The sequence below is a fragment of the Rana temporaria genome, chromosome 9 (genome assembly GCF_905171775.1).
Source record: "Rana temporaria chromosome 9, aRanTem1.1, whole genome shotgun sequence".
Classification (NCBI taxonomy): domain Eukaryota; kingdom Metazoa; phylum Chordata; class Amphibia; order Anura; family Ranidae; genus Rana; species Rana temporaria.
Window position 1 is genome coordinate 119189557 of NC_053497.1, and position 273330 is coordinate 119462886.

Sequence of the window (273330 nt, forward strand, 5' to 3'; positions counted from 1 at the left end):
AAGTAGGCAGGTCGTGGGTGTGTTGTATTTAAATTAAGCGTGACCCCATGTAGATGCATGGCGGAACGAACAGCGCATGCTCAGTATCACGTCGTATTTACGCCCAAAGATACGCTGGCTCAATGCCTGTGACGTGAACGTAACCTACGCACAGCCCCATTCACGTACCACTTACGTAAACGACGTAAAAAGATACGCTTGTTCCGAAGTCCATACCTTGCATGGGCTGCGCCACCTAGAGACCTGCTTTATCTTTACGCCGGCGTATGTCTTACGTAAACGGCGTAAATAATTGCGACGGACGTACGTACGTTCGTGAATCGGCGTATCTTGCTCATTTACATATTCAACGCGGAAATCAACAGGAGTGCCAACTAGCGGCCAGAGTAAATATGCACCCCAAGATACGACGGCGTAGGAGACTTACGCCGCTCGTATCTTGGCCAAATCTATGCGTAACTGATTCTATGAATCAGGCGCATAGATACGACGGCTGCCATTCGGACTTACGACGGCGGATCTGGAGATACGCCGTCGTAAGTCTTTGAGAATTTGTGCCTATATGTTTAAACTGAGAAAATTCACCATTTTAAGAAAAAAATAAAAAAGAAGGTAACTTTGTAATTGATGGTAGCAACACCTCTCAAAAAAGTTGGGACAGGGCCATGTTTACAATGGTGTAGCAGCCCCTCTTCTTTTGACAACGCTCTTTAAATGTCTGGGAACTGAAGTGAAGAGACCAGTTGCTGGGGCTTTGGGAAGAGAAATGTTGTTCAATTCTTGCATAATATAGGATTCTACTTCTCAACAGTCCTGAGTCTACTTTGTCATATTTTTCGTTTTAATGAAGCACCAAATATTTCCAATTGGAGAAAGGTCTGGATTGCAGGCAGGCCAGTTAAGCGCCTGGACTCTTCTGCTACAAAGCCATGGTGTTGTCATAGATGCAGTTTAATATTGTCCTGCTGAAATATGCAGGACCAAAAGTAATTGGATAATTAAATCAAAAGCGTTTGATGGTCAGATGGGCGCTACTCCTTTGTTTATTCTGGTGGCATACAGAGCCAAAAGTATGTGCCCGTTTCCAAATTTATACGGACCCAACTGTGTGCGTGTATATATATATATATATATATATACACACATACATACATACATACATACATACACATATATATACATATACATACATGTTTAATTTTTTCTAAATATTTTCTTTTGTTCCTCAAGACCCCAGGTTAGCCCCCTGAGTACCCTTTAAATCTCAAATGCAGCATTTCTTTTTCTGGTCCTGCGATCTTGTGAAACACTTTGCCCCCTTGCCCCCCGGGGCTCTGCCTTTCCATACATCCTATATTTTACAAAATGAAACAATGTCCAGCATTTCCGGTGTATCTAGCATGGCACTCTATTAACAGTACTTTACAGTCCCTCCAATAACTGCCAGCTACTCTAGGGGACAATTATGTGCTCATCATATTCCATATATCTTAGTTTATAGCAATCTCTCATCCATGTAGTGTACCATCAATCCAGTACCTAAAGCATGTTAGGGAATATGCCGTTTATCTTTTTCTGTCTCTTTAGGGCTCACCAATACTTTGCCCATTGTTCTGACCGCACTGTCAGCCTCATTCAGGCTTGGTTCTGCTTCCATTTTGTATCATGTGACCTTAGTGTGACCCACGCAGGAGTCACATTTCCTTATGGCGCTGTCCAAGTCCTGCACACCAATCACTTTGCCAGAGGGAATGACAGATGTCCATTTAATTAGCCTGGCCAATCACATCTGCCTCTTCCAAAGAAGAAACGTGGACTACAAGCAGAGAGAATTTGTCATTCTGCAATGAATGGGGGGGGTTTAAAAAAAAAAAAAATCAATTCTAGGGAGGCCTCTCACCAATCTGGAAAGTAAAGGAGACCGTGACATAAAATGACATATATTTGGAAAAGGAAATTGATAGAACGCTTCATGGCTTGTAAACAATAATTTCGGCAATGCTGTAAAATGATAAACATACATGACTCAGCAATTTGTAACAATATGTGTGAACACAATCTTATAACATTTTATTTTTCTGTATTTCTCCATTGTAGTGTTCCGAATTGTGATGAGCTCCAGGATACTGAAACTCCTAATCAATGTCATCATTAGACTGAACACGTGACCACAATACTAACTGTTATTAGCATATAAAACTACTCTACAACCAATAAAAAAAGGCAAGCTTGGTTAAATAACCAAAGAGCTTCTACCTACTTAAAGTGATTTACGATTGTCACCAGTTTGAAATAAGATTATTGTAATGAGATTCTAGCACAGCATGTAATCTAGATTTACTTCCTCCTTCCTTGTTGGCTTTGAGATCTTGATCTCTGCTTACAGTTAGTTCCCATTAGGGGTAAGCGGAAATTGGTTAGCAAAGAACGTTGTTCTTTATTGATTGTTTAAACACTGTAATAAACAATTATACATCCTGGTTTTGTGGCGCCGAGACGTGCATTTGGGCCATTTGTTTTGCACCTTGATAATTATACAATGAGCTATAGATATACTCTGTCAACAATATTGGATGTATGTCATCTCAAAACTTAATAAAAACATAAAAAAAAAAAAAATGATGAACTCCAGGAAAATGTCTAAATGTACACTTAAAATACAAATTTGTGAATTACTGTAGTTAATCTTGTGTCCCAGGAACAACTAGGCAAGCTCAACGAGGGCAGTGACCACGTGACCTGGTCCGATCGCCACCGGAGTCCCACGATCGGGTCACAGGCGCTGAAGAACGGGGAGAGGTGAGTGTAAACAACCTTCCCCGTTGTTCTCTGTGGCTTGTCACTGATCGTCTGTTTCCTGTCATAGGGAACGACGATCAGTGACACCACACATCCAGCCACACCCCCCTACAGTAAGAAAACACACTTAACCCCTTTAGAGCCCCCCCTAGCGGTTAAACCCTTCACTGCCGTTGTCATTTCAGTAATCGGTGCATTTTTATAGCACTTTTCAATGCTCTCAAAAATGTGTCAAAAGTGTGCGATGTGTCCGCCATAATGTCGCAGTCACGAAAAAAAAAAAAAAAAAAAAAAATAAAAAAAGCTGATCGCCACCATTACTAGTAAAAAAAAAAAAAAAATTAAAATGCCATAAAACTATCCCCTATTTTGTAGACGCTATAACTTTTGTGCAAACCAAACGCTCATTGATTGATTTTTTACCAAAAATATGTAGAAGAATACGTATTGGCCTAAACTGAGAAAAAAAAAAAAAAAAAAAAAAGTTTATATTTTTTTTTTGGGGGGATATTTATTATACCAAAAAGTAAAAAATAGATTTTTTTTAAAATTGTCCCTCTATTTTTGTTTATAGCGCAAAAAATAAAAACCGCAGGAGGTGATCAAATACCACCAAAAGAAAGCTCTATTTGTGGAGAAAAAAGGACGCCAATTTTGTTTGGAAAACAACGTTGCACGACCGCTCAATTGTCAGTTAAAGCGACGCAGTGCCGAATCGCAAAAAGGGGCCAGGTCCTTTACCTGCATAATGGTCTGGGTCTTAAACAGTTAAGCCAATATATATTCTTCTACATTTTTTTTACCAAAAATATTACAATATGTACAAAGGAGACTTTTGACACTTTTCTGGGACCATTGGCATTTATACAGCGATCAGTGCTATAAAAATGCACTGTGTAAATTTCACTGGCAGGAAAGGGAATTGTGTTTCCCCCCTCAGTGTGCGCTAACTGTGGGGGGGATGGACTGACTAGGAGAGGGAATATAATTGTTCCCACTTGGTAGGAACAAACGATAAGGCTCCTCTTCCCTGACAGCACACACACAGTGATCGGACATCAGGTCCCCCGCCCTCTGGGGGCCGCTAAAGGAATGGATTTCACCCAGGGGAGCCATTCTGCCACAGAATATTTGCACGAGGCGGTTGGGAACCGGTTAAAGAATAGAGCCTGGACACTAACCCACCCTTGGTATGCTGATTTGTCAGTGAAAGAACATCATCGCACTGATGAGTTTATAAAGGACTTGTTCACATGTGCAGCCATTATTACTGCCCTACTTCAAACACTTTTCAGAGGGCAATAAAGAACCATCCAGCCCTCAGTCCAAAGAACTTCCCAAAAAGACTATGGCAGGCAATGGTTTCAACGATGCAGCCCTCTTCAGGATACTGCGAAAACATACAGAAGAGGATGCAAAACATATAGTGCATTACCACCAAAACCATTTATTATAAAAAAAAAAAAAAAAAAAACACACACAAATTGAGTTATATTTAAAAATAAAAAAATCAAGCTCATCAAGTACACAGCTCCAGAAGGGGAGATGGGCATCAACATCTGATGCCACATGGTGGAATAACTTACATGTGTTGGGGGACAGCATGAGCATACCATTGTTGTGCGTTCTTAATAAATGGTTTTGGTGGTAATGCACTAGGCGCTTGGGCCCTCTTGTGTATGTTTTTACACTTTTCAGAGGGAGTTTGACAGGCGGTAAGGAGGCATGATATCCGCTCCTCACTGCCCATTTAAAGGATAGGTACACCTTTGAGAACAGGTTACATGTTCCACCTGTTTTCAGGGTGTAACATGTTCCAGCATCTGCAGCTGCAGCCTTTCCCCTTGATCCCCCCCCCCCTCCCTGTGACAGCACGGGAGGGATCCTCTTCCCGCATCCGCTGTCACAATTTCAAAAACAGCGCAGCCATGCAGAGCTCCACCCACAGAGCCATGTCATTCATTTAAGTATCCTGTGAATGAATGCCGACAAGTACTATCCGCCATTGCGGCAGACCGCTTCTAGTTCTCAATGTACTACAAGGGTGCTGGTAAGCGCTCTCATAGTCCATGGATCTTCCTGCTGTCAGGAACGATGTATGGGCAGACAGCTATGCTGAGAGTCTGCAGGAGCCAGAGATTGCACCCATAACATGCCGATTGCAGATGCCTTAGAAAAATCATTTGCAGGAAAAAATATAAAAATATATATATATATATATATATATATATATATATATATATATATATATATATATATATATATATAAGCTCATTATGAAATGCTTACCTCAGAACAGAGCCCGGTCCACGCCGAGGGAGCCGACCTCTTGGCTCTCGGCGTGTCTTCTGGGTTCGCGGCTCCGGCGCTGTGATTGGCCGGAGCCGCGATGACGTCACTCCCGCGCATGCGCAGGAGTTTTCTTCCTGGCAAGGTCCGGCAACGCTGCCGGACCTTAAGCTGGGGCATTCAGAGCGCATGCACCGCTGACGTCAGCATGCATAGGGAATATCTCCTAAACCGTACACGTACAAGAGATGTTAATTTTCTTTCCATATTTTCCAAAAACGTGTTGGAAAAAAAAAATAAAAATACACGTTCAAAATACTCATTATGCCTCACATTTTACATTGGGGTGTGTTCTTTCCAAAATGGGGTAATTTTTTGGGCTTTTATATGCTCCAGGGCCTTCAAAAGTGCAAGAGTTAGTCAAGAAATGAAATGTGTATTTTATGTCCCAGAACACCCGATGGCGCTCCCTGCACGATGGGCCTCTATGTGGCCAGGCTGTATAAAAGTCCACACATGTGGTATCGCCATACTTAGGAGGAGTATTATGTGTTTATGGGGTGTAATTTGTGGTATGCAAATGCTGTGTGTGAGAAATAACCGGTTACTATGTAAAGCTAGTATAGGTTCGGGCACCTATACTAGCAGTATTTACTGTAAAAAAAAAAAAAAAAAAAAAGTAAGACTTTTTTCAAATAAATACATGATTGAATTAATTTTCCCTGCCCTGTGTCCAGCTTTACATGAAGGGACAAAAATAACAGTACACAGCAACAGTTTATTCAATTCTTCATAAGTTATACAGTGAGGAGTTACAGAGGTAATTGCACAGAACTCAGAACACTTTACATTGCAGATAATGTCTGGTACCTGCACACCAGTGCATTTAACACAACAAACATCCACAATTTTTTTTTATTAGAGATAGAGATTATATATATATATATATATATATAATCTCACAGGCTTAGAAGCCGCTGTGGAACTGCCAATTCCAGCAAATACAGGCCATCAACAGCAGCTACTAACTCCCAGGGTTGCCTAACCAGCATTAAACTAAAAACACAAATAAATAGATTTCACCACTTTATACTATATACATTCTAGAGAATTTATACATCAAATTGCTGCCCTCTTATGGGCATTGTGGGTATTACAAAATGATTCACGTGGACAGAGTAGGCACGGGCTGAGCCACATACGTGGTTAGGTTTGTGGTTTAGATAGGCCACAGATCAGCTGGTCATATTTAGCAACTTTGTTTTCTTTCAGCCAGCGGACAAGAGTCCTTTATGCACTCAAACAAGGTGGATGGAAGAATCAGCGCCCACCACTGATCAGTGGCTGCAGCTGCTGATCGATGGAAAATGTTGCAACAGAAGTCGATTGTTTAGTAGACTTCAGTCGAACAGGGGGAACACGTGGACCGATCTAAATTCGACCAGTTCCCGCTTGAATTTTAATCCATGCATAGCCAGCTCAAGTCTACCCAAACTATTGCAGTTGGACTTTGTCACCAGTTTCATCTCTCCCTCAGGAAGCTCTGGCAGCAGGTGATCTGCACTTGCACGCCCAGCTTTGCCCCCTACCACAGCCACTGAGGACAGTCTTAGACTTCCAATTAGATATACGATAATTGACATAGAAAGCATCAGAATGATAATGAGGACCTACAGATAAAAGTGGCACCCCTCTTATGCCCACAGTCATGTTACATGAACCTCGAAGAAATCAAGTGGTATTTTTTTGTAAATAAGCCAATGCTTGGGCCTCCCGCTGGTAGCCGATCACATATTTGTTTGAAGGAATGACTTTTAGGCATACCTGACATATCAGACACTGGCAGAACAATGATCCGCCCCTTGATTTTGTAGGCGAAACAGACTAAACATACACTTTAAACAAGCAGGCAACACCAGGAATCCCATCAGGAAAGTCCTACTTGGAGTCCTCTCTGAAATAGAAATATATATGTGTTTGTGTGTGTGTGTGTGTGTGTGTGTGTGTGTGTGTGTGTGTGTGTGTGTGTGTGTGTGTGTGTGTAATATATATATATATATATATATATAATGTGTGTAGGCTACTAATAAAGATTTACACTTGTCCACTTAGCTAGCTATGCCTGCATCTCCTCACGTTGAGTCAGGCCCCTTTCACACTGGGGCGGGAGGTGCGGTGGTTGTAAAGCGCTGCTATTTAAGCGTCTCTTTACCGTCATAAATGTGGCAGTATTCGGCCGCTAGCAGTGTGGTTTTACCCCCTGCTAGCGGCCAAAAAAGGGTCAATACCGCCAGCAATGCGCCTCTGCAGAGGCGCATTGCTGGCGGTATAGCCACGGTTTCTCATTGCTTTCAATGGGAATGAGCGGTGAACACACCGCTTCAAAGATGCGGCTAGCAGGACTTTTGGAGCGGTCCTGCTAGTGCACCGCTCCAGCGTGAAAGCCCTTGGGCTTTAACACTAGAGAAACAGCAGCCGCTGTTTTAGGTCGGTTTGAAGCCACGATTTTTAGCGCAATAGCGCCTGCAAACCGCCCCAGTGTAAAAGGGGTCTCAGAGATTACCTGAAGTCTTAGGCCCATTTCACACAGGCGCCTCTGAACTTGCTTATAAGTTTGAATAGTCAGTTCCCAAGCACAACCCCCCCTCTCACCTTGAACATCCTAGCCTTTTCTTCTGGGTGTGTCTAATTACTCTGTGCTGGATCAGCTCCTGTGCCCATCTCCTCACCTCCCTACATTACCGCAGCAAGGGGGAATACTGTAGATCAGGGGTGTCAAACTGGCGGCCCTCCAGCTGTTCCGAAACTACAAGTCCCATCATGCCTCTGCCTGTGGGAGTCATGCTTGTAACTGTTAGCCTTGCAATGCCTCATGGGACTTGTAGTTTTGCAACAGCTGGAGGGCCGCCAGTTTGACACCCCTGCTGTAGAGAGACCCCTTTAAATCTCCAAGGGCTGCTGAACTCCCATCCAAGATGGTGGTGCCCAGCATCAGTCTCAGGGTTTTTGGACACAAGGGAGGCTAATACAGGTAAAGAACATGCATAAAAACACAATAAATGCTCATACAAATCTTAAGGGAACATTTTTGTTCAACAAATGGTCTGGATACAGGGTCTTTCTAAGCTAGATAAGAGAACGCATTTCATAATGCAAGTATAATTGCATAACGTAAGCCTGCACACTTTTTTGAGTTTGAATATTAAGGGCTCTTGCATGGGCTCAGTCATGACTAGTTCTTTTTAATACCATTTTTTTTTTTTTTTTTTTTTTTTTTTTTTAAGAGAGATTGCTCTTTTCCTGTCAGCCAACTTGCTAGGTCATGATTTATGATTAAAATCCAATTTACTAGCATACTAAACATGTATGAACCCTACCAATGCCCAAGTGTAGTTACAGTAGTGAACTGACAAGCTGGATGCTCATTTAGGCATTAGGATGCACTCCTTCACTCATTGAAAATCAAAGAAAAGTTTTAAAACAGAAGCATTACCTACCAAAGTTCTATTAAAGTAAAGAAAAGAAGGTCTGTTCACATTCCCTCATGAACTTATTGCCCGATGAGCTTTTTAAATTTCTGTGAAGTGTATGTACAGAACATCCCATCAGCTCTTGCATAAGACCATACACACACACACACACACACACGTAGACATGTACAGAAGCCCAAAAGAAAAGTCTGGAATGTAGGTGCAGTGGGGATGTAGAGATGAATGGAAATCAAAAGGACGTTCAGGTATGGCAGATCGCTAGATGGACTTGTGTAGGAACAGGAGGGTCAGTCAGTCTGGGGTACAGCGATAGAAGGTCCTTTAGGATCGTCAAAGCGATCCATGGTCTTCAGACTCATAACCATGTGCAGCCCATAGGTCAGGATGAAGACAAAGAGCAGCGTGGTGACGAGCCCCATCCAGATGCCAGGAGAGAAGAAGCCGGCACAGTCGCTGGCGTAGGCAAACTTGAGACCGGTGACGTCGAAGCCCTGGATCTGGTATAATAAGACAAGATGAGTCAAGATACCCCCCTGCTGGCAAAACTGAGATACTGCAAATAACTATGCAATAATCTTGGTAGTTGCACAGATTGACACGCGGTTAATTCATTCATGACAAAGAGGGTAAAAGTTTATATTTAGGGCTCATTCACACAAGCCCATACATCCAAGTGGAAGGCTGTGTGCATCCGCCCAAGAGGTGCAGGTGGTTCATGTAGCCAGCCTGTGAAAATAGGTTGAGGACTGCACTGATCTGCACGCACCCCTGTGTGTACATCCATGCAGGACTGACACAGGACTCTGAATGCAGTCTGTCAATGCATCAATTTACCAAAGATGTACACAAAGATGTTATTGAAGATCCATGATCCATGAAGATCGTTGAATTTTACCAGGCTGACAATGGACCACCGATGCCTCCAGAGTAGATAAACACAGCCCTCTACACGATTGTATGGGGTCTGTGCACCTGTGCGAATGATTCATAAAAAACAAATAAAGGGTGTGCGAGAACCATGAAGCGACTCTAGCTTGGCTTACCTGGAATTCGGTGATGTGGAGATTCCACTTTGTTCCGGGAGAGTCTCGGCTGCTGTTATTGATCAGGATTGGACCAAATGTGGAAAGACTGCTGACATACTGGCAGTGGAAGGAATAGATGCTGGGCATGTTTGCTTGGGGAGCGATGAATGTAGCATTGTGAGTTTCGTTAAAAACCTCTATGCGGTTCAAAGTGGTCCAATTGCGTCCTGACACGCTGTACCGGCGGTTGCCCATATGGAATCTGTAGCAAAATTGGGGGGGGGGGGGGGCGGGTAAGGGAGGAACAGTAAAAGTTTCAATAAGACAGAATCATTTGTGAACCATATGATTCCAATGAGCATTTTATGCAACATTTTTTAAAACCCATCTGAGTTCTCACTGTGAACAAATCCACAAGAAGCAGACTTTTTTTTTTTTTTAACATGGCATTTATGTCAGGGGATCACTGTCAAAATTACTTAGTAGCTGGATTCAAGTATCCCGCCGCATCTTTGCGGCGGCGTATCGTATTTACACTACGCCGCCGTAAGTTAGCTAGGCAAGTACTGTATTCACAAAGTACTTGCCTGCTAAGTTACGGCGCCGTAGCGTAAATGCGGCGGGCGTAAGCCCACCTAATTCAAATTAGGCTGAGGGGGCGTGTTTTATGTTAATGGGGGGTGACCTGACGCGATTGACGTTTTTTACACGTCCGTGTACATATCCCAGTGTGCATTGCGGCAAAGTACGCAGCAAGGACGTATTGGTTTCAACGTGGACGTAAATTACGTCCAGCCCTATTCACGGACGACTTACACAAACAACGTAAAATTTCCAAATTTCAACGCGGGAACGACGGCCATACTTAACATTACTAGTCCAGCTATTTGATGGAATAACTTTACGCCTGAAAATGCCTTACGTAAACGGCGTATCTTTACTGCGACGGGCAAGCGTACGTTCGTGAATAGGCGTATCTAGTGTTTTACATATTCTACGCCGAACTCAATGGAATCGCCACCTAGCGGCCAGCCTAAATATTGCACCCTAAGATAAGACGGCGCAAGCCGTTGTATCTTAGACAGGTTTAAGTGCATCTCTGTTTGAGAATACACTTAAACTTAGGATGGCGCAGATTCCGAGTTAGGTCGGCGTATCTGATACGCCGGCCTAACTCTTACTGAATCTAGCTATAGATCTAGATCCCTGTGAACATAGACTTGAGAAAACAGATCTAATCTAGTAAACCCAAAGTTTGAAGAGTACATATATTAAAACCATGCTGGAGCCTCAATGAAGAGAGCAGGGAATGAGACATATAAAGAGTCCGTGAACCCCTAATACCATACGGATTGGGTAATCCAGATATCCAAATCAAATCTCAGCATGCTCCTGTGGTTCACCTAGGAACTCAAGATTCCTTCTTGGATCCTAAATCCCCTCAGTAGTCTATTGAGCTGTCAGGATTTTTACAGTATGGGTATCAATTATCAAATAATTAGATTTATTTTATTTGTTTTTATATGCATCAAAGAATTTGGCCAAACATGTCAAGTGGAAGCATCAACTGTCACATGAAATGTGATATATGCGTTTGTTGAAACCCATTTATTTTACTAAAAGGAATTTTAATAATGTACAATATACAAATATATTTCGTTCAAAGTAATTTGACTTTAATTTAACTTTGACTGAATGATATACTATGTACTATTCTACTGACTTTCTATTATTGATTACATTGTCATTATATTTGTGCAACCTTTCATTATTATTATTATAATAAAAATTTGTAAACAAAACAAATATATTTTGTATTTACTTGCATCTTTAAAGTCCCCCAAATTCGCTATAATTTTCTCTACATATATTAAAAGTTACATTCCTTCAAGCCAGTATAGTATAAACAGTTTGGGCCAGATCCACAGAAGAATTACGCCAGCATATCTATTGATACGCTGCGTAATTTCAAAGTTCCCGCGTCGTATCTTTGTTTTGTATCACCATGTAAATTTGGGACATATGTTGAGGTTTACATTATGCTTTGCACGTTTGAGGGTTCTAGGGCACTCTGCAAGATATCCAAATGCTGACATTACTGTGTTAAATTTGAGCAAAAATATAATATATATATATATAAATTATTTTTAAATGACACTTGTTTTTAAAAGTCAAATTACAAATCTATATTGGTACAGCAGTATTTGCTCATTACATATTACAATTCTGCCTTCTGCTTTTTAGTGCATGCAAGTTACTATCCTTCCTTCAGTGCAAGTTTAACAGTTTTCTCTAAGGCTAGGTTTCCACTAGTGCGGCTTTTAATGCGACTTGGGACTGCAAAGTCACATGAAAAATTGTACCCCATGATTTCCAATAAGTACCGTTCATATCTGTGCAACTTCAAGTTGCAGCAACTTCAAAGTAGCCCCTGTACTACTTGGATATGTCCATAGACCTCAAGAATACACAGACATTACTTCAAGTCACATCAAAATCGTGCAACTTTCAGGCCGCAATGGTCTAAACCTAGGCTAATAGTTTGAAAGCAATGTGTTTTCTGTACAGTTTATCTTGCAATTGCTTTTATTTTGACAGCGGTTCAGTGAGATCCAAAATCTATATAGGAAACGCTTTGATGTAAAACATGGGACAGCAAGCAGGGAAAATATAAACATCCATTGAATATTACTTTTAGGTAAATATCACAACAGCAAAAAAAATTTATGCACACTGAAAACAGCAGGATTCTATTTAAATATAGCAATCCTGCTAATACTTACATCATTTTCAATCCATTTTCATAATTGAGGACTAGCCTGCAACAGGAAAAATAATATGTTAATATTTTTTTTTTATATGAGAAGTGCGGGAAAAAAACAAAAAAAAAACAATCAAATTCACCTAAGATTGGTGATGCTGCAGCCATCCCTCGCTGTCTCCAAGACCGAGAACCAAGTGATCACATGACCACTGATCGCTCAGTTCTCAGGGAGCAGAGAGTGGTGACTGTCAGTCACCAGCCCTATGATCTGCGCCTCCAGTACTCACTGGAGCGCCAGACTGTGGAGAGGGTGGGAGCAGCTGGTTTAGGCATTTAGGGCCAGATTCAGGTAGAATCGCCCTACGCTGCGGTGGCGTAACGTATTACATTTACGTTACACCGCCGCAAGTTTTCAGCGTAAGTGCTTGATTCACAAAGCACTTGCCTGTAAACTTGCGGCGGCGGCGTAGCGTAAATCCGCCCGGCGCAAGCCCGCCTAATTCAAATGGGGCGGGGACCATTTAAATTAGGCGCGTTCCCGTGCCGAACGTACTGCGCATGCTCCGTCCCTAAAATTTCCCGACGTGCATTGCGCTAAATGACGTCGCAAGGACGTCATTGGTTTCGACGTTAACGTAAATGGCGTCCAGCGCCATTAACGGACGACTTACGCAAACGACGTGAAATTTCAAACGGGAACGACGGCCATACTTAACATTGGCTAGACCACCTAGAGGGCAGGTTTAGTTTTACGCCGCGTATCTCTACGGAAACAACGGGCAAAGCGTACGTTCGTGAATCGGTGTAACTAGTCATTTGCATATTCTACGCCAACAGCAATGGAATCGCCACCTAGCGGCTGGCCTAGAATTGCAGCCTAAGATCCGACGGTGTAAGTCACTTACACCTGTCGGATCTTAGGGATATCTATGCGTAACCTGATTCTATGAATCAGGCACATAGATACGACAATCGTATCTCAGAGATACGACGGCGTATCAGGAGATGCGCTGTCGTATCTCTTTTATGAATCTGGCCCTTAGTTGCCAGGCATCTGGTCAGTTCCCAACATTATTGTTGAGATCCTTGCAGAGCCTGGACTGGATCTGTGACCTCAGCTGACAGCAGACTTTAGCCCGCTGTCAGCTGAATCTGGGTCACAGGAGTTCAAAACCAAGTGCACTCCTGTGACCCATAGGGGAAATAAGGCCAAAAATGCTTTGCTCATACTTCTCTCAACTCCAGGCAATATTTGGTTTGGTATTGCATGTTAAAAATGATAGATTTTACTGCCTTACGTCTCAATTGGAGAGAAAGTCTCCACACTTTGTCTAAACGATACCCCCTCCCCATTCCACTCTACAGGAAAAAAAAGTTGGGAGTGGTTTTTACAAAGAATTTAGTTCATCAGCCACCAAGTGACTTTAAGGGAAGGGTTTCTAAAAACAAAGGTATTTAATGCTGGTCCTTTTTAGGACTTTAAAAGTAGTGAGTTTGTGTGTTTGAATTTCACAATAGTTTGACTTGATTTCTACCACGTTCTTGCACACATGGCATTTACAGTACAGTCACACCTCTACAGCTTAATGCAATGTGAACATAACGTTCTTAACCACTCGCTGACTGCTCTTTTACTGCTACAGGGCAACAGCTGTGTATAACGTATACATATGTGATCCAGCACTTCCACCACTAGCAGGGGGGGCGTATGTGCCGCCGGTGAGCAGCTTATGCTCAGATAATGTCACAGAAGCAGCCAATTTGCGGGTGCTGGTCACTTGATGTCCTCCGGCACCCACCGATCATCGGCAATACAGAGAGAACCGAGATGTGCCTATGTAAAGAAGGCTGATCTCAATTCTGAGAGGGGGGGGGGGGGGGTCTGCAAAGCAGGGGTCTGTGTCTCTGCAAAGCAGGGACTAGAACAGATTTTTTTACCAACACATGTAGCAGAATACATATTGGCCTAAATGTATTTTTTTTTTTTTTTGCGCTATAAAACAAAAAAGATTAACGTGGTGATCAAATACCACCAAAAGAAAGCTATATTTGTGGGGGGAAAAAAAGGGCATACATTTTATTTGGATACAGCGTCGCACAACTATGCATTAAGATTAAAAAACCTGTGTGCAGCATCCCCCCTCAGTCTCCCTCCTCATTTACTCTCCCTCCTCATTGGAGACAAAAGTGGGTCGCCATTGGCTCCTGCTGCTGTCAATGTCAGTGAGCCAAAAACAGGAGAGGGAGGGGGCAGAGCCGAGTCGCAGCTCCATGTCTGAATGGACACAGAGCAGCATCTCAGCTCAGGTGCTCCCATAGCAAGCTACTTTGCTGTGGGGGCACTAGAAAGGGAGGGGACAAGAGTACCAGCGAGGAACCCAAGAAGGAGTACCTGGGCTGCTCTGTGCAAATCCATTACACAGAGCAGGCAAGTATGCCATTTTTTATTTTTTTTATTATTATTTAAAAATAACACACAACGTTAGTAGCACATTAAAGTAACGCAGTGCCGTATTGCAAAAAATGGTCTGGTCATGAAAGAGGGTAGGAGGGGATCTTCCGGAGGTCAAGTGGTTAACAATAGCACTATCCACTCACCTTGAGTCAGTAAGGTTGCAGCTGGAGCCTTCAGTAAGTTGTGGGTCTGTTCTAGAGAAGGTACTCCCAGTGAGATCCCTTACAGTGTTTTCAATGTGTAGGGTTATGTTAACGGCCCAAAACAGGATACACGGGGTGTTCTCCGTGTTATTGAAAGACACAGGTGGATATTTTGGAGTATCTGCGGCCAGCAGCTGACGCCTCAGATTAGCCACCCCAAAATCAGTCTCTGTGCTCACCTGAAGACAAAAAATTAAAAATGCATTGTGTAGTTTTATAAAAAATAAAATAAAAAAAATTGCATAAAAGATTAAAAATGTTAACGAAAGGGGGTGAAAAAAAAATATATATAAGGAAGAACGGGAAAACAGTCAGGGAAGTTGGCACAATAAGAGTATACTTGTTTAAGTCACTTTCTTAGAGGTTGGCAACAACAGGGTGCCTTCCAGCACTGTACCAAGACTATGGTTTTCTGAACAGTTGTATAAAATGTATACATTGCTTCTCGCAGGTCGCCTGCATTCAGTTGATTATTCTTGTGATGGAAAGTTGCTTAAAGCAGAGCTCCAGTCTTCCCCCCTCATCAACAAAATTAAAAGTCAGCAGCTACAAATACTGGAGCTGCTGACTTTTAATACAAGGACACTTACCTGCCCCTGGATCCAGGGCTGTCCTCACCTGAGCCAATTGTTCAATCGCTTCAGGTAAAGCCGCCAGCATCTTGAATAAGCAAGGCTTGTGCATGCGTGGGGTGCACTGCGCTTTGTGAATGGTCCAGCTTCTATTGTCAAAGCTTAATTCAAAGAGTTGAAGTTAGAAGCCGATATGTACCATGCACCGCATTCGGAGTGCTCTAGTTTTATTAAATCTCCCCCACAGTGCTCTATATTGTTATTTAAAGCCACAAGAGACCTGGAGTTGGGCTTTAAAACATACATCATGACAAACCCCCCTCAAGTGTAGTTCCAGCATTATGTGTTTCTTTTACATTGTCCCAGCGGTAAGAAAAAGCTTCTATTACTCCCTACGGGCATAATTACAAGGGCTGGTAAATTTTGACAAGGCAGCTGCTGAGAACTCAGTTTCTTTTGATGAAGACAAGCCTCCAAAACTAAAATTTAACAACAACTCTTTCTGTACACAGATTGTGTGGACGGCCTTTGGGAGTCAAGGAATGTATAACATGTGAACTTGGACAGAGAAGGTTGGAGGGGGTTTTAGAAGCGGCACGCACAAGTGCCCCTATAACAAGCAGCTTACTATGGGGACACTCGGTGAAGGGTAGGAGCCAGGAGCTCCGGCAGGGGACCTAAGAAGAGAATGATTGGGGGTTCCTCTATGCAAAACCATTACATAGAGCTGCACCCCTGTGAGCACAAGGAAACTACCAATTTAACAGCTAAAGTATGAATTTTACAAACATTTTTCTATCTGAATGCAAACGGAAAACCCCAAAATTATTTCCAGTGCATTGCGACACCTGTTGTGTGTGTTTTTTGGTTTACCATTTGTAATAATAATAAAAAATAAAATAAAAAAAAAACACACACTTACCCTAGATGGCCTGAGAGCTGTGAGAAGAGCAGTATAAGGCACACCCTCTGATTTTAGCGTGCTCAAGACTTGTCCAATGACTTCATCTGCAATAGCAAGAAAGGAAGTGATCAATGACTGATTGCAGTAGCACTAGCTCAGGCTAGTTTTAAGATTAAAAAAAAAAAAAAAAAAAAAAAAAAAAAAAAATTAAATTATATTGTTTTTACAAACAGCAAACCTATTATACTTACCTGCTCTGCGCAATGTATTGCACAGAGCAGCCCAATCCGCTTCTTCTGGGGTCTGGGGTCTCCCACCGATGCTCTCGGCTCCTCCTTTCTGCAGACTGAACTCCTGGCAAACAGCGTTTCTACCCTAAACTAATTTTTAACAAGTCCCAAAATCCAAAACACACCTGGCAGACAGCACAACCAGGTCTTATATTGCCTTAGACCAGCGTTTCTCAACTCCAGTCCTCATGGCGCCCCAACAGGTCATGTTTTCAGGCTTTCCATTATTTTGCACAGGTGATTTGATCAGTTTCACTGCTTTAGTAATTATCACAGCCATTTCATCTAAGGGAAATCCTGAAAACATGACCTGTTGGGGCGCCTTGAGGACTAGAGTTGAGAAACACTGCCTTAGACCTATCAGACTACTGCAGCTGAGCCATACAGCCTGATTGGTGACCCATCCAAGCCAATAACTGGACACTGAATGTGCTGCTTTCTCGTCTTTTAGGAAGTGAAATGCGGCAGAGCCTGGATTGGTGTACTGTTCAGCCCTACGCACGCCCACCCCCAAAGAGGACAGCAGATTATAGAAGAGCAAAGTCAAGAAAGATTCAGGTACATCTGCCAGCTGAAAGTGAACATACATTATATTGATTTGGAGTTGGCTGCTTGGAGCTCAGTATTAAACTTATTTTTTCTGCAAACCTTACAGCTGGTGGGTGAGCAGTGACAAAGAAATACATTCAGCTTGGGTCCTTGTCACCACACGGCGCTCAAAATAAAGTTGACAATTGGCCCTAATTTGGAGACTTGATGTTGCTGTCCCCGACAGATCACTCCAGTAGCTCCATTTGGTGTGGTGAGCATTGGAATGTACAAGTGCTGGATGTTTGTCTTCATCTGCTATCCATGTGTACAGTCACTTCGGTGTGAAAGTGCAAGAAAATTGCAGACATGAAACGGTCATCAGAGGCCAAAACTAAAAAAGAGAAGACAACTCCCAGATCTTTTACTGTATCTCCATCTCACTTTCTACCCGCATCTAAGAATATCACGGTTCCCAGCAGGCATGCAAGAATGAGGCTTTACATGCAGGCTTACCATTGGCTCGGAGGACATCTTTGGCTGCCATTACTCCATTACTAGAGAAGAAAAAGAAAGAATATTCACTGAATACATATTTTGAAACCACTTTACCTTTTAGCTGGTCTGTGGCTGTTTAGATCTCGTACACTGCCAACTAATCCCATCATAATCACCATTTAAAAAAAAAAAAAAAAATGATAATATTGTAATTCCTTTAAGACTCACCTACTAGCATAGGGTAACCTTACGACAAGCAACGATGGGATGCTTTTATTCAGTCTCAGCTCTAATAGGGTAGACTGATCCACATGAAGTGGGCTGACACCCAGTTTCTCCTTAAGGTAGGTGGGAAGGATGTTGGCAGCATACCAGTCCACTGAAGGCAGCACCAGGGAAGAAGGTGAGGACTCCATAATGCTCTAAAATTGGAGAAACAAGGAATTAAAGAAACCTCCCCGCCAGTCCTAAATTTGTTCTCCACCTGGAGAATATCGATAGATTCTGAGACCTGTAGTTCCACAATAAAGCAACATCTAGATTCCCCCTGCTTTATAGCAAACCTGTCATGAGAGAAATATGCAGGATCCCCTTTCTGAAAAGGCGCATTGACGGTAAAGCGCCGCCAGTTTTAGTGCCAGTTTCTCATCGCTATTCGGCCGGTTTTACCCCCTGCTAGCGGCCGAGAAAGCGTTAAAAACCGACGCAAAGCACCTCTGCAGAGGTGCATTGACGGCAGTATAGCCACGATGTCCCATTGATTTCAATGGGCAGGAGCGGTGGAGGAGCAGTACACACAGCGCTCAAAAGATGTGGCTAGCAGGACTTTTTTTATCGTCCTGCTGGTGAAAGCCCTCGGGGGTTTTTAAACTGGAGACACAGCAGCGGCTGTTTAGGGTCGGTTTGCAAGCGCTATTTTTATCACAATAGTGCCTGAAAACCGCTCCAGTGTGAAAGGGGTCTAATGCCGCGTACAGACGGTCGTTTTATGCGATGTAAAAAAAAATGATGTTTTCTGTGAAGTAAAAAACAACGTTTTTGAAACTTCAATTTTCAAAAACGACATTGCCTACACACCATCGTTTTTTTCACAATGCTCTAGCAAAGCGAGGTTACGTTCACCACGTTTTTTTCCATTGAAGCTCGCTTCATAACTAGCTTCTGGGCATGCGTGGGTTCAAAAACGTTGTTTTAAACGTCGTTTTTTGCTACACACGGTCAATTTCTGGGACACAAAAAACGACGTTTTGAAAAACGACACATAAAATTGAAGCATGCTTCAATTTTTATTTGTCGTTTTTTTACAAGACATAAAGCGACGTTTTCCCCCACACACGGTCAATGAAATTTACGTTTTTTTACATCGCATAAAACGACCGTCTGTACGCGGCATAAGAATTTTGGAGGCTGCTGAAGTGGTGTCAAACCATCATTCACCATTTTTTAAATATGCCCTGCAGCACAAAACATAACAAGTAGATTTCACTTACTTCTAGATTGGGAAAAGCGCTGTCCTGCTTGTTGCCATAGACTCCTCCAAAAGCTGTAAAGTCTTCAACGCTCAGCTAGAAAATAACAGATTTATGTGACAGGAGCACAGAGGGGAACAGAAAGCAGATAACATGCAAATATAGCTGCAAAGTATTTGGGTCCTGCAGATGGCAAAATCATACACCAACAGCTGACCTATGGTCACAATCCTTATTAGTACACTGAGGACATTTGTGAACATATAAACTACTACTTAGAAAAAGCTGTTACTCTTTGGGTCTAAAAACACAAGTAAGGCCGGCCATAGATGGAGCGATTCTTTCCTGCATACACAGGTTGCAAGAAAGGAAAAAAACACCCTTGTCACAGACTATGTTGACAGGGGAATCCCTCCCATGGAGCCATTGTGTTCTTCCGGTGGGGAAAGCCATCCCTGCCAGGAAAACACAGATTATTGCTAGTGGCTATAACAGCCTCTAGCAATAATTGCATGTAAAATCCAACAGGCATCTACTTGTTAAAAAAAAAAAAAAAAAAAAAAAAAAAAAAGGGGGGGGGGGGGCAGAAATCAGGCAGACTTGTTGTACTACATTTAGCCTGCCAATACATTGTTCCTGCTGAACTCCCCGAGATTCGGACCATCTATTGCCGGCTTAAAGTGGTTGTAAAGCCTTAAGGTTTTTCACCCTAATGCATCAAGGTGAAAAACCTGTGCTGCAGGTCTACCCCCCCCCCCTTTTTTTTTTTTACCGGTGCCCAATCCAATGACATGCACAAGCGCAGCAGATCCAGCCTCATTGGATAGATTGGGGGCACCCGATGAAGAGGGGGGGCCAGGAGCATCGGTGGGTGGACCTCAGAAGAAGAGAATTGTGGCTGCTCTGTGCAAAACCACTGCACAGAGCAGGCAAGTATAGCCATGTTTGTTATTTAAAAATAATAAAAAAAAATAATTAACGTTTACAACAGGGCTCGACAAATCCCGGGCGCATGGTCGCCATGGCGACTAGAAATAGGGTCCTGGCGACTTGAATTGGAAGGGGGACAAAAAAAAACATATTTTTTTTTTGTGAGCTGGGGCCATCTGGTGGTGAGCCGTTGGTATTACAAGTTAAGCATTACAAGTTAAACAGCAATTCTAATGTTGTTTTTCACTATTTTCACTGCCATCTTCTTCCCTCTAATTAGAACCCCCAAACATTATATATATTTTTTATCCTAACACCCTAGAGAATTAAATGGCGATCGTTGCAATACTTTCTGTCACGCCGTATTTGCGCAGCGGTCTTACAAGCGCACTTTTTTTGTGAAAAAATTACACTTTTTTAAATTAAAAAATAAGACAACAGTAAAGTTATCCCCCTTTTTTTTTTTTATATTATGAAAGATAATGTTACGCCGAGTAAATTCATACCCAACATGTCACTCTTCAAAATTGCGTCCGCTCGTGGAATGCCGATAAACTTTTACCCTACAGGTTGCATGTTTTGAGTTACAGAGGAGGTCTAGGGATAGAATTATTGCTCTCGCTCTACCAATCGCGGCAATACCTCACATGTGTGGTTTGAACACCGTTTACATATGCGGGCGCTGCTCACGTATGTGTTTGCTTCTGCGCACAAGCTCGTCGGGACGGGGCGCGTTTTCTGGCTCCTAACTTTTTTACCTGGCTCCTAGATTCCAAGCAAATTTGTCAACCCCTGGTTTACAACCACTTTAAAACAGACCCGCAACATCAGCATGTAGGTAAAGAGTGGGAGCCGACTCCCTCATCAAGCACTGTGTACAGAAGATTGTGATAAGGTGACAAGGTGGGCCAAGTATGCATTTAGTGGCTTTCAGTTCAGAATTTCAGGTCTACCACCGTTCCTCAGAAGTCTAAAGCACGTTGATTGCACTGAGCAGGTGGAGTGTAGAGCCAGGACGGGTCTTCTCTTACCATCACTGCATGTCCAGTCCCAGAGTCATAATAGAAACTTCCTGCAAACATGCTGCCCTTTGTGCAAAGAACCTCAAAGACGAGACTCAATCTTACCCAAAATAATTAGTAAAGCAGGAAAACTGATGTGACAGCGTACATATAGATTACCTTATCTTGGAGGAAAATCAAGACATTCCGGGGTCCACTACTCAGGGCAGAGTCCAGGTACTGACCCAGCTGGCGATCAGTTGTCACATGACCTCCATGTGTGATGGGCTCGTTGTTCCACAGGGAACTGTCAGATAATGGAGTAAATAAATAGAATTAAACAGTTTTCATAAAAGCACTAACAAGCTACAAGTACTGTATAATAAGCACCACAATCATTTTTTTTTCAACAAAACAAAAATCTGTTATTTGCCCAATCATTTCACTTCTCTCTAAAAGGAGGGGGCCCTTACCACATAAAAGCAACCTCTAACAGTCTCCAATAATATGAAATCAGTTTCTGAAGCATGCCATAGATCAGGGGTGGGCAACCCCTGGCACTGGTGGCGCAAGCGGTACACCAAGCCACTTTTGCCAGCAGAGACCCTAGGGAATAAAAATGGCAATTGCTGCAATATTTTATGTCACACTGCATTTGCCCAGTGGTCTTTCAAATGAATTTTTTGGGGAAAAAAAAACACTTCAATGAATAAAAAAAAAAAAAAGAAACAGTAAAGGTAGCAAAATGTTTTTGTTTTAATGTGAAAGATGATGTTACTCCGCGAGAATCGTGATCTATCTTCTAAGCAAAAAAAAAAAAAAAAACGAGATTCTCATTTTAGCCAGAATCGTGCAGCTCTACTCTGCTCTGCTCCCTCCCCAGCAGCAGAGCAGTCCCTGTTTCCAGGTGGAGGAGGACCATCATTGGCCACTGCTAAAGCCAATCACAGTCCTGCTCGCCCCATCCGGAGGAAGAGGACTCGCTTGGTTGCTACTACCAATCTTAGAAAGAGCAGGTGGGGCAGATGAGGGAGGTACAGTGGCGGGGCAGATGCGCACGGGGGTACAGTCAGTGGCGGAGCAGATGCAAACGGGGGGGGGGGGGGGGGGTACAGTGATCTGAGGTGTGGAGTTGCAGGAATTGGGGCTGATCTGAGGCGTGAGTGCAGGATGTTAATTTTTTTGTAAATTTTTTCACTACTAAAGTAGTTTACAGCATTTACTTTATAAAAAATCCTATTTGTGATTGAGGGTGTGAAGTTGGCACGCTCAATTTCTTTGAAAACATGTTTCTGCACACTGCTCAAAAGGTTGCCTACCCCCGCCATAGATAAAGCAATCTTCTTTCCTTAAATCAAAATCGTTAGATTCCCCCCATCAACACAGTCAGTGACATTTACACTGATAATCAGTGCAAATTTTCCCCATTTTATCCAACAGTCAATTTTACATTTGTAAAACCAGGGGGTGCCGACAAAGCCACCCACAGCTCAAATGTCAGAAAATTCAGCAGGAATTCAGGCTGTGAATGGATAGTTACAAGTAACAAGGCAACAGGTGCAGTCTATAGCATATGTTACAGTTAAGCATAGCTACAGTCAAAGCAGGCTATTGGCGAGCATGCACGCAAAGTGGGTACAGACCCTCTAAAGCAGTGGTTCTCAACCGTGCTAGTGACGTGACCCCTTGATACATTTTACAATTTGTGGGGACCCCTAAAAGCAAAATTATTTTTGTAGCGTGGGTTGTCAGCACCCAAGGCAGGCCAAGTAATTTGCGCCCCTAACCCACGGACATTTAGCGTTCCCTGGGTCCCTTCCACTCATACAGTATTAAAACCCCTTATGGTACATTTTAGGATGTACCACGCTCACTCTTTGTTCTCCTTTCTTTCCCTCTTATCTCTCTCTATCCTAATTTCTTGTTTTTTTTCCTCCCCACCCTATTCTTTCTCTCCCTTTCTTTGTTCCTCCCCCTCTTTTTCTCTCCTTTCCATGTATTCTTTATTTGTATTCCTTCTCTTACTCCTTGGTGGAGGGAATGAGATGAGCGGCAGTGCTGGTGGGGGGGGTGGGATCAGTGGCAGTGCTGGCAGGGAGTTAGGATGAGTGGCAGTGCTGGCAGGGAGTTGGGATGAGTGGCAGTGCTGGCAGGGAGTTGGGATGAGTCAACTTAGATGCTCTTGATCAAGGTCATCTGCTGATCCAAGAACTGTAGTGGGGACTTTTAATGGCAACTATAATCACAGGTAGTGTTACACAGTGGTGTTTCTATCTCGGTCGCAAAAAGACTAGGAGAGTGGTGTGGGCTTCAGAAACAGCCCAGGATTCGGTGACCCCTGGCATATCGCCATTCGACCCCCAGGTTGAGAACCTCTGCTCTAAAGGCTGAATTCTGATTTCGTTACATGGAGCTACTACACTAATGCCATCTGTAACAGTTGAAGGGCTCATTTACCATCCCTCTGAAATGCAATCTGTTGTGGATTTCGTTTTAAAAAAAGGAGGTTTATAGCCGGTAACAGACATTCAAGAGGCAGCATTGCCGTCTCCTGCACACTGTTTTTTTGGATCCCCAGGGGGATTTTTTCCAATATATAGCCATGTCTGGCACGTGGTTGCAGTCCAGTCTAATTGACTTCAAGGGACAAGTTAGACAGGTGGTGCTGCCTGTCTTGCTTGAATTAAAAATGCACTGTTGCAGTGCAAAGCATCGTAACAAATGTAAACAGACCCGAGCGGCCATCATGGCACATTCTGGGGTGGCAGTTGGGAGGATGGATGGTAACAATGTGACCTGTTTTTACCACCCCTTCCTTCAGCCATCCGAGTGAACAAACCTAATAAAAAGGCACCTACATGTATCTCTATCACACTAGAGTTCCCACACTGTACAGATTGCAAAGCCAGTGTGGCAGATGGTCATGGCACATGATCCACTTTTTTCCAGGAACTGCAGCAAATCAGAAAGCCACATCACAAGACTATTACAAAGGCTGTTGTGTCCAGCACGACAATGGAAAACATTTACGGGATGGATGGAATGTTGATTTCTGGGCAAATAACCTATGTTTATGTCATGGCTATACTGTATAATGATACAACACACGCAGTGTTTCACTCTGACTTTAGTGTCTCTACTCATGAAAAACATTGTATAAAATATATTACCAAGTCAGTCTACTACCGCATTGGCTTTTCGTTGGTTTTGGATGGATTATAGTGGAAGATTAGGCTAATACAGTGAGGGGGGAAAAGGTATCTGATCCCCTGTCAAATAAATGATCAGTCTATAATTTTAAAGTGCAAGTCCAGCCTAATTGGATCAGCTTCAGAAAAATGTACCGTATATACTCGAGTACAAGCCGAGTTTTTCAGCACATTTTTCAGTGCTGAAAATGCCCCCCTCGGCTTATACTCGAGTCACCTTTTTGCGCCTGATCTCCTGGACTTTGGGGACCCGGTACTGGCCGGCCGTAGGTCCCCTGGTCCCCAAACTTGGCACACATATAGCCCCACTCTTCAAGTGTGCAACATTTGCTGTCTGGGGGGCCTATGGCTGGGGAGCACCGATTTTTAAAAGCCGGGCACCCCTTCTATATACTCCCATGTTAAACGTGTTAGAGGCATGGGCACAGCGAGGCACAGTGAGGCATGCAGATGGACACCCTAGGCTTATACCCGAGTCAATATGTTTTCCCAGTTTTTTGTGGTAAAATTAGGTGTCTCTGCTTATATTCGGGTCGACTTATACTCGAGCAGGGTTTGACAAATTTGCTTGGAATCTAGGAGCCAGCTAAAAAAGTTAGGAGCCAGAAAACGCGCCCCGTCCCGACGAGCTAGCGCGCAGAAGCGAACACATACGTGAGCAGCGCCCGCATATGTAAACGGTGTTTAAACCACACATGTGAGGTATCGCCGCAATTGGTAGAGCGAGAGCAATAATTCTAGCCCTAGACCTCCTCTGTAACTCAAAACATGCAACCTGTAGATTTTTTTAAACGTCGCCTATGAAGATTTTAAAGGGTAAAAGTTTGTCGGCATTCCACGAGCGGGCGCAATTTTAAAGCGTGACATGTTGGGTGGGTATGAATTTACTCGGCGTAACATTATCTTTCATAATATTAAAAAAAAAATGGGGATAACTTTACTGTTGTCTTATTTTTTAATTAAAAAAAGTGTAATTTTTTTTCCCCCAAAAAGTGCGCTTGTAAGACCGCTGCGCAAATACGGCATGACAGAAAGTATTGCAACGATCGCCATTTTATTCTCTAGGGTGTTAGGATAAAAAATATAATGTTTGGGGGTTCTAATTAGAGGGAAGAAGATGGCAGTGAAAAATTACATTAGAATTGCTGTTTAACTTGTAATGCTTAACTTGTAATACCAACGGCCACCACCAGATGGCGCCAGCTCACACCTGGTGGTAATAACTTGTAATACCAACGGCTCACCACCAGATGGCGCCAGCTCACAAAAAAAAAAGCCAAGTCGCCAGGACACTATTTCTAGTCGCCCTGGCGACCAGGATTTGTCGAGCCCTGAATAATGTTTTTATATTGTCTCCTCTGGTTTACACATAAAAGAAAAAAAACATAGCTGCAAATGTCAGATTTTACTACATTTTGACCAAATGCAAACTAAGACCCATGACATTGGCGCATGCGGAGAGCAGGCGTCTGCATGATGCATCTGATCAGCCATGTCTTGTATGTAGTAGATACTCTGTGGGGTGGATTTACTAAAACTTGCGAATGCGCAATCTGGTGCAGCTGTGCATGGTAACCAATCCGCTTAGTTTTTTTTTTTTTTTTGTCAAAGTTTAATTGAACAAGCTGAGATTACAAGCTGACTGGCTACCATGCAAAGCTGCACCAGATTTTTTCACTCACCAGTTTTAGTAAAATGAACCACAATGTCTGTGTATCTTGGCTTGTAGTTGCCCAATTTCTGCCCACTGACCCCTGAGGAGTTGTTTTAGTAATCAGGTTGGTGGTCATATTAGACCTTTCCTGTCACTGCACTCAGATCATGTACTGGTTCCAGGAACAGATACTAGGAAGTTATAGATGGAAACAGGAACTTATGACCTGTCTATTCTCCAGCCCTGCATTGCATCACGCACCAACATTGGGCAAACTGCTAACCTCCAGCTTTGGAGGGTGTCAACATTTTTAAAAACACGACCAAAGGGGCAAACCCTGACCAACCGCTGGAAGGGCCTTCCGGGACATGTATGGTACAATGTAAGCTAAATGGTTATAGAATGCTCTGCTGTAGGCAATAGCACCTTCCTACTACTGACAAGATAAGAGCTCATAGTCCTGCAAGTAGTTCAGCTTAAACACACAAACTTTTGCTGCAAGCGTTTACAATTCTATAAGCCAGTCTTGAGATGCAGATATCCAGAAGGCACCCCAACCCGCTGACTGCACAATAAATGATCAGCATATTCAAAAAGCTATCCCTCTGCCCTCTCCTCCTGTCAGCGGGTTTCAGATTTACATGTGTGCTACAGAACAGCTCAATTTCTTCTAGTGCTGCCCCTCTCTCTCCCACTTCAAAGAAGAACTATTGTCATAATTTTTATATCCTTGTGATACATGACCAAATAATGCATGGAGCACTTGCTCCCCATTCTGATCCATGGTGTATTGTACAGTAAAACTACTTTTCCCACCCCCCCAGATCATGCTGCGATTCCACCCAAGGCTAAAGCCCAATTTATGGGTGTTTCCACTGAGGGAGTTAAAGCACATCACTGGCTCGGGCACCCTTTTTATTCCGAATGTAAAAAAAGGTTACTGCAGATCAACAACCCGGGCACGGATCAAAATAGGATCAAGTGCTCTATGTACTATGCTCCCTGGGGGATTCACATGGATTTAAAAACTGTAGTGATAGTTCTTCGAGTGCCATTATATAGGGAATTATATCAGGCTGCTATAAAGAAGAATTCTGCCACCTTTGCTAGCTGTATGTGAAAATACATTTATATAATTTTTAAAGAAATACACAACTGCATAAAATAGATTGACGGATATTAAAAACCAGTAGTGGGAATGAGGGCATGGATTGGCAAAGGGCCTGTAATGGCCATCTTCTCTACTGCGCCAGCAGACCCTGGTCGTTGCCTCTAGTATTACATGCAATATTGTGACCCCCTTGATGACATGGATCGGTAAGGGTCTGTAATGGTGGCAGACCCTGGCTGACCCCTCTACTGCGCCAGGGGACCAGGGCCATTCCTTCTAGTATTACATGTAATATTGTGACCCCCTTGATGACATGAAATGGCAAAAGGTCTGTAATGGTGGCAGACAGGCCGTCCCCTCTACCGCGCCGGCGGTCCCTGGGTGTCTCTCCTAGTATTACATGCAATATTGTGACCCCCTTGATGACACAGAAGACTGACGCAAGTCCCATGTACATTAACAATCGACCTTGTTAACTAAAAAAACAAAACACAAAAATAAAAAGTCTACCAACCATGACACAAATCAGATTTTGGAGGCAATGTTAACAGTAAGACAAGCATGTCCTCTTCAGTGATGTGTAGAGGTGTTAGGGGACACATAGCTGGTGAGGTGATCAATCTGCAGGGATCACACAATCTCTGACCAGATCTATGGGTCATGTGATTCTCTGCCAATTAGGTAAATCCTGATACTCATCAGATTAAATAATAACCTTTAAAGGCACCCAGCAATAAAACACCAGCCAGTGTAATACTACTGGATGACATCACACGGTGAATAATGACATCATGTGCATTAATAAGATGACATGACCCCATCATGTGGTGTAAGGACAGATCATGGCACCCAGATTCTATGACATGAAGCAGTGATGTGTACAGATGAGATGAGGGAGGACAGACCCCCTCCCCCCACCATTCATTATCATACACAGATCTCCCTCGCAATGTCACACCGGACTGGGGGTTCTATGACGTCGGCTCTCACCTCTCGCTGGACCACAGCAGGACGGGCACTTGCTGGGAGGAAGTCACCTGCCATGGCAACCCCACCAGCAGCAGAGCGGAGAGCTGCAACACAAACTGACCAGCCGCCATCTTCCTGCCTCTGACACTCACAGCTCTATCATGTGACTAGTGGCGATCAGGTGACATCGGCCGCGCCCATTGGAAGCCGACGCTGTCAATCACAAGTAGCCGGGGAGCGGCACGGAGGACCTGATTGGCTGTTGGAAGGTGTGCCTAGCCTCTTAAAGCTATACAATGCGCATGCGCCGAGCAAAGGTTGCTGCTCTATGCAAATTGACCGATGAGTGAAAATAGTGTGTACCGTCTTATCACTCCCAATAACCTCTCTTATCCGAGTACATTTAGAATCATATTGGTTGTCATACAGTGACCAAGCGCTGACCTAAAACATCTGCTTGGATCCTATTCATTAACCAAAACCATATAATAATACGGTATGAGGTCAACATAGACACTTTTACATTTGTATGCAATCAGGCAGGCCCTTGTACTACATAGATGTAGGTAAATCTAAAGGAAATCAAATGACAAAAGTTGTATGATGTGTATCCAGCTTAACTGATAATTGCAGATTCTCATAAAACACTGGGGCAGATTCAGGTACCGCTGCGCACTCCTTATGGAGGCGCAGCGTCCCGTTTTTGCCCTGCGCCCCCGCAAATCATTTGCGCTACGCTTCATTCACGAAGCAGTAGCCACGTAATTTGCGTGGGCGCTCCTCAAAAATGCCCGGCGTAAGGGCGCGTAATTTAAATGATCCCGTAGGGGGCGTGGATCATTTAAATTAGGCGCGTTCCCGCGCCGAACGTAGTGCGCATGCTCCGTCGGGAAACTTTCCCGACGTGCATTGCGGCAAATGACGTCGCAAGGACGTAATTTGCTTTAAAGTGAACGTAAATGGCATCCAGCGCCATTCACGATTCACTTACGCAAACAACGTAAAATTGAAACTTCGCGACGCGGGAACGACGGGTATACATAGCATTGGCTGCCCCTGCTAATAGCAGGAGCAGCCTTAGGCGAAACCCGACGGACGGAAACAACGTAAACTGCGTACGCAGGGCTCGCGTAGGGTAGTGAATCAGCGTTAGTATGCAATTTGCATACTATACGCTGACCACTACAGGAACGCCCCCTAGTGGCCATCGTAAGAATGCAGCCTACGATATGACTGGCATAAGAGCCTTATGCTAGTCATATCTTAGGCTGGCGTCGGCGTAACAAGGTTCCTGAATCAGGAGCATTCGAAACGCCGGCGCAAATAAGCAATTGCGCTGCGTAACTATGGTTACGCAGACGCAATTGCTTCTTGAATCTGGGCCACTGAATCTAAAAAAAAAAAATTCCCCCCCACAAATAGAGCTTTCTTTTGGTGGTATTTCTTCACCTCTGCGGTTTTAATTTTTTCCCACTGTAAGCAAAAAAAAAGGGTCGACAGTTTTAAAAAAATAATTAAAAAATTCTGCTATAAAACATACCCAGAAAAATCGAATTTCTTTATAAATTTAGGCCAACATGCATCCTGCTAAATGCTTTTGGTTAAAAATCCCAATAAGCGTATCTTGATTGGTTTACGTGAACATTATAGCGTCTACAAACTATGGGATATAGTTATGATTTTTTTTTTTTATCATAATAGTAATGGTGGTGATCTGTGAATTATGGCGGGACTGCGAACTGCAGTGGACAATTGGACACTAACTGACACTTTACAGGGACCAGTGTTTAAAATATACACGGTCACTGTACTAATAACACTGGCTGGGAAGTGGTTAAACATCAGGGGCGATTAAAGGGTTAACCGTGTGCCATGCTAGCGTTTATGTGTGTTCTGGGTGCGGCACTTTTACTAGGGGGAAGTAATGGATTTTGTTCCCTGCTTTACAGGAACCTAAAATCCATTCCTCCCTGTCAGCACTGAAATCTGCCTTGTTTACATAGGCAGATGCCAGTTCTCTGTGGATTACCAATAATCGGCGTGTGCTAGAGGATTTTGAGTGCCGGATGCCCGCAGATCAGTTTTTGCTGCGAATATTCACAGCAGAGGAGGAAGTGCAGAATCGCACATATTGTATATGCAGGGTTCTGCACAGGAGAGCCACTCTGCAGCAGCAAAACTGCTGTGGGGCGGACATTACAGTGGTTTTAACACTATAAATGGCTTTCCTTTATAGGGCAATAACTCGCTCTCCAAATGTCGGTTTAAAAAGATGCCCTTAAATACCTTTTTCCAGTTATCTTCAGGCCGGTCACCTGACTCCCGGCCGCTCTGCTACTACGATCCAGGACTACAACGGGAGGAGCTGAGCTCTCCCTCCGATGTCGGCCTGAAGTCACATCACCTGCCACTGTAGCCATGGATCATAGTAGAGTGGCCGGGAGTCATGTGACCGGCCTGACGATAACTGGGAAATAAGGTATTTAGAAGCATCTTTTTTAAACAAACACTTGGAGAGTGAATTATTGCCAGATAAAAAAAGGAGGGGCTGCCAGAATATATATATATATATTTTTTTTTTTAGGGTTACAAACACCAATTGATTAACCACTTGACATCCGGGCCTATTTTGGCACTTGTCTCCTTCATGTAAAAATCAAAATGTTTCCATAGAAAATTAATCGGAACCCCCAAACATTATATATTTTTTTTTTTAGCAGACACCCTAGGGAATAAAATGGCGGACATTGCAACTTTTTTTTCTCGCACGGTATTTGCGCAATAATTGTTCAGATGCCTTTTTTGGGGAAAAAAAGTGTTTCATGGATTAAAAAATAACAAAACAGTAAAGTTAGCCAAATTTTTTTGTATAATGTGAAAGATGATGTTACGCCGAGTAAATAGATACCTAACATGTCACACTTTAATATTGCACGCACTCATGGTATGGCGCCAAACTTCAGTACTTAAAAATCTCCATAGGCGACGCTTTAATTTGTTTTACAGGTTACTATTTTCGAGTTACAGAGGAGGTCTAGTGCTAGAATTGTTGCACACGCTCTAACTCACGCGACGATACCTCACATGTGGGGTTTGAAGGGCGTTTACATATGTGGGCGGGACTTGCATGCAAGTTCACTTCTAAGCGCAAGCTACCGGGGACAGGGGCGTTTAAAAAAAAATAATTTGTAATTTTATTTTTATTTTACTTCATTTTTTAATTTTAACACTTTATTTTACATATTATTTTTTTTGATCACTTTTATTTCCTATTACAAGGAATGTAAACATCCCTTGTAATAGGAATCACTGTGACAGGTCCTCTTTATGGAGACATGTGGGGTCAATAAGACCACACATCTTTCCTCAAGGCTTACAGGCATTAGATCGGTGAAAAGAAATCACCAATCTAATGCCGACAGCCGCGATTGCGGCATTGTTTACTTCCGCGTACCGGGCGTGACATCATAACGTCGCGCCCGGACCTCCGACGGTCATAGAGATGACTGGTAGACATGTGCAGTTTTTTAAGTTACGAATACGTTTTCCGTTATTTTTCGTTATTTTCGTTGATTCGGTAACCAACGAATGAACGAACGGCTTAGCTAAAATTATAACGAATAACGATATTTCCCTAGTTAACGAATATGGAAAACAACGAATATACGAAACTGTTAAATGTAAAAAAGCAGAAACAACGAAAGAAAAAATGAACGAAAACACAGAATTAACGAAAACACCGAACACCCCCCATAAAATCATAATTACGAAAAAATAAACGAAAATGCAAACTTACTATTACTAATAGTCGAATAACGAAATGAAAACAACTAAAATGCCGAACAAAGAATAAAATACGAAAATCGAATCTAACGAAAAATAACTTACGAATCTTCGTAAAACGTAAATGAAAACAACGAATTTTAATAAATAAGGTAATTTCAGTTTCGTTTCTCCTAAAATACTTCTGGACATTGACCAATAGCCACTAAGCCCTGTCCCTTCCCCTGAAGAGGTTTGTTCCTTCCCCCAATGAGCTTCTTTCTCATTATCTAGTGGCTCCTTGACCTTGTGTCTTTTTCTAGGCTAGACTGCATTTCATTCCATCCAGAGTCCAGATAGGGTGTCTTTGGGTAGGTTGCACCGGTTTTGTGGATCTTAGAGCTAATTTGTAGTTGTTATAGAGAACTTCTTAAGCATACTCTAGATTCTCATTCCTAGATTTGTAATTGTAAATATCTCTGACATATTTTAGTTTTCTCCTACGTCAGACTGCATTCTAGACAGGGTGTGTGTGGTGTTGGATTTGTGACTCAGTGACTCACTCATTGGTGACACTTAGAAATTATACATTTATACTTATTATGCAGTGCTCACTGATTACTATTCATTTTTTCTCATATTTTCTGCAGTTATTTTTTCCCCTTTTGTGAGACAGTGTAGGACTGTGTTTTATTATCTTGCCTATATATTTTTTTTACTTTAGCATAGCCACCAGTGCCATTATAGTCTAGTACTAGGCCAGCCCAGGCAGCAGCCAGTACTCTACTAAGATATAAATGGTGGTGGTAGAAGTTGATTAGTAGAGCTTTGTTGCATTTTAATCCTGACCAATTGTGTAAGGCCTGATAAATCAACAATCATACTCCGTCCTCAATACCTTTATTTTTCAGAATACATTATCATTTGTATTTTTTTCTGAAAAAAAACACAATAATAATATTTCTAATATAAAAAATTTTTGTACTTTTCCCACTTATTCTCACATTCTCACCATGAGGAAAGCAACAGAGGAAAAAGTTGAGTGTGACACAGCAACAACAACTTCTGAATATAGGCCAACTGTAACCCCAGATGTTTTTTACAAGACATGCCGGTCACGGGCAGTTCCTGCAAAGGTTGTTGCTAGTGTCCATAATTTTAGGCAGCCAAAACTTGAAATTTTACAGCTTGAGGAGGAGCAAATTGCTCAGCCTCCAGATGTAAAAACAGCACACAATATATTGGAAACAGATAATAGCAGCATCTTTTTTCATTCTCATAGTTCAGTATCTAATCCTAATCCAAGTAGGCACCTGGCAGAACAGGATGCTGCTAAAGTAGAATTACCTGAGAGTCTGACCCTTGAAGGCCTTGACCTTGAAGGAATTGATTTAGATTTTAATATAGAGGATAATGCACAACTTGTAAACCAAATTCATGAGGATATTATATCTATGAGTCCTTACTCCTCTGCCCCTGAGTCCCCTCTGTTATTTCCCGACTCCTCACCTTCAAAAAAAAAATTGCCTGCACCATTACAAACCTCTTCAGGCTTAGTTGTTTTGCCTAAATGTCTTTCATATCCAAGTAGTGCAACTGCCACCATTGTTAGTCCACCAAATTCCTCCAAAGACACGGAAGCTGCACATACCCATCAGCCAGAGGCAATTGTAAAACAATCCTCACCGGCCACTGGGAACCGCAGATCAAAAATATGGGAACATTTTGTTACTGTTGGTGACGGGCGCATGGTGAAATGCAAATTATGTGGCAGGGAAGTGAGCCGTGGGAGAGACATAGCCCATTTAACCAATGCCGGGATGAATTACCATTTCCGTGCACACCATACACCGGTGCTGCTGAGAGAAGAAAGTGGAGTTGCAGCTCCACCTAGTAAAAAGAGAGGAAGCAGCAACACTACTGCTGCCATTAACCCCAAAAGGCTCAACAAGGGGCAGGAAGATGAAGGGACTTCTTGTGTAGTTGACACATGTCGCCCCATTCCTTTACAGCAGCCCACGCTGCAACAATTTCCCAGTTTCCAATCAAGGGGTATGTCTCGTCAACAGTCCCTTAAAATCACCCGTCTGATAGGGGAACTTATAGCAGTTGGGGGAGCACCCTTTAATATAGTTGAAGGACATACATTTAAAAACCTCATGAAGGTGGTTGCACCTCACTATGTTCTCCCCTGCCGTACTACCTTTAGTAGGAAAATTGTACCCTCTTTATATAATTCCTGTGTTGGATTACTGAAAGAGGAGCTGGGCAGAGCAGCTGGCCAGTCTGTCCATTTTACTACAGACTTGTGGAGCGCTCCCAGTGGGCAACATGCCTTTTTGTCATTGACGGCTCACTGGTGGCAGCCCAAGGAGTCACAACCAAACAAACCAAAAGCAGGAATGAGAAGCACAGGTGCTAAGGCAGCAGAACCTCCTGAGCATGGGCAACGCACATTCTTGTTGCATGCTGAAGTCATGGACGACCAGCACACTGCTGTAAATATTTTACGTGCACTTCAGAAAATGGTGGCGCAGTGGCTTGGGGAGGAGTCAGGCACACGGGCAAAGATGGGCTTTATAGTCACTGATGCTGCAGCAAACATGCTCAAGGCAGTGCGAGATGGCAGATTTGTTGGCATTCGTTGCTCTGCACACGCCCTGCATCTCGTTGTGAAGTCTGCTTTGGACGATGAAAGTGAAACATCAAAATTGTCTGCTATCTTAGACAGTTGTAGAAAAATAGCAGCCCATTTTCATCGTAGTGTGAAAGACAGTCACATACTCAGACTTGAGCAGAGTAAGGCTTGCGTTCCACAGCACCGCTTGAAGGTAGATGTAGCCACCCGTTGGAACTCCACTTTGGAGATGCTCGAACGTATCATGGAACAGCAAAAGCCAATACACGCCATGTCAAATGAACATGTTATTGGTGTAGCAAGGCCAATAAGCAGGGAGGAGTGGAAAATAATTAGTCAGGTGGTGGCTGTGCTTAGCCACTTCCGAGATGTAACAGAAAAATTGAGCCTAGAGAATGCAAGTCTGGCTCAAGTAATCCCTCTCTACATCTATCTTATCACTAAGATGGATGGCTTTCTAAACAAAAGCGAGCCCTTGCCTGGCGGCATAGTTCAAGATGTAGCTGCAATTATAAAGAGACTGAGGGGACAATTGAATAGAAGGATGAACGAGCTCATAGAGGCATGCCCTGAGCTAATGCTTGCCTCTATGTGCGATCCACGCATTAAAGGAAAAATGGCAATAATTCAGAGTTCCCTTACCACCTATAGGGATCTATTAATTCAGAGGGTTTTTGACAGTCACCGAAAATTGTTTAGGCCGGCAGAGGGTGAAGAGGAAGAAGATCAGGAGGAGCCTGATAGTGACATTGTGCCACCATCACCTACTGTTATTAGTACAACCACTGCTGAGCATTCCACTAGAAGACCTGACGTTTGGAGTTTGGCATTACATACTTTAGTTGGACCCACAAAAATGCCCACCATGAAAAGAAGCATTGTGTCAGATCATGTTAAATTATACTTGTCTGAACCCCATTTGGCCTCCACTACAGATCCATTAGAGTATTGGGATGAGAAAAGGGGTATTTGGCCTGCTCTTTCTGTGGTGGCACAAGAGCTACTTTCTTGCCCCCCGACCTCTGTGCAAAGTGAGCGTGTATTTTCTATCACAGGAAATATTCTGTGCCCACAGAGGTCCCAGCTGGCCCCACAGCTGATGGAGCAGATGGCATTTCTGAAAGTCAATCTTCCAAAGCTGGGCTACCCAGAACTAAGCTTTACAACAGAATAATTCTAATTATACTACTTCTTAAGTTCTTATGTTTATCAAATCGATAAAGATATTGTTAATAATTTACCTGTTCCAAGTATAGATGGCGATGCCAAAAAATAAATACAACAAAACCAAATATAGTGCATGTCATGATATACTGTATGTACCAAAAGTAATGTTACATGAATACAATATACGATAAAGTATCAATCACAATGTAGATACAGCAAGCATGAGAAGCTGTGATCAGCCACAGTCTATATAATTCAAAGATTTATTTTTTGTTGGGTGGGCAACATTGATTACCTCAACATTTTATTTACTATTTTTTTTTATAATTTCCTGACCCCAGGCCCCCCCCCAAATAATTCAGAGGTTGTAAACATGAAAAAAGAGTTTATACTGTAAGGGTGATCCTAGCTTGTTAGGCTCTCAATCTCTAACTTTGAGATTTTAGCTTTTGAAATACAAATATTTAATAATGTGGTTGCAAGCCCACTTTAAATAAAATACAAAAATAAAATACGTGCAAGACAAAGGCAAATACCTGCATACTATATCATAATGAGCTAGTATGCATAGCATACTAGCTCATTATGTAATACCACTGATCGGCGAAAACCTCGCTGCGGTGGCCGACACAACGGCTGGCGACATGTAATCCCGCTGTTAAACGTGCAGGTTTAGCGTCTCTGGGCAATCACAGCGCAAAACCCCGAAGTAACTCCGGGCCTACATGCTGCTGCCCGATGATGTGTCGGCCACTGCAGCGGGGGCTTTGATCGCAGGTGAGTATTACATAATCAGCTTCTATGCTATGCACGCAGGTCTGCCAGTCCTGGCATGACCACCTTAAGAAAATGCACGATCGTTCTAAATTATCCCCTAAACCATGAATGGAGGTATTTCAAGCACCTACATACAGGTAAGCATTAATATAGTCTTCCAGGTAGCTAAAAGTACTATATATTTATTCATTTCTGTTGATATATCTATTTTGAATCCTGACATGCACTATGTTTGTTTTTGTTGATTTTATTATTTCCCATCACATCTTACAACTTGCAAACGTTTGAATTGAAGTAGATCTATGCATAAGGGTAATAATAATAATAATAATAATAATAATAATAATAATAATAATTAATAAATAATAATAGTTTTTGTTTACATTCACAAATCCAATATCTACTACCACCGTTTGCAAGAATTTTATCAACCCAAGCTGGGGTTAGTTTGTTTATTTTTCATTCGTTTTTGGAGTAATGTTTTGACTCCTTGGCTCTGAAATTAAGCCACAAAAAAAAAAAGCTACCATTCCATAAAGAAACCTACTCCACAATTCCACGGCTCGCAATACTCCCACAAACACTGGGGCTCTCCTCCTACTGTGCTCTTGCTGCAGTGCAGACTGCTGCCACCTGCCCTCAAAGAAGAAATATTACAGTTCACGTTTGGAAGACATCTCACCACACTATGGATTTAATCCTGGTTAAGTATGTTGCCTGTGGCACCCTTAAACACGTGAGTGGCTTATCAATTTTCCCCTACTCACCTTCCATCATTCCATTAATTATTTCTTCTAATTTATATCCCTCTCTCTTTTTTTGCAGTTGCAATTTACTGACGTCATGTCTCACATGCATGCCTAACATTGGACCTGGATGTGGATGAGGAGGAAGCAAATAGAAAAACACATGAGGTTTTTTCAGCACTTCATAGTAAGTATTAAGACTAAGAGTAAACCCCACTTAGGATGTTATAATGATATACTTGTATGACTTTTTTTTTTAAATAAATCACATTTATTTGTCATTGTGTGTGAGTGAGTATGGGGTTAGTCTGTGTGTTTAAGGGTCAATGTGAGTATGTCTGTGTTTTTCTGTGATTAAGTGTCTGGGTCAGTCTGGCTTTGTTTACAAGGCACTTCATTTATTGGCCAGTGTGTCTGTCAGTTAAAGTGTGTGTCGTCTTTATGGGTCAGTGTGTGTCACTGTGTATATGTATATTTTAAGTGGGTGTGAGTAAGTATATTGGTGTGTGTCATGGAATGCATAATGTGCAAAAATGTTATTTTGATGTATATATGGAATACAGTTGTGTTACTTATTTTAGGTTTTTTGACATCGAAATAATTTCTTCTATGCCATTGTCAGTGTATCACCTCCACACTTCCCAGAGCTACAAATCTAAACTCATGCTTTATCTTGGCCCTGGTATTTTGATTCCATTCTGACCACCAGGGATCTGAATGCTGCTCAGCTCCATGCAAGGTAAGAACAGGGAGACTGGGAACTGTATTATCTTTTGGAATAGTGATTAAAATTCCATTGCAGCGAAAGCAGATATTTTCTCATTAGTTTACCGATCGGCAGGGATGGACTGGCCATTGGGACTACAGGGAGTTTCCCGGTGGACCGATGGCTCAGTGGGCCGGCTTCAGTGACAGCAGACCGCCGCCCCCCTCAGCTCCTCTGTCTCTCCCTACCCACAGCGCTCACCTGGGGGGGAACAAAGAAGCAGAGGGAGGACCAGAGGAGCAAGGGGGGACGACAGAGGAGCATGGGGGAGGGGACGGACAGCTGATTTAACAGCTATGGCCTGGGAGTTTCTCACTTCTGCCTAATCTTGTCCCATAAGGGGGGGGGCACCAAACTGATTCTTTGCCCCGGGTGAAATAATGTCTAGCTTCCCCAGTGGTACTGCCTAATAAAGTAGAACGGCTAGGGGCTAGTGAAGGGGGAGAGGGGGCTTGGGTGGCCGGGGGGGGGGGGGTTGCGGGAGTTGTCCTGTCAAAGTGGGCCAGTCTGGATGAAGTCCAGGGCCAAATTTTTGTCCCAGTCCATCCCTGCCGATCGGGTACATTCTCTGCCTAACTCAGCTCTGCTGCATACCATTTGAAGATACAAAATTGCAAAATGCCTCCACGTGTCTTTACAAGATGTGATAGTGGGATACATGTTTTTCCCTAATGTCTACTTATATTGTCCTCCGCTACCTCCCTAGCCCCTCGGTCTATAATTTTTCACCCTGGCTATCTTATTCCAGTATCCACACTCCCACTGCTGTTAGTATCCCCCCCCCCCCTGCTTCCTGTGTTGTTTTACTGTCCAGTGTCCACTAACAGTGGGGAAACATTAAAATATAAATGAATAGTTTAAGGTAGACTGTGTGGGCCAGATTCACATAGAAGAGCGGCGGCGTAACGTATCATCTACGTTACACCGCCGCAATTTTTCATCGCAAGTACTTGCACTTGCGATGCAAACCTACGCCGGCGGCCTCCGGCGCAAGGCGGGACAATTTAAATGGGCGTGTGCCATTTAAATTAGGCGCGCTCCCGCGCCGGACCTACCGCGCATGCTCCGTTTCCGAACTCCCGTCGTGCATTGCGCGCCGTGACGTAATTTTTTCGAACGGCGACGCGCGTAGCGTAATTCCGTATTACTGGACGGCTTACGCAAACGACGTTATTTTTAAAATTTCAACTCGGGAACGACGGCCATACTTTTAGACAGCAATACGCTTGCTGACTAAAGTTAGGGCACCAAAAAAAAAAGACTAACTTTGCGACGTGAAACTGTGGGAATGGAGTTGGGTGTATAGGATTTTACTGTGTTTTTTATTTTTGTTTTTTTTATTTTTTGTGGTTGAACTGGATGGACTTGTGTCTTTTTTCAACCTGACTAACTATGTAACTATGTAACTATGTAACGCGAAAAAACCGCCGTCGATCGCCGTAACTCCTAATTTGCATACCCGGCGCTGGTTTACGACGCAAACTCCCCCCCAGCGGCGGCCGCGGTATTGCATCTTAAGATCCGACAGTGTAAAACAATTACAGCTGTCGGATCTTATGGCTATCTATAGCATAGATAGAACAACAGATACAACGGCGAATCAGCAGATACGCCGTCGTATCTACTCTGTGAATCTGGCCCTTAGAGTTTGAAGTTCGGAATAAAATACTATTGTGTGTGGGAAATGAATACATAATAATTTAGCAGATAATGTGATGATGTATATAAATAAATAATAATAATAATAATAATATTAGACCAAAAATAGTTTTATATTCACAAAAAAAAAAATATTTTCATAGAAATTACAAACACACATGCTGGGTAGGTGTAACTTGGCAGCATAAGAAAACGTTTCTACCAAAATCAAGGAACAGTAAAAAGATCGATTCTGCATAATAATTTGCGATGAGATGGGCAGAGGAAGGTCTAGCCTTCATTTTTCAAAACGTCTTTGTTGGTTATATGTTCATCGTAGCTCCCAGGCATTGGAGCAATGTGTCTGGAAATATCTTCAAGTAAACAAAATATACTCTGTCCAATGCCTAATTGTGTTGTTGGCTTGCCCGGGCCAAAATTATTTCAAAACTCTCAGTTTGCTGCCTGCTCAACTGATGGGTAAGCCGGGTAAGCCTTTTGACCTTTCGTTGTAGTTTTCGGTTGTCACACCTTAATTCTATAAGCTCCCTCAGAATGATCTCCTGCACAGTTGGGAAAGGCGGTACAGCAGTAGGTGGCATCAGGGCATGGGGTGGCTGAATGAATGAACCTTGTCCTCTGTGCTCCTCCTCTGGGCCGGGGGAGAAATCAGGAGTCTGGGGAATGATAGGGGTAATCTCTGGCTGAATCTCCAGCCTCTCCAAAAGAAGAACAGGAGAGTGCGGGCTGCACTGTACTCTCCTCTCAGGGTGGTATTGCTGATCTGAAATAGATAAGATAGGCAAAGTTTGATGAATGATGAAAGCGTTCATAGTAATGAATTTATTCAGATTAGACTTTTATGTAGTAGTAATATTGAATAATGGAGCAAATGAAAGATTGAGTTGGGGAGGGGGGATAAGTTGTATTAATGATTGAGAGAAAACAAAAAATCAATTTAAACTTATTTAGGTAAATCTACACATTGCATTTATATCCTAAAGTTAAAAAAATTTAAAAGGTTATTTAATAAAATAACCTTTATAGAAGTAAATAAATACAATATAAAAATTGCAGAAACAGAAAATGCCTTAAACAGAAAATCTTTTTTCTTTATTAGATAACATATTTATCAGCATATGACACGCACATTTAACTCCTGAAAAGCTTTCTGTTAAAGACGGAAGAAAGAGTGAAGATAATGTTGAAGATAAAGTTCTTAAAGGGTCCCAGTAGGTTGCAGGTAAAAAGGGCATATGTCTTCTAAATTTATTATCGTAGTATTTTTGATATCCTACTGCAAAAACCTTTGTAGCGCTTTTATACCCACTAAAAGATAAAAAAATACCTGTAAAGCAAAGGCATAATGAGCTAGTATGCACAGCATACTAGCTCATTATGAGCTAATAACCTTGTAAGTAATTTAGTGTGCCGTGCTAGGTTTGCAGGGCGAATATCTTCTAAACCATACAGGTTATAGAGATATTATGTATAGATATTATAGGCTTAACGGTAGTTTAAAAAAAAAAGCGCAAAAGAGCTGTTGAACACCTTTCAATAAGGGCTACTAAATTCAAAATCATTAAAAGAACCAAAGGCAGAAAAAAAATTTCAACACGGTGGAGTTCAGCAAAAAATCTTTGTGATAGGAATGAATCTCTGACATCACAGCCACTCTCATTTATTTCCACAGTTTGCGCAGTCCTCCTTGATATATCAATCCCCCTTCAAATCACAGTGTCCCTTTCACAGTCACGTTCTAAAGGTATGAGGTGTCATTTTTGTACGAATTTTTAAATTGAACTTTTAGGTGTATTACATGAAAATGCCTATGTGTAAATAGGGTACATGATGATAATGGAGTTAGTGCTGTGTCCTGTTTCTTCCCAGATCATGCACTTACCCTGAGGAGGAGCAATGGTCCTGCCAGAAGCCGATGCTGGAGGGTCTTGAATGCAGCTTTCTGTTAAAGACGGAAGAAAGAGTGAAGATAATGTTGAAGATAAAGTTCTTAAAGGGTCCCAGTAGGTTGCAGGTAAAAAGGGCATATGTCTTCTAAATTTATTATCGTAGTATTTTTGATATCCTACTGCAAAAACCTTTGTAGCGCTTTTATACCCACTAAAAGATAAAAAAATACCTGTAAAGCAAAGGCATAATGAGCTAGTATGCACAGCATACTAGCTCATTATGAGCTAATAACCTTGTAAGTAATTTAGTGTGCCGTGCTAGGTTTGCAGGGCGAATATCTTCTAAACCATACAGGTTATAGAGATATTATGTATAGATATTATAGGCTTAACGGTAGTTTAAAAAAAAAGCGCAAAAGAGCTGTTGAACACCTTTCAATAAGGGCTACTAAATTCAAAATCATTAAAAGAACCAAAGGCAGAAAAAAAATTTCAACACGGTGGAGTTCAGCAAAAAATCTTTGTGATAGGAATGAATCTCTGACATCACAGCCACTCTCATTTATTTCCACAGTTTGCGCAGTCCTCCTTGATATATCAATCCCCCTTCAAATCACAGTGTCCCTTTCACAGTCACGTTCTAAAGGTATGAGGTGTCATTTTTGTACGAATTTTTAAATTGAACTTTTAGGTGTATTACATGAAAATGCCTATGTGTAAATAGGGTACATGATGATAATGGAGTTAGTGCTGTGTCCTGTTTCTTCCCAGATCATGCACTTACCCTGAGGAGGAGCAATGGTCCTGCCAGAAGCCGATGCTGGAGGGTCTTGAATGCAGCTTTCTGTTAAAGACGGAAGAAAGAGTGAAGATAATGTTGAAGATAAAGTTCTTAAAGGGTCCCAGTAGGTTGCAGGTAAAAAGGGCATATGTCTTCTAAATTTATTATCGTAGTATTTTTGATATCCTACTGCAAAAACCTTTGTAGCGCTTTTATACCCACTAAAAGATAAAAAAATACCTGTAAAGCAAAGGCATAATGAGCTAGTATGCACAGCATACTAGCTCATTATGAGCTAATAACCTTGTAAGTAATTTAGTGTGCCGTGCTAGGTTTGCAGGGCGAATATCTTCTAAACCATACAGGTTATAGAGATATTATGTATAGATATTATAGGCTTAACGGTAGTTTAAAAAAAAAGCGCAAAAGAGCTGTTGAACACCTTTCAATAAGGGCTACTAAATTCAAAATCATTAAAAGAACCAAAGGCAGAAAAAAAATTTCAACACGGTGGAGTTCAGCAAAAAATCTTTGTGATAGGAATGAATCTCTGACATCACAGCCACTCTCATTTATTTCCACAGTTTGCGCAGTCCTCCTTGATATATCAATCCCCCTTCAAATCACAGTGTCCCTTTCACAGTCACGTTCTAAAGGTATGAGGTGTCATTTTTGTACGAATTTTTAAATTGAACTTTTAGGTGTATTACATGAAAATGCCTATGTGTAAATAGGGTACATGATGATAATGGAGTTAGTGCTGTGTCCTGTTTCTTCCCAGATCATGCACTTACCCTGAGGAGGAGCAATGGTCCTGCCAGAAGCCGATGCTGGAGGGTCTTGAATGCAGCTTTCTGTTAAAGACGGAAGAAAGAGTGAAGATAATGTTGAAGATAAAGTTCTTAAAGGGTCCCAGTAGGTTGCAGGTAAAAAGGGCATATGTCTTCTAAATTTATTATCGTAGTATTTTTGATATCCTACTGCAAAAACCTTTGTAGCGCTTTTATACCCACTAAAAGATAAAAAAATACCTGTAAAGCAAAGGCATAATGAGCTAGTATGCACAGCATACTAGCTCATTATGAGCTAATAACCTTGTAAGTAATTTAGTGTGCCGTGCTAGGTTTGCAGGGCGAATATCTTCTAAACCATACAGGTTATAGAGATATTATGTATAGATATTATAGGCTTAACGGTAGTTTAAAAAAAAAGCGCAAAAGAGCTGTTGAACACCTTTCAATAAGGGCTACTAAATTCAAAATCATTAAAAGAACCAAAGGCAGAAAAAAAATTTCAACACGGTGGAGTTCAGCAAAAAATCTTTGTGATAGGAATGAATCTCTGACATCACAGCCACTCTCATTTATTTCCACAGTTTGCGCAGTCCTCCTTGATATATCAATCCCCCTTCAAATCACAGTGTCCCTTTCACAGTCACGTTCTAAAGGTATGAGGTGTCATTTTTGTACGAATTTTTAAATTGAACTTTTAGGTGTATTACATGAAAATGCCTATGTGTAAATAGGGTACATGATGATAATGGAGTTAGTGCTGTGTCCTGTTTCTTCCCAGATCATGCACTTACCCTGAGGAGGAGCAATGGTCCTGCCAGAAGCCGATGCTGGAGGGTCTTGAATGCAGCTTTCTGTTAAAGACGGAAGAAAGAGTGAAGAGTCAAGGTAATGTTCATGAAAAAGTCAACAGCTGTATTTACAATTTTTGCCTGAGATATGTCGTATAACTACAATATTTTCTACTATGAAATCAAATATTCAACCAAAAATGGACTGAGGAAATGTAAAATATAATCAGAAGTTGCTGATGTGTTAAAACAGATGTTACATTTCTGGCAATTTTTAAGATTAACAAAATATATGTAAAATATGCTATCAAGTATCTACATATCATTTACTACAACCCCCATATACATAGTACCAGGGCTAAATTAGCTACTAGCCAGGCCTCAAGGGTTACTAGCCAACAGTTAGTTGCCACACCCAACCCTTAGCTTGCCCCACCCCTAATTCAACCCCTAAACACGCCCTCATAAATTATCTCATTAAATGACACAAAATTGTTTTATGCAGAATAAAATATTAAAAAAAAATATTAACACCAACTTTATCCAAAACCACCAATGAAGCCTGCCTGTGCCCACCTATGTAGCCTGTGCCCACCAATGCACCCTGTGCCCACCATGCAGCCTACATGTGCTGCAGGTAAAGAGCGATAAACGCTTTCATTTCAATTGATGTTTTCCCGCTACTAAACAGCCCTGCCCCATGGCCAGGAAACTTTAATTTACAGATCGCCCGTCCTGGGATTGGACAGGATAAAAGTCCCGGAGGAGGGGATGTATGTGGCAGCAAGCGGCGGGGAACACGGCAATGTCAAATCAAAGCTGTTATCGATGTGTTCTCCTCTCTCTTCCCCCCCTGTGATCGATGAGAGAAGGACTCCCTTTCAAACTATGCTGTTGGCGGAGCTCTCACCCCTTTCTCGGCATCCCTCAAAATCTAGTCACAAAATGAAAGCAGGCAAGTTTGAATTTGGAAGGGTGCATACATACTACTACTATACCCACCTTTTGATTTAAAAATCACATTTCTTACATCAGCTTCCTCAGAAGCTGATGTAACCTTCAGAACCTTCAGAACCTGATCAGAACCTTCACATGACAGTTTCCCCTTCACAATTATGTTCTGATCTGAACCCCCTTCACAGTGGTAAATTTCACCCACCTTCACAGCACATGTGAACAGCTGTGTTCTCTGTCCCACCCTGCAACTTGACCCACCTTCACCTAACAGCCCCACGCAGCTCTGCCCCCGTCACAATTCAGCATCCACAGCTCTGACCTTGCTACCTTGCTTGGGCACACAGAACCGTAGACACAATAAATACTATAGTGGGTGGAGCAGAAGTTGCTGAAGTTATCCAGCATAATGTTGTTTGTTAGGGCCGCATAGCAACCAACCAATCACCTGCTGGTTAATTTTAAAAAGTTCTCTTCAGCTGCTCTATTGCTGCCCACTATTTTGCATTGCTATTTTTTCGGCTCACTGTGCATAACGAGCCTTCTGCTCTCGACTGTGATAGTGAAAGCTGAGTAGCCAGGGAGACAGAAACGGCACCTAATTGTCTCAACTGTGACGGTCTGCATGGCACAGTGACTTGGTCCAAGTAGTAAATAGCAGTTCATTAGATATCCTTTGTGTTGGGTACTCACCACCAGAATGTTGTTGATAGGATGTACTTGGAGTTGGAGCTGATCCTTCCAAGGATGATGTTTCTTGATCTGGAAAACATGAATGTAAAAAAATAAAAATAAAAGTCATACATGTGTAGTCATCATAAACAATAAGATAGCTTTACAAATATATTATAACTGCAATATATATAAATTATAATGATATATTTAATTTTCCTCACCACCAGCTCTATGATTTTGACCCCTGCTGCTGAATCCAGGGACATCCTCTGCCAGAAGGACATCTCTTAGCTCCGCCTCCCACTCTCGCAACTTGATAGGCTTTCCTCGGTTTTGTCCTAGTCGAAGCCTCTGCATCTTCTTTGTAACCGTTGCCCGACAATCATAGAACCTGCAAATGTACATAAACATTACAATTACATTAATAAAAAAACAAATACTTAGATTAATGTTTTTTGAAAACCACATTTCTTTTCACATTGTGATGGTTATATGTATACTGTTCAGCATGTGGCTGTGACAAATAAATTTTTTGGTTACGTTGAACTGTTACTTTTTTGTTATTGACTACAAAACTGTGTATTTTTTACACAAGAGTGAAAGAATATTTTAATATTAATTACCTGTGTCTGACGCCATTGGTGGGCCTGTGAAACTTGGAGACCGCATTCACGGAGTCCCGGACTCGTTCCCAGGCTGCTGACTTCTCAGATGCTGGCACGGATTGGCAGAAGAGTGTCACTTTTTCTTTTGATACTGCAGCAACCAATGCAGCATTCTCCTCTTTGGTATATATGGGTCCCCTTGATTTCTGTCTCTTGGTTCGCTTGTTCTGCTGCACATCTGAGTCCGCACTATCTGACATAGGAGGGGCCACATGTCTCCTTTCTTTGCCATGCTCCCGCTCCACTACACCTCCACATTCCCTTCCATGCCTCGGCTTCACTCCACACCAATCCTCCCCTCCCCGCCTCCTCTCCCCTCCATGCCTTTCCTCCACTACCCTCCTCTCCTCCCTTTCACGCCTCTTCTCTCCTCCACGCCTTTCCTCCACTACCCTCCTCTCCTCCCTTTCACGCCTCCTCTCTCCTCCACGCCTTTCCTCCACTACGCTCCTCTCCTCCACTCCACTACTCTCCTCCACGCCACTCCTCTCTTCCCCTCCATGCCTCCTCTTCTCTCCATGCCTCCTCTTCTCTCCATGCCTCCTCTTCCCTCCATGCCTACTCTCCCCTCCATGCCTCTCCTCGACTCTACTCCTCTCCTCTCCTCCACACCTGTCCTCCACTCCACTCCTCTCTTCCCCTCCACGCCTCCTCTTCCCTCCATGCCTCTTCTCCCCTCCATGCCTCTCCTCCACCACACTCATCTCATCTGCTCCACACCTCTCCTCCACTTCACTCTCAGTCACACCAACAAGTCTCACATCAACACACTGACTAACACCAACATTCTCACTCTCAGTCTCAACACTCACATGTCCATTCTCACTCCTATACATGATTTTAATTGCCCAAAAGATAGCAAACCAGTGAAACCACCACACAAAAACAAGTCGAAATTCGACAAGCCCACCTCTGCCCTGCTCTCTGTTCCTCCCTCGCCAAACCACGCACTCATACACCGTCTCAAAATGGAGTCCAGGGGCGGAGGCTATAAGCCGCGCATCGAAAACGAAAGTAAAGTATGACATTTTCGAATGGTTAAGATTTGCTGCGATGTACTTACGAAAGTACGAATGATTTACAACACACATTAGCAGCGTTAGCGGAGCAATTCTGACACATTGCGTAAAATAACGAATTAAGGCCCGATTACAAATTTACTCAAACAATCTTACGAAAGTAATAATCAGTCAGTATCAGTAAGACCGTCAAGTAGTCTATCGCAGCCAAGTTAGATTTACAAAATTACAATGAGTAGTGTGTTGAATCAACGTAAAATGTATTTTAACTGAATTACGAATGCACTAAGATCTACTAAAGCACGTTTTTACAATCGAATGAAACAAGACACGAAAATACGAATGATGATAAAACAACGAAGATCTATTTCCTACGAAAATACGAATGCGGCACGATGGTAAATATAATGTAAATACGAATCTAAAAAAAACGAAAAATATACCAACGTAAAAACGAATAAACAAATAAATTCATTCAAAAAATACGAACGAAGCAGAATACAAAACATAACGAAAATACGAATCTCGATTCAACGAAAAATAAACTAACAAAAAAAAACGGAAACGGAAAAAAGAGTGTTACGAAAATACTAAAGAGTACGAATACGATAACTAACGTCTTACGAAATTACGACTCGTTACGAATCACGATAAACGAACAGAAACGAAACAGAAATAAACGAAAATTTTTGCTGTGCACATGTCTAATGACTGGTGACCATCTGGTCACCAGTCATCTCTATGCTTTCCCAACGAGCGCCGGCCGATTCGCTCTCCGGGCCCCCGATGGCACGGGAGAGCCCGGAGAAGCACCGGATGGCGACGGGAGGGTGTCCCCTCTCGCCGCCTATAAGAACAATCAAGCGGTGGAACCGCTGCTATGATCGTTCTTATGTTGCACAGAATCGCCGGCTGAAGACGGTGATATCTGAATGATGCCTGTAGCTGCACCCATCATTCAGATATCACCGCACAAAGTGGTTAAAGCAGAATAACACTACATCTGAGCACCACAAACCAAAAGTGTAATTTCATAAATTTTTAATATTCAAAGCAAACTCACCTATCCATCCATGTCGCTATGCTTTATTATGCTGAGAAATCACCCCTAGCATTTCTGGTGGCCATCTCGAGTAAGAACAGAGGATTCTTGTAGCAATTATTTCTTGGAATCCATCTGTCCTTAGCTCAAGCATGCAGGCAGGATTGTGTTCTTAGCGGAGAAAACTATGCCTCACCTCCTGAAGACTCTTGGGTTGTATGACATTATTTGCCTAGGCATCGAAACCAAGTAAAATATAATCTACTAATGCTAGCAGCATGAGGATTAAAAATAGTCAATGTTGACAGAGAGAGCCAGATCATTCCCTACATTCTTTGGCCATGCTAAAAAGTCACATGACTCAGCTTTAAATCTGGGCGACTTTTTCCCCTAAAAAAATCTGCGATTTTTTTAAATAAAAAACTTGATTTACGATTCAAATTTTTTATTTTTTTTTATGGGCATTGCACCGGTCTTGAGGAGTTGTGGGAAGGAGTTTTTAGGCGAGGCCGCGGCTTCGGCCTAGTCCGCGGCGTCTGGCCTCGCTGACTAGACTGAAGCCGCGGCCTCGCCTAAAAACTCCTGCTCGCAGCGGTGTCATTGCCGATCCTGGGAAAAAAATAAAATAAAAATCGAACAAATCGATTTTTTTTTTTTTTTTAAATATGAATCGATTTGACCTACCAAATCGATTTTAAAATCAAGTCAATTTATTTTCCAGCCCTATTGGTTGCCATGGACAACACACCACACATCAATCCCTTTGTTTTGAGTACATTGGAAGACGAGGCAGATTTATGAACCACAGGCAGCCAATACAATGCTGTTCAACACCCGCAACTTTTTGATGATTAAAAGCAGCATTAAATCCAAAATTATAATATATTGCAGCTTACTAATCTTTAGATGTGGTGGCTGCATTTATTCACAGGGTACACCATTGTCAATCCTGGAGGGGTGTGGGGGGGCATTAGATGTACTAGCAGATCCCTGTATACACCGACAAACAAGCAAATCTCCAGCTGCAGCTTTATTAGCAGTTAACAAACGGTTTTCTTTGCATAAAGATCATTGTAAGCATCACTGTTAGTGGTAAATGGTTTGTCTCAACCCTCATATTGCTAAATCTGCAGGACAGCAGGTTTTGTTGAACATCAGACTTACTGGCAGGATCACCAGGTAAAAAAGAACGAAAGAATAAAAAGAAAAAACAAATGCAGCCATTACATCTAAAAATTGGTAAACTGCAATATAATAAAATGTTCGCTCTGTGTTTAATACAACTTTAATTAGAAGACTGACAACAGAAGGCTCCATCTTCCAAATGGTAACCAATCAGATCTCCCCCCCCCCCCCCCAGCCTAAAACTGAAAAAAAATATACTTACCTCATAATCTTTCTTTCCTGGACCCAATCCATGGCAGCATACATGCATTATGCAAAACGCACATATGCAGTTGTATAGTGCACCACATGTGGATGTGCATACTCTATGCATGGCAGTGTGCAATAGTTCCGGTGTCAGGTGTGTTTTTGTTTTTAGAGCTCATTCAAAACAAATAAGTCACTTTACTGGCGGTTCACACTACAGCGACTTGGGATCCGACTTGTGTCGCCCCAAGTCGCACGACATGAGAAATCCCATTGAAGTGAATGAGTGCCGTCTTAACCACTTCAGCCCTGGACCATATTGCTGGTCAAGGACCAAGCCACTTTTTGCGATTCGGCACTGCGTCGCTTTAACTGACAATTGTGCGGTCGTGCAATGTGGCTCCCAAACAAAATTGGCATCTTTTTTTCCCCCACAAATAGAGCTTTCTTTTGGTGGTATTTGATCACCTCTGAGGTTTAGTTTTTGTGCTATAAACAAAAATAGAGCGACAATTTTGACAAAAAAAAAAATATTTTTTACTTTTTGCTTTAATAAATATCCCCCAAAAATATATAAAAAAAAAAATTTTCCTCAGTTTAGGCCGATACGTATTCTACCTATTTTTCGTAAAAAAAAAAAAAAAAATCCCAATAAGCGTTTATTGATTGGTTTGCGCAAAAGTTTTAGCGTTTACAAAATAGGAGATAGTTTTATGGCATTTTTATTAATATCTTTATTTTTACTTGTAATGGCGGCGATCGGTACTGCGACATGGCGGACACTTTTGACACATTTTTGGGACCATTGACATTTTTATAGCGATCAGTGCTATACAAATGCATTGATTACTATAAAAATGCCACTGGCAGTAAAGGGGTTAACACTAGGGGGCGAGGAAGGGGTTAATCATGTTCCCTGGGTGTGTTCTAACTGAAGGGGGGGGGTGGGACTGACTTGGAGAAATTACAAATCGCTGTTCATACATTGTATGAACAGACGATAGGTAATTTCCCCCCCTGACAGGACCGGGAGCTGTGTGTTTACACACACAGCTCCCAGTTCTCGCTCTGTAACGAGCGATCGCGGGTGCCCGGCGGTGATCGCACCCGCCCCTAGTGGCTGATTCGCGAGGTGACGTAGATCTACGTGACTTCGCGCAGGGGAGACGACCGCGGCGGCTGGTCTGCAAATAGTTAAAGCGGGAGTTCACCCATTTATTTATTTTTTGACCTTTTCCCCTTAGATTCATGCTCGTTTTGTCTAGGGGAATCGGCTAGTTGTTTTAAAATATGAGCTGTACTTACCGTTTTCGAGATGCATCTTCTCCGTCGCTTCCAGGTATAGGTCTTCGGGAGCGGGCATTCCTTCTTGATTGACAGTCTTCCGAGAGGCTTCCGACGGTCGCATCCATTGCGTCACTAGTAGCCGAACGTCGGTGCGGCTCTATACTGCGCCTGCGCACCGACGTTCGGCTTCTTTCGGGAAATCGTGGCGCGATGGATGCGACCGTCGGAACGCCCAGTCCTGCAGCCCATACCCGGAAGCGGCGGAGAAGATGCATCTCGTAAACGGTAAGTACAGCTCATATTTTAAAACAACTAGCCGATTCCCCTAGACAAAACGAGCATCAATCTAAGGGGCAAAAGTATATTGTAGGGGTGAACCTCCGCTTTAATGTACACTACTGAAGTCGCTCCGACTTCAGGAAAGGTTCCTGTACTACTCCAAGGGGACTTCTAGGCAACTTGTACCCATTGATTTCAATGGAAGTCACCTCCAAAGTCGGATCACTGTCTTAACTGAAGCAACTTTACAAGAGGAAAAAATAAATAGTTTACTCAGGCAAACTTCTCCCTCCCACAGAGCTGATTATTCTGTGATTGGCCACAGCCAAAGTCGCCTGTCCTGGAGGCAACTTTAGGTCGTGTTGCAAGTTGCGCTGAAGTAGTCTTGCAAAGTCACGCTGTAAGTCGGGTTGCCCCTGTGTGAACCGGCACTTAATGCAACATGCCTCAGAGCACAAAATAGGCTCCAAAAGGCCCAAGCCCTGCCATCAGGGCATCTTGCCAATAGAAAGTCCTTCACATTACATATTAGTTATGAGTAAGCTGCACAGCGTTGACATAAATTCTAAATTTGCATACCAACGTAGGTATTCATCTGCAATACAGCGCACCACAATGCATAAAATGCAAATACTCTGTGCCCATGTGTGGTGCACTGCAGTGTAAAAATAGTGCAGGTGTGTTTATGCTCTTTTCAATGTGCACTGGCACCCATTAAAAATGAAAGAGTTTCTTTATAGCACCACGCAGCAAGACACAAAATGTGAACACACACACACACAAATAAATTTTAAAAAAAATAAGGGGGGGGGAGAGAAGGAGGAGTGACCACCACACTGCAATTGGAGCATGTTATCAACAAAATGTCATCAGAAAATTGGAATGAAAATTGATTCATCTTTATTAGAAAAAGATGCAAAAAAATCCAGCAGTATAAAACAATCTTTCAGCCATATTGCTAAAAGTAAAAAAAAATAACCTGTAAATAAAATAGTTAATCTTTGAACCAAATGTCTGACCTATTTTGTTACAATAAATAGAAAAATATACCAAGACAACGAGAATTACAAGGATGGAAAGGGAGGTACAAAGTATAGAAATTCCCATCCGTTGTGCAACTGGTAATTTAACACGTCATTCTAAAAAAAACTGTACGAGGAATGCCCTACTTCGAAGCCAGCCACCGTTATGGGAACTATATGGCACAGCATGTCCTTTTCAGCTGCTAGTTCTTCCATATCTGCTGACTTCTAGTCTGACCATTTGTGATCATGATAATTAAAGAATTTGTCACCTGAGCAGAACACCCAAAACGGATTTCCCCAACCTTGGGAATATAGCCAGGCTTCAATTTTACACGGGTACTGCTGGCAAATATTCTCTTTCCACCAGCATGACAATGAGACGGAGACCAAGCCACTGTTATCACTACAGATATACTTATGCCGCGTACACACGACCGCTATTCATGGAAAAAAACGATGTTTTTCTCGACGCGATTCCTCTCAGGCCTGCCTTGCATACACACGTTTGTGAAAATAAATGCTTGAGCAAAGCGCAGTGACGTACAAAGGCACTATAAAGGGGAAGTTCCATTCGAATGGCGCCACCATTTGGGCTGCTTTCGTGTTACCGCGTGTTAGTAAAAGTTTGGTGAGAGACGATTTGCGTTTTTCAGTCTTCGTGCTTTTCAGTCCGTTACAGCGTGACGAATGTGCTATCTCCATTACGAACGCTAGTTTTACCAGAACGAGTGCTCCCGTCTCATAACCTGCTTCTGAGCATGCGCATTTTTTTTCCCCGTCATTAAAGCCTACACACGACCGTTTTTCACGACATGAGAAAGGACGACGTGAAAAACAACGAGAAAAAAATAGAGCAGGTTCTAAATTATTAACAGGCATTTTTTGCATCAAGAAAAATGCTCTGGAGCATACACACAACCATTTTTCACGACCAATTAAAAAAATTGCATTTTTCTTGTCATGAAAACCAGACGTGTGTACGCGGCATTAGCTGTGTATCGTGTATTTCCATTGGATAACACCGACATTAGCAAAATAACATGATAAGCTTGGCTTTGCCTCCGGTGGGGGCAGATCTTAATGTTGGGGTCCAGTGTGGCTGTTACATCTTGTAGAGCAAAAAACAGTCCTATTTATCCTAAATGGAGAAATCAATTTTGGGTGTAATGGTTTCTTAAAAATGAATATAAAACTATGAGGAAATGGAAGGTTCAGTATAAATGTAGGTGTTGCCCATGAAAGACCAACCTTTATCCTAGCTAAAAAAGGTAATTTAAACATCCCAACGACTATCAGGGACCTTTCTGTCTGACAAGTGAGACATCCTGGCTGCTGTATAATATAGCAGGATGTGGATAACCATTCAAGGCTCAGCAATCTACTGTGTTGGCTTTTGTGTGCCTCAGCTACTTGACTTGGGATATTATTCAAAACTTGCCCTGCTAGTAATGAGTGCAGCGAAGCAAATGTGTAGCATGCTCAGCTTTTCACATTTGCCCACCAACCTTCAATGCTATCAAGAGGGGACTGGCTTCTAATCAGGCATAAGGCCCTTTGACAGCCAACCTGAGTTTTTTTGGCTCATGTGCATTAGCAAGTGGTGCTCCCTATGGAGGCAAGATAGGTGTAGCACAACTTTGGGGTAATATTAAATCATATGGAGTGCCTTCTCTCCCTCACAGTGATACCACTATTAAAATTTAGGCAGATAAGTCTGCATTAAAAAGATTACTAAAACTTCTAGGACCAGGACAGATCAATGGAGCTGGAAGTTTCTACAAATATTTTAGAAACCCATTTCCTCACTGTGTGGTTATTGGTGCCTGGGTCAGTAAAGACGGTATGCATTCAAACGTGCAGAACATAAAATCATTCTCCTTCATTATTTTTTAGCAGCAAGTCTGGCACATGCGCCACAGTAATTAAAGATAACAATTATTCTAAAATAAAATGGAGACAGTTTCATTGTATCCCCAAAAAGGTCCATTGCCATGAGGTCTGGGTGGGTAAGTATTTAGGCAGGAAGGCATCTGGTGATTTAAGGAATGCCAGCATTGGTGGTTGTACACCAGGTTCACTTAGGGTGGTGTCATCTTTGCTCTTGGAAACTCTGGTGTAAATTTTCGGCTTGGTGTTTCAGCTTATGGAACTCCTCCTGGATATAGTCAGTAATCGCTTTCCTCATCTCCATCTGCAGAGAAAAGTAGGAAAGATAATCCTTTGTTAAAATGTATAATTTTCAGCTGATCTGAAAGCAGTCTATTAAGTGCATTTTCACACAAGACTATCTTTGAAATCAGACTGCACAGCCATTCTTTGGGAAAGAACTGACCAACTACATTGGATTTTCTTTCCTGGTTCCTACAATTTTTCCTCATCACAAACTGCTTTAGGCCACTTTCACACGGGGCAGGGGAGGTGCGGTGGCGGTATAGCGGCGCAATTTTTAGCACCGATATATTGTCGTATTTAGCACGATATTCAGCCACTAGCGGTGCGGTTTTAACCCCTGCTAGCGGCCGAAAAAGGGTTAATACCGCGGGCAATGTAGAGGCGCATTGCCGGCGGTATTACTGCGGTTTCCCATTGATTGCAATGGGAAGGAGTGGTGGAGGAGCGGTAAACTCCGCTCCTATACCGCTCCAAATATGCGGCTAGCAGGACTTTTGGAGTGGTCCTGCTAGCGCACCGCTTCAGTGAGAAAGCCTGCAGGCTTTCACACTGAAGACTGCAGGGCACTATTTTTTCAGGCAGTATAGTAGCGCTATTTTTAGAGCTAAACCGCCTGAAAAACGGGTCAGTGTGAAAGGGGCCTTAGGGATGTCCTCCCACTTGCCGCCTCCTCCTCCATAGACATAATAGGAAACAACAGAGACACAGACACAAGCGTGAAGGGCAATAAAAACCATTGTTAAGCCTCATACACTTTGGAGTTTTGTCCGACAGAAAAACCGACAACACACAATTGTTGGCGGACAATTTAAAATCCGACAACAATTGTCTGATGGAGCGTAAAAACGGTCGGATTTTCCAACAACGGCCTGTCATCACACAATTCCCGTTGGATAATCCAATCGGGTGTACAAGGCTTTAGAAGAAGTTCTAACCTTTCCCATCTCACTCTTTGATCTTCCCATCAAAGTATGGGGTTGATTTGCTAAAACTTTTTCCCAAATCTGGTGCAGCTCTGCATATAAGCCAATCAGCTTCCATGTTATTTGTCAAAGCCTAATTGAACAAACTGAAGTTAGAAGCAGATTGGCTACCATGCACAGCTGCACCAGATTTTGCACTTTCCATTTTTAGTAAATAATCAGCCCCACCACTTTTTAGTGGAGATGGGAAAGGTTAGAACTTCTAGAGTTTTTAATTGCTCTTCACGCCTTCCTGCCCTGGTGACAACTGCACCTTCCATTGCTTGTAAAAGTGTCAAAAGGGAGAAGTAGTGAGGGGTCAAAAAAGAGACACAAGCAGCTTAAGATACATACAAATCATTACTTTTTCTGGAAAAAGTAGGCCGTCTTGCACTTCCTTCATAAAAAAAAATTATAATAAAAAAACAAAAAACAAACACACAACCCGACACATACACACTATATATATATATATATATATATATATATATATATATATATATATATATATATATATATATATATATATATATATATATATATATATATACACACACACACACACACACACATATTATATATATATATATATATATATATATATATATATATATATATACACACACACACACACACACATATATATATATATATAAAATGTGTAAGTCGGGTTGTGTGTTTGTTTTATTATAATTTTTATATATATATATATATATATATATATATATATATATATATATAAAAATGTTATATATATCACCCATTTTAAAAATCCTAATTGAATTCACCAAGTGCATGTGGCACTTGATCCTGATCTGTGCTATAGCTGCTGAGGGGTCAAACTTGACTTCTGCAGAAAAAGTCAAGATTTACCGTACATGCATCTTCAGCTGCCATATCTTTGGGTCTTCTAATTTTTATGACATGAGGGTTTCACTCCAGATTCGCTCTGGATATGTATTTCCTTCTTATATACTCAGTCTTAATTGTCTACTTTGCACAAAAGGTTTACTTTAAGAGACAATACAAAGAAAAGTCCATGTTTGTAGAAAATTTAGGGTCTTACAGGTGTTTTGTCTTCAGCTCTCAACTTCTCCACCAAAGATGCAGCACTAAATGGACTCCCCACTAGAACAGTGATCTTCTGTAAAGTTAAGGAAGAGACTGGATTAGTGTCGCACAACAATCATTAGTAGAAAACCTCCACATAGAGCTTTCTGTCTTTTATATGGAAGAATTCAGGTGAAGAGTCTTGCTTGAAAATGTAAAAGTAGCTATTGATGTTTTTCCCTTAGCGCCCAGCAAAATAAGATATCTACCAGTATGGTGCGAGACTGAAACAATTCTATTTTCAATGTGGATTAGTAATAACAAAACCAAGGACGCCAACCAGAAAAAAAAAAAAACAGAACTGGTAACAAGGACATGTATGCATAATCACTGGGTAATGTACGATTTAAAGTGTTAATATAGAACATATTTTTCTGGTTTGTTTGATAGAGCAGAAAAGGGGTTAAACCCCCCCCCCCCCTTTTTTTTTAACTGTCTATGTCTCTATTGGGAGATTGAATTGTATTTCCTGAGCCAGAGATGCAACAGGAAATCTCTGCAAATGTAGGGGTTCTCCCCTATTATGCATGTGATGGGTACAGATGTCCACATTGGAAGGCTTCCCCTCATCTCTTGTTCTGGTGACAACTCTAACATGTTTGGTTTCCCCATTACTTGCAGTCTCGTAACAATGGTCGCCGGGTCAATTAGAGACAATAAAAAGAACACTAGGACAACAGAAGTTTTGGCTATACACACACACTTAAGAGAAACTTCATTCTCTTTGGTTTGGCGCTGCCATTTTATTTTTGTAGTGGGCACAAATGTGGTGAAGAGTTCTGCCCTTCCTCGGGTTTTGGCAGAGGTCTTTGGCACATTTGCACAGGGGATTTTGCGTGCATGCATAACACGACAGTTTTGGAACTGCCACAACAGTCTGTTTTTGCGCATGAACCAGGAAACCTATGCATGTGCAGATGTGCCGCAGGATGCCGAATCCTGGAGGTGGGAGCCAGATCATCGTTCTTGCCTAGGTGAGAAATATAGAAGTGCTTTGCAGCACAAAAAAAAAATAATAATTGAATAATATATATTTTTTCAATTATTCCAATGTGGGAGAGGGAGGGAGAAGGCCACGCCAATATTAATTTAGGGTGAAGGCCTGCTTTATTGTGAGTGGCAAAGTACAGTGACCCTTTTGGCAAAATAGGAGCGTTGCTCCCAGTTTAAACAATTAGGGTTTATTCACACCAGCCTCTGCATTACAATGCATCAGTCGGTGTGTGTCGTGGTAAGCCAGACCAGCAGTGTTGATATGCCGATTCTGGTGCAGCGCACTTTTCACTTATTTTTTTTATGAACTTTATTGAAATGTCACACAGTTCTAAAATCGTCCGGAGTGCGATTACCTGCACTACGCTGCATGCAGTAAACCCCAGAGAAAAGGCATTTTGCCTTGTCTTTCATTGGGGGTGCAGTGGAATAGGTCTTACCACACCTAATGTGGCCTTTGGAAAGAATATAAAAACTGTCTTGCTTTTAAGCTTTCGTATTTTTTTCAAACTACAAAATAAAAAAAGTTGCATTTGCAGAAAAGGGAAATTAATGCCAAAATGGAGTTCATGATTTTTTGAAACATGAAAGGACATGCTTCATACTCTATGTACTGTTGTTTTAAAAACAGTGTGCCCATGTTCAGCATACTGTAGGTTGAAATTGTATATGTACATAGGTGGAGCCATATTTGCTCCTTACTATGCCAAATTCTGTTAAACAGTGCTACGTAGTGAATGTGCTTCATCACTCCTTTCTCTTAATGTTAAGCTTATTAGTCCACTCAGACTGCATAATAAAACACTCTCTCAAGACACAGGGGATAATTCAATTTTTATCTTAGGAATTGTTGAGCTTGCAGACTCAAAACTTTATAGTTTTTTAAAATATAAAAAAAAGCAAAACACATTCATCACATCCAGAATTACTCCCATATAAAACTTAATAATATCTTGAACTGTAAAGAGAATGAAAATACACTAGGAGTTACCTTTTTATTGAGAAACGTTTGGCTGACCTTGCAGAAATTAGACCTGAGCATCTTCTTTAGTCCATACACTATTCAACTAGTGCGTGGACTGTATAATATAAGAACAAAGGATCTCAGCTGGTGAAATCAGAAGTAACTCATGCCAACTGCATAAGGGGCTGGTAAATAACACAAAACAGACACATAAAAACTAGCCTGCTGTAGCTGGTGAGGACTACCATTTAATACATTCCACACTTACCTGCCCCCAGCGAGGTATGTAGGGAGGATCATTTGGGAGTACATCGTTCATCCCTGCATTATAAAAAAATAAGGAGAATCAGTGCATGCAGCCATTTGGTTGAGGCCCTCCCAAGACACAAGCATTATAAAGAACTCACCAACATGCCAGAGAGGAAGGATGATGGGGTTGGAAGTACACTCAGATAATAAACGTCCGATGCCTAGGGAAAAGGTAAGGGTAAAATGATGAGGAATGAAAGCTACATTTACCACAACATCCATCTACGTTACTCTTACCCCATAACAAAGCTTACTCACCCCACTTTAGACGCACAAAGTCTTGTGTCATATTAACTTTTCCTACAAATAAATAAATAAAAAAAATCTTAACTTTTGAAAATAAAAACGGGATACATCTACATTTGTCACATACTGTATCTAGATATACAATTGAAGTATCACTCCTGCCAAAAGCAGGATTTCAATTATACATAAACAAAGGGGATCATTCAAAAACAAGTCTGAATAATTTTCCGGCCGATTACATTTCTCGGGGGCTACAGTTGTAAGATTTCCCTACCACAGTCAATGTGTATATATTCCTGCAAAAAGATGGGCGTTTTCACTTTGTAGAAGCTGTTGCAGGTGTGCAAAACAAGAGAACCCAGGAGCAGTGATCTCACTACCAGAAACACTTAAAGTGGTTGTAAAGGCAGAAGTTTTTTTTTCCTAATGCATTCTATGCATGAAGACAAAAAAACTGTATGCAGAAGCCCCCCCCAATACTTACCTGAGACCAGCGATATCTTGGCTGCCTGGGACTCCCCTCATTGGCTGAGACAGCAGCACAGTGCCATTGGCTCCCGCTGCTGTCAAAGTCAGTCAGCCAAATATGAGAGAAAGGGGGTGGGGCCAGGGCATGGCTCCATGTCTGAATGGACACCGGAAGCTGCAGCACGGCACGGGTGCCCCCCACAGCAAGCTGCAATAGAAGGGAGGGGCCAGGAGCACCGAAGAGGGACCGAAGGAGGATCTGGGCTGCTCTGTGCAAAACCACTACACAGTGCAGTAAAGTATAACATTTTTTTTTTGTAAAAACAGAAACACACAACATTAGTATCACTTTACGATTTAAAAGGTCAGTTCACACAAAAGTGATATTTTAAAAAATGGAGCCTGGTGCGGAATCAGCCCTTGGTCCTTTATGCGTTTTTATACAATCCCAACTCCCTGCCATTATACCTGACTGCTCCACCTTAGGAAGGGTCAATATTTCCACCTACCTTTGTGTGTTCCAGCTCCTTCGGTTACATTCTAGTATAAAAAGCTAAGATGTAGCATATATGGCAAGAGCCCCCAGAGTGTCCACAGCAAGTGTACAGACCCAGGAAGTCAGGGCAGAGATCTCACCAGAGTCTCTGTGCGAGAGAAGGGTTTGTCAGTTGGTTAAACTCTCCGGCATTTCCCAAACATTGAAAGATCACTTTTTGGATGAACTGACCCCTCAAACAGTTCTTAGTTTAGGGTTATGACAGAACCAGGTTTTTTAAATTTGGTCAGCGCAGTTTTAAAAATTAATTGATCATAAACTTTTAGAAGAAACATTCTTCTGTAAAACATAGGAACACTTGGCGTCTTCAAGTGTCAAGGGGAAGAGAGATGGGATCCTTTAGTGGTCTAATAGTCCTACAGTGCGTCAACAGTTAATCACAAATCTAGAGATATGACCTTCCAGAATTTGCATATACTCCAGAACGTTATGAAGAGTGATCAGATGAACTGTAATTAATTGCAAAGTCCCTCTTTGCCATGAAATTGAGCTTAAAGCTAAGTTCCAGCCTGGAGAAAAAATAAAATGTCATTAAGGTGAAAAACCTTCTGTGCTGTGGCAGCCCTGAACCGAATCGTTCCAGCTAAGAGAACGAGCCCAAAAGCTCCTTGCCCCCGCGACATAGGATGAAGTCCAGAAGAAAAATAGCAGGGAAGAGAAAAAAAAAAAAAGGAAAGGGAAGGAAGGGTACAAAAAAATATAATATAATATATACACACAAACGAGGGGGTGGGGTGTACTATTGTTTAAGACAGAGTTGTCTTTTTGCCTGGAACTCAGCTTTAGCCCAGGTTCACACTGAACTTGCACGATTTCACTACCGTTGGCAGTCCCGATTTCGGCCATGATTATAGAGACATCTGTGCAGGTTTCTGCACAGATGTCAATGTAGTACAGAAACGACTTTTTGAAATTGGTGCAGCGCCGTCGCACCGATTTGGACGGTGCCATTGCCGGCAAATACCGCCATTTTGACATGCAATTTGACATGCCAAATCGCATGTCAAAACGCACCAGTGTGAACCAGGGCTTAATCCCCCAAAAAATTATTTCCACTGCATTTCAGCCCTGCCGCAAAAGGACTGGCTGACATGTCCGTGATTTTCGTTAACTCAGGTGTCGGTGTTGACGAGGACGGGGCTGGAAATCACTCTGTAATGCTGACTAAGTTAGAATAACAGACTAAAAGCTTTAAAAAGGGGGGGGGGTGCTTGAAATCCTTGTTCATCCTCTGTTACCTGCAAGGAACCACGTACAGTCATCATTGCTTTGCACAAAAGGGGATTCACAGGCAAGGATATTGCTGCTACTAAGATTGCACCTAAATCAACCATTTTTCGGATCATCAAGAAGAGAGGTTCAATTGTTGTGAAAAAGGTTTCAGAACACCCAAGAGAGTCCAGAAAGTGCCAGGACCGTCTTACAGTCGAGTCAGCTATGGGATCGGGGCAGCACCAGTGCAGAGCTTGCTCAGGAATGGCAGCAGGCCAGGCGTGAGTGTATCTGCACGCAGTGAGAAGACTTTGAGGATGGCCTGGTGTCAAGAAGGGCAGTAAAGAAGCCACTTCTCTCCAGGAAAATAATCAGGGACAGACTGATATTTTGCAAAAGGTACATTGGACTGCTGAGGACTGGGGTAAAGTCATTTTCTAAGATGAATTCCCTTTCCGATTGTTTGGGGCATCCAGAAAACACCTTGGCCAGAGAAGAAAAGGTGAGCGCTACCATCAGTCCTGTGTCATGCCAACAGTAAAGCATTCTGAGACCATTCATGTGTGGGGTTGCTTCTCAGTCAAGGGAGTGGGGGGCTCATTTACAATTTTGCCTAAGAACACAGCCATGAATAAAGAATGCTACAAAAACATCCTCCAAGAGCAACTTCTCCCAACTATCCAAGAACAGTTTGGTGAAAAACAATGCCTTTTCCAGCATGATGGAGCACCTTGCCATAAAAGGCAAAAATAATAACCAAGTGGCTTGTGGAATAAAACAACATTTTGGGTCCAAGGTCAGGAAACTCCACAGTCAATCCTGAAGAACCCCCCAAATTATGACAAACTCCAAGCATTGATTATGCAAAAATAAGCTGCCATAGGTCAAGATGTGGCTCATAAGTTGATTGACAGCATGCCAGTGCGAATTGCAGAGGTCTTGAAAAAGAAGGGTCAGCACTGAAAATAATTGACTCTATGCATAAAGTTAATGAAATTGTCAATAAAAGCCTCTGCCACTTATGAAATGCTTGTAATTATACCATAGTAACATCTGACAAAAAGGACTTAAAAACAACTGAAGCAACAGCAAAATTGTGAAAATTAATATAATTTGTGACATTCTCAAAACGTTTGGCCATGGCTGTCATTTGAAGATAAACTAGTCTCAGGGTGACAAGAGGACCTTCTCATTGATAATATTAGCAGCCCACACATTTGCCCTCGTCTTGAGACCACATGACCTGCTTTTATAGGACTAGTTGGTAGCCTGGAATAGTATTACCTTCAGGAAAAATGTGCACCCATTCACCATCGTTCAACTTTTCTATAATGAAGTCCATTCCTCGCTGATACACACCATCCCCTGCAGATGGCAAGAACAGTAAGACATGACTCAACACCAGCCTAAATTTTGTAATGAGACATTTAATCATCAATAAACAATTGTTGCTTTAGGTGTAAATAACTGTTTTGTGCTGAAATCATCACAGCTAGCTAGATAAAAAAAAAAAAAAAAAGCTTTAAAAAGTACAGTCCAAAAAAGGAAGGGCTCTGAGGAAGAAGCTCTGCGCTTCGAAACTCGTCAGCCGGCAGTGGCCCTTATCACATCCTCTACGACCGTTTTGAGTGCGGTTTGGGTTCTGTTTGTTGGAGCCACACTTTTTTACTGCAAACCTTTCTGCTATGCTTGTGAGTAGTTTTTATACTTTCTTTCAAATAAAATCCATCCAAACGATAATACACTAGGCTGGTGAGCCCTTTTCTTTTCTCTCGTTTGTCACTAGGATGCCCCTAGCCACGAAGGGCAGCAAAGCCAGTGTCATCATCACAAAATATTAACTGCTTGACAATCCACTCGTGCGCAGGAGTATTTGTTTTCCGTTACTAAAAAAGGAAGGGTCTAGGCCAGTGGTTCTCAACCTGGGGGTCGGGACCCCCTCGGGGGTCAAATGATGATTTGCCAGGGGTCCCCACATCCTGGGCTGTTCCTGAAGCCCACACCGCTCTCCCAGTCTTTTTGACTGATCAGAACTCTCCCCAGCATTGCCACTCATCCCAATTCACCGCCAGCACTGCCACTCATCCCCCCCCCCCCCCAAGTAATAAAAATAGAGAATACATGGAATATAGAGGAAAAGAGCAGGATGAAAGAAAGACGGCTGGAGAGGGATGGGTTTTTTTTTTTTTTTTTAATAAAGAGAGATAAAAGAGAAAGAAAGGAGAACAAAGAGAAAGAGTTGTACATCCTAAAATGTACCATAGGGGTTTTAATACTGTATGAGTGGAAGGGATTCAGGGAGTGCAAAATATCCATGGGTTTGGGGGTGCAAATTACTTGTCTTGCCTTGGGTGCTGACAACCCACGCTACGAAAATAATTTTACTGTTAGGGGTCCCCACAACTTGGAAAATTTTATCAAGGGGCCACGGCACTAGAAGGTTGAGAACCACTGGTCTAGGCTGTTTGGTGCCAAACATGATAGCCTCTGATTGGTTATCACAGTGATCACTCACTTTGTAGCGCTTCCCTGTGTTGTCTCTCCTCCATGAAGAGGAGGAACAGACTTATCTGCTAACAAGGATACATGTCATCTATTCCTCCTTGCCAAGGGAAAGTATGTTGAAGGTAAAAAAAATAAAAAATAAAACACACCACACGGGGATTCAAGCAATAACAAAGCTTCTTTTTCTTCTTATTAAATAATAAACATGTTATACTTACCTGCTCTGTGCAATGGTTTTGCAAAGAGCAGCCCTGATCCTCCTCCTTCGGGGGCCCCCACTGGCGCTCCTGGCTCCTCCTCTGAGGCCTTGTACTCACGGCAGGACATGTCCGATGAAAACGGTCTGCAGACCGTTTCCATCGGACATGTCTGGCCGGGGACTGCCCAGGGACTTCTGTTCGATGGCTATACACACCATCAAACAGAGGTCCGCGCGTAAACAATACGCGGGGCGTGTCCGCGGTGTCGCCGCGTCGATGACGCGGCGACGTGGGCGGCCCGCCTTTAAAATGCTTCCACGCATGCGTCGAAGTCATTCGACGCATGCGAGGGATGGCGGGCGGCAGGACATGTACGGTAGGTCTGTACAGACGACCGTACATGTCGGGGGGACAGGTGTCCGATCCGCCCGAAAATGGTCCGCTCGGGCCAACACACGGCCAAACATGTCTGCTGAAACTGGTCTGCGGACCAGTTTCAGCAGACATGTTTGGTCGTGAGTACGGGGCCTGAGTGCACCCATAGAAAGCCGCTTTCTATGGTGCCAATCATGCAGCCTTGCCCCCGAGCTGCCCTTACCGTTTCTATTGACTTAGGAAGCGGCTCAGCCCCACCCCCTACTCCTTGGTCACAGGATTTGATTGAAAGCAGCAGGGGCCAACTGGTTCAATGCTTTACCTTGCTTAGTGAGTGCAGGCATCAGTGTAAATCTCAATGTATAATATATATATATATATATATATATATATATATATATAAATAAATAAATAAATAAAACTCAACTCCCCTCCCACCACACATATTATGGTTTCTTGTCCCTACTACATGCACAAAGAACGAATCACACATACGTGGTATTGCTGCGATCGTCAGGAGATTTTATTTTGCAGGTTGTACATGGTAATGGCATAAAAATATACAGCTCTTTTCTTGTTAAAAAAAAATGAATATATATATAATATACACAGCTAAAAAAAAAATGTTTATATATATATTATATATATACACACACACACACACAGGGAGATAACCATCACATGAAAGCCCAATTTGTCCTGAAAAAAGAACAAAGACACAAGGTATAGTCCACCTGGATACACCAAGTAGTTGCAATGATATGTACAGTTATAGCAACACAAGTCAAAGTTGCAAAATTAGGCTTGGGCAGGGGTTTTGACCCTGGTCATAAAGGGGTCAAGATAATACTTTCTAAATTTAGTTGGGGCAATAAAAGGTCACACAGCACTGTAACTACCAGATTATACAATCCGATAACTCAGCCGGTAAAGAAATGCCCCACTTACCTCGGCATACTGGTACACACTTGCCCAGGCTGAAGAACAATGAGTGAACCTCTTTAGTAAAGCAGATATCAGCAGCTGTGGGTGTCCTGTGGTAGGGACATATAAAAAGGAAGTGATCTTACAGTAGATACGCCAATCACAAACTTTGGTTTTAAGTCATTAAAACATAAAAGATATTGAAATACTGAACTCACCAACGCATCTGTCTCAAATTCCAGAGGTGCTTCAGCTGCAAGATTCCTGCAGAAAAGGACAAACCTTTATCAAAGGCATAAAAGAATTTCACTACTAAATGTGTAAATCACTGAGCAATGATTGCTGGCTAGGCTTTGGGATGAACCAATGTGTGTGAAGTATGAAGCACCATTCTGTGATGCCAGCTTACCCCAGAGGTGCGGGTCATCCATGCAGGACTGGTGGTTGGAAATGGTGAGGAGAGGTGTATCCGATTGCCGTTTTTCAATAAGGTCATACAAGACTTCTTTGTTGTGCACTTTCAGGCGATTCATGTATTCTGCAGGAATAAATATTTACTGAAATAACCAGATGACATAAAGCTTTGGTTTCAACAAAAACAAACAAAATTTAGGCCGCCTTCACCCATGTGAAGTACGCTGCACTAAGGCATGAACATTTATGTACAGTCTTCTGTGCATTAAGCTGTGTTGGGCTGAGGCAGCCCATATACTTTGAAAGATTAAATAGTGTTACTAAACCCACAACAGCAAAAATCAGTCTGTAAAAGCAGCATAGTATGCTTGTTATTATATTCACTGTGGAACCTAAGGGGTTAATCCTCTGCATTGTGTATAAAGGGTGTGTGATGCTGTCTCTTTGATCCTCCTCTTTAACTGACTTCAACCCATCTCTCCATAGAACAGAACATTAGGAGTCAGGCTGCACATGCTCAGTTTGGTGTGCATTGCTAGAGAGTGTTTTTTTTTTCCTTGGGAGAGCGCATGTGATCAGCACAGGGCCAATCAGCACTGTCCAGACAGGTATAGGGGAGAATGAAAGCTTAAGCAGACAGTGATAGAAGACACAAGACTCCGATATACTGCTGATGAGAAAAAGGTATTTAGCAGTTTATATATACTAAAATAATTGTATTTCCATGTTCTGTGTACTGTGGGAGACCTGATATAGTGAATGCAGGTTCTGGGTTTAGTAACGCTTTAAATCAGCAAAAATGAGTCATGTATTCTTTTATTTTTAGGCTGCTTTCACACTGGGGTGGCGGGTCCATTAGCGGTAAAGCGTCGCTGGTTTTAGTGGCGCTTCACTGCTATTTTAGCTGCACTTTTTGGACGCTAGCGAGACACTTTTAACCCCCAAGAAGAGGTTAAAAGCACGCGTTTTGCATCGCTTCCGAATTTCTTTTCAGGCACTTCAGAAGGGCAGGGGCAGTGTAGGAGCGTTGTATGCAGCGCTCCTACACCACCCCAAAGATGCTGCTTGGAGGACTTTTCCCGTCCCACAAGCAAACCGCCCCAGTGTGAAAGCGCCTATTTTTAGTGCTAAACCGACTGAAAACTGCCTCAGTGTGAAAGGGGTCTTAAACACCTAACTTGTGCCTTAAAGCGGGAGTTCACCCATTTATGAAATTTTTTTTTTCTCCCATAAGGTTCCTGCTCGTTCGGTCTAGGGGAATCGGCTATTTGTAGTAAAATATGAGCTGTACTTACCCGTTTTCGAGCTGCATCTTCTTCCGTCGCTTCCGGGTATGGGTCTTCGGGAGCGGGCGTTCCTTCTTGATTGACAGCCTTCCGAGAGGCTTCCGACGGTCGCATCCATCGCGTCACTCGTAGCCGAAAGAAGCCGAACGTCGGTGCGGCTCTATACTGCGCCTGCGCACCGACGTTCGGCTTCTTTCGGAAAATCGTGACGCGATGGATGCGACCGTCGGAAGCCTCTCGGAAGACTGTCAATCAAGAAGGAACGCCCAATCCCGCAGCCCATACCCGGAAGCGACGGAGAGGATGCATCTCGTAAACGGGTAAGTACTGCACATATTTTAAAATAAATAGCCGATTCCCCTAGTAAAAACGAGCAGGAATCTAAGGGGGAAAAGTGCCCTCTAAGGGTGAACCCCCGCTTTAAGGTATGTTTGAAAGGTGCGTTGCGGTGTAAATAAAAACCAACTGTGCGCATGCCATGCGTTAAAATACCACAAAGTAAAACCTATGTTGTTTTCACGCGTAACCACAAAGCAAAGATACGAAGCCAGCCATATTATCAACACACAAACGATTCTGCAATCAGTTGGCTACTGCTTTCCATTCCCAAAAACAAATAATTTGTCTTCCTTGCAATCATATTCAAATTTTAGTCAGACAGAAGATTTTCCATCATCCTAATCCCATTTAAATTTTAGTCAGACAGAAGATTTTCCATCATCCTAATCCCATTCTTATAATTGGCTTACTGGCCCATTCAGGAGTCTACAGAAGGCCCAACATCAAATTACAGGCATCCCTGGAAATTCTCTTGTATCGTGGGTAAAATAGTTGCAGAATGTATTGCAAGTGTAGAAAAATTCTGGGGTGCAATTCTATCAGAAAACTAAAGCTGACCATACGATTCTAGTAAAGGCAAACACCCCCACTTAGAACGACTTTAGTAAAGTACATCGCAAAGGCCTAGGTTAGTCTCATCAGAGAGGATCTGCAATAGTCAATGGGGTAGATTCACATAGCTGTGCTATAAGTTACGGCGGCGCAGCGTAGTGTATTTACGCTACGCCTCCGCAACTTACAGGAGCAAGTGCAGTATTCACAAAGCACTTGCTCCGTAAGTCGCGGCGGCGTAGCGTAAATGGGGCCGGCGTAAGCGCTCGTAATTCAAATGGGGAAGGGGGGGCGTGTTTTATGCCAATATGTGATGACCTGACGTGATTTACGAACGGCGCATGCGCCGTCCGTGTACATATCCCAGTGTGCATTGCTTCCAAGTACGGCGCAACAACGTATTGCTTTTGACGTGAACGTAAATTACGTCCAGCCCTATTGGCGAACGATTTACGCAAACGACAAAATTCAAATTTCGAAGTGGGAACGACAACCATACTTAACATTAGCTGCGCCTCCTAATAGCAGGAACAACCTTACACCGAAAAAGCCTAACGTAAATGACGTAAATACATTGCGACGGGCGTACGTACGTTTGTGAATCGGCGTATCTAGGTAATTAGCATATTCTACGCCGACAACAACGGAAGCGCCCCTAGCGGCCAGCGGCAGAATGCACCCTAAGATACGACGGCGTAAGAGACTTATGCCAGTCGTATCTTAGGCTAATGTCGGCGTATCTAGCTTTCTGAATACAGAAAGTAGATACGCCGGCGTAGATTTGAATTTACGCGGCGTATCTATGGATACGCCGGCGTAAATTCTCTGTGAATCTACCCCAGTGAGCCCAATTTACTAAAACTGGAGAGTGAGAGAGAAAAAAAAAACATGTGCAGCTGTGCATGGTAGCCAATCAGCTTCTAGCTTCAGCTTGTTCAATTTTGACAAACAAATAACCTGGAATCTGATTGGTTTCTATGCAGAGCTGCAGCAGATTTTGTGCTCTCAAGTTCTAGTAAATCAACCCCAGTGTGACTTGACCAGCCATTATAGATCAATTGCACCACAACCCTATTTCGGTTTAGCCGACAATTGAGGGAAAAAAAAAAAAATGGGCAATGGGACTTTTCAGATGCTATTTCAATTAGATTCAAAAGTTAAAAAAACTTTTCTTTTAATAACGTGAAAAAAAAAAAGTCATAAAAGTTCATATTAAAAAACACTTATGTGCTTGTCTAATTACATTCTGAATGATTTCTTCCACATATACTGTACATTACACTATTTTCCCCCCCACCAGTCAGCTATTCCCAACTATATGGCATGAGATTGCTCATGATGGGTCATTTTTAGATTTCTGTGGGATGTCAATAAAATGTCTACATCTCGTCCAGTCCTCTCATTGAGAAATCGTCCTCTCTGTGACTGCATTGAGTCAACTTCCCCCAAAAGCCCAAATTTCATTTGCAGGGGGTAGCAAAGGAAAATGAATATCTGTCGGTTTTGGCACTTTTCTCAGAGTTCATTTGCAGATCTAGAGATACTTACTGGTCCATATCCAGCTGTAAGTGCCCACAAGTCCTGTAATAATGGTACTGGTGACATGCCTTTGTAAGAATATGTGAGCAGGAAACGGCCATTTCACCACCAAAGGCATCTTTCACAGGTTGGCAGCAATCTGAAGAAACATTAATAAAAAAATAAAAAAAACACATAAAACATTACAGATAAAAAAAAAGAATAAATCGGTACACCAGCAAAAAATGATACTAATATGAATACTGGTGCAGTAAAAAGTAACATAAAGATACTGGTTTGGAAACCTAAACATTAAAGTGGAACCAAAGCCCCAATACTTTCCTCTGCTTCAACCATCTGAGGTCCCTCATCGGCATCTTCTCCTTTTCTTCTAGCTGCTCGTCTCCAGCCATCTTGATTGGCCGGTGCAGGATGACATAATTCCTGCACATGCGCAGGAGTACACACAGGATCTGTTGCGGCGCGGGTTTAGAGTGTGCTCAAGGTCTGCTTTTGTCCGAGTGGCAGGGTGGGTTACCCACTTATCAACCGCAATACGTATATACATGTTGCAGTTTACAAGTGGTTTAGCGGGATTATGGCTGAAACTATCAGCCAAAGACCCAGTATTTCTTATTCAGCTGGTGGCTGGCTTTCTCTTGATAGCGTTCCGAGCGTCTCATGAGCCACTGAAATGCTTTCAGAAGCAGCGGGAGGGGACGTGCCCGCTCCTCGCCAGTCTCTCTGTCTTAGCCCTTTCCACTGGCTTGCCAGAGAAATGATCCGACAGTGTGACGATTTTGCAGATTGGGATGTCTGGGTAAGTGCCGGGCGGCATCTGATGGGGCGCGCGGGCGGCATCTGATGGGGCGCGCGGGCGGCATCTGATGGGGCGCGCGGGCGGCATCTGATGGGGCGCGCGGGCGGCATCTGATGGGGCGCGCGGGCGGCATCTGATGGGGCGCGCGGGCGGCATCTGATGGGGCGCGCGGGCGGCATCTGATGGGGCGCGCGGGCGGCATCTGATGGGGCGCGCGGGCGGCATCTGATGGGGCGCGCGGCATCTGATGGGGCGCGCGGCATCAGAGGGGGCGCGCGGCATCAGAGGGGGCGCGCGGCATCAGAGGGGGCGCGCGGCATCAGAGGGGGCGCGCGGCATCAGAGGGGGCGCGCGGCATCAGAGGGGGCGCGCGGCATCAGAGGGGGCGCGCGGGCGGCATCTGATGAGGGGGGGGGGGCGGCATCTGATGGGGCGGGCGGCAACTGAGGGGGCGCGCGGGCGGCAACTGAGGGGGGCGCGCGGGCGGCAACTGAGGGGGCGCGCGGGCGGCAACTGAGGGGGCGCGCGGGCGGCAACTGTGGGGGCGCGCGGGCGGCATCAGAGGGGGCGCGCGGCAACTGAGGGGGCACGCGGGCGGCATCTGAGGGGGCACGCGGGCGGCATCTGAGGGGGCACGCGGGCGGCATCTGAGGGGGCACGCGGGCGGCATCTGAGGGGGCACGCGGGCGGCATCTGAGGGGGCACGCGGGCGGCATCTGAGGGGGCACGCGGGCGGCATCTGATGGGGCACAGTTGCGGCAATTTATGGGTACAGTGGCTGCGTTTGATGTTTCTTTTTTTTCAGTTTGTTTGCACCCCCCCCCCCCAAAAAAATTTAAAACACCAGACGCCACTGCGAATGCTGATGAATAACATTAATATGCAACATTTCTGTACGTGTAAAATTAAATAAATGTCTCTGTTAAAAAAAAAAAAACATTAAATAAATGTCCCTCAGAGAAATCCATGTATCGATTGTATTCCGCCATAAAAACCTTCTCTCCCTCCCCGGCCCCCGAGCCTCCTGCCTGGGCAGCACTCTAGGAAAGCTCGGGGCTTCGGCCTATACAGAGGAAGCCGCTCTGCTCCTCCCAGGAAGTAAACAGCCGGCTTCTCTCCTGAACCCGCTACTGAGAGCTGTACAGCCGGCCGGGTCACCGCTGGGGCCAGTACGACTACAGGGGACAGAGGAGGCAAAGCGCCATCGTTTTGTCGGTCACTCACCTGCTGTAGAGAAAGCGAGTGCCCTGTGAGGGGAGGAGACTTCATTCACCCCGAGCGACCCTACTGACCGTCCTTTACTGCTGTCACCCTGAGCCTGCACTCTTATCGTTGCCCGCTAGATGGCGCGCGAGCACACACAAATAACATGTCTGCCTCCAGCTTCCTCATCCATAGAGGCAGGTAAGCTGAATACATGGCTAAAATTACAGTTCCGGGTTCATGTTACAATGCATTACATTGGTCTGCTCTATGACAACGCTGCTTTTTCATTGATTTAGTGCAGTGGGTGAGGGTTGTCACCCTAGGATGAGGGATCACCAGGTGAAAAGAAAGGCAAAAGTTAATGCAGCCATCTCATCTAAGGATTGTTTTTAGTTTCCCTCACAGTTAATTAAATTTGTGCAGTGAATTTTTTTTTTCTGCACTTGTTCACAGTGCAATACAGCCTGGAGGTGCGGGGCAGTCAGCTGCGTTAAAATGCAGACATTCTGCATTTATTACAGCGCACAGACATGTAGCATACGTCACCTAACAGCAGCGCAATGCACCACACTGCTAAGCCCTTCAGGCTGGGTTCAGACATGCTACAGCCGCCACTCATAGCAGAGGGTCCAGTGCACCCCTATTCTCTGATTCGGGTGAGCCAAAGACGCACAGGACCCTTTCCAAACCTCGACCACGGCCGCCCGGAGCTGTGTGAACCGGTGATCTGCCGAGCTGGTTCCGGCTATCGCAGAAGTTCCTGCGCAGGCGCAATCTGATCTGCCGAGATGGTTCCGGCTAACAGAAAAAGGACTGCGCAGGCGCAAACTTGCCGACGGAAATCTCCGAACCTCGGCCGGCATCCAGGGCGACGTGGATTTCGAGGTAAGTGGCCAGTCGGCCTTACGTCCTCGCTGCGCTCGCTTGGCCTCCTGGCTCTTTTTTTAACATCCTCCAATCCACGGGGATGTAAAAAGAATGAGCCTGGATGCCGGGCGAGGTTCGGAGATTTCCGTCGGCAAGTTTGCGCCTGCGCAGCCATTGAAGGAACTTCCCCGTGTCACCGGCTCCATTGAGAGCAGGTCGCAGTCTCCTGTCACGCAAATTGGATGTGGGGAAACTCAGTGTAAACCCAGCCTTAAATCAGAATGCATATTAATTGCACAGGTTTAGTGGCTGAATTAAGCGGTAATTAACCACTTAAGACCCGGACCTTTAGGCAGCTAAAGGACCCGGACAGTTGTTGCGATTCGGCACTGCGTCGCTTTAACTGACAATTGCGCGGTCGTGCGACGTGGCTCCCAAACAAAATTGGCGTCCTTTTTTCCCCACAAATAGAGCTTTCTTTTGGTGGTATTTGATCACCTCTGCGGTTTTTATTTTTTGCACTATAAACAAAAATAGAGCGACAATTTTGAAAAAAATTCAATATTTTTTACTTTTTGCTATAATAAATATCCCCCAAAAATATATTAAAAAAAATGTTTTTTCCTCAGTTTAGGCCGATATGTATTCTTCTACCTATTTTTGGTAAAAGAAATCGCAATAAGCGTTTATCGGTTGGTTTGCGCAAAATTTATAGCGTTTACAAAATAGGGGATAGTTTTATTGCATTTTTATAATTTTTTTTTGTTTTACTACTAATGGCGGCGATCAGCGATTTTTTTCGTGACTGCGACATTATGGCGGACACTTCGGACAATTTTGACACATTTTTGGGACCATTGTCATTTTCACAGCAAAAAATGCATTTAAAATGCATTGTTTACTGTGAAAATGCCAATTGCAGTTTGGGAGTTAACCACAAGGGGGCGCTGATGGGGTTATGTGTGACCTAATGTCTGTTTCTAACTGTAGGGGGGTGTGGCTGTAGGTGTGACGTCATTGATTGTGATTCCCTATATAAGGGAACACACGATCGATCACAGCGAAGAACGGGGAAGCTGTGTTTACACACAGCTCTACCCGTTCTTCAGCTCCGGGGACCGATCGCGGGACTCCAGCGGCGATCGGGTCTGCGAGTCCCGCGGCCGTGGTCACGGAGCTTCGGACCGGGTCGCGTGCACGCGCCCGCAACCCCACGGCTGGGCTTAAAGGGCGACGTACATATACGTTGATGTGCCCAGCCGTGCCATTCGTGAAGGGGTCCTTAAGTGGTTAAACTCAATTAGTGCCTTATCTGCATTAAATTAGCCTGAGAACCCGTGTCATTAACCACTTGCCGGGCACATTATAGCCGAATGACAGCTACAGAGCGGTCATATGACAGTCTCCTGTGATCGCGCCCCCTTTGCTGGCCGTGGGCAGCGCAGCACACTGTGATCACAGTGTCCGGAGGACACTGCTGATCACAGATCTGGGTAAAGAGCCAATCAGTGGCTCTTTATCATGTGTTCAGCTGTGCCCAATCACAGCTGATCACGGATGTAAATAGAAGCCTGTTAGCGGCACTCCTTTCCTTATGCTGACAGTATGAGGAGAGCTGATAACTGGCTTCTCTAAAAGAGACATGTACATTGATAATCAGGACACTGACAATGAGGAATTTCCCCTCCCCCCATTTTTTTTGGGGGGGGGGGGGTTCTCTTTCTCTGGCATCTCATCATCCAGCTACCTATTCCATAGCGCCCTATCCTCTAGCCCCTATCTTCCCCGTGGCTTATTATTTCCCGATATTTTGTTTAATCTAGAAAAGAGAAGTTAGAAGGTTTAGGACCGGAGACGACGTATATGAGACAAGGGGATATGTAACAATAAGAAGGGTAATTATTATAAATATGAGATAGATTTTATGAAGGGGTTATATTGAGACTGTTTATGTGTGTTTGTATAATGTTTGTCTTTTAAATAATGTATATTTATTTATTTATTGGTATGTAATGTTGGAAAATTAATAAAGAAATCTTTAAAAATAATAATCAGGGCACTGATTATCAGTGTCCTAATTATCAGTGCAGTCCCAACAGTGCCCACCAGTGCTACCAATCAGTGCCGCATATCAGGGCAGTCTCATCAGTGCCCACCAGTACTACCTCATCATTGCCCATCAGTGCATCCTATCAGTGTCCATGAGTACCGCCTCATCAGTGCAGCCTATCAGTGCAGTCTTTCAGTGCCGCCTCATCAGTGCCCATCAGTGCCGCCTCATCAGTGCAGCCTCATCAGTGGAGCCTATCAGCACACATCAGTGAAGGAGAAAAATTACCTGTTTCCAAAATTTTATAACAAACTATGAAAACGTGTTTTTTTTATTCAAAATGTTTGGTATTTTTTTTAGCTTATTTAGCAAAAAATAAATACCACCAAAAGAAAGCTCTATTTGTGTGAAAACAATTATAACAATTTCATATGGGTACATTGGCCTGGTCAGGAAGGGGGTAAAAGTGCCCAGTAGGCAAGTGGTTACCATGTATTCAGGTTTAAAGGGATGAGGTGGCAACTCTAATGCTGCTGTGTGATGATGTGATTCAGTGCCACTTTGTGTACCTCAAATAACATTTACAAAAAAAGGGAACTGTGTGATGCACTGAAACACCCCTCACTGTGGCTCACTGCAGCTATTCCGGTTTAGTGTGAATAGGCTCCTAGGCCCAGTTCACATATATGCAGTTCTGCATGCTGCATTTGTGCTGTGCCTGCAATTCCTGCAGGGAAAAGGTCCCTCCACCTTTTAAAAAATGTGGCTGCATGGAAATTGCATGGTGATTTTGCACCATGTATTTCTGTTAGAATATCTGTAGATAGCCCTACAGAAAAGACAGTGCACATGTGCTTTTTATTTACTTCTTTACTGCAGACAGGAAACAGGAACTTTATTTTACAGAAAAAATACATAGTTTACCATAGAGAGGCTACAAATTTGTAAATACTGCCATCTACTGGCTAATGTAGTTGTTACACAAAATACATGAACATTGCATTCCAACAGTCCCACTCAACAACTACTCCTTACAGTATATTAGTCCCATTTCAGATCTCAGTTCTATAAATCTATTTCTTGTAATTGGTTTTGTCAAATGCTGTGCTCCACATTTATTTCTCATGTGTTTGAAGTCTTTGCATCTCATCCCATGAATCTGGCTCTGGTTTTAGTGCTACACGAGCAACATAGGACAGTCGTTTGGCTGGCATGCCTTTATTGTTTCTGGAGGATTTCCTGATTGAAGCTTCTTGTGGCCTAGTTTCTTCTTATACAGAATTTGTATTGTCTGCGTTAATTTATATTTCTGTGGAACGCTCCTTTTTGTCTTTTGGTCGTGCCACGTCTTACAGCCCTTCTGGACAGAGGTTCATCGGATCATTCAGAAATTCACAGATCGTGAGCTACCCATGTCCCCTGAGCTCTTCCTTCTGCATCACCACAGGATTCCAAGTAAGACCTATAGACGATCCATATTGCCGCTCCTGATCATGGCGGCAAAAGGCTGCATTCCCCTGAATTGGAAGCAGACCCAGCCTACGTCGGTGGCCGGATGGTTGAAAAGAGTGGAGGATATTTTCCATGCAATAGAGAACTTGGTAGCCACGGAGAAAGGCCTAAATGTAAATATTTCCAAAACATGGTTCTACTGGCACAAGTTCATTTATTCCGAGGAATACGGAGAGTTGGTGGCCCGGTCCCACTGAAGTGGGTTGACTCCAACAGCTCCCCAGTTGGGGTGACTGCGACTGGATGATGGTATTCCCTTTATCCCCCCACCCCTTTTTCCCCCCCCCTTCTCTCTCCTTCCTCTACCTTTTTTTTCCTCACTTTACACTTCTTTCTGTTTTTCTATTTTTTCTACTATGTTAGTAGTATACTGACACATTGGGGTCCAGAACAATGCCACTTAGGGGCCTAGAACTATGACACTGACTCACTGACACTTGGACATCCCAGAATAATGACACACTAAGACAGGCCATACATGGCTCTATTTGTATGGGAAGGCTGAATGTACCTAGTTGACCGGCCGATAAACTTGTCAACTTAATTATCACTAGTGGCTGCTACTGCCCTGCCCCCCCCCCCCCCCTCATAAAAGTCCCATTAGAATGGTAAAGTGCTCGTGCTCAATAGACGTCTCCTATAGTTGGGCTCAGACTGGGTGCCCCACATAGATGTACACTCACCCCTGGGTGTTGACCACCTATCGCTAGTATGGTCTCTTAGGCATATGGGGATACCCCTATAGAAATCCATTAAGATGGCTTCTTTACGATGACATATACCTCATATGGATGGATAGGAAAGACAAAAACGGGCACGAGCACTTTACCATTCTAATGGGACTTTTATGATCTTTATATATTATCTGTACATCACAGAAGCAGGAAACAACATGCAAAAACGAAACTAGAAACTGCAGGTACATTATATGATTGATTTTTATCTATGTTTAATCATTTTTAAAAGGAATCAGTTAACTATTATGTCTCTATACCCTGTAAACAGTCATTTCAGCAAAAAAATGTTTTTCCTTTACAACTCCTTTAACACTTGGAGCCCTAGAATAGGTTGACCAGACATCCCCGTTTTCAGGGGACAGTCCCCGGATTGAGGACACTGTCCCCGGACCAAGTCTGTCCCCGGATTGGATTTGAACAGGGGTTAGGGCAATTTCAAAGACAGCCAGTGCCGAATAAAAAAAATAAAATTCTGAATTACACACCCCAGCTCTGCCGCTTCTACTAGCTTAGGGGGGTGTATTTTTTTCCCCCCATTATCTGTGCCCCTTTCTGATGATCATGTGCTGGTCGGAGCGGAGGGAATATTTCTTCAGTTTCGGGTGCATGCCCATTCAGCTCCGCTCCCATGTCCTCCTGCCTTGGCCAGCTGCCTGCCTGCTTATCTCCTTGCTTTCCCTGGCGGAGTGATCTTCCTCCGCACCCCACCCAGTATTAGCCAGGGTCCGGAGAGTAAGACTTGACAGGCTGTAAGACGGGCAGAGAGTTGCTGAAAAAAAATATATGTCCCCGGTATTTCATTTTAAAAATCTGGTCACCTTAGACCCCTTTCACATTGAGGAGTTTTTCAGGTGGTACAGCGCTAAAAATAGCGCTGCTATGCCGCCTGAAAAACTCCTTCACTGCAGACTCAATGTGAAAGCCCTAAGGGCTTTCACACTGAGGCGATTCGCTGGCAGGAGACAAAAGAATCTCCTGTCAGCAGCATCTTTGGAGCGGTGAGAGGAGAAGCATGTATACCGCTCCTTCACCGCTCCTTCCCATTGAAAACAATGGGAAACAGAGGCAATACCGCCCGCAATGCGCCTCTATTAACCCTTTATCGGCCACTAGCAGGGGTTAATACCGCACCGCTAGCGGCCGATTCCCGCGGCAATCCCGGCGGTATAGCGCCGCTATTTTTAGCGGCGATATACCGCCAACGCGGCTACAGGTCCAATGTGAAAGGGGCCTTACCCTAGAACAAAGACACACTGACACTTGGTGGTCCCAGAATAATCACACACTGACACTTGGAGGTCCCAGAATAATCACACACTGACACTTGGTGGTCCCAGAATAATCACACACTGACACTTGGTGGTCCCAGAATAATCACACACTGACACTTGGAGGTCCCAGAATAATCACACACTGACACTTGGTGGTCCCAGAATAATCACACACTGACACTTGGAGGTCCCAGAATAATCACACACTGACACTTGGTGGTCCCAGAATAATCACACACTGACACATGGAGGTGCCAGAATAATCACACACTGACACTTGGAGGTCCCAGAATAATCACACAATGACACTTGGAGGTCCCAGAATAATCACACACTGACACTTGGAGGTCCCAGAATAATCACACAATGACACTTGGAGGTCCCAGAATAATCACACACTGACACTTGGAGGTCCCAGAATAATCACACACTGACACTTGGAGGTCCCAGAATAATCACACACTGACACATGGAGGTACCTGATTAATCACACACTGACACTTGGAGGTCCCAGAATAATCACACACTGACACTTGGTGATCCCAGAATAATCACACACTGACACTTGGAGGTCCCAGAATAATCACACACTGACACTTGGTGGTTCCAGAATAATCACACACTGACACTTGGAGGTTCCAGAATAATCACACACTGACACTTGGAGGTCCCAGAATAATCACACACTGACACTTGGAGGTCCCAGAATAATCACACACTGACACTTGGAGGTCCCAGAATAATCGCACACTGACACATGGAGGTCCCAGAATAATCACACACTGACACTTGGAGGTCCCAGAATAATCACACACTGACACATGGAGGTGCCAGAATAATCACACACTGACACATGGAGGTGCCAGAACAACAACATGCTAACACCCTGAGGTCCGAGGACAATGATACACTAACATTTTGAGGTTCCATGACAATCGCACAATAACACTTGGAGCCCCTAAACAATGAAACATTAATACTTTGAAATACCAGAAGAATGACACATTGATACCTGCAGCCACAGTTCAGTCTAGTTCGAGCCATGTTCGATAATAAAGTCATCTATATCAGTGTTAATTGTAACATTGAACAGTCTGAGGAATGTTGTCAGTTTTTTCAGGGTTTGCCTCTTCTAGGATATCCCTTGATATTGCCAAGATTTTCCACTTACAGTCACAAGCCCTGCTGCATATAGACTTATAAATAGGATCCTCTAAGCGTTGCATTTTTTTTTGGGCGCTGACTTCCTCGTAGACATCTCTTGGTTGAATGAGCTCCATGTTTGAGGATCACATTTTACAGTTTTAGATATAAGGAGCCACAGTCTCTCCGGGGTCCTCAAGAGCCGTCTGGGATCAGCCAGTTTAGGAATGTCATGGAAACCTCAAATCCCAGGAAACAGGCCTGAGACAAAAAAGATTTTAAAAAGTTTACTATTTGTATTTAGCAGTATATTTTTAATATATGCACTACATTAGAGACATTCACTACTTGGCGGGCTTTATCAAAAATATAATGAAAGGAGGTAAGTGAAAAGTGCAGTAATCCACAGCATCCAATCAGAATTCACCTTGTTCTAGTTTTTCCCCAATAACATGAATTTATGGAAAGAATATATTCTAAATATATATATACTCACGCTAGATGTTAAAAATTGTAAACAAGATATCTTGCAGCTGCTGTACACAAAGTGCTATTTACTTGTGGGAGGGCGAAACGCGTTAACGTAATTTCCGGTTTCGAGTCCAATAGACATCACTTGCGCTTGGCAGTGGAACGCACGCCAACAGCTGTGTTTCCTATTGCAATCTCTTGCTAATATATGCTTGTTTTTATTCTGCATTTTGTAAGTACCGTATTTATCGGCGTATACTGCGCACTATTTTGACCTAAAAATCAGGGCAAAATCATGGGTGCGCGGTATACGCGGATACCTGCTTTCCCGCGCTGAATTTGAATACTGCGCCGGCATATACCAAACGCAGTACACTCGTGTATCGTCGGGCAGTTTCGGCTACTCTCGCGCTGACGTCCTGGACGTACAGGACGTCACCACGAGAGTAGCCGAGCCTGCCCGACGATACACGAGTGTACTGCGCTCGGTATATGTCGGCGCAGTATTCAAACTCGGTGCGGGAAACTAGCGGGGAGGACGCCGCAGAAGGACGCCAGACCCGACGAAGTGGACACCCGAAGCCGCAGACGGACGCCGGACCTGACGAGGCCGCCGATGGACGCCGCGGAAGACACCAAAACTGTAAGTACAAAAAATCTTTTTTTCACAGGAATCCGGGTCAAGTTTGCGGGAGCGCGCTATACCCCGGTAAATACGGTAATCATTTTATTTGCGCAAGGAAGATATTGCCAAACAGTACTTCACTATAGTTCCCTCCTTCTTATCTCAATTTGGGTACTATTATCCATGGATGATTATTATAAGCATAGGAGATCTGCTTTGTAAATCCGCCATTCCTGGTCAATAGTTTAAGCCTGAAAGGACCCCTAGACTGAAAAGCTAAGGGCCCAGTCCATCCGGTGAGTGGGGACACAGGAGGGGGTTTTGCGCACCTCCAATTTAGGAGCACTTTGCACTTCATGGATTGGAGCACATCGTTCACTAATATATGGACATTCACTTTTTAATGAATTGTTATTTTGTGATTATTTAGATTATTGTTTGTCTATTATTGGGAGCGCTGTAATATATATTTTTAATGTGAATTTATTAGTTGCTATGGCTTCCTGCGTTTTGCCTTGCATGAAGTTGTCACCTTCCTTTTTACATCTTTTGGGCATGATGTCAGCAAGTTCTATGTACCTGTGTGACCACTTGTTCGATTTAATCTGACAGCAATCTTTAAAACAATGAGATATTAGTTTTAGGGGACTTAAAGCAGCTAATTTCGAGCACTATTTAATCCATCACATATTGATTTAAAAAAATGACACGTATCTTTATATAGAACTAGGGTTCCAGAGTGCCAACATCTGTCTCGATTTCAGCCTCCTGGGATCCCCTGCACAGCAGCGCAGAGACTGAGAGGTGGGGCCAAACTCCGAGCCAATTAGAGCCCTCTTGCTTTGCCACACAGTTTAGGAAATATTTACAATAGAGCAGTGCGCCGATGTCTACGGCGCAGGCACATTTTAAAAACGGCGATCGTACCGTTTCTAAAGGGGTCATGCCGTGACTGGCGGCTCCCGCTTGCATGCGCAGGAGTGACATCACGCCACTCCAGCCAGTCACAGAGCTGGAGTTCACGGCCCCGGAAGGAAGAGGGGTGAAGATGGACGCTCGCTGCTAGTGGGGACAGTGGTGACATCGCAGGCTTTGCGGTTTCAGGTGAGTGACACATAATGGGCTACAATGTGATGCATACTAGCCCATTATGCTTTACCTTGGCAGGGAAATAAAGAGGAAGTAAAACCCATCAGGGCTTAGGCCTCGTACACACGACCGAGGAACTCGTCGGAAAAGACACATCGTTTTCCTCGACGAGTTCCTTGTTAGGCTTGTCGAGGAACTCGACAAGCTTGCTTTGCGTACACACGGTCAAGACAAAATCTCCTCATTTTACAACCACATATATACAATCAACCATATGTTCAGCAGTCATGTGGGCTCTATGCCTGTAAAGTGTGGGCTTTGATCAATAAAATCACTGATATTTAACACTAGGATTTGACTAGGAGCATCACCTGGATTGCATCACAATCAGCATGTCAGAGAAGGGTCCACTGCTGCTAAGCAACCTGCAGGGAGCTCAACTGTCTACAACCAATAGAGATAGGCTCGGGTGTGTTTGAAATCCCACATGCCCGATCCCGCCAGGAAGCCGACACTCCACAGTGCTAATCACAGGCAGTGAGACATTTCCTGTTCTGTGCAGCTGCGGACCGGGAAATGTCTCACTGCCTGTGATTAGCACTGTGCAGTGTGGGCTTCCTGGCAGGCTCTGGCATGTGGAATTTTGAACGTGCCCTGCCCATCTCTAACAACAAATTGTGCTGGCCCTTCTGTACATCAGCCCCATAAAGTAACCAGCACTGGGTTCCAATGTGCTGCCGCCGCTGCCATGTGGACAGAGACCAGCGATGTGAATACCTGGGACAGGACAGCAACTCTGGTTGATCAAGCACTCGTCCACACTGGGAGGATTCCCCCATCCACCTATAATGTGTAAATGGGGGAATTGGATCATTTCTTTTTTTTTTTTTCATTCAACCTAATAGTTGAATGAAAAAAAGTGATCAACCATTGATTGATTGATTACTTTTTTTCATACATTGATCATCAATGTATGGGCTGCCTAAGAGATAAAACCAGCCATAGACAGTTTAAATCTCTGCTGGTTCAGCAGGAACTGGCTGAGATTTGAACCATTAATGAGCAGATTCTCTTATGATTATCACTAGTGGTTGCTGTATAGTCACTAGTGATAATCACTGTTTGTCGGGAGAATACAATTGCTGGGCAGGAGGGATATTCCCCTGTCCCCACTGTCTGTGTTGATGGGGGAATCATGCAAGTTTCTTTCCTGCAATCTGTTGATGCAGGAAAGAAATTTGCACCGTATATTATCTGCCTAACTGAAAGTGAAAGTAAATTGTGAATGTCTTGAAAGAACAGGAGAGGGGGAGGGAGACAGATGGGGGAGAGAAGGGATGGAGATAATGCAGTTCAGTGATTACAGTGTACTGCAGTCTGCAGTGCACACACTTACCCACAGTCCAAGCTAGAATCTCAGGCATCATGCACACACAACCAGGAATGCTGCTGATTTTCATATTTCCTGCCCACACATCCCCACTCTTCAGATACAGCACGCCAGGATAGTGTGGGCAGGACTGGAAGGAGGAGGAGGAGCTGTATTCCTCCCTGCTCGTATGTGAGGAGAGTGGGGGGGGGGGGTGGCTGGACTCGCTGGGCTGTGAAAGAGTGTCATAGACTGACACTCGGCTCAGCTTGCAGTCACCACTCTCGGAATTTACAGGCTGGTTCTCCTGTCCTAAGGTAACTTTTCAGTGACTGAGATGAAGGCTTGCCCCCCCCCCCCCCACAGTGCTCGTAGAGACCTTCCTGCAACTCGCTCTTCTCCATGCCAATGAGGATGCAGGGGAAGGAGCAGATCAGGCGGCTGTGGTTGTGTGAGCGCTCGCATTATGCAGTGTCAGCAAGCAGAGGGAGGGGGGAGGAATCCCCACAGAGCTGACTGGGGACACTCTCCCTCTCAGGAGAGACTGTGTTACTCCAGCGGTGGCCTGAGCAAGATACAAGAAAATGCATATGGGCACATGGTGGGGCACAGCATAATGTTGGGGGGGCCAGGGCACCCTCTGCCCCCCCCTAGGGATGCCATTGCTTCCACTAGATTTAGCACTCTCCAGTTTTAGTAAATCAACCCCTATATGGAAGTTAGTCAAAAGTGCACAATCTGGCTGCTAAAGATCTATCTTATATTAGATTGTTTTACAAATATGAACATTGGCACCTAGATGGGGGAGAGTGATCTCTATGCAAACAATGATTTTCTCAGGGTAAAGCATTCAATTATTTTTTTTCAGTACTTACCGCATTGGCTGGAAATGCTCGCAACATGGCTGCTGTAAAGCCCTTGTACAGCCCCCTGGGCCCCTCATTTCTCAGAACGTCTCTTAAAACATCCTGGACGCCTCTGTATTGGTCAGCATGAGCTGGAATGAGACATAAAAAAAAAAACAGTTGATGGCAATCTTTTCCTGCATTGGGAAAACTGCAGAGCTTATAACCCAGTGTCTGTGCCTCGGTCTCCTTGTTCACATCATGCTGGATAAGCATGTATGGATCAAAGTAACGCAAGTTGCTTATAGATGATGGGATACAAGCCACTCAGCTGTGTCATGCTAAAGGGGAAGATGTGGGAGTTTGGTACACCTTTTCGTTAAATAATTTTTTCTCATTGTATATGGAGTATATGTAAACAAGGCAGAGTAGACTGAGATACCTGTTTGAAATCGAGACTTTAGAACGTCCATTGGAATGGCCACTACCCAGTTACACATGCCAGCCACGCCTCCTGCGAGCAAAATACGCACTGCGCTGAGATTGTTGATGCTGTAAGATTTAGAAGATACAAGGATAAACAAAATACAGATTCAAGTACAGTGTTACCCGGTTTCCCCGAAAATAAGACCTACCCCAAAAATAAGACCTAGTTTAAAATGCTTTTAAAATCCTATAATCCACTCTATTACAGTATTATATAATGTACAATGTGTGTGTTTCTGTAATATAAATGCGGGGACGAGAGCTTCGGTAGGTCACAGAAGTGTAGAGCGGCGCTATAAAGAAGGTATTTGGCACAATTATATTACAGAAACACACATTGTACATTATATAATACTGTAATAGAGTGGATTCTAGGATTTTACAAGCATTTTAACTCAGTTCACACTGGGGATTCCTGACAGGCAGGGAGGGAGAGGGGGAGAGAAGACAGCACATTACATGGTAAGACCTACCCCGAAAATAAGCCCTACTGTGTCTTTTGTTGCCAAAATTAATATAAGACCCGGGCTTAGTTTCAGGGAAACACGGTAGAAGATCCAGTAACTAATACTGACAAATCAGAATTCCCTTTTCCTTGTCCTGATATTGTCTCCAGATACGCCGCCGTAATTTCAAATCTGCGCCGGCGTATCGTTACGCCGATTCTCAAAGGCAGATACGCTAAAAAAATAGGCTTCCTCCGCCGACGTAACTTGAATGCGGCGGCGTAGAATTGTGTGCAATATTACGTTGGCCGCTAGGGGCGCTTCCGTTGTTTTCGGCGTAGAATATGCAAATTACCTAGATACGCCGATTCACAAACGTATGTACGGCCGGCGCAATTTATTTACGCCGTTTACGTTAGGCTTTTTCGGCGTAAGGTTGCTCCTGCTATTAGGAGGCGCAGCCAATGTTAAGTATGTACGTCGTTCCCGCTTCGAAATGTAAATTTTTTATTTATTTAATTTTTTGTTTGCGTAAGTCGTTCACGAATAGGGCTGGACGTAATTTACGTTCACGTCGAAACCAATACGTCGTTGTGGCGTACTTGGGAGCAATGCACACTGGGATATGTACACGGACGGCGCATGCGCCATTCGTAACACACGTCAATCACGTCAGGTCATCACACATTAGCATAAAACTCGCCCCCCCTTCCACATTTGAATTACGCGGGCTTACGCCGGCCCAATTTACGCTACGCCGCCGCAACTTACGGAGCAAGTGCTCTGTGAATACTGCACTTGCTCCTGTAAGTTACGGCGGCGTAGCGTAAATACGATACGCTGCGCCGCCGTAAGAAGAAGCGCAGGTACATGAATTTACCCCACTGTGTCCATCACTCCTATTCTGTCTAATTTATACATGCTAGAACTGCTGCTGTCATTGTCATAATGCTCTGAAATTCCCAAAGATATTGGGGGGTTGATAAACATAAATGTATAAAAGATGTTTAACATCATAAAGGATTTGTAATTCTGTGCAGCCAACTTGTAAATCAGATGCCCCTGTTAAAGCAGAGGTCCACACAAAAAGTGAACCTCTGATTTTCGGAACCCTCCCCCCCCCCTGTCACATTTGGCACCTTTCAGGGGGGGGGGTGCAGATACCTGTATAATACAGGTATTTGCACCCACTTCCGGGCACAGACCCCCGCACAATCTGCGGGGGTCTACGTCACTTTCCGTCTCTCCCCACTGTCTTCTGGGAAACACACAGGTCCCAGAAGACTCTCCCGCCTGCTGATTGGGCAGTGAAAGTGTAGAAGCCCGCTGATGAGTTCATCACTCTGCACTCTCCTCCTGCTAGCACATCAGCTTAGCCTGACAGGCTCCTAGGGCTGACCATGTGCTCATTTTACTGCCATAAATATAGACAATATTACATAGCATATTCCTTTATTATGCTTGTTTCTAGCATTTTTGTAAAATTGGTAGCTTTACACTATGAAGCAATTTACTTCAGTATTGGTGACTAATTATTGAATCGCTAGTCACCTTTGACCTTCTGGTGTAAGCATCTGTTTCATCCACTCATAGCTCATGAAGTACATTCCAGTGGCGGGGATATCTTATGGAGAACATAGAGAGTGATCAGAAAAATATCAGGTAACATTACATTCATATATTATTATCCCTCAGTATCAGGACAGCTATTTGTTACACAGAGTGTAGGCTTCTGTAGCATTACCCCTGAAGGAGCCACTTGGTAATTTAGGTTTTCTGTTCTGCGCGTTAACTCCAAAAACATCCTCAGCCCCTCTGACACACCTGGATGAATGAAAGTTACTACAAACACTTATAAGAACATGAGTATACCTTTTAACTTGCCTGTGAATTAGCACCAGGAAATAGACATAAGACCATTTAGTGGTAAATAAATTCAATGTATTGGTACAGGGGTTAGAATAAATGGTGGTTTGAGTATAAAAATGAAGACTTAGAAGGTAGGTTAAGACAGTATAATCATTATGCCAAGATAATTTAAATTAGAGTTCTGTACCATAAGGCTTGGTTTACACTGGTGCGGTTTGACATGCGATTTGGCATGTCAAATTGCATGTCAAAACTGCGGTATTTGCCGCAAATTGCCAGCAGTGGCACCGTCCTAATCAGCTGAACTCGCACAGCTTCACTCCCACAGCTTGAGGAGAATAGCTAGGATAGGTAAAGGTCTCTGTGTAGCAGATGCAAAGGGACAATCTTTAGACCTAAGTCTTCAGCCGGCTAGCGTTCGGGCCCACTTGTAATGTTGGTACACATAAGAACAATCCTAGTCAAGCCTGCAGGCAGCAATAAGGCTACTAAATGGCTCTATGGTCAGTTCCTGAAGGGCTCAGTCTCTCTAGCAGTAGATAGTAAATCCCCCACAGCAGTAGCTCCCCAGTTCCACCAATACTGTGCTCACCATCCAGTCACAGGCAGTGATCAGTCCACTCTCTGCTTTGCACCCAGGTGACTCTAGCTGTCAACACTCCTGAACTTAGCACTCTGGATCCAGCTCGGGCAGCTGATATGCAGCAGTGATGATACACACTGGACAGCGATGTGCCCTCTCCGGTCTCCCTCATGCCAAGAGGATGCTGTGTACTGTACAGCCTGGGACACTGCAGCTCTTTCCCCTCCTCCGGGCAATCTCCTCTCTGGGAAATGTAGTTTAAAAGCTCTTGATTACACAGTGGAGTCTTTCCTTAGGATTACAGTTCCAACAGTGCATTGCTGCCTGACTCAGTCTACTGAACTTGTCCTGCTTAACACAGGGCTCGACAAAATCCGGGCGCCAGGTCGCAATTGCGACAAGAAATTGTGACCTGGCGCCTGCCGGTAATTGAGGCACACAGGATCCTGTGTCTCTTTCCCCCCCCCACCTCCCCCGCCGTGCGATCGCGGCGGGCCCGCGGCGGCCGGTAATTGAGGCCGCGGCTTTGCAGCCTTATGAAGTCCCAAGCTTCCTTCTGTGACCTGGCGCCATCTGGTGGTAGCCGTTGGCATTACAAGTAAAACAGCAGTTCTAATGTGTAATTTTTCAATGTTTTCACTGCCATCCCCTTCCGTCTAATTAGAACCCCCAAACATTATATATATATATATTTTTATTCTAACACCCTAGAGAATAAAATGGCGATTGTTGCAATACTTTCTGTCACGCCGTATTTGCACAGCAGTCTTACAAGTGCACTTTTTTGTGGAAAAAATACACTTTTTTTTATTAAAAAATAAGACAACAGTAAAGTTATCCCAATTTTTATTTATATTGTGAAAGATAATGTTACCCAACATGTCACGCTTCAAAATTGCGTCCGCTCGTGGAATGCCGACAAACTTTTACCCTTTAAAATCTCCATAGGTGACGTTTAAAAAATTCTACAGGTTGCATGTTTTGAGTTACAGAGGAGGTATATGGCTAGAATTATTGCTCTCGCTTTAACAATCGCGGCGATACCTCACGTGTGGTTTGAACACTGTTTACATATGCGGGCGCTACTCATGTATGTGTTCGCTTCTGCGCACGAGCTCGTCGGGACGGGGCGCGTTTTCTGGATCCTAATTTTTTTAGCTGGCTCCTACATTCCAAGCAAATTTGTCAAACCCTGGCTTAACAGCTCCCTCCTTTTGCTAAAATAGCTGTTAACCAGTTCAGCACCGCAGACAGCAGCTGCAGCCAGTGTTTCTCTCAATATCTTTCTTAACCAAGCACTTGGCTACAGTTCTTTTCGTTTGTTATGATACCAGAGAGACACCCCTAATGGGTAAGTTATTTGGCATGGGAAATATATTTTTTCTGATATTTGTGTTTAGATTATATTTTTGGTAATTTTAGATACAAATCTTGAAAGCAAAGAAGAAAAGAAGGAAATTCTTACCTCTTAGTAGCGTGAGGACGGTGCCTCTGTACAAACTCTGGATCCCTTGCTCCCGGTACAGTTGTTGGGCACAATCTATAGGTCCTGCAAACCTTTTCACTGAGCTGTTTGCCTGAGCCTGAGAGAGAGAACATACAAGTATAGCGTTTTCATTTATTAGTTTGGATAGAATGAGGGTTAGAACGGGGTTAGGAGTCAACCCCACTGCAAGGGAGAACTTTTACGTTTTCTGAAGCTCAGGTTTAATAAAAGAATAAGAAATATATTAAAGAGAGAAAGGGATAAAGGAGGGATAGAATATACAGAAAGTACGATAGTTAGCAGAGAGAGAACTGGTTGATTTGATTACATAACAAAGGATAGTATTCTTGTTATAACTCTCAAGCCGTGTACACACAACCGTTTTTTCATGATGTGAAAAATGCCATTTTTTAAATTGGTCGTTAAAAACGGCCGTGTGTGGGCTCCAGAGCATTTTTCACGACGTGAAAAATTGCCATTAAAAATTTAGAACATGCTCTTTTTTTTCTCATCGGTTTTCTCGTCGTGAAAAACGGTCGTGTGTACCCTTTAACGGCGGGAAAAAAACGCACATTCTCAGAAGCAAGTTATGGGACGGGAGCGCTTGTTCTGGTAAAACGCTGTAACAGACGGAAAAGCACGAAGACTGAAAAGCGTGAATCGCCTCTCACCAAACTTTTACTAACACAAAATCAGCAAAAGCAGCCCAAAGGGTGACGCCATCCGAATGGAACTTCCCTTTTATAGTGCCGTCGTACGTGTTGTACTTCCTCGTGCTTTGCTTGAGTATTTTTTTTTCACGATCGTGTGTATGCAAGGCAGGCTTGACAAGAATCACGTCGAGAAAAACGTTTTTTCCATGACATTAAAAATGGTCGTGTGTACGCAGCATCAGGCTTATTCAGTAAACCAGTATAGTGATTTGGCTAGGGACATTATAAAGTGGGGACATTCGAGTGTAAGCTCCATGGCGGTGGTGTATTGTCACAGTTTTCTGCCTATCCTAGAATGCTCCGGAAGTCACGTGGCGGCCAACTGCGCATGCGCGATGCGTTCCAAACGCAAATGCGATGCGTTCCAATTCACGACAGTGCACACCAGTGAAACCTCGGTCGGCATCCAGGCTCTTTCCTTAACATCCCTGTGGATTGGAGGATGTTAAAAAAAGAGCCAGGAGGCCGAGCGAGCAGAGCGACTGGCCACTTTCCTCTAAATCCACGTCACCCTGAATGCCGGGTTCGCTGGTGTGTACTGTCGAAAATCCATTGGAACGCATCGCACTTGTGTTTGGAACGCATCGCGCATGCGCAGTTGCCCGCCACGTGACTTCCACAGCATTCTACGATAGGCAGCAAACTGTGACACTACAGTGGCACCAATGATGAGTATGGTCTATGTGCTCTGTAACATTCTGCAGAATATAATGATGCAGTGTAGGTACATAAATATATAACCTGAGCTGGCCTTCATTGCCACCTAACCGTCATGTATAGAAATGTAGCTGGGAACTTTTTGGCGATCAAATTTAGTGGGTGGAATAAAGTGAACCTGTCATTAACCTGAGCAACTTAACCTAAGTCCTTGAGAACAAGCATCATGTGACGATGGTACATGTCTATCTGGCTCTGTGTATCTGTCCCTCTCAATTCAAACCGTCAGGTAGTACCAACACTAAACCCAACCCATTCAAGTGAATGGGGTCAGGTCACAACTACCCTGCAACCATGTACAGTTGTGGTGAGGTGGTGCGGACTTTGGGTTAAAACAGGTGGCGTTGATTCCTAGCTGCCTGTCTACTGTGAATCACTTTTCAGAGGGGCAGCATTTTGGCATTTCATAGGGCAAATCTTCTGTAGATCATTGGGAAGCATACGTTGCTTTGAAGGATGCCACAGATATGACTTTTCTCCATTTATACTGTGAATAGACTTTGACTGGGATCACAGGCTCCCAAGAAAAAAAAGGACCATCCTCCACATCACAAAAAGGTAGGTGCAGGTCTCTTGTGGTGTCTAGTGTCAGATAGCTATGTTAGTGACAGGTTCACTTTCAGGGACGGTGCTACCACTAAGCAAACTAGGCAGCCGCCTAGGGCGCACTGCAGCCTAGGGGTGCCGGGCCACTGGTGTTCCTACTATCTTCTCTCTGCAGCAAGCAACTAAGTCTCAGCATCAGCAGGCAGCCACTGCTTCATTCGCACATAGTATCAGAGGCGCAGCAGTGGCAGAGAACTGTGTCTGTGTCCCGAATGAATAGAAGCAAGCAAACATTCATTGATGGGCGATGGTAGGCTGCATTGATGGGCGCTGGTGAGGCTTCATTTGATGTGCTGCATTTGATGGGCGTTTTGTTAAAAAGGTGGGGTATACATGGGCAGGGCAAAGAGGGTGGATTCAGGGGTGGAGCCAAGGGGGCGGCAAAATGAGATTTCGCCTAGGGTGTCAAAAATCCTTGCACCAGCCCTGTTCACTTTAATGAGCAAACAATACAAACGTGAAAGGAAACAGTAAGGCAACCAACAAAAAAAATTGGAGGGGATACAATGTGTAATGCATTCAATCAGAATTGATCATTTAGAGATCGAATTACTGCAAAATAACATCTGATTGGTTGCTGTGGGTTATGTCTCTGTGCACACCAGCCAGACAGTTTTGGCAGGTTTGTCTCTTACCTGTAGCAAGCATTTAATCCGCTCAGCAGGAATGACAATAACGGCACCGAACAGTCCCGCCAACATTCCTGCTGCAAATACCTGCCTGGGTCTGGAACCAAAGAGAAGGAAAACATGTAAGCAGGTAGGTCTATTTAAAGTGGACCTGTCATCTACACCTGTTAGGCAGCCATATCTCACCTGAGTGGCTCATTTGGATGGTTCTGCTGCAGCTTCTTTCCCAAACTAAATCCAAAAAATGTGACTGCCATTATAGGGGTCACACCAGCCAGGGGGGCCCCCATTCCTCTGTAGAGACCCCATAACCCCTAAGGGAGAAAAGGACATGAGATACTTTGTTATGGCAATGACCAGGTATTGGCAAACCGTACTGGAGACATTCTCCAATATTCATTTTACGATAGTACAGGTGATGCATTATATTCTAGGCCCTTTCACCATGGTGTCTGTAGTGGGCTGAAGTGGTCTGTATCATGTATTTACTGGCAGAAAAAAAGGTTTTACTATCCAAAGTTCAAACATCAAGGGCAGAAGATTTAATAGATAAAAAGTTGAAAAAAAATGACTGAAGGTCCGACATTAATTCTACCAACATTACCGAGTACTGTGCAGTGAAAAATAAAATCACGCAGTGCGTCCTTACTGGTCCCAGCTGTCTCCTGGGACCAGTGTGTTTCCCAGAAGCCAGGGAGGGGGGGTGAGGTATCTGCAGCCTTCTCCCCCCTGAAAGGTGCCAAATGTGACACCGGAGGGGAGGAGGGTTCCAAAAAGCGGAAGTTCACTTTTTGTGTGGACCTCCGCTTTAAGGAATGTAGTTGGATCAAACATAGTCAGTCTGTCCCCCAGTACACCCCCCCCCCCCAGGTCAGTCTGTTACTCAGTAGATCTCCCCCAGGTCAGTCTGTCCCCCAGTATAATCCCCACCAGACCAGTCTGTCCCCCAGTATAATCCCCACCAGACCAGTCTGTCCACCAGTATAATCCCCACCAGACCAGTCTGTCCACCAGTATAATCCCCACCAGACCAGTCTGTCCACCAATATAATCCCCACCAGACCAGTCTGTCCACCAGTATAATCCCCACCAGACCAGTCTGTCCACCAGTATAATCCCCACCAGACCAGTCTGTACCCCAGTTAAAGCACCCCCCACCAATATAATTAAATACACTGGAAGCCGATTAGGAGGGGAGAGGGGGATAGGAAGATTGGTGCTGCAGGGCTGCCACTAATGTGTCTGGGTTTCAGGTAGGGTTGCCACCTGTCTGGGATTTACCCGGACAGGTGGCAACCCTACCTGCGTCGCATGTTTAAAGATTCATTTTAAAAACAAAACACTGCCCTGGATTTGTTTTTTTTTTGTTCTGTGGGTCTCTTTACTTCACAGAAACATGAAACCAGTTTAAAAACGAAAGTGAAACTAGAGGCACATTATATGATAGAATTTAATCTATTTTTAATCATTTTTAAAAGGAATTTATGTCTCTATACCCTGTAAACAGTCATATCAGCAAAAAAAAAATGTTTCCTTTAGTGACCCTTTAAGGCTGCTTGTTAATGTGTGTTGTGTTAAGGCAACTTATTCATTTTCATTTGTCCATTTTTCAGGAATGCCTGGCAAGGTAATATATTACCATTTATTGTTATGTGCTGTAATGCAGTATTGATTTAGTGTGTAAGGATTCTATAGAAAATTAATGGGAGTGTATTGCACTATAACACGTACGCAGTGTGGTATTAGGCATTGTAGTTACTAGGGGTGCAACGGATCAAAAAACTCACGGTTCGGATCGTTCCTCGGATCAGGAGTCACGGATCGGATCATTTTTCGGATCGGCAAAAAAAAAAAATCTCCCCCACTGTAATATCCACATGTCCCCCCCCCCCTCCTCTCAGTACAGTGACCCCCCCCTTCTCTCAGTACAGTGCCCCCCCCCCCCTTCTCTCAGTACAGTGACCCCCCCTTCTCTCAGTACAGTGACCCCCCCCTTCTCTCAGTACAGTGACCCCCCCCTTCTCTCAGTACAGTGACCCCCCCTTCTCTCAGGACAGTGACCCCCCTTCTCTCAGGACAGTGACCCCCCCCTTCTCTCAGGACAATGACCCCCCCTTCTCTCAGGACAGTGACCCCCCCTTCTCTCAGGACAGTGACCCCCCCCTTCTCTCAGGACAGTGACCCCCCCCCTTCTCTCAGGACAGTGACCCCCCTCCTCTCAGTACAGTGACCCCCCCCAGCTAGTACCGACAGACACTCCCCGAGCGGTGTGTCCCACGAGTGCGGGCTCCTCCTCTGTGTGTGTAAACGGAGGAGGGCCGCCGCTGGGTGTACCAAGATGGCCGCGGCTCCGGAGCTAGGCCGAAGCCGCGGCCTTTCCTAATGTTACGGCGGCGGCTCCGGAGCTAGGCCGAAGCCGCGGCCTTTCCTAGCGTTATGGTCGCGGCTCCAGAGGTAGGCCGAAGCCGCGGCCATAACATTAGGAAAGGCTGTGGCTTCGGCCTAGCTCCGGAGCCGCCGCCGTAACACTAGGAAAGGCCGCGGCTTCGGCCTACCTCCGGAGCCGTGGCAATCCGCGGATCACAGTGTGTTCCGATCCGAAGGGGGTGACCCGTTCGGATCACGGATCAACTGTGATCCGTTGCACCCCTAGTAGTTACTGTGCGCTTTACTACAAAACAAATATGTAAAGTGTGCCTTTGGGCTATACTGCTGCCCCTTATGAAATGTGATCTGCGATGGATCACTTTTCAGAGGGAGTATGGCAGGAGGAGATGATATGATGATAAAAATGCTGACCCACTGCGCCACAACCTTGTGAAATTCATGGAGGGTTGTGACCCGGCCCAAATTTCCAGATACCAGTATATGTGTTGTGAAGACCCATGCGATCCAATTCTCGAGCGGATCAAAGAAAGGGTCCTGTGCGTGTTTGGTCCAGATGCAATATCAGCTCCCAATTGTCCCTGATTTCGAGGGACTGTCCCTGATTTGGAGCAATGTCCCTCTTTCCCCCTCATTTGTCCCTCATTTTTCCCAGTGCTAAACCTTTCATCCAAATTCTAAATTGTTACAAGTTGTTTTTATTGTAATTTTCAAGGTAAAAACAAACAATACAATACAGAGCCTATTGGGCATACCTAGGCTCGGTCACACACAAATAATAATAAACAACTAAACTACTTTACGCTCAACCACCTGTGCAGACTAGAGTATTCTTCTATTTCCACATAGCTTATTGTAATTTATTTACGAAATGAAATTAAGTACAAGTTACATATACACATTCACATTCCCCTCTCTCCCTATAACTATTGACCAAGGAAGCCTACAAGTTCAGAGATGCCACTTGAGCCGCTGCAATATAAAGTAAAAGTAAAGTAAAAGTGGTGGTAAAAAAAGCACTTGTGGATTTAATTAACCTTTTTTTTTTCTTGGTTAATTCTCCTTTAAGGGGTGTGGCAGGAGGCGGGTCCTATGCTACATAAATTTGCTAGTAGACGTCCCTCATTCCCTTCTCAAAATGTTGGGAGGTATGCATACTATCTGTATGGCTGAAATCGCATTGCACGGACATCGCTTGTGATTTACACTGCAGTGTGGTGCAAGTCACATGCGATCTCGCAGAGCGCGCTATGTGAACCATGAACCCGTTATTTTATTGGATTAGTGAACTGCTGCATGTCCAAGCATTCTTCTCTTGGTAACGGATTCCTTTTTGTTTGCACACAGCCTAAATTTAGTCATCAGCTGCAAAGATTTGTCAACCAATAAAAATAAATCGCAAAGTGTTAACAGGTGTGGAAGACCAGTATATTTATAACCATCCAGTATATGAAGGATTGCAAGGTTTTAGCCGCTCTGATTTGCACAGCGTTATGTGTTATGAAAGATCAGGCTGTGAATTGAGAAATAGTTTGTATCATATGCTAACTGTGTTTTATTTCTGCAGATTATTACAAACTGATGTTCTGTTTTAAATAGATGTGAGTGACATCCCATCTCCTTCCTGATTGGTCGCGGATCCCGCCCCGGCAGACAGCTGGGCTCTGGCTCTCGCCCCAGTTGAGGATGAAGGGGGTGCATTACTCCTAAGTTAGTGACTCACACACCATACATGTCCGGGGGAGGATAAAGTACAGAGCGAGGAGGCCCTGCAGCACAAAGGTAACATATAGCAATCAGGAAATCAGTAGCTGTGTTTTGTCTTCTTGTCACTGTCTGCAATACCAGGGATGTTCCTTAATGTTTGGCGGAGGGACTTTTTACACAGCTGAGATCAACTTATTTAATATAGGGAGCCTTTACTGGGGCCCCTGACATCTCCAAAGTGCTACACATATTATCCATTGTATATCATGCTACACAAGAATGTACAAATGTCGGAAACTGCAGACTTCCTTCAGGAACTGATCCAAGATTGTGGTAATGACTGTGACCGTCCAGAGATTGTATACATGACTGTGACTGTTCAGAGACTGTATACATGACTGTGACCGTCCAGAGACTGTATACATAACTGTGACCGTTCAGAGATTGTATACAAGACTATGACCGTCCAGAGACTGTATACATGACTGTGACCGTCCAGAGACTGTATACAAGACTGTGACCGTCCAGAGACTGTATACAAGACTGTGACCATTCAGAGACTGTATACATGACTGTGACCATTCAGAGACTGTATACATGACTGTGACCGTCCAGAGACTGTATACAAGACTGTGACTGTCCAGAGACTGTATACATGACTGTGACCGTCCAGAGACTGTATACATGACTGTGACCGTCCAGAGACTGTATACATGACTGTGACCATCCAGAGACTGTATACATGACTGTGACCTGGGGAAAAAAGGGTGGGAACTCCCACCCAAGATCCACTCCCCCACCAAAAAAAAATGATACGCTCATATACATAATTACTAAACCGCGTGTTTTTTTTTTCTTCTTCTTCTTCTTCATTGCGGAGGTCTGCCGCGGGTTATCGCGGGATTTAGAAAGAAGCAATGTCTCCTGGGAACAATGACAAAAGCTCCCAGGAGACATTGCAGCATCTAGGAAGTGACGGAATACCCGCACACTACCCAATGAATCCATATACAGGAAGCGGCCAGTAACATAAAGCATTACCTAGGTTCGCCTGCACCTCACAGTGACTCGATCTGGGCATCGCCACTTAGTGAAGGATTGGCTCGGGCGGCTCGGCTGCTCTCGGCTGCTATAGTCCTGCAAGGGGAACTGAGTTCCTGCTGTGAAAAAAGTGCAGGAACTCCGTTCCCACACGTTCCCGCAGGACTTGAGCCCTGACTGTGACCGTCCAGAGACTGTATACAAGACTGTGACCGTCCAGAGACTGTATACAAGACTGTGACCGTCCAGAGACTGTATACAAGACTGTGACCGTCCAGAGACTGTATACAAGACTGTGACTGTCAAGAGACTGTATACAAGACTGTAACAGTCCAAAGACTGTATACATGACTGTGACCGTCAAGAGACTGTATACAAGACTGTAACCGTCCAGAGACTGTATACGACTGTGAACGTTCAGAGACTGTATACGACTGTGACCATTCAGAGACTGTATACATGACTGTGACCGTTCAAAGACTGTATGACTGTGACAGTTCAGAGACTGTATACATGACTGTGACCGTTCAGAGACTGTATAAGACTGTGACCGTTCAGAGACTGTATACATGACTGTGACAGTTCAGAGACTGTATGACTGTGACAGTTCAGAGACTGTATACATGACTGTGACTGTATACAAGACTCGACCGTTTAGAGACTGCTGACATGACCCATGATCATTCTTCAACTTTGGACATAACTGTGATTGTTCCATGACTGCCGACATGACTGCGACAATTCTTAGACTGTGGACATGACTGTGACCATTCTGGGACTACAGACATGACATTATTCCTCCCACTGACACCAATAATGGGGCACCATTCCTCCCACTAATACTAAAAATGGGCCACTGGCTACACTCTCCCCCCCCCCCCTAAAGTCTGAAGAACAATAAACTGGCCCTTTGTTTAGAAAGTTTGGTGTATAGCATTGTTTTCTCTGTCCTCTTACTGAAAATGCTTGTACGCAATACTTTTTAAGAGCCCATTCACACAGGTCTGACTTTAGGTCACCCCAGGTCGCCCCTAGTCGCCTCAAGTCACGCTGCATGACGAAATCAATGTAAGTGAATGGAGCCGTCTTAATGCACACTACTGCAGTCGCTCTGACTTGAAAAAAGGTTCCTGTACTATTTCAATCCGACTTGTAGGCATTGATTTCAATTGAAGTCGCCTCCAAGTCGGTTCCCCGTTCACAGTGAGGCAACTTTACAGGAAGTCGCCCCAGTGTGAACCTGTTCTAAGGCAAACCCCTCCCTCCCACAGGGGAACTCAATGCCAAATTTTAAATAAAAAACCGGCATGGGTTCCCCCTCCAAGGGCATACCAGGTCCTTAGGTCTGGTATGGATTTCAAGGGGAACCCCCTACGCCGAAAAAACGGCTTGGGGGTTGTGGGGATATTAAGGGTTAACCTAAGTTGTCTATAGATTGTATAAATGCTGTCTGTATATCAGAATGACATGAGTAAGTCTTGTAATCGTCAGTTTGGATATCCTGTGTAGGCCTTGTGACATCTATGTTTAGAATTGCCAGTTTGTGGCTGTTGACACATATCACCAGTTTCAATCACGAGATGAGTTGTAACTTAAAGGGGTGGTTCCCCCTAAAACACATTGCTAACAATAGATTCGTAAGACCCGTTACACTGCGGGTAGGCTGGCTTTTTTTTTTTTTTTTTTTGTACATACCGAGATCTCCCCGTCTCGTTCCTTGTCGGTGGGCGTTCCTAGTTGATTGACGTTCCTCGGACGGGCGCGTACGTGACGTCACGACTTTCCGAAAGAAGCCGAACGTCGCTGCGCATGCGCCGTATAGAGCCGACTCTATACGGCGCATGCGCAATGACGTTCGGCTTCTGTCGGAAAGTCGTGACGTCACGTATTCGCCCGTCCGAGGAACGTCAATCAAATAGGAACGCCCACCGCCAAGGGACGAGACGCCGAGATCTCGGTATGTACGAAAAAAAAAAAAAAAAAGCCAGCCTACCCGCAGTGTAACGGGTCTTACGGATCTATTGTTAGAAATGTGTTTTAGGGGGAACCACCGCTTTAAGCAATAGATAACGGTAACTTTTTGGTCACTGCAGTAACGCCCGAAAGGGAGGGTCCGCCCAGTAACAGTATACTGACCAATTGTAATGAGACATGTATATGTATTTCCTTTTGTTGTGAACATCCTATAAAAAGGAAATCTTACGTCATAAAGAGCAGAATGGTTTAACCTCATATCGTGTCAGTCTTGTTACTGCAGAAGGGCTAAATTCATTCTCACCGGTACCGAAGGGGCCATCGTAACTAAGGTGTGCATACTTTATCTTACCTAACGGGTTTGGGGAAGCCTTACAGGGGCCCCCCCCAAATCCATACCAGACCCTTATCCAAGCACGCAGCCCAGTCGGTCAGGAAAGGGGGTGGGGACGAGCGAGCGGCCCCTCCCTCCTGAGCCGTACCAGGCGGCATGCCCTCAACATGGGGGGGGGTGGGGGCAGGGGGGTACCCTGCGGCCCCCCACCCCAAAGCACCTTGTCCCCATGTTGATGGGGACAATGGCCTCTTCCCAAAAACCCTGGCCATTGGTTGTTGGGGTCTGCGGGCGGGGGGCTTATCGGAATCTGGGAGCCCCCTTTAATAAGGGGGCCCCCAGATCCCAGCCCCCCACCCTATGTGAATGATTATGGGGTACATCGTACCCCTACCCATTCACCTGGGGGGTAAAAAGTGTCAAGAATAAAAACACACTAGACAGGTTTTTAAAGTAGTTTATTAGGCATCTCCGGGGGTCTTCTTCCAACTTCGGGGGTCATAGCAAGATAGCAGAGGTGCCCGGCAGAAGGGAGAAAAAAAACGGAGAGCGGAGAAGTCAGAAGACCCCCGAAGTCGGAAGAAGACCCTGCCTAATAAACTACTTTAAAAACCTGTCTAGTGTGTTTTTATTCTTGACACTTTTTACCCCCCAGGTGAATGGGTAGGGGTACCTTGTATTCATTCACATAAGGTGGGGGGGCCCGGGATCTGGGGCCCCCTTATTAAAGGGGGCTCCCAGATTCCGATAAGCCCCCGCCCGCAGACCCCGACAACCAACGGCCAGGGTTGTCGGGAAAAGGCCCTTTTCCCCATCAACATGGGGAAAAGGTGCTTTGGGCGGGGGCGCATAGTGTCCTTTTGATTCTTATAGCCTGGAGTATCCCATACCCTGCACCCTCTCACTGTTCAAGTTATCAGCAATAAATCACTAAAAAGATTTCCCTAGAGTGCATTCTGCTTGTGTCAGTGTGCTTGGAATTGGATCTGTGGTGGGCTGGCAGCCCCTTCGCTAGTGGGAAAGAACCCCAGTCACCATCATTATTGGTGTCATTATTATCATCATCAATCATTTGGAGGTCGTGTTACAGATATATCACTAAATCATGATTCTTTATCTCTGATATAAAAAAATCTGCTAAAATCAAATGTTAGAGATTGGTACATACCTGCTGGGTGACAATCTTTCGGAAACAGTCTGCAGTGTTGGTATAACGAGGGGCTACACCTAATTCAGGTCGGCCTTGAATCTGTAGATTCACCTGCAATGACATTGTTACATGGTTAGGTCTTCAGTAAACATAGAGGGTCACACCTTCTGAAAATGCAAGTTGTAAACAGTGTTCATTTTGGCAGCAAATTTCGATTTAGTTTTAGAACTAAAATGGCATTTTAGTTTTAGTCCTATTTTAGTCAACTAAAACTCATTTTAGTCATCTAAAATCTAATGGGTGTAATTAAATTGTAATGCATTAGTTAACATTTCTCTACAATTTCCAAACTCATTATATACTGCTGGCGTGAAAAATCGAATATGTTATTATTTATGGTATTGAGGTATGAACATGCACTACAGACCAGTGTTAATTTTGAAGTCAAATTTCAGTTTAGTTGTAGTCTTATTCTTTTGACTAAAATGGCATTTCAGTTTTAGTCGTACTTTAGTCATCTCAATTGTTTTAGTCGCGTTTTAGTCGACTAAAATAGTATTCATTTAGTCGACTAAAATGTTTTAGTTAACAAAATTAACACATTTTTCTAAAGACAATGGCCCGGATTCACGTAGAGCCGCGTAAAATTGTGCAGGCGTAACGTATCTGATTTACGTTACGCCTCCGCAACTTACACGGGCAAGTGCTGTATTCTCAAAGCACTTGCTCCGTAAGTTGCGGCGGCGTAGCGTAAATCGGCCGGCGTAAGCCCGCCTAATTAGAATTTGGATCAGGGGGGCGTGTTTTATGCAAAACTACTGTGACCCGACGTGATTGACGTTTTTGCGAAACAGTGTGCATTGCTCCAAAGTACGCCGCAAGGACGTCATTGGTTTCGACGTGAACGTAAATGACGTCCAGCCCCATTCACGGACGACTTACACAAACGACGTAACTTTTTCAAATTTCGACGCGGGAACGACTGCCATACTTAACATTGGCTGCGCCTCATATAGCAGTAACGTTACTGCGTCGGCCGCGCGTACGTTCGGGAATTTGCAGATCTAGCTAATTTGCATACTCAACGCGGAATTCAAAAGAAGGGCCACCTAGCGGTCAAAAAAAATGCCGTTAAGATCCGACGGTGTAAGAGACTTACGCCTGTCGGATCTAATGGATATCTATGCGTAACTGATTCTAAGAATCAGACGCATAGATACGACAGGTCAGATTAGGACTTACGATGGCGTACATGGCGATGCGCCGTCGTAAGTCCTTTTTTTGGGGGGGGGGTTGCAATAAACCCGCCTGGGTCGGTCTGAAGCACTGACCCCATCACCGGCAGCTTCCCCTGCTCCCCTCCCATTCTCCTGCGGCCTATAATTTTTCAAGTCATCACAGCGGTTTCCGTTTCCTCCCTCCTCGGCGGCCAATCAGGAATCTTCCCTCTTCGGCCAATCGGGAAAACGGGTTTCACAACTGCTAATTTGGCTGGATTGAGGATCAGTGTTTTAACAGCGAATATTAATTCGCTGTTGTAACACACCTGGGTGGGATCAGAGCGCATCCTCTGCATCCCGGGCCCATCATATTTTGAAGCCTATTAGAGCCTAATCAGGTGCTTAAAAAAAAAACATCCCCAACCGCTGAAATTGATGTAGCGATGCCCTGAAAGGGGCCAGACACATGAATAGGGGGTGGCTGCGGTGGCCATGGATAGATTAATGCTATGCATGAATCTATCCATTACCATATACGGGGGTGGAGTGGAGAGAGGGGGCAGTGCCCAGGCACCCCTAATGGAGGGGCTGCCACTGCCAGCTTGGTCCATAACTATGCATATACAATTCCTGTGGGATCCCTCCCCCACCCCCCCTAGAAGCTGGAAATCGGCTTAGACTTTGCTACTCCTGTGATCTCCACTAGTTTGCTGGTACCATGCCAAGCGGCTGCCTTGTTGCTTTGTGAACACAGAGGCCAGCCACTCGCTGTCCCCATGATGACTGACCTCCTTATTTCTTGTCCACCAAAGCAACAGGAAGTGAGAAAAAATAATGCCATTTCGATCACAGACAGAATATTTAATCCTTCCCTTGCAAAAACAAACAAGTAAACTGGCTAACGGTAGCCTTATACTATGTACATATTCTAATAAACATTGGCCACGTGTCATCCATGATGACAGAATATCTGAGGTCTGGTCAGAACTGGTGTAAGGATTTTTGACACCCTAGGCAAAAACCTAATTTTGACGCCCCCATTGGCCCCACCCCCTTTGCCCTGTCCATGAAGCACTATATAGCGCTGGCTTCAGTGCTGCACTGTGCCTCTAATTACACTACCGGTTGGACGGAGCAGCTACCTGAGACTAAGTTAGTTACATGCTGCAGCTTGCATAGCATGCAGACGCAGAGGGAAACCAGCGGTCTGGCGCCCCTAGGAAGCAGCGCACCCTAGGCGGCTGCCTAGTTTGCCTAGTGGTAGCACCGGCCCTGGGTCTGGTAGATCTCTCACCAATTGTTGTTCCTGGTGAGAGTTTGTCTGTGTGTTTCAGTTACCCAGATGGCAGCACTGTGAGGCTTCAGGGGTTTTGAGAATGGTAAATACACACTACTCACAAGCGCATTAATACGGTCACAATCACCTCAAGCAAGAATGGTATAAATGATAAAGAATGGTATCTGTAGTCTGCAGGAAAAAAGACCCCACCCAGATCTGTGACTGCAGATAGAAGGCAAGAGATCACTGTGCATCTGCTCTACCCTATCCGAGTCTTATCATCCCACAGAGCAGCTCCATGGATCTCTAACAGCTGTAAAATGGTAAGTGTCTAGATGCTTTTTTTTTTTTTTTTATATAATAATTTAGAACAAGGTTGGTTTCTGCAATAGTAGATTAATGTAAATTATCAAAGGTTTGTGCCTTCATCCGTAAAGTGGGTAAAGCGGGAAGAAACAGAACCTATGGTAAAAATTATATTGTAATTTTTTTTCAATTAAAGAGATTTCCCATCATTTCCTGTTCCAGAGAACCACTGGGACAATTTGTTAGCCAAATTTCCTGTTCCTAGTTTCTATTAGCTAGACTCAGGTAGAGTTAGAGTTAGGTCGGCGTATCAGTAGATACGCCGACCTAACTCAGAATCTGCGCCGACCTATGTTTAAGTGTATTCTCAAACAGAGATACGCTTAAACATATCTTGCGCCGTCCTATCTTGGGTTGCAATATTGAGGCTGGCCGCTAGGTGGCGCTTCCATTGCGGTCGGCGTGGAATATGTAAATTAGTAGATACGCCTATTCACGAACGTACGCCCGGCCGCCGCAGTATATTTACACCGTTTACATAAGAGATAGGCCGCCTAAAGTTATTCCATGAAATAGATGTAATAGTAATGTTAAGTATGGCCGATGTTCCCGCGTCGAAATTCGAAAATTTTACGTCGTTTGCGTAAGTCGTCCGTGAATAGGGATTTACGTTGTTTACGTCCACGTCGAAAATCAATAGGCCCGTCAGGTCAAGCCCCATTAACATAATTAGACAAATTTGAATTAGGCGCCCTTACGCCCGCCCGCTTTAGGCTACGCCGCCGTAACTTAGCAGGCAAGTACATTGTGAATCATGTACTTGCCTCGCTAACTTACGGCGGCGTAGCTTAAATGCCTTAAGCTACGTCGCCTTAAAGTTGCGGCCATCTATATGAATCTACCTATATATATCTAGGTTTGCCAAAGGTTGGTGACTCTGTAAAAGATTCTTAAAGCGGTGGTTCCCCCTAAAACTAATTTCTAACAATAGATTCCTAAGACCCGTTACACTGCGGGTAGGCTGGCTTTTTTTTTTTTTTTCGTACATACCGAGATCTCCCCGTCTCGTCCCTAGGCGGTGGGCGGAACTAGTTGATTGACGTTCCTCGGAGGGGCGCGTACGTGACGTCACGACTTTCCGAAAGAAGCCGAACGTCGCTGCGCATGCGCCATATAGAGTCGGCTCTATACGGCGCATGCGCAGCGACGTTCGGCTTCTTTCGGAAAGTCGTGACGTCACGTACGCGCCCCTCCGAGGAACGTCAATCAACTAGGAACGCCCACCGACAAGGAACGAGACGGGGAGATATCGGTATGTACTAAAAAAAAAAAAAAAAAAAAGCCAGCCTACCCGCAGTGTAACGGGTCTTAGGAATCTATTGTTAGCAATGTGTTTTAGGGGGAACCACCCCTTTAATATATATGAAGATTCTAATGTGTGTAAGCGAGGGAATCAATCACCAACTAGCTTCTTAGGTGATGTACCCACAGGTGTCAAAAAGGGGAATGTATTTCCCATGCCTAGGTGGAAATGATGTGTTAAAAGGTCAGTAGACCCAAAAGCATACCTCCCAACCTTTTGAGATGGGAATGAGGGACACCTATAAGCAAAATTATGCAGCCATAGGACACACCCCCTGTCACTCCCCCTTAAAGGAGAATTGTACAAAAAAACAAGATTGGTTAAACCCACAAGTGCTTTTTTACCACTATTATTCCTTTATATTGGCTTTTGGAATTTAGACATGCAGCAATTTATAGATCAGATGAAAGGTTTAGCACTGGAAAACACTTTTTGAAAGATAAAAAGTGCATTTTATATACAACTATATAGATCAGACCAAAAAGAGGGACAGAGGGACATTGCTCCAAATCAGGGACAGTTGGGAGCTATGCCAAAAGTGGTATTTCAGTTGTTAGGTATTACCTGGTGGTCTTGGTCAGCCCCTGGATTCTTATATGTCTTGGATACTCTCCATCATTCCAAACTCTTCTTCTCCACCTGGGAGTTCTGGTTGCTTTCGTCCATCTTTCTATGTTCCAGCTCCTCAAAATAATCACAGCAATACAGCAGACCCAGAAACTCTGGGCAGAAATCTCACCAATAGAGTCCCCCCAAGTGACAGGTGGTCTAACTTTTCAGCTACTAAACACTAAAAAAAATAGTTATGGGTGGGTTCATCCTTTGGCGACACTTCAAGTCAGTGCAAATGCCATCATGGAAATTGCACTTTTTCCATTCAAGTAACCACCATTCTCAATTTGAAGGAATTCTAGGAGACCCTGGCCCGGATTCACAGACATCGGCGCATATTAATGCCGCCGTAGCGTATCTTTTGTACGCTACGCCGACGCAGCGCAGAGAGGCAAGCACCGAATTCACAAAGCACTTGCTCCCAAATCTGCGCTGGGTTTCTAAGGCGTAAGCCGGCGTAGGTGAAAGTGGGCGTGAGACATGCAAATGAGGCGTGACCCCATGCAAATGGTGGGCCGAGTGCCAGACAGATACATATAACAAAAGGCGCATGCGCCATCCCGTGGCCGCATCCCAGTGCGCATGCTCAGAATCACGTCGAAACAACTGCCTAAGATACGTCGAATCACGGCGTGAACGTAACCTACGCCCAGCCATATTCACGTCCTGTTCCCTGGTCCATACCTTTGCATGGGTTGTGCCTCATATATGGGGAATAACTTTACGCTGGTTGTACGACTTGCGCAAACTGTGTTTATTATGCGCCGGGCGCAAGTACGTTCGTGAATCGCTGTATTTCCATCATTTGATTATTTGAATCGAAAATCAATGGGAGTGCCACATGCATCCAGCGTAAATATGCGCCCACGATACGCTGGCGTAGGCAAGTTACGTCGGTCGGATGAAGCCTATTCTTCGGCGTATCTTGGTTTCTGATTCGGCGCATAGATACGACGGCGCACATTTGTACTTACGACGGCGTATCTGGAGATACGTCAGCGTAAGTGCTTTGTGAATCCGGGCCAATGCGACAGAAATGCAGTAACAGCTGTTAGGCAACAAAAACTTTCCAGCATAATGGTAACAGTCAGAACCAATGACTGCTGCTACATAATAAGTCTGCCCAAATAGTGAACACAGTGGTCACAAGCAATTTTTAAGTTATCCCTTAAACACATGTTTAACAGTAGTGAAAAGACGACTCACCTTGATGGTGTCCAGAGGCTGTCCAGCTAGTGTGAGACACACTCCCCCAACCCCTCCGGACATGAAATGTTTAATATAAGCCAGAGGGTGAGCTGCATTCTCAGAAGACATGAGTGTGAGCTTAGATGAGCCGGGATGGAGTGTGATGCCGGGTGATAGTGCAGGGTGTGAGATATAGGGGGGGGGGGGTATTGTGGGTGGAGAGTGTACAAGGGTGCAAGGCTCACAGGCCAGTAGGGCCGATGGTGCAACTAATGTGTCATTGCTGAACATGGCACTCTAGGGGGACCAGAACTGCTGAGTACTGTGCAAGGAGTAAGATACAATAGGTGTGAAAGGTGTGATGTTAGTGTTGTATAAATAGCACTCTTTATAGTAATTGTGGAAACCCTTGCAGTGTCAACACTTAATAAAAGGACATGCAAAATAACTTTATCTATAATAAAAAAATAAAAATGAATGAGCGATCGTGTAAAAGTGCAGCGGGTTATACAGTAACATCGGTCATGTGGCTTTGTTCTCCAGACTTTAACCTGTCTGGCAAAAGCATCACATTCCTGTGCCAAATACGGCTTTCGCACAGTGGCACCATACTAAGGAATGACATGCTTGCCGCCCTGACAATTCTACTTTTACGTTCGTCCTTTCTGCTTTTTATGTTTTTTTTTTTTTTTTCTTTAATAATGCTCTTTTTTTGCCCGCTGCGTTGGTACTTTAATTTTTGTAAATGTGTTGGGGTGGTGGCGCTGCCTAATGCACATGTAATTGGCAAAACCTACCGGCCTATAATGAATGGGCCAGTGTAGGCAGTGTTTAGTGCAACCCAAATGGCTATAAGTAAGATACCCAGCAGATGGAAGGGTCTAGAAACCCAATCAACAGATCAGCTGAGAGTATAGCTATGTGCACATATATGGGTAGTTATGTGCACATATATGAGTGATCTACATGCTGATAAGCTGCGTACTGGTGGAGTGCTCTGAGTCTATAGCAGTGGTTCTCAACCTGGGGGTCGGGACCCCCTTGGGGGTCAAATGAGGATTTGCCAGGGGTCCCCAAGACCTGGGCTGTTCCTGAAGCCTGTGGCCGCCCACTGAGCCTCTTCACAGCCGCCTATTCAGTTCACGGCATAGCTGGGAGGCAGAGACTAGAGGTCAGCTGACTGGTGAGGAAATGTGAAGTGGGAGGGGCTGTGGGAGACCCTATATGCTTATTTCAGCATAGGTGGCACTGCTACGGGAAACCACAAAGTCGGAGACACCGTGAGTAACGCTACCTGTGATTAGAGTTGCCTTTAAAAGTCCCCACTACAGTTCTCAGATCAGATGACCTTAATCAAGAGCACCTAAGTTGGCTGATCCCAACTCCCCAGCAGCACTGCCACTGATCCCAACTCCCCAGCAGCACTGCCACTGATCCCAACTCCCCGCCAGCATTGCCACTGATCCCAACTCCCCGCCAGCATTGCCACTGATCCCATACTCCCCACAAGGGAGTAAGAGAAGGAATAAAAATAGAGAATACATGGAAGGGAGAGGAAAAGAGGGGGAGGAACAAAGAAAAAGGGAGAGAAAGAATAAGAGAAAGAACAAGAAAGACGTCTAGAGAGGCATGGGGATAACAAACAAGAAATTAGGATAGAGAGAGGTAAAAGGGAAAGAAAGGAGAACAAAGAGAAAGAGTGGTACATCCTAAAATGTACTATAAGGGGTTTTAATATTGTATGAGTGGAAGGGACTCAGGGAGCGCTAAATGTCTATAGGTTAGGGGCGCAAATTACTTATCTTGCCTTGGGTGCCAAAAACCCACCATAGGAAAATAATTTTACCGTTAGGGGTCCCCACAACTTGGGAAATTTTATCAAGGGGTCACGGCACTAGACAGGTTGAGAACCACTGGTCTATAGTGTGCTCAAATCTGTAATAGCACATATAAGCAAACAAAGAAGTGTATAAGTATGTTCATGCATCAATGTCTGCCCTCATAAGCACATAAGTAATGTATATGAGCAAAAAATAATATGGTACATCAATGTACTACCAACATGAGCACATCCTGAAAATATATAAAGGTGAGAACAAAATGACAAGCAATAAACAGTAATGTGGGATATGAACCAGCAACAGTCCAGGTGCAATACTAACAGTCTGGCTCCTGGTATGTTAGTAATGAAAAAATATATAATAATAATCGGTCCACAATACTGTTGCTCAACATAGCATAAACTTCTAATGCATTCAGAATAAAAGCATATATGGAGTCCAATCGGTAAAACACTGTGGAGGGGGTGATCCTAACTGCACAGATGCGGAGTGGTCCTGGTGCTCCCCTTAGGGTTCCCCACTCACCAGATAGAGGTCCCCGCTTGGGGTAACAGGCATGCAGTAATTTCTCCTGGGTATCACCGGCTCACTCCACCGCTACTACGATCGGCTGGACTTTTTCAGCCAACAAACATGATTGTAGTGATGTAATTGACGTACTACGTGTTTTTTCTGCTCCTTAGTACCACCCTTTGGGCAACTTCTGCTATTGCTGGTTGATCTTTTGCATTAGTTCTGAGCATGCGTGTTTGTACTTTGGACTTAAGTCCGATGGACTTGTGTACACACAATAGGACTTTGCTCCATCAGACTTTTGTTGCCGGAAAGTTTGTCTTTTTGCAGAGCGAACATTTGTCCAATGAAAACCGAAAAAGTTTGTCCGATGGAGCGTACACACGGTTGGATTTTCTGAAAAACCTGTTAATTTTGAAGTTTGTTGTCAAAAACTCAGATTGTGTGTATGGGCCTTTACAGGTTTTCTTCTAAGACTCCATCCATCTTCCCATCAACTCTGACTAGCTTCCCTGTCCCTGCTGAAGAAAAGCATCCCCACAATAAGATGCTGCCACCACCACGTTTCACAGTGGGGATGGTGTGTTCAGGGTGATGTGCATTGTTTTCCACCCCACACAGTATTTTACTTTTAGGCCACAAAGTAAAATTTTGGTCTCAACTGACCAGAGCACCTTCTTCCGCATGTTTCTTGTGTCCCCCACATGTCTTCTCCCAAACTGCAAATGGGACTTCTTGTGGCTTTCTTTCAACAATGGCTTTCTCCTTGCCACTCTTCCTTAACCACTTTAAACCTGCACGCCGTCAAATGACGTCCAAAAAGGGGATCTGTTATCCCGGGTGGACGTCATATGACGTCATGTACTTTGTGCGGGGATATCTGAATGATGCCTGCACCCAGAGGCATCATTCAGATATCATTTTATTCCGGCGGCGATCCTGCGCACCGTAAGAACGATCATAGCGGCGGTTCCACCGCTTGATTGTTCTTACAGGCGCGGGAGGGGACATCTCCCCTCCCGCCGCCATCCGGTGCTTCTCCGGGCTCTACCGTCCCATCAGGGGCCCGGAGAGATGATTGCCGTCCGCCGGATGTGCAGCATAGAGATGACTGGTGACCAGATGGTCACCAGTCATCTCTATGACCGTCGGAGGCTCGGGCGCGATGTGATGACGTCACGCCCAGGTACACGTAAGTAAACAAACCACAATTGCGGCTAGTAAGAATGAGATCTGTGAATTTTTTTTCACAATCTCATTCTTTCCAGCCTGGAGGAGAGATGTGGGGTCTTATTGACCCCGCATCTTTCCTTAAAGAGGACCTGTCACACACTATTCCTATTACAAGGGATGTTTACATTCGATGTAATAGGAATAAAAGCGATCGAAAAAAAAAATGTAAAAAAAAGTGTAAAAAATAAATAAGTAAAATAAAAAATAAATAAATAAATAAAATTAAAACGCCCCTGTCCCAGGTAGCTTGCGCTCAGAAGCGAACGCACACGTAAGTCCCGCCCACGTATGTAAACGCCGTTCAAACCACACATGTGAGGTGTCGCCGCGTGCGTTAGAGCGTGTGCAACAATTCTAGCACTAGATCTCCTCTGTAACTCTAAACTGGTAACCTGTAAAAAATGTAAAGTGTCGCCTATGGACATTTTTAAGTAACGAAGTTTGACGCCATTCCATGTGTGCGCAATTTTAAAGCATGAAATGTTAGGTATCTATTTACTCGGCGTAACATCATCTTTCATATTTTACCAAAAAATTGGGCTAACTTTACTGTTTTGTTATTTTTTAATTCATGAAACCATTTTTTTTACAAAAAAAAAGGCGTTTGAAAAATTATTGCGCAAATACCGTGCAAGATAAAATGACCGCCATTTTATTCCCTAGGGTGTCTTCTAAAAAAACATATATAATGTTTGGGGGTTCAGAGTAATTTTCTAGCAAAAGAATGATGATTTGTACATGTAGGAGAGAAGTGCCAGAATAGGCCTGGTATGGAGGTGGGTTTTAAAGCCCGGTATTGAGGTGGTTAAAGGCCAAATTTGTGGAGTGCACCACTAATAGTTGTCCTGTGAACAGATTCTCCCACCTGATCTGTGGATCTCTGCAGCTCCTCGAGAGTTACCATGGTCCTCTTGGCTGCTTCTCTAATAATGCTCTCCTTGTCCAGCCTGTCAGTTTAGGTGGACGGCCATGTCTTGGTAGGTTTGCAGTTGTGCTATACTCTTTCCATGCTCTATGTTCAAAGCTTGGGATATTTGTTTTAACCACTTCCTTACTGGGCACTTAAACCCCTTCCTGACCAGAGGACTTTTTGCGATTCGGCACTGCGTCGCTTTAACTGACAATTGCGCGGTCGTGCGACGTGGCTCGAAAACAAAATTAACGTCCTTTTTTCCCCACAAATAGAGCTTTCTTTTGGTGGTATTTGATCACCTCTGCGGTTTTTATTTTTAGCGCTATAAACAAAAATAGAGCGACAATTTTGAAAAAAAAAATATATTTTTACTTGTTGCTATAATAAATAGCTCAATTTTTTTTTTTTACGTTTTTTTTTATCCTCAGTCTAGGCCGATACGTATTCTACATATTTTTAGTAAAAAAAAAAAAAAAAAAAATCGCAATAAGCGACTGGTTTGCGCAAAAGTTATAGCGCCTACAAAATAAGGGACAGAATTATTATTATTATTTTTTTACTAGAAATGGCGGCGATCTGCGATTTTTATTGGGACTGCGACGTTATGGCGGACACATCGGACACTTTTGACACGTTTTTGGCGCCATTCACATTTATACTGCAATCAGTGCTATAAATATGCACTAATTACTGTATAAATTTTTTTTTTACTAGAAATGGCGGCGATCTGCGATTTTTATTGGGACTGCAACGTTATGGCGGACACATCGGACACTTTTGACACATTTTTGGCGCCATTCACATTTATACTGCAATCAGTGCTATAAATATGCACTAATTACTGTATAAAATTTTTTTTTTACTAGAAATGGCGGCGATCTGCGATTTTTATTGGGACTGCGACGTTATGGCGGACACATCGGACACTTTTGACACATTTTTGGCGCCATTCACATTTATACTGCAATCAGTGCTATAAATATGCACTAATTACTGTATAAATGTGACTGGCAGGGAAGGGGTTAACACTAGGGGGTGAGGAAGGGGTTAAATGTGTATCCTAATTAGTGTTCTAACTGTGGGGGAAGGGGGGTGACTGGGGGGGGTGACCGATCTGTGTCCCTATGTACAAGAGACACAGATCCGTCTCCTCTCTCCCCTGACAGCACCGCTGTCTGCGAGAGCCGGGAATGAGAGATGATCTCATATGTAAACATATGAGATCATCTCTCATTGGCCGCACAGATCGCCTAGGAAACGGCCGCTCCGATTGGCCGTTCACGGCGATCTGTGACTGGCTGTGTCCAAGGGACACGGCCAGCACAGCAGTTCCCCGCTGCGCGCTCGGGAGCGCGCGCGGGGAACGCGAAAAGGGGCGGCCGTAAAAACACGGCCTCCCAGAGAAGTAGAGCCACCCGGCGGCCGTATATAGTCGTACGGCCGTCGGGAAGTGGTTAAAACCTAACCCTGCATTAAATGTCTATACAACTTTATCCCTGACCTGTCTGGTGTGTTCCTTGGCCTTCATGATGCTGTTTGTTCACTAAGGTTCTCTAAGAGAATAGAGAGAGTTGGGAAGCTAACAGCACTGCAGGGGGGGAGACAGGGTGGCGCCAGAAAGCAGGGGGAATTGGCACCACACGGGGTGATTTGGGTGTTTTCTCAGGCGCCCCCGGTGCACATGCCTATGCAGAGACTGCAGACATGCTGTAAAAGATAGTCAGAGACTGTGGGCTTACTGTAGGCGATAGTAAGAGACTGTGGCCAGGCCAGAAAAGCAGTTATATAATATAACATATATAATGCTACCTTTTGAAAGAGCAGGTTTTTGACAGCCTATCCATTGTATCTTGCAGAACATGAGAAGATAATCGAAAAATAATTGAAATGTTCCGTTGGCTCCACCTTCTACTTTTTCACCTCCTGTGGCCACATGTGTGGTCCTTCAGAATCTGTGCCTTCAATGCCCAGCACTTTGGGGAGAAGAAGGCTGCCAACCAGGAGGTGCTGGATATTTTGATCAAGGTAGTATAAAGAACAAAACCTGTAACTGATATGCAGAGCTACTACCAGACAATCTTAAAACACATTTCCATTTTTTTTTTTTAAACTTGGCTTTGTCAGATACACTATGGGCTAGATTCAGCAACGATTTACGCCGGCGTATCCATAGATACGCCGCGTAAATTCAAAGCTGCGCCGGCGTATCTTCTTTCTGTATTAAGAAAGCAAGATACGCCGACATTAGCCTAAGATACGACTGGCATAAGTCTCTTACGCCGTCGTATCTTAGGGTGCATTCTCACGCTGGCCGCTAGGTGGCGCTTCCATCGTTTTCAGCGTAGAGTATGCAAATTACCTAGTTACGCCGATTCACAAACGTACGTGCGCCCGGCGGTAGTTTTTTACGTCGTTTGCGTAAGGCTTTTTCGGCATAACGTTGCCCCTGCTATTAGGTGGCACAGCCAATGTTAAGTATGGACGTCGTTCCCGCTTCGAAATTTGAATTTTTTGCGTAAGTCGTTCACGAATAGGGCTGGACGTAATTTACGTTCACGTCGAAACCAATGACGTCATTGCAACGTCATTTGAAGCAACGCACACTGGGATATGTACACGGACGGCGCATGCGCCTTTTCGTAAAACACGTCAATCACGTCAGGTCATCACATATTGGCATAAAACACGCCCCCCCTTCCACATTTGAATTACGCGGGCTTACGCCGGCCCCATTTACGCTACGCCGCCGCAACTTACGGAGAAAGTGCTTTGTGAATACTGCACTTGCTCCTGTAAGTTGCGGCGGCGTAGCGTAAATACAATACGCTGCGCCGCCGTAAGAAGGGGCGCAGCTACCTGAATCTAGCCCTATATTGTCAAAAGTATTGGGGCACATAAACTTTAATGGCATCCCAGTCTTTAGTTGAGTTGGCTGACCCTTTGTAGCTATAACGGCTTCAGAAGCGCATTTGTGAGGTCAGGCGCTGATGTTGGACGAGAAGGCCTGGCTCGCAGTCTCTACTCTAATTCATCCCAAAGGTGTTCTGTTGGGTTGAGGTAAGGACTCTGTCTAAGCCAGTCAGCTTCCTCCACCCCAAACTCGCTCATCCATGTCTTTATGGACCTGGCTTTGTGCACTGGTTAAAATCATTTGGTGGAGGGGGGATTATGGTGTGGGGTTGTTTTCAGGGGCCCAAGCATACCAAAACATTTTGGACGATTTCATGCTCCCAACTTTGTGGGAACATGATGGCCACGCTCCAACATGACTGCGCACCAGTGGACAAAGTAAGGTCCATAAAGACATGGATGAGCGAGTTTGGGGTGGAGGATAAGCATTCCAGAACGTACAGATTTGTTATATTTTGAAATGGTGATGTGACCTTTGTACTATGCATATAATATACAGTATGGGCCAAATTCTCAAAACCATGTGTAAATTTAGGATTATCTAACTTATGTCATTTAAGTTACGGCGCCCTAAGTTGGTGTCGTAACTACCGTATTCTCAGTGCATTTGCGCACAAAACTGCGCCATCCTTAACTTAAGTTTCAATGCGTAAGGCGTGGTTATGGCAAGTGGGAATGAAGTGGGCGTGCTTCATTGTAATGAGCCGTGACCCCATGCAAATGAAGTGCCGGCCGTACTGCGCATGCGCGCACGAATCTGGACCTCAATGCGCATGTGCAGAACTTTGGTCAGCGCAATCAGTGAGATAGGTAAAAGGCCAAGCGTACTTAGTTTGAAGATCGCCCTGTGTCTAAATAGCCCCAGTCAAACACACTTCAATTGCAAAAGTATTTCCCTGTGTTCCCTTCCTAAAGCAAGTTGCTTCTGCTTTGAACGTTTGTCAGTGTTTGTTGGTAAGATTGTTTTGTGAGAAAAGTGTTTGTGGAGTTGGAGGGTATAGTTGGTGTTTGTTTTTGCTAATTTGTTTTTTGTTTTGATTGTTTGCCTGTTTGTTTTTCATAATAGTTTTTTTTGGGTTTTGTTTATATTTTTTGTTTTCCTTTTTTGCCTGTTTGTTTTCGAATTAATAGTAGCTGTCTGTCTATTTTTTATTTTGGCTTGTTTGTATTTTCTTTGGTGTGTGTGTGTATTGTTGTTTGTTTTTTGGGTGAGTTCCCTGTTGCTGGGTGTTGTCTGTCATGGCTCCCAAGCGCAGGAAGCTAAATTTTTCACCGGCAGAGAAGCATATACTTGCTCAGGGCGTCATTAAATTTGGGCGATTTCTCCATGGCCCTGAGAGCCACACCACCACCCCGGCCAGGAGGAAGGAGATCCTTCAAAAGATCACCGATCGGATCAATGCGGCGGGGGGGGGGGAGACCAGGACCATCGCTGGAGTTCAAAAAAAAAAAAATGACTTGAGGAGCGTGTCCCGGAACAAGCTGGCAACGCTGCATGCCCATACCAGGGGCACTGGAGGAGGGGGACCCTGCCCAGTCAGGATGAGTGAGGAGGAATGGGCAGTGGCCCAGTGTTTCCACCCACAGCAGGTGGTGGGCCTGCCTGGCTTTGACAATGATCCTCTTATGAGGACAGGTAATTTTTTGGAATTTCTATCTGGTGATTAGCATGTGTGGGTGGGGGAAGGGAAGATGTGCCAAGTGTATGGATCCAACAACCTGTGATTGTTTTGTGTCCTCCCCAGATGGCCAGGAGGTTGCAGCCCCATCAGCCCAGGAGGTGGCAGCCCCATCAGCCCAGGAGGTGGCAGCCCCATCAGCCCAGGAGGTGGCAGCCCCATCAGCCCAGGAGGTGGCAGCCCCATCAGGTCACGAGGTTGCTGGCCCATCAGGTCAGGAGGTTGCTGGCCCATCAGGTCAGGAGGTTGCAGGCCCATCAGGGCAGGCTGCTGCACCACCCCCAAGACAGGCTCATGCAGAGTCCCAAGAAGGGCAGGATTCGCCATGGGAGGGGAGTGCCCACAACTCCCCTAATTTGGATGTTGAGTGGGAGGAGGATGAGGGGGAGGAAGATGACAATATTCTGATTGGGCAGGAAATAATGATGGGCCAAGATATGACCTTTGAATCATCCCCTGAGGGAACCCCACAGGCGCCCAGAAGTCAGGCCACCATCATGGGTCGCCCCTTCCAACCCTCCTCCAACATGCAGCAGCACCCATGGCTCACTCCAACTCCTCCTCCAAGGCCACAAGCCTCAGGGGCAAGTAGGATGCCGACCCCTGAAAACAGGAGGGGGTTGGTGCGTCTGCCGGTCAGTCTGTTGAGGGACAATGTCCGGCAGACCCGCAGTCTGTCTGCAATACAAAAAACTATGAGCAAGGTGGAGCGCAGCCTGGGTGCAATGAGGGAGTCACTGGGTGACGTGGCCACCAACTCCGTGGGGGTCATCACCTGTTTGTGGGACCTGAGGAACGCCACAACAGGTGTGGCCCAGGAGGTGACTGCCCTCACCCAGGCTGTGCAGGCCAATACCCGGGCTGTGCAGACCAATACGGCTGACATAACTTCCTGTCTGACAAGGATAGCCGTTGCCTTGGAGGGAAGGCCAGCAGGAGGACAGACACCAGGGGAGGCTGCTTCCTCCCCTGTACAGTCCCCCCGCCCTGAAAATACTCCCTCCCCTGCACAGTCCCCCCCCCCTGAAAATACTCCCTCCCCTGCACAGTCCCCCCCCTGAAAATACTCCCTCCCCTGCACAGACCCCCCCCCGTGAAGATCCCCCAGTCGGCCGTGGCCGTCCCCGTGGCCGTCCCCGTGACCGTCCCCGTGACCGTGCCCGTGGGCAGCCCAGAAGGAGCACTCGGCAACATCCCTAATTTGCAGGGGTACTTTTTTTCTTTTTTTTTTTACACTGTACTTATGATTTGGTATATGTGTGTGAATGATGTGTGAATGTGGGGGGATGGCATTCCTGAAAACATAAGGGTGTCACCCTCAGTTTTGGTGGAGTAGGGATCCCCAGGACCAGGGAGAAGTCATCCTAGGTTCCTGAATGGTGTATGAATGCACAGTGACATAATTGGAGCCCTGGCGGGGCGTTACTGCTCCCAAGTACCAAAGGGGGGGGTACTTGGATCTAATCCAATTCGATGTGCATGTGATGTGTCTGTGCTAGGGACCACAGTGACGTGCATTCATGCATTCTCATTGTGAGATAATTAATGTGCGTTTTGTAAATAAAGATAAACATTCTCTTTGGCATATAAGTAATGTGCATTTATTTAGCAAAATAAAGATTTAAAGGTCACATAATCTCTGTGATTTGGTCTTGGCAAATCAAAAACAAAAATATTATTAGGATGCATTTACTGGGCAAAGATGCCTTCAGACAGTTGTCTCCTGATTGCCTGGCCCTCAGCAGACCGGGTAGAGGGGTTTGGGGGGGGGGGGGGGTTGCCTGGGTGGGGGGTTAGGTCAGGAGATATCTCCACATGCATGCCCCTTCTTAATGCAAAATTGTGCAGTATGCAACATGCACCAATAATTTTGCATACAAAGTCTGGGGAATACAATAGTGTACCCCCAGTCTTGTCCAGGCATCTGAATCGTGACTTTAGCATGCCAAAAGTCCGCTCTACTATAGCCCGGGTCTGGCTGTGCACCTCATTGTATTTTCGTTCTCCGGGTGTTTGGGGGTTCCTAAAGGGGGTCATCAGGTGGGGTCCCAATGCATATCCTGAGTCACCTGTAAGGGAAAAGACAGGAGGATATTAGTCATGCATGTGCCCCTTGTGATGTCTCCATCATGGGGGGGGCATACCTGACACCAATGTCACTCACCAATCAGCCAGCTGTCTCCATACACGTTCATCTCAAAGTCTCTGTAGATCTTGGTCTGCCTTAGTATGAAACTATCATGGCACGAGCCGGGAAACTTGGCACAAACGTGCCAGATGAGGCCATGTGCATCTACGATCATCTGGACATTGATCGAATGCCAGCCTTTCCTGTTTCTGAACAGGTGTTCAGTATCATGGGGGGGCTGGAGTGCCACATGGGTGCAGTCAATCGCCCCGATGATCTTAGGAAAGCCAGCAATATTGTAAAAGTCTGTCATTGCTTGCACACGCTGGTCCTCCTGGGTGGGCATGACAAACTGGTGGCTCATGCGCCGCAGTATGGCAGGGACCACCTGATGTAGACATTTACTCATGGTTGACTGCACCATCCCAGCCACACCTCCAGATGCTCGCTGGAATGAGCCACTCGCTAAAAAATGGAGGGTTGCCATAACTTTTTCAAGAGGTGTCAGGGCATGGGAACGTAGGGTTGGGGCGATTAGATCCTCATGAAGGAGTTGGGTGATCTCCAGGATGGCCTCCCTATCAAATCGGTAGTTGCCGATGACCTCATAAGCTGGCATTTGCCAAATATCACGGCGTGGCCGATAAACACGCGCCTGTGCCCTCATCCTCCTCCTCTGTGCCCTCCTCCTCCTTTGTGCCTGTAAGGCAGCAAGTGCCGTCAAAATCATTGCTGGTCCTGGCATTTTTAAACAACAACCTTCACAACTAGAGCTGTAACCTCTAGTCACTTCCTTCTGCAAACCCTTCCACAGCATGTGTAAAATTAGGGCTGGTTTTATAATGTGGAAATTTAGTCAGAAAAACTAACAGGTGCGCACAGGGCGGAAAATACGGCACACACACTTAATTCTGAGAATCGCCCTAACTCCCTCATTTGCATCTTTGCCTATCAAAAACAGCGGCGAGCCTAGCGTAATTTGCGCCCGGGAATGCGCAGGTGTAACTAATTTAAGTACGGCTGAAAATACGGAAATCTTTGCTTAAGTCGTTTTGACGATCGCGCGCAAATATACGCGCCGTGTAAAATTAGAAAAATGGAGTTAAGTCTGCGTATCTCTTTTGAGAATTTGGCCCTATATTTCTGTTGCATGGATAACCCATTTACTAAAAAAATGTAAATTTGTGGCAAAGCAGCTTTTTAGAACATTTCTTGTGATTTTTTTTCTTATAGATAGTACAGCGGTGTGATATCTGTCTTCTCCAGGAAGTGCAGGACCCCAAAGGCCAAGCGTTGTCCAAACTCATGCAGGGGCTGAACAGGTGGGTGGGTCAAAAAAATTACAGGGACTTGAGAACTGTTGCAAACCGGTAACTCTTAAAGCAGTTATTGGGCCCCTTTCATATAAGGCGGAATCCGTCCAATGGGACCCGCATGCTCAGCGGGGGATCTCTCTGCTGATCCCTGCTGAGCAGGCGGATGACATGTCAGCTCACTGCTCTCTATGGGGTGGTCAGATGGAAAGGGACTGAATGTCCAATGTCCATATCCTTATCCATCTGTTTTTAGCGGACTGTATGTTTGAATGCCGGCGGGTAACAGCGGACAGATGTCCACTGACATCTGCCACCCCATAGAGAACAATCAGTGGTTTGATCTGGTCATCCAGAAAATTGGACAGGCGGACCAGATCTGTCCGCTGGTGTGAAAGGGGCCTTAAACTCAAAAGAAAACATATATTATATTGCAGCTTACCAATTCATAAATGGTGTGACGGACTCTTGAGGAGTATGTCCGCCGTATAAGCTTCCCTTGCCCAGTGCCATGACTATTGTAGTCTGATATTGCAACCCTGTTATTAACCTTCCCCCTTTTTACCCCAACCCCCCTTTTCCCTTCTCTTGACCCTCTTACCCAGTAAGGACACTGACACAGTAGAATTGGAGTAAATTGGCCACAACAGCCATTTTTATTTTGTAACCAAATTAAATTATATTTTTAAACCAAACGTGAAATAGGAATTTCCAACAATTCCAACTTTATTATTAACAAATATTTTATCAAAACTCTTTTATTATTTACACCAGTCCCAATTGGTCTTTGACGGTAAACCCCAGTTAACCTTTTTCTTCACCACCACCACTGCGTTCCATTACCATAACCGGCCTCCAGCCGACCCAGCTCTGAGACACCCCTTTAACCTGCAGTGTACCATCACCGTATTACAGCGGACACCATTCCACTGTAATAACCCCGTAAGGGGGGAGCCATCCCACCGATGAGCCCCCCAACCATTTCCATTCCATCCGTTAACTGCCACCATCAAAGACCAAGGACACCGCCAATGCTGTTGCGACAATCCTGCCTTTATCCTGCAAGAAAGAAAACAAACGCACAACACCAACACACACCACAAAAACACAGGGAGGGTGGGTGGGAAAACTGTCCTCCTTGTCTGCTTCCTTCCCGGGGCTGTGCACGTGGGCCGCCCCCGCCCCCCTTATATACCACTCCTCCCCCTTCTTCCAATTGGTCCCCCAGCCTCCTCCCTTGCTACCACCTCTTTCCTTAACCCCTTGTTTGCCTGCATCCACCACCAGTCATGCCCGGCCCTGCATTATTTTTTCTTTTGTGTTTGTCATTCCGGGCCTCACTTGACTATTGTAGTCTGATATTGCAACCCTGTTATTAACCTTCCCCCTTTTTACCCCAACCCCCCTTTTCCCTTCTCTTGACCCTCTTACCCAGTAAGGACACTGACACAGTAGAATTGGAGTAAATTGGCCACAACAGCCATTTTTATTTTGTAACCAAATTAAATTATATTTTTAAACCAAACGTGAAATAGGAATTTCCAACAATTCCAACTTTATTATTAACAAATATTTTATCAAAACTCTTTTATTATTTACACCAGTCCCAATTGGTCTTTGACGGTAAACCCCAGTTAACCTTTTTCTTCACCACCACCACTGCGTTCCATTACCATAACCGGCCTCCAGCCGACCCAGCTCTGAGACACCCCTTTAACCTGCAGTGTACCATCACCGTATTACAGCGGACACCATTCCACTGTAATAACCCCGTAAGGGGGGAGCCATCCCACCGATGAGCCCCCCAACCATTTCCATTCCATCCGTTAACTGCCACCATCAAAGACCAAGGACACCGCCACAGCCCGAAAGGGAAACCCCCCTTTTCCTTACGGGCCCCTCCACACCCGCAGGGCCCTCTGAATTCCCTCCTGCACTCCCAGGACCCACAAGTCCGTACCCACGTCGGTTAGGTGAACCCCATCCCTGAGCAGGTACAGCCCCAAATTAAGCTCCAATTCTCTGTGTCTCACCACTAACCCCCCATGTTTGGCCACAAACCGCCCTAGCACCTTATTTACCTTTATTCTCCCTTTGTTCACCCGGTCCACTGACCTTGCCATACGCCAGGTAGTTCGCGCGACAATGTCCGACCATACTATCAGCATTCTCGGGAAAGATGCCCGCAACGTCAAGACGTCCGCCTTGACTGCCGTCATCAAGTCCCCTATCGGCCGGATCCCCAAGTCGTTTCCCCCGACGTGCAACAGTAGCACATCAGGAGGTCGGTCGAGCCGAGCATAGCGCTGCACTTCAGGCAGCACCCTGCTCCAACCCATCCCAGGGATCCCCAACCACCTGACCGTTGCCTCCCGCCTGGAAATCCCCAACTGCCTACCTTCTGGCCTAGCATCTGCTCTCCTGGCCCCCCTACAAACATATGAATGCCCCATTATCCACACGAGGCCTGGCTTTACTCCACCTGTAAAACAAAATAAACAATGATCATCCACACCCTAAACATATTGCAATAAACCGGCCTTTTTTCCCTGATCCCACACCTCTCACAAATCCAACGCCAAGTGTGGGCGCACGTAAGAGCGAAATCTCCTAGATTCCCATCTCCCGATTCGTTTTACTGCTGTCTCATCCAACCCGCACCGGGCCGCCTCGGTCGCCGCCCCAATGCGGAAGGAGTGCGAGGCAAACAGCCGCTCGTCCAACCCCGCCTTTTTCAAACATTTTCTAAACAGGGCCGTAAATTGAAACCGTGAAACAAAAGACCCGTCCCCATGCATCAAAAATGGGCCCCCCAACTTGGGGCGTACCTTAAAAAATTCCCTTACCACCCCTACCGGACAAGCCTCTGAACCCGGCAGTGAATACAACGATACGTCCACCCCTTTCCCCCCTTGATCCGTTTTTGAGCGCTTAAGGCGAAAAACCAATTTGCCCTCCGCTAAATGAACGTCGTTGACCAATAAACCCCCGGGAACCCGCCTGGAGGGACTTACTAGCTCCCCCACCCGAAACGCACCGAAAAAAACCCGCCTGGAGGGACTTACTAGCTCCCCCACCCGAAACGCACCGAAAAACGCAACCGAAAACCCCGCCCGAAACAACCGTATTTCATATGCGGACGAACAAACCTCCCCCAATACCCCAAAAATTCTGCGTAGTACGGAAAATGTCACCGGCCTCCGCGCATCACTGCTCCGACGTCCCTTCTTGTATCCCTTTACCGCTTGCCTTACCCAAAACGACTTCGTAAAATCCTCCCTCCCCTCCAGTTTAAACAAAAAGGCCAGGGCCGCCAGCTTCTTTTCCAACGCAGAGACTGACCCCACCTTTTCCATGTGTCTAGACACAAAATACACCACTAACCAGCCCATCTCCATGTCTGCCCGCTCCACCTCCGCCAACCGCTTAAAACCAGCCCATTCCGCCCATACCTTAGCATATGCAGTCCACGTCGGCCCACTCACCGACCTCCTGAGCCAGTCTGCTGCGGCTCCAAAGCAAGTCCCCACATCCACCCTGGGCAAGGAACCCCTTCCGCGTCGGCCCCTGGAGCCAGCTCCCTGAACCTGTCCCACTGGAATCGAGACAGGGCGTCAGCAAGCCTATTATCCACCCCCGGAATATGCACTGCATACAGGAAAATATTCCACTGAAGACAACGTAACACCAGGTGCCGCAGCAACCGCACCACCGGAACCGATGAACCGGAGATACGATTGATGACCTGCACCACCCCCATGTTGTCGCAGTTCAACCTGATCTTCAGATCCCTGCATTCTGCCCCCCATAGCTCAATCGCCACCACCACTGGGAATAGCTCCAGTAGCACCAGGTTCTTTTCAAAACCCGCCGCCACCCAGGACTCCGGCCATGCCTCCGCGCTCCACCTTCCCTTAAAGAAGGCCCCGTAACCTGTGGATCCAGCCGCGTCCGTGACCAGATCCAAATCAAAATTGCTGAAGGGGCCGGACATCCAAATGGCCCTCCCGTTGTATGTCTCTAGAAATGTGTCCCACACCTGTAAATCAGCTTTTAGATCCCTTGTCAACCTAATATAGTGCTTCGGTGCCCGAACACCCGCGGTTGCTGCCGACAGCCGTCGGCAAAAGACCCTGCCCATAGGGATGATGCGGCAGGCGAAGTTCAATTTTCCCAATAACGACTGCAACGTCCGCAACTGAACTTTGTCCTGCCCCACCATCCCCCGAATCTCCATCCGGAGATTCTCAACCTTGTCCCTCGGAAGCCTACACTCCATTTTTTCTGAATCAATCATGATACCTAGAAACATCAATTCCGTGCGCGGGCCCTCCGTCTTGTCGGCCGCCAGCGGCACTCCGAACTTCTCCGCAATGTGCTGCAATGTTGCCAGCAAGACTGCGCACACTTTGGATGACGGGGGTCCCACGCACAGGTAGTCATCAAGATAGTGGATAACTGAATCCACCCCTGCCACGTCCCTGACCACCCACTCCAAGAAGGAACTAAATGTCTCAAACAGTGCGCAGGAAATCGAGCATCCCATAGGCAAACACTGATCCACGTAAAACCCCTCTTGCCACCGGCAACCCAACAGCCTAAAACTGTCCGGGTGAACCGGCAGCAAGCGGAACGCAGCCTCAATGTCCGACTTCGCCATCAGGGCGCCCCTCCCGTAACGCCGCACCCACCGCACCGCCGCGTCAAACGACGCGTACGACACGGAGCATGCTTCTGGATCTATTGCGTCATTCACCGACCCCCCCTTTGGAAAAGACAAGTGGTGAATGAGGCGATACTTGTTTGGTTCCTTCTTGGGCACCACCCCCAGAGGTGACACTACCAAATCCGGCAGTGGCATCTCCGTGAACGGCCCAGCCATCCTGCCCAGTTCCACTTCTTTTGCTAGTTTTTCCGATACCACTGCAGGATTCTCCAAGGCAGACCGCAGATTCTTCGCCAAGGGTGGCACCTTCGACAAAGAACTGGGAATGACAAATCCCTCGGAGAACCCCGACGCGAGCAGCCGAGCTGCTGCCCTATCCGGGTACCTATCTAGAAAAGGTCCCATCTTTTCCACCCTCACTGGCGTTACCCCCTTTGCTAGCAGCGTCCCCCCCCGCTTGCCCTTCTTAAAACACCGTGACAGGGGGTGAGCACCCCCGCATCCGGAGCACTCGTGCTTAAAACGACAGGTTCCCCCAAACTTGCAGGAACCTTCGTTGAACTGCCAGCACACCCCCCATTTTTTCCCGGCCGGCGATCCAGAGGTGGGTGTACCCCCGGCCCCCCCCTGAAAAAACGGTGTATTAGTCCTGGGAGCGGAAATCATCCTCATCCACAAGCTAATATCCTTATGGTCCCAACGCAGAAAAGGGGGCGAACCGCCCGCCGCTGCCGAAACTGCTCGTCGTACCGCAGCCATCCCGTTCCCCCATAAACCCGCTGTGCTTCCCCTATGGCGTCCATGTAGCAGAAAAGCGCCGAACAATGCTCCGGGCTTTTCTCTCCAATGACGCTGGCCATGATTGCAAACGCTTGCAACCAGTTGCTAAACGTACGGGGAATCAATCCATACCTCCTCTTTTCCTCATCGTCCTTTTTTATCCCATCCGTTTTAACCCTGTCAAGATTGAATTTTTCTAAAGGCAACAGGGAAAAAATTTCAACATACTCACCCTTTTCTATCTTATCCTTGACCTCCTGTTTCAAATGGGACCCCAGTGGACCCTCAAAGCATACATACATTTCCCCTCTCGCCGCATCTTCCAGCCTGACCTCATCCCCCTTTCCCCCCCCCCCGGGCTTCCCACCCCCTGCGGCGTCTCCTGACCCACCCTCGGGTGCCGCCCCCTTTTCCCCACCAACCAGGACTGGTGCCCCCACCACTACGGGGGGCACAGCATTAGCCCCCAACCAGGGCGCAGCCTGCGGCGGCGTCACCACCCCGCCCCCCCCGGCAAAACGTTGCATTAGCTCCCCCATACCCCTCAATAACTCTTGCAGCCCACCAGGAGAACCCTGGGCGGCAGGCATTACCCCCGCCACCCCGGGGCCCCCGGAAGGCGGCAGGACATTACTCCCCACATTGCCCCCTGTTACCTGAGGCCCGCCCCCCCCAACCCCCAACAATGAGCATAACAAAGCAGCAACATCCCCAGAAGTAAAATTAGTTAACTTACCAGGCTGACCAGGAGCATCCCTCACAGCCGACACCGGAAGCTCCACCGCTGGCGAATCCTCCACCCGATCTTCCTCATCCGATCCCGATGACTCCACCTCAGAACGACATTCCAAGACCGGCGTTGCCGACGACGTCAGCCCCCCAGGCCCGGTAAGCCTGGAGGCCGAAGACCCCAGCCTCTCGGCGGGTCGTCCTCTCCCCCTCAACCCGGTCGTGGACGCATCAAAATGTCCGCTCTGTCCCTGGGATCTACCGGACACCTCCCTCCGCCTTTCAAGTGAATCCGGCCTCCCCGCTGACCTGGAGCCGGTGGTCCTGATCCGTGAGGACCCCCCGGCCGTTCCATTGCTTGTCTCTGGTTGGGGCCCCCCCCTTTTGTTCCTGTCTGCTCCTGAGGGACCCGCTCCTGCTGCTGTCTTCTTTTTGGGCAAGACACGGGCGCCATTACGGCCCGATGCCCCGCCCGCAGGGCCCAAATTGAGTGGCGTATTGCGTCTACCAGCACCCCCGGCCGAAGCATGAGAGCGCTTGGCCGGCGGGGGTGACGGATCCTCCCGAGGGCTCCTATTATGGCGCTGGGTCCTGGCAGTTGGTGCGGGGGAATAACGATCCGGCGCTCGCGACCGCCGAGCACGTGGTGTAGCTACCTCTGCGGCCTGCGACCCCCCCCCCTTCTTCTGGAATAAGGGCCCCCATCTGCTCCTCAAGCCATCCTGGTTCTCTATTCGCCGCTGCCGCGCGCAGTTTTGCCAAAAATAAGTCTATTTTCTGCATTTTCTTTTGAGTAAAAAAACGCTGCTGTGCAGATGGGAGAAAAAACTGTCCTCCTTGTCTGCTTCCTTCCCGGGGCTGTGCACGTGGGCCGCCCCCGCCCCCCTTATATACCACTCCTCCCCCTTCTTCCAATTGGTCCCCCAGCCTCCTCCCTTGCTACCACCTCTTTCCTTAACCCCTTGTTTGCCTGCATCCACCACCAGTCATGCCTGGCCCTGCATTATTTTTTCTTTTGTGTTTGTCATTCCGGGCCTCACTGCACGATCCAAGATCCCCCAGCTCACCCACTCACTTGTTGAGACAGCAGTGTAGGGTGAATAAAAGCAGAAGAGTTTATTGAAGAAGACACAAGTATATATCTCTGGAGACATTTCCCCCTTTTTGTTGGCATAGAGACATGAGTGGGTCTAGGACCATTGGCATCGCCTAGCCAAAGCTAAACAAAAGCATCAGGATTTGGCTGACGAAAGTACTGTCAACTTGCTGCCACTAAATCCAGGGGAGAGGGTCTTGTTGTGCAACCCCAGGCACATTAGAGGCAACAAGCTGAAGTCCAAGTGGGAGGCCATATATCGGGTTGAAAAGCAACCTTTTCCTGGACGGTAGGGTTGTCCCGATACCATTTTTTTAGGACCGAGTACAAGTACCGATACTTTTTTTCATGTACTCGCCGATACCGAATACCGATACTTTTTTTTAAATGTGTCCCCAAATGCAGCCATGTCCCCCCACATATTGCAGCCATGTCCGCCACATATTGCAGCCATGTCCCCCACATATTGCAGCCATGTCCCCCCACATATTGCAGCCATGGCCCCCCACATATTGCAGCCATGTCCCCCACATATTGCAGCCATGTCCGCCACATATTGCAGCCATGTCCCCCACATATTGCAGCCATGTCCCCCCACATATTGCAGCCATGGCCCCCCACATATTGCAGCCATGTCCCCCCACATATTGCAGCCATGTCCCCCCACATATTGCAGCCATTTTCCCCCACATATTGCAGCCATGTCCCCCCCACATATTGCAGCCATGTCCCCCCCCACATATTGCAGCCATGTCCCCCCCCACATATTGCAGCCATGTCCCCCCACATATTGCAGCCATGTCCCACATACCTGGATGATGCCGCACGTGCCGCGTTAATCAGCGTGCGGGGAACATTACAGCTTTCGTTTGAATAGCTGTATCCCCGCCGCGCATAGACACTCCCTCTTGCTCGGGCTTGACAGATCATCCGTCCAATCCCGCGCAAGGGGGAGTGTCTATACGCGGCGGGGATACAGCTATTCAAACGAAAACTGTAATGTTCTCTGCACGCTGATTAACGCGACGGCTTTGCGCTTTGCGGCGGCGGGGGGGGGGCAAGTATTCTATTTCGGTATCTGGGGTATTTGCGGGAGTACGAGTACTCCCGCAAATACTCGGTATCGGTCCCGATACCGATACTGGTATCGGTATCGGGACAACCCTACTGGACGGCCTGTGTATGATGTTTCAGAGAAGCCAAATGGGCCTTGCAAGAGACTGCAACGTAACCTACTTCGCCCATGGTGTGTTCACTGCAGATTCACTGTCGGCTGAACCTGTCCCTGATTTTCCTCCATCTACCAGATGGGACAGCAGCCAGGGAGATCCTCAATAGTAATTCAGCAGAGCGGTACCTACCCCCTCTGCCACCAGTAGAGGAGTTATCCTTAGCTGAAAGAGCTACAGATATTCAGGCTTCTTTCACTCCTGTTAAAGCTGAGCCCCTTGTGGATGAAGTGTCGCCTGTTGGTTCTGATGCAGAGGAGGAACGGTGCCCTGGGTCCCCAGAGGGAGATGGACAGTTGCAATTCCGGAGCCTTGTTTACCCTGGCGCACTACCAGGGGACTGAAACCTGTCAAGTATTCTGATTAGGTGACTTGAACTGTTATGACTGTTTATCTGCTTGTTATGCTATTGCTTTATTTAATTGCTTTTACCTCGGTGAATGCCTAGGACCAGCAGCGGACGGACCATTCGGGCACTGCCCGAGGGCCCCATGCCACTAGGGGGCCCCATGCCACTAGGGGGCCCCATCAGGGTTGCCAGCCCCAGTAAAACCAGGGACAGTATGTAAAAATCTGTGTTTTTTTACATCTGTCCCTGAAATGTCCCTTACAGACATCCTTTTGGTCTAAAAATCCCAAGATTATAGCTGCCCCGCCTCTCCAGTACCTATTCAGTGTGTATATACTGTGTGTGTGTATACTGTGTGGCCCCATAATCTCCTATTGCCCGAGGGCCCCATAATCTCCTATTGCCTGGGGGCCCCATGAGTTGTCAGTCCACCCCTGCCTAGGACTGCATTGTTTAAGTGGGAGGAAATGTAGGTAGCCTCCTCACATACAGTTAACTGTGACAGGACAGTCATGCTGGTGGCTGAGAGGAGAAGTGGGACTACAATTGTATCATACTTGCTTCCTCATGCAGAAATGTCATATTCAGAATGTGTTTGTGTTTTCCTGCTGTTTTGTGAAATCCTGTTGAGACTGTAACTGTTCTCTAACTTGTCTCCAGCAACCATCTTGGAAAAGCCTCATGTTCTGATTGGTGTCAAGTTCTCTTGAGATTTTGTCCACCATTTTCTGTTAGCTTCAATATAAAAGCCACCATTTTGAGACGTGTGTGGAATGAGTGAGGGAACGCTAGGCCCTACTCAAGGAGAGTGTTCCAGCCTGTAGGGACAGAACAGGGATCCTCAGGAGTCCTGCCTATCAGCACTGCTGCTGTGCTTGTGAATAGAAGATCATCTAATGTCGCGTACACACGATCGGATTTTCCGTTGGAAAAACCTTGGATGTTTTTTCTGATGGAATTCCGCTCAAGCTTGGCTTGCTTACACACGGTCAAACAAAAGTTCTCTGAACTATCGACCGTCAAGAACGTGGTGACGTACAACACTTCGATAAGCCGAGAAAACAAAGTTCAATGCTTCCGAGCATGCGTCAGAATTTGGGCGTCAGAATTGCTACAGACGATCGGAATTTCCGTTTGGAATTTTTTCCATCTGAAAATTTGAGAACCAGCTCCCAAATTTTTGTTGGCGGAAATTCCGTCAGGAAAAGTCCGATGGAGCCTACACAGGGTTGGAATTTCTGACCAAAAGCTCACATCTGACTTTTCGTGTCGGAAATTCCGACCGTGTGTACGGGGCATTAGACTGTATTTTTCTGTTAAATCATCTCTGCTGCATCTGCGGATGCGGTGCCTTGTATAGCACTGATGTGCCTGAAAAGAAGAATAATAACAGTGCCAGTTTACTGAGCTGCATTCTGTATCTTTGGTGATGAATGGATTGTGAATCTGTAAGAAAAGAAATAGCTGCACATCCAGGAATTTCCGATTGCCTTTTATTGTTCAAAGTAATAACACCAAAGACACCAACACGAGGTCACGTGGACTGCTGTCCAAAGGTGCCCCCCCCCCCGTGCATCTTTATCCAAAGTGGATGCACTCTAATACAGGAGGTGTTAGAAAAAAATGTATATAATGTTTGGGGGTTCTAAGTATTTTTTTTAGCAAAAAAAAGTTTGTAACTTGTAAACACCAAATCTCAGAAAGAGGCTCGGTACTTAATTGGTTAAAATGATTGAAGAGAGCATTTGAAATGAATACAGTAAGGATTATCTGGGATTTGATTGATTGGGTTTAGCTAATATCCTACTTTTGTTTCATAGGCAACAAGAACTTTTCCAATTTGTCATTAGTCCAGCTCTGGGCCGGAATTCTTACACGGAAAAATATGCCTTCATATATAAGTAAGTTCTGTAATATACCTCTGTATGTGTAATAACATACTGGCAGCATTCTATGTGAGATAAAGTGATTGTAAACGTCTGATTTATTTTTTTGTTATACCTACCTGCTCTGTGCAATGCATTTGCACAGAGCAGCCCTGATCCACCTCTTCTGGAGTTCCCCCTACGGCTGGTCCTGGCTTCTCCCCATACCAATTGCTCCTATAGCAAGCCGCTTGCTATGGAAACACTCATGCGGGCTCACTCTTGAGCCAGCTCTGTGTATCCATTGACAGACAGAGTGCAGCTTAACCCCCCCCCCCTCACTGGCTGTGATTGACAGCTCCGCTTGTCTTTGAGCAAATGAGGAGTGAGAGAGCCACTAACGTCCTGCACATTGCTGGATCGAGATCGGACTAAGTATTAGGGGGGCTGGGGGCTAGAATGAATTAATGTTGAAAAAACGTCTGCCTTTAGAACCACTTTAAGTGGGACTATTTTAAGAAAATTATGTCCTGATAAATCACTTTAAGGGGGCTAGCCCCTTTTGCAGGTGCTCTCTTTCTAATTTAAAAACAGAGATGGAACCATATTGAAGTTGAAGGCGGAGACGAAGTCTTTGCTCTAATTCACTTGTATGTGTACATTTTAGCTTGAGCTATTGAGCACTGTAATCAAGTTATTTTTTTCCCCAACTTTGGTGAAATGTATGAAAATGAGCTTAGAGCTGCTGACTCAAGGGGTACATAATATTAACATGTAATATTTTATATCTTATTTAACCTTCAACTGATTCCTCCCTTTCTCCTGATCCCTCACCTTCTCCCGATTCCTAATCTCCTCCTGATTCCCTTCTTAGATCAGACAAGATTTCTGTGAGGGATCAGTATAAGTACCATGACAATGACACAAAGAAACCAGACGTGTTTGCTCGGGAACCATATGTGGTCCGCTTCACATTGCGATATGCAGGTCAGTAAATGGGGGGAACATTGCAGGTTCTGAAATGGTTCTCAATCGTGGCAGGTCCCGGCGCCGCCATCCTCACTAAGGGAAACAGGCAGTGGAGCTCTGCGGCTTCACTGCCCGGTTCCTACTGCACATGCGCTATTCGCGCGGCGCTTTATGAATGGGCGGCTGTTGTCTGGGACCAGAAGACAACGCGAGGAGGACAACCAGCTGCGGACTAGGAAGAGGCAGATTCGGAAGATCTGCCTAGCAACCACCATTTCTGGTAAGTAAAAAAAAAAAATGTTAATTTTTTTTATTTATTTTTTTAGCATTTAGATGTAATTTTTATTTTTAGGGTGGACCTCCGCTTTAACTGAAATGTGTGATTGGTTGCTGTTGCACAATGTTTGCATGTCATCATTTTTGTACAGCTTTAGCGGAATTGTGGTACAAGAGGGAAATCTTTTGGTGAATGTGTATTTTAGCATGGATTGGTGTAGATCAGGCATGTCCAAAGTCCGGCCCGGGGGCCAATTGCAGTCCCCGTTCCAGTTTAATGTGGCCCCCCTGGTAATTTGGATATATACTGTATTTATCTGTGCTGCCTCGGAGGGGACAGGGAGGGGCAGAGAACAAGTGCTGTCAAATACATACAGGAGAATCTCTAGTTTTCCCTTGCGGCATCTGTAATAGGAAGTCTTGTCTCCTGGGCTGCCATTGGACAAATACTCTGTCTATCATTGGAGGCAGGACATTGCATCAAAGAGGCTGCTGTGTAAACAGGAGATTTTCCTGTATGCAGGGCTTTTTTTCAGGGGGAACTTGGGGGAACTCAGTTCCACCACCTCTTGCTCAGACCCTTTAGTGCCTGCTCACCACAATCACTTGTAAATACAGAAGTCTGGTTTCTGTGTTCACAAGTGACAGCTCTGCACTCTGTGTGTAACCACCTGAACTCTGCATTCTGTATGTAATGTAATCCTGGTATTTAATGGCCCTTTAAGACCCTTCTACTGTTTGTGAAATCTGAACGGGGTCGTGGTTGAGTTCCTGCACCTATTTTCTGAGAAAAAAAGCTCTGCCTGTATGTAATCTGTTGGTGCTTGTCTGCCCCCCCCCCCCCTCCAAGCCTGCAGATGGGCATTGATCAGGCTGCATTCATGGCAATGGCGAGGCTGCATTGATGGGCAATGACTTTTATTTTGCTTCACAGTTCTTTATTTACATTTTTTTTCTTGAAACTTCTTTTCTAAAGTTAAGGTTAGTGTTATACACCGATAAATACAGTATATCCAAATAACACACCCAAGCTCATCTCTTTACCATACACAGCCACAAAGGCAAGAGGGAAAGGCAAGAGAATTCTTGTTGGGCAGTGTATTAGTGCTCGGGCAAACACACTTAGACCAAATTTTTTTTTTTTTTTTTTTTAAATTTTTTATTTCTCATCAAAAAGTCGGTCCTCGCGAACCACCAATACACACAAGTTACATTAGTAAGAGTACAAATCAAGCACAATCACAGAGATGTCTATAGGTCTTTGGTTTTTACAAGTAATGTCACAGTGGGATATGAGGGCGTGACCGAGAACTCCCGGAACTTGTCTCTAAGAGGGTACATCAGACCTCAGTTGTCCTGGCATTGGGGCTCGACCGGGCCGACCTCCAGATCTATTTTCCGTTTTCAGTGGAGAAGAGAGAGTAAGAGTTAAAGAAAGGTATAGAGAAATCTAACAGAGTGAAAATAGGAAGAGGGGAAGGGAGGCGGGTAGGGGAGGGGTGGGGGGGGGGGGGAGGAGGGGGGGGTGTCTGCACGAGCAGGGTCAGTGTAAAGCGCCCCCACGGGGGCGTAACATGAGTCTAATTCGTTCATGTACATGTAGGGTGTCCTAAGGGATAGGCAATGTATCCGTCAGTGGGGTTGGAGCTGGGCATTCGATCCCTCTGAGACTCTGTCCCTCATCTGAGTACTTGAAGATGTTGTAAAGCTGCCACGTCTCAGAGTATGTCTCGTGGCGTTGCTGGCTAGAGAGTATCAAGTCCTCCATTCTACTGATCTCGTCTACCTTATGTAGCCAAAGAGCAACTGTCGGGGGGTGAGGTGACTTCCATCGGAGAGGCACGCAGGCCTTGGCCGCGTCCAGGAGGTGGCGAACCACAGACTTCTTATAAACTCCAGATGGCATGTTGGTTGCGTGCAGGAGAAAGTAGCCCGGGTCGTCTGGTACCACGTATCCTGTGAATTTTTGGGCGATCCGTCGTACCTCTCCCCAGAAGCCCCTGATTCGTGGGCAGGTCCAGAGGATGTGTAGTAGGGTGCCCCTGTCCCGCTGGCATCTCCAACAGACGCCAGCAGAGTTGGGGAACAGTTTATTTAGGAGGTCCGGGGTCCTGTACCAGCGGGAGAGAATTTTATAATTCGTCTCCTGAGTTTTTGCGCATAGTGAGGATTTGTGTGTGAAGTGAAGTATGGCTTGTTTTTTGGCGGGTGAGAACTGTGTGTTCAGGTCCCTTTCCCATTTTTCCAGGGCTGGTAGCTGATATCCTCCAGATGGTGCTATCAGCATGGCATACAGTAAGGAGAGAGCGTGTGGGAGCACTCCAGATTCCTCGCACATCTCCTCCAGCTCAGTCATTGGAACTTGTCCCGTCGGGGGGGCAGGGATGCTACTTAAAAAATGAGACAGTTGATGTGCTCTCAAAAAGTCAAGGCGGTAGGCGCCGTTGGGGTCTGTCAGTTCTGCTGCCGATCTCCATTTCCCCCCCGCACTAAAATGGGATGCCTGGAATAGGCCATCCCTCATGAGGTTAAGGAACTTCCTATCCCGTAACCCCGGGACAAAGAGCGGGTGACCAATGATAGGTCTGAGAGGAGAGTCCCCAGAGGCCAGGGATCGCCGAGCCATAAGGTCCGCACAGACCCTAACTGTATTTCCTATTAAGGGGTGGTTTTTGACTTAGACCAAATTTTAATGGTTCAAAGAATGTCAGCAAAATGGTCGGCCCTTACGCATGTTCACTTCATCAAATCTGGCCCTATTTGAAAAAAGTTTGGACACCCCTGGTGTAGTTAGTAGTTAAAAGCTGGCCATAGATGGATCGAAATTCAGCCGGTTCAGCACTAGATAGAAAGGATAATTTGCCACAAATTTGTGGCAGTATTCAAGAAGCAGTCCCTGTACTTTGTTTTTGTTTTTATTAAAGGGAATTCAACTTAGATGGGGTAGGGGTAAGTATGGAGATGCCCACATGATTGAAGAAATAAAGAATTGGGACTTCAATTACAGTGCCTTGCAAAAGTATTCACCCCCTTGGCGTTTTTCCCGTTTTGTTTACTCACAACCTGGAATTAACATGGATTGTTTGAGAATTTGCATCAGTTAATTTACAGAACACGCCCACAACTTTGAAGATGTTTCTTTTTTATTTTCAATCTGCATAACTATTCACCCCCCTAAAGTCAATACTTTGTAGAGCCACCTTTTGTGGCTATCACAACTCCAAGTCGCTTTGGATAAGTCTCTATGAGCTTGCCACATCTTACCACTGGGATTTTCTGGCCATTCCTCCTTGCAAAACTGCTCCAGCTCCTTCAAGTTGGATGGTTTGCGCTTGTGAACAGCAATCTTTAAGTCTGACTACAGATTTTCTATTGGATTGAGGTCTGGGCTTTGATTATTAGGCCATTCCAACACATTTACATGTTTCCCCTTAAACTACCCAAGTTTTGCTTTAGCAGTGTGCTTGGGGTCATTGAAAAAAGGAAAAAAAAAAAACTGCGCTAAGATTAAACAAACAATTACATGTGTCCACGAAATTGCAAAAAGTGCTAACAAAAGCTAGAACAAAGCTGTGACTTTCTGTGAAACATCAAACCAGTGATCAAAAATAGAAAAAATATAAAGTCGCGCTAAACTATATAGAGAATAATTGAATATAAACATATGCACAGTGTGTAAAACAAAATAAAACTGGCAAATATTAAATAGTGAAAATTTCCAAATACAGGACTAAATGTATGAACGTATAGCTGGATTCAGGTATGCGGGCGCATCCTTGCAGCGGCGTAGCGTATTGTATTTACACTACGCCGCCGTAAGTTAGCAAGGCCAGTACTGTATTCACAAAGTGAAATACAGTGAGGATGTGGGGGCCGTGTTTTATGTATATGAAGTGTGACCTGACGTGGTTGACGTTTTTAAGAACGGCGCATTCGCTGTCCGTGTACATATCCCAGTGTGCATTGCGGGTAAGTACACCGCACGGACGTATTGGTTTCGACGTGGACGTAAATTACGTCCAGCCCTATTCGCGGATGACTTACGCAAACGACGTAAAATTTTCAAATTTCGACGCGGGAACGACGGCCATACTTAACATTACTAGTCCAGCTATTTGATGGAATAACTATACGCCTGAAAATGCCTTACGTAAACGGCGTATCTGTACTGCGTCGGCCGGGCGTACGTTCGTGAATCGGCGTATCTAGTGATTTACATATTCTAGCGGCCAGCCTAAAAATTACACTTTAAGATACGAGGGTGTAAGACACTTAGGCCGCTCGTATCTTAGCCTAATTTAAGCGTATCTGGTTATCAGAATACGCTTAAATTTGCGTCGGCGCAGATTCAGACTTAGGCTGGCGTATCTACTGATACGCCGGCCTAAGTCTTTCTGAATCTACCTATTTGTCTGTAAAATGAATCACAAAAATAGTTCATAAATAAATAAGAGTCCACAGCTCCTCTGGTCCTCCCCCTGCTTCTCTGTTCCCCCCAGGTGAGCGCTGCGGGGAGGGAGAGACAGAGGAGCGGAGGGGGTGTTGGTCTGCTTTCACTGAAGCCGGCCCACTGAGCCATCGGCACACGGGGAAACTCCCTGTAGTCCCAATGGCCAGTCCATCCCTGGGGTATGTGCAAATAAAGTCCTTTAGAAAAAAAAAGGAACATCCAATGGTAAAAGAGGAAGGGGGTAGGAGGCAGTATAAGATTATCTTTTTAATTTCTCCCTGCTGGAAAATTGCATTCTCGCAGCAGCTGATCAAGGCAAATTTTCTATCTGTCTTTCAAAACTTTTTATCTATTTTACATGTGGAAGGACTGAAAATAGTTTTGGTTCACATTGTGGTTACACTGTCACTTCCTATCCTAGTGACATCTTGGTTTCTGAGCAGCAAAATAGACCACAATATGAACCAGCAGAATTCTTCTCTGCTGTATCCAAAACTGAAAAAAAAAGAAAAAAAATATATATATATATATATATATATATATATATATATATATATATATATTTTGTGTATATATACATGCATTACCTCTCCTTCTCTTCAGACCTGCAAGACCTGGTTGTGATTCCGCAGCATACCGTCCCAGATAAAGCTGATGAGGAAATTGAAGCCCTTTATGATGTATTTCTGAATGTCACGAGCCACTGGCGCTGTAATGTAAGTAAGAATCAATTATTTTGATTTTTTTTTTTTACTAAAAAGCAAATTCAACTCAATCAAAGCCACTAAATACACCAGTGAAACGCATACTGTACTTCTACATGAATAGTTTTAACTGATCATATAATTGCTGTTCTGTTTGCTACATACAGTGAAAAAGTTTTCATACCCCTTGACATTTTCCACATTTTGTCATGTCGCAAAAAAAAACGTAAATGTATTTTATGTGATAGACCAACACAAAGTGGCACATAATTGTGAAGTGATAAATGGTTTTCATTTTTTTTTTTTTCTACAAATAAATATGTGAAAAGTGTGGCGTGTATTTGTATTCAGCCCCCCTGAGTCAATTCTTTGGAAAACCACCTTTCGCTGCAATTACCTTTCGCTGCAATTACCTTTCGCTGCAAGTTTTTGGGGGAAGTCTCTACCAGCTTTGCACATTTTTGCCCATTCTTCTTTGCAAAATAGCTCAAGCTCTGTCACATTGGATGGAGAGCATCTGTGAACAGCAATTTTCAAGTCTTGCTACAGATTCTCAAATGGATTTAGGTCTGGACTTTGCCGGGGGCCACTCTAACACATGAATATGCTTTGATCTAAACTATTCCAGTGTAGCTCTGGCTGTATGTTTAGGGTCATTGTCCTGCTGGAAGGTGAACCTCCGCCCCAGTCTCAAGTCTTTTGCAGACTCTAAGGACGCGTACACACGGTCGGTCCAAACCGATGAAAACGGACTGAAGTTCAGTTTCATCGGTCCGTGTGTACGGCCCATCGGTCTGTTGTACTTCGGTCCAAAAAAAGAGAACTTGCTTTAAATTGGACCGATGGACGGCTGACCGATAGGTCAAAACCGACGGTTAGTACGCAAAAGCATCGGTTCAAAACCCATGCATGCTCAGAATCAAGTCGACGCATGCTTGGAAGCATTGAACTTCGTTTTTTTCAGCACGTCGTGTGTTTTACGTCACTGTGTTCTGACCCGATCGGTTTTGGAAACGATGGTGTGTAGGCACATCAGACCATCAGTCTGCTTCAGCGGTAACCTGATGAAAACGGTCCGTCGGACCATTCTCATCTGATGGATCGACCGTGTGTACGCGGCCTAACAGGTTTTCTTCTAAGATTGCCCTGTATTTGGCTCCATCCATCTTCCCATCAACTCTGACCAGCTTCCCTTTTCCTGCTAAAGAAAAGCGTCCCCACAACATGATGCTGCCACCACCATGTTTCACAGTGGGGATGGTGTGTTCAGGGTGATGTGCAGTGTTAGTTTTCTGACACACATAGGGTTTTGCTTTTAGGCCAAAAAATTTTATTTTGGTCTCATCTAACCAGTCCCCCACATGGCTTCTCACAAACTGCAAAGGAACTTCTTATGGCTTTCTTTCAACAATGGCTTTTTTCTTGCCACTCTTACAGATTTGTGGAGTGCACGACTAATGCCGCGTGAACGCGATCATTTTTCGGGTTGTAAAAAACAAAGTTTTTCAGGCTCTAGAAAAAACAAAGTTTTTTTCAACTTCATCATTAAAACGACGTTGCCCACACACGATCGTGAAAAAAAATGCTCTAGCAAAGCGCAGTGACGTACAACACGTACGACTGCACTATAAAGGGGAAGTTCCATTCGTATGGGGCCACCCTTTGGGCTGCTTTAGCTGATTTCGTGTTAGTAAAAGACAATTCGCGCTTTTCTGTCTGTTACAGCGTGATGAATGTGCGAACGGTAGTTTTACCAGAATGAGCGCTCCCGTCTCATAACTTGCTTCTGAGCATGCGCAGGTTTTTCACGTCGTTAAAGCCCACAACCCAAAAAACAACATAGTTTAAAACGTTGTGAAAAAATAGAGCATGTTCGAAAAAAAATTGGGCCGTTTTTTTAGAACACGAAAAATGCTCTGAAGCCCACACACGATCATTTTAAATTACATTTTTAAAAAACTTTGTTTTTTACAACCCAAAACATTATCGTGTGTACGCGGCATAATAGTTGTCCTGTGGACAGATTCTCCCACCTCATCTGTGGATCTCTGTAGCTCCTCCTCCATGGACCTCTTGGCTGCTTCTCTGATTAATGCTGCTCTTATCCAGCCTGTCAGTTTAGGTGGACGGCTATGTCAAAATGTCACTTCACTGTTGAGGGTCGTCCTGTGTTCCAACTCTCCAGTAATCCTGCCTTACTTAACATTTCCTCCTTTTGCTCCTGGTGCCTGGAACATGGAACAACAGCACTTTTCTTTTACAAAAGTTTTATTAATGGACAACCCAACATATATGGCCATGGGATGGTTACAGCTTGTAAGAAACAGATATGAGGTAAAAAAAAATATATGAAAAACAAAACAAAGACCAATTATAAAAAAAAGAGAGAACGTAAACAATAACATTACACAAGTCACAAACATAATGACCTAGGTGACTAAGAATGTAAGGGAGAGTCCAAAAGCAGCCTTTCGAGGTATCATGGGCGTCATATCATGCCTACAGACCTAAATGTCCAATTATAGAGTCTGAGATATCTAAACAAAGGCATGCAGAGTCTAGAGTCTCCCAGTTGGATAGGGTAGAAAAAAAAAAGGGAAACATTCAAAGATAACATAAAAAGTTATATTATTAAAATAACCAGGATGACAGCACTTTTCAAGGCAGATTGGCTCCCATTATATAGATGTAGCGCCCTCTACCATAGTGTTAGTGGTAAGGATTTTTGTGGTAGCTGGCAGGCAGTTAAATTTAGGCAGGCCTATGCTGCATGCTAGGCCTGTTTGTTTTTGATCTGGGGCGCAGGGAGTGGTTAGTGTAGCAATGGGTGTGGCCACCTGTCCTTAAGTTCTTGGGCACCTCCCCTGCTTCCAGGGAGAATGTTCTGGAAGGGGGACAGGACAGGGAATTGGAGCGACAGGGAGCTCATGTGAGGAGCCCTGACCAATCCCCAATTGGAATTGTCATCGGGCAGGCCTCCTTCATAAGCTCAGGTCCAGCCCACTGGAGGGGAGTTGTCGACTGGGTTACATAGTTACATAGTTAGTCAGGTTGAAAAAAGACAAGTCCATCCAGTTCAACCACAAAAAATAAACAAAAAAAATAAAAAAACACAGTACAATCCCATACACCCAACTTCATACCCACAGTTGATCCAGAGGAAGGCAAAAAACCCCAGCAGAGCATGATCCAATTTGCTACAGCAGGGGAAAAAATTCCTTCCTGATCCCCCGAGAGGCAATCGGATTTACCCTGGATCAACTTTACCTACAAATCTTAGTACTCAGTTATATTCTGTACATTTAGGAAAGAATCCAGGCCTTTCTTAAAGCAATCTACTGAGCTGGCCAGAACCACCTCTGGAGGAAGTCTGTTCCACATTTTCACAGCTCTAACTGTGAAGAAACCTTTCCGTATTTGGAGGTGAAATCTCTTTTCCTCTAGACGTAAAGAGTGCCCCCGTGTTGACCGTAAAGTGAATAACTCAACACCAAGTTCACTGTATGGACCTCTTATATATTTGTACATGGTGATCATATCTCCCCTTATTCTCCTCTTCTCAAGGGTGAATAAATTAAGTTCCTCTAATCTTTCCTCATATCCTTCCTCCATGCCTCTTATCAGTTTGGTTGCCCTTCTCTGCACTTTCTCCAGTTCTCCGATATCCTTTTTGAGAACTGGGGCCCAAAACTGAACTGCATATTCCAGATGAGGTCTTACTAATGATTTGTACAGGGGCAAAATTATATCTCTGTCTCTGGAGTCCATATCTCTCTTAATACAAGAAAGGACTTTGCTCGCTTTGGAAACCGCAGCTTGGCATTGCATGCCATTATTGAGCTTATGATCTACCAAAACCCCCAGATCCTTCTCCACTACAGATCCCCCAGTTGTACTCCCCCTAGCATGTATGATGCATGCATATTCTTATTCCCTAAGTGCATAACCTCATCTGCCACTCAGTCGCCCAATTAGGTGAAGTGAAGAATGGAGTGTTAGACTGCAGCAGTAGGCCCATCCCCATCCCCATCTGGGGAGGGGGGGGGCGGTGCGCGCCTAGATGGAAGAGCTTGGGAGCTGGGAACCAATCACTCTGAGCCAATTCCTGTTTTTGAGTTAAAGGACTGCAGACTGTGTTCAGCATGTACACTGTGTTGGATCAGATTTCTATTTGACTTTGCTCCATAGTGGGCGCCCTGGACAGGTAAGTGTCCATTTTTTTAAAGTCAGCAGCTGCAGTATTTGTAGCTGCTGGCTGTTAAAAAAAAAAAATTCCGGTGCACCTCTGCTTCAACTTATTTTTCGTAAACAGGAAGTGAGGGAAAATCTCTCCATTGGGACACAGATAGCAAAACATAACATTCTACAATTAAGTTGGGTAATAATGACAACCATTATCAGCGCTTAGACACAGCGGCAACGCTGTAATTGGCGATATATAAGTGTAAACATTATTATTATTATTATTATTATTACACTATATTTGCATGAGAAAAATATGGTTTCACTTCAAGTGGCAACATTACATTTTCAATGATTCTCACCTGCTTTGGAATCTACTCAGGAATGACTTTCCCTTCTTTATATTTATAACAGAATCTGGTTTTTATGGGTGACTTTAACGCTGGATGCAGTTACCTCTCTAAGAAGAAGAGGCGCACTCTCCGCCTGTATAGTGATCCAAAATTTCACTGGCTGATTGGGGATGACATTGACACTACAGTGAGAGAAAGCACAAAGTGCCCTTATGACAGGTGAAAAAGGGAAATCTATACAGTATTGAGAAGGTAGATGTGAGCCAGGACCAGCCAACCAACCAGGCACATGAGGCATCTACTATAAAGGCCAAATGTCTGCTACTGTGGTGGCAATAGGACAATATGTCTGTACTCATGCCCTCAAATTATCCCCTCGATTATTCCACAGAATGGTGACCATATATTGTACAATACTGCCTGCCTTAAACCTCTACTAAAGAAGAATTTAAGTTGTCCTAAAATGCTGGTTGCCTGGCTGTCAAGCTGAATTAGTAGGAATGGGCTGCTGTACCTGCGACATGCATGTGCACCTATGCTCATGCATAATTTTAAGTGTTACTAAACTCAGAACAGTAAAATCAGTCTGTATATGCAGCATAGCATGCTTGTTATAGTCACTGTGGAACTTAAGGGGTTAATTCTCTGCATTGTGTAAAAAGGCTGTTTTATCCTGTATGCACAGATCTTTCCCTCCCGCACTGTCTATTTGGGAAAGGCCAGCTAACACAGGCAGGGTAGCCAACCTGCACATGCTGAGATGTGTCTTTTATGCTGGAGAGAACATTTACTTGTTCTCAGAGCTACTCAGGTCAGTCACATGATACTGACATCACATTATGTGGGCGTGTATACATGCTGTAGTGGAAATCTCCTCCTACCTGAACTCTCAGCACTGGAGAAACTGTGCAGTTTTCATGTAACTGTGGTATACAGATCAGCCAAAAAGGTATATACTGACAGTATTTTAATGTATTAATAAGATTTATATTCTTGTGGGAAAAAAATAAGATTTATAAGCTGTGGGGGGGGGGGGATTAACTATTTTCATATTACTGGGTTTAGCAACACTTTAAGATGTGGGGTTTCACTTGGTGGAATCACGTATGAGGAAAGGGGTGTTCTAAATGCATTAGCCTTCCAACTGTCGTATACATTGTGAGACGGTATCGCCTAATGGCTGGAGTTGATTTCTGATACGCTTGTTTCCTATTATGTTTGTGAGTATACTATTGATCTGAGAATGTGATGCATTACAGTGATGCCACACTGGAGTGTTTTTTATTCTTTGTGGATAAAACCTACTTAAGGCATACTAAAGTGGCATCACAGTCAATATTACTGCATTTAATCATAGCATGGCTTTTAAGTAATAATTGGTTTATCTTCAAGTACTCCTTTCAGTAAATACAAGAGTGTGAGAATAAGATCCTTATGTCACAATATACAGTCAGTTCCATTTTTCACAAAAGTTCCACCTATTTTTATTAGCCGCTTGCCTACTGGGCACTTTTAAAAACCAGTCCTACAGCTCCAGTCAGGTGATTTTTTTGCCTAGGCTCAGATGATATCATGAGTAATCTGCAGGCAGGAGAAAGCATTTTTACAGTCTCTAACTTAATGTTACTTTTCTTCTACAGGATAGTGGTGTACGGTGAGGAATTGGCAAATTTGGTGAATTCTGCTGGAATTTACAATTTTACAAAGGAGTTGGAACTCACAGAGGCTGAGGTATGGAGTGAAGATGAGGAGATTGTCATGACTTTGAGATTAATAAAGTATTTATGAGCTGACAAATTTAAAGGAATGGGGTATTAGATTTGGATAGGGTGTAGAAGAGTTAAATTGTATGGCAGTTTTTTCATTGATGAGGGAAATTTACCCTCACATCCTGTCTTCAAAATGAATAGGAATCTTTCCAATGGGGACACAGACAGCAATAAATCCTATTAGAGATTCTAACCTTTACTTGTTTTATTTAAACCAAACTATTGTGGGGGCGCTCCACCTAAAGTGGGCTCCCGCACAGAAAACAATTTTGTGGAATACAGACCCTCAAATCCAAGCACCTTTAAACAATATAAGAGGGGGAAAAGGGTACCAAAAAACCCTGGGGACTTTTTAAACAGTGGTAATAAAGTGTAATAACACAAATAGTATAAGAATATAGAAAAATGTATTTTATTTCATAACAATAAATCTATAAAAACCATCCGACGGGTATTGAGTTGTTAACTTCAAAACATGAGTATAAGAAGACCTGTTGCAGTATTTGCTCGCTCTACATGTTTCGCTCCAAATTGAGCTTCTTCAGGAGCTTGAACAGGTAATACTACAAAATATCAAGAAACAGGGGGATACAAGGGATGGAAACAAGAATTAGTAATAATAGGTGCATATATACATATATACAAAAATACATATAATAATTCATAGAAATATATATTGTGTTAATATAAGTTTACATATAATGAGGTGCAGAATAATGGCGCAAGCAGGCTTACCACATGGGACCGGATCACTTCAAAAATGAAGGCATAATAGGAATAAGTAACTGCACATAACGTTGTCAAGATACTGGAACCATGCATCAAGAAGTCTCGATAGTTAATCTGAGGCCATAGTATAAAGAGAGCCTGATATATCAAAAAATATATATATAAATACAAATGGGTCAAATTCACTTGATTATCAAGCGATTACAACCCAGAACTAGATTTAATTAATTTTTAATATAAACGAAACATACCTCACTTTAGTAGTGAACTATGGAACCAATAAATTTGCCCAACAGGGACACCTGTAATAATTTCCGTGGTAATGCACCCCAAGTTCCTCCAGATGCCACACATCAGAAGATGACTGGGTGCCTCATATGCACAGGCAGTGCAGATCTCTATAGGGGATCATGTAAGAAAAAATATATATATTAAAAAACAATAAGCCCAAAACACCTATAAGGGGTTAATAACACCATCTAGGTGGTTGATTTGCGGTGTCTCAAAGAGACAGTTACCTGTATTAGGGCGCAGTCCCAAACAAACATTAGAACTCCACAGCGTTAGGGCGACCGAGCCTGCAAATGGCTCCGTTTGCCATAAATTATGCCAGGGATTGCGGCTGAACGCTGCGCTCTTAAATACCATCCCGGCGGCGTCTGAAATACGCCGCTGGGATGCAGACATGTGACAACGGCACCAGATCTCCTCCCATTTGTTGTGCGTCAAACCAATGGCTGCAGAGGTGTCCCGCGCATGTGAACACACGCTGTAATGGGACGGACTGCCATGACGCCGAGGCGTTTAACGCCATATTGATTGAGGGAAAACAACCAGGCATGGGAATAGCAACTAGATGAAAAGAAGGCTGCAGTATGAATGTAAAATGTGCAGCAAAACAATGGGAATACAAAACCAAGACCAAGACGGGGGATAAATGATGCCAAAGAGTCAAAAAGGAGGGGGACTGACAATGAATGAGAGATTGATTAAACAATCAGACAATGACAGTCCCCCCGGGTCCTTACGGCCTGGATTGAAATCAAGACAAAAGACAATGGCCCCAAGAGACGACACGTATGTGAGGAGAACCAATTGATTAACAATTGGGTATTTTCAAAAATAGGGAAAAGGTTTAGGTTCCTGCTTGCACTGGACCAAAAAGAAGATTATAAACACAATAGTTTACGGATAGCATCCCAAAGAAATTGGTGCCTTCCATGATTATTAATGTACAAAAAACGGTCGCATGGGGGAGGAATGCGCCAAGATTATGCACCAGTGAAAAATAAATTCTGAAAACGAGTAGCATTATTTGGAAAAAGGTACATGATTACAATATTGATATACATAATAACCAAAAAAGGCAACAACATCATTTATTCATAAACACAAAAGAAAAGAAAAACAAAAAAAGGAGGAAAGAAATGGGAAGAGAAAAATGTGAATAAAAATAGAAAATATACTATATATAGTTATAAAAAAGGTTTGAAGCTGAATGCTTCATTTAACCCTGGAGATTTCAAGGCGGATAACATATGTATCCACTTTGCCTCCTTTTGAAGGAGTAATTTGTCATAGTTCCCCCCTCTTTCTCCCTGAGGGATGTACTCAAGGGCTGAGAATTTCATTTTGCAACTGTTAAACTGATGAAAAATGCCTATATGGCGACTAATAGGAGTCTCCATTTTCTTTTTGGAAATTAAAGCAACGTGATCGCGGATGCGATGGAAAAAGGGGCGCTTCGTCTTTCCAATGTAAAAAGCCCCACAATCACGTTGCATAATATATACAATACCAATAGATTGGCAAGTCACAGAGAAAGCCATGGACATATCCACAGAACGGACAATTGTGGCAGGGTCTGGTCCCCTTGGACCCCTTTACGAGGGGATTACGGGAACAATGGTGGCTGTGGACCAAGTTATCGCAAAGCGAGCGCGATCTTTTGAAGGTAAATTCAGGATAGTCCTTGATGTACTTAGATACTGTGTCATCGCTCCTCAACAGGCACCAATATTTCTGTAAAATCACACGTATTTGTCGGTGATGACCCGAAAATCGTGTAATTAACCATACCCCAGGATTGACTTTTGCTGATTTGAAGTTATGAAGAAGAGATCTACGATTTTGATGTTTGGCCCGCAGATCGGCCTTTTTAAGACATTTGTTACTATAGCCCCGTTCACGGAAGTGTGATTAAAATTGCTTAGCTTCATGTTCAAAATCAGATATTGTCCATATGGTATATTCGAAATTAGAGATTTGGGGTGCGAACTCTTGTAAAAGAGAATTGCCCGCTAGTGGTTTGCGAAATAGAGTCGTGCCTATAGTGCCATCCTCATGGATCAGAATTTCAATATCCAAAAAAGTCAAACGAGTCTGGCTGATCTCGAAGGTGAATTTCAGATTGTAATCATTCACCTTCAGGCTATCCAAGAAAGCCATTAGGTCAATATGAGACCCCGTCCATATAAAGAAGATGTCATCGATAAATCTGTGCCTTAAAGGTATTTGTTCAAAAGGTACCTGCATATTGTCTTGATGTAGAAGGTTCCTCTCCCACCCCCCCAGGTACAGGTTGGCGTAAGAGGGGGAACACTTGGTCCCCATAGCCACACCCTGTACCTGGAGGAATTGGGAGCCACCAAAAAGAAAAATATTATTGGATAAAATTAAATCAAGCAGATATAGGATAAATCTATTGTAGGAGGGAGAGGCCTCATTACTCTCTGAAATTAAGCCCTCTACAACCGGAACCCCTAAATGATGGGGGATGTTATGAAATAAAATTATTTTTCTATATTCTTATACTATTTGTGTTATTACACTTTATTAGCACAGTTTAAAAAGTCCCCAGGGTTTTTTGGTACCCTTTTCCCCCTCTTATATTGGTCTCCCACACAGTTTACACTAAAATTTGGTTACTGACACTAACAACTGTGCATATGCAGCTTTCTAAATTATTCCTCTTCAAAAGAAAAGTAATATATAAGTAGCATGCTTGTTATAGCCATTCTATGGGCTAGGCATAGCTCAGATTTCTATTGGTTCACTAAGGTCCAGTAATTATTATTATTATTATTATTATTATTATTATTATTATTATACAGGATTTATATAGCGCCAATGGTTCGAGTAGCACTTTACAACATTAACCACTTAAGCACCGCCTAACGCCGATATACGTCGGCAGAATGGCACGGCTGGGCACAGGCACGTACATTGCCTCTAAGAGCCCAGCCGTGGGTCGCGCACGCCGATGCATGCATGCGACCCGGTCCGAAGCTCCGCTGGACCCGATCGCCGCCAGTGTTTCTACCTATAGGTAAGCCTATATATATATGTGTGTGTGTGTGTGCGTGTGTGTTTGGAGCAATGAGCACCATGAAACACTTGGACATTTAATATGAATTCACTAATTATGGAGTTTTTTGATCATATTGTTGTTTTCTTTTGCACATTTATGTATTTTAGCAATGCACTTGAATTTATGAGATGCAGTTGTATGCAATTTTGTATACATAATATTTGGTTGCATTGGTTTGATTATCCATCGTAAAGGGATAGCGCACTCATTTTTGTTCATTTTACTGTATGTTGTTTGCCTCTTCAGTGATCCATTTTTATGTTATCTTGCAGGCCCTGAAAGTCAGTGATCATTATCCAGTGGAGGCAGATCTTAACCTCAAATATAGTAGTGCTCACACTTTGCATCCATCGGTTATCCTCCTTGTTCTGAGTGTCTTAGCTGCTGGAGGAACAAAAACTTTACAATGAGGGTAAAGAAAATGTCCAGAAAAACAAAACCACTTTCTTGCAGATGAAAACCCAGGACCTCTATCTTCTGATGCTATTTTTTTATGCTTACCTTATCCCATTGTGTGTAATATAATGATGAAATGTGTAATTTGGTGCTTTGTGTTATCCTATGACCTACAAGAAGAGCAAAGACACTTAACTTTTCTAACCACTGGCTGTCTCCTCTCTCTGATTACTGTAGTTTTTTTTTATAGATCTCAATATCCTTGCTTATATTGCTGTCCCTGAATTAAAGGGGTTGTAAAGGGGTTGTAAAGGTCCTCCTTCACTTATCTCATCCTTCCATTTTGCTTTTAAATGTCCTTATTTCTTCTGAGAAATCCTCACTTCCTGTTCTTCTGTCTGTAACTCCACACAGTAATGCGAGATTTCTCCCTAGTGTGGAGTGTTGTGCTCGCCCCCTCCCTTGAGGGGGCGAGCAGGAGAGTCAGGACACACCAGGAAGAAAGCCTTGCATTACTGTGTGGAGTTACAGACAGAAGAACAGGAAGTGAGGAATTCTCAGAAGAAATAAGTACATTTAAAAGCATAATTGAAGGATGAGGTAAGTGAAGGAGGACTGCACTAAGGTAAAGGAAGCTATTTAGGATTTTTTTTACCTTTACATCCCCTTTAAGTCTTCTGGACTGCATTAACAAAAGATGGGGGTCCACATCAAATATAGATCATGAGGTTTAATGACTTGGAAATAATAGACTTCAATAGCTGATATGAATGTTAGTTTAAGAATACAATAAAAAATCTTCTGCGCTTGGGTGTTTAGTCTAAAAAGGGGGGGGGGGTGTGTGGTGCGTCTCTGGACACCTGCAGACTAGACCTGATGTTGAGGGGATCAGACAATATCACAACTGGCTGACGCGTTTCAAGGGCGCACCTTTTTCCTCAGAGCCTAGATGGTCAATGACTCTTCTCTCCCAGTTACCTCTATATGTATCCACGTGTCCACCCCCCAAGTAACACCCACCCAGAAAGGTTACACTCATCTACGAAATAAACACATGCCTACCTTGTGATAGAATAGAATGGGCCCCCATCCAGACTTCATAGTTTTACTCCAAACTAGGATATGATGGATATAAATTCCAGCCACTTGTGATATTGTCTGATCCCCTCAACATCAGGTCAGGTCTGCAGGTGTCCAGAGACGCAGTCTGACCAATTGACAAGCCTTTTTTACATTTGTGACTATAAACATTGCTTTTATGCTTTTAATAAAACAATTTACTATTGGTAATGCACAAGGTCGGTGCGCCCTCCTTCTTTCCTTTTTTTTTTTGTTAGTGTAAGAAGCATTGATGGAACTTTCTGGAATTTGTGGGCAAAGAAGATTGCCTAGGTGGCTTTATTTTTGGACTGGTCCAGTTGTAAAGTCTCTTTTTTTTTTTCCTTAGTTGTTTTGTTTTAGAGCCCTGTTTCCATAGTTCACGTCTGGATTCTTTGATACCTGCATTCTCTGTTTCTACAGTCTTCATAAGCTCTTCCGGTGCAATAACATGGATGTCCTCAGGAATGTTTTTTTGGGCATTTGAATCTTAAATAACATATATATGTTCCACCTTTTCTACCTCGTCTGCAGGTGATTCTGGGAAAGACCTGCATATGTATCGGGAGTAATGGGACTACAACATCTTCTGTAGCATTAATGCTTTCTCTAAAAGTTATTCAAATATCCTATACTTATCTAAGATAGTATTGTACTTCGATATTGTACACAATGCTGATAAAATTGTTGTCACTTAGCCAGATTCAGAAAGACTGGCATAACTTTGAGGCGGCGTAGCGTATCGCATATACGCTACGCCGCCGTAAGTCAGAGAGGCAAGTGCTGTATTCACAAAGCACTTGCGTCCTAAGTTACGGCGGCGTAGCGTAAATGGGGCGGCGTAAGCGCGCCTAATTCAAATGAGGAACAGGGGGGTGTGTTTTATGTTAATGACTCGTGACCCAACGTGATTGACGTTTTTAAACTAACGGCGCATGCGCCGTCCGTGGACATATCCCAGTGTGCATTGCTCCAAAGTACGCCGCAAGGACGTATTGGTTTCGATGTGAGCGTAAATTACGTCCAGCCCAATTCACGGACGACTAACGCAAACAACGTAAAAATTTCAAAATTCGACCCGGGAACGACGTCCATACTTAACATTGGCTAGGCCAGCTTTTTGTTCGACTAACTTTACGCCGAAAAAAGCCTTATGTAAACGACGTGAAAAATGCGCCGGCCGCACGTACGTTTCTGAATCGGCGTATCTAGCTCATTTGCATATTCTATGCTGAAATCAATGGAAGCGCCACCTAGCGGCCAGCGTAAATATGCACCCTAAGATACGACGGCGTAGGAGACTTACGCTGCTCGTATCTTAGTCTAATTTAAGTCTATCTGGTTTCCAGAATAAGCTTAAATTTACGACGGCGTAGATTCAGAGTTACGACGGCATATCTATTGATACGCCGGCGTAAACGTCTCTGAATCTAGCTATTTGTGTCAATCTGTAACTGAAAGCCAGGAGGTGTAAATGATGTCCTCCAGGGGCATCCATCATGCTCTGCAGAAAGCTTGACCCTGTTGTTGGTGGATCTAATAAGCTCAGTTCCTGAATAAAAACTGAACAAACGGCAGAGTTGGCGTTTTGAGGTCTGCTTACCTTTTATTTCTAAAGTTTGTATCCTGGGGGGTGTTAAAGCTAATGTCTGGCTCATACTAAACAACAAACAAATGGCATTTTGGGGTCTACTAACATTTATTTCTAAAGTTTCCATCCTGGGGGAGGGCAAAAATATTGTGGCTCATATATAATGTATGTAGGTTGCAACATATGTGCATGAATTGTATATAGATGTACAGTACTGACACCTTTTTAAGGGTTAGGCCACTTTTTTAATCAAGTCATTTTTATCAAGTGTTTTATAAGGTTTACAAACAGAAACCTACATTTTTTTAAACTCCCAACAATGGGGTTACTCACATAGGTAACAAACAGTTGCTGGTAAAATTCTGCATGAAGTGATTATACGACAAAAATAATTGTTACATAAGAATAATGTTTTTCAAAGGAATGTATGCTTTAACAATAAAATACGTTTGTACAAAAAGGAAAGTTCTTGTGTCATTTTTAGGTTATCTGAACTGTCTAAATATGGGAGTGTCACTTCATATATCCAGCCATACCCAAATTTCAAAGTTATTTATCACACGTAAAAAAAACTGTAAGGACAGTCAAGTGTCACAAGATTACTATTGTTTTAGCAGAATGAACTATGGAGGGATTTATAAATGGTATAGAGGGTGGGATAAATTGCTTGATCTCTGTGTTTGCTGATGACACAAAAATATGTAGGGCAATAACATCACAGCAGTATATAGAAACTTTTACAAGAGGACCTGAATAAATGAATGGAGTGGGCTACTAGATGGCAAATGAAGTTTAACATTTGTAAATGTAAGGTAATGTACTTGGGGGGGGGGGGGGGGGGGAGTAAAATATAAACGCAAGGTACTCTTTAGGGGAGAACATCTTGGGGATTCCATTCCATGATGGAGAAGGATCTAGGGGTCATAGTAGAAGACAGAATGAGTAATAGCATGAAGTGTCAAGCTGGATCTACCAAAGCTGGCAGAATATTAGCATGCATCAAAAAGGGAATTTACTCCAGAGATAAAACGATAATCCTGCCACTTTATAAAACTCTGGTTCGGTCGCACCTGGAGTATTCCATCTGGTTCTGGTCACCAGTCCTCAGGAAGGATGTAATGGAGCTGGAGAGAATCCAGAGAAGGGTTACTAAATTAAAATAGGAACTGGAAGACCTCAATTATGAAGAATGACTACAAGCACTAAACGTATTCTCCCTGGAGAAGATACGCTTGAGAGGAGATATGTACAAATATGTACAAATATCTCAACGAGTGAAGTATGAAACTTCTCAGTCCCAGGGAGTGTAAAGCCCTGTACACACGATCAGTCCATCCGATGAGAACGGTCTGAAGGACCGTTGTCATAGGCTATCCGATGAAGCTGACTGATGGTCCGTCGTGCGTACACACCATCAGTTAAAAAACCGATCGTCTCTGTTGTGACGTAAAACACAACGACGTGCTGAAAAAAACGAAGTTTAATGCTTCCAAGCATGCGTCGACTTGATCCTGAGCATGCGTGGATTTTAAACCGATGGTTGTGCTTACTAACGATGGTTTTTTTTCTCATCGGTTAGGAATCCATAGGTTCAATTTAAAGCAAGTTGGCTTTTTTTTAACCTATGGTTAAATAACCTATGGAGCCCACACACGATCGGTTTGGACCGATGAAAACGCGGGAAATTTGAAAGTACGCCGGCGTATCAGTAGATACGCCGGCGTACTTTGTCTGTGGATCTGGCCCAATGTCTGCAAGGTAGACAGACAGAATAGTGTAAAGATTCTGTTAAAAAACGAGTAAATACCTATTAAATTCCTTCATCTATATCACCTCCGGCATTCTAGTTTCTGTTCTCTCATTTACTTCCTGGTTTGTGGCGCTCGTTCATGTAAGAACTACATTTCCCAGTATGCATTGCGGCACGCCCAGTAATTCACACCTCCTTGAAGTCTCTAACACGTAGAGAGCGTCCTGCCGCACAGATGTAGTTCCCAGGAGGGGGCGAGCACATTACTGACCACCGCAGTAAAGCCTTCCATCACGGTGGTCAGTAAAATCAGACAAGCAGGAAGTGAACAGAACAGAGAAGAAATAGAGCAACTTCTGAGCAAAAACGAACAATGAGGAAGTGAAAAGAGGAATGTCTGCAGGTAAAGGATGCTTATTATGAAAAAAACATTTTTCCTTTACAACCCCTTTCAGAAGATACAGAAAAGTCCCATGCTTTATAGTATACCTAATTAGGTTTCATTACAGGATTTTTTATAACCGCTAAAGTCCATGTAATAATTTATTGGGACTGAAGGACAATTTGGCTTTTCTAGGCAGTGGCCACCAGGTTGTCATGAGGCACACCGCATGGGTCGACTATAAAAAAACGTTCTGTATATTGCAGAATGGTCCTCCTGCAGGCTCCAGCCTTGTGTATTGTCCATTCTCTTATGTTCCAGAGCCTGCTGACCCAGCACTGACACAGCAGGCACCTCCCTGTCCTCTGTTCACAGACCTGCTCTGTGTGTATATGAACCTGTTACTTCTGAACATTTACAGTGTCGACTGTGGTCATTCATCATCCATTGACCTGGTTTTTGTCCTGTCTAAACCTCCGGTACCCTAAGCTTCAATAACAAGGATCTAAATTCAATGAGTTACATTCTTTATTTTTATTTATTTTTTGGCATTCCTAATGATTTTAGGTATATATTCTGCTGGATCAAGTACATTTTTGGTGTTCCAAACATACTGGATGGCTAAATTAGAAACTTAGGATCAACAATTTATTTTTTTTTTAATTTGGACATTTCTACTTATTTCAAGCATTTCCTAGGTTATTTTTTTTATCTTGTATTTAACAGTTTTAAGGATTCCGTTTTTCTGGTTCCCTTGGGCATTCGTGGCATCATTGATGGTTACTCATTACTATTTCCATGCTATTTACATCAATCTTTCATTTACTAAAATACCAGCATTTTTTTTACTTAGCAACACAATGATAGTGTTGTAATGGACGATTAGTACTTTTGCTACTTTGAACTTCCTCAAACACATATTCTTCAACAATAAGGAGTTCTCGCCTACACAGTTCAGTGAAATGAGACCATACCCTGCTAAGAGGTAAGTCCTGTTAATTCATCAGAAATAGCTTCCGTTATCAAGGTAAAGTTGCAAAGGTGTATTGGATTGTAAGCTCTTGTTTTTACAGCTACATGATGAAAACTCCCGTCCTTCTACTTTTCCTGTTGGGTCTGCATTTCTCTTCAGCTACCTTCAAGATCTGTGCTTTTAACATCAAAAGTTTTGGAGAAGCTAAAGCGTCAAATAAGAAGATAATGGGCACACTGGTGAAGGTGGGTAATTGTAACTGGGTAAGAAAGTTTTTTTAAAAATATTGGACCAGATCCACAGTGAGAGTACGCCGGTGTATCTACTGATACACCGGCGTACTTTCAAATTTCCCGCGTCGTATCTTTAGTTTGAATCCTCCAAACCAAGATGCAACGGCATCTGGGTAAGATCCGACAGGCGTACGGCTTCATACGCCTTTGGATCGTAGATGCAATACTTCGGCGTCCGCTGGGTGGAGTTTGCGTCGTTTTCCGCGTCGGGTATGCAAATTAGCTATTTCTTACGATCCACGAACGTACGCGCGGCTGTCGCATTCTCTTACGTCGTCTCTAGTCTGCTTTTTCCGGCGTATAGTTAAAGCTGCTTTTTTGCGGCGTATAGTTAGATTTGCCATGTTAAGTATGGCCGTCGTTCCCGCGTCGAAATTTGAATTTTTTCATTTTTTTGCGTAAGTCGTCCGTGAATCGGGATGGACGTAAGTCACGTCTAAGTTTAAAAAATTACGTCCTTGCGACGTCATTTCGCGCAATGCACGGCGGGAAATTTAGAAACGGAGCATGCGCAGTTCATTCGGGGCGGGGACGCGCTTCATTTAAATGAATCACGCCCCCTAATCGCCGATTTGAATTCCGCCGCCAGAGATACACTACGCCGCCGTAACTTACGGCGCGAATTCGTTGTGGATTTGAAACAAAGCCAAGTAAGTTACGGCGGCGTAGCGTATCTTAGATACGCTGCGCCGGTGCCGATCTATGTGGATCTGGCCCATTATGTAGCTAGCTCTGCAAAAATATATTAGGGACAAGCTAAGAACAGTAACTCCTCTGTGCATAGTCACCTTTTTTGTAGTAGGCTATACTGTAGTGATTGTGAACCTTGGCACTCCAGATGTTTTGGAACTACATTTCCCATGATGCTCATGCACTCTGCAGTGTAGTTGAGTATCATGGGAAATGTAGTTCCAAAACATCTGGGGTGCCAAGGTTCGCCATCACTACATAGGAAATGGAAATACTCGGTGTGAATTGGTGGATATGCAGAGATGAAGCTAAAACCTGCATATTGCAGGCTCTGCTTCTCCTGAATATCATCAACCAAAAGAACTGATTGTTAACCACTTAACCCCCGGACCATATTGCTGGTCAAAGACCAGAGCACTTTTTGCCATTCGGCACTGCGTCGCTTTAACTGACAATTGCGCGGTTATGCAACGTGGCTCCCAAACAGAATTGGCGTCCTTTTTTCCCCACAAATAGAGCTTTCATTTGGTGGTATTTGATCACCTCTGCGGTTTTTAGTTTTTGCGCTATTAAAGGGGTGGTTCCCCCTAAAACAAATTTCTAACAATACATTCGTAAGACCCGTTACACTGCGGTTAGGCTGGCTTTTGTTTTGTTTTTTTAGTACATACCTCGATATCGGCGTTTCGTCCCTTGGCGGTGGGCGTTCCTAGTTGATTGACGTTCCTCCGACGGGCACATACGTGACGTCACGACTTTCCGAAAGAAGCCGAACGTCGCTGCGCAGGCGCCGTATAGAGCCGACTCTATACGGCGCCTGCGCAATGACGTTCGGCTTCTGTCGGAAAGTCGTGACGCGCAGTATGCGCCCGTCGGAGGAACGTCAATCAACTAGGAACGCCCACCGCCAAGGGACGAAACGCCGATATAGAGGTATGTATTAAAAAAACAAAACAAAAGCCAGCCTACCCGCAGTGTAACGGGTCTTACGAATGTATTGTTAGAAATTTGTTTTAGGGGGAACCACCGCTTTAACAAAAATAGAGCGACAATTTTGAAAAAAATGAATATTTTTTACTTTTTGCTATAATAAATATCCCCCAAAAATATATAAAAAAACATTTTTTTTCCTCGGTTTAGGCCGATATGTATTCTTCTACAAAAAAAAATCGCAATAAGCGTTTATTGATTGGTTTGCGCAAAAGTTATAGCGTTTACAAAATAGGCGGTATTTTTATGGCATTTTTATTAATATTTTTTTTTACTACTAATGGCGATCAGCGATTTTTTTTCGGTACTGCGACATTATGGCGGACACTTCGGACACTTTTGACCCATTTTTGGGACCATTGGCATTTTTATAGCGATCAGTGCTATAAAAATGCATTGGATTACTATAAAAATGCCACTGGCAGTGAAGGGGTTAACACTAGGGGGCCTGCGCGAGAGCCGACGTATAGCTACGTGCTCTCGCGCAGGGGAGCCGACCTGCCGCCGTAAAACGACGGCGGCTGGTCGGCAAGTTGTTGAAGTGGTGGGATGAGCTTCAGCTGTGGAAGATTAGCTACAGATAATTATCTCTCTGGATGTTCTTTTTAAGCCCTGGTTCACACCATTGTGGCTTTGAACTCAAGATACTTCAGATCGGTGCGATTTGGAACCCCGATTTCATTGCAGCTTGCAACTTCATTTAACAGAAGTCTATGCAAGTCACAGTGAAATCGCCAAAAAAGTAGTGCAGGAAAGCCTTTGCAACTTGAGTCGCAACAATTTGAATGGTTCCATTTCCGGGCAATGGAAATGTCCAATCGTATGACAAATCTCACTGGTGTAAACCAGGATAAAAGGCAAAAACTTTCTACAATGTCTGCACAAATATTATCCTTTGTTTGCTGTTAGACCCCTTTCACACTAAAGTGTTTTTACAGCATTTTAGTTAAAAATAACGCTATTAAAACGCTCAAACGCTCTCCATGCATCTCAATGGACCATTTCACACTGAGTCCTGCAAGCATCTTTGGAGCAGCTTTTGGGCGCTGAAAAAAACGCTCCAAAAACGCCCCTCTCCATTTAAATGAATTGAAAGCCCTGTAAAAACGCCTTGCCCTTTCACACTGAGGCACTGCAAAAACGCCCTAAAACTTTAGGGTCTTAGCGGTGCTTTACCAGCGTTTTTCAGGCGCTGGCAGTGTGAAAGGGCTCTGAAAGCAGTTTTACAGTCAAAAGGTTTTACCTTAATGGATTCTATTCATCAAGATAAAAAACCTCCTGGGTAGAGCTCCCTCACTCAGGGGCGGACTGACCATTGGGACTCTCGGGCACTGCCCGAGGGCCCCGTGCCACTAGGGGGCCCCATCAGGGTTGCCAGGCTCAATAATACCAGAGACAGTATGTAAAAATCTGTGTTTATTTACATCTGTCCCTGATATGTCCGAAACCGACATGCTTTTGATGTGAAAATCCTGAGATTTTAGCTGCCCTGCCTCTGCACTGCCTCCTGGCATGGTGGCCATCTGTAAGCCCAGGGGCCCCATAATATTCTATTGCTCGGGGGCCCCATGAGTTGTCAGTCCATCCCTGCCCCCACTTATACTTATCTGAGCCCCATCTAAATCCAGCTATGTGCATGAGAGCAGCGGCTCTCTTGGGTCTCTCTCCTCATAGGCTCACCCAGCAGAAGGGGTCATTGGCTCCTGCTGCTGTCAATCACAGCCAGTTAGCCAATGAGTAGGGGGCGGGGCCAAGCTGTGCTCTGTGTGTGAATAATGGACAATGTCCAATCACAGAAGTGCGGCTCAGGAGTGAACCTGCTCAAGTGCCCCGATAGCAAGAGGCTTGCCATTGAGGGCACTCAGCAGGGGGGAGGAGCCAGGACCGCTGACAGGGGACCCAAAAAGAAGAGGAACGGGGCTGCTCTGTGTAAAACCATTGCGCTGAGCAGGTAAGTATAACATGTAATCACTTTAAAGAAAAAGGAACATGACCCACTTATTTTTTTTTTTTAAACAGATTCTGTCTCGCTGTGACATCAGTGCCATCCAAGAGGTCAGAGATTCCAAGGGAGAAGCTGTCCCAGCTCTTATGACTGAACTCAACCGGTAACTCCAAAGTGCATGCTGGGAAAGTACATACACATAAAAATATATATATATATATATATATATATATATATATATATATATATATATATATATATATATATATATACACTCTCTTTAAACCCTCAACCCAGAATGTAATATATTGCAGTTTACCCATTATTAAATATGGTGACTGCATTAGATTTTTCTTTTTTAGGCTTTTCACCTGGTGATCTGGCCTGTAACATACCTTTTGTATTAGCGTGCCCCCACTCTGACTGAGCACTGGAGGCACAGCAGAATTGTAAGTCTTGGGGTAGGGGAGTGTCAAATGTACTAGCATATTTTAATACACTAGCAAATTGAAGGTCAGCTCCAGCTTGCACTTTATAATCAGTTACCGTAAAACCTTAAATAATTCAATAAAAGCTGATCATTACAAGCACCCCTGCTCGTGTTAAATGGGTTATCTCATCCCTGTAAAGCGATACATCTGGAAGAGAGCTTGTTCTTTTGAGAAAAAACAGACTTACTGGCCAGATTACCAGATGAAAATAGAAGAAAGCCTAAAAAAAAAAAAACTGCAGTCATCACATTTAAGAATTGGTAAGCTGCAGTGTAAAAAGTGTTTGTTTTTTGGTTTAATACTGCTTTAAAGCAGAACTACATTGCATCTGAACACCACAAACTCGCCCATCCATCCATGTCTCCATGCTTTATTTTGCTGAGAAATCACTTTGAAAAATACCTTCTATAATTTCTGGCCGTGGCCAACTTGAATAAGGGCAGATGATTCACGTAGCATTTACTTCCTGGAATTCATCTGCTCTTAGCTCAGGCATGCAAGCAGGAGGGTGTGCTTAGCTGAGAAAACCCTTCCTGAAGACTCCTGGGAATGGGATGTATGACATGCAGTGTTGGAGCAAGGCCATCTAGAGCCCAGGGCGAACATACCAAACTGCGCCCCCCCAAAGATGTTTGAGCATTATGTGTCAAAAATCCCACCCCTCCTCCAAAAAAAATAAAAGCGAGCACTAATCTGCATGCTTACCCTCTAAGCATAAAGGGCCAGATTCACGTAGATCAGCGAATCTATAGATCCGCTCGATCTACATGATTTAAGATCCGCTCCCGCAAGCTTGAGAGGCAAGTGGCTAATTCACAAAACACTTACCTCCAAACTTGCGGCGGCGGATCCTAAATCCCCCGGCGGAATTCAAATTCCGCGGCTAGGGGGAGTGTACTATTTAAATCAGGCGCGTTCCCGATTTAAATGCGCATGCGCCGTCCGGGGAATTTCCCGGCGTGCATTGCTCCCACTGACGTCACTAGGACGTCAGTGGTTTCGACGTGAGCGTGACTTGCGACGCGCGTGTTTGTGAATCGGCGTACGCAAACGACGTTAGAAAATTCAAATTCGACACGGGAACGCCGGCTATACTTAACATTGGCTGCGCCTGATGAAAGCAGGGGTAAGTATACGACGGGTACGCCGCTACGGAAACGTCGTAAGAAGACTGCGTCGGGTCCGCGTACGTTCGTGAATTTGCGTATCTTGCTGATTTACATATTATTCAAAGGTAAATCCGGCGCCATTTTTAAATTGAAAAAAAGATCCGACAGTGTAACAAAGTTACACCTGTCAGATCTTAGCCCTATCTATGCGTATCTGATTCTATGAATCAGGCGCATAGATAGGACCAGTGTAAGTCAGAGATACGATGGTGTATCTGTAGATACACCGTCGTATCTCTTTGTGAATCTGGCCCAAAAACTTCCCTTGCAGCACAAATCTTTGCCCCCTTTCAGCTTGATTTCTCTCTCTCCTCAGGTCCCCACACAGCACAGCCCCCCCCCAAAAAAAATCCTAGCACAAATCATCTACCCCTCTAATTTCCCCTCTGAGTCCAAATCCCCCCTCCCAACACAAATCCCCCAGTCTCCCCTCCTCGTACAACCCCCCCCCCCCCCAATCGTCCATACTAGCAGAAATTACCCGCACCCAAAAGAAAAATCTCCTCCGAGCACAAATTCTCTTCCCCCATCCCCCCTGCCAACACAAATCACACAGAATTACCACTGCAAGCACCCCCCCAACATCAAATTTCCCCTCCTAGAACAATTCTTACCCATGAAACCTCCCAAATCCCCCCTCCGAACACGAACCCCCCCCCCCCCCATCCTCAATATGATACCACAGTGCCCAAGGCAGCTTCCCCTACTGCCTTTCCCTTGTCCTGGTCCTGGCGACATCAATTGCCCTGGCCTAGAAACCAAGAATTAAGTGAAGAAATTTAAAAACAAGTACATTTTATATACTTTCCTATCTACCGTATTTATCGGCGTATACCGCGCACTATTTTTCCCTGAAAATCAGGGCAAAATCGTGGGTGCGCGGTATACGTCGATACCCGCTTTCCCGCCACGAGTTTGAATACTGCGCCAGCATATACTGAGCGCAGTACACTCGTGTATCTTCGGGCAGTCTCGGCACTTCTCGCGCTGACGTCCTGAGCGTACAGGACGTCAGCGCGAGAGTTGCCGAGCCTGCCCGACGATACACGAGTGTACTGCGCTCGGTATATGTCGGCGCATTATTCAAACTCGGCGCGGGAAACGAGCGGGGAGGACGCGAGGACGCCGCAGAAGGACGCCGGACCCGACGAAGAGGACACCGGAAGCCACAGACGGACGCCGGACCCGACGAGGCCGCCGATGGACGCCGCGCAAGACACCAAAACTGTAAGTACAAAAAAAAAAATTTCCACAGGATTCGGGGCAACATTAGGGGTGCGCGGTATACGCGGGAGCGCATTATACCGCGATAAATACGGTATTTACTAATGCTAGCAGCATAAGTATTAAAAATAGTCAGCGTTGATTGAGAACGTGAAGTTCGACTTCAAGCTAACATCGCTCTATCAAAATTAATGTCCACTGTATACCATTTCCTTTACATTTTTTCTTCTTCGCCTTTTATCTTTATTTCTCTTCATCACTTTTAGATTTCAAAGACCGAGCTGATATTTTACTTTGTGATGTATTGTACTTGAAACACTTTCTTACATATTTGTGCTGCTGGGTCTCAAAATTCTCCTTTTCCTTTTCTGTAGGTATGACTCCATCCATCAATACAAACATGTGGAGAGTAAAAGATTGGGAAAGAACAGCTACAAAGAGCAGTTTGTCTTCATCTACAGGTATGGTAAAGGTAGATGTATCCTTGTCCTAGGTACACACTGACAGCAGGATTGAACTCGCATGATTTCATACCTGCATGTCAGTCCGACTTCGGGGGCGATTTCAGACATCTGTGTGAGTTGCTGCACAGATGTCTATACAAATCGCACCCCGAAGTTGCTAAAAGTAGTACAGGAACTACTTTTGCAAATGCGGTGTCGATTCGGACGGCGCCATTACCGGCAATAGCTGCTGATTTGCCATGCATTTTCGCATTAAGGTGAACCTAGGCATAAAGTGGAAGTTCACCCAAAAAATCAATTTTTAACATTACATTCAGCCGAGTTGTCCTAATGACAATCGTTTTTTTTTTTTTTTTTTTCCCGTACATACCGTATTTCACCGCCGCTTCCGGGTATGTCTTTTGCGGGACTGGGCGTTCCTATCTGATTGACAGGCTTCCGACCGCCGCATACTACGCGTCACGAGTTGCCGAAAGAAGCCGAACGTCAATGTGCAGGCGCCGTATAGAGCCGCACCGACGTTCGGCTTCTTTCGGCAACTCGTGATGCGCTGTATGCGACGGTCGGAAGCCTGTCAATCAGATAGGAACGCCCGGTCCTGTAGAAGACATACCCAGAAGCGGCGGTGAAATACGGTATGTACGGAAAAAAAAAACCAGCCGATTGTCATTAGGACAACTCGGCTGAATGTAATGTTAAAAATTTATTTTTGGTTGAACCCCCGCTTTAAAGTGGATGTAAACCCTCACATATACCCAGTGAAGTGAACAGCCTCAGATAATACACAGAGATTATACAAAGCTCCCTACATAAGTTTTACTTGTATATCTTCTGTCTTCAGCTTTATATACTGTTTAGAAAGTGAACATTGTGTTAGAATTTTCTCTTCCTGATTCACCTGTGGGTGTGGATTCTTGCCATACACTGTGAGACAGCTGACTGGAGGAAAGCCACACACCCCCACTCCACATAGGCAGAAAGAGGAAGAACCAATGCAGAACTGTGCTGTGAAAGACCAGCTCTCTGCTAATCTATTTCTATGCACCATCCCTGACACAAATCTCAGCCTGGTTTTATCTCAGTTGACAGAGAACTTGTCAGAGGTCATCATGCTAATAACAGAAAAAAGTGTATATCCAGGGCGCTCCAAGCATTTGAATCCTGACAAATAAAGTCTGTGTTGGAGAGGGTGGCAAATCTTCACACACTTTAGGCAGCACTCCCCTAGAGCAGTGTTCCCCAACCCCCGGTCCGCGGCCCACTACCGGGCCGTGGCACTTCTGCAGCCGGGCCGCGAGCAGGCGGCATGAGAGAGCCCCACATGCGGACCCCGGCACTCTGCCATTCGGACCGCAATGAGACTTTTCTTCCTCCTGCGTCGCTCATAGAGCCGACAGCGGAGCTGCCCGAGGTTATCAAACAGGCGATTGGCTGCTAGGACTGTCCTCCATCCTAGCAGCCAATGACCTGTTTGTTACCTCGGCCCTCTATCCAGAACTGTGCCGCCTCCCTCTCTGCAACTTTTCTCCTCATGCTGTGCCTCCCTTCGATCTGTCCCTAAGTGTGGGGGATGGAACCGAGGACTGTAATGTGTGGGGGATGGAACCGAGGACTGTAATGTGTGGGGGATGGAACCGAGGACTGTAATGTGTGGGGGATGGAACCGAGGACTGTAATGTGTGGGGGACGGAACCAAGGACTGTAATGTGTGGGGGAACGGAACCGAGGACTGTAATGTGTGGGGGAACGGAACCGAGGACTGTAATGTGTGGGGGACGGAACCGAGGACTGTAATGTGTGGGGGACGGAACCGAGGACTGTAATGTGTTGGGGACGGAACCGAGGACTGTAATGTGTGGGGGGGGAGGCTGAGGACTGTAATGTGTGGGGGGAGTGTGAGCAGGGCCTAGTGGGGGCACTAGCTTCATCTGTTGGGGCCTTGCCACATCTGGTGGCAGGCAGCGTGGCAAGTGACAATCCGCAACTGGTGGCAGGCAGCGTGGCAAGTGACAATCCGCATCTGGTGGCAGGCAGCATGGTAAGTGACAATCCGCATCTGGTGGCAGGCAGCGTGGCAAGTGACACACTCAAAGCTCCCACTGATTCTGCATTTTGGTGGGTTTAACTTTATTTTTTACTACAATGTAATAAATAGAAATAATGCGCTGACAAATTGCCCGCGAAAAATCGCTTACCCCCCCCCGCATGCCACCCCCAACCTCCCCCCAACCGGGCCTTGGAAAATTTTCTTCCATGCAGCCGGTCCCCGTTGCCGAAAAGGTTGGGGACCACTGCCCTAGAGGGTTAAAAACACTTACAAGATAGTGGATAAAACAGGCATGTAGCAGACAAGTGCATCCAGGAGATGTTCCAATGGCAGTCCCAGTCTGTGATGGTAAAGCTTGCAGGGAAGTCCATGAGATAACAGCCGACTTGTGCTGTGAATATTCAGAGGACACAATACTGCTGGAGCCTAAGGATGACGTCAGAGGAAGCGAGACAGAAACCAGCATGGAACACAAACAGGAAGTGGACAGGAAGTGTGTCATAGAGGCGGGACGCTTTCGGAACAGCTCATTCAGGTCACTGGCTGAAGAAGGAACCAATGAGCTGTTCCAATATTCAAAGTTTTATACTTCTGCACTTAGATGCATCATGCTAATAACAGAAGAACGGAGCAGGAGAAAGCCACAGGACATAGGGATTTGAAGAGAGATAAGTAAACACTCTGTTAACTATTCTCTGGATCTGCTGATGATTTTGACTTGCAACCTTCAATAGAAGTGACCTTTACTTAAGTATGTTTCTACAAAATGCCTATTTTGAATTTTCCAGATCTGTGAAAGGTTTACATTAATACAAACTGCTGTTGGCAAACATTTTAATACTGTTTTAGGTAAATGATGGGGTCGTAAAGTGTAAGCTCGGTCCTGGACCAACATTGGCCCGGATTCACGTAGGAGAGCGCATCTTTGTGCGGGCGTAACTCATCCTATTTACGTTACGCCTCCGCAACTTTGACAGGCAAGTGCAGTATTCTCAAGGCAAAGTTGCGGCGGCGTAGCGTAAATAGGCCGGCGTAAGCCCACCTAATTCAAATGTGGAAGATGTGGGCGTGTATTATGTAAATGTATTGTGACCCCACGTAATTACGCTTTCTCCGAACGGCTCATGCGCCGTCCGTGAAAGTATCCCAGTGCACATGCTCCAAATTAACCCGCAAAAAGCCAATGCTTTTGACGTGAACGTAAATTACGCACAGCCCTATTCGCAAACAACGTAATCGATGGAAAATTCGACGCTGGCCCGACGTCCATACTTAACATTGGTACGCCTCATCTACACCTCATAGAGCAGGTTTAACTTTACGCCGGAAAAAGTCTTACGTAAACAGCGTATCTGTACTGCGACGGCCGGGCGTACGTTCGTGAATAGGCGTATCTAGCTGATTTACATATTTCTAGGCCTAAATCAGCGTACACGCCCCTAGCGGCCAGCGTAAATATGCAGTTAAGATACGACGACGTAGGAGACTTACGTTGGTCGTATCTTTTACAAATTCTGGCGTATCTGATTCTTTGAATCAGGCGCCAAGATACGACGCCTCAGACTCAGAGATACAACGGCGTATCTGGAGATACGCCTTCGTATCTCCTACGTGAATCTGGGCCATTGTTTTTAGTGGTTGCCCATGACTACTACAACTTGCACAATTTACTTGCTGCAGATCTGCAATTGTCTATACCTAGCGTTGTAACTATGGCTCTCTTTACGTGGCAGATCTGACTCAGTAAAGGTGGTCGACTGGTATCAGTATGTGGAAAAACATCCAGATCACCCTGAGGCCTTTGCAAGAGAACCGTTTGTTGTCCGCTTCCACTCACCAAGGACAGGTAGGTTGTAGTTATTGACTCTTACTGCCTCTGTGTAGAACAGGCATGGCAATCTCAAATATAACAGCAGTCTCCATTTAGGGAAATTAGGGGTCAGTTTATGTCTGCTAAAGGTCACATCAACAAAACACAAATGACTAAGGACCACAAAAAAGGAGAAATATTCCTCACATGGACCTGGCTGGTGTTAAAGGGGAGTTCTGGGTATAATTTTTTTTCTTTTTTGCAAGCTAAAATTAATCACATTAAATAGTCCCTAAAACAAATTAATAGCTCCCCAATAATTCCAGAAATCATTGAAAATACTTGCCTTATATCCTCCAGCTCATGTTGTTGCCGTATCCATCATATGTGTGGGCATGTGAAGCCCAGTTCCCTTTTCTTCCTGGTTTTCAGGGAGAGGTGCATGCTGGTTGATTTTTAGGCAAAGTAATGCCCAGAGACTCCTGGGAAATGATAACACTCATTTCCCAGGAGGCAATGGGGTCTTAGGAAAGGAAGTTGAACCACCTAGGGCCAGGAACTAGGCATATACGTCGGCAGAATGGCACGTACAGGCACATTGGCGTACCTGTACGTCCCTGCCTTTCCGCGGGTCGGGGGTCCGATCGGGACCCCCCGCGACATGCGGCGGTCGGGTTCCCGCGGGGAGCGATCCGGGACGACGGCGCGGCTATTTGTTTATAGCCGTTCCGTCGCGATCGCTCCCCGGAGCTGAAGAATGGGGAGAGCCGTATGTAAACACGGCTTCCCCGTGCTTCACTGTGGCGGCGTATCGATCGAGTGATCCCTTTTATTAGGGAGACTCGATCGATGATGTCAGTCCTACAGCCACACCCCCCTACAGTTGTAAACACACACTAGGTGAACCTAAATGTTACAGCGCCCCCTGTGTTTAACTCCCAAACTGCAACTGTCATTTTCACAATGAAGAATGCAATTTAAATGCATTTTGTGCTGTGAAAATGACAATGGTCCCAAAAATGTGTCAAAATTGTCCGAAGTGTCCGCCATAATGTCGCAGTCACGAAAAAAATCGCTGATCGCCGCCATTACTAGTAAAAAAAAAAAAAAAAATGCAATAAAACTATCCCCTATTTTGTAAACGCTATAAATTTTGCGCAATCCAACCGATAAACGATTATTGCGATTTTTTTTTACCAAAAGTAGGTAGAAGAATACGTATCGGCCTAAACTGAGGGAAAAAAAAAATTATATATGTTTTTGGGGAATATTCATTATAGCAAAAAGTAAAAAATATTGCATTTTTTTCAAAATTGTCGCTCTATTTTTGTTTATAGCGCAAAAACTAAAAACCGCAGAGGTGATCAAATACCACCAAAAGAAAGCTCTATTTGTGGGGAAAAAAGGACGCCAATTTTGTTTGGGAGCCACGTCGCACGACCGCGCAATTGTCTGTTAAAGCGACGCAGTCCCGAACTGTAAAAACACCTTGGGTCTTTAGGCAGCATATTGGTCCGGTACTTAAGTGGTTAAAGTCAAGCTGTTAATAGAAAGTTCATTTTTAGGGTGGAACTCCGCTTTAAATCGAGTACTGTAAGGCTTTAATGCATATTGGGTGACAGACTGCCCTTGAGTACTGCAGTAGGACAGCTTTAGTTTCCATCTAATGCTTTTTCAATGAGTATTATGTCTTGCTGATCAACTCCATGTAAAAATGTCAAATGTTATTTGTGACAGTTATTAAAGACTTTGCCCTGATGTCTCATCACACTTGTCCAAGGGAAGCAGCCAAGGAGATCAACCGTCTTCTGCAGGTCATGTTGGAGGTGAAGAGTCAATGGAGAATTGAGGTAGGCATGGAGATGTTTGTTCTATAGGTCATTGTTTTCCTAACCTCCACAGGGCCAAATTAGGCTCAACAACGAAAGCCATACATGCACACAACCTAGCAACAGTTTTGGCGGAAGATGCTTATACTAGCAGTATGTTATTTAAAGGAATGTAAGACTGCCATTGCGAACTTGTGCCTGAAAATAATAGCTGATCAGCTATCATATTGATCCTCTGAATTCAATACTTCCTAAATCACTGGCCTGCAGCAAACATGCAGAGCAGGAAGTTCAGAGCTCCTGCTACCCTGTTTCCCCAAAAATAAAACCTACCCCTAAAATAAGACCTAGCGTACTTTTCCAGGAGGACTGCAATATAAGCCTTACCCCGAAAATAAGCCCTAGTTTAAAATCCTATAACCCACTCTATTACAGTAGTACAATGCGTGTGTTTCTGTAACAAAAATGCAGGGAAGAGAGCTCCGGAAGGTCACAAAAGCGCAGAGCAGCGCTATAATGAAGGTATTTGGCACAATTATATTACAGAAATACACACATTGTACATTATATACTACAGTAATAGAGTGGATTACAAGATTTTACAAGCATTTTAACTAAGTTCACACTGGGGATTCCTAACAGGCAGGTCGAGAGAGGGGAAGAGAAGACAGCACATTACATGGTAAGACCTACCCCAAAAATAAGCCCTACTGTGTCTTTTGTTGCCAAAATTAATATAAGACCCGGGCTTATTTTCGGGGAAACACGGGTAAGTCTATATTCAGTCTGCGGTACTATTCACAAAGTGTAGCGCGGCCTGCGTATGCACAGTGGAAAACCAGCTGTGAAGCCGCATGCAGTCACGGCCAGCTTTCTAAAGTAAACATGTCAACGCCTTAAGAGGCGGCCTGGGTGAGGACAGCGCTGGATCCTTGGACAGGTAGGTGTCCTATTATTAAAAGTCAGCAGCATTTGTAGATGCTGACTTTTACATTTTTTGGTTTTCAGAATGAGGAAATACTTTTTTTTTTTTTTCTTTTCATTACCAATTTTTAATAAAGAATTTAGAAACAAAAGGAAAAATTAAAAGATACATGCACTGTATACAAAACAGACATTTTTTAGTTAAAACACATTGAATACATAAAGCACATTAAAAAGACATAAACAACTAGACGGGTACACCAACATAAATCTCCAGTGTGGTCAATACAGAACAGTTGATCACAGCTCAAAGTTGGGAGTGTGCTGGTATTTAAGTATCAAAAGAAAATAAATATAGCCTAAAAACTTGAGTACAAAGTATCCCATAAATGGAGAATAAAAACCAAAATGTAGCAATAAACCCCCCCCCTCCCCCCCCGCCCCGGAGGAGCTGCTGGATAGTTTTGGGCCTGCCTTTACCTCACCGTTCACCATGTCCGTCCCATGGGTCCTCCTTGAAGAGTTATTCACAAATGTCTGCACCAACACTTATAGGTAGATTCAGGTAGAGAGGAGCAAAGTTACGGTGGCGTAGCTTAGCGTGTTTAGGCTACGCCGCCGTAAATTAGCTAGGCTGGTAATGATTCTCAGTATACTTGCCTGCTAATATACGGCGGCGTAGCCTAAAGCGGGCGGGCGTAAGGGCGCCGAATTTAAATGTGTTGGAGGGGGGCGTGTTTGATGGCAATGAGGCTTGACCTCACGTTTTTTACGTTTTTTATTAACTGCGCATGCGCCGGGCGCCTACATTTCCCAGTGTGCATTGCGGCTACGTACGCCGCACGGGCCTATTGATTTCGATGTGGACGTAAACAACGTAAATCCCGATTCGCGGACGACTTTTGCAAACAACGTCAAAAATTTGAATCTCGCGGTGGGAACGGCGGCCATACTTTAACATTGTTATTCCACCTAATAGATGGAATAACTTTAGGCCTGCTAATGCCTTACGGAAACGGCGTAAAACTACTGTGGCGGCCGGGCGTACGTTCGTGAATCGGCGTATCAACTCATTTACATATTCTACGCCGACCGCAATGGAAGCGCCACCTAGCGGCCATCCGAAATATTGCAATCTAAGATAGGGCGGCGCAAGCCGTCGTATCTTAGATATGTTTAAGCGTATCTCTGTTTGAGCATACGCTTAAACATAGGTCGGCGTAGATTCTGAGTTAGGTCGGCTTATCTACTGATAAGCCGGCCTAACTCTTTCTGAATCTACCTATTAGTCTCTTTTCTTCCAAGGTTTTATTAAACCAACTCAGACAGAGGGATGGAGGGTTAGGGGAGATTCAGGTACCTTGCTTTGTGGATCACGTGTACGTTCTTGGATCCAGAGGACAAACCATTTCCACACCGGATTCAGCAACCACCGGATAGGCCTCTCTCACTGACCTAGCAGCTGGTGCGAAGCTCGTTCAAAAGTCTCTGCCACAAAGTTGATGAGTGTAAACAAGTCGTTGCACAGTCCTCTGCAAAGTGTATGTGTGGTTACACGGTCCTGTGGCAAAGTTCCAAAGACACAGCTACACAGTACCAGGATCTTTCAGCCGGCAGCACTGTGAGGTAGATTGGCCAGGATGTATCCTCCAATTGAGTCCCCAATTGTTTCGGCTTCTTCCCGCAGGCAAGACAGCACAGGACCACTCCTGGACCAGTAGGCCCCAGAAACTCCTGGGCCTACTCTCAGTAAACAGAGCCTCGGGCCAATAGGCCCAGAGGCCGAAGAACTGCTAACACATCCCTGAGGCCAGGAGGGCCATCAGGTCAGGATCGGAAGACCCCGCCAAAACGTTGTCTGTCCCTTAAGTACCCTCTCCCAGAATGCACAGTGGCGGAGACCACTGGGCTGCTTCTGGGAAGAGAATACTCAATACACCCAGCCCGCTGCATTTCCAACCTTGACCCGTGGTGACAGCTATACCTACAGTCAAGTGGAAAATGTGCAACGCAGCTGAACTGGAACAGAAACCAATAATTTGACATAATCATTACGAAGCTAAACTACAGCTCAGATAAATTAAATTTACAAATAGCGCCTACCGAACAGGAGCAGGACGCTACAAAAACAATAAAAAAGAAAACAGGAAGGCAAAATAGAAAGGAGGGAAAAAAGAAAGGAAGGACTGCCGCAACATTCCAGATCCCTGGTATGAACCTAGCGACCAAGGTGGGAGCAAAATCAGAGGAGATACATTCAGGATGGGTCTTCGTTAAGGTGCCACAACTCCCATATTAGGTTATGGACTTCTAATTTGAAGAACTACTTTAACGATTTGCTACCCTTGTCTCTCCCAGGTTTATGTTATGTAAGGTAAGGAACTACAAAAGGGTAATAATAAGACATGCTTATGAATTATTGAAAAATATATTTGTCTATCTTCCTATATAAGTATATATATACTTATTACATTTTTTGAAGGTGGAGGCCTACACAAACAGGCAAAATACAGAGCTGCTGTGCAAATAGAGCCCTAGTGTAGATTTAAAGAGGAGGTTCATCCTAAAACAATTACCGTATTTATCGCGGTATAACGCGCTCCCGCGTATACCGCGCACCCCTAAAGTTGCCCCGAATCCTGTGGAAAAAAGGTTTTTTGTACTTACAGTTTTGGTGTCTTGCGCGGCGGCCTCGTCGGGTCCGGCGTCCGTCTGCGGCTTCGGGTGTCCTTTTCGTCGGGTCCGGCGTCCTTCTGCGGCTTCGGGTGTCCTCTTCGTCGGGTCCGGCGTCCTTCTGCGGCGTCCTTCCTGCGCCGAGTTTGAATACTGCGCTGACATATACCGAGCGCAGTACACTCGTGTATCGTCGGGCAGGCTCGGCAACTCTTGCGCTGACGTCCTGTACGCTCAGGACGTCAGCGAGAGAGGCGCCGAGACTGCCCGAAGATACACGAGTGTACTGCGCTCGGTATATGCCGGTGCAGTATTCAAACTCGTGGCGGGAAAGCGGGTATTGTCGTATACCGCGCACCCATGATTTTGCCCTGATTTTCAGGGCAAAATAGTGCGCGGTATACGCCGATAAATACGGTATATACCATCCCATCCAGCATACTTGCGTCAGCTACAGTATGCTGTTTTTTTTTTTCCGCTGTACTTACCGGTTAATCGTTCATTTTCTTTTCTTCTTCCCGCGGGGAATAGGCGTTCCTATGAAGAGACGTAGATGATTGACGTGGGGCTAAGGCGCGTCACACGTTCCGAAAATAGCCAGAATAGGACTCGGCTATATACGGCGCCTGCGCAGTCAGCTCCTAGTCTGTGCGCAGGCGCGAGCCGAGTCCTAATCTGGCTATTTTCGGAATGTGTGACGCGCCTTAGCCGCACGTCAATCATCTACGTCTCTTCATAGGAACGCCTATTCCCCGCGGGAAGAAGAAAATAAAATAAACGATTCAACGGTAAGTACAGTGAAAAAAAAAAACAGCATACTGTAGCTGACGCAAGTATGCTGCATGTAATGGTACATAGATGTTTTTTAGGGTGAACCTCTGCTTTAACCCACATTCACAGTGCAGCAGTCCAAGTGTACAAGCTAAGATATTACAGTGTTCAGATATTCATAGAAATCTTCATAGCAGGACTACAGCAATAGAAAATAATGTATTACATTTTTCTGATCTTAGAATGTTATGCTTCTTGGAGATCTAAATGCAGCTTGTGGCTACGTGACCAATGAGGAATGGAGGAATATTCAAAGGAAGAGCAGTAATACCTTCCACTGGCTGATCAGTGATAAAGACGATACAACAGTAAACACCAAAACACATTGTGCCTATGACCGGTAAATACAGGGATGGAAGAGAAGGGTCAATTCTGAAGTATTTCAAATAACCAAATTCCTTTATATTCATCACACAGCATTGTTGTACATGGAGAAGAATTCCTCAAAGCCCTTATACCAGGATCTGCCAAACCATTCAACTTCCAGAAAAAATTTGGGCTCTCTGAAGAAGAGGTAGGAGCGACTCTTGCTGGGTTTTGTCATAAATGTTCTCATTTGTAGCAAACCTTCAGTATAAGGTGTAAAGCCAGAGGCATAGCTAGGACCTTTAGAGCCCCAGTTGGGGCGCTTCCCTCCGAGCCCAGTGGCAGAACATCAGGGCCTGGTCCCAAATATGACCTTTGCAACCCTGGCCACTGGCGTTAGTTTCATTTTATTATTTTTTACACCCATTTATTATGGTGGCAGCACAGTGGTGTAGTGAGTAGCACTTTCGCCTAGCAGCAAAAGGGTCTCTGGTTCGAATCCCAACCACGACACCATCTGCCTGGAGTTTGCATGTTCTCCCTGTGCCTGCGTGGGTTTCCTCCGGGTGCTCCGGTTTCCTCCCACGCTCCAAAGACATGCTGGTAGGTAAATTGGATCTTGTCCAAATTGGCCCAGTATATATACAGGCATACCCCGCTTTAAGTACACTCACTTTACATACACTCGCGAGTAAGGACATACCCGCAAGTGTATGTAAAGTGCCTTACAAGTACTGTACAGACATTTTGCAGCCGCAGTAGAAGGAGCTGAAGCTCCAAGAGCATAAGACGCCCTGTTCCAGTGTGCCCCTGACACCCCCTGAGACATCAACTACAGCTCCTGACCCTCCACTATACCCTAGAAGTGAAAAAAGGTATTGTTTCACTTTAAGTACATTTTCGTTTTACATACATGCTCGGGTCCCATTGTGTACTTAAAAGTGGGGTATGCCTGTTTGTATATCTGTGTGTATGACTGTATGTCCCTAGCGTGTCGAGATCCTACAGGGTAAAATGACCGCACCAGCCAAGCAGACACTGGCTGGAAAAAGCGCCCAGAGGCGATTCAGTTTGCATGTGTAGCGCTATACAAGTCATTCATTCATTATTCTCCATATATACTTACTTGTTAATTGGATATGTTGTAATTTATTTATTTTTTATTTAATTGTTACATTGTCAAATCGGTCCACTTTTAATGTCCCTGATTAATATATTTTATTTGTAAAAAAAAAAAAAAAAGTCCCCAACTGACATGTTGTATGTTTGTCCAACTGGTTTTTATGCTGGTCACTGTAGTTCCATAAGTTTGTCAGCTCTATGAAAGCTGTCAGACAATTGCCTGCTCACAAGCTTGATAAAAAAACATCTTTCCCCACCCTCAGGCAGCTTAAAAAAAGAGGCAGAGCCTCTGAAACTTGTTGTGCCTGCCCCCCGTTCCTCGCTCTCACTTTGAGGACAGCCGTAGATGCCGCCCATTGATGCTTGACTTATCTGGCAGGTCTGGCTCTTCAGGTGTCATAGTGGGTCCCATAGTAGCTGTGGACACTCATTTTTGTACACCACCATTCCTTTATGTCCAAACTAAACCTTCCTTACCCTGAAGTGTTGAGCAGAAAACAAATGGATAGGAGGGTTGGCAAGGGTGGCATACAGAGGAACTGATCCCTCCATTTTCCTTCTGCAGGTGCTGAATTGTCTGTGGGAGGAAGAGGTGGAGAAGCAGGCATTCAGCAGGTGCAGGAGGAAAATTAAGGGATAATTTCCTCTATATGCTGCCCACTGCCTCCTATCCAGGCGTACCGGGGGGAGGGGGGGGAAGGGCGCTTGGGACCCCTGGAACAGGGGACCGGGTTGCACCTGTGACTCCTGTAGGTACGGCCCTAAAACATTAAATTGACAACGCACAGGGCCTGTGGACCCTAGTTAGCGGCATATACATGCAGAAATGGTCTTCTAGAAAACTTAAAGCAGATTTCATCCAGAATCTAAATTTAAAGTGTCACTAAACCCACATCATGAAAAACTATCAATAAATGGTGTATTGCATGCTGTCCATACTCACTCAGTCACTATGGGATTCATTTTCTGTATTCTACAAAAAAAATGGTTGATCCTGCTGCTCTCTACAGTATCTACACCTTCTGTCCATGTCCCCAATTCAGCTAGGGATTTTGCAGCTGTGGTGGCAATTCTGCACATGCTCAGTTTTCTGTGAGTTTCTATGTTGAGTATTTCCTCCCTAGCACGTCTGAGCAGCCTCACAAATGCAAGTGTACACAGTGGTAAATGACAGCTTACATCCCCCCCCCTCCTTCATACCCACTGACCAGCTAAACACAACATGGGCGGGATATTACATGTAGATTTATGGAGACTTCACCTCCCTCTTATTCTAAGTCACAGGCTGGAGGGGCTGATGCAGTCTGTGACTGGTAGATATCTGCCCACACCATGTTATTGCCAGTAAATAATAAAGATTTGATTTCAAATATAGATTTGTATGACAATTTAAAACAGTTATATATCAATTATTTATATCTAGTCCATTGCAGACAGGCTGTGAAGTATCTGGGTCATGTGACAGCTGTATATTGATTAGAAAAATGGTACTTAGATGTTTTATTTAATTAAAATAATGACAGTGCCATCATCCATTGCAGCTGTACCAGCTTCAGCTCTTCTGGGAAGACTGTCCACAAGGTTTAGGAGTGCGTCTATGGGAATGTTCCTATGGGAATGTTTTAATTATTCTTCCAGAGGCACATTCGTGAGGTCAGGCACTGATGTTGGAAGAGAAGGTCTGGCTTGCAGTCTCCACTCTAATCCCTCCCAACGGTGTTCTATGTCACAGCTTCCCTTAGTGAAGAATGCAAATCTTAAAGTGTTTTCTTCTTCACAGGCTCTGGAGGTCAGTGACCACTTCCCAGTGGAGGTCAATCTCCGGACAGACCCACGGATGGACAGAGAGCTATAACTGTCCATTTCATTCCAACAAATGAATTGAACGTTTTGTTTCTGATCAATAAGAAGGCTACATGGCATTGTTACATTTCAGTCTGTCTTGCGTTCTTCCCCAAATGACTTCACTGAGGGTTAATCAAGCAGAAGGCATGAAACTCCAATAAAAACTTTATTTTGAGCACTCTGTCTGCACATTATGGCAATTACTGGGAGGCAGGGCAAAAAAGGACTGGGGGATCAATCCCCAGTTGATCACACCATAGAGGAGTTTGATGAAGGACTATCTCGGTACAGCTTAAAAAAGCATATACTGGAAATTTTATAAAAATTGAGGTGAATAAATGGATCGGGAAGGGGAAAGGGAAGAAAGGAAGGAAGAAAAAAAGGGAGAAAAGCTAGGAAAGAGAAAACGGAGAGGGGGAAAAAAAAAGCACAAAACAGGCGGAAGAGGGAAAATTAGTTATGAAAAATAACTGACCTTTAATGAAACAAGAGTATAACTCTAAATTCGGGGGAGAAAGGAGGAAAAAAGTTTCAATGAACCAAAGTGGTCAAAGTAACTTTACTGTTCCTTAATTAAAGTGTAGAGCTGGTAAGCTGGAGCTGGTCAAAACAGGGGGAAAACAAAATCTCCATTGCCGTAGGACCTGTAAACAAATAATAAAAAAAGGAAGGAGGGTGATATCTAAATGAATATCAACCAGCTAATATATTAAACTGGAGATCCATAATCCGGTCAGCATAGGGATCAATGTAGTATACAGCATGAGGATGATAATACATGCTTACTTGTGATGAAAAGATGATGATCCCTGACATTACACTCATCAAGCAGCCTGTGCGGCTTACGTCCCCAACCCAGAAACGCGCACATCGCTGCAGCGTGTGTAACGTCACTGGATCAGGTCACCCGCACATTGCGCATGCACGCGCATGAATCGTAAGGCCAGAGGGCTGTTAGCCCAAGCCGTGACACGTGAAAGTAGGAGGGCAAACCAATTGAGGACATGTGTTCTGTCGAAGTGCCCGCTATCGAGAATTGCCCGAGATGTCCTTGCATAGTGCCATACTGAACAGCTGAATTGCCAATCAGCTGGGCTTAAGTAACCATAGCACATGCGCACATCGTAGGAGGTATCTCTTGATGGTAGATACCACTTCACAGACACAATTTAAACCTGTACAAACAGCAGGGGGAGACCGTAGGTCTCAGATTGTGCATTACTGCTGCTGGGGGGGGGGGGGGGCAGCATGCAGCTGTGTTGAAGGACTGGTTTTGTCTGTGTTGCAACCCACCCATGCACACAGGCAAAACCGGCCGTTCAACACAGCAAACACGCCCTGCAACACAGACAAAGGCCGTCCATCAGGATACTGTAAAGCCGCCCCCGCAGAAGCAAAACAAAATGGAGAACTACGGTCTCCCTCCGCTGTTTGTATAGATTTTAATTGTGCCCGTGAAATGGTATCTCCCACTGATCGTAAAATCAGCTGTTGTGCTATGACGTACGGCGCAAATTAAATTCAGATTGTTAATGTTGAGTGCTTGAATAAACTCTCTCGGCATTACCAATGGGCCTGTCCAAACCAAAAATAGATCATCTATAAATCTATACCAACACAGAATGGATTCAAGATAGATAGCAAATTTATCATTAGAGAACAAACTTCTCTTCCAGAGGTTGAAGGGTCAGCCTGTCAGTGCTCAGACCATATGCCACACACTGTCATGGTTTGGGTATGGGGAGCCCAATAGCAGGGGTACACACCTTGGGTAAGGATACTCAGGAGGTGAACCAGGCACAATTTCCAAAAACGTGGTACAAAAGGGAATGTCCAATAATCAAAATCAAACTTAGTAGGTCAGGGCAGGCAGGCAGCAAAGGATCAAAGTCAATAAAGGTAGCAAAGGTCGGGTAGCAATATCACACGGCAAGGAACAGGTACACACTGTGGGTAGTTCTAAAACAACTGAGCACTCTTTCTCTGGAACCTCTCAGCTTTATAGTTATTAAACAGGAAATGATCTCCAGATGGTATGGTGGAAGTGATGCAATTGCTGTCTATAACAGGAAGCACTTCGGTGTTGCCATCTTGATATGAGGATGTCATCAGACATGTGCTAGATGCCTCACTATACTCACACGGGGGTGCCACAGGACACAAGCCACCAACAAGAGTGCGAAGGACCCCTGAGGTTGGTTCAAGTAGGTTGCGGGTTGTGAAACACTGCATCCAATTGGTCTGCATGGCTGTCGTCCCAGAAGGAAGCCTCTTCTAAAGATGATGCACTAGAAAGCCCACAAACAGTTTGCTGAAGACAAGCAGACTAAGGACATGGATTACTGGAACCATGTCCTGTGGTCTGATGAGACCAAGTAAACCTTATTTGGTTCAGATAGTGTCAAGAATGTGTGGTGGCAACCAGGTGAGGATCACAAAGACCAGTGTGCCTTGCCTACAGTCAAGCATGGTGGTGGAAGTGTCATGGTCTGGGGCTGCATGATTGCTGCCGGCACTGGGGAGCTACATTTCATTAAAGGAGTCATGAATGCCAACAGGTACTGTGACATACTGAAGCAGCGCAGGATCTCCTCCCTTCAGAGACTGGGCCGCAGGGCAGTAATCCAACATAACAAACACACCTCCAAGACAACCACTGCCTTGCTAAAGAAGCTGAGGGTAAAGAGTGATGGACTGGCCAAGCATGTCTCAAATGGTAGGTGGAGGAGCGCAAGGTCTCTAACATCCACCAGCTCTGTGATGTCGTCATGGAGGCTTGGAAGGGGACTGGCAGAAGAGTGGCAACCTGTAAAGCTCTGGTGAACTCCATGCCCAAGATGGTTAAGGCAGTGCTGGAAAAAAAATGGTGTCCACACAAAGAATTGTCACTTTGGGCCCAATTTGGACATTTTCACTTAGGGGTGTACTCATAGTTAATCAGGTTGAAAAAAGACACAAGTCCATCTAGTTCAATCATAAAATTTGTATATATATATATATATATATATACACACACACACATACAATCTAGGGTTGTCCCGATACTAGCATCGGGACCGATACCGAGCATTTGCGCGAGTACTTGTACTCGCGCAAATGCTCCCGATGCCTGATCCGATACCTGGGAGAGAGAGATGCAGTGTGTAATGCCTGTGTCTCTGTATAATGCTCAGACGGCAGCCATCCAGTGTATAAAAGCCGTGCCTCCTCTTCGTCTGTGATAGGGGAACACTCCCAGCAAGTGAGTGGATGAGGGTGAGAGGATGAGAGAATGTCCGTGATAGGCGGAAACCAACTCATTGCTTGGAAACCTATTGCCCTATCACGGACGAGGACGAAAAGGAGGCACGGCTTTTGTACACTGGATGGCGGCCTTCTGAACATTATACAGAGACACAGGCGTTACACACTGCATCTTTCTCTCCCAGGTATCGGATCAGGCAATCACCTTCTTCATGTAGTTTAGATTAACAATCTGTACTGTAATCACAAATGAATCAGTGCATGTTCTCACACAAGTTTTTTTGATTATTATATCACAGTAGAGCACAACTGCTTGTATGAAGTATGCCAACAAGTGCCCACAATATTACTTCCTTTTTCTCTGTCCTGCTATTAGGGCTGCAGACTGGCTGGTATCTTTTATCAAGGGACTTCTAAACGGAGACAACAGGTTTAAGGGCTTAATTGATCAACCAGCAATCCACCTAATCCTTTTAATTTCAGTGCCAGCCATCAATGCATCACTGTCACATAACTTTTAAAAAAGTATCGGTATTGGCGAGTACTTGGGAAAAAAAATATCGGTACTTGTACTCGGTCTCAAAAAAGTGGTATCGGGACAACCCTAGTACAATCCCATATACCCACAGTTGATACAGAGGAAGGAAGGAAAAAAACAGCAGAGCATGCTCCAATTTGCTACAGCAGGGGAAGAAGAAAAAAACAAAACTTCCTGAGCGGCAATTGGATTTTCCCTGGATCAACTTTACCTATAAATGTTCGTACCCAATTATATTATGTACATTTATGAAAATACACAGGCAATTTAACTGGTTAACGCCCGCCGCATGAACGTCCACAGAATGGCACGTACAGGCATATGGGCGTACATGTACGTCCCCGCCTTTCCGCGGGTCCGATCAGGACGACGGCGCGGCTATTCATTTCTAGCCGCCCCATAGCGATCGCTCCCTGGAGCTGAAGAACGGGGAGAGCCGTATGTAAACACGGCTTCCCCGTGCTTCACTGTGGCGGCTGCATCGATCGAGTGATCCCTTTTATAGGGAGACTCGATCGATGACGTCAGTCCTACAGCCACACCCCCCATCAGTTGTAAACACACTAGGTGGACCCAAACTCCTACAGCACCCCCTGTGGTTAACTCCCAAACTGCAACTGTCATTTTCACAACAAACAATGCAATTTAAATGCATTTTTTGCTATGACAATGGTCCCAAAAATTTGTCAAAATTGTCCGAAGTGTCCGCTATAATGTTGCAGTCACAGGAAGGAAAAAAAAAAAGCTGATCGCCGCCATTAGTAGTAAAAAATAAAATAAAAATGCAATAAAACTATCCCCTATTTTGTAAACGCTATAAACTTTGCGAAAACCAATCGATAAACGCTTATTGCGATTTTTACCAAAAATAGGTAGAATACGTATCGGCCTAAACTGAGGGGAAAAAAAAAATGTTATATATGTTTTGGGGGATATAGCAAAAAGTAAAAAATATTGAATTTTTTTCAAAAATTGTCGCTCTATTTTGGTTTATAGCGCAACAAATAAAAACCGCAGAGGTGATCAAATACCACCAAAAGACGCCAATTTTGTTTGGGAGCCACGTCGCACGACCGCGCAATTGTCTGTTAAAGCGACGCAGTGCCAAATCGCAAAACCTGGCCTGGGCATTTAGCAACAAAATGGTCCGGGGCTTAAAGTGGTTAAAGCAATCTACAGAGCTGGCCAGAACCACCTTCGCAGGGAGTCTATTCCACAGCTCCTACTGTGAAGAAACCTTTCCATATTCCCTCTAGATGTAAATAGTGCCCCCATGTCCTCTGTTGACTGTAAAGGGAATAACTTAGCACCAAGTTCACTATATGGACCCATTATATATTTGAACATGTTGATCACTTTTGTTGCCAGCGGTTTAGACATTAATGGCTGTGTGTTGAGTTATTTTGAGGGGACAGAAATTTACACTGTTCTACAAGCTGTACACTCACAAGGTGGGACACCATCTTTCAATTCCTTTAGAGATTCACATCTGATGTGGTACTCTTGCTTCCACCAGACATGTAACAAAAAATTGGAGATGCAATCTCCATTCCTGTTTAAGAGTTTTACTTCAATCTTCATGCACATACATGACTGCACAGTTTCAGACAGGAACTCTGTCCCACATGCAACTTGATGAATACATACAAAAGGGGAAGGTGTCCTGTAAATCCAGCAGGGCAATAGTTTTACAATTTTATGCACTTTAGTGAGGAATAGTTAAGATTGCACTTTTGTTACGCTCTTTGGTTTATTAGTGCTCTGGTTTAGGTGGGAGGTGTATTGTAGCATTTTTTTCATTAGTAAACACAGATCTGGCCGTTTCTGCTTCCTGATCTTACTTCTAGTTCGGGGCAGAGATCAGGAAGCAAAGCTAACAAATCTGAGTGAAATCAGCACAGTTGACCCCTTAATTGCTCTCCTGATCACCTGTAACACAGCCAGTGTCATTAGTACAGCAAGTGTACAGTCTTATCCCTCATCACTGTATTATTGTCACTAGCAACCTCAGAGAGTGTCAGTCATTTAGCACCAGTCCCTGATTGCCCACCACACCAAGTCGCTGATCACAGCCATTACTAGTGTCTGTCTGGGTCTGTACTATTCTAGTGTCCTCAATAGTACCATTTTTTTTCTTTTACTAGACATGTAGGGAAATAAATTCACTTAAATGTGTTAAAAAAAAAAAATTGGATTTTATTGCATGTTTTATAACAAAGTAAAAAATATAATTTTTTTTTTAAAAGTGTCGCTCTTTTTTCTGTTATAAAATAAAAGATAAAAAAGCCAGCGGTGATCAAATACCACCAAAAGAAAGCTTGATTTGCATGAAAAAAAATTATATAAATTGTGTACAGTGTTGTATGACCGAGCAATTGCCATTTAAAATAGCAGTGCTGAATAGCAAAAAATGGTCATGAAAGGAGCAAAAAAAAAAAAAACTTTGAGGTCAAGTGGTTAAACCAAAAATATCTGGGAGGGAATATAGGTGCTATATACCGTATTTATCGGCGTATATCGCGCACTATTTTCCCCTTAAAATAAGGGGAAATCGTGGGTGCGCGATATACGCCGAAGGCCGCTTCCTGCGCTCAGTTTGAAATCCTGCGCCGACATATACCGAGTGCAGTACTCGGGTACATTCGGCCAGGCTCGGCTTCGCCTGTGCTCACGCATAAACGTCACAGAGCGTGAGCGACGCCGAGCCTTGCCGAATGTACACGAGTGTACTGCACTCAGTATATGTCGGCGGAGGCGTTCGAACTGAGCGCGGGGACTCGACTTGAGGCGCGCGCTGGAGAAGCCGGGAGGACACCATCGAGGACGGGGACCGGACGATGGGAAGACACCAAAACTAAGTAATGAAATCATATAACTTTTTTTTACAGGAATTTCGGGGGCACTTTAGGGGTGTGTGGTATATGCGGGAGCGCATTATACCGCGATAAATACGGTACTGGTTTCTCAGAAATACCAACAGTACCTGCAAGTGTCCAGAACAGCTACTTGAGTGGATAAACAAGTAAACATACCTTTAGAGGGGTGTGGGGGGCAGTGTGGACAAATGCTTGCAACATCTTCCTTCTGAAGGACGAGACCGGGCTGGACGTTTCCACATTGTAATATGCCCTGAAAGCATGGCTTGAGGACCATTGGAGATTTCAGAAAGCAGTCATTACAATGAATCCAACATGCAGTTTAGGAGATATTGGCAATAGCCAATGACAGCAACCCGCACATGTGCAGGGATGCTCTTCATTTAGAGAACAGAGTGCTGTGCCACTCCTGTAGACAAATGAGATCATGACCCGCTCTAGATTGTAAGCACCAACGAGCAGGGCCCTCTGATCCCTCCTGTTTTGAATTGCGACTGTACCGTCTTCCCTGATGTAAAGCGCTGTGCAAACTGTTGGCGCTATATAAATCCTGTATAATGACCCAGCCATTCAAATGGCCGGAGACCACAAACCCAGACCGAGTGAAAAATAGACGCAGTACCACCACTGTAGGGCTTCATTTGAAAGGCAAAGTTGTCAAGGTGCTAGTATGCAGTGCATACTGGCAAATTGTTGCATAAACCTGCAGGGGACCCAGTTATTTTTTTTGGCCAATTTACTACAGCTTTCACTCTAAGTGCGTTTAATTCAAATGGCCAGAATTATGCTGGCCAATGAAATGAAGACATTTACAAGTGTCAAGCATTTTGCTGCAAGGAGAAAAGGCATCTTGGAGAGCTGTCCAAATCTCCTGGCAGCCAAATGTCCAGTGAGCATGAGGCCTTAAAAGCATCTCATGTTATCATCTTGATCCTTGGGTTCTACCAGTTAAGCCAACCTTGAAAACATGCAGCCAGTAAAGGGCTGGGACAACCAATTTATTCTAAACAAATGTTAGAAAGAAACATGACAACATCCTTGTGTGGCAAAATAATTTCAGAGCATGCGTTGTACTTGAAAACTTTATTGATACAAGATCTCAAAAGTACATAGGTCAGATAAAAGTGGGGAGCTCATTCAGCATGCAGTGCCCTCCACTTATCCAGAGGGCCCCGGGTAGGCATGTACTTGACACCACAGCCATCAGGAACAAGACGCTTCTCAGCCACCATGTTTTCAAAGTCTTCAGCATTGAACTTTGTGAATCCCCACTTTTTGGAAATGTGAATCTGGAAAAGATTAGGGACATGCTTTAAAGTGGAACTTTACCCATTAACAACTTGATAATGAACTTTAGCAAGTACACAATAATGCTATCAAAATGTGCAGTAAATTGCCTCCAGCATTGCTCCTGTTTCTTTTTGCTGGAGGCAGCCATTTTGCTGAAGCCCAGAGCCCACGAACAGCATTAAATCTTTAGGCTGTCAGCAGACTGGCCTCTACAAATCTGACAGTGCCTAAAAATAGAGATCAACTGACATGTGCAGAACAGGGTTAGACGATGTTACTGGATTTTTAAACACATAGGCTCCTATTTTAATGTTTTACATAGCTATAGCTGCAAAAGGGGCCAGCAATTTGCTCATTCTATAGGTTTACCATGTTACTGCCGTGAAATAATCCAGCTGTATTCTTAACCATAGCACTACCTGCAACTGATTAACCCAGAACCAGCAAGCAACTTCAAGAGGCCAGGTCAACAATTTTGAAGTAAAACTCCCAGTAGGGAAAGCGTTAGACAAAAGCAGAATGTTCCTAAATGGGACATAAGGTTGCAGTTCTACCCATCCAGTTCTTAAGAAATGTGAATGTAGTCTCAGTATGTAAAAACAAGTTTTAGTAGGTCTCCAACTGTTGCAAGCTGCCAACTCTATCCAGTTACTTGCCATTCTCAATGTCGGGGTACAGTTTGCATTCCTTCATTTTGCCATCTTGTCTCAGAGGCAGCCCAACAGGCAACTTCCAGTAGGCTTACAATGTCACCAATTGAGGGACAGTGGCTCAACCAGCAACAGAAGTTCAATTACTGACAGGATTTCCAGGTAAGAAACTTTGCACTACACAAAAATTAAAGGGCTTGTAAAGGTTCGTTTTTTATTTTCTGTTTACAGCATGTCCCCGCAGGGATGTAGTCCCAAGGGAGGGGGCGAATAGGCCGACTAACCCCCAGCCAGAACGGCTCAGATGATGGGGGCAAGCTTACTGAGGAGCAGGAAGTGAGAAATTCAGACAAAGAAAAAACAAACATTTAGAGGGGGAAATCGAAGGAAAAAGGCAAGTGAACCAACAATGCACTAGCTTAAAAAGGAACACATTTAGAAAAATAATAAACTTTTACTAACCCCTTTAAAACAAACTGTATAACGAGACATACCAAGCCATGCTAAATGAAATGTTGAATTTACACACCTGAACAGAATCCTAAATCACAAGTTAATGACAGTACTGTATAATATAATTGATAACCTGACTTCAGTTAGATCTGCATTTTACCTTTTGACGGCCAGGGAACTTGAACTTGGCTCTGCGCAGAGCTTCAATCACATGCTCCTTGTTTTGGGTCTTGGTGCGGATGGACATAATGACCTGTCCAATGTTAACTCTGGCCACTGTGCCCTGAGGTTTCCCAAAAGCACCACGCATTCCAGTCTGGAGCCTGTGGAGGTAAATAGGTTAGAATCTGAGGAAGTTGGCACAGAGATGTCTCCAAGGCCCCTTAAAGCACTATGCATGGGCAGCAAAGTGCATACACAGCCAAGGATCATACTGTATGCAGCCATTGCACACCAGCTTCTGATTACAGCAAAAGTTGGTCGGCTTAATTAGCTGCAAGATAGAAAATGCTTAAAGCGGTCCTCCACCCTAAAGTGGAGTCCCGCTGATCGGAACCCTCCCCCCCTCCGGTGTCACTTTTGACACCTTTCAGGGGGGAGGGGGGTGCAGACACCTGTCTAAAGACAGGTATTTGCACCCACTTCCGGCCACACGATACGGGCGAAAGACGGGCATTCCGTCACATCCCGTCTGTCGCCCGTTGTGTGCTGGGAACACTCGGCTCCCAGCACACAGCGTGTGAGCCAATCGGCGGGCGCAGCGCGACTCGCGCATGCGCCGTAGGGAACCGGGCAGTGAAGCCGCAGCGCTTCACTTCCTGGTTCCCTCAGCGTGGATGGCGGGGGGAGCAGCAGAGTGACGAGCGATCGCTCGTGCTCTGCTGCGATCGGCGCTGGACTCCAGGACAGGTAAGTGTCCTAATATTAAAAGTCAGCAGCTGCAGTATTTGTAGCTGCTGACTTTTAATATTTTGTTCCCGTGGCACATCCGCTTTAAAGTAGACCATGTATTTCACTAGCTGCTGGTAGAAAATGAAGAGTTACTGTCATAAGCAAAGCACTAAGCTCAAATACTGACCACGCTACACTTGTAACATTCGCATATTGGTACTTGTAGCCAAGCTGTTAGCAATGCAACCTTACATTTTCACCAGCGACACCATCTACAGAGTTGTGCAGGATCCTCCAGGTGTTCCGGCCTTAAAAATATGGTGCCAGAACAGGTCTAACTCAACTAGCCATACAAAGCTAGAATCTCTAGATCAATAAGTTTTTGGTGAGCTTTGACTCTTAAAGGTATTGGCTTTGAGTTTGCGGCTAAGAGTTTAGAGCATGTATTATATTTACCTATCAGCCCCAGCACAGGATAACATTTTGTTAATGCGGATGACGTGGAACGGGTGGAGACGCACTCTGATGTGGAAACCATCCTTGCCGCAACTCTTCACCATGTACTTGTTGGCACAGATACGGGCAGCTTCAAGAGCTAGAAAGAATACAAGAAAAAAAAGTCAGTTAAACCCAGAGAAAGACCTCCAATAAGACATTCTTCTCTGCCAGCAGAAAATGTCTCAATGGTCCCTTAGAGCACTTTGTATGGGGTGAAACAAAGCACATACACAACCAGAGAATTACTGTATGCAGCCATTGCACACCAGCTTCTGATAAAGGCAAAAGCTGGTCGGCTTAGTTAGCTGCAAATCTTATTCCTGTACATTGCTTTATTATGTTAACCATTTAGTGAAAGACCTTAAAACCCAATGAGAGCAATAAAAGTGAAAAGTGCCCCCCCCCATGCAATCTCTATGACCCTTAGAGGCCAGAAGAGACATGACCTCGCTTCCAGCACCGAGAGATGTGAACCAACTTTTTTTTAGCTGAAAAGCCAGAGATAGTGTTTTAGTCTCAGGCTTTCAAGCATAGGAGAGACCTGGAGACTTCTAGGCCCAAGATCTCTGTAAAGAGGAACAGTCATGCCCTATTCCTAGCAATGTTTACATTGCTTGTAATAGGAATAAAAGTGATTAAATTTTTTTTTAAGGGCAAGTGAGTAAAGTAACTACTTCACACCCAGCCTATAGACATAAGGCAGTGGCTTTGTTACCCTTAGTGGACATCATATGACATCCTGTCAGGAAGCATGGGGCCAAGCATCAGTGCGGTCTGTCACCAACCATGTACATGGGACACCGCTAATGACTGATCAGCATACTGGCTCGCTGCATGCACCATGTGACCGCTGTGATGAATTACAGCAGGTCACCATTTTTCGCTTGCTGTGATTGGGCAAACCTAATCACATGGTACAGATGGGCTGAAGTTTGCCAATCACAGCCAACAGACTGAATCCGTTTCATTCAGTACAATGCTTGCCTATAAGCAAATGTGTGAAATAAAAAAATCCTGATTACTTTCCCAGAGCAGTAAAATGTTACCATATTGCTCTGGTCACAGTGTTAAAGAAAAACTGTAAAAAGAAAATGTAACAAATAAAATGTCCATACTGTCAGTGTCCAATCACTGCCACGCCAGTTATGATGCTGTACTGGTGACAGTGTGTAAAACAAACATTTGAATTTATTCATTTAAAAAAAAAAAAAAAAAAAAACACACAACTTCAAAAAACCACCATGCATCTTACTAAATGCCTTAGACCAGGGGTCTTCAAACTACGGCCCTCCAGTTGTTCAGGAACTACAATTCCCATCATGCCTAGTCATGTCAGTGTGTTAAAATGCCTCATGGGATGTGTAGTTCTAGAACAGCTGGAGGGCCGTAGTTTGAGGATCCCTGCCTTAGACCGTCTACGAATGCATAAGTAGGTCGCACCCACCTATGTAAACGGCGTTTAAACAAGGTATTGCCGCTACCATTAGAGGGCAATAATTCTAGCACAAGACCTCTTCTAAACATTTTTAAAGTGTTGCCTTTGGAGCTTTTTAAGTACCAAAGTTTTGCAGCTTTCCACGTGTGCACGCAATTTAAATTGAGGTATATGGTGTTTTATAAATTCATGAATGTTTTCAAAAACAAAAAATTGCTGCATAAATACAATGTGACAAAATTGCAATGACCACCGTTTTATTCACCAGGGTCTCTGCTAAAATATATTATGTTTGGGGGTTCCGAGTAATTTTCAGAATTGGCTTGGGCTGGAAGAGGTTAAAGTTAAAAGCCAGGGAAAAAAAATAAAAATGTATATGTGAGATACAAACACGCGTTAAAGTGTTTGGTTTATGTAGAGCCGCGAGTTAGCTCTACACGGCGCCTACGCACCGACTAGGAGCTGTGTAGAGCTGACTGCGCAGGCGCGTATAGAGCAGACTCGCAGCTCTACATGTTCGGCTACTTTTGGAAACTGTTGAGGTTTGTGACGCACCTACGCAATACGGGATGGGCCTTATCCGCTGGGGAGAACTTTTTCTGAAGGACATCACTCATCTGGGCGAACTCCCAGATTACATTGCGCCTCAGGATAGAAACACCTACTCCTGCGGGAGCGAGTACCCGGAAGCCGAATTTAAAATAGCGATAATAAGGTATGTACAGCCTAAAATAAAATAAAAAAAAGTGGCTACTGTACATGTTAGTATAAAGAATTTGCTCTTATATAGATGTTATTTGGGTGAACCTCCGCTTTAAGGTTTGACCTCATATGGTTTTGGTAAATCTGAAGAAAAAAAATAAAAATCTACAGAAAATTGTATAGTGTGTATCCAGCTTTACACTTTAAGATAACACAAGCTCCATAGCAGGTAGGTCTTACCTTCAGATGAAAGCTGCTCATACTCATCGGAGACCATGTGACCACATAGTGGGAATTCGTCCACCTTTGCCTTCTTGCGACCCAAGTCAAAAATTCTGATTTTGGGATCTGAAAGAAACAAAAAATAAATTAGCTACAGATGAAGAAATACAGACATTGGCACAACATCCATTTCTCTAAAACATCAAGACTTAATAGGATTTCAAGTTTGCCCCTTTTCCAATGGATTTAAGGACATCCAAAAGAACACATTCCTTTTAAAAAGTCAGACATTAGGCTCCATTCACACCTTGGCCAGGGAACTTAAACCTGCACAGAGCTTCAATCACATGCTCCTTGTTTTGGGTCTTGGTGCGAATGGACATAATGACCTGTCCAATGTTAACTCTGGCCACTGTGGCCTGAGGTTTCCCAAAAGCACCACGCATTCCAGTCTGGAGCCTGTGGAGGTAAATAGGTTAGAATCTGAGGAAGTTGGCACAGAGATGTCTCCAAGGCCCCTTAAAGCACTATGCATGGGCAGCAAAGTGCATACACAGCCAAGGATCATACTGTATGCAGCTATTGCACACCAGCTTCTGATTACAGCAAAAGTTGGTCGGCTTAATTAGCTGCAAGATAGAAAATGCTTAAAGTAGACCATGTAATTTCACTAGCTGCTGGTAGAAAATGGAGTTACTGTCATAAGCAAAGCGCTAAGCTCAAATACTGACCACGCTACACTTGTAACATTAGCATATTGATACTTGTAGCCAAGCTGTTAGCAATGCAACCTTACATTTTCACCAGCGACACCATCTACAGAGTTATGTGCAGGATCCTCCAGGTGTTCCTGCCTTAAAAATATGGTGCCAGAAATGGAACACCAAGGTGTGAATGGAGCCTAAAAGGCAAATGCACTGAAGAGTAAATCAACGGAAATATAGTTCACTTGTGTATCCCATTTTAAAACCAAGACAAGGTGCAGAAGCAGATCGACCAAGTTCTGTTTGATAGCTTTAAAGTGATTTCTTTTTTAGCTTTAAAGTGATTTTTTCTGTAGAAGGGTTTTGCACAGAGCAGCCCTGAGCCTCCTAGGGTGCCCCAGCAGCTTCTCTTCATCAGATGCCCCACAGAGCAGCTTTGCTGGGTGCATCCGTGTGAGCGCACCCACAAGTCCCTCTGCTGCATCCATTGACAGACAGTGGGACTCGCCCTCACCCGTGTCACTGGATTTGATTGACCGCAGCGGGACCAAATGGCAGCTGCTGCCATCAATCTATCCAACGAGGAAAGACAGCAGCTGGAGCCACTGGAACAAACGGGTTCAGGTAAGAATGGGGGGCAGCATTAAGGTGAAAAACCTTGACTTTACAAGCCCTTTACCTGGCCTAACCTCACATAGTGCTGTATTAAACCAGGGAGCCACAATAGTAAAGTTCTGTGTGCATTTTGAACCAGAACATAAGTGAAAGTGTGCATGGATCCTTTGGTCTAAAAAAAAAAAAAAAAAAAAAACACATGCGATGGGCGCTCAACAGGTTCTCTTTTGGATTTCTGTGTACAAGGGCCTTACCATGGAGTGCCCAACATGTTACTCCCAAGCCATGCTTTCACATTTAGAAATATGAAACCAGACACTTATGGGCTTGACTAAAAGCAGAACTTATTCCCAGATATAGTAAGGGAATGTGCCATTAAGATTTACCTTCACTTCATGTCTTAGCCAAAACTCAAATCTCTGTAAAGGGTACCCCTTGGTCCCCCAGGTTACTAGAACTAGTGTCCCCATTGGAAGGTTTCCTTTTATTACTTCTGGGGGACAACCCAAAATTTGTGATCCTTTACTTTCAAAAAGACCCTTTTCACACAAGGCACCTGTTTTTGGGGAGGTATTCAGCCGCTAGCAGGGCACTAGCGGCAGAAAGGGTTAAAACCACCCACAAAGGGCTGCTGCAGCGGAGGTTTAGCCATGCTGCCCATTCATTTCAATGGGGAGAAGCAGTGTATACAGTGTTCCTTCGATGCGTGTTTTTTTTTTAACGTTCTGCCAGGTGCCATTTTTAGCCCAAAAGCACCTGAAAACACCCCAGTGTGAAAGGGGTCTTATGTTAAACAAGAGGGCAAGTCTCTTTAACAGGGGGGTCTAATCCACAACCAAAACTAAAAGTTTTGCCTTTTAGTTTAAAACCTCAGTCTGGTAAACACCAGGTTAAGGACATGAATTGAGCTCGCAAAATTAAAAGCATGGAATACTTGAACACATTAGGAAATGAAAAACTGCACTGTCATGATGAATATACAAGTGTCTAGTCTGAGTAGAGGGAGGGGGGAAAAAAAAAAAAAAAAAAAAAAAAATTAAAAACATCTTACCTGGGACACCCCTACAGAAGCGGGACTTTGGGTAGGGCTTGTTTTTGCAGTATCTGTAACTAAAGAAGAAGATCCATTTAGAACAGCGTACAAATATATATGTAAAAACATTGAAACAATGTCCCAATACTTTAATACTCACATTCAATGGACTACATGCAGAATATTCAACATTACATATCTGTAAAGTCATATTGGGGGGCAGAGTGCAACTTTAAGGGCTCAGTCACACATGGGTACAGATGCCTGTACAGCATGCAAGGGCAATTTGTTTATGCACCTGGAGCACTATGGTGGCACCCTAGTCTGCGCAGCCTAAATGCAGACAGTGTGGGTCTGGGGTCGTGCCATCGACTAGCATAGCAGCCTGCACACCACTTCATACTGATAAATGCATAACCAAAAAGGCTCTTGCTCACTGTACAAGTGTTTTCATCCATGTTAATGATCCCTAATACACTTTACAAGATTACTGCACTACCGTTAGGGGCCTGTGAATCCTACACTTGTTTCCCCATACGTTTATGCCTAAAGCAGACTGCAAACGGACTGCTTTTAAATGCTTTGTTTACTTTTGGATCAGGTTACATACTCCACCTCTATTTAGGGCAGAAAACATAACGAGTTCCATCATAATCTTCTCACAACCACTGTCCCAATTTAAAACACAGCATCCACACTGCTGCATCATTCAGAGTTCTGTGAATTTTTGAACCACAATTGGTTCTCAAACTGCGAGGGAGTTTGTACTCTAGTAGTTCATTGATTCTTCCAGCAATTCATCAACTTCCTCCTGCATCGGAGGTAGGGGCAGACAGTGTACTGACAATCTGCAGGATCTTGGCATTGCACCCACAAGCTGCTGATTGCGGATACAATACTTTATAGGCTCCAGTATGATAAAATAGATGCACTACCTGCAAAAATATTAGCATTTATTTTATATAAAAGTGAACTTCTTTAGTTGTTCCTAGTCAAACCAGTATTTTTGCTCTGAGGGGAGATTGCCTTGAAATTTGTCCAGGTGACAATGCATTCATATTCAATTGATAATGGAATGCCAATTTAAAGCAAACTCCCCCCCCCCCCCCCCAAACATTGATACAAGCTCATTTTTCTTCACTTTTTTTGGGCCAACCCCTCTCCTCCCTGCATTGTCTTAGGCAAGAATGACTTGCTCTTCAGCAGCCTCCTGGCATGTCCACATATCCCAGGAAGAATAAGCTTACAGAGGCTCCTGGAGGACTGACATGTTGGCGCATCAGGGGGGCAGCTGCAAGAACTAAGACAACCAGCTCCCAATGATGTTGGACGGTTAAACTGGACTCAGCATGTGGTGGGGGATTGACGGACCACAGCAGGTTGAATCAAAGCTTAACTGAAAACCATCTTTTAAAACAAGTCCAGTAAACAGAGCAGTGTGGTTGTACTGTGTGCAACACCAAGTCCTGCAAGCCTCAGGATTTTAGTTTAGTCAGTGACTTTTATAGCGCTACACATGCAAACTGAATCACTTCTAGGCGCTTTTTGCAGCCAATGTCTTCCTGGCTGGTGCGGTCATTTACCCCGTAGGATCTCGACACGCTTGGGACACAGGTGTACACACATGCGACAGCTGTGATCGTTTTACACTGCTGATCCATGGCCAAACTTATCCTCAAAAATGTCCCCCAATAACTAGATTGCTACAGGGCAAGGAGGAATGGGTGCTGGTGCTACAAGAAGAGCTCTGTGGTGACACTAAAATAAACGTATGTCATATACTGACTGGCACCTGTCATTTATGCCCAATGCCATGATTTAAATTACCCTTGGAGTACGCCACCTCCCACTGCAAGGGTTAGATGCATATTAAAAGGAAACTAAAGGCCTGTGGTTAAAAAGCCTGCCTGGGCACAGTATTTATTGCAAGAAACATGCAATGTTTCTTCTGCAGGGCAGTGTACATCACCGACACACCTGAATGACCAACTCCTGTGCAAGAGTGATGACACTCCACAACGGGCAAAGATGGCCAAAGCCGGGCAGAAGATGACAGGGGGGCAGAGATTGTTTAACTCTAGAGGAAATATTGTAATACTTGCCTCACTACACTCCTCACCGCTACTAGGCGTCGCTCACTGGAGTCACATACAATGCAGGACTATTTGCCCTGACTTCACACAACCATCTTCTAGAAAGGTTTTGGGAGACTGATCACATAGCCTGAGGCCTGCCAGAGTGAGGCATAAAGACAAGCACCACCCCCATGCCTTTACCCCTACAGTTTAGTGTTTAACCCTTAAAGTGCAGGGGTTTTCTGTAAAAAAAAAAAAGATTTGAGCTTTAGACCTTGTTCACAGCGACAGGCCAAAACAGGCTGCGACAGGCATGACAAGTCGCAGCCGATCGCCAGCAATGGCATCATTCCAATCAGTGCAAGGCCAACTTTGCGGTGCCACACCGATTTGAAAGAGTAGTTCCTGCACTTATGGCGATTTACACTTGTGACTTCAATAGACATTTGTGCACAAAGGCACACAGATGTCTTTCAAATCGCACAGAAATGTGGCTTTGAAATTGTGCATTTTCAGATGAAGCCGCATTCAATGTGAACAAGGGCTTAAAGTATAATTCCATTCTAAGCCCAACCAGTCTTAAAATGACCCCCCACCCAAGCCTACACCAACTTGTCTAAAAAGTCTAGTATATGCTTATCCATGTTCATCCTGCCCTGGTCACGGTATCCGGCTTTCCTGTGTCAGCTGCAGGGGAGAGGAGGAAGCTCTGACAACACGACAATGGCTGGGACATGGAAGCCTATGGGTGCAATCTCAGCTCACAGACATTAAGTGATCGCTCCCCTCATCCCTGCAGCTGACATATATAAAAATAAATTATATACAAATTTCTTACAGGTTGGTCAGTATTGGCGTTAGGATGGGGGGCCAAAAGACAAGTTAGGATGAGGCTGGGATTCTACTTTTAGAACACAAGTTGTCACTACAGAGCCCTGGGTATCAGTACCCATGCCACCGCTCCTAGGTGACTATATGGAAAGGGGGCAGGGGGGGCAATTAGCTGTGTGGGCTGAGAGAACCAGCCTTTAATTCCTACAGACGCTTTTGCCATGGCTAGGAGAAAGCCCCCCCCCCCCTCTGGGGTCTCCCATCACAATAATAATCAGGGTCCCCAGCAGAACCAATGTCTGCTTTATTGTCACTTCATTGTAAATCATCCCCCTCCCCCATAATATAATAAATAATAATGTTCAGAGCCATAGACGGTGTGATTGGAGCATCTGTCAGCCCCATCACCAGGACTAGGCCCGCACCTCCCATGCTAGCGGCACTGACTCCACATGGATGCGGCCTGGCCGGCACATGGCGCCTCCTCTTCTCGTATCACTTACCAGCGAGCGGGTCTGCGGCCCATGATGGCGGTCGGTACCTGTACACAGGAGACACAAGGAGAAAACACCGGTAAGAGGGCTGTCAGGGATCCCCCACCACCCTCTACACACCGACAACCAGGCCCGAGCCGCCATCTCACTCACCTCGCCGACAGCAAAGAGGAAGCTAAGGCGCCTGCGCACTCCCTTATAAACGCGCCCCGCCCCTACTACACCGACCCGACGTCTTATAGAAATGACGCCGAACGCCAAGCGGAACGTAACGCTGGCGGCCATTTTGTTGGAGATCAATCTCTGGTTCTCTGTCAATGTCGTCAGAAATATGTCCTCTCACACAATCACTAGGTATACGATGCGCTTTTCCGACCACATCTTCAATGCACACCGAAATGTCTCCTACATTAATTATTAGTTTATCTGGGCGGCCATTTTCTTGGAGTGCAGGTGTAGTGTCACATTCTGCTGCCTATCGTAGAATGCTCCGGAAGTCACGTGGCGGCCAACTGCGCATGCGCGATGCGTTCCAAACGCAAGTGCGATGCGTTCCAATGGATTTACGACAGTACAAACCAGCGAACCCGGCATTCAGGGCGACGTGGAATTAGAGGAAAGTGGCCAGTCGACCTCACGTCCTCGCTCCGCTCGCTCGGCCTCCTGGCTCTTTTTTTAACATCCTCCAATCCACGGGGATGTTAAGGAATGAGCCTGGATGCCGACCGAGGTTTCACTGGTGTGCACTGTCGTGAATCAATTGGAACGCATCGCGCATGCGCAGTTGGCCGCCACGTGACTTCCGGAGCATTCTAGGATAGGCAGCAGACTGTGACAATACACCGGCCACAGTCCTCAGTACATTGTATGGATATTCCCCCCATTTCTACATCGCCGTGGTCTTCATCTGCTTCCTGGTCACCTGCGGCCTGGTGCTGGGCTGGTGAGTGTCAGCCTGGTGTCATCTGAGACCTGAGAACACCCTCCTCTCCCAATTATATACAATGTGTATGGAGCTAACGTCTGACAACCGTCCCATACCGTATATAGAGGGCGAGAGAGCGACAACCGTCCCATACCGTATATAGGGGGCAAGAGAGCGACAACTGTCCCATACCGTATATACAGGGCGAGAGAGCGACAAACGTCCCATCCCGTATATAGAGGACGAGAGAGCGACAACCGTCCCATACCGTATATAGAGGGCGAGAGAGCGACAACCGTCCCATACCGTATATAGAGGGCGAGAGAGCGACAACTGTCCCATACCGTATATAGAGGGGGCGAGAGAGCGACAACCATCCCATACCGTATATAGAGGGCGAGAGAGCGACAACCATCCCATACCGTATATAAAGGGCGAGAGAGCGACAACTGTCCCATACCGTATATAGAGGGCGAGAGAGCGACAACCGCCCCATACCGTATATAGAGAGCGACAACCGTCCCATACTGTATATAGAGGGCGAGAGAGCGACAACCGTCCCATACCGTATATAGAGGGGGCGAGAGAGCGAGAACCGCCCCATACCGTATATAGGGGGCGAGAGAGCGACAACTGCCCCATACCGTATATAGGGGGCGAGAGAGCGACAACTGCCCCATACCGTATATAGAGGGGGCGAGAGAGCGACAACCGTCCCATACCGTATATAGAGGGCGAGTGAGCGACAACCGTCCCATACCATATATAGAGGACAAGAGAGCGACAACCGCCCCATACCGTATATAGAGGGCGAGAGAGCGACAACTGCCCCATACCGTATATAGAGGGCGATAGAGCGACAACTGCCCCATATTGTATATAGAGGGTGAGAGAGCGACAACCGTCCCATACCGTATATAGAGGGCGAGAGAGCGACAACCGTCCCATACCATATATAGAGGGCGAGAGAGCGACAACTGCCCCATACCATATAGAGGGCGATAGAGCGACAACTGCCCCATACTGTATATAGAGGGTGAGAGAGCGACAACCGTCCCATACCGTATATAGAGGGCGAGAGAGCGACAACCGTCCCATACCGTATATAGAGGGCGAGAGAGTGACAACCGTCTCATACCGTATATAGGGGGCGAGAGAGCGACAACCGTCCCATACCGTATATAGAGGGTGAGAGAGCGACAACCGTCCCATACCGTATATATAGAGGGCGAGAGAGCGACATCCGCCCCATACCGTATATAGGGGGCGAGAGAGCGACAACCGTCCCATACCGTATATACGGGGGCGAGAGAGCGACAACCGCCCCATACCGTATATAGAGGGGGAGAGAGCGACAACCCTCCCATACCGTATATAGAGGGCGAGAGAGCGACAACCGTCCCATACCGTATATACAGGGTGAGAGAGCGACAACTGCCCCATACTGTATATAGAGGGTGAGAGAGCGACAACCGTCCCATATCGTATATAGAGGGCGAGAGAGCGACAACTGCCCCATACCGTATATAGAGGGCGAGAGAGCGACAACCGTCCCATACCGTATATAGAGGGGCGAGAGAGCGACAACTGCCCCATACTGTATATAGAGGGTGAGAGAGCGACAACCGTCCCATATCGTATATAGAGGGCGAGAGAGCGACAACTGCCCCATACCGTATATAGAGGGCGAGAGAGCGACAACCGTCCCATACCGTATATAGAGGGGGCGAGAGAGCGACAACTGCCCCATACCGTATATAGAGGGTGAGAGAGCGACAACCGTCCCATATCGTATATAGAGGGGCGAGAGAGCGACAACCTGCCCATACCGTATATAGAGGGTGAGAGAGCGACAACCGTCCCATACCGTATATAGAGGGCGAGAGAGCGACAACCGTCCCATACCGTATATAGAGGGTGAGAGAGCGACAAACGTCCCATCCCGTATATAGAGGACGAGAGAGCGACAACCGTCCCATACCGTATATAGAGGGCGAGAGAGCGACAACCGTCCCATACCGTATATAGAGGGCGAGAGAGCGACAACTGTCCCATACCGTATATAGAGGGGCGAGAGAGCGACAACCAGTCCCATACCGTATATAGAGGGCGAGAGAGCGACAACCATCCCATACCGTATATAAAGGGCGAGAGAGCGACATCTGTCCCCATACCGTATATAAGGGGCGAGAGAGCGACAACCGCCCCATACCGTATATAGGCGAGAGCGACAACCGTCCCATACTGTATATAGAGGGCGAGAGAGCGACAACCGTCCCATACCGTATATAGAGGGGCGAGAGAGCGACAACTGCCCCATACCGTATATAGAGGGGCGAGAGAGCGACAACTGCCCATAACCGATATATAGGGGGCGAGAGAGCGACAACTGCCCCATACCGTATATAGAGGGGGCGAGAGAGCGACAACCAGTCCCATACCGTATATAGAGGGCGAGTGAGCGACAACCGTCCCATACCATATATAGTAAGGAGAGCGACAACCGCCCATACCGTATATAGAGGGCGAGAGAGCGACAACTGCCCTATACCGTATATAGAGAGCGAGAGAGCGACAACTGTCCCATACTTATATAGAGGGTGAGAGAGCGACAACCGTCCCATACCGTATATAGAGGGCGAGAGAGCGACATCCGTCCCATACCGTATATAGAGGGCGAGAGAGCGACAACTGCCCCATACCCGATATAGAGGGCGATAGAGCGACAACTGCCCCATACTGTATATAGAGGGTGAGAGAGCGACAACCGTCCCATACCGTATATAGAGGGCGAGAGAGCGACAACCGTCCCATACCGTATATAGAGGGCGAGAGAGTGACAACCGTCTCATACCGTATATAGGGGGGCGAGAGAGCGACAACCGTCCCATACCGTATATAGAGGGTGAGAGAGCGACAACCGTCCCATACCGTATATATAGAGGGCGAGAGAGCGACATCCGCCCCATACCGTATATAGGGGGCGAGAGAGCGACAACCGTCCCATACCGTATATACGGGCGAGAGAGCGACAACCGCCCCATACCGTATATAGAGGGGGAGAGAGCGACAACCGTCCCATACCGTATATAGAGGGCGAGAGAGCGACAACCGTCCCATACCGTATATAGCAGGGTGAGAGAGCGACAACGTCCCATACCGTATATTGAGGGTGAGAGAGCGACAACCGTCCCATACCGTATATAGAGGGCGAGAGAGCGACAACCGTCCCATACCGTATATAGAGGGGCGAGAGAGCGACAACCGTCCCATACCGTATATAGAGGGGCGAGAGAGCGACAACTGCCCATACCTGTATATAGAGGGTGAGAGAGCGACAACCGTCCCATATCGTATATAGAGGGCGAGAGAGCGACAACCGTCCCATACCGTATATAGAGGGCGAGAGAGCGACAACCGTCCCATACCGTATATAGAGGGCGAGAGAGCGACAACCGTCCATACCGTATATAGAGGGCGAGAGAGTGACAACCGTCCATACCGTATATAGGGGGCGAGAGAGCGACAACCGTCCCATACCGTATATAGAGGGCGAGAGAGCGACAACCGTCCCATACCGTATATAGAGGGCGAGAGAGCGACAACCGTCCCATACCGTATATAGAGGGCGAGAGAGCGACAACCGCCCCATACCGTATATAGAGGGCGAGAGAGCGACAACCGCCCATACCGTATATAGAGGGCGAGAGAGCGACAACCGTCCCATACCGTATATAGAGGGCGAGAGAGCGACAACCGTCCCATACCGTATATAGAGGGCGAGAGAGCGACAACCGTCCCATACCGTATATAGAGGGCGAGAGAGCGACATCCGCCCCATACCGTATATAGAGGGCGAGAGAGCGACAACCGCCCCATACCGTATATAGAGGGCGAGAGAGCGACAACCGTCCCATACCGTATATAGAGGGCGAGAGAGCGACAACCGTCCCATACCGTATATAGAGGGGCGAGAGAGCGACAACGTCCCATACCGATATAGAAGGCGAGAGAGCGACAACTGTCCCATACCTATATAGAGGGCGAGAGAGCGACAACCGTCCCATACCGTATATAGAGGGGGAGAGAGCGACAACCGTCCCATACCGTATATAGAGGGCGAGAGAGCGACAACCGTCCCATACCGTATATAGAGGGCGAGAGAGCGACAACCGTCCCATACCGTATATAGAGGGTGAGAGAGCGACAACCGTCCCATACCGTATATAGAGGGCGAGAGAGCGACAACCGTCCCATACCGTATATAGGGGGGCGAGAGAGCGACAACCCGTCCCATACCGTATATAGAGGGCGAGAGAGCGACAACCGTCCCATACCGTATATAGAGGGCGAGAGAGCGACAACCGCCCCATACCGTATATAGAGGGCGAGAGAGCGACAACCGTCCCATACCGTATATAGAGGGGCGAGAGAGCGACAACCGTCCCATACCGTATATAGAGGGCGAGAGAGTGACAACCGTCTCATACCGTATATAGGGGGCGAGAGAGCGACAAACCGTCCCATACCGTATATAGAGGGTGAGAGAGCGACAACCGTCCCATACCGTATATATAGAGGGCGAGAGAGCGACATCCGCCCATACCGTATATAGGGGGCGAGAGAGCGACAACCGTCCCATACCGTATATACGGGGGCGAGAGAGCGACAACCGCCCATACCGTATATAGAGGGGGAGAGAGCGACAACCCTCCCATACCGTATATAGAGGGCGAGAGAGCGACAACCGTCCCATACCGTATATACAGGGCGAGAGAGCGACAACTGCCCCATACTGTATATAGAGGGTGAGAGAGCGACAACCGTCCCATATCGTATATAGAGGGCGAGAGAGCGACAACTGCCCCATACCGTATATAGAGGGCGAGAGAGCGACAACCGTCCCATACCGTATATAGAGGGGGCGAGAGAGCGACAACTGCCCCATACTGTATATAGAGGGTGAGAGAGCGACAACCGTCCCATATCGTATATAGAGGGCGAGAGAGCGACAACTGCCCCATACCGTATATAGAGGGTGAGAGAGCGACAACCATCCCATACCGTATATAGAGGGCGAGAGAGCGACAACCGTCCCATACCGTATATAGAGGGTGAGAGAGCGACAACCGTCCCATACCGTATATATAGAGGGCGAGAGAGCGACATCCGCCCCATACCGTATATAGAGGGCGAGAGAGCGACAACTGTCCCATACCGTATATAGGGGGCGAGAGAGCGACAACCGTCCCATACCGTATATAGGGGGCGAGAGAGCGACAACTGCCCCATACCGTATATAGAGGGCGAGAGAGCGACAACCATCCCATACCGTATATAGAGGGCGAGAGAGCGACATCCGTCCCATACCGTATATAGAGGGCGAGAGAGCGACAACCGCCCCATACCGTATATAGAGGGCGAGAGAGCGACAACTGTCCCATACCGTATATAGGGGGCGAGAGAGCGACAACCGTCCCATACCGTATATAGGGGGCGAGAGAGCGACAACTGCCCCATACCGTATATAGAGGGCGAGAGAGCGACAACCATCCCATACCGTATATAGAGGGCGAGAGAGCGACAACCGTCCCATACCGTATATAGAGGGCGAGAGAGTGACAACCGTCCCATACCGTATATAGAGGGCGAGAGAGCGACAACTGTCCCATACCATATATAGAGGGCGAGAGAGCGACAACCGTCCCATACCGTATATAGAGGGCGAGAGAGCGACATCCGTCCCATACCGTATATAGAGGGCGAGAGAGCGACAACCGCCCCATACCGTATATAGAGGGCGACAACCGTCCCATACCGTATATAGAGGGCGAGAGAGCAACATCCGTCCCATACCGTATATAGAGGGCGAGAGAGCGACAACTGTCCCATACCGTATATAGAGGGCGAGAGAGCGACAACCGTCCCATACCGTATATAGAGGGCGAGAGAGCGACATCCGTCCCATACCGTATATAGAGGGCGAGAGAGCGACAACCGCCCCATACCGTATATAGAGGGCGAGAGAGCGACAACCGTCCCATACCGTATATAGGGGGCGAGAGAGCGACAACCGTCCCATACCGTATATAGGGGGCGAGAGAGCGACAACTGCCCCATACCGTATATAGAGGGCAAGAGAGCGACAACCATCCCATACCGTATATAGAGGGCGAGAGAGCGACAACCGTCCCATACCATATATAGGGGGCGACAACCGTCCCATACCGTATATAGAGGGCGAGAGAGCGACATCCGTCCCATACCGTATATAGAGGGCGAGAGAGAGCGACAACTGTCCCATACCATATATAGAGGGCGAGAGAGCGACAACCGTCCCATACCGTATATAGAGGGCGAGAGAGCGACAACCGTCCCATACCGTATATAGAGAGCGAGAGAGCGACAACTGTCCCATACCATATATAGAGGGCGAGAGAGCGACAACCGTCACATACCGTATATAGAGGGCGAGAGAGCGACAACCGTCCCATACCGTATATAGAGGGCGAGAGAGCGACAACCGTCCCATACCGTATATAGAGGGCGAGAGAGCGACAACCGTCCCATACCATATATAGAGAGCGAGAGAGCGACAACCGTCCCATACCATATATAGAGGGCGAGAGAGCGACAACCGTCCCATACCGTATATAGAGGGCGAGAGAGCGACAACCGTCCCATACCGTATATAGAGGGCGAGAGAGCGACAACTGCCCCATACCATATAGAGAGCGACACCATCCCATACCGTATATAGAAGGCGAGAGAGCAACAACCGTCCCATACCGTATATAGGGGGCGAGAGAGCGACAACCGTCCCATACCGTACATAGAGAGCGAGAGAGCGACAACCGTCCCATACCGTATATAGAGAGCGACAACCATCCCATACCGTATATAGAAGGCGAGAGAGCAACAACCGTCCCATACCGTATATAGGGGGCGAGAGAGCGACAACCATCCCATACCGTATATAGAGGGCGAGAGAGCGACAACCGTCCCATACCGTATATAGAGGGCGAGAGAGCGACAACCATCCCATACCGTATATAGAGGGCGAGAGAGCGACAACCGCCCCATACCGTATATAGAGGGCGAGAGAGCGACAACCGTCCATACCGTATATACAGGGCGAGAGAGCGACAACCGCCCCATACTGTATATAGAGGGCGAGAGAGCGACAACCGTCCCATACCGTATATAGAGGGCGAGAGAGGGACAACTGCCCCATACTTTGCTACACTTTCCATTTGGAATAAATGAAGAATATAGTTTGGTGGTGAAAGGGTTAAATCTCATTGACAATAACATGTTCTTCCCGGAGCCCGTACCCCTATTAGATCCGTATTCTGATCCTACAGCCTGAATTCACAAAGTTCACACACAAGGACGCGGCTCCTCTAACCCCCTCACCCCCCCCGAGCCTCTTCCTGAGATTTGCTGTTTACAAGTTAAAATATTTTTATCTTGCTCGAAAATTTACTTAGAACCCCCAAACATTATACATATTTTCTTACACCCTAGAGAATAAAATGGCGGTGGTTGAAATACTTTCTGTCACGCCGTATTTGCGCCCATTGATGACACTCGTCTCCCAGGAGGCATTGCAAACAGGAAATGATGTGATAATAAAAGAGGATTTTCTTTATTTATAAAGTAACATACGGGGAGAAATGGGGGATTGTCAGTGAAAGGGTTAAAAACGAAAAGGAATAACATTATGATTTAGTAGTGAAAGAGTTAAAAAAACTTGGGGCCAGATTCTCATACATTTACGTTGCTCCTGGGTAGCGTTACGTATGTGATTTACGTTACACCGCCGCAGGTTTACAGCCTGATTCTCAGAACACTTACCTGCAAACTTGCGGCGGTGTATCGTTAAATGGGCACCATTTAAATTAGGGGGCAACCATTTAAATTAGGCGCGCTCCGCGCCGAGCGTACTGCGCATGCTTCGTCGGGTAAATTACCCGACGTGCATTGCGCTAAATGACGTCGCCCTGACGTCATTTGCTTAGACGTTTACGTAAATGGCGTCCAGCGCCATTCACGGACGTCTTACGCAAACGACGTAATTTTCTTTAAATTTGACGCGGGAACGACGGCCATACTTAACATTGGTTGCCCCTCCTAATAGCAGGGGCAACCTTACGCGTCGCGTACGCTACGGAAACGACGTAAATTCTCAGCGGCGACCGCGCGTATGTTCGGGAATCTCGCGTAATTACCTCATTTGCATAGACGACGGGGAAAACGACGATGCGACACCTAGCGGCGGGAAAAAAAAATTGCTTTTAAGAACTGACAGCGTAAGAGCCTTACGCCTGTCAGATCTAATGGGTATCTATGCGTAACTGATTCTAAGAATCAGTCGCATAGATACCCGGGGCCAGATGAGGAGTTACGACGGCGCAAATGGTGTTGCGCCATCGTAACGCCTTTGAGAATCTGGGCCAAAGTTTGGCGCTGAAAGGGTTAAAAAAGATGAAAGGCTTAAAATAAAATAACAATTATTGGTTTGGCAGTGAAAGGGTTAAAAACGGGGAGGTGGAGGGTTATAAAAAATAATAATAATAATTTGGCTTTGGTACTGAAAAGGTTAAAAAAAAATTAAAGGATTAAAAAATAAATCTTGGTTTGGCAAAGAAAGGGTTCATATATGAAAGGGAAAACATTCCACCTGGACATTAAAGGGTTAAAGTGTGTGTGTGTGTGTGTGTGTGTGTGTGTGTGTGGGGGGATATGATTTGGCAGTGAAAGGGTTAAAAATGGGGAGGGGGAGGGGTTTATCAAAAACATTTGGTTTTGGCAATGAAAGGGTTAAAAAAAATGAAAGGATTAAAATAAATCTTGGTTTGGCAAAGAAAGGGTTCATATATGAAAGGGAAAACATTCCACCTGGCAGTGAAAGGGTAAAAAAAAAACGAGGAGGGTTAAAAAATTTGGTTTGGCGCTGAAAGTGTTAAAAACGAAAAGAAAGACATTGTGATTTGGCGGTGAAAGGGTTACAAATCTAGAAATATTTGGGGTGTAATAATAATAATAATAATGAAGAGATCTGGGACTGAAAGGGTTAAATCTCATCCACGAGAACATCTTCTATGAGATCCGTATTCTGATCCTACAGCCTGAATTCACAAAGTTCATAAATAAGGACGTGGCCCCTTTAAGAAAAAACGGCAGTTATTTTCATCATGAGATAAAAAAAAAAAAAGAAGGAGGTCACATGACATTGCTGTGATGTCATATAATGTGGTGCAGACAGTGCGTCTGTTGCCATGGTTACCATTGATGTCATCAGCTGAGCCAATATAAGGCGGTGCGGAGGGGAGGCGGCAGAAGCCGACTGATCACTGACCAGTGAAGACGTGTTTCTAATCTCTCCTGAGATTTTCTTGCGATTTGATTCGATTTAATTCGATTCGATTTCATTGCGATTTCTAATTCTCGTACATTTAAAGCGCGTTTCTTTATTCTTAATAATGAGACAACTTAAATGTAAAAAGCTTTTTTCTCTGAAAAACACCGAAGAGAAGCCCAGCGAAGGAAGGGTGGCTGTGGAAATAGGAGGTATCAGTGTCCAGCCTGCAGATACCCCAAAAAGCCCTCCAAAATGAAGAGGAGCCGGGCGCTTGTACGCGGCTGTATCAGAGCCGTCGTTGGATGTTTCGGATCCGTTGTAAAGCAAAAGACATCACCGGGATACCGACACCGAGATTGGTAAGTACTATGGATAGTGATCGATACAAAATGTACTGTACAGGGAGGAGAGGGGGAGGAGACATGTACAGGGAGGGGTCATGTACAGGGAGGGGGAGGAGTCATGTACAGGGAGGGGAGAGTCATGTACAGGGAGGGGGAGGAGTCTTGTACAGGGAGGGGGAGGAGTCATGTACAGGGAGGGGGAGGAGTCATGTACAGGGAGGGGGAGGAGTCATGTACAGGGAGGAGGAGGGGGAGGAGACATGTACAGGGAGGGGGGAGGGGTCATGTACAGGGAGGAGGAGACATGAACAGGGAAGGGGAGGAGTCATGTACAGGGAGGGGAGGAGTCATGTACAGGGAGGAGGAGGGGGAGGAGACATGTACAGGGAGGGGGAGGGGTCATGTACAGGGAGGAGGAGGAGACATGTACAGGGAGGAGGAGGGGTCATGTACAGGGAGGGGGAGGGGTCATGTACAGGAGGAGGAGGAGTCCATGTACAGGAGGAGGAGGAGACACAGGGAGAGCTGCAGATAGCAGCGTATGATGGAGCCACGTTCTAAACTCCGGGGCCAGGGACTCATATAACTCCACCCCCCCCCCCCCCCATATGTACACTGTATAGGGATTTCCATGGACATTGATGGTTTTTGTCCTGTAAGAAGAAATCTGCAGATTTTAAAACCAAGAAAAGCAAACTGTAATTTCTTGGCGCTTGTATACAGAGAGCCCCCTCCCCTTTTATACAGAGAGCCCCCTCCACCTCCCCTTTATACAGAGAGCCCCCCCCTCCCCTTTATACAGAGAGCCCCCTCCCTTTATACAGAGAGCCACCCTCCCCTTTATACAGAGAGTCACCCCTCCCCTTTATCTGAGAGCCCCCCCCTCCCCTTTTACAGAAGCCCCCCCTCCCCTTTATACCGAGAGCCCCTCCCTTTATCCAGAGAGCCCCCTCCCTTTAACAGAGAGCCCCCCTCCCCTTTATACAGAGAGCCCCTCCCCTTTTATACAGAGAGCCCCCCTCCCCTTTATACAGAGAGCCCCTCCCCTTTATACAGAGAGCCCCCTCCCCCCACCTGTCGGCTCCTACTGACTTTTTTGAACAAGCTTTGCATTCCCCTCATTACAGGCTGGGCTGATCCCTCAGTGCCAACCAACTGCCAGAGAATTGCAACATGGACATTGTAGCCAACATAAAATAAAATGGAAATGTCTTTAGGGTGCAGATGTGTGATCTGCAGAGCTGCGCTCCCCAACAATTACAGTCCAGGCCTGTCCCTGATTGGTTGATATAGAAGAGGCCAGAACTTAAATGTAATTATTGGGAACTGCAGTGCAGAAGATCACTCCGTCTGCACCCCAAAGGCATTAAATAGACCCTTCATGCCCCTCCCCCCTGCTGAACAAATTGGGGCCCCTAGTAGGTCCCTGCAGGGCTGTGCGGTAAAGAGGCAGCTCCCACAGACAGTTTCTATTTCATCATTTGCCTGGAATTCTGCCTGACACTCCGCCCACACTGGCCGATTTGGATGGCCGGTAGAAGTGCTGTGATTCCAAATCATGGAAAAGGGGGGAGCAAGAATTCGGAATACATTATTCTTAATGGCACCCCCAAACATGGCAAGATCTTGTCACCATTGTCACATGACAGAATCGCATGGAAATCGATCCAAAACGTGCAGGGGACTATTTCTTCACTTTGGGGTGCGGCGGAGTAATCTGCAATACATCAGTTCCCGGTCCCCGGCCTCTTCTATATCAATCCACCGCAACAATTCGAGGGATTACAATAAAAGAGGCCGAGTGTTTAATAATCAGAAACAGAAGCCCTGCAGATTACTCCCCCGCACCCGGAAGTGACGAATCAGTTCCCTTTCTGACTCCATTCATTTTACTGGGTCGGCATGAAGGCCAGCAACCAACATTTTTATATGAAGGCCAACATTAGCTCATCCCTGTGTCCCTGTCATGTCGGGTTTATTTATTTCCCCTGACATTGGATTTGGAACTTTTCTCTCTATAATTTGATGTTGTATAAAAAAATATATAAAATGTAATGAAGTGAAGTGAAGGTGCTAAATCCGATTCTTATTTTATTGCAGATGTACGCAGTATTTACTGCACAGACAGCTCTCAAGGCAGGGACTGCCCCAGTGAGCGAGACATAGAATAGATGCTACATTGAGACTCCACCAGCATGTGACGTTCACACAGAGACTCCACCAGCATGTGACGTTCACACGGAGACATCAACAGCATGCAGCGTTCACACGGAGACTCCACCAGCATGTGACATTCACACGGAGACTCCACCAGCATGTGATGTTCACACGGAGACATCAACAGCATGTGACGTTCACACGGAGACATCAACTGCATGTGACGTTCACACGGAGACATCAACAGCATGTGACGTTCACACGGAGACTCCACCAGCATGTGACGTTCACACGGAGACATCAACAGCATGTGACAATCACACGAAGAAGCCACAAGCATATGGCGTTTACACGGAGACTTTGCCAGAATGCGACGTTCACATGGAGACTCCAGAGGAACCAAGGTACGATGTACCAATACAGGTCCACACAGTGGTGGCGGGATGCCACTCCAGCAACGGGAGGGTCATCCCATCAGCCCTCCCAGGGACCAGGTACAGCTTTACCAACAGAGGTCCCACACTGGTGGCAGCGGCCACTGCAGAACCAGAGGATCTTCTAATCAGTCCTCCAGGGGCCTGATTTGGCTGTAACATGGGTTTCTACACTGATGGCGGCAGCCACTGCAGTAACCGGAGGTTCTTCACATCAGCCCTCTATGTCTCCTTTCTGCAGCTCTGAATCACCAACTATCAATGTGGTTGACTACCAAGACAATTAGCTGTTCTAGAAGATGACTCAACAAAAAGTCTAAGAAAACCATGCCAGGGACCAGGGTACAGCTGTACCAACACAGGTCCTACACTAGTGGTGGCTGCCACTCCAGTAAACCGGAGGGTCTTCCCATCAGCCCTCCCTTTTCGTTGGTTTGATGCTTTCTGAATCACCAACTATTAATGTTGTTGGTCAAAAACCATTAACGTTCCTAGAAGACTCAACAAAAAGTCTGAGGAAACCCTCCCAGGGACCAGGTACGGCTGTACCAACACAGGTCCCTACACACCTGGTGGGCGCTGCCACTCCAGTAAACCGAAGGGTCTTCCCATCAGCCCTCCATTGTTGATTTTGGAGCTTCTGAATCACCAACTATCAATGTAGTTGGTCAAACAAGACGATTGGCTGTTCCTAGAAGAAGACTCAACAAAAAGTCTGAGGAAACCCTCCCAGGGACCAGGTACAGCTGTACCAACACAGGTCCTACACTGGTGGCGGCTGCCACTCTCCAGTAAACCAAAGGTCTTCCCATCAGCCCTCCCTTTTTGATGCTTCTGAATCACCAACTATAAATGTGTTGGTCAAAGACCATTGGCTGTTCCTAGAAGAAGACTCAACAAAAAGTCTGAGGAACCTCCCAGGGACCAGGTACGGCTGTACCAACACAAGTCCCTACAACTGGTGGCGGCTGCCACTCCAGTAACCGAAGGGTCTTCCCATCAGCCTTCCCTTTTCAACGCTTCTGAATCACCAACTATCAATGAAGTTGGTCAAGACCATTGGCTGTTCCTAGAAGAAGACTCAACAAAAGTCTGAGGAACCCTCCAGGGACCAGGTACGGCTGTACCAACAAAGGTCCCTACACTGTGGCGGCTGCCACTCAGTAACCGAAGGGTCTTCCCATCAGCCTTCCCTTTTCAACGCTTCTGAATCACCAACTATCAATGTTGTTGGTCAAAGACCATTGGCTGTTCCTAGAAGAAGACTCAACAAAAAGTCTGAGGAACCCTCCCAGGGACCAGGTACGGCTGTACCAACAAAGGTCCCTACACTGGTGGCGGCTGGCCACTCAGTAACCGGAGGTCTTCCCATCAGCCCTCCCTTTTCGATGCTTCTGATTCACTAACTATCAATGAAGTTGGTCAAACAAGACGATTGGCTGTTCCTAGAAGAAAGACTCAACAAAATGTCTGAGGAACCCTCCCAGGGACCAGGTACGGCTGTACCAACACAGGTCTCTACACTGGTGGCGGCTGCCACTCCAGTACCGAAGGTCTTCCCATCAGCCCTACCTTTTCGTTTTTGATGCTTCTGATCTCAACTATAAATGTTGGTCAAAGACCATTGGCTGTTACTAGAAGAAGACTCAACAAAAAGTCTGAGGAATCCTCCCAGGGACCAGGTACGGCTGTACCAAAACAGGTCCCTACACTGGTGGCGGCTGCCACTCCAGTAACCCGAAGGGTCCTCCCATCAGCCTCCCTTTTCGACGCTTCTGAATCACCAACTATAAATGTTGTTGGTCAAAGACCATTGGCTGTTCCTAGAAGAAGAGCTCAACAAAAAGTCTGAGGAACCCTCCCAGGGACCAGGTACGGCTGTACCAACACAGGTCCCTACACTGGTGGCGGCTGCCACTCCAGTAACCGAAGGGTCTTCCCATCAGCCCTCCCTTTTTGATGCATTCTGAATCACCAACTATAAATGTTGTTGGTCAAAGACCATTGGCTGTTTCCTAGAAGAAGACTCAACAAAAAGTCTGAGGAACCCTCCCAGGGACCAGGTCGGCTGTACCGACACAGGTCCCTACACTGGTGGCGGCTGCCACTCCAGTAACCGAAGGGTCTTCCCATCAGCCTTCCCTTTTCGACGCTTCTGAATCACCAACTATCAATGAAGTTGGTCAAAGACCATTGGCTTGTTCCTAGAGAAGACTCAACAAAATGTCTGAGGAACCCTCCCAAAGGACCAGGTACGGCTGTACCAACACAGGTCCCTACACTGTTGGCGGCGGACACTCCAGTAACCGGAGGGTCTTCCCCATCAGCCCTCCATTGTTGATTTTGGAGCTTCTGAATCACCAACTATCAATGTAAAATGGACAAATAAGACGATTGGCTGTTCCTAGAAGAAGGACTCAACAAAAAGTCTGAGGAACCCTCCCAGGGACCAGGTACATCTGTACCAACACAGGTCCCTACACTGGTGGCGGCTGCCACTCCAGTAACCGAAGGTCTTCCCATCAGCCCTCCCTTTTCGTTTTTGGAGCTTCTGAATCACTAACTGAGGTCAAACCTGCAAAAATAAGACAATTAGCTGTTCCTAGAAGAAGAATCAACAAAAAAACTAAGAAACCCTCCCGGGGACCAGGTACGGCTGTACCAACACAGGTCCCTACACTAGTGGCGACTGCCACTCCAGAAACTGGAGGGTCCTTTCATCAGCCCTCCATTTTTGGAACTTCTGAATCACCAACTATATCTGTAGTTGGTCAAACAAGACGATTGGCTGTTCCTAGAAGAAGACTCAACAAAATGTCTGAGGAATCCTCCCAGGGACCAGGTACGGCTGTACCAAAACAGGTCCCTACACTGGTGGCGGCTGCCACTCCAGTACCCGAAGGGTCCTCCCATCAGCCCTCCCTTTTCGACGCTTCTGAATCACCAACTATAAATGTTGTTGGTCAAAGACCATTGGCTGTTCCTAGAAGAAGACTCAACAAAAAGTCTGAGGAACCCTCCCAGGGACCAGGTACGGCTGACCAACACAGGTCCCTACACTGGTGGCGGCTGCCACTCCAGTAACCGAAGGGTCTTCCCATCAGCCCTCCCTTTTTGATGCTTCTGAATCACCAACTATAAATGTTGTTGGTCAAAGACCATTGGCTGTTCCTAGAAGAAGACTCAACAAAAGTCTGAGGAACCTCCCAGGGACCAGGTACGGCTGTACCGACACAGGTCCCTACACTGGTGGCGGCTGCCACTCCAGTAACCGAAGGGTCTTCCCATCAGCCTTCCCTTTCGACGCTTCTGAATCACCAACTATCAATGAAGTTGGTCAAAGACCATTGGCTGTTCCTAGAAGAAGACTCAACAAAATGTCTGAGGAACCCTCCCAAGGACCAGGTACGGCTGTACCAACACAGGTCCCTACACTGTTGGCGGCGGACACTCCAGTAACCGGAGGTCTTCCCATCAGCCCTCCATTGTTGATTTTGGAGCTTCTGAATCACCAACTATCAATGTAAATGGACAAATTAGACGATTGGCTGTTCCTAGAAAAAGACTCAACAAAAAGTCTGAGGAACCCTCCCAGGGACCAGGTAACATCTGTACCAACACAGGTCCCTACACTGGTGGCGGCTGCCACTCCAGTAACCGAAGGTCTTCCCATCAGCCCTCCCTTTCGTTTTTGATGCTTCTGAATCACTAACTGAGGTCAAACCTGCAAAAATAAGACAATTAGCTGTTCTAGAAGAAGAGAATCAACAAAAAGTCTAAGAAACCCTCCCGGGGACTAGGTACGGCTGTACCAACACAGGTCCCTACACTAGTGGCGGCTGCCACTCTCCAGAAACTGGAGGGTCCTTTCATCAGCCCTCCATTTTGGAACTTCTGAATCACCAACTATATCTGTAGTTGGTCAAACAAGACGATTGGCTGTTCCTAGAAGAAGACTCAACAAAATGTCTGAGGAACCCTCCCAGGCACCAGGTACGGCTGTACCAACACAGGTCCCTACACTGGTGGCGGCTGCCACTCCAGTAACTGAAGGATCTTCCCATCAGCCCTCCATTTTTGTTTTTGGAGCTTCTGAATCATTAACTGAGGCCAAACCTGCAAAAATAAGACGAATGGATGTTTCTAGAAGAAGATTCAACAAAAAGTCTAAGAAACCCTCCCGAGGACCAGGTACGGCTGTACCAACACAGGTCCCTACACTAGTGGCGGCTGCCACTCCAGAAACTGGAGGGTCCTTTCATCAGCCCTCCATTTTTGTTTTTGGAGCTTCTGAATCACCAACTATCAATGTAAATGGACAAATGAGACGATTGGCTGTTCCTAGAAAAAGACTCAACAAAAAGTCTGAGGAACTCTCCCAGGCACCAGGTACGGCTGTACCAACACAGGTCCCTACACTGGTGGCGGCTGCCACTCCAGTAACTGAAGGATCTCCCCATCAGCCCTCCATTTTCGTTTTTATGGAGCTTCTGAATCACTAACGGAGGTCAAAAAACCTGCAAAAATAAGACGAATGGATGTCCTAGAAGGAGATTCAACAAAAAGGTCTACGAAACCCTGCTCGGGGACATGGTACGGCTGTACCAACACAGGTCCCTACCGAGTGGCGACTGCCACTCCAGAAACTGGAGGGTCCTTTCAGCAGCCCTCCATTTTTGGGAACTTCTGAATCACCAACTATATCTGTAGGTGGTCAAACAAGACGATTGGCTGTTCCTAGAAGAAGACTCAACAAAATGTCGGAGGTACCCGCCCAGGCACCTGGTACGGCTGTACCAACTACAGGTCCCTTACACACTGGTGGCGGCTTGCCACTCCAGTAACTGAAGGAATCTCCCCATCAGCCCTCCAGTTTCATGTGTGGAGCTTCTGAATCACTAACTGAGGTCAAACCTGCAAAAATAAGACAATTAGCTGTTCCTAGAAAAAGATTCAACAAAAAGTCTAAGAAACCCTCCCGGGGACCAGGTACGGCTGTACCAACACAGGTCCCTACACTAGTGGCGACTGCCACTCCAGAAACTGGAGGGTCCTTTCATCAGCCCTCCATTTTTGGAACTTCTGAATCACCAACTACATCTGTAGTTGGTCAAACAAGACGATTGGCTGTTCCTAGAAAAAGACTAAACAAAGAGTCTGAGGAACCTTCTCAGGGACCAGGTACGGCTGTACCAACACAGGTCCCTACACTAATGGTGGCAGCCAATCCAGAAACTGGAGGGTCTTCACATCAGCCCTCCATTGTTAATTTTGGAGCTTCTGAATCACCAACTATCAATGTAGTTGGTCAAACAAGACGATTGGCTGTTCCTAGAAGAAGACTCAACAAAAAGTCTGAGGAACTCTCCCAGGGACCAGGTACGGCTGTACCAACACAGGTCCCTACACTGGTGGTGGCTGCCACTCCAGTAACTGAAGGATCTTCCCACAGCCCCTCCATTTTCGTTTTTGGAGCTTCAGGAATCATTAACTGAGGCCAAACCCTGCAAAAAGAAGACGAATGTATGTTCCTAGAAGAAGATTCAACAAAAAGTCAAAGAAACCCTCCCGAGGACCAGGTACGGCTGTACCAACACAGGGTCCCTACACTGTGGCGGCTGCCACTCCAGTAACCGGAGGGTCTTCCCATCAGCCCTCCATTGTTTTTGGAGCGTCTGAATCACCAACTATCAATGTAGTTTGTCAAACAAGAGGATTGGCTGTTCTAGAAAAAGACTCATCATAAAGTCTAGGAACCCTCCCGGGACCAGGTACGGCTGTACCAACACAGGTCCCTACACTGGTGGCCGGTCTGCCACTCCAGTAAGCGGAGGGTCCTTCCATCAGCCCTCCACTGTTGTTTTTGGAGCTTCTGAATCACCAACTATCAATGTAAATGGACAAATAGACGATTGGCTGTTCCTAAAAGACTCAACAAAGAGTCTGAGGAACCCTCTCAGGGACCAGGTACGGCTGCCACTCCAGTAACCAGAGGATCTTCCCATCAGCCCTCCATTTTCATCTTTGGAGCTTCCGAATCACTAACTGAGGCCAAACCTGCAAAAATAAGACGAATGGATGTTCCTAAAAGTACGAATGTACCAAAAGAGGTTATTAAATGGAGAGCCTTCTAATCAGTCCCCCCAGGGGCCCGATATGACTGTAACAACACAGGACCCTACACTGGTGGCGGCTGCCACTTCAGCAACCCAAGAGTCTTCCCAGGAACCAGATAAGGCCGTACCAAGACAGATCTCTGCATCAACGATTCATCTACTGCGCTCACCTAAAAGGTATTTCCAATTTTTCAGCCACATTTTTTACACCTTCTATATATTTGTTACGTGTTCCCATTCACATAGCAAAGCTTTAAGAAGAATATAAAATATGCTGCTCACCATTAAAGGAGGAACCCCATGGAAAAAATTCATGAATAAATAAAAATTAAACATGGCCAGCCAAAATCCAGACCCTTACTGAGGCATGCATCCGGGCAGGCCAGGAAAGGGGGGGGAGGGGGGTGAGCATTGCACCGCCCTCTTCTCTCAGCACCCATACCAGGTCACATGCCCTCGACATGTGGGAGGTGCCTTGTCATGGGGAGGGGGGTCCCCCTTGCAAGGACACTCCCCATGTTGGGGGGCATGTGGTCTAGTATGGCTCAGTGGAGGGGGGTGCACGCTCAATCCCCCCCTTTCCTAGTTCTGCCAAGGCTGCATGCTCGGTTGGGGTTCTGTATCAGATATTTGGGGGTGCCATGTATTTTTGTTGTTTTTCCCACGCGATTCCTTCCATAAAGGTGAGCAGAAAACATTATAATCTTATGAAGTTTTACCTCTGTGATGAGAACATGTAGGAGATATAAAGGTAGGTGTCGTCCCAATATGGCTGCAAACGTGTAAATACCTTTTAGGTGAGCGTCAAAGATTAGCGCTGGTGCCCCATTCAAACGGTCACCCTTCAGACGCCCATAAAACCAGCAGAGGCCGGCCAGCAGACCTGGGCGCGGTAGGTGGAGCTGGTAGCGGCTCCACAGACAATCATAGACAATGATGATGGACCATCAGGACATCCACCATACTGGGAATAGACTCTCTAGCATCTATGAAGAGCCAGGCTTCCACATTCTAGTGACCTGTCCCCGTCTGTCTCACACTCATGGCGAGTTCTCTTACATAAGACAGAACTTATCCATAGAGACACTATACAGAGCAGAGGACATGGATTTCTCCCACTCCACACAAAGGACACCAGGAAAACACCAACTTCCCTTTATAGGTGGAGTTCTGCTTTAGGATCGGGTAGCACAGAGGCTTAGTGGTTAGCACTTCTGCCTTGCAGCACTGGGGTCCTTGGTTCATATCCTGAACAGGACACTGTCTGCATGTTCTCCCTGTGCTTGTGTGGGTTTCCTCCTACAGCCCAAAGACATGCTGGTAGGTTAAGTGGCTCCATTCAGTGGCCCAAGATGGCTGCTTCTCCTCCTAAGAGCTTTGAGTGGAGATCACTGATTTACCCCGCTCAGCGGGGGCGGGCCTCAGAAAACAGAGGCCTCATATGGGCAACACAGAGGCTTAGTGGTTAGCACTTCTTCTGCCTTGCAGCACCACGGTCCTTGGTTCATAGCCTGACCAGGGCACTGTCTGCATGGCGTCTGCATGTTCTCCCTGTGCTTGTGGGGTTTCCTCCTACAGCCCAAAGACATGCTGGTAGGTTAAATGACTCCATTCAGTGGCCCAAGATGGCTGCTTCACCTCCTAAGAGCTTTGAGTGGAGATCACAGATTTACCCCGCTCAGCGGGGGGCGGGCCTCAGAAAACAGAGCCTCATATGGCAGCACAGAGGCTTAGTGGTTAGCACTTCTTGCCTTGCAGCACTGGGGTCCTTGGTTTATATCCTGACCAGGACACTGCCTGCTTGGAGTCTGCATGTTCTCCCTGTGCTTGTGTGTGTTTCCTCCGGGTACTCCGGTTTCCTCCCACACTACTGTTGGTGGTGCAGTGGTAAGCACAGCTGCTTTTCAAGCAGAAGCTCGGGTTCGATTCCCGGCCAACTAAATCTCACAAGATGCTGCCTCACCTGGTAAGTGTCACCCCTCCCCCATTATATCTGTATATACAATGTTCTATATAAAGCCGTGACTCCAGCGCTGTAGGAGGTGATTTCACCACCACAGTTAAAAAAAAGAGCATATATGCCGAAGCATGGGGGCATTAGGGGCGGAGGAGCGATTTTGCTACTAATGCCGCGTATATACTCGACATTACTACGGAGGCTTGCCCGTGGAAAAGTCTGACCGTGTGTACGCGGCATAACTATTTGTGGGAGGATGCCCCCATGCTTCGGCATATATATATTTTAGGCACAGGTTGTGTTAAAAAATGTTTTATTTTTTACTATGTTTTTTTTTTTTGGTATTTGCTTTGCAGGTATGGTAATGATCTTACTGTTATACCGTAATGTTACTTTGTTTTAATGTTAACCATCATTTGCTTAGCAGGTACGCCATTCAGTTGCAGCGCGGATTTATTTAGCGTGACAGCAACAGCGTTTGCTCCCACGATATAAAAAGCCGCGACTCCAAGCTGTAGGAGGTGATTTTCACCACCACAGTTAAAAAAAGAGCATATATGCCGAAGCATGGGGGCATTAGGGGCGGAGGAGCGATTTTGCTCCTAATGCCGCGTACATACGGTTGACATTCCTACGGAGGCTTGCCCGTGGAAAAGTCCGACCGTGTGTACGCGGCATAGAAAAGTCTGACCGTGTGTACGCGGCATAGAAAAGTCCGACCGTGTGTACGCGGCATAGAAAAGTCCGACCGTGTGTACGCGGCATAACTTTTTTGCGGGAGGATGCCCCCATGCTTCGACATATATAAATGTATGCCATCATTAGAAGTGGGTGGATGAAGGGAGGTATTCTAAGGTGGGCATACCCACCGATCAATTTTTTTTTTTCGTTCAGCCAACAGGCTACATGAAAAAAAAAAAGATTACAAATACATGTCCAACAAGAACCATCAACGTACTGGTATGTTGTTGGACTTTGAATGGTTATCCAGAATGATGCCTGCAGGTTTTATTCATCATCTTGTATCATTCTTTTCAGCCAGCGGGTCGGCTTTCATGTAAAAGCAAGTCCTATTGGCTAATTAGCCTCTAGACTGCTTTTACATTTCAGTGGGATGGACTGTCCCCCCCCCTGGATATAAACAGTGGGGTAGATTTGCCCATTAATTACACCTGTGCAGCTCAGCTCAATTTCTCTGCGCCGGCGCAATGGGGCGAGATTGCCACCTGATTCAGGCTGCCTTTTGTGTGTAATTTGCGCCTGTGTAAGCAAAAATTGAGCTTGCTGTGCTTGGTGCTCAGATAAGGAGCTTTTCTCTTTAGTTGGATTATGCTCATATGTTGATTTTTTTTTTTATATTTTTTTTTTTTGCTCAGATATGAGCTTTTATATATTTATTTAATGCTCAGATGATGAGCTTTTATATTTTTAATTTATGCTAAGTTTGAGTTTTTATTTTATTTTGTAGTCCCTACACACTGGTGAGGAGTGTATACTACAGTGTGACTGGTGTGTGAATGGGGGGGGGGTGTCACTCCTACTGGAAAAGGGGTGTCACCCTCTGCCGTGTGAAAGGTGTATGAATGGACAGCAACATAATTGGAGCCTTGACGCGGCGTTGCTGCTCCCTAATACCATGGGGTATCCTTGGGTCTAATCCAATTTTGGGTGCATGTGGGGTGTGTGTGCTAGGGACCCAGTGGTGTGGCACGCGTGCATTCTACTTGTGACATGATTATTGTGTGTGTTTAACGTGCAAAGAGACGTTCCACGAGACCACTCCTGATTGCTCTTCCCTCAGTAGACCGGGTAGAGTTGCTTGGGGGGGATTGTGGGGTTTGGGGGTCAGGTCATCACGTATGTCAATCTCCAGGCCCTTTCTCATGGCGAAGTTGTGCAGCACGCAACATGCCCAGATGATCTGCATACAAAGTCTGGGGAATACAACAGGGTCCCCCCAGACTTATCCAGGCATCGGAAACGGGACTTCAGGAGGCCAAAGGTGCGTTCCACCACTCCACGGGTACGGGCGTGAGCTTCATTGTATCTTCTCTCTCCTGGGGTTTGGGGATTCCGGAATGGAGTCATGAGATGGGGTCCAAGTGCATATGCCGCGTCACCTGGAAGGGAAAAGACAGGAGGATGTTAGTCATGCATGTGCCCCTCGTGAGGTCTGCATCATGGGGGGGACAGTCATACCTGACACCCATGTCACTCACCAACCAGCCAGCTGTCCCCGTACACGTTCTGTTCAAATTCTGTTGGGGATGTCGCTTTGACGGAATATAAAGCTGTCATGACAGGACCCGGGGTGTTTGGCACGGACGTGCCATATGAGGCCTTGGTCATCCACAATCACCTGGACATTGATGGAATGCCAATGCTTTCTATTGCAGTATAAGTGCTCGGTCTCACAGGGGCGCCGGTAGTGCCACATGGGTGCAATCAATGGCGCCCACAGTGCGTGGGAATCTGGCAATTTGATAGAAATCTGTCACTGCCTTCTGCGCAGGTCCTCCTGGGTGGTCTGATGATGTGGTGGGACATGGCGTCTGAGGATTGCAGGGATAACTTGGTGCACACACCTGCTCATGGAGGATTGGGACATCCCAGCCACCATTCCACTTGTACGCTGAAAAGATCCACTTGCCAGGAAATGCCTGTGTTGCCAGGACCTTGACCAGTGGCTGCACTGCCTGTGAGGTGTGTGTCTGGCTGGTGATGTCATCATGCAGGGTGTGGCTAATTCCAGGATGACCTCAGGGCTGAATCTAAACATGCGATACACCTCCGAATCCCCCATGGCAAAGACGTTCCTGCACACTCGGTATATCCTCTCCCGTGCCCTCCTACGAGTCGGTTCACTCAGTAGTATTGCTAGAACTAGGGTTGTCCCGATACCACTTTTTTAGGACCGAGTACAAGTACTGATACTTTTTTTCAAGTAGTCGCCGATACCGAATACCGATACTTTTTTTAAAATGTGTCCCCAAATGCAGCCATGTCTCCCCACAGATGCAGCCATGTATCCCCCCATCCAGCCATTGTCTCCCCCCATGCAGCCATTTCACCCCCCCATGCAGCCATTGTCTCCCCCCCATCCAGCCATTGTCTCCCCCCCCATCCAGCCATTGTCTCCCCCCATCCAGCCATTGTCTCCCCCCATGCAGCCATGTATCCCCCATCCAGCCATTGTCTCCCCCCATGCAGCCATGTATCCCCCCATTCAGCCATTGTCCCCCCCCCATGCAGCAATGTATCCCCCCATCCAGCAATGTATCCCCCCATCCAGCAATGTATCCCCCCATCCAGCCATTTGCTCCCCCCATGCAGCCATTGTCACCCCCATGCAAGCCATTGTCACCCCCCATGCAGCCATTGTCCCCCCCCATGCAGCCATTGTCTCCCCCATCCAGCCATTGTCACCCCCCATGCAGCCATTGTCACCCCCCATGCAGCCATTGTCACCCCCCATGCAGCAATGTATCCCCCCATCCAGCCATTGTCACCCCCCATGCAGCCATTGTCACCCCCCATGCAGCCATTGTCACCCCCCCATGCAGCCGTGTCTCCCCCCATCCAGCCGTGTGTGTCTCCCACCATCCAGCCGTGTGTGTCTCCCCCATATGCAGCCATGGCCCGCTTACCTGCTACCGCCGACTGTGTAAAGTACTACGGCCGGCCAGGAACATTACAGCTTTGAATAGCTTTGTAATGATTGGCGCCGCGCTGCGTGTATAGACACTCCCCCTCGCTCGGGATTGGACAGTTCACCCGAGCAAGGGGGAGTGTCTATGCGTGGCGCAAATCATTACAGCTATTCAAAGCTGTAATGTTCCCGCCCGTATTACACAGTCAGCGGCGTAACGGCGGCGGATCGCAGCGGCGAATTGCGGCTCCGGTGGCGGCGGCGGCGCGCGCGGGGGTGTTAAGTATTCTATTTGTGTATCGGGGCGGGGTTATCGGCGTCTGCCATACCGCCGAAAAAACTCGGAATCGGTCCCGATACCGATACTAGTATCGGTATCGGGACAACCCTGCTAGAACCATAGCTGCCCTGGCATGTTGGCACACAGATTGTGAGATCCAGAAAGTGTGGGTGCTCTGCTTGCTCAGCTCATCCGTATTGGTGCTGCTGTAGGTTGCTCTCCAGCACTGACCTGTGGACGTCTGTTGCCAAGTTGCCCCTGCTTTTATGAGGAGCAATTTTGCACGGGCCAAACAGCTTGCGCGCTTGGTGTGCAAAACTGCGCCTCACACGCGCAGGTTTTTGAATCAGCGTTAGTTCCTCATTTGCATATTTGCTGAGGGAAAACAATGAGAGCGCAAGTTGCACCCTGCGCAAAAAATGCACATTACATGTGCCGGGGCAGAGAAACTGCGTCCGTTGAAAAAAGCCTAATTTCAGGCTTAGCTTGTTTTCTGGGTCATTCGCATATTTGCCTGGGCGCAAATCCGAACTTGCGCGGCGCATATTCGTGATTGCGCCCGCGCTAGTCGTACCTGAATCCGGGCCAGTGCCATTGGGAAATTGGGAAAGCATTTTATCACACACGATCTTGGTGTGGTCAGATGCTTTGAGGGCAGAGGAAAGATCTAGGGTCTAATAGACCCCATTTAAAAAAAAAAAAGAGTACCTGTCACTAACTATTGCTATCATAAGGGATATTTACATTCCTGAGATACCAATAAAAATGGTAAAAAATAAATAAAATGGAAGGAACAGTTTACAAATAAATAAAAAAGCAAAATATATATATAAAAAAAAGCATCCTGTCCCCCCCTGCTCTTGCGCAAAGGCGAACGCAAGCGTCGGTCCTGGAGTCATATGTAATCAGCAATTGCACCATGCATGTGAGGTATCACCGCGAAGGGGCAGATCGAGGGCAGTCATTTTAGCAGTAGACCTCCTCTGTAAATCTAATGTGGTAACCTGTAAAGGCTTTTAAAAATGTATGTAGGTTTGTCGCCACTGCACGTTTGTGCGCAATTTTAAAGTAGTGTCGTGTTTTGGTATCCATGTACTCGGCCTAAGATCATCATTTTTATTTCATCAATAATTTTGGGCAATAAAGTGTGTTTTAGTGCTTTAAAATAAAAAAGTGTATTTATTCCCAAAAAATGTGTTTGAAAAAAACGCTGCGAAATACTGTGTGGAAAAAAAGAATGCAACACCCACCATTTTAATCTGTAGGGCCTTGCTTTAAAAATATATAATGTTTGGGGGGTTTCAACTTAACTTTCTTGCAAAAAAAAAAAATAGTTTTTATGTAAACAAACAGTGACAGAAAGGGGCTTTTTCTTCAAGTGGTGAGAAGAGCGGGTGATGTGCGACATAAGCTTCTAAATGTTGTGCATAAATGCCAGGACAATTCAAAAACCCCCAAATGACCCCATTTTGGAAAGTAGACACCCCAAGCTATTTGCTGAGAGGCATGTCGAGTCCATGGAATATTTTATATTTTGACCCAAGTTGCGGGAATATGACAAACGATTTTTTTTTGCAAAAAGTTGTCACTAAATGATATATTGCTCACACATGCCATGTTTATATGTGGAATTGCACCCCAAAATACATTCTGCTGCTTCTCCTGAGTTACGGGGATACCACATGGTGTGGGACTTTTTGGGAGCCTAGCCGCATACGGGACCCCGAAAACCAATCACCGCCTTCAAGATTTGTGTGAGTGAAATCAAAAAAGTACACCCCTTAGAAATTATGAAGGCGGTGATTGGTTTTCGGGTGGTGGACCTCGTCCCTCGGGTGGTGGACCTCGTTCCCTCGGGGTGGTGGACTCGTCCCTCGGGTGGTTGACCTCGTCCCTCGGGTGGTGGACCTCGTCCCTCGGGTGGTGGAACCTCGTCCCTCGGGTGGACGAACCTCGTCCCTCGGTGTGGACCTCGTCCCTCGGGTCGGGGTGTGTGAACCTCGTCCCTCGGGTGGTGGACTCGTCCCTCGGGTGGTGGACCTCGTCCCTCGGGTGGTGAAACCTCGTCCCTCGGGTGGTGGACCTCATCCCACGGGGTGGTGGACCTCATCCCTCAGGTCGGGTGGTGGACCTCGTCCCTCGGGTGGTGGACCTCGTCCCTCGGGGTCGGGTGGTGAACCTCGTCCCCTCGGGGGGTGGACCTCGTCCCTCGGGTTGGTGGACCTCATCCCTTGGGTGGGTGGACCTCATCCCTCAGGTCGGGTGGTGGACCTCGTCCCTCGGGTGGTGGACCTCGTCCCTCGGGTCGGGTGGTGAACCTCGTCCTCGGGTGGTGGACCTCGTCCCTCGGGTGGTGGACCTCGTCCCTCGGGTGGTGAACCTCGTCCTCGGGTGGTGAACCTCATCCCTCGGGTGGTGGACCTCATCCCTCAGGTCGGGGTGGTGGACCTCGTCCCTCGGGTGGTGGACCTCATCCCTCGGTCGGGTGGTGGACCTCGTCCCTCGGTGGTGGACCTCGTCCTCGGGTGGTGAACCTCGTCCCTCGGGTGGTGGACCTCGTCCCTCGGGTGGTGAACCTCGTCCCTCGGGTGGTGAACCTCGTCCCTCGGGTGGTGGACCTCGTCCCTCGGGTGGAGAACCTCGTCCCTCGGGTGGTGGACCCTCGTCCCTCGGGTCGGGTGGTGAACCTCGTCCCTCGGGTGGTGGACCTCGTCCCTCGGGTGGTGGACCTCATCCCTCGGGTGGTGGACCTCATCCCTCAGGTCGGGTGGTGGACCTCGTCCTCGGGTGGTGGACCTCATCCCTCGGGTGGTTGACCTCGTCCCTCGGGTGGTGGACCTCATCCCTCGGGTGGGGTGGTGGACCTCGTCCCTCGGGTGTGTGGACCCTTATCGCTCGGGTGGTGGACCTCATCCCTCGGGAGGTGGACCTCATCCCTCGGGTGGTGAACCACATGCCTCGGGTGGTTGACCTCGTCCCTCGGATGGTGAACCTCATCCCTCGGGTGGGGTGGTGGACCTCGTCCCTCGGGTTGGTGGACCTTATCGCTCGGGTGGTGGACCTCATCCTCGGGTGGTGGACCTCATCCCTCGGGTCGGGTGGTGGACCTCGTCCCTCGGGTGGTGGACCTCATCCCTCGGGTGGTGAACCTCGTCCCTCGGGTGGTGGACCTCGTCCCTCGGGTGGTGAACCTCGTCCCTCGGGTGGTGGATCCTCGTCCTCGGGTCGGGGTGGTGAACCTCGTCCCTCGGGTGGTGGACCTCGTCCCTCGGGTGGTGGACCTCGTCCCTCGGGGTGGTGGACCTTGTCCCTCGGGTGGTGAACCTCGTCCCTCGGGTGGTGGACCTCATCCCTCGGGTGGTGGACCTCATCCCTCAGGTCGGGTGGTGGACCTCGTCCCTCGGGTGGTGGACCTCATATCCCTCGGGTCGGGTGGTGGACCTCGTCCCTCGGGTGGTTGACCTCGTCCCTCGGGTGGTGGACCTCATCCCTCGGGTGGGGTGGTGGACCTCGTCCCTCGGGTGGTGGACCTTATCGCTCGGGTGGTGGACCTCATCCCTCGGGTGGTGGACCTCATCCCTCGGGTGGTGAACCTCATTGCCTCGGGTGGTTGACCTCGTCCCTCGGATGGTGGACCTCATCCCTCGGGTGGGGTGGTGGACTCGTCCCTCGGGTGGTGGACCTTATCGCTCGGGTGGTGGACCTCATCCTCGGGTGGTGGACCTCATCCCTCGGGTCGGGTGGTGGACCTCGTCCCTCGGGTGGTGGACCTCGTCCCTCGGGTGGTGGACCTCGTCCCTCGGGTGGTGGACCTCATCCCTCGGGTAGTGAACCTCGTCCCTCGGGTGGTGGACCTCATCCCTCGGGTGGTGAACCTCGTCCCCCGAGTGGTGAACCTCGTCCCTCGGGTGGTGGACCTCGTCCCTCGGGTCGGGTGGTGAACCTCGTCCCTCGGGTGGTGAACCTCATCCCTCGGGTGGTGGACCTCATCCCTCGGGTGGTGGACCTCATCCCTCAGGTCGGATGGTGGACCTCGTCCCTCGGGTGGTGGACCTCGTCCCTCGGGTGGTGGACCTTATCCCTCGGGTCGGGTGGTAAACCTCGTCCCTCGGGTGATGGACCTAGTCCCTCGGGTGGTGGACCTCGTCCCTCGGGTGGTGGACCTCGTCCCTCGGGTGGTGGGCCTCGTCCCTCGGGTGGTGGACCTCGTCCCTCGGGTGGTGGACCTCATCCCTCGGGTCGGGTGGTGAACCTCATCCCTCGGGTGGTGGACCTCATCCCTCGGGTGGTGAACCTCGTCCCTCGGGTGGTGGACCTCGTCCCTCGGGTGGTGAACCTCGTCCCTCGGGTGGTGGACCTCATCCCTCGGGTCGGGTGGTGGACCTCGTCCCTCGGGTGGTGGACCTCGTCCCTCGGGTGGTGGACCTCATCCCTCGGGTCGGGTGGTGGACCTCGTCCCTCGGGTGGTGAACCTCGTCCCTCGGGTGGTGGACCTCATCCCTCGGGTGGTGAACCTCATCCTTCGGGTGGTGAACCTCGTCCCTCGGGTGGTTGACCTCGTCCCTCGGGTGGTGAACCTATAATCATATAGGGACTGTATAGGAATCATATAGGGATCATATAGGAATCCCATAGGGACTGTATAGGAATCATATCTATACAGTCCCTATGTGATTCCTATACAGTCCCTATGGGATTCCTCTATGATTCCTATACAGTCCCTATGGGATTCCTATGCAGTCCCTATGTGATCCCTATATGATTTCTATACAGTCCCTATGGTATTCCTATAAGTCCCTATGGGATTCCTATATGATTCCTATGCAGTCCCTATATGATTCCTATACAGTCCCTATGGGATTCCTATGCAGTCCCTATGTTATTCCTATACAGTCCATATGTGATCCCTATGTGATTCCTATGCAGTCCCAATGGGATCCCTATGTGATCCCTATATGATTCCTATACAGTCCCTATGGTATTCCTATATGATTCCTATGCAGTCCCAATGGGATCCCTATGTGATTCCTATATGATTCCTATGCAGTCCCTATGCGATCCGTGTACAGTCCCTACATGATCCCTATGTGATCCCTATACAGTCCCTATATGATTCCTATACAGTCCCTTCCTACATGTTCCCTATGTGATCCCTATACAGTCCCTACATGTTCCCTATATGATTCCTATACAGTCCCTATGTGATCCCTGTACAGTCCCTCCCTACATGATCCCTATGTGATCCCTGTACAGTCCCTACATGATCCCTATGTGATCCCTGTACAGTCCCTACATGATCCCTATGTGATCCCTATCACTGGAATGAAGCGCTGGGACGACGTCTCCGGAGATCGGAACCACAAAACACAACAACGTCACTGAAGGGAGGCGGGGTGCAGTGTCATATTCTGCTCCCTATCACAGAATGCAGCCTAAGTCGCGTGGCGGCGAACTGCGCATGCGCAATGCGTTCCAACGCCAAATGTGATGCGTTCCAGGGGATTCACGACACTACCCCTCAGTGAACCCATCACAATTTGTCACGGAAGTGACGAGGAACCATAACGAGGAGGCATACACAGAGCGGAGGGGGGGACAGAACATACAGATATAATGAGAAACCTACAAAGAGCGGGGGGGAGGGGAGACGGAGTAGAAAGAGACATGCAGATACATTAGGCTGCATTCTGTGATAGGGAGCAAACGGTGACACAGCCCCGCCTCCAGCCCCGTCCCCAAAGCAGAGACTTATTGAGGTCCGTAAAAAACATAAACTCTCTGGCTTTTAAAGCATCCCCCATGTATAGTAAAATGTCACATTGTTTTGGTGTGCGCAATAAAGACTGTGAAGAAAATGTGTATGTAGGAGGAGGAGCTTCTGAATACCAACAAACACATTTCCATTTTATTTCTCATTTCAATGGGAAAGTTTAAGGTGGAACTTTAGGTTTGATTAACTTTGAAGTGAAATGTTACCCAAAAAGTAAAGTTCCGCTCTTCTGTATTTTTTTAGGCTCCATGTACACGGGACCATCCTCCCAGCTGCAGGGATCACCCCCCCCCCCCCCCACCACCATCCTCCCAGCTGTGCGAATCACCCCCCCCCACCGCCATCCTCCCAGCTGCAGGGATCACCCCCCCCCACCACCATCCTCCCAGCTGTGCGAATCACCCCCCCCCCCACCGCCATCCTCCCAGCTGTGCGAATCACCCCCCCCCTACCGCCATCCTCCCAGCTGTACGAATCACCCCCCCCCCCACCGCCATCCTCCCAGCTGTACGAATCACCCCCCCCCCCACAACCACCATCCTTCCAGCTGTAGGGATCACCCCCCCCCCCCACCACCATCCTTCCAGCTGTAGGGATCAGATCTGTAGTAAAAAAATCCTCGGACCTGTGAAAAAATCGTACCGCGTCACTTCCGGTGCTCGTATGCCAGGAGCACAGCTGATCGCGGGTCCACGGCGCATGCGCAGCTGCTTTTTCTTTGGTCCGTGAATATCCTAGACTGGGGTAGGTCACTTGTGCCCGTCATACGCAGCCATTGTGCCCACTATTTGCAGCCACTTGTGCCCATCATACGCAGCCAGTGTGCCCACTATTTGCAGCTACTTGTGCCCATCATACGCAGACATTGTGCCCACTATTTGCAGCCACTTGTGCCCGTCATACGCAGCCATTGTGCCCACTATATGCAGCCACTTGTGCCCATCATACGCAGCCATTGTGCCCAATATATGCAGCCACTTGTGCCCATCATACGCAGCCAGTGTGCCCACTATTTGCAGCCACTTGTGCCCATCATACGCAGCCATTGTGCCCACTATTTGCAGCCACTTGTGCCCGTCATACGCAGCCATTGTGCCCACTATATGCAGCCACTTGTGCCCATCATACGCAGCCATTGTGCCCACTATATGCAGCCACTTGTGCCCATGATACGCAGCCATTGTGCCCCACTATATGCAGCCACTTGTGCCCATCATACGCAGCCAGTGTGCTCACTATTTGCAGCCACGTGTGCCCATCATACGCAGCCATTGTGCCCACTATATGCAGTCACTTGTACCCGTCATACGCGTCACTTCCTTCTTCTTCTGTAGCGGCGGCTGTGGCTCCTGTGTCCGCTTGGCTCCTCAGGCTTCCTCCGTCATGTCTCCTTTTCCGCCAATGCGTTAGGCATCCAATAGGATCGCCTAAAGCTTTGGCCAATCGGGAGACAGGTTTTACTGACCTGCCTGCTGATTGGCAAGGAGGAACTTTAGTGTGAAAATAGCTTCTGGCTCTTATCACGTGCTTCACAGGCCCACCATGCAACCATGCAGGGGCCACCACTGGTCTTTGATCTCTGTCAAGTGCTGGGGTCTGGATCGCCTCCGCTGCTTTTCCTCCAATCGGGCCAAAGAATCTGAGTGCGAGTTTACCTATAGCCCTCACACTGGAGACTTGCACACCATCATCATGGCATCCCAGGACGGTGGGTATCAGGTCACGGGAGGGCAGAGCGCATGTGTGTCCCGCTTTGGGGTCACTGGTGGCTTAGGGAGAAGGAGAGGGCCCCTGGGTGTCCGTGGCAGAAGGAGAGGGCACCCCTATCTCCCCTGGAGGACGGGGACACCCTTCCCTTCCCCGGAGGACGGGGACACCATTCTCTCCCCCGGAGGACGGGGACACCATTCTCTCCCCCGGAGGACGGGGACACCATTCTCTCCCCCGGAGGACGGGGACACCATTCTCTCCCCCGGAGGACGGGGACACCATTCTCTCTCCCGGAGGACGGGGACACCGTTCTCTCCCCCTGGAGGACGGGGACACCATTCTCTCCCCCGGAGGACGGGGACACCGTTCTCTCCCCCGGAGGACGAGGACACCATTCTCTCCCCTGGAGGACGAGGACACCATTCTCTCCCACGGAGGACGAGGACACCAGGGCTGGACAAGGAGAAGAGGTGAGCGCTGCGGGGAAACAGAGCATCATGAGGGACGGGGGATAGAGGAGCAGGAGAGGAACAGAGAAGCATGTGTGGGAACAGAGAAGCAGGGGGGGGGGTATCAGTGGAGCACAGGGGGGACCAGAGAAGCATGAGGGTAAGAGGAGCATGGGGGGGGGGATAGAGAAGCATGTGGGGGAACAGAGAAGCAGGGGGAGAACCAGAGGAGCAGAGAGGGGGACAGAGGCGCATGGGGGCCGGTCGCCATGGGAGAGACTTGTCAAAGTGTATGAAGTCCAGGGCAATATTTTTGTCCCAGTCCAGCCCTGGTGTCCCTGTCCTCCAGGAGAGAGAATGGTGTCCTCGTCCTCGGGGGAGAGAATGGTGTCCTCCGGGGGAGAGAAGGGTGTCCTCCGGGGGAGAGAAGGGTGTCCTCGTCCTCCGGGGGGAGAGAATGATGTCCCCTACCTCGGGGGAGAGAATGGTGTCCTCGTCCTCGGGGGAGAGAATGGTGTCCTCGTCCTCGGGGGAGAGAATGGTGTCCCCGTCCTCTGGGGGAGAGAATGGTGTCCCCGTCCTTTGGGGGAGAGAATGGTGTCCCCGTCCTCTGGGGGAGAGAAGGGTGTCCTCGTCCTCTGGGGAGAGAAGGGTGTCCTCGTCCTCGGGGGAGAGAATGGTGTCCCCGTCCTCTGGGGGAGAGAATGGTGTCCCCGTCCTCGGGGGGAGAGAAGGGTGTCCTCGTCCTCTGGGGAGAGAAGGGTGTCCTCGTCCTCTGGGGAGAGAAGGGTGTCCTCGTCCTCTGGGGAGAGAAGGGTGTCCTCGTCCTCGGGGAAAGAATGGTGTCCCCGTCCTCTGGGGGAGAGAAGGGTGTCCCTGTCCTCTGGGGGAGAGAATGGTGTCCTCGTCCTCGGGGGGGAGAGAAGGGTGTCCCCGTCCTCCGAGGGAGAGAATGGTGTCCTCGTCCTCCGGGGGTGAGAAGAGTGTCTGTCCCCGTCCTCTGGGGGAGAGAATGGTGTCCCCTACCCAGGGCCGATCCGCCCCATAGGCTCACTATGCAAGCCGCTTAGGGCCCCGCAAAGCTGCGGAGGGCCCCCCAAATTACTAGAGCCCCCGCTTCTCACTTTAATGTAAGATGTCATTTCCGACAGCAGAACACCCCCTCCCCCGCTTCTCAACTTTAATCTTTGTGACACCATGTGACATGTCATTTTCGGCACCCCCCGCTTCTTAACTTTAATGTCATTTTGCTTAGGGCCCCAGGGAGGTCAGGATAGGCACTAATGTATGTGATGTGGGCCCCAGGCAGAGCATTCTGTACTCATACTGTGGTACTAGTCCTGACTCCTGGTGGGGTGATACTACAGCTGGGAGGATGGTGGTGGGGGGGGGGGGGGGTGATTCGTACAGCTGGGAGGATGGCGGTGGGGGGGGGTGATTCGCACAGCTGGGAGGATGGCGGTGGGGGGGGGGGGGTGATTCGTACAGCTGGGAGGATGGCGGTGGGGGGGGGTGATTCGTACAGCTGGGAGGATGGCGGTGGGGGGGTGATTCGTACAGCTGGGAGGATGGTGGTGGGGGGGGGGGTGATTCGTACAGCTGGGAGGATGGCGGTGGGGGGGGGGGGGGGTGATCCGTACAGCTGGGAGGATGGTGGTGGGGGGGGGGTGATTCGTACAGCTGGGAGGATGGTGGTGGGGGGGTGATTCGCACAGCTGGGAGGATGGTGGTGGGGGGGGGGGTGATTCGTACAGCTGGGAGGATGGCGGTGGGGGGGGTGATCCCTGCAGCTGGGAGGATGGCGGTGGGGGGGGGGGGGGGTTCGTACAGCTGGGAGGATGGCGGTGGGGGGGGGGGTGATTCGCACATCTGGGAGGATGGTGGTGGGGGGGTGATTCGTACAGCTGGGAGGATGGCGGTAGGGGGGGGGTGATTCGTACAGCTGGGAGGATGGCGGTAGGGGGGGGGGTGATTCGCACATCTGGGAGGATGGCGGTGGGGGGGGGGGTGATTCGCACAGCTGGGAGGATGGTGGTGGGGGGGGTGATCCCTGCAGCTGGGAGGATGGCGGTGGGGGGGGGGTGATTCGCACAGCTGGGAGGATGGCGGTGGGGGGGTGATCCCTGCAGCTGGGAGGATGGTCCCGTGTACATGGAGCCTAAAAAAATACAGAAGAGCGGAACTTTACTTTTTGGGTAACATTTCACTTCAAAGTTAATCAAACCTAAAGTTCCACCTTAAACTTTCCCATTGAAATGAGAAATAAAATGGAAATGTGTTTGTTGGTATTCAGAAGCTCCTCCTCCTACATACACAATTTCTTCACAGTCTTTATTGCGTACACCAAAACAATGTGACATTTTACTATACATGGGGGATGCTTTAAAAGCCAGAGAGTTTATGTTTTTTACGGACCTCAATAAGCCTCTGCTTTGGGGGCGGGGCTGGAGGCGGGGCTGTGTCACCGTTTGCTCCCTATCACAGAATGCAGCCTAATGTATCTGCATGTCTCTTTCTCCTCCGTCTCCCCTCCCCCCCGCTCTTTGTAGGTTTCTCATTATATCTGTATGTTCTGTCCCGCCCCCCCCCTCCGCTCTGTGTATGCCTCCTCGTTATGGTTCCTCGTCACTTCCGTGACAAATTGTGATGGGTTCACTGAGGGGTAGTGTCGTGAATCCCCTGGAACGCATCACATTTGGCATTGGAACGCATTGCGCATGCGTAGTTCGTTGCCACGTGACTTAGGCTGCATTCTGTGATAGGGAGCAAACGGTGACACTACACAGGCCGTGTCCTTGCTTCTTCCAAATTATATCAATGAAAGGAAAGATGAGACGGACATGTCATGTAATGACGTGACTTGTATTTTCATTTACTTGTATATACCAGAGTGTATATAGTTCAGTCCCTATGTCTATTTCTTTAGTCAAGTGTGCATCCCATATGTACCCCATCCAAGTATAATTCCCCTAAAAAAACAAAAAAGACAAAGTGCAAGGACTTTTTCCTGACTCGGTGTGTTTGGCAATCCGTGTGACTGGCTGTGCAGGGTGGGGAACGAACCACATTCCCGAGCGGTCCCTACGGGGGTAGCGCTACATTATAGTGATCATGCCCATACATATAAGGGCCCTTTCACACTGGTGCGCTTAAAAACAGTGTGTGTTATTTAATGCATATTGTGTTTTCAATGTGTTTTCTGTATTCCTGGCTCCCAGCATGTAAAACTTGGACATATGACAAAAAATAATTCAAAAATACACCGTGGGCCCATTTTTGACATGTTTTTCATTCGTTTTAATTGGGAGGTGTGTTTGTAGTGCACTTTATAACCACTTGGGGATCGAATACCACAGATATACAGTAGTACCTTGGATTACGAGCATAATTCATTTCCAGAAGCAAGCTTGTAATCCAAAGCACTCGTATATCAATGCGAGTTTCCCCATAGAAATCAATAGAAACTCAGATAATTAGGTAGATTCAGGTACATTGGTGCAAACTTGCGGCGGCGTAGCTTAGCCTGTTTAGGCTACGCCGCCGTAAGTTAGCTAGGCAAGTACATGATTCTCAATGTACTTGCCTGCTAATATACGGCGTAGCCTAAAGCGGGCGGGCGTAAGGGCGCCAAATTCAAATGTGTGGAAGGGGGGGCGTGTTTAAAGCGGTGGTTCACCCTTAGAGTGCACTTTTTAGCCTTAGATTCCTGCTCGTTTTGTCTAGGGGAATTGGCTATTTGTTTTAAAATATGAGCGGTACTTACCCGTTTACGAGATGCATCCTCTCCGTCGCTTCCTGGTATGGGCTGCGGGAATGGGCGTTCCTTCTTGATTGACAGTCTTCCGAGAGGCTTCCGACGGTCGCATCCATCGCGTCACGATTTTCCGAAAGAAGCCGAACGTTGGTGCGTAGGCGCAGTATAGAGCCGCACCGACGTTCGGCTTCTTTCGGCTACGAGTGACGCGATGGATGCGACCGTCGGAAGCCTCTCGGAAGACTGTCAATCAAGAAGGAACGCCTGCTCCCGAAGACCCATACCCGGAAGCGACGGAAGAAGATGCATCTCGAAAACGGTAAGTACTGCTTATATTTTAAAACAAATAGCCGATTCCCCTAGACCAGGGGTGTCCAAACTTTTTTTTAAAGAGGGCCATATTTGATGAAGTGAATATGCTCGAGGGCCGACTATTTCGCCTGACATTCTTTGAACCATTAAAATTTGATCCAAGTGTGTTCGTGCGCGCACTAATACACGGCCCAACAAGAATTCTCTTGCCTTTGTGTGGTGAAGAGATGAGCTTGGGCGTTTTATTTGGATATACTGTATATATCTCTTTTGTGGCCCCAACAAATCCCGAGCGATGCTCAGGACTAAGGGTGAGCTTGGGCGTGTTATTTGGATATACCGTATTTATCAGCGTATAACACGTACATGCTTACCATTGCCATGAATGCAGCCTCACCATTGCCATTAATGCAGCCTTACCATTGCCATCAGTGCAGCCTGATCGATGCCCATCTGCAGCCTCAGAGGGGACAGGAAGGGGGAGGGACAAGTGCCCGTCAGATTACAAACAGGAGAATTTCTTGTTTACTCGTGGCCTCTTTAATACACAGTCCCGCCTCCTATGATAAACAGAACAGTAATCCAATGGCATCCCAGGAAACGGGACTTCCTATTACAGACGCCGCCGAGTAAATGGGAGATTCTCTTCATGTAATCCGACGGCGCACGTCCCCTCCGAGGCAGCTCCAATAAATACGGTATATATCTTTTGTGGCCCCCAGGGCACAAGGCACATGTGAGGCTGCAATGGCTACATTTATATATCCAAATCCCCAGGGGGGCCATATTAAATCACCAGGGGGGCCGCAATTGGCCCCCGGGCCGGACTTTGGACATGCCTGCCCTAGACCAAACGAGCAGGAATCTAAGGGGGAAAAAAAAAAATTTAAGAAATGGGTGAACTCCCGCTTTAATGTTAATCAGGCTTGACCTTACGTTTTTGACGTTTTTTTATTGTTACTGCGCATGGGCCGGGCGCCTACATTTCCCAGTGTGCATTGCGGCTAAGTACGCCGCACGGGCCTATTGATTTCGACGTGGACGTAAACGACATAAATCGCTATTCGCGGACGACTTACGCAAACGACGTAAACATTTCGAATCTCGCGGCGGGAACGGCGGCCATACTTTAACATTGCTATTCCACCTAATAGATGGAATAACTTTAGGCCTGCTAATGCCTTACGGAAACGGCGTAAATCTACTGTGGCGGCCGGGCGTACGTTCGTGAATCGGCATATCAACTCATTTACATATTCTACGCCGACCGCAATGGAAGCGCCACCTAGCGGCCATCCGAAATATTGCAATCTAAGATAGGACGGCGCAAGCCGTCCTATCTTAGATATGTTTAAGCATATCTCTGTTTGAGCATACGCTTAAACATAGGTCGGCGTAGATTCTGAGTTAGGTCGGCTTATCTACTGATAAGCCGGCCTAACTCTTTCTGAATCTACCTAAATGTCTTCCAGTGCCACTGCTGGTGTATGGAGTACCGCATGTGACCAGAGGTGTGGGGAGAGCGCTGGAGACACTCAGAGACGCTCAGAGACACTCAAGAATGGAGTGTCTCTGAGTGTCTCTGAGCGTCTCTGAACATCACCGGTGCCCCCGCACCTCTGGCCAAATGCGGTACTGTACACCCCAGAGGCTTGAATCCTGCTTGTCTTGCGAGACAATGCTCACAAATCGAGTCAGGATTTAAAAAAAAACTAGCTCATATTGCGAAAACGCTTGCAAACCACATTACTCGCAATCTGAGGTATTACTGTACTGAAGCAGAGTGGCCCCCCTGTGCCATGGTGATTACGTACATCTACACGATCCGTTCTTCCAGGTAGGGGGCGTGCGTGTGCCATTCACTGCAGCACAAGCCAATCAGCGGGTCCTGGCTAGTGATTTCAGGCACATTGTCTAGTGCAGGTGTGGCCAACCAGTGGCCCGCGGAGCCCTCTGATGTGGCCCGTAACCTCCTGCTCTGGAATGGCGGGTTGGCAAGCAAAGATCGCAGTTTGCCGACCCACTGTACCACAGCATCAGTGTTGTGATAGGAAGCTGGTGGTAGAGGAAGAAAGCGGCTGCGTAGGAGAGCCCCATAAGCCGATGTATCCTCTACAGCGCCGGCTTTTGCCACAGGCGGAGTCTATGGCAAAGTTCGGCTAACCCGCAGGTTTTTTTCAGAATTTTTCAGTTTGCTTGCGCCCCCCAAAAACTTTTGAACACCAGTCGCCACTGGTTTTGCCATATCTCATATTGCTAATATGGATGCAAAGAGCACGGTAGTTATTTTTTGTTTTTTTTACATTAGTTATTTTTATTAGTTATTTTTAAAACACCTAAGCAATTTAAGATTACTCAACATTCAAATGACTCATACAGCTTAAAAGGGGAAGGAAATGCATAGAGGGAAAAAAAAAAAAAACAGAAAAAACTTCTGCTATTTTGTTAGAGGAGAGTATGAAACTTTACTGGGAAAATATTGTTATTCACAGAGGAGCAAGGAAAACATTGGATCCCCAATTTATGTATTTTTTTATTATTATTATACTAGAAAAATGTTGATTCCACTATTGGCCCTGGTTGATTTTGTAACACTGTGCGTTTCTACAGACACATGTCCAGGTAAGACACTTTAAAAGATTTTGATAAAATAATTACACTATAATAATAATTACCATAATAATTTGCTTTATTCAATAACTAGAGCCAATTTGTAAAGTGTATGTTACCCCAACATTTCATATTCCTGATATGTGCCTGTTGTACCATGTAAAAATGATCCTGTTCTCTTGATATTTCTTCCTCCGTGTGAAATACTTGGTGATCCTGCCAGTTCCCCTGCTTTGCTATTTCAAATAGATCACGTCAGGCCATAGAAGCACATTTATCCCGGTGTGGTCAGTTTTCTGGCTGTGCTGGGAGCTCACAAAAGTAGTGAAATTAAAACAATTAAGCTAATGCACAATCAAATCAATTAATGCGTAATAAGTTATTTACATAAATAAGGGTGCTGAAACCATAGATTGTGTTTTAAAGAAAAACCCAGGAACAATACACTCTAAATAAATAGTAGGCAGCACTCCACAAAACTAATTTTTTAATTTTCATATACCGGTATTTATGAAAAGAAGCATTATATAAAGACAAAACAGTAAATTGTAGTACATGTCTAGACTGGGGCAAACTTTCAGCTATAAGCATCATATACATTTTCACATCATTCCGGTGTAAAAAACACTGTTTGAAGTAAAATCCAGATATCAGGTTCCATTTTTTTTACTTGGAATCTATATGATTCTTATCTCCACCTGATCTTGGATGTCCGCATGGCAATTGAAGGTTTTAACTGGTATCTATCGATGTATATTGCACATGTATAGCCTGGATCTCCTCTCTGTTCTAATGAGAATGTATATGGAAGTTTGCCTAGATGTACTAAAATTTACTGTTTTGTCTTTATAGGGTGCTTCTTTTTCATAAATATATGAAATTTGAGTTAGCTTTGTGGAGTACTGCCTATTATTTTAGCCTGGCTGTCCTCCAATGGCCAAAACGTATACTGACACGTCCCTCAACACAGCACTTCAATAGGAAGATTAGTGTACTGCTCATTCTCTACCTCCTGCTGACATGCACCCCCCCCCCCCCCCCCCCCGAAATCTCCACCCACACCTCTATAAGTCCCTTTTGCCGCTGAGAACGGAGGTTATGTGATCACTTACAAAAAAAAAAAGTATTTATACGTTTTTTTTTTATATATACACAAACATTTTGCTTTACATTTCTATTTTAAATTGAATGGGTTGTTTTACAAGGTGAGGGTTTACATTTAAATATAATAATAATAATAATAATAATAATAATAATTTAAAGGGGTTGTAAAGGAATTTTTTTACCCTAAATAGCTTCCTTTACCTTAGTGCAGTCCTCCTTCACTTACCTCATCCTTCGATTTTGCATTAAAATGTCCTTATTTCTTCTGAGAAATCCTCACTTCCTGTTCTTCTGTCTGTAACTCAACACCGTAATGCAAGGCTTTCTTCCTGGTGTGGAGAAAGCCTCATGAGGGGGCCAGCAGGAGTGTCAGGACGCCCACTAACACACAGCTCCTTTCTCTATCTGCAAAGTAGAGAGTTTCCTGACTTGCCTGCTCGCCCCCTCCCCCCTCAAAAGGCTTTCTCCACACCAGGGAGAAAGCCTTGCTTTACCGTGTTGAGTTACAGACAGAAGAACCTGGAAGTGAGCATTTCTCACAAGAAATAAGGACATTTAAAAGCAAAATCGAAGGATAAGGTAAGTGAAGGAGGACTGCACTAAGGTAAAGGAAGCTATTTAGGGGAAAAAATGTTACCTTTACAACCCCTTAAAGTGCAACTTAATAAAGTGCTTCTAAAGGCTTAAAGGGGTTGTAAAGGTAAAACATTTTTTTCCCTAAATAGCTTCCTTTAGCTATTTAGGGAAAACAAATGTACCTCCTAGCCCCCCTAGGACTTAACTGAGCCCCATCACGATCCAGCGATGTGCCTGAAAGTCTCAGATCTCTGGGGACTATCCCTCCTCATTGGCTGAGACAGCAGTGGGAGCTAGTCAGTCACAGCCAGTGAGCCAATGAGAAGAGAGAGGGGGTGGGGCTGAGCCAAGGCTCTGTGTCTGAATGGACACACAGAGCACTGACGCGAAACATGTCAGTCACGGCTTCTCCTATACAACCATTAATGTCCACCTCTGCATCCTATTGCAGTCCTGTCTCAAAACCGACGTCCTGTCACCTCACACAGTGACGCTCGTGTTTGCCAATACCATCGCTGTCCGCTCCTCTGATTGGCTACAGCGGTCACGTGATTCTAGGAGGTCGGCGTCCGGACACCGCATCCTCCTCCTCCCGTGACGCTGCGTGTGTTCCACCCACTACCTGAACAGCTGACGCGGCCGCGTCACAACTTCAGCAGCGCTGTGCCTGGGCTTCCCCGCCGGTTTACATCGCGGTGGTGTCGGGGATTCCATCTCCACTGGCTTCCTGCAGTTGCATTGTTCCACCTGTACCTCCATTACGTTTTACCTCCCAATACACTACGGCGGTGTGGAGTGTTCCCCGCCGTACAGTGTCTCCGTCTGTTCCCTCTGGCTGGCTGTATCCATCTACAGTGGTGTATCCATCTACAGTATATCAGTCTGGGCACTGGAGTGTTTTCCGTTTGAGGTACTGTATGCAAACTTTCCCAACAGTGATTGCCAACTGTTCCGGTGTGTACCTTTGCTATCCATTCACAGCGTGACTATTACATTTGATCATTCCATCACAGGACTCTCATTGTGGACTGGTTGTTGTTTTTTTTTAAATATTTTTATATACATGATATTCAATTTTATCCATTTTTATATTTGTTTGTGCCAATACCTCTGTCTATTGCTATTTTTATATTTAGACTATAAAGTGTGATAACAATCTTACCTATTGTGCGCTGCTTCTTTGTTTTTATGTCTGTTTGCCCATTTTCCAAGTGGTTGGTAGCAGCACTGGGTTTTACATACTATTTTTCACAGATAGTACTGTGTGTTGCTATACTCTGTTGAGGCGCTATTAGGGGGATGTGCATGTTTTTTTCTGTCGCGGGAGCAAGCCTGCTCGGATGCCCTCACAGCAAGCTATTTGCTTGTAGGGCATTTGGAGAGTGGAGCCAGGAGCGCCGATGGTGGACCCAAGAAGAGGAGGATTGGGGCTGCTCTGTGCAAAAAGTATAGCATGTTTGTTATTTTTAACTTAACTGTAGTATCACTTTAAGTGCTATTTCTTAAAAAGCCATAAAACCATAAGGGATACTTTAGTTATGTCTTTAGACCTCTTGGTGTTCCTGCCCACTTTTTTTTTTTGCTAATGTATATGCTTTGCCTAATACATTCTCCACCATGATATTGAATAACTAAGAAATCAATCATGGATGATGGGAACTTCTTATAATGGCCACAGACCTGGAAACCTATTGCAGAGATCAATAGACTCCCTGGGATATAGAAAAAAAAAAAGATTTTTTTTAACGCTCAAGCATAGGTTAAAAGCTTTTTTTTGATGTTTGATTAATAATTTTATCTAAAAATATGGCAAAATATTGTTGTTAAAGCGGAGTTCCGGCCACAATTTCACTTTTTATATATAAATACCCCTGTAATACACAAGCTTAATGTATTCTAGTAAAGTTAGTCTGTAAACTAAGGCCTGTTTTGTTAGGTTGTTACAGCATTTAGACACTTTATAAAATAGAAATTGACTGGGGCCATCTTAAGTGTGGGCATCATGAAGCCAGACTGTATGACTTCCTGGATTTCAGCCTTGCAGATCTCGCACATGCTCAGTGCTGCACAAGCAGTGTCAGATCAGGTTTCAGCACCTGTGCTGTCCAAGTCACATGATTCTTTGAGACTGGGGAGTGTACAGACTCCTGGAAAGTTACACCCACTACATTCCCAGGAGTCTGTGCGGTGTAGGTTAGGAAGCATTAAGCACCTAGGTGCAGGAAGTGGGAAGATTAACCATTCTGCCTAGCAACAACACTTTGAAGGCATCTAAAAAAAAAAAAAAATTCATAAAGGACTAATGACATTTTTTTTAAAACTACTGATGTAATGTTATATTTATGGGTGGAACTCCACTTTAAATATAGTTGAATTTGACCAAATGACTGCTTTTATTTTGTTGAGTCAAGCAATAGTTTTGAGCGATGATTTATTTGTCAATTATATGATAGCTCAATGATTTATCATTACCTATATGGCTAATATAGGTGAATTATCACTCTTCAATTTAATGTGTCAGATAGGAGAATCATCACTCTGGCATTTAAAGTGTCATTGTTAGCGAAGCAAAAATGGAGATCTAAAGAATTATAGCCAAATCCTCCTTAAAAAAGTGATATACATGGCTATTATTTCAACAGTTATTCAGAAGTAGAAAAGCCACTATAGGGATTACTTAAATATGAAATTTAAGATTTGTTCTCTTTTTATTTGTCCTAGAGGTAAAAGTCATTGGAGTTGGAGACTCAGACAAGCTGACTATTATTAGAGGATGTCCTGGTATTCCTGGAACTCCAGGACAGAAGGGAGAAATGGGTGTCCCAGGTCAGATTGGTAAGTTGAATATTTATATTATGTCATTTATTTTCAATATTTGAAATGTTTAATCTATCATATGCAAAAAAGCATTTTAGTAATACACAGGGATATGTGTATAAACCAGCAACGTGAATCTGAATGTATTTTTCATTATGTTGTTTTTACATGTCTCATTTTTTCTTTAACTGGAGATAATGCTTTTTGCCTTTATCCTCTTTATGCCTGTTGAAACCGATGCTTTAAATGGGCCATGACACCTAGAGCTGGTAGTTGGGGTTCACGGTCTTGCCACACATGGCTGCTTGAGAGCCCCACTTACCAGCTCCTGAGTGTCAGTAGGTGAATGTGAGATGTTAGAGACAACTCCTCAATGTTATAAGGGTGCCAATGGAGCATGCCACAGAACAAGAAAATGGTGCATATACGCGTAACGCTACCATAAAGTGGTTAAGAACACTTTTTGAGATTCTGCCCAGCAACCAACAAAATGCCACGATATATTGGGAGAATAACATATGGTTAGAACTCAGATTTATAGCATATGTAAAGTACTGTGACTTTTCATGACTTTTCTGGTCTGCATTGTAATGCTGCATTTAGAGTAGAGAGTTGCTGCTATTATAGTAGGTTGGCTAAGGGTTCTACAATGGGCCTGGGGCAAATGTTACACCCATTGCTGCACCAATTTACCGAAAGTCAGCTATTCAATATCTAGGCTTTATGCAGTGCTTTTTTTATTGTCCTCCGAACACCTCTTCAAAAGATGTATCAAGCTGCAGTTTAACAACATTGCATTTATTTTAGGATCACAAGGAGCAACAGGGAAAGCTGGACCCCAGGGTCTGAAAGGTTAGTGATATGTTTGGAATTTGGTACCATAATACTGCATTTACTCATATCAGCCAAAAACCTTGTAACGGAATGGCCCGTGACACCCAGAGACCTTTGAAGGATGTGGGGTACTCCTGTGCCAGCGTCACTAATGACTCTTGGGTCTAGGGTCATCCTATGCCCCTTTTGGGCATAGGATGGCTGAGAAATTATAATTCATGTATTGCAGGAGATCTGGACATATTACAGGTGATTTCATTCTGACCCCCAACCGGTCAATAAGAGTGTCTCCTTCAATGCTAATACTGTTTTGTGTCTATTGTACTAATTAAGTCTGTAAAGGTCAGATGACTAACTTTGAGGTGTTAATTGGGTCTGGCTTCTGAAAGACCTTTCATTGTGGATGCTAATGACACTGTTTTGTGTGAAAAGTCTATTGATGATAGAGGTGTTGTGAGTTAGCAGTCTAAAGGTCAGACGTCTCTTTTTAGGTGTAATGGATTAGCATGTCAATTACGTCTACAAAGGAATGTGCAAATTTGTAGCAGTGGATAGATTATTGCGGAGTCGGGACGTCTGAGGGATGACTAATAATTAACTCAACTGAATGTCATTGTCTAAGAGAGTGTGTATTGAAGTGCCTTGTGGGTGGAGTTAATTCATTGTTCACTTGGTTTCTAAGACTGTATATAACAAGCTGAGTGTACCATTAAAAGTAGTCATTCATTTTGGAACCAGAAAGAACAGAGCTTGTGTCTCGTCTTAATTCTGGGAAATGGAATGAGTCGTGCCTGTCGGCTGGATTGTCGGATAAGCTGTTGTGGTTGGTGGAATGGAAATCGTAAATGGTGGTGACCGTTACAAACCTCATCCCCAAACACTGGGGAAATAAACCTTCACCCCACTGGGTTGAAAAAATATTCCAGTCTATGGAAATTATTTTTTACTGGGGAAAAATGTCTAATCTATCTGGGGAAATGTGGTATACGTTAAAAAATAGAGGAATATCATGATTATTATGTCAAACCAATATGAACAACAGGATAGGACAGACTGGTAAGTAATCAGCACATAGGTTTGGTTGTCAACTGTGCAGATTATCCCCCCTGTCCATTTCATTTTGGGTCTGTCCTCTTTTGTCTGGTATCCATCTGTTTAGATTAAGCACAGTACTTATATGTGTATTCACACATACAGGTGTATGAGTATGATACATCTATGTATGTTTGTAATGCAATTTTTTTTTAATCAAATTTAATTAAAAAAGATTTAAAATGTAAATAACCCACAATATTCTGGAATTTAAAGGACATTTTAAGTTTCCTTAACATAATTACTGTACCTAAAACATCTCTAGTAATTTGTTTCATTTTTAACTACTGCTGCAGGTGTAGCTGGTGACAAAGGAGGAAAAGGAGACAAAGGAGAAAAGGGTAAAAAAATCATCAAACAAAATATAGTTTATAGAGACATGTAAGCAAATCTAATGTCAATATGACTGAGTGAATTTTTCGTACATTGTAAGGAATGCCATGCACAATGCCACACTGCCGTTGATTGTTTACCTTAGTTAGTAAAGTGCATGTACATGGGCAGAAGATGAGCCAAAAGGGTTAAGCAAGGTGCAGAGTCGGAAAGCAAGCCAGAGGTCAAGAACTGGAGGGGTCAAGATCAGGTGTAGTCAGAAGGCAAAACTGGGTATAGCACAGGGACAAGCAGCAATGATTCTGCATGCAGAAGCTAGTAGAGAGGAAGCATTTGAAGATTTAAATAGTAGTGCACAGAATAGAGCAGGAGGGTGTCCAGAGTAGTTTGAGGGAATAAGGTCCAGGGGGCAGGTAGTAAGTTGAGCATCAGAGGAAAGTTTAGTAACCTCTTCTGTAGTGGCAAGGTATTGAGAAGAGTGAATGTGGTGGTAGACATGGTATGTTAATTGGCCAAGATATCTGGTCAATGGAAATCTCATCAAGAATTGCATCTATCCTGTTTTTGAAATGATTGGCAGTGAGCAGCGAATTAGTTAGTTGGTGGTGGCAGTAGATGGCAAGAAAAGGTATAAACAAGTTGACAAGGACTGGACAAAAAGGTGTTCATAAGAGTGGAGAAATAATAAATCTGTTTGGCTTTATACAAGTGACCTAGCTTAGGTGTGTACTTCTAAGTACTGACGACCTAATGTGTCTCTTTCCAAAAGGAGAAAAGGGGGATTCGGGAAGAACGGACAACATCATTGGTAAGTCAGATGTACTGTATGTATAAAAAAAAAAAAAACATTTGCACTCAAAAGTTGGGAAACTTCACATAACCTCAGACTCATGACAATTCAGACTCAGGTAAAGTAAAGCTAAATAAAATGATGAATACATTTTTTTTCGCAAGTAAGCTTTTACATTTATAAAAAAAATGTACTGTATATTTTGTTCAACTTATAGGAGATTTTAGTGATTGGGTTCAGATCTTTAACTGTCACTATAATTATATTTTTTTGTAGCAAGAGACTGCAAAGAGCTGCTATATCAAGGACAGGTCCTCAGTGACTGGTACACCATATACCCAGATGGCAACACTGGACTGAAGGTGCTGTGTGACATGCACACCGATGGAGGAGGCTGGCTTGTAAGTATCACAAAAGGTACATGAATTGGGCGCAAGCACCAAGTGTTGGTGCGGACATTAATAACTCTTCAAGAAGGACCCCTAGGACAAGAAAGGTGAACAGTAAGGCAACGGCAGGCCCAAATCTAAACCAGCAGCTCCTTCTGGGGTAGTAGGGGAAAGAGACCGCCGCTCCAGATGAGTGCACCTCGGTGGTGAGTATGGAATCAGAAAAATCCGGTGGGTGCAGGCAATGCACGAAGCATAAATGGAAGCAAAAAGATATGGACAGCCGCACTTCGATAAATGTAAAAAACAATAAAAGCCTTCAATCCAGCAAAAAAACACTGCACAAACAGAGAAACAGCAAACGGTGGGATAATATAGCTGACGCGTTTCACATCATTATACAATGCTTAGTCATAGCTATTTTGAAATGTTTACGTCGTTTGCTTAAGTCATTCGCGAATACGGCTGTATACGGCCCAGAGAGCTTTGAAACTCTTATGGAAACTGCATTGCTGAAAGTAGATAAAGAAATAAAAAAAAAATAAAAGGATAAAGAAATTGGGGTACCTAGCATTCGAAAAGAAGAATCACAAAGTATTAGAGGCATTAAAGCGGTGGTTCACCCTAAAATCCACTTTCTGTCACTAGATCCAGCATACTGCTGACATCTGCAGTATGCTGGATTTTTTTTTTGTACTTATCGTTTTATCCGTATGTCTGCTCCGGCTCCGAGCGGTGTATCCTTCCGGGTATAGGCGTTCCTAAGTAAAGCGCAGTTGATTGACGGGCTTGGATAGCGCGTCACACCTTCCGGAAATAGCCGACGTGACTCTCGGCAATTTACGGCGCCTGCGCAGTCAGCTCTACACGGCAGGCGCAGGCGCCGTATAGCGCCGTAAGCAGCCGAGAGTCACGTCGGCTATTTCCGGAAGGTGTGACGAGCTATCCAAGCCCGTCAATCAACTGCGCTTTACTTAGGAACGCCCATTCCCAGACGGATTCCCCGCTCGAGCCGGAGCAGACATACGGATAAAACGATAAGTACAAAAAAAAGAAAAAAAAATCCAGCATACTGCAGATGTCAGCAGTATGCTGGATCTAGTGACAGAAAGTGGATTTTAGGGTGAACCACCGCTTTAAGGTGCCAAATAATGCCAGAATAATATGAAGTACAAACAAATGAATGGGAACACTGGTTAGAATACTATTGTAATGTAATCCAATAAACGCCTGAAAGTAGGCTTCCCAGCACAAGTGCAACCCAATCCTTGGAGTAAGACTGTAGGTTTGTTCCAGGCCTGGGCAATGGTTCTCTTGGCTGATAGAAACAAGTAAGGGCGCGTACACACGATCGGTCAAAACCGATGAAAACGGACTGAAGGACCGTTTTCATCGGTCCAAACCGATCGTGTGTAGGCCCCATAGGTCAGTTATCCTTCGGTCAAAAAAATGAGAACTTGCTTAAAAATGTAACCGATGGATGGACGCCTAACCGATAGGTCAAAACCGATCGTTAGCATGCAAAAGCATCGGTTAAAAACCAGCGCATGCTCAGAATAAAGTCGACGCATGCTTGGAAGCATTGAACTTCGTTTTTTTCAGCACGTCGTTGCGTTCTGACACGATCGTTTTTTTAACCGATGGTGTGTAGGCACATCAGACCATCAGTCAGCTTCATCGGTTAACCGATGAGCGGCCTAAGATGTCAATTTCTGTTGGTGGGCATATAGGCCCGGGATGGTACAATGCAGTAAAACTTATTTAATGTAGCACTACTCCCACAAGGGCTGCTGGTAACTGTTTCCCCTATGGCTGCACAACCATTTTCCACCTGCATCCGGACACAATAAATCAATCCCTGTGCTTGTTTTTGTTGTTTTTTTTAGAGATAACAACTTGGATGGGGTAAAGGGATTATGGGATGCCAAACTTTACTAAAACAACAGATGGGAACAACTTCCTTCCTATGTAAAGCAGGAACAAAGATTGTCTCTGTACAGCCGCACTCTGAATAAATTGTAGCCTTTATTAAAAGAAGGATAGCACTACAAGTCACAGCAAAATAAAATAAAACATGACTGCTGACACGTATCGCACTGAAACTAGTGCTTAGTCATAGGTAAAAAATTGTCTGGGTTCCCACCTGGAGCAGCTACTCCCTTTTCCTTCCTATGTAGTCTTTAAAGCGGGAGATCACCCTAAAAAAAATGTTTAACCTTAGATTGATGCTCATTTTGTCAAGGGGAATCGGCTAGTTTTTTTTAAATCGAAGCTGTACTTACCATTTTAGAGAGCGATCTTCTCCGCCGCTTCCGGGTATGGTCTTCGGGACTGGGCGTTCCTTCTTGATTGACAGTCTTCTGACAGGCTTCCGACGGTCGCATCTATCCCGTCATGAGTAGCCGAAAGAAGCCGAACGTCGGTGCGGCTCTATACGGCGCCTGCGCACCGACGTTCGGCTACTTTGGGAAATCGTGACGCGATAGATGCGACCGTCGGAAGCCTGACGGAAGACTGTCAATCAAGAAGGAATGCCCAGTCCCGCAGCCCAAACCCGGAAGCGGCGGAGAAGATCGCTCTCTAAAACGGTAAGTACAGCTTCGATTTAAAAAAAACAAGCCGATTCCCCTAGACAAAATGAGCATCAATCTAAGGTTAAAAATGGTCATTTCCGGGTGAACCTCCACTTTAAGGATCTGGCAGTCTTTAAGGATCAGTGGCAAAACTGCATGCAGGAGTATATCTCCTCTGTAGAACTGCTTCCAGCTCCACTTCTTGAAGGTACCCCACTTAGGCCACCGACAGCCTCCTTAGCACTCCATCTTTCACCCGACTCCCCTGCTGGCATGGTTCCGCCACATTTAAGGGCTGACCTAGCCCAGGCTTCCTCAGGGCCCAAGTCGTGAAAGGCTGGTGAAGTAAATTGTATTGTTTGGTGGCTTTTCAGTCTTGACAAGAAAAATAACTAAGAATTCATTTTCTAATTCAGGTCTTTCAGAAACGTAAGGATGGCTCAGTAGATTTCGACCGCAAGTGGAATTCCTACAAGGCTGGGTTTGGAAGCCGTCTGAGTGAATTCTGGTTGGGCAATGACAATCTTAATGCGCTGACATCCACAGGTAATGGGGCCACCAGTGGATTTTCAGCTGAGGCACAGTGCCACGCCAAAGCTAGTAGCATCCAAAATGCTTGTGTAAGCCCTGTACATGAAGCTTAAAAGAAATTAGTCAAGTCAGCTTTGCTGCAATATTCACTTTCAGTATAGAAATTTCTCTGCATTACTTTTTTTCTGTCCTCAGTCAACTCACTTTCTCTGAGCCCAGGTCATCCTGGACAATTACCCAGCCTATGACTGGATAGTAAAGGTAGAAAACTCACAGTGGTGAGCTCATCTCTAGTAATCCTTTATATTACTGGCTGCTTCCTGTATATGGATTCATCGGGTAGTGTGCGGGTATTCCGTCACTTCCTCGAGGCCGCAATGTCTCCTGGGAGCTTTTGTCATTGTTCCCAGGAGACATTGCGGAGGTCTGCAGCGAGTTATCGCAGGATTTCGTAATTATGCATATGAGCGTATCATTTTTTATTTTTTTGGTAGGGGAGTGGATCTTGGGTGGGAGTTCCCACACTTTTTTCCCCAGGACTTGACCCCTGAGTATTTCATCCACTCAGGCTCAATAAACAGTCCAAGTGTGTCTTTTTGAAGTTTATTGTTAATTAACTGGTAACTTGGGAGGGCAGTGGGGTATAGCAGTGTTTTTCTCCACCTCAGTCCTCAAGTATCCCCAACGGGCCATGTTTTAGGAACTTCCCTTAGATAAAATAGCTCTTATCAATATCATGTCCTTAATATTGATTTAAAGCAGATGTGCAAAGCAAAGGAAAACCTGAAAACCTGGCCCGTTGGGGGTACTTTAGGATTGAGGTTGAGAACCACTGGAGTATAGGATACTCCAAAAGCTTGATGCACAAACTGCAGAGGACTCTTCCCTATCTCTATGAAGCAGCAATATAGTCATTCATTCCCAGCTGAGGAAAGGAAGATTTCTGGACACATGTAGCAGAATTAGGCTGGGTTCACACTACTACACTACTTTCATCCTACTTTGCTCTGCTACATTGGTCCTACATTTATCCTACATTGGTCCTACATCCATCCTACTTTCATGAACAGGATACTACTTTGGTCCGACTTCAATGATATTCAATGGGCCTGAAGTAGGATCAATGTAGGACCAAAAGTAGTACAGGGAGCATTTTCAAAGTCGGACCGACTTGTGTAGGACCAATGTAGGACACTACAAGACGCTCTCATAGGGAAACATTGAACACCGAGCAAAGTAGGATGAAAGTAGTGTAGTAGTGTGAACCCAGCCTTAGGCTGGGTTCACACTACTACACTACTTTCATCCTACTTTGCTCTGTGTTCAATGTTTCCCTATGAGAGCGTCTTGTAGCGTCCTACACAAGTCGGTCCGTTTTTGAAAATGCTCCCTGTACTACTTTTGGTCCTACATTGATCCTACTTCAGGCCCATTGAATATCATTGAAGTCGGACCAAAGTAGTATCCTGTTCATGAAAGTAGGATGGATGTAGGACCAATGTAGGATAAATGTAGGACCAATGTAGCAGAGCAAAGTAGGATGAAAGTAGTGTAGTAGTGTGAACCCAGCCATAGGCTGAAGTAGTCTTGATTATTGCAGATGGGGACCACAAGACACTGCAGCACAGGAGTTTGGCTCTGATCAGTCCAGAGATGAAACCCCCAGCAGAGTAGTCCAGCTTCCATTCCAAGAAGAGTGGCCCACGAACAAGCAATCCCCCTTCCCTTGAGCATGTGGATCCATCCCTACAGGAAGAAAAAGACAAGAACTCTCAGGGTTCCAGACTATTTAACAGTGAACCCCCTCAGGGATTGGCTAGGCCCTACTAAATATTCCTGACAGGGATTTGAATCCTCCCATCCTAATCTCTTGAAGCTTCTTCTAGTGACAGGAGAGGGGAGTAATCAAACTCCCAGCCTGTGAAACCCTGGACAGACTATACTGAACAATTACTGCTTCTGTGACTACAGCAGAAACCAAAACACCTAACAGCCTAGTAGCTAGGAGGGTGCTAAATCAGATTTACCCTTGGTTCGCTCCTATGCGTTTTTTAGTGTGTTTTGCAGAAACGCACTACAGTCCATTTAACATGGTCTCCTAATGATCTAGTTTTACATCTTGGCGTTTTTTGGAAAGGGCCAGCGACATTTTTCCTGCAGCAGATTGCGTTTTGCATGTAATAAACTTCAATGGACCCACGTCCATGCGTTTTTGAAGTGTTTTGCTCTTTTTTTTTTTACTAATAGGAAAGTACGACCGTTCTGTTCATGTATTGTGACGTTAATGCGACTTTACACTCTCTGGCACTCAAGTAGCATCAAAGTAGTGCAGGAGCCTCTATGTGTCCAAAGTCTCATTTTAAGATTAGGGTTAAGGGCTAGGGCTAAATGTTAGGGTTTAGGGCTAGGGTTAGGGTTAAGGGCTAGAGTTGTAATGAAATGTTAGGGTTAGGATTTAAGGGCTAGGGTTAAAGCTAGAGTTAGGGTTAGGGTTAATATTTTAGTTAGGGTTAGGCTTAGTGGTCTTTTCAGATTCAACCCAAGACAGGATTACCTAGTTTCTAGCAGGGGCGGACTGACCATAGGGCAGTTTGTGCACGGACCGAGGGCCCGTGACCATTAGGGGGCCCCATGATCGCGTCCCCTTCGATCTACCCGTCAATCACAACTAGCTGACGGGTAGATCGGGTCCCGAAGCGCTGCGCTTCCTGTTAGGGCTGCAGTGTAAACAGACCTCTTGCGATGCGCTACTCCGGCCGGCTCCTCCCCCCCCTTCCGTCCACCCAGGTGCTTCTATTTGCCATCACCTCGGACGGACGAGAAGAGAGGAGGGGCCGGCCGGAGGTGCGCATCATGAGAGGTATGTTTACAGCCGCTTCCCGCGCTACTCTGCATCTAGGGCTGCTGCTGCTCTGCTGTCTGTCCTGTGTCCCTATACAGTAACCCTGCCAGTGCCTAGCATTCTGAACACTGCTCCATGCCCAGTATGCCCTAGAGTCTGCCCATACCCTGCACTCTCCCTGCCCATACCCTGCACTCTCTCTGCCCCCATACCCTGCACTCTCTCTGCCCCCATAACCTGCACTCTCTCTGCCCCCATACCCTGCACTCTCTCTGACCCCATACCCTGCACTCTGTCTGCCCCATACCCTGCTGTGTACCCTGTGCCCTGCTCTGTGACCCCATGCCCTGATGTCTGCCCCATGCCCTGCTCTTTGCCCCCATGCCATGCTGTCTACCCTATGCCCTGCTCTGTGCCCCATGCCCAGCTATCTGCCCCCATGCCCCTAGGCCCTGCTCCATGCCCCTAGGCCCTGCTGTGTGCCCCCATGATATGTGTGGGTGTAGCTTGAGTGTGGGCAAGGATACAGAGGGCCCCATGATTTCCTGTTGCCCGGGGGCCCCATGAGTTGTCAGTCCGCCCCTGGTTTCTAGTTTCTCCTGCCAAATGCCCCCTCCATTTCTTGTGCAGCTTCATGTTTCATGTGAGGTCAGTTTTAAGGATGAATAATCCCAAGCTAACATTTTATACACTACATTCCAGTAAATAAAGGTAACCCAGTAAAACAATACAATATGTAAATAGAGATGCTCCCCTATAATGGCTTTAGCCAAATCTATCATTTTTTTTTTTTTAACAGGTACCTGGGAACTTCGCCTTGATTTTCAAGACTTTGACAGCAAATGGTATTTTGCTAAGTACGCCTCCTTCAGCATTCTTGGAGAGTCTGAAAAATTCAGATTATCTTTGGGAAGCTTTACAGAAGGAGATGCAGGTAAAAGACACATCACCAACGTGACAGACTGACTAACCTAATTGTGATTACCTATATGCTGCACTTTCATGACAGACACATTAACTTGGCAAGGGCCATAGAAAAAAAATTGCAACAAGTTCTCCATCTATTGCCTACTTGAGAAAGCAGCAGTTGTGCTTTCCGTCTTATCAGACATAAGTGTCACTGCTGACCTCTTTTTAAAAAATAAAATAAAAAATAGAACATGTTTTAATTTTTTCCTATGGATAAAAAAATTATAGGAAATTCCGATCATCTGTGTGGAACTCCATCGGAGAAAAATCCACGCATGCTCAGAATCAAGTTGACACATGCTCGGAAGCATTGAACTTAGTCTGATAGTGTGTATGCAAGACTGATGAAAGTCAGCTTCATCGGATTTCTGATGAAAAAATCCAAAGGATTTTATTCCATCAGAAATCCGATCGTGTGTACGCGGCACAAGGGGTCTATTTATAAACCAATTGTTGCACCAATGTCAGAAGCATATTTACAAGATGATCAAAATGTGTCTGTATTCTTTCTAATAGATGAATTCCTGTATTGTCAGCATCCCCTAATGGATAAAATGAAGTATAGTTTTCAGAAATATATCAATGAGAAAATATACTACATTGTGGCCACTAGATGGTGCGAACGACACAGAAAATACAGAGGGCCAGATTCAGATAGGAGATACGACGGCGTATCTCCTGATACGCCGTCGTATCTCTAAGGCCGGCCTGTCGTATCTATGCGACTGATTCATAGAATCAGTTACGCATAGATATCCCTAAGATCCGACAGGTGTAACTGTGTTACACTGTCGGATCTTAGGCTGCAATCTCACGCTGGCCGCTAGGTGGCGCTTCCGTTTGTATACGCGAGGAATATGCAAATGAGGAGTTACGCCGAATCAGAAACGAACGACCGCCCGGCGCTTTTTATTTACGCCGTTTGCGTTCGGCTTTTTCCGGCATATAGTTACCCCTGCTATATGAGGGGTATGTGCGGTGTATCCTATGTTAAGTATGGCCGTCGTTCCCGCGCAGAGTTTTGATTTTTTTACGTTGTTTGCGTAAGTCGTTCGCGAATACGGCCGGACGTAATTTACGTTAACGTCGAAACCAATGACGTCCTAGCGACGTCGTTTAGAGCAATGCACGCTGGAAAATTTTACGGACTGCGCATGCGAAATTCGTTCGGCGCGGGGACGCACCTGATTTAAATTTTACACGCCCCCTACCCGCGGAATTTGAATTCCGTCGGGGGATTTACGATACGCCGCCGCAAGTTTACAGGCAAGTGCTTTCTGAATAAAGCACTTGCCTCAAAAACTTTCGGCGGCGTAACGTAAATCAGATAGGTTACGCGGATCTAAAGAATCTGAATCCGGCCCTGTAAATTTAACTAAACTCACTAGCCTTCCTGCTCTATCTATCTATCTATCAGAAAAGACACTGTGGGCCGGATTCAGAAAAGAGATACGCCGGCGTATCTCCTGATATGCGGTCGTATCTCCTGATACGCTGTCGTATCTCTGAGTCCGGCCGTCGTATCTATGCGCCTGATTCATAGAATCAAGTTACGCATAGATATCCCTAAGATCCGACAGGTGTAAGTGACTTACACCGTCGGATCTTAGGCTGCAATCTCACGCTGGCCGCTAGGTGGCGCTTCTGTTTGTATACGCGAGGAATATGCAAATGAGGAGTTACGCCGATTCAGAAACGAATGACCGCCCGGCACATTTTTTTTACGTCGTTTGCGTTCGGCTTTTTCCGGCGGAAAGTTACCCCTGCTATATGAGGGGTATGCGCGGCGTATCCTATCTTAAGTATGGCCGTCGTTCCCGCGCCGAGCTTTGAATTTTTTACGTCGTTTGCGTAAGTCGTTCGCGAATACGGATGGATGTAATTTACGTTCACGTCGAAACCATACGCAGTTCGTTTGGCGCGGGGACGCGCCTGATTTAAATTTTACACGCCCCCTACCCGCGGAATTTGAATTCCGCTGGGGGATTTACGATACCCCGCCGCATGTTTACAGGCAAGTGCTTTCTGAATAAAGCACTTAAAAAAAAAAAAAAACTGGCAAGGAAAATACTCAACAATGGTGGATTGTGAATCCTTTTATGGCCTTTTTCCTTTAACTCAGAACTGCCTTTTTAATTATCATTTAAAAATGAACATGATGGCAATTACAACATGAAAAGTCACAGTTTGGAGAAGAAACACTTAACCCCTTTTTTTAAAATAAATTTGCACAGGAGACTCCTTTACCTACCACAACAGTCAAAATTTTTCCACAATCGATCAGGACAATGACCAGAATGCGGGAAATTGTGCACAGATCTGCAAAGGCGGCTGGTGGTTTAATAGTTGTTATAATGCCAACCTGAATGGGCTCTATCTTCTGGGGGAATTCCAGTCCTCCCATGGAATCGTGTGGAAGACGGGGAAAGGATTTAAATACTCCTACAAGTATATGGAAATGAAGATCAGACCCCACGCAGCATAATACCCCGAAGATTTCATAGCCAGACCCAAAGAGAAATACCCACATCCACTAATCTTGAGTGACTACTCTTTATGCTTAAAATCTGCTTTCTAATTGGTTGGTAAATTTGTTAGCACTCCCTATTAATATTTGCTTCTTATCAATAAAAAGGACTGGTGTGGCCAAAAATAATATTTTATTTAAAGGAGGGGAACTAAAACTCCTATTGGCTTCTTACATTTTAGAAAAATCCATCAGTAAGCTATCCACTGCAGTATTTCTTGACTATGGATTACTACTTCTGTTGTAGACATTGGGGTGGATTCAGGTGGGGGCGCGCAAAACTGCGGCGGCGTAATGTATGACATTTACGTTACGTGGCCGCAAGTTTTACAGGCAAGTGCTTGATTCACAAAGCACTTGCCTGTAAAGTTGCGGCGGCGTAGCGTAAAAGGGGCCGGCGTAAGCGCGCGTAATTCAAATGATCCCGTAGGGGGCGTGGATCATTTAAATTAGGCACGTTCCCGCGCCGAACGTACTGCGCATGCGCCGTCCCTAAAATTTCCCCACGTGCATTGCGGTAAATGACGTCGCAAGGACGTCATTGGTTTCGACGTGAACGTAAATGGCGTCTAGCGCCATTCACGGACGACTTACGCAAACGACGTAAAATTTTGAAATCGTGACGCGGGAACGGCGTCCATACTTAACATTGGCTGCGCCTCCTAATAGCAGGAGCACCCTTACGGCGAAAACGACGTACGCAAACGACGTAAAAAACGACCGCCGGCCGCACGTACGTTTGGGAATCGGCGTAAGTATGCAATTTGCATACTCTACGCTGACAACTACGGGAGTGCCACCTAGCGGCCAGCGTCAGAATGCACCCTAAGATACGACGGCGTAAGAGACTTATGCCAGTCGTATCTTAGGCTACAGTCGGCGTATCTAGCTTTCTGAATACAGAAAGTAGATACGCCGGTGCTACTTAGCAATTACGCGGCGTATCTATGGATACGCCGGTGTAATTGCTCTCTGAATCCACCCCACTGGGGGTTATTTAAGAAAGGAAAATCCACTTTGCACTACAAGTGCACGGCAAGTACACTTGCAAGTGCACTTGTAAGTGCAGTCGCTGTAGATCTGAGGGGAAGCTCTGAAATTAGGGGAAGCTCTACAATCATGTACAAGCAAAAATGCTGTTTTTTATTTTCCTTGCATGTCCCCCTCAGATCTACAGCGACTGCACTTTCAACTGCACTTGTAGTGCAAAGTGGATTTTCCTTTCGTACAGGGCCGGCGCTAGCGCAAGGCAACATGGGCACTTGCCTTACGGCACCGCCAGGGGAACAGGGCGGAAAACTGAGCAGGTCACCAGGACAGTCGCCCGCCCGATTGTAGCGTTTGTGTGTCTGTGGGCTCAGGGCTGCCGCTGCGAGCGGTAAGAGCAGGCACATTACCAGACAAGTGACTGCCTGCCGGGACACGCCTTCTCCTCTCCTGATTGGCGGAGCGCGTCCTCTCCCCTTCTCTTCCCTGGCCAGCAGCCGCCTCTGATTGGCTGAGAGTGTTTGAGTGTTTTCTGCTCGCGGCACTGAGCTTCTTCTGGTTCTCCGCTCCACCTGTTGGTGTCGGAAAGGAGCTGCGGATGGTGCCAGGCTCTACCAGGGATTTACAGGCGATGTGTGCGGGGATAGAGGGCGAGGAAGGTGGGGACTGGGGGCTAAGGAGTGCCGGGGGTCACCTGTGTCAGGGTGGGAGGGGACGGCTTTAAGGCCCCGTACACACGACCGAACATGTCCGCTGAAACTGGTCCGACCGTGTGTAGGGCCTAGCGGACATTTTTTTGGCCTAGCGGACAGGTTTCCAGAGGACAAAAGTTTCTTAGCATGCTAAGAAACTTGTCTGCTGGAAACATGTCCGTCAGACATGTCCGATGGTTAGTACGACTCATCGGACATGTCCGCTGGTTATGACGTATAACCAGCGGCCCGAAATCCCGCGCATGCGTCGAATGATTCGACGCATGCGTGGAAGCATTGAACTTCCGTGTCAGAGAACGTCGGTGTCTTCTACGTCACCGCGTTCTCTGTCCGCAGGGATTTTGGTCTGATGGTGTGTACACACATCAGACCAAAAGCTCCTAGCAGACATGTCCGATGAAAACGGTCCGCGGACCGTTTTCATCGGACATGTCTGCTCGTGTGTACAAGGCCTAAGGGGTGAATCTTCAACAGCGATTTTATAATCTCTCACACCCCTGTCAAGAAGTAACTCTCCCCTTCATTGTTTTATTGCATCTATCAGTCCTTCTCAAGGGAATGGTGGTTCTGCCCATTTTGGCGCGCTAGTAGGCGTTTCTCCTCCCCATTTGGCGCAAAATCACACTGCACGTCTCACGCAGGGGAAGGCGGCTCTGCCCACTTGGAAAAACTTGTCCGGACATGCTGCAGGCGCGTGCTAGGCCGCACGTACGCCCAAGCTTAGCAATGCGAGGTTTACCCCCTCGTTGCCGGACAGTTCTAGTACACAACACTGGACACACTTTCCGCTCCTTAATAAATAATCACCCACTTTCTGGTTGCCAATGGTAACAGCCGAATCCCGGAAGAGCCCCTACGTGTAGCGCTACCCCTGAAGGAGCCGCTGTTTGATTTGGGATCGGCCTATTAAGTTACCCTGGCGTTGTCTAGGGGTGCAATTGTAGAAACAAACAGTGAGCGAAGGTCCAGACAGTGAATAAAGTTTTTTTTTCAATGCTTTATTTTCCAGGCCAACATCAACATCAATTGGGAAGGACACAGTTGATGAATAGAGAGAGAGGAAGAACCTTGCAGTATCAGGCCTGGATATTAAATAGAGCAGTCAGTACTGCTCTGCGTAGTACCAATTTGTAACTCGTCGCCACTCCAACTGAGTGGGTAAAGTGCCCCCGGACAGACCCTTTTTTACAGGCCTGGCACCCGAGATGTCACTTAGCATTTCTGGGAGGAACGGGCCTCTCTCACAGACCCGGCTTGGGCCTCTGCCACAGGCCAATTACAACAACTGAGCTAGATAGATAGATGGAGCTAATCCTCCCAGTAGATTTCTGCATCGGTCACCAGATGACAGCAAACATACCTGTCAGTGCTCTGTTGGACGACCTGCCTCCGGGTCCTCCTCAAACCAACTCCCCAATCGTACGGCACCCAGCCTGGGATCCTTTCAATAGAACCGGGAACCCAGCCAGTCACTGGGGTCCCCTTGTACCTCCGAATGAGGTCCCAAGTAGTCTGCAATTCTGGCCAGGTGGGCCACGCCGGAGGGGTCCATAGATGCGCGCACCCTGAGGGTGGATGCCGCACCTGGAACTGGGACCCCGCGAAGATTTTAGAACACATGACACCTGTCACAGATATATTCCTCTCCAGCACGCCCCGTGAGGGAAAAACTCCTCTGATTGGCTGCTGGAGAAACTTACTCTGCCAGAACCCTTCTGGCGCCAACTGCTGGCCAGGGATGACATTGCATCCCTGGACCACAGACTGACCCAGTGGACATTTCTGGAATGACAGAAGTCCCACAATTTGAACAAATAGTGAATGGGAGCAAGGTAACGCTCCCATTCCCCACTAACTTTAGCGTAGTGCCCATACTGAAAGTAAGGGGGCGCTACAACATTATTACAGGAATCCTTTCATACAATACAGGGTCAATTAGCCCAAGCCCCCATGAAAGGATCCTTAGAAGTTAGTCTGGATTCATTAACATTAAAACAGACAACAGACAGGTGTCTGGGGGTGATGACATTAGCATCGTTAAGCAATAGACGGTCGGCCTGTTACATTAAACTTCCTGGAATGCCCAAATAACATCTTCATATTTCTTGAGAGATATTGTTAAAGCGGTGGTTCACCCTCCTTAACATCATTATAGCATTACATTCGGCATCGTAGCGCGAGCTACAGTATGCCGGTCTTACATTTTTTATCCCCGTACTCACTGTGCTATTGCACATTGAAGATTCCGACTCCCGCGGGGAATGGGCGTGCCTATGGAGAGGGAGGATGATTGACGGCCGGCTCTGGCACGTCACGCTCCCCGAAGACAGCCGGAGTAGGTCTCGGCTCTTCACGGCGCCTGCGCACAGGCTATGCGCAGGCGCCGTGAAGAGCCAAGCCTATTTTGGCTATTTCCGGAGAAGCGTGACGTGCCAGGGCCGGCCGTCAATCACCTTCTCTCACCATAGGAACGCCCATTCCCCGGAATCTTCAATGTGGAATAGCACAGTGAGTACGGGGATAAAAAATGTAAGACCGGCATACTGTAGCTCGCGCTACGATGCCGAATGTAATGCTAGAATAAAAAATTTTTTTTTTTTTTTTTTAATAGGGTGAACCCCCGCTTTAATGAATATTACTGTCCCATTTGAAGTAGTCCAAGATATATTTTCTCGGTCACCCTATGCCCCTAATAGACATAGGGTGATTTAGACATAAGAGGTGCATGGGGAGCTGAAGAAAGGGTATCTCATACTTTCTAAGAGATTCTGAGATCCAAGGGCCAGATTCACAAAAGGGATACGATGGCGTATATCTCCTGATACGCCGTCGTATCTCTGTTTCTATCTATGCGACTGATTCATAGAATCAGTTACGCATAGATGTCCCTAAGATCCGACAGGTGTAATTGTTTTACACTATCGGATCTTAGGATGCAGTACCGCGGCCGCCGCTGGGGGGAGTTTGCGTCGTAAACCAGCGTCGGGTATGCAAATTAGGAGTTACGGCGATCCACTACGGATTCTCGCGTTCGCTACGTCGCCGCTAGTCTAGTTTCCTGTCGCAAAGTTAGTCGTCGTTTTGGGTGCCCTAACTTTAGTCAGCAAACGTATTGCTGTCTAAAGTATGGCCGTCGTTCCCGCGTCGAAATTTAAAAATGAACGTCGTTTGCGTAAGCCGTCCGGGAATACGGAATTACGCTACGCGCGTCGCCGTTCGAAAAAATGACGTCATGTCGCGCAAAGCACGACGGGAATTGCGCAACTGAGCATGCGCAGTAGGTCCGGCGCGGGAGCGCGCCTAATTTAAATGGCACACGCCCATTTGAATTGGCCCGCCTTGCGCCGGAGGCCGCCGGTCGTAGTTTTCATCGCAAGTGCTCTGTGAATCAGGCACTTGCGATGAAAACTTGCGGCGGTGTAACGTATCTACGATACGTTACGCCGCCGCTCACCTACGTGAATCTGGCCCCATGGGCCCTCCCGTTATAGTCCTTTACACAGTAATCAGTGCATTTTTATAGCACTGATCGCTAAATAAATTACAATGGTCCCAAAATAGTGTCAAAAGTGTCCCATGTGTCCGCCATAATGTCGCAGTCACGATAAAAATCGCAGATCTCCACCATTGCTAATAAAAAAAAAATCCATAAATCTATCCACTATTTTGTCGGCTCTTTACCACGTGATCAGCTGTGTCCAATCATCGCTGATCATAGATGTAAATAGAAGCCGTTATCTGCACGCCTTTCCTAATGCTGACAGCATGAGGAGAGAAGAGAGCTGATAACTGGCTTCTCTAAGTGCTGGTGATCTGACGATATGGTTCCTCCTATCTATATGGTTCCCGTCTTGACTGCGCAGGCGCAATCCGAGCCGACGGAAATTGCCGAACCTAAGCAGCTGTAGCAAGAGGTCCAGGGCGACGTGGAATTTGCTGAAAGTGGCCAGTCGGCCTCACGCTGCGCTCGCTCGGCCTCCTGGCTCTTTTTTTTATAACATCCTCCAATCCACGGGGATGTTAAGGAATGAGCCTGGATGCCGCCCGAGGTGCGCAATCAAGCAGGGAATCATCTCGATAGGGGAACTAGCTTGACAAGACACCGGTTCACACTTGTGCGAGTTGATACTGAATGCGATGCGTTAAACAAAAACTAGATTCGCATGTCATCCAAGAAGTAAATGTTTTCAATGGTGGTCGTTCACACCTATGCGTTGCGATTCCTCTCCGAATGCGATGCGATGAAAAAAAGGGTCTTGTGCAAGTTTAGAGCGTTGCGTTGCGAATTTAGTCTCCATAGACATGAATGTTCTGGAATCGCATTTGATGGTTCACATATGTGCGAATTCCACCACACTATTCTCCACAAAAACAAGGAAGTACACAGGAAGTTAACACCTTTTTTTTTTTTTTAACATTATAATTCTATTGGCTAGAGACATTAATCGCAGCTATGTCCCACTCCTGAAATTCGCATTAAAATCGCGGTAAATTCGTACCTCGGAAAGGACTGAAAAAGCTGAACAAATTCACAGCGCAGCAGTGTGAACCAGCACTTAAAGAGACATATACACTGATAATTGAGGCACTAATTATTAATGTCCTGATTATCAGTGCAGTCCAAACAGTGCTGCCAATAAGTGCCCATCAGTGCCTCCTCACCAGAGTGCATCAGTGCTCACCAGTGCCGCCCGTCAGTGCCTCCTCACCAGAGTGCATCAGTGCTCACCAGTGCCTCCTCACCATAGTGCATCAGTGCTCACCAGTGCCTCCTCACCATAGTGCATCAGTGCTCACCAGTGCCGCCCATCAGTGCCTCCATAACAGAGTGCATCAGTGCTCACCAGTGCCGCCCATCAGTGCCTCCATAACAGAGTGCATCAGTGCTCACCAGTGCCGCCCGTCAGTGCCTCCTCACCAGAGTGCATCAGTGCCGCCCGTCAGTGCCTCCTCACCAGAGTGCATCAGTGCTCACCAGTGCCGCCCGTCAGTGCCTCCTCACCAGAGTGCATCAGTGCTCACCAGTGCCGCCCATCAGTGCCTCCTCACCAGAGTGCATCAGTGCTCACCAGTGCCGCCCGTCAGTGCAAATTACCTGTTTGCAAAATGTTATGACATACTATGAAAACGTTTTTTGTTTTTCAAAATGTTTGGTCTTTATTCATTTATTAAGCAAAAAATAAAAAACCCAGCGGTGATACCACCTAAGCCCTATTTCTGTGGAAAATTTGATAACAATTTCATTTGGGTACAGTGTAACATGACCGCGCAATTGTCATTCAAAGTGTTACACCGCTGAAATTTGGCCTGGACAGGAAGGGGGGTAAAAGTGCCCAGTAGGCAAGTGGTTAACATTCACCTGTAGGGGCACCATTTCCCCCTCTCCCAAAAAAATTCTCAAGAGTACACTATCTGGATTCTCCAGAGTGATCTCTCATTGAGTGTAGCATTTATGAGTAGAACTGTAGATAGAACAAGGAAGCCACGCCCCCCGACCAATCCCCAGAACGTTACACCCTCCACAATCAGGAAAAAGGGCGGTGCTAACGCGTTCCTCCAATCAGAAACCAGAATGCAAATCAAGCATGGGCCATTCGATATTTCGCCGTGATTGGACGGTGAGAACGAGGCTTGGCACGCATGAGGGTTCTGATTCCGGATGTGACTTTGAACTTCCGGTCGGCTTTGAAGGCGGTGGGTGAAGGTGAGTTCTGTGTATGGGGACTTGGATGTCCTCCCACCAGACTGGTAATTAGAAGGCGCCTCCACGCGTCTGCTGGCAGCAGGTGTCCCATGTCACCAGTCCTGTCCCCTGGAATGTTTGTAGGAATGGAATGTTGTGTTCTGGAGGTTTCCTCGTATTGTATATTGGCAGCTTTTGTATAGAGAGAACACATGGGGTGATGTCATTGCTGATCTCTCTGTGAACCTGGCTGTGATGCTGATCCTCAGGCTTCAGTACCTTGCAAGTCATTGATCCAGAACTACACAGAGATGTGACATCACAGGCGTGTTTGGGATCAGTGACCCGGAACGCATTGGGGACACACGGGGGTACATGTAACATGCTCATCGTTATTTAGCACTTCGGAGGCACAGATGATGTGTACAGCCACCTGTATCCATGAATTACAGTATACGGCTGTACGGGGTACACACAGCTCCCAGTACACTCCAGGAGGCGGCAATATGGTGACACTATGAGGGTTATGAGTGCAAAATCTGGTGCAGTTCTTCATAGAAACCAATCAGCTTCTATTGTCAAAGCTTAATTTAACAAGCTTGAAGTTAGAAGCTGATTGGCTACTTTGCACCCTCCAGTTTTAGTACGTTAACCCCTCTATGTCCAGGGGCATACGTCTGTACACATGACTACACTTGCAGCTGCATACTGCCGTATCCTATAATTCATGTTGTACAGGCGGCTCTACACAACACCTGTGGCTTCCAGATGCCAAAATAAAGTCATATTACAATGTATGGCCCTATAACACCCCTGTGCATGAGCCCTAAGGCCCTGTACACACTATACAACTTTTGTCTGATTTCCTGTAGGGCCGGTTCACACCACAAAATGCACTTCAAATGCGTTTCTGCATGCGTGTTTTTGATGTTTTTCTAGATGCTGTTTTTTCCCCCCTCTAACTATACTAGGCTCCAGTGCGTTCCAGATGTGTTTTACTGCGTTCCAATGCAGCATGTTCTACTTCTTTTTTTTTTTTTTTTTTTTTTTTTTCTGGAACTGGGAAGCACTGAACACACTGTAGTGAACTATGCCATTGGAAACTATATAACCTACCTTCCATGCATTTTTGATGCAGAACAAAAACGCACTGGACTGATGTGGTGTGCATTGGCCCTTAGATTTACCAAAAACATGTAGGGCAAGAGCCTGCCTGATTGCATACAAATTGAATGTCTAAGGCCCCTTTCACACGGACGGCTGTTCTGCCGAAGTTTAAAGCATGTTTATTTTCTGTTGAAATTCAAAACTCCAGGCACAGCGATCAGCTGCATTTGTACAGTGCGATTAGCCGTGGCACGATATTGAACGGGGATCCGACTTGGATCCATGCCAATACCAGGCACTGTGTATGGTAATCTTGAGGGGGAACTCCACGCCAAAAAAAAAACTGGCATGGGTTCCCCCTCCAAAAGCATACCAGGTCCTTAGGTCTGGTATGGATTTCAAGGGGAACCCCCTACGCCGAAAAAACAGCGTGGGGGTCCCCCCAAAATCCATACAGACCCTTATCCGAGCACACAGCCCAGGTTGGTCAGGAAAGGGGCTGGGGACAAGCTAGCACACCCCCCCTCCTGAACTGTATCAGGACGCATGCCCTCAACATGGGGGGGTGGGTGCTTTGGGGCAGAGGGCACCCACCCCAAAGCACCCTGTCCCCATGTTGATGGGGACAAGGGGCTCTTCCCGACAACCCTGGCCGTTGGTTGTCGGGGTCTGCGGGTGATGGGGCTTATCGGAATCTGGGAGCCCCTTTAATAAGGAGGCCTCCAGATCCCGGCCCCCCCACCCTATGTGAATGAGTATGGGGTACATGGTACCCCTACCCATTTACCTGGGGGGTAAAAAGTGTCAAGAATAAAAAACACACTAGACAGGTTTTTAAAGTAATTTATTAGGCAGCCCCAGGGGTCTTCTTCCGACTTCTCCACTCTCCGGTTCTTTCTCCCTTCTGTCGGGCACCTCCGCTATCTTCTTCCAGCTCTTTTACTAGCGGGGGCCCGGTCTTCTGTCTTCTTCCGACTTCGGGGGGGGGGGGGGTCTTCTTCTGACCTTCGGGGTGGGGGGTCTTCTTCTGACCTTCGGGGTGGGGGGTCTTCTTCTGACTTCCGGGGGGGGGGGGGGTCTTCTGACTTCGGGGGGGGTCTTCTGACTTCGGGGGGGGTCTTCTGACTTCGGGGGGGGTCTTCTTCTGACTTCGGGGGGGGGTCTTCTTCTGACTTCGGGGGGGGGGGGGGTCTTCTGACTTCGGGGGGGGGGGGGTCTTCTTCTGACTTGGGGGGGGGGTCTTCTTCTGACTTGGGGGGCCTTCTTCCGACTTCGGGGGGTCTTCTCCCTCTCTCCGGTTCTTTCTCCCTTCTGCCGGGCACCTCCGCTGTCTTCTTCCAGCTCTTTTACCAGCGGGGGCCCGGTCTTCTGCGTCGCCTCCTTCCCTCTTCTCTTCTTCGATGTTAACTCGACGCTCCCTCCCACTGTATTGTCGGGTGTGCGGTGCGCAACAATTTATATAGGCCTATTATGACGTCACAGTCCCAGCATGCTTCGGGTGGTGACAAAATAAGGGGGTGGGGTCACCCGGTGATATCCGCCCCCTTGTGTCGTCACCACTCGGAGCATGATGGCACTGTGACGTCATAAGAGGCCTATATAAATCGGTGCACACCCCGGCATTACAGCGGGAGGAAGCGACGTGTCAGCATCGAAGAAGAGGGAAGAAGACGACAGAAGACCGGGCCCCCCGCTGGTAAAAAAGCTGCAAGAAGACAGCGGAGAAGCCTGGCAGAAGGAAGAAGGCACCTGAGAGCAGAAGAACAGACCCCCGAAGTCGGAAGAAGACTTTTAAAACCTGTGTATTGTGTAGGTTTTTTTTTTTTTCTCCAGGTGAATGGGTAGGGATATGATGTACCCTATACTCATTCACTTAGAGTGGGGGGGGGGACCGGGATCTGGGGGCCTCCTTATTAAAGCAGTGTTCCGCCCCAAAAAATAAAATAAAAAATTAAAAGCCAGCAGCTACACATACTGCAGCTGCTGGCTATTAATAGGACACTTGCTTGTTTTGAATTCCAGTGATGTCGGCACCCGCAGCTGATGTTTCCATTAGCTGTCGGGTGCTGCCACCGCCATTGTGGGTAAGGGAACCCAGCAGTGTAGCCTTTTCGGCTTCACGCCGGAAACCCTACTGCACATGCGCAAGGCCTGCTCCTCTCTCCTACTGGCCCAGCGGCTGGGGGAGGAGGGAGGCCTGCAGTGACGCTGCGGCCTGGACTCCCAGAAGTGGGAAAGGATACCTGTCAAAGACCAGGTATCCTTTTCCCCCTCCCCCCCAAAAGGTGCCAATTGTGACACTGGAGGGGGGGAGGAATCATATGAGCGGAAGCTCCGCTTTTGGGTGGAACGCCGCTTTAATGGGTTCAAGTGATTTTTTTTTTTTTTTAAAGTCTCGTGTGTTTTTTATTTATTTTTTAATAACGAACATGTTCTACTTACCTCCTCTGTGTAGTGGATTTGCCCAGAGCAGCTTGGGTCCCTTTTCGCTGCTCCTGGTGAGCAGAGTCTCAGCTCCCTGTGTCCATTCAGACGCGCAAATGGTGCCGCTGCTGTGTCTCAGCCAATCAGGAGGGAGAGTTCTGGATGGCTGAGGGACTTGTGGACATCACTGGACAGAGATGCGGCTCAGGTAAGTATTAGGTGGTGCTGGGACGGCTGCTGCACACAGAAGGTAGAGACACTCAGCAGCACTTCCATGCCTGTCGGTGAGTTATGGAAGACTCCCTATGAGGCTGATGCTGTATTTGTAAGTCTTAACAGCCTGGGAACTGGACTTGTATCTCTCATACACTGATTGAAATTCAGTGGGTCTCTGCTGAATGTCAATCAGTGTGTGGCCTCCTCCACTCGCCAGAAGTTGATGATTTAAATGACTTCTGTCAAAGGTCGGTAAATTCTCAGCCAATCAGCAGCTGCAGCCACTGATCAGTGTACTCTGAAAACATTGAATGATGCTGAGTCCTGAGTCCACCTCGTTTGTGTGGATGGAAAAATCTGTTACTTCCTTTTTTTTTTTTTTTTTTTTTTTTTTTTTTTTCTTCTGTTCAGACCACTGACTGAAAAAAACTAGCCATGTGGGGAAAGGTTGGTCCCTCTGTCAAATTTTTATTGCCTCCTGTGTGCTCACTGTGGAGATTCACCTCTCTCGCTGTACTGGGGACTATTGGCATTGAAACAAATTGAGGGGAAATCCAACATCTTTTGATGGGAACACCTGTGCCAGGGACAGCTGTCTGAGAGGGATTAAGAGATTTCCTCTAACTTCCTGATGCATCTTTGGGACAGGAAGTGAAGGGGGATTTCTTCAATGGTACACAAGACAGCTAAAACTAAATTGATCGATTTCTCTCTTCCTTACACTATTCCAAACTAAATCATTTATTTTGGCAGCCTTATTGTTTTTTAAAATGACTATTTTGCCATCTAAAAAAAAAACTCCTACAAAAGATAATTAGTAATACTCCTGGCACTCAGTGCCACGGACATTTGCCAAAGGATTCTTGGCACCAAACCGATTGTGTGTTGTGTCCAATGCCTGGTACCCCGCTAAGTGCGGAGGTTCTGTCCACTGGCTGCAATGTCACTACAGGCCACTATTCATGCAGAAGCCTACTGGACTGAGCAGTCATATTTAAACTCCTTACACAACTGCTATGGCGTGAAGGTTGTTGGTATAATGTCTATCTGTGGATTTAAGTTTTAACCCCTTTTGCAGCTTTGTTTCTGCAAAACTGTGTTACTCAAAATTCTCCATAGTCGAAGCTCTACAAAAAAATGCCAGCACATAAGTTTAGATTGTATTCAAACGAATGACTAGAATTATTCCTCTCATTCTCGTGTGTGCAGCATGTCATCATTTATGTACAAACATACACCCTAGGTGTGTGGGATGGGGTCTTTTCATTTTCTCTTTTGTTCATGGACAGACACAGAAGGCCAATACCCTAATGTCAAGATTATGCTGCTATCAGGAGAGGACTAGGCAGAAACATGTTGGTGTTTAAACAGCATCAAAACTGTACAGTACTGCCCAGGGGGCGGTCCCTCTGGGTACAACCCCTCTCCCTGCATCCAGCAGCTCAGTTATTTTTTTTTCTTCTGCCTAGCATGGGTCCATTCTTCTTTTCTTTCTTTCTCCTGAGATCTACTATCAACTGGGTGACAGACTGGATATCCTAGATCCTTGTGGTCTCCCCAGTTCGGCCATCGAGCGTGTGCAGACTTTTAGCTACGCGCTGGGTCGGCCACGACATGCCCCGTTGCTCTAGTGAGCTACATGCTTCGGGGCACACATATGACCGGGCTATTACTGTCTGTGTCAGTGTGCCAGGGCCGAAAGCCACACTGTAACGCTCGGGTGATGGGTCTGTCAGGAAGGCTTCCAGCAGTCCGCGCAGGACAGATAAGTAAACTGGTAGGCGGACTACCCAAGTCGCCAGATGCTGGACCAAGGAGAATGGTCAATACACCCGGATGTGTTTCAACTCCTTTGCAAAAGATGGGGCACACCAGATGTGGATCTCCTGGCTTCTCGACTCAATCAGAAGGTGTTGAGGTTTGTGGCCAGATGCGTTGGTGGCTCTGTGGGGGCAGTATCGGCTAATTTATGCCTCTTCTCCCCCCCCCCCCCCCGATAAAGCTTCTCCCTTGTCTACTTCGCTGGGTGCAGATCGAAGGGATTCCCATGATCCTAATTGCCCCAGATTGGCCTCGGCATCCCTGGTACGAGGCCTGTTGGATTTGGTAATTTCTACCATGCTGAGGGCACGGAAATTATGCTCTCTGAAGATTTATCATCGAACGTGGAAGGTTTGCATCTCTGTGTGAGGAGATGAAGTCGCATCCGCGTGCATATTCGGTTTCCAGGATCCTGATGTTTCTACAGCGTGGACCAAAAGCGTACCATTAAGGGGCAGATTTTAGCCTTGGCTGTCTTCTTTCAATGACCTTTGGCGCCTCACTCACTGGTGAGTATGTTTGTGCAGGGGGTTTGACATGTGGCCCCTCCGATCCGGCCACCGCTACCTCCGTGGGACTTAAATCTGGTCCTCTCTACTTCAGAAGCCGCCGTTGGAAAACATTAAAGTGGATGTAAACCCACTTGTGTTTTATTTTTTATTTTTTTTATGTCACAATGTAGAGCAGTGGTTCTTAACCTTGTTGGAGGTACTGTACCAGTTTCATATGTGCATTCACCGAACCCTTCTTAATTGGAAAAATAAAATATGATTTTTTCAAATTCAAAACATAAGTATATATTTAGGTATATATTTATACATAGGTGCACAAAATGAACAAAACCACTAAGAACAAAGAACAAAACCATGATTAAAACTTGATTTTCAAACAAAAACAAAAACATAATAATTAATATTTACTGCAAATCAGTGTGACTTCTGCTGTTGTGTTTCAGAGACCAGTTCAGCAATGCGCGGCTTTACCTTGGCAAGTGCCACTCTCATGTCATGTACAGTATGCTATTTTTTTTTTTTTTTTTTTTTTGCAGTACAATGGCGGCAATTAATGGGGCAAACTGGCAGCACACCGGCGGCGTGTGATGGGCACAGTGGCTGCGTGTGGGCACAGTGGTGTCAATTGATGGCACAGAGGCTGCATGTGATGGCATAGTGAGGCTGCTGCAAATATATATATACATTTTTTTATTTTTTTTGATAGTCAGAGAAGGCTCATTTAAAATAACATTTTTTTGTATCTGCCATTTTATATTAATAAAGTGCTGGTCATCTCACCTCAGTCAGCCTCCTCCCCTCCCCCCCAATCCAGCCATTTAATTATATGCTCTTAATAGGTTCTACTTACTTTTAAACAAGTTCAGTTGTCCTTCCTCTTTTTTTTTATTTTTTTTTTTTTTTTTGAGCACACAGTCTGCTAGGTTCAAATTCCACTAGTCAGGCAGGCTCCTTCGAGACTAGTCCTTGCCTCTCTAGCTCGTCACAGGCAGCGCAGACACACAGCTCTCTGCGCAGCGCTCCGAGTCCCCCCCTTCCGGCCGTGAGTGGAGTGACGTCACGCCGCTGGAAGGGACCAAGAGACTCCTTCATAGGGGGAGTAAACAGGCTGCAGCAGACAGGAAAGGGAGCCAGGAGGTGACGGTCCCGAATGCAGGAGTGCACTCGGCATCACAATTTGTACAGTGCCGCTGCGCCCCCTCCTCCTATACAAAATGGTATTGCCCAGGGCACCTGTCTGCCTCTGCCTTGTACCGGTGGCCCTGTGTGACCCCCAAGACTCACTCACCGAACCCCTGGGGTTCGATCGAACCCAGGTTAAGAACCACTGATGTAGACTATAAGATTTCCTATCATCTGTGCCCAGTCTTGCCACACAGAGTTAATCCAGCTCTGAGCAATCCTCTTTTATTGTTCAGTGAAATACAACAGACTTCCAGATAAAAAACAGTCCTTCTGAAAAAAAGTGCACAATTCACATCCCCTCCCCTGTGTTTTGATTACATGTTTTCAAAATATGGGGTGAGTCACAGTTCAGTGCCATGAGAAAATGCAACAGCCATCAGAATATACATACAGCTGGAGGGAAGGGGGATGTGAATTGAGCACTTTTTACAGAATTGTGTATGTCTGCAAGCAGTGCACGAGATATGTAAATAACCTGTCACTCAAGCAAGGACTTTGTTTTTTATCTGGAAGTCTGTTTTATTTCCCTGAACAGTAAAGTGGATTGCTCAGAGCTGGATTAACTCTGTGTGGCAAGACTGGGCACAGATGATGGGAAATCTTATTCTCTACATTGTGACATAAAAAAAAAAAAAGATTCCTTTATTGACGCTCTCTAAGAAGGTTGCCTTTTTGGTGGCCAATACGTCAATCAGATGGGTTTCTGAACTGGTGGCCTTGTCTTGCAGGCCTCCCTGTCTGATCCTCTATAACGATAAGGCGGCCTTCATTTCTTCCTAAGGTCGTTTCGGCTTTTCATCTCAATGAGGACATTGTACTTCCGTCTTTTGTGTCCTCGACCGTTGCATCCAAAAGAGGCTGCGTTGCATTCCTTGGACGTTGTCCGAGCTCTGCAGGTGTACCTGTCTGCTACTGCTCCGTTCCAGAGGTCAGACTCACTGTTTGTTTTGGTGGTTGGTCCTAAGAAAGGCCTGGCGGACTCGGCCACCATCTCTCGGTGGATCAGACAGATCATGATTTCAGGCTTATGCCCTAAAAGGGCGGGTGCCTCCCTTTCCTGTCACGACGCATTCCACCAGGGCAATAGGTGCCTCTTGGGCTTTCTGACATCAAGCGTCTGTTTCCCAGGTGCGTAAGGTGGTGACCTAGTCGTCCGTTTACACCTTCACTAAGTTTTACAAGGTTGATGCAAGTGCATCTTCAGATGCTTGCTTCGGTCGCAAGGTTTTGCAGGTGGCTGTTTAAGGTTGCAACTCCTCCGTTAAGGAGCTCTGGTTGTTTTGAGGGTGAAGTTTGTTTGGTTGCTGTTTCCACCCCCTTTTTGTACTTGCCGTAAAATCCTTTTCTCTGGAGTTCATAGACGGACACAGCACCCACCCCTCTTTTTCGTTTGTTTGTACTGCTTTTTGACGAACTGAGCTGCTGGATGCAGGGAGAGGGGTTTAAACACTTTAACATGATTCTGCCTAGTCCTCTCCTGATAGAAGGCTAATACCCTAATGTCAAGATTATGCTGCTGTGTCCATCCATGAACTTCAGAGAAAAGAATTTTACGGTGAGTACAAAAATACTATTTTTTGTTTTTAGAGTTAAATATTTCAAAAACATTTTATTTATTTTTTAACATCACAAGGTGACAGATTATTCTTTAATTTAAACATCTGGGTATATTGAACCCCTGATGTCTCCCCATAGCAAAAACTGCTTGATCTGCTTCTTTCCTTGGCTAGAGCCACAGGTGTTTACCAGGTCTGAACCTGGAAGTGCTCAGAGCAGAGCGCCTCTGGAGTCTATCCATGTGGTTTGGGGGATTGGGAAATAGATTTTCACCAGCTATTCTAAACGACTTGTGACAGGCATGGGCACCCAGGAGCTAAAGGAGAGCTTTAGCGTCTGTGCATGGGGGTGTTGGGTAAGCGGTAGGGGTGCAACGGATCAAAAAACTTGCGTATCGGACCGATCCTCGGATCAGAGTCACGGATCGGATCAGCAAAAAAAAAAAAGGATAATCTTGTTACACCCACCGGAGTTTTAGATTTCATAGTTATTTTCAACACAAAACTGAGCTTATGTGCCTAAATACAGAATATGTAAATCTGACAGACGGTTCACATGTTAAATTTAAAAATCCGCAGCAAACCTGCTGACCTTACATGGTTGCTAATGTGAAAGAACAGCTCTGATTTTCACATTTAACTAAATGTGAAAATCAGAGGTGTTCTGTCACATTAGCAAACATGTAAGGTTTGCTGCTGCTTTCCGTTGGATTTACAAATCCTGTATTTAAGCACATAAGCTCAGTTTTGTGTTGAAAATAACTGTGAAATCTAAAACTCTGTTGGGTGTAACAAGATATGCGCTTGCTTGAAGAAGAAAAGGGCTGGGACAGCCGCACTCCAAAAAAATTCCTTTAATAAAAATGGGTCACAAAATTACATGCCACGGCCAAAAAATCAGAACAAAAGGCTGACGTGTTTCGCACTGTATCTCAGTGCTTATTCATATGCGCTTGCCCCTAATCGCTATCATTACTGTGCAGGAGTGTGGGGTGGAGCAAGATGGCAGCGACGAAATGTCAATTCCTGACGAGTCAGCCGCTGCCGGGTGTACCAAGATGGCCGACGCTCCGGAGCTAGGCCGAAGCCGGGGACTTTCCTATGGCCGAGGCTGCGGATCGCGTTGTGTGCCGATCCGAACAGGGTGATCCGTTCGAATCACGGATCGTGATGATGAATGAATGAATGAATGAAAAACTTATATAGCGCGGCACATGCGAACTGAATCGCCTCTGGGCGCTTGATGTTTCGTGTCTCATGACATCAAAAGAGCAGAGTTTTAATCTGTCTTCTGAAAGTCAGGTGGTTTTCCTCCAACCGAACGCTGGTTGGTAAAGCGTTCCATAGTCTCGGACCTTGAAAAGCAAACCTTCTTTCTCCTTTGGACTTGTATTTGGTTTTTGGCACCTTGACCAGATTTTGGTCGCTGGATCGCAGAACGCGATTAGAATTGTGAGGTTCTATCTTGTCGCAAAGATATTGCGGAGCCTTCCCATGGATGCACTTATGTGTCAGGCAGAGTGCTTTAAATGCAATTCTGTCTTTTACTGGCAACCAGTGAAGGGTTCTCAGCGAAGGTGAGATTGATTCCCATGTCCTTTTCCCAGTCACCAGTCTGGCGGCCGTATTCTGTACGACTTGCAGACGAGCGATTTGGTACTTTGGGAGCCCGAGGTAAAGGGCATTTGCATAGTCCAGTCTGGAATTCACGATTGTTCCCACCACGACTGCTACGTCTTCTTTGGGGATAAATGGAATAAGTCTGCGTAGTAGGCGCAACAAATGGTGCGATCCGCTGACTACTGACCCTATTTGTGCGTCCATTGTCATGAAGGTGTCAAAAATTACTCCTAGACTTTTGACTTTGGAGCTAGGGGTGATGCTTTGGCCCAGAATGGGCGGCGGTGTCCAGGTTGTTGCCAGTTGACTCTTGCGGCTGGCGTGAAACATAAGAAGTTCTGTTTTGGAACTGTTGAGTTTAAGATAACTCTTAGTCATCCAGTTTTCTATCGAAGAGAGACATTTCTCTAAACTGAGATGATGATCCTTTTTGTTGCAGATGCGAAAATACAATTGCGTATCGTCTGCATAAGAGTGATAAAGTAGTTCTTGGCTACTGATAATATCAAAGAGAGGGCGAAGATAGATGTTGAACAGTACCGGTGACAGGGGGGATCCTTGGGGGACTCCACATGGCACCGTGCGTTTTTCCGACGTGAAAGATCCCAGTTTCACTGTTTGTGATCGGTTTTCAAGAAAGGAGGAAAACCATGGTAAATCACCGTCTGCGATTCTGGCTACCTCGGCCAGTCGCATCAGTAACATTTTGTGGTCTACTGTGTCAAAGGCTGCGCTTAGGTCCAGCAGAACCAGGAGACAGGATTCTCCCTCGTCTGCGGCCTCGAGGGCATCGTCCCATATTTTGAGTAAGGCCGTTTCTGTCCCGTGTCCGGGACGGAAACCTGATTGAAATGGATCGAGTAGATTGTGGGTATCCAGATGCTGTTGCAGCTGTTGTACCACTATTTTCTCCATTATCTTGGAGAGAATATTTAGGCCTGTTATGGGGCGGCGGTGAGTTGGGTCCTTGGGATCCAAGTTAGGTTTTTTCAGGATGGGCTGGATTGTGCCCTCTTTCAGCAGGGATGGCACTATGCCTTCCTTAAATGACTGATTTATAAGCTGTGTGATGGGAGGCGCCAGAATGTCGGCGCATTCCTTCAGCAGCTTGGTGGGAATGATGTCATTGGGTGCTGTGCTGTTCCGCAACGCACCAATGATATTTTTGGTGGTATCGATGGAGATGGGTTCCAGAGTGAACTTAGTTGATTGTAGAAGGTTTCTGTTGGTGTTTTGTAGTTGATTGAAGAGGGGGCTGAGGGGGGTATTATTTTGCAGAATACTTACCCGGATTCTTTCGATTTTGTCGATGACGAAATCCGATAGTTCATTACAGAACTCTTGGGTGTCTGAATTGGGGACTTCAAGACATCCCGGATTCATGGTCTGGGTGACCATCTTGAATAGTTCTCGGGGGCGGTTCATGGCGCTGTTAATCGTCATAGAAAAATGATGTTTCTTTGCTTTGAAGATTTCTTTATGATATTGTGTTGTTATTGCCTTGTAGATGATGAGGTGATCTTCTGAAGGGCTTCTTTTCCAGGCGGCTTCCGCCCTTCTGCGCTCTTGCTTCAGTAGGGACAGCTGGTTGTTGAACCAGCCGGACTTTTTTTTTCCGGATGCGGACTTTGCGTTTCGGTGCTACTAAGTCGGCTGATTGTAGCAGAGCTGCATTTATGGCATCCAGTGTATCTGAGGCTGTTAACTGAGGATGAATAGTTTCGATTCGGTTTCCCAAGGTAGATTTGAAGAGTTCCGAATGGAGCTTCTTCTGAGATCTAGCCCAGTGTATTGTCACCGGCTTGGGTGCTTTTATAACTGGTGGAATTTTGGAAATTATGAAACTAATTGCATGGTGGTCTGTCCCATGGCAAAGGTTCATTTCCCAAAATGTTTATTTTCAGATTTTGTCTGAAAATTAGGTCGAGTGTGTGACCTGAAGCAATGCGTGGGACCGCATATAAGTTGCTGTAGTCCTAATCCTTCCAGGTGATCGATGCAGGCATCCGCAATGGGATCCTGTGAGGAGTTGGCCCACAGATTGAAGTCCCCGAGCAGCAAAAGATGTTTGCTGTTAAGGGTATAAGTGGATATGAACTCCGTTAATGATGGTAGAAGCTGCGATTTTGGCCCAGGTGGCCTATAGCAGAGAGAATGTGAACAGTCTCCTGGGGGTTAGTTTGAAGTTGAAGAGTAAGGGTTTCCATAAATGGAAGAGGATTTTGAAGGACCGGCTTAGTGATTGCAATATGAAACTTATGGATCACCGCCAGGCCTCCTCCTCTTTGCCCTATTCTGTTTTCCGTTATAATTCGATAATTTTCTGGCACCAATTCTCCAAGAATGGTGTTGCAGTCGTCTGAAAGCCAGCTTTCTGTGATAAAGAGGCAGTCTAGATCGTTTTGTAGTAAGAAATCGTGGATTTCTGATCGGTGTTTTACTGCCGATCTTGTGTTGATCAAAGCACATGATATGTGCTTAAGCTGGGTTAAATGGTTGAAATTTTTGATGGTCGATCGTTGATCGAATCTCAAAAGTTGGTCTATTTTTAAGGCCTTTTTGGTGACGGCTGGTAATACTGTTGCGAATTGTCTCAGACCCCAAATCGTTTCTGCAGAGTATCGCAGTTTAACCATTGTTGCCAGTCACCGGGGGGGGGGGGGATTAATTGCAATAGAGGGAAGATTCGCTGAATCCTCTCGCTTGGCCTTGGTCCAGAGGAAGGCAAAAAACCCTGGCAGTGCTAAGCCAATTTGCTGCCGCAGGGAAAAAAATTCCTTCCTGATCCCTGAAAGGCGATCGGACGAAACCCTGGATCAAGTACTGTTTGGAATGGGGGGAAGGGTGTCACTGTAGCTGAGGAGTACCAAGATGGCCGCCGACCGGGCCACAGGCCTCAGGTTTGGGGGCTGTTTGGCTTGGTGGGTATGAGCTGGTTGTTAATCCAGGGGAGGATGGGATCCTCCAGGGATAGGGGGATGATTCCTGACAATTCCAGGAAAATTTCGAGGCTGTCAGTGCTCCTTTTTGCGGCGCACCGCTAGGCCGCGGCTGAAGCCGCGGTCTTTCCTAATTGCAGCGGCTGCGAATAAGGCCTGGTCTGCCGCGGATGCGGGAAAGAGCCGCAGATCGCCAGAAAAAAGCGCTGCTATGCGCGGCGGGTGGCCGGGGTGATTATGGGTGACTGATTGGGGTGCATGCGGCTCTAAGAGAAGGTAAACAGCCGCAATTTGGATCGCTGGAGTGGCTGTCCTGAAAAGGACGGTCACTAGCGATTCCTGGGGGTGGAAAGATGGCCCTGAAAGACAGGGTCTTACCTGAAGAGAGGAAGGAAGGAGCCGGTCCTATGGGCTGCAAGTTGATTCATGCAGCAAAGATTGTAGGAGCCTGCCTGTCTGCGGTGTCTAGCTGGCTATCTGTTTGGTCCCTGGAGAGAGCAGACTCGTCGGGAAGCGTCCTACTCCCTCACTGAACTGACACTGACTGATTATCCAGCTAAGCCTTGTCAGCTGTGATGAGCTTGGGTGTGTTCCTCTGATCTGTTGCACCACTAGTGAGCGGGGTGCACTCACCTATATGTGTCTAAATTATCCTTGCATCTGAATCCCAATGTGCTTCCAGATCATGTTCCAGAGGCTACTGACAAACTGCAAGGAAGTGATGTAAAGCCTCCTTGCTGACAGTTTTCACCCTACTTTTCCTGACAATCGCACCACAACTGTGTGCATTGCACATGTTTGCGGCACTTCCCCATACATGTCGGGTTCATGGCATGTAAGCCTCCCCCTCAGCTGCCTGCTGCAGCTTAAAGAGGGGTGGATGGCAGGTGACAAAACTGCAGCTCAAATGTGTATTTTTGCCACCCAGCTCAACTTCCAACAGTTTGCGTTTAAAAACATGGGTTTAGTTTGCACACATTTTCAAGCTACAGAGCCACTTCACGGCTCCCCAGTATTATCTGCACTTCTTTATTGTAGCCAGAAAGTGGCTGTACAATTTAAAAAACAAATTTAGAGCTGCAATGGTATGACAAGCAGGGTGCAACATTGGTGGCAAAAAATCTGTATAGTATGTATTTGCTTCGGATGGGTTCCTGACTACACAGAATCAGCATTATTGCAGAGGCAGACTTAATTTTTAGTTACACTGTGAAACTTTGATTAATTACCTCAACTAATACTTGCGTTTCTCTCCCAGCAAACCACCATGGGGGTGCTTCAGAATGTTGTCCGAGGCCTGGTTCGTGGTTCAGACAGACTGGCTGAGATCACCAGTAAAATGGGACCAAATGCCTTCAACAGAGGACGAGGAAGCAAGAAAACGGGATACCTGACCTCCAACTACAAGTTTGTCAAGGTGAAAGAGATGGTGCCGCAGTTCATAGTCCCTGATCTGACTGGGTTCAAGTTGAGGCCATATGTTTCCTACAAGGCTCCTCCAGGGGAGGAAGAGCCAATGACAGCCGAAAAGCTGTTTATGGAAACTGTAGCTCCAGCCATACAGAAGGATCTTGATGAGGGAACCTTTGATGCTAATAAACTAGAAAAATATGGATTTGAGACCACACAGGAGGGTAAACAATTCAAGTTGTATCCAAAGAATTATGTTCAATAGTCTGAACGATTAAGTCACATCATGGATTCATGTACACCGCGTATTGATGCCCATATTGAACTGTCTTTTCTAATTAAATTTACCTTGTAAAGTACAAGTCGTACCCTTTTTTTTTTTTCCCTTCTTTTGTATAAAATACAAGTGATGCTGCACAAAACTTAATGCACAGTTGAAATATATAATTGTGTACTGTTTTATTTGCCAAAGAATTTGTAATTTTGGCCAACCCTACCATTCACACACCTGCATCAGTTAGATCAATCCATTACTTTCCAGTTTGGCTCTCAATAGGTGATGGAGCCGATACATGTTTTGAAGGGGTGGTGAAATCACACAGGCTGTGCCATCTGTAAAATTACAGATTTGCAAATCTTTTGCCAGGTAAAACTGTAAACTTATACGGTGGTACCTTGGATTACGAGCATAATTGGTTCCAGAAGAATGCTTGTAATCCAAAGCACTCGTATATCAAAGTGAGTTTCCCCATAAAAGTCAATGGAAACTCAGATAATTGGTTCCACAGTGACTTCTAATGTATGCAGTACCGCAGGTGGCCAGAGGTGGGGAGACACTCATAACCCGCACAGCTGCACTCTGGGAGGCTCAGAAACACTTGAACAGAGTGTATCCGAGCGGCTCGGCGTGTGACGCGCACCTCTGGCCAAATGCGGTACTGCACAATGTAGAGGCTTGAATCCTGCTTGTTTTGCGAGACACCACTTGCAAACAGTCAGGATTAAAGAAGAAAAAAAATAGCTCGTATTGCGAAACACTCGTTAACCCCGTTACTCGCAACCCGAGGTATTACTGTACATAGAAAGAAGAGTGACGGCAGAAAAAGACCAAGCGGTGCCTCGAGTCTGCACCAATAATTTTTTTCAACAGATTAGTTGATCATAAGCATGTTTCAATCCACTGACTCACTACCTCTCCTGGAAGTATATTCCAAGCATCAACTGCGCTTCCTGCAAAATAATATTTTCAAAGATTAGTTTTTAATTTTCTTCCTGCTATTTTGAGGTCATGTCCTCTTGTTCTTTGCAGTTAACCAAAAAAATTCTGTTTTTTTTTTTTAGGAGCCTGTAAAACATTGTGCCCACGATCAGCAGATTGTGGGTGTAATGCCACAGTCCTGAGACTGAGTCCTCTGAATGGGGCAGGCAGTTACACTCTGACAGACTCAATGAACTGCTAGACAGGACCCTGGTAGTTCTGTGAATGTGAAAACTACAAGTTCTCAATGAACACTGTAAATGAATAAAGCAGCTGGGCGGGCAGAGCTTTTTTTTTTTTTTTTTTTTTATTTAAACAGGGAAAAAAAAAAAAAAAGATTACTCCTTGCTGTCAGAATGGGTGATCGATTCATCTGTAAAAGGTTACACCCTAAATACGGGTGTAATGTTACAAAAGGTAAACTTATTCTTTGTCCTAGCTTGTACAATTTTTTTTTTTTTTTAGATTATTATGTGGAACTGTATCAAACGCTTTGCTGAAATCAAGATAGAGCAAAACATTAAACGCCTAACAAAGGCTCTAACCCATCCAAATTTATTTGCAAAATTAAAGTGTCCATTTTCTAGAAACGCTTGACTGGCAAAGCCGGCTGGAACTTGTACTCTCCTTGGGGAGAGTTTCAGACTAAATGCCATTTTTCTAGATAGAACCTCCAAAATAATTCAAGAGATTAATTAGCCAAACAAGCACTTTTATTGATAAAAATCACAGTAGCAAAAAAATACAGATCTGCTTGTGCTGTAGATAGTGAAACATGTAGTGGGTCAGAATCCTCCTTTTATGATGTAAATACATTTTGCTGGTATAGTGAAATGTGCTCTTCTGTATATACAATGCTGAGGTCTTTAAAAAAATTGTGATTGAACAGATATATGGTGTATCTGCTTATTGCTTCATTATTCTTTCCTTTTTAGGAGTATAAAGATGATCACATGGACCCTGTGTCATATAATTCAGGCTACGGTTATACACTTGTCTATATAATTTGAGATGGGGAAAAATGCATATAGACTTCAATAGCCAGCTGGTTCCATTCAGAAGATACTTTAAGCCCACGTTCACATTGGGCCAATTTAACATGGCAAATCGGTGGCTATTTCCAGCAATGACACCGTCTGGCATCTGCGGGGGCGATTTTTAAATGGACATCTGTGCTTGAACCCCCGGCGGGCTGTGATTGACAGCAGCGCCAGCCAATGCTATCAATCCGTCCAGCCTAGCCAATCAACGGGCAGGCTGGGAACCGAAGAGGATCACGTGGTCGCGCCCGGGACTTTCGAGGGGTCAGGTAAATAAAACTGGGGTTCGGTACCGTGGGATGTTTTTTCACCTTAATGCATTAAGGTGAAAACACATTTACCTTTTACAACTCCTTTAAGTGAACCCGTTTTCTTTTTTCCTACATAGATAAAGTGAAATAAACCATGCATAGAGAAAATGCATTTCCTTTTCCAGGCAGAAGCTGCTATACTAGAGACTAAACACAGGGAAGAGCCCCAGATAAGATCAGCCTGCTGTTTAACACTGTCCCCCCCCCCCCCTTCTATTTCTTAAATGCAAGGATTAAAACTCTTCCCTGTATAATAAATATTGTTCTTTCCATCAGTACTAATTTACGCGTTTTTTTTTTTTTTTCCTTTACTAAAAAAAAAAAAATCAAAGACACCGCAAGCTGCTTGCTAATACCTAGAACCACTAAAATTTATACTGACTGATGAAGCTGCACCTGCAAATAGAGGGATAGCAGCATAGAACATGTCAAAACTACAATGCAGAGTAAGG

General features: G+C 45.7%; 9 protein-coding genes, 2 long non-coding RNA genes and 3 other non-coding genes across 20 annotated transcripts; 5 read left to right on the forward strand and 9 right to left on the reverse strand.

The window, feature by feature from the left end:
- Positions 1-8339: 8339 nt before the first annotated feature.
- Positions 8340-28328, reverse strand: ATP6AP1 (ATPase H+ transporting accessory protein 1). Its single transcript, XM_040324286.1, has 10 exons — positions 28183-28328; positions 21399-21525; positions 19309-19383; positions 18047-18240; positions 17837-17877; positions 16521-16606; positions 14967-15205; positions 12388-12423; positions 9623-9866; positions 8340-9076 (listed from the first exon to the last, which is right to left on the reverse strand). The coding sequence occupies exons 1-10, from the start codon at positions 28290-28292 to the stop codon at positions 8867-8869; spliced, it is 1362 nt and encodes a 453-aa protein (XP_040180220.1). The 5' UTR covers positions 28293-28328; the 3' UTR covers positions 8340-8866.
- Positions 28329-36911: 8583 nt separating this feature from the next.
- On the forward strand, positions 36912-46109 carry LOC120913930. 5 transcript variants are annotated; one of them, XR_005743595.1, is made up of 7 exons: positions 36912-37241; positions 37331-37438; positions 37833-37990; positions 40776-40898; positions 41349-41420; positions 43919-44025; positions 45785-46109. It is a non-coding gene; the product is annotated as an uncharacterized LOC120913930 (long non-coding RNA). The 5 variants fall into 5 exon arrangements; XR_005743593.1 differs by having other exon boundaries at positions 36912-37438; XR_005743594.1 differs by lacking the exon at positions 41349-41420 and having other exon boundaries at positions 36912-37438.
- Positions 39771-46567, reverse strand: LOC120913929. Its single transcript, XM_040324287.1, has 5 exons — positions 46181-46567; positions 45779-45948; positions 45576-45644; positions 43932-43991; positions 39771-40439 (listed from the first exon to the last, which is right to left on the reverse strand). The coding sequence occupies exons 1-5, from the start codon at positions 46420-46422 to the stop codon at positions 40063-40065; spliced, it is 918 nt and encodes a 305-aa protein (XP_040180221.1). The 5' UTR covers positions 46423-46567; the 3' UTR covers positions 39771-40062.
- Positions 46568-53824: 7257 nt separating this feature from the next.
- TAFAZZIN (tafazzin, phospholipid-lysophospholipid transacylase) lies at positions 53825-71491 on the reverse strand. The gene is made up of 11 exons (XM_040324293.1): positions 71395-71491; positions 69381-69510; positions 65651-65779; positions 65460-65505; positions 65266-65351; positions 62522-62602; positions 59014-59055; positions 58854-58916; positions 58715-58767; positions 56446-56523; positions 53825-54436 (listed from the first exon to the last, which is right to left on the reverse strand). The coding sequence occupies exons 2-11, from the start codon at positions 69487-69489 to the stop codon at positions 54335-54337; spliced, it is 789 nt and encodes a 262-aa protein (XP_040180227.1). The 5' UTR covers positions 69490-69510; positions 71395-71491; the 3' UTR covers positions 53825-54334.
- LOC120913933 (deoxyribonuclease-1-like 1) lies at positions 71490-146194 on the forward strand. Of its 2 annotated transcripts, XM_040324291.1 has the most exons (11): positions 71490-71574; positions 94843-95057; positions 102169-102303; positions 111806-111974; positions 117900-117988; positions 128649-128729; positions 129568-129680; positions 134992-135104; positions 139689-139846; positions 141268-141358; positions 145768-146194. In XM_040324291.1, exons 4-11 carry the CDS (start codon positions 111837-111839, stop codon positions 145903-145905), a joined length of 921 nt encoding a protein of 306 aa, XP_040180225.1. In that variant the 5' UTR covers positions 71490-71574; positions 94843-95057; positions 102169-102303; positions 111806-111836; the 3' UTR covers positions 145906-146194. The 2 variants fall into 2 exon arrangements, with proteins under 2 accessions (XP_040180225.1, XP_040180223.1); XM_040324289.1 differs by lacking the exon at positions 102169-102303.
- On the reverse strand, positions 78674-106499 carry LOC120913932 (mitochondrial carnitine/acylcarnitine carrier protein-like). The gene is made up of 9 exons (XM_040324288.1): positions 105468-106499; positions 99500-99592; positions 91077-91204; positions 90897-90987; positions 88205-88322; positions 85839-85911; positions 83798-83907; positions 83386-83507; positions 78674-79217 (listed from the first exon to the last, which is right to left on the reverse strand). Exons 1-9 carry the CDS (start codon positions 105738-105740, stop codon positions 79152-79154), a joined length of 1074 nt encoding a protein of 357 aa, XP_040180222.1. The 5' UTR covers positions 105741-106499; the 3' UTR covers positions 78674-79151.
- Positions 141787-143138, reverse strand: LOC120913936. Its single transcript, XR_005743598.1, has 2 exons — positions 142644-143138; positions 141787-142523 (listed from the first exon to the last, which is right to left on the reverse strand). It is a non-coding gene; the product is annotated as an uncharacterized LOC120913936 (long non-coding RNA).
- A 4675-nt stretch (positions 146195-150869) lies between the features above and the next one.
- On the forward strand, positions 150870-172519 carry LOC120913934 (deoxyribonuclease-1-like). The gene is made up of 9 exons (XM_040324292.1): positions 150870-151697; positions 151786-151930; positions 155678-155766; positions 158862-158948; positions 162732-162844; positions 164546-164658; positions 169248-169405; positions 169483-169579; positions 172274-172519. Exons 1-9 carry the CDS (start codon positions 151675-151677, stop codon positions 172346-172348), a joined length of 900 nt encoding a protein of 299 aa, XP_040180226.1. The 5' UTR covers positions 150870-151674; the 3' UTR covers positions 172349-172519.
- A 7540-nt stretch (positions 172520-180059) lies between these two features.
- Positions 180060-191002, reverse strand: RPL10 (ribosomal protein L10). Its single transcript, XM_040324294.1, has 6 exons — positions 190898-191002; positions 187507-187565; positions 185155-185262; positions 182736-182874; positions 181549-181711; positions 180060-180284 (listed from the first exon to the last, which is right to left on the reverse strand). Exons 1-6 carry the CDS (start codon positions 190918-190920, stop codon positions 180129-180131), a joined length of 648 nt encoding a protein of 215 aa, XP_040180228.1. The 5' UTR covers positions 190921-191002; the 3' UTR covers positions 180060-180128.
- On the reverse strand, positions 181754-181887 carry LOC120914807. The gene has a single exon (XR_005743813.1). It is a non-coding gene; the product is annotated as a small nucleolar RNA SNORA70 (small nucleolar RNA).
- Positions 182953-183088, reverse strand: LOC120914809. The gene has a single exon (XR_005743815.1). It is a non-coding gene; the product is annotated as a small nucleolar RNA SNORA70 (small nucleolar RNA).
- Positions 185638-185771, reverse strand: LOC120914808. The gene has a single exon (XR_005743814.1). It is a non-coding gene; the product is annotated as a small nucleolar RNA SNORA70 (small nucleolar RNA).
- A 39553-nt stretch (positions 191003-230555) lies between the features above and the next one.
- On the forward strand, positions 230556-248298 carry LOC120913938 (ficolin-2-like). Of its 2 annotated transcripts, XM_040324295.1 has the most exons (9): positions 230557-230731; positions 235121-235234; positions 236024-236068; positions 237439-237483; positions 238245-238283; positions 238542-238666; positions 241644-241773; positions 245400-245534; positions 247804-248298. In XM_040324295.1, the coding sequence occupies exons 1-9, from the start codon at positions 230665-230667 to the stop codon at positions 248052-248054; spliced, it is 951 nt and encodes a 316-aa protein (XP_040180229.1). In that variant the 5' UTR covers positions 230557-230664; the 3' UTR covers positions 248055-248298. The 2 variants fall into 2 exon arrangements, with proteins under 2 accessions (XP_040180230.1, XP_040180229.1); XM_040324296.1 differs by lacking the exon at positions 236024-236068 and having other exon boundaries at positions 230556-230731.
- A 7102-nt stretch (positions 248299-255400) lies between these two features.
- MRPL41 (mitochondrial ribosomal protein L41) lies at positions 255401-270628 on the forward strand. The gene is made up of 2 exons (XM_040324297.1): positions 255401-255500; positions 270118-270628. Exon 2 carries the CDS (start codon positions 270127-270129, stop codon positions 270532-270534), a length of 408 nt encoding a protein of 135 aa, XP_040180231.1. The 5' UTR covers positions 255401-255500; positions 270118-270126; the 3' UTR covers positions 270535-270628.
- The last annotated feature ends 2702 nt before the right edge of the window (positions 270629-273330 follow it).

Coding starts and splice junctions, on each gene's coding strand:
- TAFAZZIN (XM_040324293.1), bottom strand. CDS start 69,489: ATGCCTTTGGTGGTGAAATGGCCGTTTCCTGCTCACATATTCTTACAA. Junction 59,056..62,521: donor GGTGCACATTTTTCCTGAAG/GTAATACTATTC, acceptor ATTTATTTGTAG/GAAAAGTTAATATGACACAA. Junction 58,917..59,013: donor CTTTGTGCGTCTAAAGTGGG/GTGAGTAAGCTT, acceptor CCTTTTCCCTAG/GCATCGGACGTTTATTATCT.
- MRPL41 (XM_040324297.1), top strand. CDS start 270,127: ATGGGGGTGCTTCAGAATGTTGTCCGAGGCCTGGTTCGTGGTTCAGAC.
- LOC120913929 (XM_040324287.1), bottom strand. CDS start 46,422: ATGTCAGATAGTGCGGACTCAGATGTGCAGCAGAACAAGCGAACCAAG. Junction 45,949..46,180: donor ACCAATGGCGTCAGACACAG/GTAATTAATATT, acceptor GTACATTTGCAG/GTTCTATGATTGTCGGGCAA. Junction 45,645..45,778: donor TCAAAATCATAGAGCTGGTG/GTGAGGAAAATT, acceptor CATGTTTTCCAG/ATCAAGAAACATCATCCTTG.
- LOC120913934 (XM_040324292.1), top strand. CDS start 151,675: ATGAGACCATACCCTGCTAAGAG. Junction 155,767..158,861: donor CTTATGACTGAACTCAACCG/GTAACTCCAAAG, acceptor CCTTTTCTGTAG/GTATGACTCCATCCATCAAT. Junction 158,949..162,731: donor CAGTTTGTCTTCATCTACAG/GTATGGTAAAGG, acceptor TTTACGTGGCAG/ATCTGACTCAGTAAAGGTGG.
- RPL10 (XM_040324294.1), bottom strand. CDS start 190,920: ATGGGCCGCAGACCCGCTCGCTG. Junction 187,566..190,897: donor GGCCGCAGACCCGCTCGCTG/GTAAGTGATACG, acceptor CTTCTTCTTTAG/TTACAGATACTGCAAAAACA. Junction 181,712..182,735: donor TCCTGTGCTGGGGCTGATAG/GTAAATATAATA, acceptor TTACCTCCACAG/GCTCCAGACTGGAATGCGTG.
- ATP6AP1 (XM_040324286.1), bottom strand. CDS start 28,292: ATGGCGGCTGGTCAGTTTGTGTTGCAGCTCTCCGCTCTGCTGCTGGTG. Junction 19,384..21,398: donor TGATTTTCCTCCAAGATAAG/GTAATCTATATG, acceptor GTTATTTTCTAG/CTGAGCGTTGAAGACTTTAC. Junction 9,077..9,622: donor TCCACATCACCGAATTCCAG/GTAAGCCAAGCT, acceptor TTATTATACCAG/ATCCAGGGCTTCGACGTCAC.
- LOC120913932 (XM_040324288.1), bottom strand. CDS start 105,740: ATGTTCAGCAATGACACATTAGTTGCACCATCGGCCCTACTGGCCTGT. Junction 99,593..105,467: donor AGCCTCTGGACACCATCAAG/GTGAGTCGTCTT, acceptor ATGTCATTGCAG/GTGAATCTACAGATTCAAGG. Junction 85,912..88,204: donor CGTCCTCACGCTACTAAGAG/GTAAGAATTTCC, acceptor GTTCTCCATAAG/ATATCCCCGCCACTGGAATG.
- LOC120913938 (XM_040324295.1), top strand. CDS start 230,665: ATGTTGATTCCACTATTGGCCCTGGTTGATTTTGTAACACTGTGCGTT. Junction 235,235..236,023: donor GGGTGTCCCAGGTCAGATTG/GTAAGTTGAATA, acceptor CATTTATTTTAG/GATCACAAGGAGCAACAGGG. Junction 237,484..238,244: donor AGGAGACAAAGGAGAAAAGG/GTAAAAAAATCA, acceptor TCTTTCCAAAAG/GAGAAAAGGGGGATTCGGGA.
- LOC120913933 (XM_040324291.1), top strand. CDS start 111,837: ATGTTCCGTTGGCTCCACCTTCTACTTTTTCACCTCCTGTGGCCACAT. Junction 129,681..134,991: donor CTTCACATTGCGATATGCAG/GTCAGTAAATGG, acceptor CCTTCTCTTCAG/ACCTGCAAGACCTGGTTGTG. Junction 141,359..145,767: donor TGGAACTCACAGAGGCTGAG/GTATGGAGTGAA, acceptor GTTATCTTGCAG/GCCCTGAAAGTCAGTGATCA.